The sequence below is a fragment of the Aquila chrysaetos genome, chromosome 1 (assembly GCF_900496995.4).
Source record: "Aquila chrysaetos chrysaetos chromosome 1, bAquChr1.4, whole genome shotgun sequence".
NCBI classification, from domain to species: domain Eukaryota; kingdom Metazoa; phylum Chordata; class Aves; order Accipitriformes; family Accipitridae; genus Aquila; species Aquila chrysaetos.
This window is the reverse complement of record NC_044004.1, coordinates 55962916-56251273: the sequence shown is the minus strand read 5'-3', so window position 1 is coordinate 56251273 and position 288358 is coordinate 55962916. Positions and strand designations below refer to the sequence as shown.

General features: G+C 40.4%; 1 protein-coding gene and 1 long non-coding RNA gene across 8 annotated transcripts in view; both read left to right on the top strand.

The window, feature by feature from the left end:
• The first annotated feature begins 58308 nt into the window (after positions 1–58308).
• PPP3CA (protein phosphatase 3 catalytic subunit alpha) lies at positions 58309–261991 on the top strand. 7 transcript variants are annotated; one of them, XM_030014115.1, is made up of 15 exons: positions 58309–58960; positions 146282–146482; positions 204136–204260; positions 213590–213701; positions 214995–215140; positions 217441–217580; positions 227383–227460; positions 229281–229375; positions 239144–239269; positions 241930–242004; positions 246919–246942; positions 249959–250043; positions 254143–254240; positions 256967–256996; positions 260233–261991. In XM_030014115.1, exons 1-15 carry the CDS (start codon positions 58903–58905, stop codon positions 260424–260426), a joined length of 1587 nt encoding a protein of 528 aa, XP_029869975.1. In that variant the 5' UTR covers positions 58309–58902; the 3' UTR covers positions 260427–261991. The 7 variants fall into 7 exon arrangements, with proteins under 7 accessions (XP_029869975.1, XP_029869967.1, XP_029869994.1 ...); XM_030014107.1 differs by having other exon boundaries at positions 246916–246942; XM_030014125.1 differs by lacking the exon at positions 58309–58960 and adding an exon at positions 145735–145798 and having other exon boundaries at positions 246916–246942.
• A 17470-nt stretch (positions 261992–279461) lies between these two features.
• LOC115344556 overlaps positions 279462–288358 on the top strand; it is a 9315-nt gene continuing 418 nt past the window's right edge. The window contains exons 1-2 of the long non-coding RNA XR_003924559.1: positions 279462–279883; positions 288018–288358. The exon at positions 288018–288358 is cut by the window's right edge and continues 418 nt beyond it. This is a non-coding gene — a long non-coding RNA (uncharacterized LOC115344556). The remainder of the gene's footprint in view (positions 279884–288017) is intronic.

Below are 288358 nucleotides of genomic sequence, written 5' to 3'. Positions count from 1 at the left end.
TGTAGAGATGAAAGAGTGTCAAGCTTGAAAACATACTCTGGCACTGCTTAATTTATTAGTATAGACTTAATTTTGTAACTTTCTCATTGGCCTGACAGGAAGATTAGGGAATTGTTCTACCCCAAAAGAAATCCAGTTTTCTCCACCAGCTTATGAGTGGGTTCAGACAGTAGAGGGAAGACGGTCCCCTTATTTTTCTCATTCTTCTTTACCTTTTTTGATTACCTTGTTTGATTGACTTATTTAATGAACTGCTTAAGCGTGTGTAACATATGCAGTTTAGTGGCTAGCTAATGTGACAATATAAGGTTCATCTACAGTTACAAGAGTTAGCGATATCTTCTAGTATTCAAGACATAAATTAGGGCTTATTTTTTGTGGCTAGCCCAAGCCATGCTGATGATAGAACTTGGTATATTTATGATTAAGTAGATCCTGGGAAGAAGCAGAAGACTAAATACTTGAGGTTTTGAATAGTCCCTTGGAATTTCTGCAAAGAGGGGAAGACTCCTTCTGCCCTGTAGAGTATTAATGTTTGAGCATACACTGTTCTTCCTCTTAAATTTTCTAATGGTATTGTGCAGAGCTGACGTATCAAGCCCATAGAGTTTAGCCACGTTGTTCCAAATCTTTATCAGCAACTCAGAAGATAGTTTTTATCCAGATAAGGTCATTTGTGTTATACTGTCTTTTCTTTTTTCTTCCCCATCTTTCCATGAATCAGAAGATGAAGATATTATAGTGGGTTTCTTCCTTTACATTCTGACTTGATTTTTGCGATCATCTTATAGGGTAGACGGTCTAACAGGGAAACAAACAAACAAAAGAAAAGGAAGGCAAAGCTTCTTTGAGCTATTTATAAAAGTTATTAGTCCACAGCTATAACAAAGTAAAACAGGTGTTTAAACTTAGGTGAAACTCTGTAAGTTTATAAAATTAGGAAGTAGTTAATATATTTAAGTATCAAAACCTTAAGCAACAAGTACAACTACTTGTCTTCTATTTATTTGCGAAGTGCATACCAAATAACTTGCCCTATAATTTTATGGGGAAAAAAAAAAAAATGTTATTCTCTTTGAGTAAATTTACAACTAGAGAAAGGGTCTAGTAGTAATAATTTAATCATTTGCCTACTGTAGAACTATTAAAAATTCTGTTCAGTTTCTTCCCTGAAGGTAACATTAAAATGTTTTTCTTCTGTTTTAGCTCCCTCATTATCTCTATTCCTACCATTCCCTAAACCATACCCTTTCTCTGTTTAATTTGTAACAAGAACTATATTTTTATGGACGTACTGATGATATATCTAAAACTTGCCTTGGGTATCAATCCTAGGTGCCATTTTTGGTTTTTGTTGGTTGGTTCTTTTGTGTCTAATTTGGTACAATATCTTCCACGCTTTTTCCTATAACAGGATGTTTGACTTGATCACCAGGAGCCTGGGAGTTCTTTCCTTCTTGTCTCCCAGAGATTTAGAGGAAGGAATAATGAAGCAAATCTAGGGCTTACGGCTCACATGGAAATGGGGCAATAACATGAGCTTGATCCCTTGTAAGAACTAGCAGATTTGAAGGGCTGTGGAACATTCATCAGGTACAGACAGTTGGATAGTGCCAGGCTCTTTCCAGAGGTACATGGCTCTGCAGAGTAGGAAATGAAGTATATCTGTCTCATTCCTGTCTCTACTCTGTTCCTTCTACGGTAGTTATTTGCCCATTGCTCATAGATCTGGCTTTGAAAGTTGAAGTATTGCAGTACCACCTGTGGTGTTCTCTTTTCACAAGGGTGTGAGAATCTGTACACAAGTTATTTCCTGGGTGGTTTTTTTTCTCTGAAAATCAGTAGAGGTCTGAAGGAATGTATTGTTGAATCTTGCATTACTTCTGCACATCAGGAAATGAAATACAGTGGGAGGCCCGTGGTTGTGCTGCATGAAGCATGTAAGTGACCCCCTGCAGGTTTCAGAACAATTGTTAAAAATACAAGCTGCACTCTGCACATACTCCTCATCCATCACTTGGTATTTAAACAGTAACTAAGGAGAAGTACATGAAAGTCCTTGAATGAATCCAGTCTCCTTGTTTTGCTGGTTCTGTTTTATAGGTTTTCAGATTAGGTTAGGATAATCATCCACGTAGTGGGCTCCTGTGACGGAGTGGGAAAAAAAAGGCATTTTGCAATGCTATTGACTGTAATTCTCCTGTAAATGTGTAATTATTAATCTTACCAACATTTAGAGTTTCTACAATTTATGTCTGGGCGTGGGATTACTTTGTGCTTTATATATCAGGTTAGTAAAGAAGGCTTTTCCTTCCAAACCTTAAAAAATGTATTTAAATCATACTTTTTTTTTTGGTCTTTAAATGCTGCAAGAATCTGAGAATCTCAGAAATGTCAAGCCCCTAAAGGATGCCATTGTGTCCTTTTAGGCAAGGGGTTCCCAAATACACTGACCATGATTGAAAATGGGTTCCTAAAGCAAAGGTTGAAATTCTGCCACCTTTACCTATGTAGTTCCAACCCAGTCAGGAATTTAATGCAAGAGCTGTCAGTTGAGGAAGGCTGACAAAATCTGGCCTGTGATGATTATGATTGAACATTGCAACCAGCTTATCCAAGACATGTTGCGTCCCAATCCCACAGTGATTCTCAAGAATGTGCTCAGCTCAAATAACTGCATTCAGACCTCGGAATTTGGCCCTGAGGAATTCTCAAATCATGTGAATCAAGGAAAAAAAAATTTTTTAAATTTGAGAAATCTACCATGTTGGGGAAGAAAAGTTGGTTTTATCAGAAAAATATTCCTAAACTTCATTGCTTTTTTCTTTTGTCACTTAGGTTTTAACTGGAATTCAGCACTTGTTTAGTCAAATCATAGGATTTTGTATGACCTTTAGGTTTTCTTATCCACAAATCAACTCAGAAAACAGTCGTCTTCAGAGAGCAGCCCCTCAAACTGGTCTAGTCAAATCAAGAGATCACCTCTTGGGAATTTAAGAGATTCTCTCTGTTCAGATTCTTTGGCAACATTTGAACATACTGAAAAATTCCTAAATATCCAAATTAAGAGTTATTGGAATAAATGGCTCATAGCTGAGGTAACTTATTTCTGAAGACCTTTAGATGGAAAATTAAAGCATAAATTAGTCATATTGCCAGTAAAGTTATTCCCTGTCACAGCCTTTCTGTTTCTTTTCTCCTCTAAACCACTAATGAACACTCTAGCCGTAGAAGAAGCACAAACACTGTGCTCCTTAGTTTGTACTTTTGGCAGTTCATAATATATCAGTGTCTTCACTGTCAGATTCTGCTTCTGATCAGATGGCCACAGATCTGGCACTAAGACAAATATGTTTAAATGTCACACAGACCAAAGAAATGGGGAAGTCTCTGCATGTTTAGGTATGAATACAGCCCTTTCTTGAGCCAGGTATTTTGGAATTAGAAGTTTTCATTAAAATTACTGGCATAATCCCTGCTGCAAGTAGTCTCTGTTTTCCATCCATACTGGTAAGGTACTACTCCCAGTGGATAAACAAACGGTGATTCATTAGCACAATGACATAGAACAACAGATGACCTTGCATATGAAAGGGTTATTCTTCTACTTCAGTTATGGTAGTGAATCATTTCCCTCTTGTACTCCTCCCTTCACTTCTACTTGAATACATTTCTTATTATTCAGAATTCTCTTCTGGAAAGAACAGTTGTCCCTGGAGGTCAAGAGGGGAAGGAACCTCACCTGTACAAAGCACAGAGGAACACAACTCCACTCAGTTATCAGGCAGCCTTCTGGTTTATCAGGCAGCCTTCTGGTTATCAGTGCCTCTATTTACTGTTTTACATTGGACCATACTTTCCTCTTAACAGTTTGTGTCCTCCTGACATGAGGTATGTTTCACGCGTGCAAGCGTAAATTGTACATCAAAATTCTTATTTCTTATGTAGAGATCTCATTGAAATTTGGAGACTGGGTAAATGTAAATTCTGGGTAAGAACTTCAAGATTGTTCATTGGAAAATCCATTAGAATAAATCTCTTTTGTCAGTATTTAGAAAGCAGTTAGCTTGTTTCAGTTTTCTTATTCTCCAGCCCACTTGAATACAGAAAAGCCTTGTTCTGAACTTGCTACCCCCACAAGCTCTTCATGTTTCTTAAAATACTTCAATATGCAGATTTCCTGAAGGGCTTCCACAAACTGGTACTTAGGAGTCTCTGGATGTTTTTTCTGGAACTCCATTGCTTTGGTAAATCTTATAACCATCATCTTACATTTAAATAGTTCTTTTGGCACTTGGCCATTTGTCCCTGTTGCATATCAGTGGTAAACAGCTGAGTTGGCTGACTTTTAAATACAAAAACATTGTGTTCTAGCTGAAGCTGTTAATGAAAAGACTTCGGAAAAGACTGTTGGTGGAAGTTGGCAGTTGCAACAGTCCTGTTCCTAGAAGTACAATGTCTGACATTAACAATGGCTTTGTAGGTCTGAGTACTCCCTTTGGCAAAGGGATATGTGTGGTATACCACCCAGTTAAGTAATTTCTGAAGCATGGGTTTAAAACCTAAACTGTTTACATACTGCTTAGACTTGAGATGAGAAGAGTGGAGACTCACTGAGATTCTTCAAATCCTTAGTAACTTGCTGCAGGAAGGAAAATATTTCTGAGTCCAAGGTGGATAAGACAAAAGTAACAGGCTTAAATTGTAGTAAAGGAGGTTTAAGCTAGACATCAGGAGAAAAAAAAGTCTTCCTAAAGATAAGGATGAATTAATCACAGAAACAGACTGCCTAGAGGTTTTAGAGCCCCAGTCACTGAATGTTTTTTAAGAGCAGTTAGACAAACCTTAACAGCGACGCAGCTGATACTGCCTCAGGGCAGATAGATGGAATTAATAACCTCATGAGCTCTTTCCTAGCCTAAGTGCTTTAATTCCATCACTGCTCAAAGTCACACCAGAACTCTGTGGCAAAACAGGGGACCACACCTTCTGCACCAACTCCAACCATTACAGCTAAATCATCCTTGCTTTCTTAGGAATGGCTTGAAAAGCCCAAATGTGCTTATTTACTTTGATCAAGATACTGTGTTATTGCTTACTTTCCTAGTGTTTGCATTTCCCTTTGGCAGAAAGTGACTTTTAGTCAAAAGGCCAGCATAATGTGTCACTTATATCCTGCATAAGGTCTGTGCAGCTGGAGTCAGGAATAGTACATCTGCATGGGTAAAAGTAGACAAAGATCTTTGCTTACTGGTGCACCAGAATATACCAGTTATGAGCTGCAATAGCAATAGGCAAAGAGAAAGTTATCATCTCTGCTTCTGCAGATACAGCAGCTCTAATATTTCATACAAGTATGGATTGTAGTCAGTCGTCCACACCAGAAATGAAATAACAGCCAAGGGGCTATGTAGGTCAGTGTGGTGGGTTGACTCTGGCTGGATGCCAGGTGCCCACCAAAGCCATTCTATCACTCCCCCCTCCTCAGCTGGACAGGGGAGAGAAAATATAACAAAGGGCTTGTGGGTTGAGATATGGACAGGCGATATCACTCACCAATTACCGTCACGGGCAAAACAGACTCAACTTGGGGAAAATTAACTCTATTTATTACCAATCAACCAGAGTAGGGTAATGAGAAATAAAACCAAATCTCAAAACATCTTCCCTCCACCCCTCCCATCTTCCCGGGCACAACTTCACTCCCGGATTCCCTACCTACCCTCCCCAGCAGCGCAGGGGGATGGGGAATGGGGGTTACGGTCAGTTCATCACACATTATTTTCTGCCACTTCATCTTCCTCAGGGGCAGGACTCATCACACTCTTCCCCTGCTCCAGCGTGGGGTCTCTCCCACGGGAGACAGTCCTCCACGAACTTCTCAATGTGGGTCCTTCCCACGGACTGCAGTTCTTCACGAACTGTTCCAGCGTGGGTCCCTTCCACGGTGTGCAGTCCTTCAGGAGCACACTGCTCCAGCGTGGGTCCCCCACGGGGTCACAAGTCCTGCCAGAAAACCTGCTTTGTGGGCTCCTCTTTCCACAGATCCGCAGGTCCTGCCAGGAGCCTGCTCCAGCGCAGGCTTCCCATGGGTCACAGCCTCCTTTGGGCACCCACCTGCTCCAGCATGGGGTCCTCTGTGGGCTGCAGGTGGATATCTGCTCCACTGTGGACCTCCATTGGCTGCAGGGGGACAGCCTGCCTCACCATGGTCTTCCCCAGGGGCTGTGGGGGAATCTCCGCTCCAGCGCCTGGAGCACCTCTTCCCCCTCCTTCTTCACTGACCTTGGTGTCTGCAGGGTTGTTTCTCTTACATGTTCTCACTCCTCTCTCCAGCTGCCGTTTCTGTGTGTCCCGCAACTTTTTTTTCCTTCTTAAAAATGTTATCACAGAGGCATTACCACTATTGCTGGTTGGCTCGGCCTTGGCCGGCGGCGGGTCTGTCTCGGAGCTGGCTGGTATCGGCTCTGCCGGACACAGGGGAAGCTTCCAGCAGCTTCTTACAGAAGCCACCCCTGTAACCCCCCCGCTACCAAAACCTTGCCACACAAAGCCAATACAGTCAGCACCACACTTTGTGCTGGCAGTATGGGTTTGGTCACTGTATCTTTTATACAGGCTTCCCAAACAATGAGGACACATGAGTTGTCATCAGGCCAACTTAAAAAATCTTTAGATTCTAAATAAAATGGTTATCCTGACTTCCTTTCTCTAGCTGACTCTTCTCCGTATTCTCATGAGTAATAAAAAAACCCAAACCCACAATTTAACAAAAATAATAAAGCACATAATAACATGGCTATACAAAATTAGTTCTATAAGATTTGACAATGCTGCAGCTGCAATCAAACCTTCCTGAGATAGCATCCAGCCAAGGGGTTTCTCAGAGTTCTTCACTGATTGTCATTCATATTTTTGCATTTCTGTTTACTTCATATTGATTTTTATGATACTGCAGCTACAAGCATGTAGACCCTGTGAACAATGAAGTGCATCTGAAATGAAATACATTTCTATTGTATTTTAATTGCTGGCAATAAAAATTACAATGATTTGTTGTAACTGTGGGTGAGTATCTGTCTATAAAAGATCATAATTGCCAACTATAATGCAAAAATTAGAAGGAAAAAAATAGTTCTTCTTTTATACATTTCATAAATCTGAGGTAAAGGTTGTGGATTTATGTTGTACATATTGAAAAGATTTTTCCAGTGTACCAGTATATCACTCTAAGGAGTTTAAACATGTGGCTACATAGATCTATGAAATTCTTCTGAGAAGATTAGAGGTAATGATTTTTTACTTTTCAGATCTCATGTGCAGCCTTTCCAAGCAAAAGAGTCTTTTTAAATCAATGGGACTTCTTGCATTGCAGGATTGCTCTGGAGAGAAGTACATGAAGAACCTGAGGAGAACAGACTAAACAAATACTACTTTGATTGCCAGCACCATGTCCAAATTCACATTGTAATGGTTTTGTCACCATCTAAAGGCTTCTATGATCACATGGAGAGCCTCTAGACAGCTGCTGAACCTGAGATGTGTGACAGTTAGACCAGTGGGTGGACTCAGAAGAATCTTTTTCTGGTGATATATAGTTTCCTAAAATATCTGCATCACAGCTTAGAGTCAACAAATCCTTAAGAGAGAAATTCTAATGTGTTCAGGTAAACAGAAAAAAAAGCAGACTATCTGTCCTAATGACATCTCATAATGATCAATAAAAGGCAGCCTTTGACCTTGCCATTCATTTCTTTTTCTCATGAAGAGGGATTGATGGAAGAAATTACAGACTGGACTGAAAGTATTGACACCACTATGTTTTTTCTGCAAGGTGATATCCACAGGTATCTGAAGCAAGAAAAAAGTTGATAAAAACAATGAATATGAGAGAAGTCCTGAAGATGAAGCTAGGAAAGCCACTGAGGAATATAATGGGAAACTTTGAAGAGAACACAGAAATATCTCAAATTCTGCTTTGACTTGCACCACAGAAAAGCAAAATTATTTAGTGGAATGTGAGTGGCAGATTTGTCCCTAGAAGTAAAATTTATTTCAGTTCAGAAAAACACATTTAAAATTTTATGTAAGCGTTCAAGAAAGAATAAGAAGTTGTTCTGTTTTTTTTTCCTTTTTACTTAAGCTGCCATTTTGTTCTCTGTAGCAAAGGAGTGCCCTCAAAAGACAAACATCCTCTAACAAGCATGGAATCAGTTTGAAAATGAACTTGAGTCATAGCTTCAGTTTTAATAGGGTCCTGATTTAAAGTAATTTGATATTTGCTGTGTTTCCAGATCAAATATAAATATAAAATGTTATGAGATGCAAAAGAAGAGTGACCATAGGTGTGTCAACCAGATCTGCTACATTTTGGAGGTTTTACAGTGCTCACCCAACTCCCGCTTACAGCTGAGCAACACTTACTACATGCATTCCTTAAAGTAACTTGTTCAATATTCAAACTCTCCCTTTGGTTTTCAAATGCTCTGTACTTCCTCCAGCTTCTATGGCCCCTCCATCAGTTACCAAACCCATGTCTTCATCCCTTTTGTACTTCCACTTTCATCACTCTTTTTTGTGGATCAAATATACATCAAGTCTTGTCAGATGAGGAGTTCATTGCTTGTAGGATCAGCAGAGTATGCAAACTCCAAATGCTGACCATGGTACAGGTAAATTGAAAAACTTCAGGAGATGTGCATGACTGGGTAGATGACAATTGGAGAGTGCGCTGGGTTAGGCAAAGAGCATGGCAGAGCAATGGCCAACAGATTCATCTTCTTATCTTTCTCCCATGATGGAATGCAAGACCCTACAGCTCAGAAGAGTTTTATATAGAATATTTGGTCATATAGAGTCATTGGTCATATAGAGTATTTGTGGCTCTACCGGGCCTCTAGGAAGATAACTCCTGACGGTTATACCACCAATCTTTTGCAGACCAAGTGTTAGTGTAAGAACATGAAATGTGTGGTGAAAAAAAGCACATTATTGTGGCAAAAGAATTGGAAAAATCTGAAGTAGATAAATATAGAATCAGTGCTGCAGTGGAATAATAGGTGTCATTCTAGGATGATGAACAGCTACTCGGGGTGCTACTTAAGCTCAGAAAAATTAGAATAAACTTGCACTGTGTTTGTCATATCTAAGAGGGGATCAAAGTATATGCTTGGATGTAATCCAATCAGCAATAAAATCATTACAGTTCTTTTTCTAGCAAATCCAGTCAATATGTCGATCATACAGATTAACACTCCTACGATAGCAGATGACAAAGATGCAGTTGATGTGTTCTATCAACAGCTTGAAGAGACATTCATTAAAAATGAAGCAAAGCTATCACCCTTGCAACTGGGGACCTAACTGAGAAAGTTTGGTTGTTGAATGTATAAGCTCTCCAAAAGAAGTAATGGGAAATGACTACTTGTCTTGGTTTACTGAATGAAAGAGGCATCTGGCTGACCTTTGTTGCTCTCATGTTCATTCATTCTTCATTTAACACCTAAATTGAATGTCCAAGATATTTGCACAGATGGGTGTGGCATCATGACTAAGAGCCAAGTGATGCTGAAGGATGAGCATGTAGCAAGCAAAGAATACCCTGAGCTGGAAGATCAATTGTTGGCTTTTAGAATGTCAGAAGATAGATACTCAGCAGCCCATTGCTTCTTGTCCAGAGGCAGAAAAATCTGTGTGGTATCTACCCAGAAGACGTTGGTGGTATTGGCATGGAGGAGTAGTCAGTTAACCCAAATGGGCTATGGAGTAAAACTGCCAAGTGCAAGATACCAATAAACACATCCTGATAAGTCAGTACTGGGCTCTGAACTTCTGTGAACAGCAGCAAGCAACCATTTCATTAGGCAGTGTGTGAAACAGTAACATATGCTGCCCAGAATTTTTCAACCTGTGTAGAGAATTTGCTTTGAGAGAAGCTCTGAAAGGATCTGCAAACTAAAAAGGAATGGCATGTCCCACTCCCCACCCCTCCCCGGAGAACAAGTCAGATGTGCCGATGAGATAACAAGGCAAGCTGCAGTCCTAGATAATAGGCAGCAAATGCTAGAGTTAGTGAAAACCAGGAGTGAAAAATCACTTCAAGGACCTCAATGTGGGAGGGAATGAAATGCCTGTATACTGACTCAGTTACCACAGATAGGATGCAAGCAAACATTACCTAGTGATCAACTGCAGAAGCAATAGATAAGTTCAGTTATCTATCTGGAAACTTTTATATCCAACCACAAAGATATTCAAAGGGAAGTGGAGGCAGAATTCCAATTCAGCTGTATCTTCTCAAAGAGAAAAGCATGAGAAACCCTAGAAACATTTATAAAGGTACAAAGGTTCAACAGGTGAAAAGCTTAATTTTTTTCAATACTGGCTTGGAGAAGCAAATTGTAGGGAGCTAAGCCTGATCACAGAAAGAGAGCTGAGATGTGTAAGCTTTATGCATATTGTAGATAGAAAAGAATAAAAATACTTGTTAGAAATATTGAAAGATAGAAGAGGCCTCCTGTAAGAAATCAGCAGGGTCAACTTTGGTATCTTGGTGCTTAAGACACAAAGAAGACAGAATGAGAAATTTACAAAGGAGGGAATGACTGTGCTTTGTACCAGATGGGAAAAACTAGAATGATAGGGAATGGTGGGGTCTACTGTACTGTACTCTGCATTTCAACAATGCATTCTCTCAAGAAGGCTTCTAAAAATTCTGTCAGAAATGTTCCCAGCCAAATCCATTGCTTTTTCTTCTACTGTTCAAACAGAGTTGATCAGTCCTGAATTCTCTTGCATTTCTTGTGAGCCCCTCAGTGGCTTACTTTAAATACCACCTTAAAAACTGCTGTTTACAGGTGAGTCTTCTTTGAGCAAGACACATAGTGAAATAGATCATATAGTGGTCTGTAAGCAAATGACTGTAAGAAAAGCAACTTACTGAAACTTCGGTCATTTGGAACAATAAAAGATAGTTACTGTTTAAGACTTTTTTCAACACATTTTAAGTCCAAGATAATGAAGAAAAGAAAAGCAGATAAAAGCTTATTCTTCACCTAATTTTCTTCCTATTGTACATGGATCAATACTTTGTTAGCTTAGCCTGTGTTCCAGGCATATCTTCTGAAACATCAGCAAAAGCACCGCCACCAGCAGTATCTGCACATAATTTATGTAGATCTCATTCCACATTACTTAGGCTGGTACTAGAAGGAAGTATTAATGTCATCAGTGTGCAGTATCCACCTTTTGGCAACTATCCTCCCTAAGAAGATCAGATTAGTTATATGCTACATGACTTCTAAAGAAGTAGTACTGAGAGCTAAACAGTAGTTAGCCTTATGTGCTGGTTTTGGCTGGGATAAAGTTAATTTTCTTCATAGTAGCTAGTATGGGGCTGTGTTTTGGATTTCTGCTGGAAACAGTGTTGATAACACAGGGATGTTTTTGTTACTGCTGAGCAGGGCTTACACAGAGCCAAGGCCTTTTCTGCTTCTCACCCCACCCCACCAGTGAGGAGGCTGGGGGGGCACAAGAAGCTGGGAGTGGACACAGCTGGGACAGCTGACCCCAACTGACCAAAGGGATATCCCAGACCATATGACATTGTGCTCAGCAGATAAAGCTGGGGGAAGAAGAAGGAAGGAAGGGGGGGATGTTTGGAGTGATGGCGTTTGTCTTCCCAAGTAACTGGTCCGCGTGATGGAGCCCTGCTTTCCTGGAGATGGCTGAACACCTGCCTGCCGATGGGAAGTGGTGAATGAATTCCTTGGTTTTCTTTGCTTGCGTGCACGGCTTTTGCTTTACCTATTAAACTGTCTTTATCTCAGCCCACGAGTTTTCTCACTTTTACTCTTCTGATTCTCTCCCCCATCCCACTGTGAGGGAGGTGAGTGAGCGGCTGCGTGGTACTTAGTTGCTGGCTGGAGTTAAACCACGACACCTTAATATGGATAAATCTTCTGTAATTTTAGATCTCTGAAATCCAGCTATTCTGTACTTTTTACCTCACTGCTTTCACAGCCTTTCTATATTGCCCACTTGTATTTTTCTGAGTCATGCCTACAGTAATTGAAAACTAGTTTTGCTTATTAGATGGAAAATCTGGACAGATTGAAATACAGATCTCTGCTGCTCTTATGTCCAAACTTTGAACAACAGCCACACAGTTTATCATGCTCATTACATTTTATTGTGTTTACTACCATACAGTTCATTTCTTCAAGACTTATTACTTTAGAAGAAAATGTAGGTTCTGTGATAGTTTCCTGGACCATTTGCAAATGCTAGGTTGCACTCAGAACAACAGATTCAATAGGATAACTGGCCTTCATAGTACTTTTCCCCCTCCTGCCCACCCCCCCAAATAAAACCTCCAAACTGCCTATTCTACTCCTGACTCCTGCAGTATCTCCCTCCACCCTTTCTATCTTTTATGTATTTATTGTACTGTTTCCCTCCTTTTGGTGCACTGAGCGATCAATTTAAACTGTATCTAATTAAGATAATGTTGGACTTTGTTCAGTTAAAGCTGAAGTTTCATCATGTATGGTCTGATTCAGATAATTACTTTTTTTTTTTAAATCAAACTGTTTTCATGCTGTGAGGAAGAAATTTGGAGATGGGCATTCTCCCTTCCAATCTTTGTTTTCTACACACTAAATTGCAGGTTTTGTGCTGATTTTAAAGAAATAGTTGGAGAAGCCTTCATGGTCTCCAGAACCTAATGCAGATTAATTCTCTGCTCCTTTCTCTCCTATTTATAATTTTTGCAGTCTGTGAAATAGAATGCAGCCTTGCAGTCATCCTGATGCTGTTCAGCCTCCCCTCTTGTGTATTTTATAGGGAAAAAACCCAACTGCTTTTTCTGGATTTATTCTTAAACAATTAAGAACAGCATAAGACCAGAAAAGGGAAAAAAAGATGTTTGATGAGCAGATCAAATGCATGAAATGCTAACTTGGGGTTTATCCAAAGGACATTTTCCTCTACCCAGACATGCTTTTTCTCCTTGTTGCTGTCATGATTGATTAGTGAAGCACCAAACAATCCATGTAATTATTCACAAACTGCAGACCATCTGGAGTTAGGAATTTGCAGTCTCTTTCTAGAAATGTATCTGCACTGGGTTTGCTGTACGCTTTTGAGCCTAGTACTTAATCACCACATGTGGGAGGTGTTAACTAGGGAATTGCCTTTCCAGTCTAACTACATTATCATTTATATTGTGCTGTAAATGTCTATAACATTTAAGATGCTTTACAAAGGGTTAGAAGTGCAACACAAATTACAGCTCCTACCCCAAAGAGCATGGAGTTGAAGTGCACAAGTGGGTACCATAAAATAAAAGGCAAATGATGAGAGGAGAGTGGCTGCTAGAGAGGTAAAGGAACAGATGTCAGAAATTTTTTGGAGGAGGAGGTGACTGAGGAGGAGGGAAGCTGTTCCCATGTGAAAGATGATCTAAAATGGGGAGTGGGCGAAGGAAACAATTTGGAGTTTCTTACAAGTATGTCTGCTGTCCTATCAAGAAGTGTTTGCGCTTTTGAAAGCATAGCTAAATTTGACAGGAAAAATAAACCTTTTAAACACACTAGCGTAAAAAGAAACATAAAACCCCTGCCCATTGCATGTTCTAGACATACTGTACATTACAAAAGTAAGTCTGTCACCAAAATAATGCACGTCTTAGAACCAGAAGCTCTCCAAAAACTCATAAACTCATGATAAACTGCATCTCTCCTCCTCCAGACACCAGGCAAAACAACCCAGTCTGAAGAAGGACCTGAAGGTCAACAACTTGGCCAGGAAGGTCATGAGGCAGGAAGGCAGGAGGCTTGTTCCTCAGCTGGGGATAAGACAATGGGTGCCAGACTCTGGCCATCTTATAGTTAAACCAGGGATTGCCCACATTTTTCACTGTGGTCCTTCATATATGTCCAGTGATGACTGGGAATGACACACCTTAGTGATACTGTCTTTTTTATTGAGACTTCAGAAATTCACTGTTTCAAGATCCGGCAGAGACAGCTCTACCCTTATTGTTGAAGCTACAAATATGCATTAATAAGGGATCATTAAATATGAAAAGACATCTATGTTTGGGATAATGTCTCCTGGCTGGGGGAACATCCATACTGCTTCATGCACTAGTTAGTTTCTGCAGAACTAGTTTCTACAGCTCTTATGACACATACAGTGAGGCTGTTGTCTGTATAGTCTGAAGTAACAAAAGCCATCTTGTCTATCAGTATTTCTGTACAATATCTGGCCCTCCTTCCAAGACACAACAACAACTTTATTTTAAAAAGAGGGGAAATGGATAGATTTGTTGCATATGCAGTTTTTCTCCAAAGGCTTGCCACAATGCAAACACATGGGCTGCATCTCTTTATGCTAATAAACTTTATAATGCCATGGCCTATCCTCTGGCAGAGGCTTGTCAGAGCTTACAACTATATGACTAATGTCTTCTCTTGGTATAATCTGTCCTTGCTACTTACAGAAAATGGACTATGTCCTACTGCTGAGCCATGCTGTGGTATTGTCTGGGAGAGAACTAATTGGTATGAACCAAATTCATGCCAGGCAGCATGCTAACAATTAAACAATATAAATGGTCATGATCTAGTGCTGAAATTCATGCCCTGTTTAGAGGTATGGTACACTTGTACAGACATAACAACAGCATCTAGCTAATTCAGAACAATTTTTAGACAGCAGATAATGACCAGGAAGCCTCCGTAACACACCTGAATTTCTCTGGTTTCTCACAAACTGTACCTGAGGAATAGGAGCCACCAAGCAGGCTAGAATACTCCATCTCCTATTGGGATGTCAGCTACTACCCATATTTTGCCCCACTGATTGTGTCTGGTTCTCTCATTCATTCACTGTGATGCACTTTAATCTTATCCTTGAATAATTTGACATCCCTTCCCAGGTTATAGCATCTTGAGTTTGTTCTCAGCAATCTCCATCCTATACCAAATTAATTAAAAATAGTCATTAATATTAATCTCAGATCCCTGTGGAATTAGTCTTGATGATGGGCCACAGATAGTTACTTAGTGAGCTGATATTTGTAACCAGTTGCATACAGCAAATGAAGGGGCAGGAAAATTAGGTGAGGGATGATTCTCTCTACTGATCCTGTAATTAAGAAAAGGTGAGAAGCAGTAAATATCACCAAAGTTGTCATATAGACTTAGCAATGTTTTACATTCTATCACACTTATTCCCTTTCTGTCTCTCTGAGCAGGCAGCTGCTAGACTTAACTACCATAAGATAATGTCAGAAAACAGAAGCAAAATATTTTGATCTGGGGACTGCAGAGCTGTGGGTGGTGTAAACTGTGCCCTCCTTGTAGATCAGAGATGAACCAGGAAGAACTTTTAGAAGAGTGAGAAGCTAAACTATGCTGTTACCAAATTAATGTGCTATCCTTGCTTAAGTCAATGGGAAATTCATCATAGTCTCCAGTGGAGTCAGAATTTCCTTCTCAGTACTTAAAACTCTACCAGGTTAACAGAAAAAGTCTCAAAAAAATCGCTTGCTGGACATTTTTGGAGACTAGATATATATATAGTTGGTGTATCCCACTTTGCCACATCCCGGTTGCATATTGGGTAAGACTCAAGCATTCATTAGGTTCTCCACTCCTTGGTGCCTTGATTTCTACTAAGTGGGAATCTTGGCACGTGGAATGGATAGAAATCCTGGTCTGCTCTGAGCTTGTCTCTAGTCTGGATGATCACAGGATACCCAAGAACATCATGGCACATATCCACACATCACTTCAGATGCAGCCTAAGAAAATCTCTGTCTTCAGAATGGAAGAGGTAGATACCAATACATAGAGAAGCCCATGTACTTCCAGTAACAATTCAGTCTTTTTACCTGGAGATACTGCTGTTTCCTAAATGTTGTAATAATGCTCATTGCCTTAGATGTCACAGGGTGGTATTCATTCATTCAACACATTAGGAAAGTGCTTTAACCAGGCTGAAGAGTGACTAGTAGAATGACGTGCAGTAAAAAGATAGTGGGAAGCATCTGGTGATACCTTGTCTGATTCAGACCATTCTGCCTTTGTAATTCATACTAATTTTTCATTAAATTAACACAGGTCCAGCACAAAAAGGAAAGAGGGGAAAGAGATGGGGAAACGGCAAGGGAGGAAAGTCTTTGCCTCAGTCTGCCAGGTAAGAGGAGTCCCACCTCTGTTACTTACCCCTCCAGGACGTTTTTTCCCCAATGCATTTAAAAGTCCCATATGCCAGGGAAATAGACCACTGTTGGGGCCATGTCTGGGTTGTGTATCTGCCAAGTTGTAAGAAAGGGGATTTTATATCCAGCTTGTGAGAGAATTTGTGGGAGAAATTGTGGGAGGACAAAGGAAACTGCACAAGGCACAACTGTTGTTGTAAGTTTACTAACTGCACAAAGGCACAATTATTATGAGCTTGCTGAAGAATGCACAAAAAGTAGAACAAGGTCGGGCGTACGTGACTGATAACAGGAGGGCGATGTGACTGAAGACAGAGTGCAAGACAGCATGCAGGTGGAGGAAACTATTCGCGTGATTAGAGGACTTTATCCAATTAGACTATTGTTTAAGCGCGTGAACAGCACATGTTAACCAATCAACAAATGGCTTATGCGTGAGTAGATACTAGAAACATATATAACTGAGTGTTGCGCAGTTAATAAACGGAGAAATCGTTTGGTCCACAGTATCTGTGTTGGTCCGTTTTCTCCCCAGGGCGAGTCCCTGGCAATGTGTCGTTTTCCCTAGATTGTCGCAGCGGAGAAAGTGCGACACAGCTCTGCCAAAAACATGTTTTAGAGGAAACCTTCATTACAAGCAAATGAGGTAATGAGGAGGAAATGCCCTCGTGTTTTCCAGAAGCATCCAGCACAGTCCTTAAGGCAAATCCCATAACTTGATCTTACTCATTCATAAAGGAGAATTTTTCTTCCCAGCACACAGTAGTATCCTTGGGAAGAAAGAAGAGTTTGTAATCTGACCTGGAGTCAGTAGGTCTATACTGCACCTTTTGTGTACTCAGTGAGCTATACGGTCACCTCGGCAAGCAGTGATGAAGCTGTGTGACCACTGACATTCTGTCTGTCCAGTCTCTTGTAGGAGTCTGTAGTTTTCTGTGACTTGCTGATCCAGACACATCAGAGATGATTTCATTAATAAGGGGGCGAGGAAGGTAAGGAAAGGTTTTTAAACTGGAACATTTTCCTGCTACAGTCTAAACCAAGAATAGTTATCAAATTAATTCATAAACACCACCAGCCACTGACAGTTCTTTGCTGCTTCCAGATTAAACAGAATTCAGACCAGTGATCAAGAGGCGAAGGGTCTCTCACTCATTAACAACCCTGTGAGCCATCAGTTTCCCAAAAGCGTTAAGTATTATAGGAATGTCAGGAAATATGCAGTAGTTGTGGCATAGTGTATGCTTAAAATGTTCATGACCTTTCTAGCTTAAATGTCTTTGAGTTACTGTAATTAGACAGCAGAAGACTTTTTAAAGACATGTTCCTGGAGCAAATTAAGCACTGTTTCCGTTACATGTCATTCTTCAAACACAGCATCTGAAATATGTATCTGAAGTGTAGCATCTGAGCGCTGTTTCGTTTACCCCAGACTTCACTGTAGCAGCCTTCCCTGAATTTAATAAGGCTGCGTTAGAATGAGCAGTGCCCAGGGTAACTAACCTGAGTCAATGAAAAGCAATTTAATTTACTTTATGGAAGAGGCACATTGTGTCTCTCTCCCCACCCTGCCCCAAAGTAGATTAAATGAAAATCTTTCTAATGTATTGAATGAATGCTTTCAGGGTTGTGTATCATACTGTGATCTCCATAAAATCTTGTGTAAATTTGTATATTTAGGTCACTGTGTATTTGGTCTAAGATGTAAAGATGAGCTGAGCATAAATGAATATACTTCTCTATAAACGTACATAAAGACAACTATTTAATTCACTGAAATAAAAAAATAGGAACAAAATAGCTGAAGCACAAATGGTAGAAACAGGATGGCTATGAAAGTCTATGTATATATGCTTTTATTCTTTTCAGTTCAGTAACACCTTCAATGCCATATATATAGGGCACACACACGGAAATCCTGTCACTATTGCATAGAGTTTGGCTCTTTGGTGACATGGCACAGTGAAATATCCAGGGCTAGTGTCCAAAAATACAAAAGGGTTATGTCCTGTGCCATGTGCTAATTTGAATTTCACACTGATGCCAAGGGCCAGTGTATGTGATACATTATATGTTGGTAATGTGGAAAGTGACGACATCCCAGAGACACCCCAACCTCTCAAGCCAAAGAATGATCTCAGTAGGCCACAAAGGAAAACTTTGAAAAGACTTCTGCATCCAGGATCAGAGTCAAGATAGATACATGAGACATGTTATTTAACATAACAGTAAATACTGTTTTTGAATATTGTGCATTAATCAAGACAATGAAGGGTAAGGCTGTGCATCACCATACAGGCATATGGCACAGCACAAATTAGTGTTCACAGCAGAGGTCACTAACAGAAACCATCCTTTGCCACGGGTACAGAAGCTGTGTGTTTTAGTCTCCTTTGAACTATAAATACTCAGAAATTGCACCAGGTTGTATGTTGCACTTTTATTTCATGTTTGTATTTGATCTCATCTTTCATGTCTATTTCACATATTCTGTTTTTCATGTTAAGGTTTCTGCTAGCAGTTTGAATCTTCTTGAGGTGTAGATGTTAAAATCAAATGCCTGAGTGCAGAGGTCAGCATTTGTTATTCTCTGCTTTGGACTGTATGCGTTAACATTTAACAGCAAAACTTAAGTGTTCAGCATGCAACACTATTAAGAGTTTTAATTCTTCTGGCCTAGAGGGCATCTGTACTTCATTTTTTGCTACGAAGGCATCAGTTTAGCTTCAGGCAACAACTCATAAAGTAACTGTATATGCTAATAAGAGATCAAGCTTTTTCAGAAAATAAAACTATGTCACCCTGTGATTAGTTGTAAGAATGAATTAATACCAGAATTGCAAAGCTAAACATAATCTCTGTAACACCAAATTTACTTCTATCTCTAATAAACTGAGTTCATGTTTGAGAGACAAATTAAAAACCAACAAACTTAACTTCTCTAGCAGTAGAAAAAAGGTCAGGAGGAAAGTGAGATTTATTCAAACAGATGTCCATACTTTTCTTATAAGTAGGCTTAGAGGGACAATATATCACAACTGTATTCAATGTTTGTTCATCAGAAATTATCTCACAATTCAGAGTACATAATTCCAGGTGTTGTTAACATCTGTACATACTATAAACAAGTAATACATAGTTTAATGATACCTTCTGCTGTTTGGAATTGTTATGGATTAAGTTTGAACAGCCATTTTGGAATACATACAAGTTTCATGCATCAGATATGTCTGGCCTGTTTCTCCATTCTGCTATGAAATTCATGGATAGAAAATGGCAAAAAACTGTACTGGGAAAAGGTAAATGAGTTAAATAAGAAATAATAGGCTGGAATACTGCACTGTGCATGTGCATGAAAAAGAAAGATAGCAGTAATTGTCTGGGGAAACAAATTCCAGCAGATATTTACTGATGAAATTGGTTTGTGAGTCAGTCAGAGCTTTTATTGCTAGCATGCCATACAGCCACACTGCTCATGAGTCTCTAATATTTTTTTCTATTTTATTTGTGAAGATGACCTTCCAAACCATTCCTGTTTCCTGTGCAGGACTTGAGCAATGTTTGAGAGATGCTGTGGGCAGCCCTTAGGGAAGCTTGAATACTGGGGGGAGTGTGACAGTGTTGGTGAGTTCAGTGGCAGTGGTATGGGGCTGCTTGTTGTGGGATGTGGGAGGATCCTGGTGCAGTGGCAAAACCCCAGGCAGCGTGCTGGTGGGGACTCTGAGCTAGTGCTGTGCACTGGCTGGATTCTGGAGACAGGAGGCTGGAAGGCCAGGGCACAGCAGGGCTGTGGGCCATGCAAGATCATAGTGTAATGTGAAGAGCTGCAGGGAATGGAGAAATAAGACTGAGATGTAGCTTTATGGTTGCTTTGTAGAAAGGTACTTGAAATTCCTGTTTGGTTTCCATTAAGGCAAATATTTCCCAACCCTGCTTTAAAGAGTGTATTTCCATGGCTAGACAGAAGCATTAATGAAGAGCTTTCAAATTTCTGAAGCCTAGTTATATCATTCTAATAGCCATCAAGGGTTATATTAACAGCTATTCCATGTGAAGATGTGACTCTCAGTAAAAGGCCATAGTACAAACAGACATCCACCCCAAATTACACATGAGCAAAGCAGTGACATCCTCAGCATCAGCAAGTACCTCAGAGTTGGAAGGCTTCTTGTGAGTGCGCATTTGGTAAAGCTTTCCAAGAAAAGGGCCTTTAAGCCATCACACCAAGTGTGATGGTACAGTCATTTCCTAAGTAAGTCAGTGACTCCCTGGCCTCTTACACAATAATTGCAGTGCTGCTGCCTTCTCCTCTTTTACCCCAGCTGCTGCTTACTTTTCCATACTTCGGCCTGTATATTCCATGGAAGAAGGTCTTTGTGACTTGTATTTTTCATATGTTATTTCAGGTAGAGCTAAGACAAAGATAGCAGTCATAAAATGAAAGAACATTGCTGTATATGTGTCTATATATACATCCATTATAATGTTTTCTTTTTAGGCACTCTATCGAGCTACTGTTGTCTAGAACTAGTATACAGCTTAATGGCTCCCATCTTCTCTTACTTTGTCCCATGTCTTCTGCAATGAAAGAGCAAATTCTTCCAGAGACAAGCAATATTCCCATCAATAAAACGACTGGGACAACTCTTCAGTATGTCCAATTCTTACCCTGGTTTACTGGCCACTAGGGAAAACAAAACAGGAAGACAACTCTGGATCATCACCTTTGGTGCTCTTTTGCCATCCTGTTTCATCTAAGAAACCTGAGTAGAACTTTGTAGGAGTAGGTAGACAAATATAATAAAACTTAATAGCACAGATACAACAGGGACAGATGATGCAGAGTGTGGGCTGAATGTTCATGCTCCCTTTCTTCTTTGTGGGAAAATCTTTAACAGTCGCAAATAGCAGAAAAGTACTAAGAAAGTTCAACAGCAAAAGAGAGGCAGTCAACTTTTGAATATACACTTGAAATCTATAATTATGTTCAACCGGCACCTCAGTATACATACTCACCCCGGGAGCCCTACCATATTACTTTCTGAATAATCATCCATCTCAGCCTGGCCTCTATAGAAGGATCCAAACCCTGAACAATTCACTTTCCCTCCACATCAGAGTCTGTGCTAATGTTTTCATCACGATGTTTATATGAGAACGTCTGTATAGAAGATCCACTGCTCTCCTCACTTGGGAGTTCCCATGCAGAACCATCTTTAGTCAATTCAGTTTACAAACGTATTTTCCATCTCAGTATCAGAAGCCTATCCTAATTTAATTTGTGTTGCCTTCTGGTCAAAGAACAGTTCTAGGAGAGATTTTCATTAAAGACTCTTTGTACCAAATATTATCTCCATTCCATCAGACACAGCTCTGTGGACCATACTATGCGACAATTTTTTTCAGATTCCTTCTGCTTCTTTTTGGAGTTTAAGCACCACATTTCATAAGTAAGTACTCCATGAAGTCCCAGATACTCTCAGTGTACTGTGGTAAACAGAAAGTATCCCACTTTCCTTGAAATTCATTCAGGATTCTTAGGTTTGATTCTTCTAAAAATTCTGATAGTCACTGAGTCCTACACAAAATTTTAAGAGGAAGCATGTGACTAGTATAATTTACAATGCCCTTTGGTCCTTGACAAAATGTGACTACAGTAGAGAGATCATAAAAATATTTGCCTGTGTTTTCTTCTGTTTTACCCCACAGTAACTAAATTAGAGGAATTTGTCTTTCTTGTTAGATCCATCTCTGTAGCCAAATCAGTTGTTCAGATATGACTGCTCTGAGGATTATAAGCAATGATTCAATTAACCTTCCTTTGAAAAGTTTATTGGTAGCATTTGAAATTAACCTATAACAGCTAAATTAGTTTTTCTCTTCATCCCATTCTAGTTTTGATTTCTAATGAGTCAGAAGTGGACCTCCTATAATAAACCTATGGATTCTGGATGAAGAAAATAATAAAGTATTTATTTTTCCTCATATTTCACCGACCTCTTATCACAAATCCTTTGCTAAAGAAAATAATGCTTTCATTTCAGTAGGAAAAAGAAAATAGCTTCAAAGAGGGGACATGAAGTTGAATACCAGAAGAAAGCAAATTATTGAAATAAACAAAAAAGGTCCTCATTCAGAAGCCAAAGTTTTTTATAATATGTTCTGTTGAGTAGGCTTGGCTTGGGTGCTTTTCGGTTGTTTACTCTGTCTTGATTCCAAGACTCTGGACAATATGTGTATGTTATATATAATGTATTTATACCTCATTTTTTAACTGAAGGGGAATGATCTTCCTCATTTAATTATTTATGTATTTATTCCTCTTAATATATGATAACATACCTGTTGGGTTTGGGTTTTTTTTCAAGAATTAAAATTTCCCATGATGTTAAGCAAGGATCTTGTTGTTTTTTTGCATCGTTGTCTGTTCAGAATTGGACCAGCACTAAGAAGTTCTGTTTAGAGATGAGAACAGTGTCAAATTTTGGACATGAAGGTTTTAGTAATTTCAGTTGCTACTGATTTGCATGCAGAGACAAGTTTACTAGAGAAATGAAAATTTGACATTCATCTCCTCATATAAACAGAATTATTTATTCTTTAAATCAAAGTAACCTACTTTGGTTACTCTTAAAGCCTTTTTTCATTTTTTTCAGCATCTGATTGAGGTGGTTTTTTTCTTTAGCAAAGGGTTTTACGTTCAGTGAGTTCAAATTTACACAGTTCTGACCTTAGAAACTGCAATTTCTGCCTAGAAAGTTATATTTCTGAAAATAAAGGTTGACTGCCAGTAGAAACCATGGGTGAATCTTAACAGATGACAGTACATGCTGCAATTTTAGGAAATTCCTGCACATGACTGTATATGCAACTTATTCTGCGTAGTTGTTGGGATCTGTGCAATTTAGTATGAATATATTTTATGTGGGATTAATTCTGACTGAAAAGAAGAGCTTGTGTGGACTGACATGGTGACACAAAAGCATGTTTTCTTACACGTGCCTGAACCTTGGACAAAATTCTATTAAGCGTGATATTCAATACAAGCAGTGTAAGTGTACAATGCTTCCTGACATGGCCCTAGTGATAGGGACTGACGTGTCTCTGAGATGATTCATGTACACATGTACATGAGCTAAGCCTGTTGCAAAGGTCATTTATACTGAGATATATATATGGATGGACAGAAGCATCTGTGGAAAATTTGGTCAACAAGAGAGCAAGTAAAGACCAAGGAATAATTTGGTACTGAGTTATTTGCCCTTTTTAAGGAATGTGACTTGTTCTGTGCCACTAGGATTCTGTTGTGTTCTGTGTCCTCAACACAAGGTTGGGGTAGTGTAAAATTACCTTATGTGGCCTCTGAAAAGATTCTTTTGCAACAGCTCTGCTACATGATTCGTTGGCAAGATCCTACTCTCCCAGGTATTGTGGCAGCTGGACCAGAACGACCATGTTTCAGTTGGTTTTGTTCTTTGGGAATGATTTCTGGCTGGCCATGGAAAGAATTGGATCTGACTTGCCAAGCTAAAATATAATCAATCTTGAACTCCAGAGGAAGCTTGGGTGAATTTTCAGAATTTCAGAATCTCAATTTAGCAGAGCCAAGTGTGTCAAACTTTCTTGTTTCACGAAATATGAGGGAACACTGAATACAGAAAAACAGATATTAGTTGAAAATAGCTGAAAATTCTAATGTGTATGGAGGAGGAAAGGTTTAAAGTGTTTAAGTAACCCCTCCACAAACTAAATAGCTGCTGACTAGCATAAAAGAGTTAATTACAGCTTGCTTTCCAGTAAGTAAGACCTTTTTAATAACTCCAGGTGTCCAGTAGATTCTTTTGTATCAGCTAGCCATAAGGGGTAACATGATCCTCCACATTTCCTTTTGAGTGGAAGTAGACACAGTTTGTAAGGTAATAGAGAAGATCAATAGCTAGATCTTTATTGAAAAGAAAATGAACACGACACTGAAATGCCTTTCAACTTTTTGGAAGTTCAAATCGGGCTCCAGCCGGGCTCTAATCTGCCTTTGAACTTAAACTGAAACACTCACATCAGAGCTGCTTTGTATGTTTGGATCATTGCTTTACAGCTGAGTTTCAGCCCCATCCTGTTGGAAATGCCCATGCCCCATTGCTGTCCTCCTGGTGAGGTCAGGCACGGGATCCTCACTGCCAGATACGGCAATCAACTTTTTCTTGGCAGCTCTCAGTAAAAGCTAGCTACCAGCTGTTTCATGTGGCTGAATGAAGCCAGAGCTTGCTGCTGCTGCTTTCTTTTGGGCTTTAATGCCTTTTATCAGGAGTTTTCTTTTTATTAAAAAGACTACTCTGGCAGTGCACATAAAAAATTCAAAAAGCTTTAAGTAAGGAAGGGACTTCAAATGTTCGGTGTCTCAATGTCATAATGAGGACAACAATGGCCAATGCATTCAGAGGCTACTCTGAGGTAATGCTTTTGCTGTTCTACTTGTGGGCCCATTAAATCATTTGCAGGGGACTGCATTCCCTCTGCTTTATCCACACTTACACTGTTGGAGAAAGAGGCTGGATGAAAAAGGCCCTCCTCCCCCTCAGTTACACTTTTTATGCTGAGATGTCTCTGAACAACCTTTCTCTTGTAGACATTTCTGACCACAAGAAGCTCTTCTTGAATCTTCAGATATCCAATGTTCTTAGAAAATGGGTTAATAGCACTAACTAAAATGCTGCCAGTACACTTTGATTCAAATATATATATTTAGATATAGCATTGCTAAATTGGACTATAAGACTCAGTTTGAGAGCTTTCTATGAGCAAATGGCTTGATGTAGAAATCATGGACATAAAAGCCACAAAAAGTAATTTTATCAGTCATAAAGCACTTCTAGGAAGTGATCACATAATAAAAACCCCTTAGCAATGCTAGGATAGCCATCCTACATAACAGTGTGGAAATTACTAAATTTCTTCCTTACGAAAAGTGCAAACTGAAAGCCAAAACCAGAGGTCCTCTTTTACTTTGGGGTTCTGCTATACTTTTGCATTGATTTTTTGGCTTTTGTTCAGATAAGATACTGTTAATTATCTTGTCTTATCTGTAAAGTATATGCTGAAATACAGATGCTTGCAGAAGCACTTCTTAAAATACAACATTGTATTTAATTAATAAGCTAGACTTACACATGCTAATGCTGTGTGTATACATATAGCCATTGTGAAATGCTTCAATAAATATGGGACCTATGATCAATACTCCAGGTATGTTGTTTTTATTGACCTAAATAGCTACCATGAAAAATCTCCAGACAAGTCTACAGTCATGCTCCCCTTTTTGAATGTTGTGATACCATCTAAAGACAAGAAACCTATGACTATCCACGACCTGACCCATAGAAGGCATCTAAACACAGGGTCAGTCATACAAAGGTCTAGTTGATTCTTTAAAGTAAATACAATGATCTGTAGGTTACAACATCAGAAGCGGTCACAGAGACTCCAGCTTGTCTTCCCTCCATAACACTGGTCTTAGAATTTCCCCAAAATAATTGCTATTAGAACCAAAGCGTAATTTTTATGAAAACCTCAGCTCCTTTTTCAAAAACTACCAGCCATGGAGAATTCACCACAGACCTTGACAAGTTGTTCCAGTGCTTAACTATCACCACTTACAGAAAAAGCACTTTATTCCCCATCTAGATGAGTCTATCTGCACCTTTTAGCCAGCTACAGTCATGTCTGCTAATCCAAATGGCCTTTTACTCCTCATGTTATTACTCACAGAGAGGGGTTAAATTGCTTCTTAACTTTTCATTGTAAGCTAAATAGACTAAGCTTGTAGTTTTTCACTGATACAGGACATTTTGTAATCCTTTAAGCATTCTTATGGCTCTTCTCTACATTTTTTGCATCATTTTCATTATACTCTTTGAATTGTCAATACCAGAATTGGAGATAATCAGCCCGTAACTGCAGCAGGAATGCCAAATGAAGGGGTCATGCAAGCTTTCTGCTCCTACTACATATTTTGCACCTGGTGATGCTTTTTGACAAAGGGAAGTTAGAAATATGGAACTTTGTGTTTCTATCTGGAAGATGTCCCTCTTCCATGTATACTGAAAGCTCTCAATGTGCCTAAATCACTGATACTTAGTGCTGCATGCATTGATCATAAAATGAGGCAGGGAGTCACAGGCTTTTGCAAATGGAAGCCACCAATGCAGAAGGACCCAGTTCTGGCACATTTTAAAGAAACAGTTGTTTTAGGGACTGACGATTTATCTTTTTCTTTTCCTGTTAAAAAGCCCGACAACAAATATGTATTAGGCACCCAAGGATCTGATGGAGCTTTGATACAGTCTCACACCAAGCAATGAATTGCAATAACATGAAAGGTCGAGTTTGAAAGCAGGCAGTGAAGAACAAACGCTGGAGCCAGCCCCAGCTCACCCCACCATGCAGGGGGCCGGCTGGCCAGGCGTGCCGGACACGAACATCCAGAGTGCCTGCTGTGTAGGGATCTTGCCACTAGATGCATTGCGGGGTTGGCTGGGGTTGCCTTTCAGCCCCAACTGGGTGTATGTCTCTCAAGGTTGTAAGTCAAACGTAGATTCCTAAACATGCGTCTCATATGCACAAGCTTGCAGGCCAGTAATGCTAATGAAAAGCCGACAGCTGTTAAGAGATAAACCTCACACATATAGAAAAAAGGATAAAAAACCCATACTGTGCACTGCTATGTTCTGGTAATTAGCCTTGGAGATGGACTGTACTATTATCCTAGAGCAGCCTATATACTGGTCCGTTTCAAATTGCGCTGATGCTTTAATTCAGAGCTTTTGGAAACACTCTTAAAACTGGAGCAGAGCCTGTGGTTTGAAAGAGGGCAGTGGGAAACTAAACAGAAGTTGGAATAAAGTAGATTTTTAGTTCGTTTGGCTGGTTTGTTTTTGTTTGTTTGTTGATACACCCTTTTTTTTGGAGCCTTTTTGCCATAGTTACTTTTTTATACCTCCTACAATGTGGCATCTTCACAAACATAAGAGAAATTGTTAAGGATAACACAACAAAATTATGTGGCAGTTCAGACATCAGACAAGGCATAGAAATTAAAAACACTGAAATTACTCATTTTGTAGCACATATACACATAGGTCAACAAGGGATATAAGCGTGTGTGTGTGTAGTTTTAAACAAGTTCCAGAATCTTACTTTTAACTTTCCTTCTATTGTTTTCTGTAGAAGCATGATTGTTTTAGCAATATTTGGGAAATGTTAACTTGTGTTATTTGGGAAGAAGCCACAAAAATAATCTGGTGCATCTAAGGCACAAATAGGAAGTCCAGTACTCCTCTGCAGTTAAACTGGGCTGAGGTGATGGTCTAAGAAAAAGAGTTTAAAAACCCTATGAAGATATAATAGGACAACTAATCCCTGCAGTAAAAGTGACTAACACTAAGTTTGGGGAATGAGGCTGAAATGAAAATCAAGAGGATAGGTTCAGTCTTCTAAGAGGATAGTACTCGGGAGTTGAAATTAATTCAAATAAACTGATCAGGTGGGAATTAATTAAAAAGAGAAAGAGATATAGATCATACTTATGAAGGGTTATGGCTGTATAAGCAATTTAGAAGTTTCTAGTTCTCTTTCTAATAGGGAGGGAATGGGTGAAACTGGCAAGCAAATTGCTAGAATGAAGCCATTTGGAAAGGGAGAGACATACAAAAATCATTCTTCAGCCTTTATCACAGAAATTGGCAAAAAGTCTGAGAAAGTGTCATTGTAAATAACCTGAAAGCTCCAGAGTAGATTGTTTTTCTTATGGACTTATGTATTTTAGAATTTCCTTTCATCCTTTCAGTTCTCGGTCATCCCATAAGCATTTTGGTTTCTGGTTTCCCTGTGATGACATTCTCACCACGTCCGAGAAGGAGATTTTAATAATGAGTTTTCGCTCAAATTTTTCAAAGATGGTCTTTGAAGAAATATTTAAAAAAATATCAATGTAGGTGTCTGGCTGCAGTAAATGAAAGAAATTGTGATATGAGAGAGGCACACGCAGACAGAGGAAGCATGTGGAGCAACCACCCTCCTTCTGTATGTCCAATTTGCCATTCTGATGCTAGATGACTTTTAAGAAAGATGTTCATTAAAAATAAATCTCATTCTCCCTTTCCACATCCACAGCAAAATCAATTTGTTTACATTCTTTTGCTTGCACATGTGTGCTGAATGTGCCTGAATGAGCATTACTGAACTAGTGCATAACTTTTGAGAGCTCTTGCTAGGAAGAAAGACAGGCCTTTCACTTTTCAGTTGTAAAGACAGCCTGAGTGTGAGTTTAGGAGGAGTTTCATGAGGTGAATTCTGCCTGCACAGAGCAGAAGCAGGCTCTGCAAAGGTCAGCATGGGGAAAAGCCAAAGCAGCTACTACTGCTGCTACTGCAGAAATCTTGAGGTGATCCGTGTGCACTGGATCCAGGCCATCATGGAAGGGCCCCCAGTCCACCCCATTCCCTGCCTGTGGAGGAGGGCTCCTTTGACTCTCTTGCCATGTGGAAATCTTGCTGGACTTACCATTGAGGACTCTGCACTCAGCTTTTTTAAAAAAAAATCCCTATTAAACAAAAATGCAGACAGTGGGAGTAAGGATGAGGAGACTGGGAACAAAAGTCCTGAAATACCTTCAACATGTTAATTTTGTATTTGTTCCAGTTCAAATCACAGAGAAGCTGTTGTCATTTTTTTTAGAATTGTTTTTTGGCTTTTGAAAAATGAGTGCACTTCCACAGAAAACTACCTGCACGCATAAAACCCATCAGCACTGCTAATGTAGGTGCCTTATTGACAGCCTCACTGAGAGGGTGTAACAGCAAAGCTACAGTCTCAGTCTGACCATGGTTCTTCCGCAGATGTTGTCTGTGTGGCTTGTGTTGTGCCCACCTGATGAACAACATTCTCCAATACTTTCAAACCAACCTCTGTGAAAAGCACTATGTTTAGGTCTAAAAATTATATTGAATTAAATACAACCAAATTCCAGCACTGTACAAAATATACGCTCTCACAGTTATAACCCAAATGGTTCCAGATGTATGTAAATTTTGATTTTAATTGGCTATAACTTCAAGAAAGTTGACATGGTTTGGTTTGTTATGTTAGTTTAGAAAACAAATGCAAAATGTTTATTTAACTTTAAGCAGCTCTGAAACTTGCCTACTGTAACCCATAATCCTCTGATATTTTTAGAGAAATGCTTTTAGACCAGACACCAAGAATGCAACAGATTCTCCATAGCCTTCTGTGGCTTCTTAGCATAAAAATAATCTAGGACTAAACAAACAGTAAGGAAAAAAAAACCCAAACCACAGGACAGAACTATTTCTACAACTTGAAGAATTGTGTCATGTTGTTAAAAAAAGTTCATGCTTTCATTTTTATTTGTCATATGGAACTTTTCTTAGCAAGGATCATCTAACACTACTAGAACTAATGTGCCATCTTGCCTGTATGGTATTAAAATATCCCTGAGTAGCTAAGTACAGACACTTCTCACAGAGATTCACAAAAAACCCCAAGTGGATCCTTTATCCAGCTTACATTTTAAAAAGGCTGGACTTGCTCCCTTGAATAACAAGAAGAATATCTAGCAAAATAGGATAAAAATTTATGAAAACACTCTCACTGCCTATAATGCCAAAAATCTGGAGATGCCAGCAATAACTCTGTCATCACCGACATGAATCAACAATTCAGAATATTAAAAGATACATTTTATACATTTCTGATCATCAGTCTTCTATGCCCTATTATGTACCTTTCCTTTCTTGAAGTTTTTTTGTCATCCCCCCCCCCGCCCCGTTTTACAGCTCTCAGAAATGATCCAGTCATCATAACATGCATGGGTTTTTTTCCCTTTTCCCAAAACCTGCATTTCTATTACAAGTCTCCTGGACCCGTATATCCATGTAATGAGCTGGAAGTCTCATTTTTCATTTAGGAAAACAAAATAATGTTTCTGCTCATTATGGTTGTCAAAAACATCTTAAGAATATAAAACCCAAAGGCTTTGGGTCCAAAAAGAATATTAAAAACAAATTCCAACATTCAAGAATTCTCATGTTTTTAAGCCAACCTTTGTATATTAGGCACCTTTTACTCATGTTTTGAATGTTCATGTTTAGTGGTACTGTACTCAGAAAAATTAAAGGTTATCAGAGGAGCAGCTCTATGAGTAAATGTTAAAAAAATGGAATGCAGAAACATATAGCTGGGGTTATATCAACCCTGGGACCTGGAAAGGGGTTTCTTTTTCCCCCCATAATTTCTGTTTGGGAATCTCCATCCTCCAGGAAAAACAGGTATAGAAACAGAAGGCACTCTACACAGAAAAAAAAAAGCTTTCTAATCTATACAACTATTAATCTTTGGTGAATTTAAAAGCTACCAAAGATGTGGATCAGTACATACTAATACAAAAGAAAATCCAATAAATATATGCTCCAAAAAGGGAGTGTAAAGTTTTCCTTTGAAAATAGAAAGTATGAACAACTTTATCAAATAGGAAGAACTGAGAAATAATTATTAGTGTCTCACCACAGCCTATCTGCATGGCATAATATGCATCTATAAATAACCTCACTTATACTGCTGTTGTATATTGCCTATTTATGTTGAAATCGCCCTAGAATAGCCACACAGTTTTTCTGCTTCACTGTCCAAACCATGCATGATTTCATCTTTCAGTAGCATTCACAGGAAACATATTTTCAATATATAAGTGGCCTAATGTATCTCTTCCATGCATGGAAGAAAAATCTAATTACAGACTTCAGTTCTATCATATGAAATAGAGTGAAACATTTTAATTTCAGTAAAAAATATATGGGAATGCAATTGTAAATTAGGTATAAATGCAAGTTAAAGGTATATAAGAAATCTTAGGTAGGATGATCCAATTTTTACATGGGCACAAAATGTTCATGGTATAGTTGGCAGAGGCCTGTAACATGGTAGCTGATTAAGCTGCCAGTACTTGAGTACAGTGTCACACATCCCAAAGAACTGTAAAGTACTTCACAAGCTAGTAAGATTCAAAAACCTGATAAAATATACTTGCCCCTGGCAAAACAGAAGGCAGAGAGTGTCCATGCAGGACAGGCACAACATTTCTTATTCTAATGCCTACAATGTTGTGCATAACGTCAAAAGGCTTTCATTTTGATTTCCCTGGCACAATTATTTTTCCTCATAATTAACTCCACTGGCTATTCAGAAGTTTAGCTTGATTTACTCTGGCACAGAATGAGATTCAACACAGATCTGACTGAACAATTACTCCCTTAGTTACCCATTTGGATTGCCACAGTGTAAAACACCAGCAGAATATGGATCAATACTAAAGTCCATTCTGATGCCCAGCCTGACAACACAATGTATTGATTGAGCAGAAAACATTGACAAAATAAAGCAATTCTTTAGTTTAAATCTTCAAATAAAATTTCCAGCGTCTTTCCTCTCATCACTCTCAAACAACTTACTTGTGCGTCTTTTCTGTAGAATAGACTCAGATTCTCCAAAGTGTTTAGGTGCTAAAGTCATCATGAAAAAATACAGTGGGGCTCTGGTCCCTGGAGCTCTTTCCTGAACTCTTCCTATCCATAACCAAGCATCTACACATAAAATATTAGAAACCCAAATAAAACACCTCCAGCATTCATATTTTGATTATGCCTAACTGAAAATGTACCACTGTAAGTTTGATCTGCAGAACCAAAGTTTAGCTCTTGTCAGGTCGATGTTTGGTTTCCTAATTATCTTTTCAACAAAATCTTCACATCAAGTTCTTAGAATGGTTTTAGGCAGTAGAACAGGAATTCCAGTGTTCTCTGGAGTACTGGTGAGGCAGCTAAATGCCGTTAGTAATGCTCTTACACTTATGCAATATATTAAACTTAAAATCAAAAGAATATACAAATAAATCATAAGTTTATTTATTATGAAATTACTTCTTGTCAAAGCATAGAATCATTTCATTTTTTACCTTTTTTTTTCCTCAGCTGATCATGGAATTCACATCCTTTGAGTTTGAAGTGACACACAAAATTGTCCCAAAGTGTTTAACACTGTTTATAAGACAAGGGAAAAGAAAAAAAACCAAAATACTTGATATTACACTGTTATTCTGTGCTTGTTTTTAATACTTATGCATCTTCCAAGAAACAAGGAAAATAATTATTCACAATTTGGAGAAGGTGATAGCAAAACCCACCCTCAGTATCTCTTAAGATTTGACCACATACTTTCAGTTCTACTAGCACTACCCGTCTTTGGCTGTGTTGGAGCAGGCTAGCTCCATGAGATACCCTGCAGTCCTGCCTCTATCACCAAGCTCCTTTTGGTTACTGCCTGCCATTTCCACCTGGGTTTCCTCCACAGGTAGTCAGGGTGCAAAAGGCTGGGAAGAGGGTGTGACTGAACATTGTATTGGGTCAGCACACTGTTTGCCTTGCAGGAGAGGGGGAGATTTTAGTCCGTTTATACAAAGGCTGACATTTTTAGGACAAAGTAACATCAAATTAGGAAGGAGAGGGATGCAGAGATACTAGAGTCAAGGACTGAATGAATTACCAAAAAGCAATTAAGAAAGGATGACAATTATTATCTCCTATTATAATGGCCTAAAGACAAAGATTAATAAAAAAATATTCACAGACATCTTTCCTCAGTGTGATGGTGATTTTGCTGCATAGATCTTACTGACTGTAGTAGAAGTTAGGCAACTCTGGGGTGTGGAGCTCTTTGAAGCCGTATTTTACAGTCTCTCTTGAAATATGTATAGAAATGTATACTACAGAAAACTTGTTATGTAATTTTAGTGTTAAAATTTAGCAGTCAGCCTTCTCCCAAATGCAATGTGACTGACTGGTTTTTGATGCCTACAGGTCATCAGACAGACCAATGCACTCAGATGCTTTGCATGAAGAATTCCTTGGCCACCAATACTTCTGTAATTACTGCCCTGCTGTAAAATGGGACTGTGCAAACCTGTCTGACACATGAACCACACACAATCTTCTTTGACTTTTCTAGGCCCCAATGAAAAGAGAGACACATACTGCTACAGTTCCCATATCTAAAAGATTAATGAGGTTATTTAGTAAGTATTTTGCAAGTTATGATTGATCTGGAAAAGTAGCATGGAAGTATCACCTTGTTTTGCAAGGAACAGGGTAGGGCAGAAGCCTGGCTTGCATTTACAAATATTATCTTTATTCTGTTGGAAATTTTCTTTCAGTTGGAAATATGTTGATGTGATAAGGAAAAAAGGGGAAAACTGACCTCATTAACATCCTGAACTCATTAACTCTGACCTCATTAACTGCCTTCATTACGAAAAGGAGGTGACTAAGGGAGGTATGACACAGGTCTCTCAAATGGTAGATGCTACAGAGAAAGCAGGTAGGCAGTGATTACTCACTATTTCTTACAGTACAAGGCTTCTACACTCACGCTATCAAGTGACTTCAAAACAAACAAAAGGAGGTAGTTGTGCAGGCAATGCAGAGTGAATTGGTGCAGTTTGTTAATTCATGACTTTGTGAAGACAAAGAACTAAGAGTGCCAAAGAAAGGACTAGACATTCTATGGGAGACAGGTCAGTCAGTGGCTATTAAAAGTTTTTTCAGGTGCAGTTTTCAGCTTGGGAAGTTCTTAAATGACTGGTTAGGAAGGTGGTTGAGTATTTAAAAGGATGGATCATTTCATAACTGTTCTTCTTGCATGCCTTCCCTAGATAAGTGTTAATGGCCACTGGCAAACAGTGGATAGTGGAGCTGGAGGGATTTGCAGATGAATGTAGCTGCTTTTATGTCCCTTTTTCCTGAACTTCATGGTTTTGCATAACATAAGCTGTTCATAACACTGAAAAACTATTAATTTTCATGGCATTTTCTTGACTTTTACCATCTGATGGGATTCTTATTTAGACCAGCACATGGGTTCTCATTTTGCCTATGCACTGGCATTTGTGATGAAGTAGAGGGACTGTCCTGTCAAAGTCACTCTTACCTTGAGCAACTGTTGGATACTTGCAGTTCTAGAGTAAGTCTTCTCATAGAGTGAGAGCTCTGTTTAGTAGCAGGAAACACTGACTGAAATCAAAAAATAAATACCAAATTTCTTAAATACCAAAATTTCTGCAGACACCATGATTTTTAAATTTGTGCTAAAAACTGGAGTAATTTTGTCATCACTTCTAATCCAGGAGGGACTTCAGGATTCCTTCCTGTGATGATGAACCACTAGTGATGGATACATTTTCTAGTGCTATAACTAAGTTGCTAGAGTGGGTGGAATGCATTTCCCCACTTCTAAGGACAGCTCCATTTGCAGCTTAAAGAACTCTTTCAAAGTGAACTGATTCACTTCATAATTAATAATAGCTTTGCAGTAGGTAGTAGTAGGTAGTAGTTTTTAGAATGAGCAATGACAGAAAAACTGAAGGGAAACTTGTTTTCACCTATAGGGCTTCTGCTTCCTGCTCCTTAATTTAGGTACAGAAAATGAAATGTTGACTGACCATGAAAATCTGTGGTACAAACTAAATATCAGGTGCAGGCTGGACAGAAGATATGTTAAGTGCTTACTTCCTGGAAGGTCGATTTTTAGTAAGTATGCCTGTGAAAATGTGAAAGTTAATTCCTCAGCATTATATACTTTAATGTGTGGCTGACCTTCCTCAAAGCTCCAAAAGCAGCTCTGGGTAGCTTTATTAGGTACACATTTCCCCAGCTTCAAGGTTTAACGTGAACCCAGCAGATGACAAATCTATGTAGTTACATCAATTTTGCATGGCCATTAAGCATTAAATGGATACAAGTGACTATAACTCATTTGCTGCCCAACTTATACATCCTGTATACAAAGTCTTTTACTGCATTTCTGTCACCACTGTATTTCTCCAAGCTTATCCTTATATTTCACCAATTTCAACAACGTGCCAATAGAACAAAGCAGAGTGGAAGTCTATCTGATATTGCGCCTGAGAGTCTGAAGACACATTATATTAGAAAGACATGGAAGAAAATCAATGCTGTGATCAGTAACTATACACTATAGATTAATTAAGGCCAGAGGCAAGAGATTAAGCCCAGCACAATCCTTTATGAAGTTTGATTGCAAACACAGTTGTAAGCAAACTTCTCTAAGGGTGTTCAAAGTTGAAGGTCATGTTGTATGGCATTGGCAAGGCTTTTTTTCCCCCATAATTTCAGAGCGTATTCAAATTTCTCTCAGTGTCTGTATGTAACAAGGTACTGGTGACACTGTGGGCATGTGAGTGAAACCTTCAATGTTCCCTGTGCTGCTCTGATGTGGAATGGCACGTCATTTGTTTGGTCATTTTCTCCAGATTCGCAATTACATTTTGGATTTCCCGACCCCCCGATTTATATCACGATAAATCATTATTATCAATGCACAGATTCCTTATGAGAGAACCTTTGCCTGCTGGAGTAAGTTCTACATTATTACTTGTCTGTATGACTTCCTATGATAATTAGAAGAATAGTGCTAATTAAGTAGTACCAAAAGTGACAGAGGAATTGATTTAGTTCTGCCTTGGACTGTATCTCTCCTTCTGCACCCTATATGGAATGTCCTACTCCTATCTTGCTGCTCAGATGTGGCAAAACTACTTGCTGAATTGTAGCCCAATGATCAGTAATATTTTATTTTTAATTTTTTAAAAATTAACATAGCAAACTTTTGAGGTTAGACGCTTTTTTTTAAATTAAAAACATAAGAAGAGTTGAAGACTTTTCCCAGCTTCATTCCCTTTGAAGCAATGCTCAGCTGGCAGAGTGGCCAGGGTCACTAGATTGAGGAAAAACACGTATGGTGAGAACATGAAAATTCTGATAAAGCAAGTAAAATCCCAGCTGCAAACACATGGCAAACCCTTCATTACTGAACCAATCATCTTCATTTCATGGAAAACACCAACTGCTACAAATCTAGTTAATTATTGTTATGGCAAATTAAAGTGCTTTCAGTCTTCTATTGTTACAATCCCAACACAATTAGGAGTAACTCCTCTTTGGTGCTCTGTATATGTAATGTATATGTATATGTAATGTCTCTCTGAAAATGATGCATCTCAAAACAAATGCAGTTCCTTAATGCTTGAAATGCAGCTTTCCAGAACTGTGTTCTCTGATGAAGGTCTTCCATAATTGTGGAACCAAGATCTCTGATTTGAAGAACTTTCTTTATCAGCACATCCCTGTGCAACTTCAGTGCATTGCTCATCCTCCATATAAAGTACAAGCACTTCTATCTTTACACATCCTACACCTACTGTAGCTCCAAAATATCTCCCAATTTACAGAGCTTCTGTAATGATTACTCTTTGTACAGTGTTTTCCAAGTCAAACAGTTCTTTTTAAATAATTAATTAGCTCTGTTTTGGTTAAACGAGTATTCATGACCTAGTCTCAGTTTCCTCCGATTTTTTTCACTATTTGTAATGCTTGCCCAGGTAGTCCCACTAAAAAACTATGGTTTGTTTGGGAATCACTCACCTTCACTCTGCGTTTTTATTTGTTATAGCTAGTCACCTAAATCTCATGGGATTATTTTTATTTTCTGATTAGGTAGCTGACACTTTTTACACAAGGGTTTCACTAATGAGCTCTGCTGTGAAAGATAGGGATATAATTACGCTACTGTAACTATGGGAAGGCTAATAGTCACAAGCATTTAATTAGCATCCAGAAGTAGCTTGAATGATTCAGAATAAGTAATTATTGCATGGCTTACTCCAAACAAAATACATTCTTTTGTTAAAAATGCATTAGCAAATTGAGGATTAGATTTGTGCTTTTAGGCAGAGGTTAGGGTTGTCAGTCAGACCCATGACAGACACTGGTATCACAACATTACTGTGTTGCCCACTGATGTCTGAGGACAACACAGAGAGTACAGAACAAATTGTACCTGCAGCACAGAAGGTGCCAGAAACTACTCTCAGTGTAACTGAGTGCATAAAACCAGAAATTCTTGAATATATGGGAAAGGAACAGCATAAATAAAATGTTATTTCCTAAGAGAGAAAGTGGAATACATCAAACAGACTTCAAGTGAGAAAGAAACATACTGTGGAATCTCCCAGGAAAAGAAAGGGAATTTAGCTTCCCAAGATTGTTCCAGTATATGGTGTTAAACTTTAATTACGGTACATTGTTTTACCCAGCTCTCTTCACAAGTGAAGCAGCTCTCTAGCTTCTTAGGATCCAGTCTGACTGATCTAGAAATACCCCTCTCACGCGCTCTGTCTTTTTTAATTACACAACGCGCTTGGCAGTAGTCATCTTCATTTACAATAGCTCTCTGGAGATCAAGCACGGTTAACATCCCTCTGTGGTTTGATTCCTGGAGCTTGTGTCTGTCAGTTTGGTTATATAGACTTTGCCGTCACTTTTGCAGTTTTGTCACGCTGTGGCGCCAGGACCCTCTCCGCCTCTCCGCCCCTCTGCCTTTCTGTCTCCAGCCACTAAGGAGAATCTGGACTTCAGAATTAACTTTGCCGTACCCCATTAAAAACAATTATTTTATCAGTCCTATAATGTTTTTACTGAATCAGTTTGCAGCTGATGTAGAAGGATCTCTTCAGATACTTGCTGATTATGTTCCGGTAGCTTTTGTTGGTTTGTTTAAGTCTTAATTGTAATGTCCTAATATTGGGCCATGCAGATGGTGCAGGGCAGCTCAGGGCTGCGTCAGGACAGCAGGTTGCAGAGCCTGTGCGCAACTGAGGTGGGATGGTCTTTGTGGCCATGGAGCACAGCATTCTCCTGGGTCTGTCCCCCGCCACAGTAGCCAGTGCATGTGTGCACCTGGGTATCTCTGTGTAAGGCTTAAAGGGCATGTGCTGTTCCTAATAGGCTGAAGGGCCCTTTTGTGCTATGGAAAACACAGATTTTGCAACATTAGGGACTTGTCAGAAGTGTGAGGATGAGACACAGTTTGCATGTTCATCCACATAAACATGCATGCATTTCTACTTGCATGTACAATAATGGATACAGTAAAATTAAAGCTATTTAATGGCTTCCTTTGGAAGGTACCATCTGCTTCAATGTAATATTTAACATTCAGGACTCTATTTATAAACAGGAAGAGGTGTAGACTTCAAAGCTGGATTTGCTTATCCCAGCACTATGGCCACCTCACAAGCTATATATATATTTAACATGATACAGATCTACAGACCAAGCCTTGTATGTTTAAGTGAAGGCACAGAATGTAAAAGTGAAGGCTTATATAGCCTCCTCCCCGAGCTTAAACTAGAAGCAATCAGTGGGCGATAATTCTTCCTATCATTCTATTTTCATTAAATAATCACCAGCATGTGAAAATATATTAGAGAAATAGAAATTACATAACTACTTTGCTATGATACAGATGTATTTATAAATAGCTACTGCAGAAGAATACCTATTATATTGATCTAACAGGTTAGCTTTAGTCTTGCCACTAAAAATTGTTCTTTACTGGGCAAAAGATAAAATTGTTTGTCCATGACATGTTTGCACATATGGGATTTGGATTTGAACCAGTTTCTGCCTGAACCAAGTAGCTGAACCCAGGCATATGAAAGAGTGAAGGAACAGTCCAGAGAGGTTTGTGGCTATCTGTCTGAGCTAACCCATGAAGCAAAACAAGCCAGAGTTTGTCTGTTTTCTACATGAAGGCAAGAAAGGAAACCACTTAAACCCAATACTTATCAGTTGAGTAGTTTTGGTTTTGTATTGTCTTTGTATTCAAATGATAAATTGTTCTGTGAAGCAAGGACTTTTAAAGGACACATTTATGCTGTTTGCTTCCCTACTTTGGGAAACAGCCTGCCAGGTTACAAAGTATTTTACAGTTAAAGGCAGGTTAACATATCCACTGAAATAGCAAATTCTTTAATTTTTTTAGTAATAATGATGATTTCTCAGAATCTACTTTTTTTTTTCCTACAGTAGCTTTGAACTGGGAAACATAGCTATGAATTTGTGTTTCAGATATGATCCAGGGAAAAATGACTAACTTGTAAGATAGGTTTACAAATAAAAAGTTGAATCTTTCATAACCATGGTCTCATGGTTGCCAGGAGTATGATCTGCCAGTAGTATTGATTTCAACCATCTTTAGTCAGACAGAACTCCTGGATCCATTTGAAGTTTAAGCTGTCTTTATTACAAGTTCAAATGGGTTGCAGATGTGAAAAAAACCTACCTTTTTGATACACCCACAAATAAACTTGAGATGAAATCTAAGTGCAAACAAATGCAGTACTTTTTGTGATAGAGAATATGAAAGCACAACTACCCAAACTGTAAATGGATTTATTTTCAGAGCTTATGTTTGGCATTCTCAGCTGACAATGAAAAGTCATTTTGACATTTCACATTGAAAAGCTACATTTGCTTCCTGCCATGGTTGGCTTACACTGCCTTCGACGTTTACTGCGTTTTCCCTCAGGAGGCAAGGTACAGTGCAGACTTTCTGCTTCAAACCTCCCTCTCATTAGACCCATGATTTTGGGCCTTTATGTGGATTTGGGACAGGAAATGACATAGAACTTCTTTGTTAAAATATTATATTTTGATGGGTGTTTCATCAAAAACATTACATAAACGTTTAATCAAAATTTTGAAATGGGGGAGGAAGAGAAGGCTATAAACTTACTCATACATGTACTTGTTTTGAATGCCATTGGAATGCAAACCAGAAAGCAGATCTGTGTTCCTAGGAGTTCAAATGTTAAATAACGCATAATTTAATCATTAAGTTGAGGTAGCCTCTCCACACTGCATATACTCTGTCTGTCCTGACTGAACCATGATATTTGATCAGGAACACATCCAGCTGTAAAAGTGATTTCCTTCAGCCTGTAAATAAGGTGTGTAACTTAAAAGACAATTGTGACATGATTAAAGACTATAAAATCATTGCTAAATGCAAAGAAAATTGCCACCAAGCTAGGAAGATAGAAATACCTGTAGCCTGAAACACTTCAGACTTACTTTCCATACATTTGACAGTACAGGTTATTTATTTATCTCCTATTTTATATGCCAGAATTGTGCAGGTGTTTATGTTTATAGGTATGTACTTATCTGTTTATGAAGAATGAAAGTTATTTATTGCCACTAAGATGTACATAAATAAAGATGAGATTCCTGCTCAGTGACTCATAGGTTTTACCCTGCAAGGTTTTGAATACACAGGAGAGATGAGGAGTGTCTCTAAGTCCCTCCCATTGAATCAGTGGGAGGGAATTTTTTCTCCTGTCTTGCAACTTGCTCTGGATGTTGCAGATCCTAATAGGAAAGACATTAAGATCCATTCTATTCCACAGGTGTATTAAGTCTGTAGACACACTGGCTGAGGAATAAACCTTTGCACATGTTGTTTTTTATTTGTCTGGTGATAGACACTAGTGAGACAAGGTAGGTGGTTGACTGGAGTATTACCATTAATTTCTGAAGGAGATTTGAGTCTGCTGAGTGAGAACTGGGTACAGAAATTTTTTGGAAGGACATTCTGTATACTATACATAATTTTGGGGGAGGCTAGAAGTGCTCTTTTATTGAAAAAATAAAAAGCAACAAAGAAAATGTTGATTGCATTCAAATAAGACATTTGTACTGCCTTTGCCTTGTCATTGCTAGAACCAGTGGAGAGACAATGTTTAGACTTGAAACACTTATACTAGAAAGAAAACAAGTGCATGGATGTATAATTAAAAAAAAAAAAGAAGGTCTACAGAAGGCAGATAAAAAAACCTTAATTTGCCTGGCCAAGAGGCGAGCAGGGTTCATTGTAACTGAACAATTGTAAATGCAGAACTGATGGAAAGACTGTTCTTTCCATGTAAATATTTAGACTATTGGATTCTGTAGTGGAAGCTACGTTTGGGGTCAGCCTCTTTATCTGAATACAGAGGAGAATCTTTTAAAACACCTAGAAAACAAATCTATCCAGGGTTATAATATTAAATGCACAGAAAGTACATAATCAACTCTCAAGTTTCAGAGAACCAATAAATTTCAAATAACTAAATTTTGGGAGGAAATTCTTTCTGGATTTGTGTCTCAGAAATTGTCCACTGTGTACTTTTTTGCCGGTATTAATAGCAAAATACTAGACTAGATGGACAGCAGTATGTCTTGATTTCTCATGGCTCAATGTTTCAAAGTAGATTCGTGCCTTAATGTTTTAAAGTACTTGGGAGTCTAAGATTCTAGTGAGATTTTCTAAACTGCTGGAGCATCCAATTAATACCAAAATCAACATGAATAAAAGGGATTGTTTTCTGCAGGTCTTAATGTTATGCCTCTGGGAACACCTAAACCCAAATTAAAAGCTGATGTAAATTACCAAAATACTATAAATTGGCCACAATTCCTGCTAGAGCTTATAAATTACTATTGTTTGGTCATGGTCCTATTCTATCTAGATTTAAGCCTAAGGTATCCATATCCATACAAATATCGTGCATCATTTTACTTGATTCAGCCCTTTTCAAATGCTGCATGAAATTCTTCCCATTTTCTGAAGCCCAGGGAAAACCTCTGACACCAGTAGACAAGGACTTTACCCAGTTCATTAGTGCTGGATTGCTACTGAATGTGTAAGTTCTATTAAAAAATAAGTAACCAACTTAACTTTACCATGGAGAGCACTTCATTCATCTCACCTGCAAACTTAAACTGGGACTATCAATCAGCTCAACTTCATGGGCAGAAAGCTGAGTTTCCTGAGGGTAGAAGGAAGAAATTGGTACCCAGATAAAATTCTGGGGTTGAGGAACTGTATCGATGCTGTGGTCTTCTCCAGTACTACTGCCAGAGTGAGCCCCTGTTCCCTTCCATTCTTAGACAGATACGTGCAGACATAAGTATCACATGTAGGTAGAGATACATGCAAAATGTTTTGTCTAATTTGTTTGCATACCCAGCCTTTTCTTTTTTAATTGATACTTGATCATGAGGCAGATATTATGTAAGTTGTATGGTTGTAAATAATGATCAACTCATCTCAGTTCCACGATGATATTGAAGGCATATATAATTTCTCTCCATAATCACTTTTCCTTGCATCCATAGCTATCCTTCTTTCAAGTTTTGGCAGCTGCGTAGCTGGTAGTAATTTAAAATGAGGACTAAGAAGGAATCCCATGTACAAAGAGACCTTGAGTAGAGATTTAAATCTGAAACACAAGCAGAACAATGGATAATTCTGGCCATCTATAATTTCTTACTTTAAAATGAAATCACTTGCTAATTCAGTTTGACATAATAGGCCCACTCTTACCTTCCTTATTTATTGCATAGATGTGAAATGTGAAATCTGAGTAGCAATGAATGAAGGATAAGTTTTAGGTGAAATATTGCGTAGTGTTTCAGTCCAACCTGAAATAGATGGTTATGGGCCTTCTATGGAATAATATTGATTTATGAACACTCTGTACTTGGATTTATAAACTTATTAATATGTTTATAAACCATATTAATAAATTAGCATATTTATGAACCATATTAATTGACAAAAATGTTTCCTTGGGACAATATTATTTGCTCCATCATGTAATATGTTCAGCTCTCGCTCATGGTTTGTTTGATCAGTTGACAGTCACTAGCCTGGGAGTGGACTGTAGCAGATGCACATTTAGCTTAGTGTTATAGCTGCACACTCTTTGATATATACAATTGGTGAATCTCCATTAAAAACTCGTAATTGCTAAAGTTATAATACCATCTGATCCTGACAATTATTTTTGCAAACACTGGCCCTTGAAGCTAGTCAGCCTCCTCTGTCCTATCCTTTCTGGCTGCCAAGTCCCTGTTCTTTACAAAATGTTGACAAAACACTGGTGCTACTGAGTGTCTATTTAATTTTTGACTGATTTTCCTGCTGCATGAGATCACTGGCAAGTGCTAGAACACACTCTTGCTTTCCCAAACTTTGTGTTTATTTCCCTGAAGATCTTGCCATCTGCTGTGCTCAGCTGCCCAAATAAGTAAAATTTTCCATGTCTTATATTTTTTTTTCCTGAAAACATTATCTGTACCCTCAATCTTTCCAGTTTTCATCAGGTTCTTTATGATCAATTCATCTCTAAATAACATGTATCATAACATGCCATGTTACCACAAACAGAAGTTATTGATTTTGGCAGTAGGACAGAGGTTACTGAAGCAACGTTCAGTAAGTAGCATTCCAGATACTATCTAGAGGTCAGCCAACAGAACTGTGGACAACAGATTCATATATGATGCTCTTCATGCAGTGTATATTTTGTTGGCCTTACTTAGCATTTACACTTCATTTGTTCTAACTTGCTTACTGTTGCCAACCCCAAGTGTTCAAAATCATAAAACTGGCTTGAAAGCGATAATGCTTTAAGCAATAATACATTTAGAAGTTCTTAACCCAGAGTGCTTGCACTTTCAAACATTTCCCTGTAGCTAGCAGGAAATGTGCCTTCTTGCAGGGAAGGCAGAAGTGACAGCACATATTCACACAAAATATTGTGACCCCCTCTGAGCTGAGAAAACATCAGATATCTCACTTTTGAGAACTCTTTCATGCTGGCTGAGTGGCTGAGTTACTCTTGATTTATACTAGCATAAGTAAATGAGAATGCTGCATAAATAACTTATAAAATGACTGCGTGCAACAAAAAATATGTATTTTTTCACCTGTTAGGACTTATGTGATCACTGCCCTTCCTTACTGTTTCCATATTATTTCTCTTTAAGAATCAAGTAAACAAAAGCTCTTGGCGATGGAAGGGCATGCTGTGCAATTAAATAGAGAATTGAAGCAGCGAAGACATCCACGCTGCCAGACTGGTTAGTTCTCATGTTAATCTGTTTATGTCTATCATCTCTACTGCTCTACAATATCACAAGACCTTGGGTCAGCCTGAGCCTAGCTAGAAGTCATTGCATTATCAAATGGGAATTGGGCTTGATTGCATGAAAGTACTCTCTTCCTTTGCCTTGAAACGTGTTCAGAAATAGAAATGTGGCAAGGCAAAAAAAAAAAAAAAGAAAAAAAAAGAGAGACCCCAAAAGCCTGAATACCTTACAGTCAGCTGTTTGAAAACTAGAACTGGGACACAGAGCAGAGATTTCTTGTGAATTTTAACTCCAAATCTATTTTGTCTATACCTTCACCAAGCAAGTTCTTCACATTCTTATACCCAGGTCCTCATTTATTTTTCTCTCTTAGGTGATTTCTAGTGGGATGAGAGTGGGAGGTTGAGGAAAAGAGCAGAATGAAGAATGAATGAGTGTTGCTTGCATGCAGATCCTGGGGACTCCCATAAAATCTAAAAAAGAAACAGTGGAGGAGGATGTGGCTGGCTGCTGAAATGCTCTGTGGGCTACATCCTGCCTGTGGCTAGGCCAGAACTTGCACACCCTTTTTGTTTGTTTTTTTGTGTGTGCACTAGGTCCTTAGATGACGCTTGCCACAATGGTGTACATATCTAATATAAAAAGAGAGTCTGTGCCTTGGCACCACATCCTTACTGTCGGTATGCACATACTGTGCAGGCTTGGTTTGTTAATTATCTGCTTTATACAGATAGGAAGCTAATGTGAACTAGTGCGATGTTACAAGGATGAACTTTCACTGTGGGAACGATGTTAGAGTTTTTTCTCCAACACAATCTGAATTTTTGTCCTACACTGCAGTGTTTTTCCCCAGCTCTGTAAAACTTTTCTGAAATGTCTTTATATCACTTCATGTAGTTCAGCAGAGTGTAAAATAACCTCTTGGCGTTTGCTTTAGTTCTGTCATATTCTGTTTACAAATTCAAAAGGACCTAACATAAATAGCTGTCAACACTTACATATTACTGTGATTCACTGACTTCACCACAAGAATTTTGGTACAGCGGCAGAAAGAGCATCAGTATAAAAATCTTATCTTGAAAGCCATTGCAGTTGTTCATCTCTCTTTCAGTGAGTGTGCACAGTGAATCTAATTGTGCTGCTTGAGATACAGTTACACTGTTGCCAGAACAGGACATCAAAATGGTACCTCAGCATTAGTGTTTGGGCCTGAACCACCTGGAGTGAAGGGCTTTCTTTTTCTTGTACTGCTACAATAGGTACTGCTTTGATCATCTAGATTTAAAACCTCATGTAAATAGAGGGAAGAGGGAGAAAAGAGAAAAAAAGAGAAGAAATCAGTAAAATCAAAGCATGTATGTCTCTTCTTCTTCTGTAACTTTTGTTTATTCACAGGTCAAAATTTCCTAAAATTCTGTTGAATTGGGGGGGCATCAATTCTGACAGAATCCTACTATGCAATTTTCTGGCCTGCGGAGTTCAGCTTTAAGGAAAGACTATTTGGGGTCTCTTGTTATAGCTATTTAATATCTAGTCACAAACTAGGAAAAACTTGCAGCACTGATAGCTAGCTGCCTACCTGTGGTCCTGTGGCCAATAACATCTCAAACCTTTCACATGAAAAGCCATCAGCACACAGCAAACATTGCAGACTGGGATTAAATCATGTCTGTTGTGTCATGGGAAAGGAGAAGCAGGGAGACTTGTTGATCTACTCTTACATAACTGTGCGGTGGACAAATACGCGTCTGGCATGTATTACATTTTGAAAACGCACTAAGCTCCAGGCTTTCCTTCTCAATTCTCAAAATCAAAAATGCAGAAACACTAGAGGAGAGTTTGTGTTGCAAAATGATGAACAACTGGCTCATTTGTGGCTACAGGAGGTCTATGCAGGCAGGATTGTGATGTCCCCAGCTGGTTCAGTTTAGTCTTACTGTCTGGAAATGCAGTCCTGGGGACTTCAGTTTGACATCTCACCCTAAAAGGCCTGGTTTCTCTGAGACCTCATTTTGGTGCTGGCTCAGGGGGCTCTGAATTGCAGAAGGCCTATTCTGGGCAGTAAAAATATCCTAGGAGACATATTTAGCTCTTGTGGAAGGTTGTGGAGCTTCACTGAAATAAATGGACTAATTGAGGAGTAAGGTAAAACCACTGGCTTTAGTGGTTTTCATGCACAGGCTGAATGGACTGAGTGTTGTCTTCCTTTTTTTTTTTTTTTTTTTTTATAAAATCGTAAACAAGGTGTATTTTAGAGCACAGTTCTGGCTAGAATGTTCCATCTAGCTAGTCTGATTGATGAAATTCATCTGGCAATCAAATGCATAACTGGATAAAGTTGAGCAAAGTAATGATGGACTATGAGCAATAACTTGTACTAGTATCACTAGAAAGATGTCCCATTGTATCAGTGCCATGAAGCAGTCAGGTAAGAGACTTTGTCACTGGGCTTCTAAGAAAAACAGTTCTGTGTTTTCATGCGTGGCATATTTTACTTGCCTACAGGTATTCAGTGTGGAGTATATAGGAAACTCGCATAGTCAGCAGGCTGGATTGATAAATTTGCTGGCATAAAATGCCATAAAGAACTTTCTGAATTAATTGGAGGTGGCAGGATGACAGAGGGCATCCAGCATTCAAATATGTAATTCCTAGGAATGAGAAGCTGCCATGAATTCTAGCTCTTTGGATAGAAGCCAAATTTTTATGCAAACCAACAAGGCATGAGCTGTGGAAACTGCTTCACTGCTTTCTTACTGCCTGGTCCGGGTGACCAGTGCTCAAAGGGCAACTCCATCAGTGGGGGCTGAAGTTTCTTTCTGGCAATGGCTGGTGGGAGCAGAGTGGAGTTTTTCCTTTATTCTCTCTGACAGGGGTTTTGCTTTGCAGGGGGCTAAGACTGCCTGACAGAACTGTAATTATGCTCATGTTTATTGTGGCTTATACAAATTAAATAATGAAGACATATAGGTGTATCAGAAGAAATCCAGACTGCAGTGCCTTGGGAGTCTCAGCAGCTCGGTCTTGGTCAATGCAGGGTTAAGCAGTGTGACTTTGGTGAGCTGCTACCCGTTTGTTCTCTAGCTGTAGCCAGTCAGTGTTATTTTTACTGGAATACAGTTCTTCATTTTCAGGCTATTAAAAAGAACTGTTTTAAAAAAATAATACATGAACAAAAATGTGCAAACACAGTGTTCACATTTTATGGGAATTTTGGTTTGCTTGCACTTGAAGCCATGCTTTCTTCCACTTGTTCACATTCTGTTGTATACGTTGTATATTCCAGTATGACTAGTGCACCCACAGAAAGCTAATTTTAAGTTCAAGTGTTTGATATTCTCAGCAAAATTGAATTCATAAATAGTGTGCATTACCAGTATTTGTGCAAATTGTGTTTTACACTTGACTGTGTTTCTGAGTATATTTCCTAGCCACTAAAGTCCTTAGGACCAGCTAGGCTAACTTTCTGCATAACAAGGACAACGGTTTCTCCACCGAGTTCAGTATCTTGCAACTGAAGCAGACAGCATCTTTTAATAGACATACAGACTTGATTTAAAAGCTCCAAGTGTCACAGCGTATTCCAGGGCAAGCAATTCCAATGGTTAATTCCCTGCACTGTTAAAAATGTGTCTCTTGTCTTCAGTTTGAATTTTGCTGAGTTCAGCTTCCAGGCCCTACGTCTTGGAATGTGAAATGTGAAAGTTTCTTGTTGTTGATTACTTATATTGCTTATCTGCACAAGGAAAGGAAACGATTCTCTGCAGTTGGTCAGAAAGGTGTTAGCATTCTTGCCCTTCTGCACAAGCGATTATGAAAGATGCCAAGTGGTGGCTTTTAAAGCCCTAGAAGGATAAGCCATAGCAAGAAGTGGCAGAAGCAATAGGAGAGGCCTTGAATTAAAATAAATATATACTTTAAGTCTAACATAAAGTAAGTGGAAGGCTAGAAAGCATCTGTTTACTGCTAAATATCAATGAATTATAAACCGTCTCTCTTCTTCCTCCCTCATTTGGGAATTCAGCATACCCTTAGGAGAAAGTGAATATAATTTTTTTAGCATTAATTCATATGAGTTTTCCTATATTATCTTCATATAATATGAACATTATATAGGAATGATATGCAAAATATGCAGAACTTCAGAGTAAAAGGTTGGTGTCTATCCCTAGTGGGTCAGCAGCTTCTTCCTCAGTTTTGTGCTAATATTTATTTCATTGGCCTGCCTGATTAACTTTATCCAACGTCTCTGCAGTTCTCCCCACCAATCTTTTGATTATTGCCAAGGCTTAGCAGTTTCTGGAGTGATACTGTACAATTTGTCTGGGAAATCTCAGTGCAGATGTAAGCTGGCTGCTATGTGTTACTGTTGGCAGTGAATATATATTTAGAGCCATATTAGCAATTTCTTTTTTTTTTTTTTTAAATGGGAAAACAATAGATTTACTAAGCTCACCTCTGTTTGTGAATGACATAGTCAGATTTTACCCTAATGTATTTAGGTAGATCCTTCAAAAACAGTGGCCAGAGAGAGCTTGAAGTCATTCACAGTACCACACTCTGATGGGAAGAAATTGGAGACCACTTGCAATAATGGAGTTTAAGATTCAGAATCTCCAAAATACTTTGGAAAGTGTTTCTGGACACTTTGAGAGTATATTCTGGGAATGCTGTGAAATGGCTCCTTCCTGGGAAGGAATCACTGGAAAATGTCACAGCAGGGACTTATCCATCCCTCCCTATCACTGCCCGTCATGGGCTATAACAGAGGTAAGAAGATGAGGGGAAAGAGACAAAGGGAGGGAGGAGGGGAGGGAGGGAGGAAGAAAGGAAGGGGGCAGGGGCAGTAGCTCTGATTGGGTATTACAAAGGTTCTTCTAGGAGAAAGGGAATGTGTATGGTACTGCAAAGTGCAATCTACATCATTAAGAGGAAACACGTTGTTATAAAATTTCTCTGAAATATTGTTCCAGGTACTTCTGAAATGAGGGGGGAGGGGGAATAAAAAATGCAGAATAAAAAGAGAGAAAAGAAGAAAGGAAAACAAAGGAGGAAAATTTTGAGGACACAGAAATGGAAGGAGGTGAACCAATCATTCCCCACTGCATATTCTCCATCTGAGCCCATGAATATGCAAGTGAATATCTGAGCAAACATTATCACTGACACAGATTCCCTTCCACAGCATATTTGTGTTGCCATGTGTATGAATAATTGCTTTAGTAAGGCAGAAGGTCTGGTTCCCATATTTTATATGTATCTGTATTTTATCTGTGGCCATGCTTTGCACTCTAATTATATGGTGCTGGAAACATCCATTTGTCTTGTTTCTTTCCCATATGAACAAGATCTTTTTTCCAGCTGACCCAACGCCTAAAAGAAATTGGAGCAAGAATAAAAGGTGTCAGCTCAAGCTAAGTCTGGACGAGACAGAGGCAAAAGGAAAGCATTTTAGTGAAGTGACAGAGGTCAGGTCATCTGCCATCTGGTAGGATCTTGGTGTATTGGTAGACCACATTTAATTGTATATCTGCATAGCAGCAATCACTTTCTTCTGTCTTATCTGCTGCCCCTTTCTCTTTGATGTAAGCTTCCTTACTAAAATAGGTGGATACATAGATGAGATGACATGACTATATCCTCTAGCACCCTGTTTCCCAGCTGGGGGGAACATGACGCAAGTGCATGGTGCTAGCACTCTCTGTGACTCTTGTGTTTGGCACCAGCCACAGTGTCAGGGCTGCTCCCAGCCTTCAAGTCTCCACGGACCAATGTATTGCAACGGCATCCAGATCCTCCACTGGTATAGTTGTGATCAGCCCTCTGCCAGCTGCTGTATTTAAGTGGAAAATGTCCTCAGAATCTGGCAGAGCATGCATATCCTGGGCTACTCAACTTTGGAAGTCTCACCAATCCCACTCTGAGGTCAGGATAAGCCCTTGTTAATTTTTAGCTCAAAGTGAACCCATTTTTTTGCAGATATTAGATGAATTCACTACTGAGCAGAAGGCCAGCACTGTAGTACTTAAATATCACTTAAGCCTTATCTGAAGATTTTAATGGGACTTATTTGGTATATGATCTTGGCCTGGCCTCGGCACAAGGGTTATTTTCACCCGAAATGAACTACTGACGGGCTGACAACATCCTTTGGAAGACAACCAGCAAGAAGTCATTACTCTTGGGATAGCTGTGAACTCCAGGAGAGTTAGAGAAATATTTCCTTCTTAGGCAGAAAGCAGTGTCATATAAAGCAACTAACTCAAGTGCTAGGCTTATTGGCAATGCTAAGATAGCAAGAGTAACTAACTGAAAAATATTTTCTTACGCTCAATTAGTAACATCTTCATAGTTTTGTTTAACATTAATGTCTGTTTCTTACTTACGGTTTAAATTATTTTCACAAACCATTAAAGTCAAGATCATGAAATTGTCCCATCCTGTAGAGCACATCTATTTATAGAATGGATGTGCCCTGTACCAATAAGGATTTTTAAAAGGAAAATACATAATCTGAGTGCTCTTCAGCTACGTTCTCCAGTACTGTGCGCTTGATTGTCATAATCTAGAGCCATACCATCCTCTGGGTAGCACTTTTTTAGCAATTCAGAAGATTTATGTGTCTGTTGCTGTGTTGAATGCCATTCTTTGAGTAAGCACAGATCACTGAAACTTTCTTTTGAGGAGTGAGGGAGGAGGAGGAAAGATTAAAGTAGCTCATGTGCTTCTTACATAAAACTTGAGAAGATGAAAAGCAATTTGATTAAAATATGATTGAAAGGATGTTCTGTAGCATGCCTGAGGCTGATGTTTTTAAATGACATAGGTGCATGGGGGAGAAGGGGGGAGTTTGGTTGTTGATATTCCTGTTGTTTTTTTAAGGATATTAAAACCTAACCTTGCAAGCTGCCCTGCAGTAAAGCCTTATGGGACTAGTAGGGCACTGCTATAGTGAAGGAGTCCCTTTGCAGCAGTTGGTTAAGACCGCAGGCCTGAATTCGCATCCTTGGTTGAGAATGACTGTAGTCAATTAGAAACCTGGTTCTGCCTTACATTAGGGCTGCTCTTCATCACCCCAGGAATATAAAATGTATTTTAAGTGAGTGTAAGTGTAACTTATAACCATTATGAAGCAGCTTTGCATCTTACAGCAGTTTAAAGCCCAGGGGTAAGTGAGAATCTGGATTCCCAATGTATAAATTATGGCCAGTTTGACTGAAAATTAATTGAAGATTTTTATGTTTTCTAATGCTACCACTAAGCCAACTTGAATAAGTTAGTTACATTTAATTCAATACAGTAATTCTATTCATTAGAGTTCCTTAAACTGCATGATAATCTCCAGGTTTCAGTGTTTTACTTTGTAAATATTTGGGAATTTTACAGACACACATTCAGAGATCAGGATGTTCTGTCCTTTTTTCCCCATTCCAATGTTCCTAGGAAAAGACAAAGCACAGGAGGTCAGTATGGAAAACATATTCTAGTCCATTGTTCCTTTTCATATTCACTGTGCTTCTTTAAATAACACATCACAAGACATTTTATATTCTGAGAGTTTTTGGCAATCAAATTAAAGTTTTCAGGGTTTGTTCCTTGGGTATTAACTTATTGTGATTAATTATCTCACCCCTAACACCAGTTATGGTCTGTTTGTTACCACTGAGCCCTCAGCTGGCACTGATGGCACTTGGATAAATCATTTACTCCAGGATGTGTTCCATGCATGTTACCTTTAAAGTAGCAGGGATTTAATCTGTACTGTTTTCTGGCCATAAACACAGCAAAAAATAAATAATAAATTGTGGCATCTTTATGAAAACAAATAAGGCTCTACTCTTGCAAAAACAATTACACACATTCCTCTTTGTTCTTGTGTCTCTGACAATGGGATTGCTGCTGAAAAAGGAGGCAGAAAAGCATCCTAGGTATTAAACATATTGAGTACCGCGCCTTATTTCAGGATCTTTTCAGCTGCTCCTGCCACTAGTAGTTTTTAATACCACATCAGAGTTAAATTAGCTATATATTAGAAACTTATAATACAAAATGAACATGTATCTTGTTATTTTGCTGTTCCCATTTCCTACAAATATCATTCCTTTCTCTCTAAAGAGGCATTGGTCTGTCATGACGTTTGCTACTGCAAGAACATCTTAAAAAAGCAGTGAGCTTTCCTTCCATTCGAATCTTTCTTAATTTATATTTTCTGGAAGATTTTAATATTCACTGGGATAACATCTCAAGGCTCATTGCAAAATCTGTATTCTGTAGTCTCCCATTAAAAGCAATGTCTAATTAAGAACCAAAGCCTGCAAGATGAACTCTCTGGGAGCAAATGACTAATTCTTGATAGCAGGACTGTGGTTTTAAGCTGTTGCCAGCACCTTGAGAAGAGCTCGATGCTGGAAGCTGCTCCCAAGGGTCCTTTCTTTCAGTTTCACAAAGTACTGGCATAGGCAAAGCAGACGAGGAAGATGCTCCTCCTCACTCTGCGGAGAGGCTTGGGGATGGGCACACCAGTAGGGGGAGATGAGGGGATATCTTTCCACTTCTGGAAACCTTGGCACTGTTGCCTGCCTTCAGATATATCTACTTCTTTTACAGTAAGGCATTTCCACTGCACAAACTTGCAGTGCTTAATTAAAGCTATAACTTTAAACACATTTAGGCAGATCAGTGCAGTGCTCTACCGGATACATAAGTTGAGTTAAATCTGCTGCTTGCACCAGTAAATTTATAGGGACAAGCTACCCCTACAGGTCGAGTTTTAAACCAATGCACATTTATCCACACTGTTGGGCTCTGCCTGGGCTACTGGCCCTGCAGCTGGATGCAATAGGGCAAGTGGGACTGTGGCCCAGCTGTGCAGGAGCTAAGGTTTGGCTAATTTCCTCTAATAGCAGATGTGTCAGGCAACTCCACCAGTTGCTCTTGGCAGTCTGCAGTGCCATTTGGCTGTAGTTTTGCTTCTGACTCTCTTGCTTTTCATTCTTGTTTGCTTAGTCTTGATCCCTGGTTCCTGTCTCCTTTGCGTTATGCTCCTATACCTCACCTTGTTCCAGCTCTGACTTATCTTGTAATAGGGACTCTTCGGTTTTCAATCTTCTGGCTCTGACTTTGTGACTATGCTCTTCAGCTTAGTATGGCTCTTTGCGTCTCTCGTGTCTTGATTTATTCTTATGCTGGCTTCAGTACTTGTCTCCAAACTTAATTCTAAGCTGGTCTTCACCTTTGGGCTTACTAGAGTAGTCTGATGAAAGTACGTGCCTCTTAAGAAATCTGAAACTGCAGTGGAGGAAACTTGCATTAGCTCGCTTCTCTGCAGGATGGGAAAGGGGACAGATGTGGAAGTCCCTTGCATGATTTCTCTTGAGTCTGCATGCTGCTAGGGATTACAGGCATGACTTGTGGATCAGTTTTGCACCAGAGGCTTAATCTGAATGCAAGTATTCATTTGCAGCCTTAGATGACCACAGTTATGCTTCTTTTATATTGAAACCTGTTGTAAGCAGGCCGGTTTTGGCAGGGGGTGTAACTATTTCCAGGGTTCAAGGCTATTTTCTTTCACTTATGTTCTCTTCTTTTAGTGTCTGTTGACTTTTCAAATGTCAGTCAAGCTCTGTATAATTGCTCATGGCACCATTTGTTACTGTTTTCCATGTTGATTCAGCATCTTGGAATTTGGAGCTAACCTGCTTTCCCTCTCCAGTATTCTGGATGCCATTGCTTGCATTTTATTCCAACACAATTCATTTTGGTATCATCCGTTCCATGGCTCTCTGTAGAATTATCTGTTTTGCTTTGCTTTCTAAACCAGGCACAGTATCATTAACAGTGTGTATAAATTCTGCTAAAAGCTTCAGGACCAAATCCAGAACCAGTATAAATAGCTGAGCCAAAAGCCTAACAGATGTATGCAAGGGGAAAACATGCAAAGCTCCAGAGAGGCTGTGGATGCAACAGGTTAAGTGCCCGCAGTGGATGCATGAAGACCACAGGTGGGCAAAGGAGAGGATACATTCGGTGATGGATTATGTCGCTATGTTTTGCCATCTGAACTTTCCATCTCTTTGCAAACATAGCCAGAAAGCATTTGGATGATACAAAGAATTGTTACCTGCTACAGGCCCTTTATCTAGCTCCCTCTTGTGTACTGACGTAGAATAAGAGTGGGAAACCATTTGTCAAGAAAATCTTCAGACAGTGCCCCTTGATGGTGATCTAAATTGGTATATGGTCATTTGTCTAGGCTCTCTACACTGGGGTGAATTTCCTCTCTTGGATATGATGGAGCCAAATGGCCTGTGGAGTACTGATAAATTATATTGGCTTTCCAAGGCCCTTGCTATCGAATTTATTTTCATCAGATGTAGACAGATGTAGCTCTTTTGGAATTTTTAGGTGCTTGTTGTCAGCGCTGTGAGCGTGCATTTTAACAGAACCTTGATTCCACTACAGAGCATCTCCTGAAGATGCATTGTCAACAAAGACTAGTAAGTAGTGGTTTTAATCTGGTAGACAACTATGTTATACAGATTATGGCCTAGGCGATAGACTTAGATACGCAGATGTTAAGAATCCCCACTAATTTTTATATTGAAGGGAAGTAAACTGAAACAATTACAAATCTCTCTTAAAAGAAAAATCAGGAAAATAATCAGTTAAGGCAGCACCAATATCCAGACTAACCTCATTGCACATATTTTCCATGCAGCCATCATAATACTCCAGGGCACTCTCTAACTCCCCTTTACTTCCAAGAGACTGTCAAACTTACATTTATTACATGTGAAGCCAGAACTTCCAGGAGCTAAAAGCTAATGCGTGAAGGACAGACTCCCTGTAGCTAGAAAAGGTTTTTTCTAATAATAATGATTAAAATTTTAAACACTATCTCTTACAATCAATACTTTAAAACAGTATCTTAATTGGTTGAGTCAGTGTGCAAACATATGGTTGCATTTCTAGAAGATAATCTTCATCTTGCTGCTGAAATAAAGTCGAGGCAACTTCATTGCTAATTTTTCATGGGACCTATGACAAAGTTTGGAATCTGTTAGTCTGTATGTCTTTATAAAACTCTGGCTTAAAATTACTGCCTTCTCATTGTATGGGCATTTATTCCTCCTTCCACTTCAGCTGGATGCTGCTGCTGTCTGGAGCTCCTGTGTGCTTAAAAGAATTGTCATGTCTCAGCTAAAATGGAAAAGAATCGCTCATCTGAGGCAAAGAGGTGAGGACTGACTTATTTCGGACTTGAAAAAATTCTCTCTCCCCCAGCTGTCACAGACCTTGTCTCCAAAATCTGTGATGGGAAGTGACTGCTCTTCAGATCAGAGCTTCCAATGTATCATGCTGGGTTTCTATTCTACTAGGGGATGAAATGACTAACAATGCTACTGGGGATTGGTGATGCAAGAGGTCAAGTGTGTTAGAATTTCCCCAGAATCCATGGACTGTGCTCTTTCCATTCAAAGACGTGATCTTCATGTTCTCCTCCTACTGTTAAATGAGAAAAAGGAATCTAACAGGACTCAGATCCCATGAAAAAGGAATTGCTCTATGGTTAAGGAGGTCTTTGTGAGAAAAAGTTGAAGAACCAGCTGTGTGGATGGGGGAAGAGGATAGATTTAAGTAATAAGGAATAGATATACAACCTTTACTACTAACATAGATCTGAAATACAGAATTTTTCTAGTCTGTTACCATTATGAGAGAACAAAGATGGTGTTTGGTGATTTCTCTCTTTTCCTTTCCCTCCCTCACTGCAAGCATAAGGATTTTGCAAATGCTCCTGAAACAAGTCATGGGTTTAAGATTGCACCACACCATGACAGAGTAGTCATGAGGTCTTATACCTGTGATCTGAATCTTGGCCATATCATACCTTGCAGAAGTGGCATGAGACATGGTATTTTGCAGTGGTACTTCACCTTTGTTTTATGAAAGCTTGTCTGAAAACTCCTAAAGAAGAAATTACCTGAAATGGGGATTCTACCTTGGAAAGGAAGACTAAAAGCATTCAACGGGCGCATTATCAAGACCTTCCACAAGATTAAATGAAAGAACTTTATCTAGCCTGGATGGCATATTATAATTGAAAACTTAGAAGCAAAGGAAAACTGTTAAAAAAAAGGTCCTAGATAGCTTCAGAATTAATACAAACATGCTAGAGTTGTGACACTGAATGCCATATAGCAGCATCAATAATCATACTTTCTTGTTAAAAAATCAGAGCTGAAGTCTTGTCCTGTGACTAATGGAGGAGCAAGTGTAAGCTGGAGAGACCCAGCGTCTCTGTTACTGCAGCCTATCAAGAAGAATCCAGATGACTCATGTGAACAGCCTGGAGTCACAGAAGAACGGATCCAAACCGGTCCTCCGTGTCTCATGAAGTTGTGGCCCACAAGGTGTAGGCAATACCTGAATTTACTGGCCATACTGCATTCCTAACATGCTGCTTCTCCTTCTCTGTCCAAGCACTGAGTGCCGCTAAGCAGCGCTTCCCCGCACTGAGGATGAAGATGTTGGGTTTTTTCTGTCCAGATTCTTCTGTGCACTTGGCGCTTCATGTACTATGCCTAATATATGGGGAGCCTTCTGCAGACTTGTCATGGGCTTCAGGATTTGTTTGGGCGTATATAAAATACCCTTGCTTGAGCACCAGCTCTGTTTCTTATTCTCGTGTTACCATTGCGATAGGAATCTCAGATGTGAACTTTGTCACCCAGCTAGTTTGTGCTCGTAGGACAAAAGGATGGTCACACCACATGGGGCTCACCACAGTTGCCGGAACAAGCTGAGAACTCATGCTGTTGTACTGAATGTCAGTCGCATACAATGTCTTCCCATGTTCAGTGAAAATACCACAAGGACAGCCAACAAAATGTCCCCTAAAAATGTCAGACAAATCAAAGCAGAGAACATGTGTCATAACTGCCATCTTATTTTCTTTGTGGCTTTCTAAAGCAATAGTATCTGCTAAGCAAGCAACTTGTACATCACCCTGGAGGGAAATGGGAAGCCGGGTTAGGTGTCTGTGGATTCTTGGCTCATCTACACAGAACGTATTCAGCAGCAACTCTGTAAACATCCCTCTTCCAGAATAGGTGTGCCCTGTTTTCCTCTTTAATTAAAACTCACACTGTTGAACTAAACCGGAACAGCTCAGCCTTATTCTGGAAATTAGTAACGAAATTAGTAAGGAATAGCTCCTCCTGAACGACTACATGTATAAACAAGCCCTAAACAATATTTATCTTGTCTGGAACGATGGGGGACACCGTCACAGATGTAAATTACTTTCCAATCCCCAAACATGAAGTAAGAGGCGTCGTCTTCCGACCGGGGACAACGAACACTTCACACCCCATGTTTGACCATTGCATTTGTCCTTGCTAGGCAGTTGGAGGAGACGGTGGGGGTGGACGGGCGCCAGCAGCAAGGCCGAGCGCTGCAACCCGCGCCAGCCCTTTCGGCAAGCTGACCTGCACTAGGTGCGCCGCGCAAGAGGCGCAGTGAGGGGAAAGGGATGTATTTCTTCTTTTATCCGTAACGGAGAGTCTCGTACCCGGGGATACGTTAGCAAACCCCCAGACGGGAGGACGCTGTTTAAGCAGTTTCCCTTCCGTGCAGGCCAGCCCCGGCTGTGCCTGTGCCTGCGTCTGACGGCGCCGGGGACGCCCGCCCTCGGGGCAGGCGGCTGGGGCCGCCGGGGCTCGGCGGCTGCCCGCGCCCCCCGCACCAGCGCGGGGCGGCCCGGCCCGGCCCGGCCCGGCCCGGCCCGGCACGCAGGCGCGGCCACCGGGCGCGGTTCCCGGCGTGCGGCCGCCGCAGCCACAGTGAGTGACAAGTGGCGGCCGCCCCCGCGGCCACACGCGGGCTTCCCCGCTCCGCCCGCGGCCCGGCGGTACCCGCGCGCCTGCCGAGCCGCGGCCCGGCGGGGGACCGCGGCGGAGCCCTGCGCGGTGCGGTGCGGTCCCGCCGGTCCCCACGGCGCGGGTGGGCGCAGGCGGTGCACCTGGGCGGCGCGGCGGCGCGGCGCGGGCGGGGCGGTGCTACCTGACAGTGATTGGCAGCTCGGCGGCAGCCAATGGCGGCGCGGGGGAGCGGGAGCCGGGAGGGCGGGGCCGGGCGGCGCGGCGCGGCGGGGCGGGGGGGGGCGCTGCGCCGCGGAGCGTGTGCAGCGCCGCGGGGCCGCGGCCGGTGTCGGTGCGAGTGAGCGGAGAGACCCTGCGGGGGGGGGGGGGGGAAGAGACGGATCCGGATCTCGATCCGGTGCGGCGGCGGCGGCCGGTGGCGGCGGCGGGAGGAGCCGGAGCAGCCGGAGCAGCCGTCGGCGCGCCGCGGAGGAAGGAAGCGCAGGGCTGGCCGCTGCGTGTGCAACCTGGCTGTTCCTGCTGCCCGCGTCCACTCGCGGCTTTTCCTGCCGGCGCTGCCTGACAGCCGCCCGCCACGGGTGTTGTCGCCGGGGTCTTTGGCGGGGGGGGGGAAGAGCGAGCCGTCCTAAGCGACCCGGAGGCGTGATTGAAAGCGAGCAATAATTAACTGGAGGAGGAAGAGGAGGAGGAGGAGGAGGACGGGGGTGGAGGAAGACGAAGGAGGAAGGCACCGCGCGGCAGAGCCCAGCCGAGCCAGCGAGCGGCGGCGGGACGCGGCAACTTCGGCCGCAGCGGAGGAGCCGGAGCCCTGACCGCAGCGGCGGCCGCCGCCTCAGCCCGCGCCTGCCCTGCCCGAGGGGGGAGAGCCCCGCCGCCTCCCCGGCCGCCGGACATGTCGGAGCATAAGGCCGTTGATCCCAAGTTATCGACGACGGACAGGGTGGTGAAAGGTGGGTGCTGCGCCCTCGCCGCCCTTTCGGCCGGGTCGTCCCGCCGTGGCCCCGGCTGGGGTCGCGGCCGTCCCCCCCTCCCCTTCCCCGCCCCGGGCAGGTACCGCGGGGCCGCCGGCGGCGCGGCCGCTCTAAGCGGTGGGCTCGGCCCGGGGGCTTGCGCCGAGCCCCGGTGGAGGGTTTGCGGCTTCCCTCGCCTGCCCGCCCGGCGCTACATTGCAGCATTTCCCCCCCTTCCTCCCCCCCGCCGCCTCCCCCTCTCCGCCTCGAAGGCGCTGCACAGGGCTGGCGTGAGAGAGAGGGGGAGCCCCAGCTTCCTCAGCCGCCCCGGTGCCTGGGGGAGAGGGGGGCAGGGCTCGGCCCCCTCCCCCAGCCCGCCTGCTCCTCCGGGCATCCCCCCTTCCTCCTCCTCCTCCTCCTCCTCCTCCTCCGGACTGCGCTCCCCGGAGCCCCCCCGCAGGCTGCGCCGCTGCTTGTCACTGCCGTTCGGCTCCCCGCATGCAGCAAGGATGCCTGGAAACCTCCCCGCGCCGACAGCCAGGGCTCCGCTCCCCCCCCTCCCCGCCCCCCAACTCAAACCCCCCTGTAGAGGCTGCGCTGCCCGGCTTCTCCCTCCCCCCCCTCCCGCAGGGTCGCCCCCGCGGCGGGGGTGGGGGGCGGCCGTGGGCGCAGGGGGGCGGCGGGCCGCGGGCGCTGTGGGAGGGGGCGAAGGCTTCCTCCTCCTCCTCCTCCTCCTCCATCGCCGTCTCTTACTGACGGCCCGGCCTGCGTGGATGTGAAGTTATCCAGCAGGCGTACCGTGGCCGTGCACCCGCGTGTGCGTGCAGATGTGCGTGGGGGTGCTCGGCACAAACACGTATCGGCTCCATGATTTTTGCTCGGTTTCGAAGGTATGCGTGTGCTGCGACCCTCGGCCCTATAAACAAGTTTGGATCAACAACACATTGTGCCCTGCAGTACAGACCGAGGTCTTATTTACTGGGGTAGTGCCTCATTTAAATTGCACATGTGCATTTCTCGGGATGTATGAAGTGCGTGTGTATTTAGTGGTTTGGTTGGTTTGGTTTTTCCTTTTCCCTTCTGCACTGCCCATATAGCTGGATACGCTTGGTTACGGTGTATTTCATCTATTTACGTTATAACCCCTGTACCAATACAGAGCCTTATGGTGGAAAGCACAAATCCTAGATGCAGTATGCACCCTTCCCGAACCCAGGAGGCTGGAAATTGAAATGGCCTTGGATGTGTACACTTTTGTATTTACTTGAGTGTACACCAAAACTAAACACTCAAGATAAATATTATTCGGAAAGGCATATTATTTATATTTTTGTATTTATATTTATACTTACGTTCTTATGCCTTCCCCCCCCCTTACTTTATTTTTTTTTCCCCCCCTCCAAGTGAAATTGTAGATCTTCAGATGTTGTAAGAAACATAATTACAAGCATGATAAAAATATTTTAAAAATTACTTGGGAATTTACCTTTACCTTCTAATATCTGGAATATTTACTGCTTGTTTAACTAGTCAGTCTCTCCTACCACACTAAGAGTAGGCTTTAGAAGCCTGAAACAGCTATGTTTAGGTGCCACTTACCTTCTGTAGAAACCATCCTATTAGGAAGACTTTGTCATGATTATGGGCCATGCCTAACTTTTTTTTTTTTTCCTCTAAATCTCCCTTGGTCCTAACACATGACCAAATGTCCTCATCTTTGCTGTGGCAGAACTTCCTTTGGCTTGATGTTCATCATCAGTAGGAATTATCTCTGTATTTACAAAACCCTCAGTGGTTTCAGCGCATCTTAATGTGTTTTGTCAGCAACTGCTTTTTGCATTTTTCACGTCTAACATCTCAAACATCTGAAAGCACTATTTCTAAGAAAACTTAGCAGTATGTACAGTTAGATATTTTTATAATGTAACTAAAAAAGAAATTAACTTTGTTAACCTGAGTTAAAGCATTGAACAAAAAGAACAGGACATACGTGCTGCTTAGGTGTCCATCTCACCTTTTAACTCTTGTCTCGTAACGTCAGTGTTTCACTGGAGATGTGAGGATTTGTTTAACTGGTTCAGTCCTTTATTAAATATTGAAATCCTTTTAAGGTCTTAAAATGGCATCTGAAGAGAGTAGTACACAGTAAACTGACTCTTAATAGGATTATTCTTTGCTATATCATAGGCACTTCACACTGCCTTCATATAGACTGTAAGGAAATCAAGTAAGAAAACAATAATAACAGAGATAGGAAAAGATTACTTTGTGGTTTCTTTCCTATAGGACATGATTTGTACCTTCTTGACATAAACAACTGAAACAGGCTTGCAATGTTAAAGGAATAATTAAAAAAATAAAAAGGCACCTTGTAAGTACCTATGTAAGTAGTTGGAGAACCTTGGTATTTTAGAGAGGAAAACCAGATATTCTTACGTTGGTGAGATATAATCTGTGAAAACAACTTTTTATTTTTTTAAGTTAGAATACCATATAAAACCTTACTTGGAAAGGAAATGTTTTTAGCATATGGATGTAGGCTCTGGATTAAACTCTCTTCTGTTTGCATGTGTGGGGTTTTTTTTGCTTGTTTTTATTGTGTTTGGTTGGTGTTTTTTTAAAACCCTTTCGATTTGCTGGTGCATGACAGGAGATGTCTCCTTCTAACAACAATTCTGGGCTGGCTGGTGAAAATCCTGGCTCGGCACCGTTACGTAACAGTGGGGTGGGTTTGGGGAGGTTACGGTTCCAGCAGCTTCATGCAGATTGCTTGTGGCTGAGAGCTGCCTCTTCAGGGGGTTGCTGCGGGCTTTTTTTTTTTTTTTTTTTTTTTTTTTTTTTGTCTTCTCATGCTTAAAAAACTCAAATATACTGAGAAGTGGGGTATTTCCATAGGTGAGGACTTCATCTCATACTCATTTTGCTTTGCTTATTGAATTGTCTGAACTGTGCTTAAACTGATTTGAATCAAAAATAAAACATGCTTTTGGGAGAAGGGGAAAAAGGCTTAGGAGCCCCTGATGCTTATAAGGTCCTGGTCTTCTCCCACTTCTGTTATGCAGCTTGTGCACAATTACAGTTGGAGTGAAATTTTTGGATCTGACACTGTTGTGTAATGAGCAGTGTAAAGAAGAAATTCAAGTCTGTGTGTAATATTAAGTTTTCAGAAGCCAATTAACTCTCATTAAAGTTGATAAAACTGCATTCTGTTGAGCTAAAGGAAAAGTATGTGAATCCAGAGGATGCAGTTAAGGTTTGAGAAGTACTTTTTTGATTTACTCTTGTGCTCTCCTTAAGGTGGTATGTATGTTATGATGCAAATTAGACAATTCACCTTTACTCTCTGGATTTGTGATCTTGTAGAGGAGCAACACTTTGGTCTGTTGACTGCAAATACAGTGACCTGTACATTCAGGTACGTTCAGAAGTTTGTGGGATCAAGGCTCAGGACAACACACTGTTGCAGCAAATACTGACTTGACATATTTCCGAATTGAAATTCCTTGCTTTTTCGTTAGAGGTGTGATGCAGCCTTCACCTGGACAGAGCTGTCTAAGTTCTTGTTCTCCTTCAGGACTGAGGAAGCTACTCCTTGTCCACACTGCTTTTAACTCCTGAGACTTGCCAGCCAGAGTGTGGGCTTGGTTGTTCTTGTGAAGGTAGGAATACCTGTCTGGGAAAAACTGGTCTGAGGATACTAGCTCATTCCTCATGGGTCACATAACAGCTGTCTGATGTCAACAGCTTTTGGTCACTACTGACATTAGCAAGTTTTGAACCCCACTGACGTGGAGGGAAAAGCTGTGTATCGTGTTACTTGACCTCCTCAGAATATTCAGTGTTGCATTACTGCCTTCTAGAAATACTGCTCTAAAGCAGAGTAATCCTAAATAAAAACTTTGAAAGTGAACTGGTGTAGTCATACAAAGATTTCCTGGAAATCTTGCTGTTAGCTAGGTACAGTGATTGTTTTGATTCTTCTGGGCAGGTCAGATGGTTATGTGCTTTTGAGTGGTTTGGTAGTTGGGGTTTTTTGGTTGGTTTTTTTTTTTTTTCCCTGTTTTCTTTTTCTTTTTTTTGCTTTGAAGGAAAGTGGAGTTTAAATGAAATCCTTCTATCTCAGCTGTTTAGATGGGCTGCTGCCATGGCTTGTGAACCCTTGGTGCTGGCAATCTCCTTTCCTCTTGTGCATTGTGTGCTGAGGTATACACGGTTATATTGACAATTGACAACACCCAAAAAAACTAGACACCAGTCCCTGCTGTCTCTGAATTTCAAACTGTGTCATTGTTAATGGTCTTCTAAAGTTCAGGCTGTTGTTTGTTTGTAATATAATATGAATGCCAGCTCATGATCAATATGTTAGCCATCAGTGTTAATTTCAGATTCGTGAAAGGTAAAATTGCTGTCAATAATGGGAATTAGCATGGAAGTTTAGAGTTTCCATTAGTCCAGGGAGGCTTGTGTGTACTTGCCAATGGCTTGTGCTCCAGGCTGGAATCCAGCATTGGTGTATCGCAGAAGCCTGCCTCTGTCTCTCTGTGAATCAAGTGCAATTTTTCTAGCATAGATGTATCCTGCAAGTGCTGGGCTGCCTTTCAGTGGCTTTTGAGTAATTGTGTGATGACCTGAATGTCAGTAGCATTGGTGAATTTGATATATATTTTGGTGTAAATTTGAGTGTTAGGAAATGCATGATAAGGACCAGTGTTACTTGGATAGTTACAGCTGTCTAATGACAGCAGAGTAAATGGTTATGTGGCCCTCTTCTGAGGGTGCTGAAGATTTGGTATCTGCCTAATCCTTATGAGGGAAAGGAAGGAGTTGCTTTGTAGCTGTTCCTATTGGCATAGGAAAGCTGACTCCATTTTTCTTTTAATTAATTTATCCTTGTAGTACTTAGGAATGTACTTGCTTGATCTGAGGAAGCCTGCATCTGGGTTCAAGGAGTGTTTTTAACTAGAGAATCCACCTTAAGCTGTATCAGAAAGGTGGCACCAGTACAGCTGGGGATTATCTGCTCTCCTCCATCCACTTTTACCTTCATTTGAAGGGATGGGTGTTCCTCCACCTCAGCTTTGGTAACTCTGTAATTGCAGATCCCCTGGTACCTTCATGAAGCAAGCCATATGAGATGCAGCTGAGAGCAGAAAACAACTGCAAATGCTTGCATAGGCTTTATGGTTACTTAAGAAAGAAAATGAGGTTGGCTTGTTATTTTCATATGTGTAACCACTTTGTTCTTATCTCGTGGTCAAAACTAAGTTACTACTTGTCAGACCAGTGGATTCTGTCAGCTGGAACCTGCTTGGGTATTGCAGTCTTTGTGTGTTTTACGCTGCATAAACCTGCATATATGTGTGACGGGTGTATAATGCTTGTAAAGGATTGTGAATGTAGTAATGAGAAACTGAAACAAAACCAAAGTACAGTGCTTGACAGTTATGCTTGTGTAATAAAGCTGGTGATTTATTTTGATTTGTGAACTCACTGAGCCTCTTAGTCATTAAGATAATTTCGTAAATAACCCCTTTAGCGAAACAAGTCTTTTGCTGTAAAGGCATAGGGGAAAAATTGTGTTCGCACTGAAGGGTGCCTTTCTTACACAGTTATCACTGCACTGTGTAGGTGGGAGGCCTTTCTCGTGCTTTGTATTATGAGAGTGGCTTACTAAGTTTGTGGAGTCTCAGGACTGATACGAGGTGAGGGGTAAAATTGCCATGTTTGTGTGTTACAAACCTCTTGTATACTTCTGAATTCCATATTGGCTAAAGTTGTCTTCTGTTACCTGCTCTTTTTGGCTGAGCCTAGCAAGAGAGCTGGTGCTTTTGATACCACTAGTGGTGGTGAGAAACTTGAAAGAGTAGTTCATGCTGGATGTTATCAGCATTTAACTTAATTGGAAAATATGAGCCAGTTGAGGTAATTTTCCATAGGGGGATGTTGTAGAGAACAGTTGTTTCCTCCCTGCTATCTATTCCCAAATTGAATGGTATCTACTTCCATTGCATGCATCCCACTTAGAGATGATAGATGTTGCATGGTTATGCTTGCTTTTCTGTGCAGGTTGTGGCAGGAAGATCAAATGCAAAATATATTTACCTTTGATTACATAACTTGATATTTTGAATTATTTTTTTGTAGTTCCATGACTTCCAGAACTCATCGCATTCCTTCCTGTCTAGTATTTCTAAAGGAATTTTCTGTCAAAAGTCATTTTGGGTAATGTCAATAAATAAGTACCTGTAGCTTAGATATTCCAAACTTTTTTTTTTTTTTTTTTAGTTTCTTCTATTTTGCTGAGTGGCTCCTACTTAAAGTACAAAGGCAGGACTATAATTTAAATTTGGTACTCCATTTAAATATAATATTAATTCATCCAAGGCTTCCTAATAATGTTGAAGCAGCATGTAGTGGGGGATAGTTCCCTCTTTAAAGCTTTAAAGAATGTGGAGAAAAGTACTTCCTTAAGAGTATTTTAAGATACAAAGATACTGCTTAACACTTTTCTCAAGCATGCCATAAAAGAAGCCACAAGTTTCTGAAGTAAAAGCCACTTCAAATCATCTTCATGGAAAGGTGCCTTCTTGTATTCTTTTGTATGCGGTTTCACGAGTCAGATGCAAGTTACAATTGCATAATGGTTCTTCAGCTGAACACTTAAATAATTTCCTGTTCTGATAATCAGTCATTTACCTTGACTTTCCCCATAAAAGATAATTTTATGGCTACTCAATCAATAATGGTGGAAAGTATCATCCCAGTTCTGAAAAATATTACAGCGTATGTGCAGCCTAGTTTACGCAAGTGCATGACTCATTGAGTGATCTGCCACTCAGGTTGTAGATTCAGATGTATTATTGCTGGAGATTGTACACCGGGTATGTTCTTGTTGTTCTCCTTTAATTATTGAATGAAGGAACAGACAGAAGATTGTATGTGGAGAACCAGGGAGACAATAAATGCTATGATGGTAAATTTTTCTTTTAAAGATAAAAATCTGAACTACTTATTCCTACCCTACTTACTCCTCCACCAGAAAGCCGCTACTGTTGAAATAACACCTCCAGAGTAGTACCTCCTTGACAGTCATTTACATGCATTTTAAACTGACTATGAGATCTATATTTATAAGCGAGGTTAGACATGTTAGCGTTGATATGGCAACACTGCTGTATGAGGAGACCATGACTGTCTTATTTAAGATTGAATTATGATGCCAACACAATCTCCAACTAATTTCCAACTAATACCATTTATGTTTGGAGTTGCAGAGGGGAAGGAGCTGAGTGGAAAGGCACCAGAGGTCAAAAATGGTGGTTTTAATTAGAAGCTAATTCCTGGGTCTCTGGGGGTTGCATGTGCTTAAGGTGTAGGTGGCATTCTTTCCTTTTAGGGTGTACTTAATGAAGTTTTTGAAAACATTTAGTTTGAGAATTGTCTACCACTCAAAATTCTTTCTACTTAGAGAGAAAGCTGTGCTGTACTGAACTTCTGCTGCAGCTTCCTTTTTGGTGAGGAGTTGTGTTTTGTTTTGGTTTTGGTCTTTTTTTTTTTAATAATTTCTCCCTCGTGTGTTTTAATATGCCCTGTCTTTTCCTGTCTATTCCTTTCCTACATTTCTGCAAACTTTTCTCTCCTTATTGCTTTCATACTTACTGCGAAGTATGTTGAGCAGCCTAAGCGCTGCCTGGTAGTTGTGATTTGGGTGTGTGTACCTAACGCAAGAGGTTCACTGAACACAGTGTTTTTCCTTTGGTGCATCTATAGGCATCTGTAGGTGCCTGGGGAAGCACATGAGAATAGCAGAAGTATATTCTGCCTCTCCCTCAGACTTGTGCTGTAATTCTGCAACCAGCTGCTGACTCTGTAGCTTTCTTTTCAGCGAATAGTTCCACTATCAGTGTGCTGCTCAAGCTCTACCCAACTTGTCACAGAAGGATGTCTCTAATTTGCAGTTCAGCTGCTGCTTGCAGGTTGCTTAGCAGTAATGTTGAGAACTCTCAGTGTGACTGTTAGTTTTAACTCATGTAGTATGCAAAAATGTCTGAGACCTAGCATAGACAGTGGTGTTTTTTGGTTAACTTGAGAGGAGAGGTGGTATTAACACTCATGCTTTGGTGTCTTTGCAACCAGCTGCAGAAGTTAGTTAGCAATGGAAGGTAAGATTTGGTGAAGTAGGTAATACTTGAAAAAAACCTGAAGTTCACCATAGATGAGTGAACTTTAAAACCCCCACCTTAAACTCTAAGCATAAAAGGTGGAGAACCTAGTCTGCATAGATTGTACAAAATCTTCGTGGTAAAGAAAGAAAAAACTATGCTAAAATATGGTTGCATTAAATCTTCCAGTAGTAATAGCTGTTTTTCCATATTTCAGATAAGCATATATGACTTACTAAAATAATTGAAGTCTGATGCATTACAGGGCTTTCAAAATTGAGAAGTGCTGTAACGGGATTAAACATGTACTGGTGGAGACAGGTATCGGTATAACAATGTCAGTATTCTACACCATATTCTTTTTCTCCATCCTATCTTTTAGAGGCACGCAGCTTAGCCATTTCATTGCGTCAGATTCGTGTAGGCCAAAATACTTTCCTTGAGTCATCCTGACTGTTGCACAATGTAGAACTGATGGAGTGGAGCAAAAAACTATAACTAACCTGCTATGGAGCAAACTCTGCTATAATGTTGGCTCTGTTACTTGCTAGTTACATAAAAATATCATGCCTGCACAGTGTTGCCACAAGGAAGGAAGTCCACTTTGAACTTCTGATTGGAATGTTGAAAATAACGTGTTAATAATGGGTTACGCAGATGTGATGCTGCAGACGGTCTTTAACACTCACTCTGGGCATTGTTTAATAGGCTTAATTAATAGAATCCAAACTACAGGTTTTTGGCCTAATTTAGTGTGTGATTAGATTTTAATTTTTAATTTAAGCTTTTGTGAGTGTCTTTGAAGGTAGGTTGTATGACTAATTTTTTTTTTTTACTTGCTGATAGTGACAGATCAGTAGTAGTGTGGCTGCATAAAGCAAAGTTCCTGAGTTGTTCATGTTTTGAAGTAACCATCACTTGGAAAGAAATCCTTTGCAGTCTAGATAGATGGCCCAAAGTGAGAGAAACAGGCTCAGCTTCTAACATGTTTTCCATTGCTGTGTTTCATTATAAGTATATGTTTAACAATTATTTCTCTCTTTCTTTGGATAGGGATGCTTCGTTTTTATCGTACTTTTGCTGTGGCTGTATCTGTTACAAAGTCCCAGATTGGTTCCTCTGAAAATGCGTGTATGCTGTGTGTGATTAGGTGGTAGTCTTTCTGAAGTGTTTGGAATTCCTCTGGAAGTGTTTTTCTGTCCTGAAGTGGAGAAACTGGTAAAATGAATGCTAGCTTTCTTAATAAATTAATTATTTTCTTGGTAACTAGGAAAAAAACAAAACAAAACCAAAAAACCAAAACAGTGAAGGAACTTGTGACTTCTTCCTGATCTATAGTTCTATATGGGTGATTTTGGAGGGGAAGGCACATGGCTGGAGCGGAACACAGTCTCATGTATTTTCTCTAGATATTACATGAAATTACTTGAAATAGTATCTTCCAGGTTCTGTGGAGATTTTATGTGGGAATACATGCTTTTCCCCTAGCTTTTGCTCCATCTGTCAAGGACTAATGCTCCAGTAGAGAGTTGTATCTGAAAATTCTTTCTGCATCTGTATATGTGGTTTTTTTTCTATTTTAATGTTTTCTTTGCATTTGTGTATTTGCATCTTATGAAAAAACTGGTTTGCTTCACATATAGTACAGTTAACAAAACAATTAAAAACTTCTAAATGGGGAAGCCCACACTGTTGTTGGTTCCAGAGAAAAGATGTTTTGTAATCCACTTTGAACTTGAGATAGTTTTACTCAGCACACGTCTTTTCAACAACAAATTTGGGAATTCTTGGCTGAATTCTGCTTTTATTACTGGAAAAGACAGTTTTAGTAATCTAATACCTTTTATTTACCATCATTTTAAAGCAGTTTAACATAATTGACAATTTGAATGCGGAACCATTCATACAAAATCCCTTCCTATCCCCCCCAAACAACAAAAACCAACCTATGAACAGAAATTTAAACAAAAAAAATCAAACAGAATTTAAATAATTTTTTAGTCTTTTTTTCCATGATGCTTGCCAAGTTTTGGTTTGATGTAGCTTACAATGGTCATGCTGTGTTACAATCTTTGAAAAAGTGCAACTGGTCATTAGCTGCAATGACACGAACAGCTGTAGTATTTTATAACAACAGCTGGGAACAATCTAGTTCTCTTCAATAACTTTCTTTTATTGTTCCTTTCATGCCATTTTTAAAATGAGAAAGCGAAATCATTGTATTTGTTCTCTATTTTACACCAGGGATTTCTTCATAGGCAGTGGTGGCAATTAGGTATCAAAATTCGGCTTTGCTCTTTGTGACTTGGAACATTTCCCTCTGCAGGACCTGTTTCATAACCTGCTGAAATCTGTGGGAGTTGGAGTCTTTTCATTAACTTGAGTAAACTGTGAATCAAGTCGTCATCCTAGGACTTTTAATTTTGGCCTTCCTTTTCAGTGCATGATTTCTCTTTGGTTTAAACTGCTTTGTTATATCTGATCTTAAGCAGCTTGGGACAGGATGGCATTAGCTCTTATTGTAACACTGAGCAAAGTGCACTTCTACTTTGCAATGCTCTCATTTAGCAAGTGAAAAGGGACTTGTCTGTCTGTGGGTGGCTGGTTTCCCAAGAAATAGTTTGCTGTTCTGTTGCTGTGTCTTCAGAATTGTAGTCTAAAATGTTTTCTGTGTATGTATGTATGGTTATTTTTTTTATCATTGGAAAAACAGGTAGGAGCCTTTCTTATGTATACATTTTTTTTCTGTGTTCCCTTACAAATATGTTTTCTTCAGTAATGTACACATCTGGGTTGCCTTAAATAAAATCTGTTTAACTTATTTTTCTGGTGTAATAGAGTAAGTCTTAATATTAAAATCACAGTGGTAGTACTAAAGATGTACATACCAGACCTGTGCAGGAGCATTATTTTCTTCCCTGAGAGACCTGCTGTTCTGTGTCACACAGTGGTGGTGTCTGTGATTAGTAGAAGGGAGCCTAATGACATAACAAGTTATATTGGGCATACAGCTGGGGAGTTTGGGAGGAAGAAATGAAGATAGCACAGCGGGCAAGGGTATGTGTTTTCAGTGCAGTGAAGTGTTACTTAGGGAATCCTATCTAGTTTACAAATCAAAAGTAGAGATCTGTTTAAGGAGTGCTTTGCCTAATGACATATTGGCTCAGGTGAATATCTTAAATGTGTCTGTGCAGCAGGGTGGGAAGCTATGTGGTCGCTACTAGGGAGCTTGGCTCTATCAGGAAGTAGAGAACTGGCAAAGGCAGTTGGTGAAACTTTTAGTTACTCATACTCTGTGTGTATAACCCTAAGTTTGGTTTAGATTATCAGTGAATGATCTTTCTATATCTTTTAAGAAAAGTTTCCAGTGATGAAGTGCTTATAGTTTCTGTTAACTGCAATAACTTCTAAGCTGTTTGTCCTTACATTATCAGTAATATGGAGGGGAAAATGACTTTAAGATGCTATCTTTTGAATATACTGAGATGAGGTTACTTTTGATAGAGGGAGGAAAGGAAGAGTGAACTAAAAAAAAAAAACCGTATTTGTATTACAAAAGGGGAAAAACCTGCATTCATTTCAGTTGAGAGATTAACTTTAGCTTCTGGGCTGTTGACTACCTTAGCAGGGATGGATTTTTTTTTTCTTTTTTTCTGTATCATTTAACCTTCTGCTCACCACTCCACTGGAGAAATAGTTTATCCTTAATTTTTATGAATGATGTGTCAAAGTACCTTTCTCAATCACTCATAACTAAAAAGTATGACCTCTGACACCTTCACAGAAGCACAGGATGGTTGAGGCTGGAAAGGACCTCTGGATGTCATCTGGTCCAGCCCCAGCTTTCTCAAACTTTTGTTGTAGGAGAGATGCCTCAGTCCGTTAAATCATCTTAGTGGCCCTTTGCTGGACTCTCTGCAGTTGCTCCGTATCTCACAGTTTCTGTGTGAAATCTAAATGTAAATAAAAGTTAATTTATACATGTAAAGAACTTGCACATTAGGGAGTAGCACGCTTTTATCCTTTTTAACAAGGTACTGCTGCTTCCCTGGAGCTCTGAATCTCAGGTGACACCTACCTCGCATGTAGATACTGTCTGCCACCTAGAAGGTGAGGGTTGTCGCTATCATTAACAAAAGTCTTAAATGAGTGTAAATTTTTTGTACAGTATTAACCTCACATCTTGTATCCTATTGTCACAGACAATACTTCACTGTAGGATATTGTTTGTATAACCTAGGCTAACCTTAGAAGTGCTGCCAGTCAGAAAGTTACTCTGGAGATATCTTTTTGGTTATAATCCAGTTGCTATGGCTTCTGAATGCATGTTAGACTCATCCCCCCGGACCCGATTTACGGGAGTTGAAGGAGACAGAGGTTTTTATAGGTCATCTTAGAGAATTTGCCAACAGCCTCCTGGGCTGCATTCGGAGGAGTGTTGCCAGCAGGTCGAGGGAGGTGATCCTTCCCCTCTCCTCAGCACTGGTGAAGCCACACCTGGAGTGCTGGATCTAGTTCTGGGCTCCCCAGTACAAGAGGGACATGGACATACTGGAATGAGTCCAGCGCAGGGCCACAAAGGTGACTATGGGACTGGAGCATCATTCATATGAAGAGAGGCTGAGAGAGCTGGGGCCATTCAACTGGGAGAAGACAAGGCTCAGGGGGATCTCATCCATGTGTATAAATACTTGGTAGGAGGAAATTAAGAAGGGGGAGCCAGACTCTTCTCAGTAGTGCCCAGTGACAGAGCAAGAGGTAACAGGCACAAATTGACAGCACTCACAGTAGGTGAATTTTCTGGTTTTCAAACACTGGCACAGGTTGCCCAGGGTGGTTGTGGAGTCTCCATCCTTGGAAACATTCAAAAGGTGTCTGGATGTGGCCCTGGGCAGCTGGCTGTAGGTGACCTTGCTTGAGCAGGAGTGTTGGACCAGATGACCTCCAGAGGTCCCCTTCCGACCTCAACCATTCTGTGATCATCTTTTACTGAACTCTTTTAGATGGATAATTAAAATGTTATTTATGAATTCACAGACCTTTTGACCAAACATGAAATACAGAAATCTCCTTTTAAAAAAGGAAGGTTATGTCTGCTAATGAGGTATTCTACAGGAAGAATGCTTTGTGTGATTATGAGGATCTGCCATAAAAATACTTATTTTGAAATAGCAGCAAGATATGTTGCATTGGGAAATCATATAATTTTTTAATTGATGCATCCATATGTAGCTGGTAGTGTTGCTGGCAAAACATTTGCACAGATCACTCTTGAAAAATTTTAGAATCTCCTGAGCATGTATAGCTCTGGAGTTTGGTGTACCTTGAAAGCAGGGACAGGTAGTATGCCCACTGTACTTTGCTTTGGGCAACTCTTCTGACATGACCATCAGAAAGGTCTGTTTACTAATTACTGGAAGGAAGTGGTATGCTTTTACTAGTCCTTGGTTCATCTGATTTTTCCACAGTGGCATGATGATTAAAACTGAGGATTGATAGCAATTGTCTTTCAGCTCTAATAGTCTCTGGCGTATTTTTTTCTTTGCTGCATTCTCATGCCTTTTTATTTCCCTCTGAAGATGCACATTGCCCTGTAAAGCTGACTAGGAAATACCTGAATGTTGCATGTGTAAAAGTAAAAATCAAACCTGTGATAAGGGAATCTCTTGATGTGGGTGACTGGGAACGAAAATAAGCATTTGGAAGAGTTTGAGTGTGACAAGAGTATGCTGACTGCTTCAGAAAAGTTAGTGGAGCTACCACGCTAGAAGTTTTGAGCAAGTTCTCTAGGTGGGATCACCTTCATGGATAATTAATCAGGATAATGGAGATAATTTTTTTGTAGTGAAAATGCAGCTTCCAGGGTTGCTCAGTTGACTAGATACATTTGAGGAAAATGATAGACAGATACTGCAATTTAAAGTATGAATTGCCTCAGTGCTCATATAGATCATACTGTATAATAAAAACCTGGGGCAACATACATCCCTATGAAAGAAGTTTAAATCCACTTACTGTCTTTGCAACATACTGAACAACAACCGGGAAAAGGACTTGCTAGTGCAGCTAATAAATCTTTGGCCTAATTATTTGTAATTGGAAAAGTGTATGTCAAAAGATGCCTTGTTCTGGAGAACTTCTGGTTGCAAAAAGGCAAGTAAAGTGTTGAAGAGTTGCCTTAAAGATATTGAAAAAAGGAAAGAAAAAGACAGGTTGAATATAGATATCATGTCCTGGAAGGATGTTCCTGGCAAGTGAACACACCAAAGGAGCTGAAGAAGTCCTTTGAATAGATGGAAATGAAGAGCAAATGAGAAAGCCCAACAACCTGCAGATGCTTGTTAGTAGCGTATTTCACCTACCTGAAGCATGAATGGCTATTCCAGGAATATCTCTTCTAGCCAAGCTGCAGGGCGTTTCTTCTTAAGCAGATCAGATGGTTACGTCGTCATCTCCTGCTCAGGTACAGACCATGCGAAGAGAAGGCTTTTTAGCACAGTGGGTACCTGTCATAGTCCCAAGTAAGTCACTGGAGGAAATTGTTTCTATGGATTATATTCATGAAAAACTTCTTGAGACTGACCATGGAGGAAAAGTTATTGTACAGCTGCTAAAATTTGTCTTTATGAGTGAAGGTATATGATGCTGGGATTTGTTGTTGAAAATCTACTGTATCCTGATGCTTTGATATATTGGGCAAGATTAAAAGCTGACTTCAGTTTGTGCCATGTTTTATCTGAACTGATGATGCAAGCTGCTTCTAATAAATAATTTTATCAGCAAATATTAACAAATTACCGTGGTTTCATAAGGCTTCTAAAATTTTTGCCTGAAGTCTTAATACAAGAAAACTGGCAAAACTAAACTGGTTCTGTTGTGATTCCCAGAAAATAAAGGGCTGTGAGAGGGCAGTGGATTCTTCCCATGCCTTGATGCAGGCCCAGAATTTGAACTGCTTCCTAAAGGTTTAGCAGAAACATTCTTGGCTTCAAAAATGCAGGTTTTATCTTTGTTCAAAGATAACTGGTGGCAGCAATAATACTTTTTCTAATGTACAGAGCAGTTGAATGAACTTGAAGAGTTGGTGAGATCACATGGCCTGTCTAGCCAGAGAATGCTACAAAATCCTTTCACAACTGTATTTTAATGACAGAGTGAATTACCTTTGCCTGAGTTTATCTTAATGCAGTACCATGGATTATTTTGGTGAAAACCATTCCTTTCAAACTGTTCCTCTTCCTGCCTGAGCATCAGCCTTTTAGAAAAGTTACCTTTTTTTAAAAAGCATAACAGAGTGTTTATAAACAGTAGTCTATAAATGTGCTAATAATACATGGCAACAATTTCATTGCTGGAATTAAAAGCAATGTCCTTTTTTTTTTTTTTTTTTTTTTTTTTTTCCTTCACATTCTGGACATGCAAAATCATATTTCTTGATGAGTACCTGCCAAGCTTTGTCAGATTTATTTTAAGTAAGGTGAGTCTTCTGAAAGTTTCAGGGTAGTAGGGACCTAGGGAGGAGCAGGCTGGGTTAGCTCTGAAACTTTCCATGCTGTAGGAGGCTGAGAAAGTAACAGGCTGAATTTATTACTGGTGCAGTACACAACAGCAGTCAGAAAGAATGCTTCTCAGAGCTAGGGAAAAACACAAGTGGAGTTTGAATTGCCTTTCCTTTTCTGCATCAGCATCTGTATGAAGCTTATCCTTATGCCTTCTGTCTGCTTTGCTGCCATACTCCTAACAATGTAAACGTATCAGAAATAGTGTGGCCAGCAGGAGCAGGGAGGTGGTTGTTCCCCTGTACTCGGCACTGGTGAGGCCGCACCTTGAGTACTGTGTTCAGTTTTGGGCCCCTCACTACAGGAAAGACATTGAGGTGCTGGAGCGTTTCCAGAGAAGGGCAACCAAGTTGGTGAGGGGCCTGGAGCACAAGTCTTATGAGGAGCAGCTGAGGGAGCTGGGGCTGTTTAGTCTGGAGAAAAGGAGACTGAGAGGAGACCTTATCGCTCTCTACAACTACCTGAAGGGGGGTTGTAGTGAGGTGGGTGCTGGTCTCTTCTGTCAGGTGGCTGGTGATAGGACAAGAGGAAACGGCCTCAAGTTGCGGCAAGGGAGATTTAGTTTGGATATTAGGACAAATTTTTTTTACTGAGAGGGTTGTCAGACATTGGAACAGGCTGCCCAGGGAAGTGGTTGGGTCACCATCCCTGGAGGTATTCAAAAAGCGAGTAGACGGGGTACTTCAGGACATGGTTTAGTGGGCATGGATGATGGTTGGACTCGATGATCTTGAAGGTCTTTTCCGACCTAAATGATTCTAGGATTCTTATGCCTTCTGTCTGCTTTGGTGCCATACTACTAACAATGCAAATGTTTTCTACGAACCTAGGAGACCCTGCTTCTGCATCTTTTAGTTAAAGAAGAAAGTGACTTTTGTACTAGCTCGCCCTGGAACACTTTACTTGGGAATTGTGCTATTTAGCATAAATCTTACATTTAAGTAATTCAAAGGAGAAATCTTCTCATTTGGTATTAACCTTTAGTAGCGAGGAATGCAGAGTATGACAAATGGACCAAAGAGTTATTTATTCATATTTGTGTATCTGCTGCACTGTAGAACTCTCCATCGAGGGGCTGGTTTCTCTTGAAAGAAACCACCGGAAGAAAACAGGCCCACATAGGTGATGTGTTTTGTACAATGCAGGACTGTAAATATCCTACAAATCTCTTACTGACCTCAACAGGTTCTTCCAACCTTTACTTCAGAACTGGAAATAGAAAAAGTTTGGATGTTTGCTATTGAATGGTAAATACCGGGTACGTTACTGGTTTGTTTCTGATAGAACAGCATCCCCAGTCCGTCTATGTGTACCCATTTCTGGTCCACTGGCATTGCAGCAGAAGAGGTGGTATTCAAACCAGAATCAGTGTATAAGGGAAAGTTAAGTATTAAAAACTTTCTACTTGAAGCCCCCCAATTCCCTTTTCAGCCTTTAACTTCTCATTTAGATGGGAAAATAACTCTGGATAGTTGTGTGGCCAGGTAGATCTTGCAGATGCGGTAGTGTTAATATTTTGTGCTACATATTGGCTAGATTTTGATGCTTTAGAAAACTTTTTGCCTTTTTTCACCTCAGAAAAGTCTTGGGTCCCACATTACTAGATATTACTGAAAATGAATGAATTTGTTCCGGAGTTAACCCAAATGAATGCCTTTCAATTCTTTAAAAAAAGAAAAAAAAAATATCAACAAACACCTTAGAAAAATGTATGCATCTGTACATGACTTTTTTTTTTCTTCTTTATATGTAAATTTGGAGTCTTCATGAAAAAGAAGATGTCTTCTTGCTTTGGTGACCTAGCTGCTGTAAAACCTGTGTTAATATGGCCTGTGTAATATCATACCCTTCTTCTATACCAAGAAAATTGTGATGACTGGAATGCATGTTGTCAACTTCTGTAATCAGAGTACTTGAAATATTTACAATACTGTGATTACTGTAAAACTTCTTATATACACACACACTGTAGCTACCTTATAATTTTCGCCTTTCAAATTTACGTCCTGGTTTGTCTCCTATTCTTGTTTTTTAACCAAAGGTGTTTGGCAAAAATGAATAAAATATTTCTTTATCTCCCATCTGAGGTTTGCCATGTAGACACTTATAAAACATCCTAGTGAAATAAGCAGGAGGAAGGAGCAAGCGTGCAAAGTTTGAAGCTTTTCACAGGCTAAAAACAAACCCTTGAGTGTCTACTGAAGCTGCCAAATTCTGTATCAGGGGGTTGTCTATCAAGAAACTCAAACTTTTTCATGGATCCAGCTAATGGAGTTGAGCAGCAGGGGTATAAATCCTGGAAAGGATTTGCTGGAAAGCCCTCTGTTTTTTGGAAGGCCACCTCAAATGGCCAGGACCAACCTATGAATAACCACCCACTCCAGTTACTTTCAGTAGGTACGAGGTGCGGAGGAGTTTCAGGGCAAGACTTGGCAGTCTGATACATTTCTTTTCGATTGTGTGCAAGAGCTGTGAAGAGTTGGTGCTATCTTTGGTTGAAAAAGCCAGTGCATTGCATAAGCAACTTCTACTTCTTGTTTCAGACCCTGATGGTCAGTCCAATGGGAAATAATAAGGTAGCCCCAAATTATTACAGCCATAATATTTCCTGTCTGATGGGCAAAGTTCACAGAAAACCTTCTAAACCCTGACTACAGACTCGTTTAATGGAATCTCATATTTTAAACTGGGCATATCTTGGATTGTGTCCAGGGCATGAAACTGCAGAGGATTTGGTGACACTAATGGACAATGTTCTCCTGTAGCTGGATTGCCAGGCATCTGTTGCCTGCCCAGGAGGAGGCAGTGTGAAACAATATGCCCACCCAGCGGTAGGCAAAGAAACTTCCCTTTTGGATTGCTCCTTGCTGGGCATCTTTGTAGTATCTTTTATGCTGGAACCTAGAGTTCCAAAATGAGGCTTTTGTAAGTGGTTTTGCTCCCTGGCACAAGGGAAACACCTACTGCAAAAGGCTATGGATTTTGCTTTATCGCTAGGCTGAAATTGTGGAATAAAGTCCTCCTTCCACTGGGATGAAGGGTGGTCCTAGATCTTATGCTCTGTGCACCTATGTAAGCCGTGTTTATCTTTGACTTTTCATTTTCTTGTGCAATCTATTGTCTGTTTAAAATTTGGGTGGTTTGATGTAACTCCTACCGAAGTGAAGCTTTCTTTTTTGCTTACCCCTCTCTCTGTGGAAAGGCAAAGAGTTTAGAACTCATATTGCAGATGTTGATTGTTGTTGTTTAATTCGATTCAGGTTCTCTGGCAAGAAGGACAATGTAAGAACAAGAAGTGAAAAGAAAACAAATATTGATAAAAACAAATCATGCCCGCGTATGTGGCCAGGTAGCTTTTGTCTTCCTTCAGAGCTGAGGGCTTCTGCGTTCGTGCCTGGCTGACTCACCTGGCCTGCACTGCCGGGCTGTGCAGTCTGTCTTCCCTAACAGGTTTTAACAGTGTTTTTTTCACCTCTGTCTGAGGATTTTCCATTTTGCAGGCTTTTTTTAGGCGTCTGGTCCCCTCCCCCAAAGGTTGTCTCTTGTACGTTGATGTACATAAACTACCTCAAGGTTTTCTTAAAGAATAGTGGAAGCAAGCCCACTAGTTCTCCCAGGAGGAAAGTGCAATGAGGTCAGTGGTATTCCTTTTGCTTCCCTTTTGGTTTTGTTCACTCCTATGCCTTGTAAAACAGCCAGCAAGATTTGTCATGAATCACGCTTAATTTCCTCTTGTGCAGAATATAATCCAATATGAACTTTTATTTTTCTTACAACAAATCTACCAGAAATTGAGTTTTATTTAAAACCTTAAGCCAAAATACAAACCAAAAAACCACCCCAAAACCCCACCCAGGTATTACAGACATATCTTGGGCATAATTTTGGTCAGACCATTTCATTATCAGTGTCTCATTTGTTTGATCCCCATGTAGTTTATGGTTATTTACTCATGGGATGCATAACTAGAGTTCACCTTGCCTGTATAGCCTTTGGTTATTTTGACTTGTGTTTAAAAAAACCCCTATATTTTAAATTTAAATGACTGTTATGAACATCTTTCTTCACATCTGTCTGTGGACTATTATTCAGGTTTGCAGCTGTTGGAGGGTTTTACTGGGGGGACATATCATGACATTAGCAAAAGTGCTGCAGGGAGGGATAATCTGCAGAAAGGGGGAAGAGTGGAAAGCAGGGGCAATGCAATATTTTGTTCTCTACAACTTATTTTCTTTTTTTATTTCCTGATGGTTTTCACCTGAGCCCAGGCCAAGAATGGGGAATGTTATGTTGGTTTTTGTTGTTTGGTTTTTTTTGGTTTTTTTTTTTTTTTTTTTTTTTTCCCCTTCCTTGTTACTTTTGTGTGTTAGCATCCTCCTTCCATTCTCAATACGAGTTACCGAAAGCAGAAATGGATCAGGTGGCCCTGGTGGGAGTTAACACAAGCGCTGAGATCCACAGCAAATATTCTCTCTGAAAATGCATTGTGAGTTACTGGAGTTTGTTGCATGACATTGCACACCAAAGTAAGTGACAATAAAAGTGGTATTTTGCTGTGCTGGTACTCTTTTCAACATGCAAGCTGTGGTTTTTTTCCATTCTTTGAGAGAGAGAGAGAGAACTTAACATGTCTCTCTGAGTCCACAGCTGCCCAGTGACTTTCCCATGGTCTTGCAGGAAGCCAGCAGCAGAGTCAGGAATGGCATTTTAGTCTCCTGATTTGGAATCTGGTGTCCCAATCTGTTATATCAATATTGCTCTCAAAAAAGTGCCACCTGGTGCTACCTGTGTGATGAAAGTGTTTGGTCTTGCATACACAGCTGTGTTCTTGTACTGCTTTGCCTTTTGCTTAAATTACAGCATGTATATTACGCCCCCCCCCCGCCCCCACTCCCAGGTACATGATCCTTCTCTCAACAACTGGGATTCCAGAACAAAAACAAGGATTAATCTTTAAACAAGAATATGAATCGTTACTGTGAAGCATGGACTTTAAATACAGTCAGTTGTCCTTGTGTTTTCAGTAGCAAATCTCTATCTTCTCCAGAGCGGTCACAGCTTCTCCTTTCTGTCTCAGTTTTTAAATGGAATATTTGCTACCTTTTAATAACTCTACTTGAATTGTTATGGATGGAAAGTAGTTGAGCTGCTTGCAGCACAATATTTAAAGGTTTACAGTGTACATTAAGAGTCTGTTTCTTCCACAGCACCTTTTGGTTTTGATTTCTCTCTCTGATCTAACTTCATCAAAATCCAGAGTCTCTCTGGCACTGGGAAGTAAATGTGAAAGGCCAAAATGTCTCATTTGGACAACGACTCAGGTGTGCAGTTGCTTAACTTTCGAAAGGCTTTGTTGTATCTTAAAACAGTATGTGCATCACTCTGGTATATCCAAGGACCTTGAGGATGTTCTTGGGCACTCGGCCAAATACAGATTATCACTACCCTTGAAAACTGGTTGGATCCCAGTATAGTTTGCAGTCATTTATGTTCATATAGCAATGAGTAACTAAGACAAATACCCTCTGAACAGCCTTTTAAAATTTTAGAAAGAAAAGGTCTTACTTTCTCTAATACGTACTTTCTGAAGGCAAAGTGATTACTCTTAAAATCTGAATCTCCTGTGGTGATATTTCTCCCCCAAGAAAACCTATGTGAAATTCATAGAAGAGCTGTGTATAAGGAATACATTGCTCTCAGAGGGAGAAAGTGTTGTTACAAATTGAAAGCGTAATAAAATTACAGTATTAGGGAGAGCAACTAAGAAATAATTTTTGATGTTTTTACCTGGAGCGGGTGGCAACAATCAAAAAAGCGGGTTTGCAATTCAAGCAAAAATTGACATTTCTATTCATAATGGCTTGTGACTTGTGCATTTAATGAAAAGAAGGATCATGAAGTTTCTTCCTGTCTGTTTGCAGAACAGCTCATTCTGTGGGTTAGAGATGCTGGTTTGCAGGGGGGTGGTGTTGACTGGGGAAGAAGAAACCCTGTCCCATTTTATCTTTCCTTCCACTTTTGTCCCTTTCCTCTCTTTTTTTCTTTTTAACTGAACTGTGTTGATTTGTGACATGATCCAAAAGACAATGAAAACAAAGTGTGTTGACAGGTTGGCATTCTTTGAGAAGTGGTGACAGAAGGCTTTTGGAAAAATACGTAATTCTAGCGTGTGCAGAAAGCCAGATCAAATATGGGAGACTGCTTTCATTTTGATCACTACAAAAGAGGAACAAATTATATTCTTATAACAAGTGTTCTGGCTCAGGTGGGCTGTCAGGAGTATCATCCTGGGGATGTTTGCTTACAAAAGTAAAAAAGGCAGCTTGTGTAATTCTAGGATGGGATTCCCTATATATACATCGCTTTTAAATTATAGTTACTTTTATACATAAACTGACTTTCCATCTAAACTCACAATTAGCTGAAAGTAAGCTGAAGGGGATATTTGTGGATATTTGTCTAAATCTATCCTAGTTATATAGAAGTTTTTCAGTATTTCATACTGAAGGTGTATTCCTAAGCCTCTGTGTAGTGGACTGGCCCTGAGTGGAAACAGACCACTCTCTTCAGTCTTGTGTAATGAAGTATTTGCTTTAGCTGTATGGAGACTATGTTTTGCCTTTAATTCAACTGATGTAATAGCCAATGAAAGCTATCAGGTGGATGAGTATCTGTGCAAGTAGTGATCTGGCTGCTGAGTGTGCAGAGCAGTTGCTTGGTGGGATGGTTTAGCGCAGCCTTGGTGGCTCACCCATGCTTCTTGCAAGAAAGCCTCTTCAGGGAAGGGCGACAAGCTTATGGTTGTGACTTCTCAGTTCACAAGCTTGTTATTGAGCCAAATGCAGCCTTTTTTTTTTTTTCTTTTTTTCTTTTTTTCTCCCCCCGCCTCCCCGTTATTTGCCAATGCTGGTTTGCAGTATGGCTGAAGAGCCAGTTCCTTACAATGTGTAGCATGCGAGTCAGCTGTGGTGCTCCCTGTATCAGCAGTCAGTCCTGTCTTAATGGATCAGATAAGCATAACAGTTTATAGAGGGCTGAGGAAATTCACTTAAGGACTGGCAAATACTGTTTGCCTTATCTCTATTAACCTAAACAGTTTCTCTAAATGGCTGGTGGTAAATGATCTTGACTAAGTTCTATGAAAATGAAGTATTTAATTTTAAATTAGTTCAAGAGGCCAGCCAGAGTTTACTTGTCTGTGATGGTAACTTCTCAAATCACAAAAACATGTATGGGTGGTCATGAGACAGGCTAATTAAATATATTAGGAATCTTAAACTCAAATTGAAATACCAAGATTTTTCTTCCTTAGTTTTTTGTTTGTAAAAGTTAGGGTTTTTTTCTTCCAGAATTATACAATCTGGTGTCTTACAGAAGTTGTTACCAGAAACTGTGAAAAATTCAACATCCTCTCAGAATGATTAGAAGAACAATTTAAGTGTAGTGCTTTTGCAAATATCTGCAAGAGGCTGGAGTTTGTTACTTTGTCATTTTGTAGAAGCAGGGATGGATCAAAAAGCTTTTTCCTGCTGACATCTCATTTGCTGCCTCATGGTCAGCTGAAAGGATGATGAAGAGGTATGGTGTCTTGGCTGTGAGCGAGATACAACCCTTGACATTTTCTTGTAAAGGCTAGAAGTTGACCTGTTTTCTCCGGGTCTTGCCTAAAGCCAAGTACGGAGTGCTTGTTCAGTAACTTAATGATGTATTTTTGATAGTGTTGCCAGGTCTTGCTCAGCTCATGGTGTCTCACTGATTGATATCAAAGTTACAGTTCTTTTTAAACTTTGTCATCCTCTTGCTTTACCTTTGTGGTATAAAACACTAGGAACATCTTTGAAGTCTATTTTCTCTTGCTTTGCTTGACCTGTGAGATCCTTTTGATTTTATAATTTGTGAAAAAGTATGTTTTAAACAAATTCCGCTGTCACCTATCCTTCTGGAGGGGATGGAGGGCAACTGTCCACGGTTTCTGAATTACTCAATACCAGTCACGTCTGCTTGCCAAGGGTGTCTTGGCTACTGTTGTCCTCTCTATGTGAGAGGAGGAGATGCTGCTGGTGGCCTGCTTCCTTCTGTAGTCAGGCACCATCCCGACAGAGCAGCTTCAGCATTTCTCGTGCTGTTGCCACAGTCCCCGTAACATAATGCGGGTTGGGGGACTTCTCACCGAAGGGTGGGAAGGGCCTGTGATCCTCTGTATGGTGTAGGATTCTTCAAAGCCTCTGTGCCAGTTTAAAATGTTTTCCTTTCTGTAGAAGGAGGAAAGAAAAGCAGCTGAGCCTTCTGATCCTCCGTGTTCCTTTCCAACATGAAAAAGCTCATTAGCTGATTGCTAAAACTTACAGCAGTTTCATCTGTGATGCAAGGCAAAAGTCACAATAACTAACTGAAGTCACTGTTAAATATCTATTCTAAAATGAATAATCATAAGACTGTTTCGTAGAACATCTGAGATCACATCTGAAGGTCATAAAGCATAGCTGTGGATGTGCTTGTCCCTTTTTAATGGCTTTTGTGTATTTGAATAACTGCAGTAACTTCTTTAAAAGGTGTCTTTGGGTTGAACATTTCAGCATTTTAAATGACCAGATGCAGTATATGAACTATGATATTCTCCAAAAATGAGGTGTAAGAAAAGTCATAAGCATTTTCTAAAATCAGTAAAGGAGTAAGTAGACTTCCTATAATCTAAATTTGCCTTTTAAATCCAATATTCTGTATTTTTTGTATTGATACAAAGTCTCTCCCTTATGCTGGGAAGTCCTGAAGTGATGCAGAGCTACTCTTGCACAGGAACTTTTGTCCTTGGGCAGGGAAATTTCCTTGGAAATTTCTTTACCAGTGGTGTTCTAGCAGAACTTTTCTCTTGCTGCATGCAGAGCATAAGCTCTTGTGACTTTTAAAAATAATTTTTACTGTTTATGAATGCAGCAGTGAGAATGAGGCCTCTGGAAGTAGCTCCAAATCCATATTTGTGGGTGGGACCATGTGAGGTTTTATGGTGGTTTTTTTTTTTATCTGCTGTCTTGAGAAAAGTAGCTGCAGTCCCTTTAGTATAGCTCAAAGGGCTGCGAAATTGAATTAACCAGACATGTTTCTTTTACTGGTATTTAGAAACCAATGGCAACCCTGCCACTGTCCATGGCTGAATTTCACCCAGGTGGAAATCCCAGTGCTGTTCTCCGTAGCAGAGAAAGCTGAGCCACTGGCCAAACCATCGCCTGTTGACCTTCTGTGGTGATTTCCACCTTCCCTGGGGAAGGCCACCCTGCTCACTGACGGGTGAAGGATTTGGTCCCTTTGTTCGTAGGAATCTTCTGTAATCCTGAACGTCCTGACTTAGAGGTTAAAGAGTGGAAGAATATAGACCTGGGCTTCCAGGCTCAGCTTTTTTGCACCCATCTCTCTTCTTTGCGACCCAAATAATGCAGGCTGAACAAAAGTTACATTAGGCCTGATGATTTGTGCCCCATTAGAATTGTCATTTTTTTTTTAATATAGAGTCTATATGTAATTAATTTGTTGGAAATATAGCAAGGGAAACTATAGAACTCCTAAGTGGAAAAAGCAAAAATGAAAATATTTAGCTATTCACAAAACAGCTGACCAACACTGTTTTATACTGGAATTACAATGCTGGGAAAACTTCTCATAGTCTCTGTTTTTAGTCACTGACTCTCTTTCCTTTGAAGTCCAGAAAAAATAACAGCAGTACTTGCATGCCTACAGGTGCAGTATGAATACATTTCATATAATATTTTAAAATCTACTAGGTTTCCTCTGGTAACATGTTAGGTGTGGTTTTTTGACATACAAAGATAGAGTTGATCGCTAAAGCTTAGAAGATGTGAATCTGATGCATAAAATGCCTGTCTTACCCCTTTACTTATTTCTCTATCTTAATAGTTTGAAGATCCATTGGGGTGTGCTAACAGCAAAACAGAAACAAATATGTTTATCCCAGGCTAATATACATTATATTGTAAACTTCCAGACTAGCACAAAAAGCGCAGAACTCCTGAAAGGCTGGAGGATGCACGGCAGGCATGGGATGGCGGCCGTCTTCCTCTGCATCCCAGAGCTCCCTGCCAGTCCTGCAGTGGGGTGGGAAGCTCCTCCAGGGACAACGCATCAGCTATCGAGCATTGCCGAACTGCTCCCTGGCATCTCCCACCCTTCTCTGGAGACTGGGCTGTGCTCTGGTGCCTGGCCAGATATTCATTTCATGCTCATGAAGTCAGAGGCTTTTCCCACACCTGTGTGTGGATGGTGCCTTGGTAGATTTCCTTGCTCTTTTTTTCTTTTAAATGTGGAGATATTTGCCCAGCTCACAGAGTTGAAACTAGACCAGGTCTCTTTTACATGGCCCCATGTCTTCTCGAGCGGAGGCTATGCGGCTTTAATTATGGTATGGAAGCAAGAGTAAGGGAGGGGGAGTTGGTGCTCACATGCAGGGTAACGTAGCATACTGGTCATCAGTGGTGCCAGTAAGGTAGGTGCATTTTGCCTTTGGTATTTATGCCAGGAGATGTCAAGCTGAAGACTGTAGCCCCCAGGGGAGGGTGCAGGACGGTGTCAGGGGCGTGTGGCTCTGCTGGCAGCGCAGCAGAGGCTCTTACTGCTCTTGAGGATATTTCCAGTTACCTGATCTGCTGAACATTTTTGTCTTTCGGCCTCTCAGATTAATGCAGATGCTAACCTGCTCTCAGAGCAGTTTTGGGTATTATTAGTTGCAGAGTTGTGAAACCCTTCTGCTTGATTAACTTTTACTATGTGCATTTCACAACTGGGGTGTAAAGACCAGGCTCCGATAGTGACAGCCTGAGGGAGCCTTGGCACAAAGCATGTAACGAATGAAAAACTTGGCTTGGTCCAAAAGGTGGGGTTTGCATTTCTTTTGGGATGGCTCTTTTGTTGTTCAGTCTGCATAAATATCAGATCTCACATTTACTATGTTCAATAGAACCTGAATAATTCATGCAACTCTGACTCACGGTTGACAAGAAGAAGCAGCAGTGGTCTTGCAATTTTTGTGATTGCTGAGGTGGCTACTTGTTAAGAATTAAAATGAAGTTCCTAAAAACTGAGAGTAGAAAAATTATTTCAACTGGAAGCATGCTACTGTAAGATATTTTTTCTTTTTTGCAAGTGGACTTGCAAACCTTGTTAAACAGAAGCATAGTGATAAGAAATAGAAACCATTGAAAAGGAAGACGATATTCATGTGTTTCCTGTTTTATCATTATTTTGTGACTTAATTTGTCGGTGGCAAGATTCACATGACCTAAAACATCCTTTTGAAGCAAACTTGCCAACTTGTATGACTGCTTATTAGTTCTGCATTTTGAAGAAATCCTGAGTGCGTTCATGAAGAAGCTTACTTTCGTTATGATACAATACATTGTGAATTATCAAATGCTGCTTTATTTTATTTCACTTACAGAAATGAGGTATGGATGACCTTAAGTTATTTAGTTAGTAGTAGGTGGTCCTTGTACTTTTTGGTATTTAATTTATAGAAAAACATGTATGAACTGAGTGCGAGAAATATACATTTCTCTTTTTGAGTGAATAAACAAGGTTTTAATTGCTACCCTAAGGAGTATGATTTACTTTATAAATGTATCCCTCCTTTTAGAATGTACCAGATATATTGCTATTCTCCCTCGGTCACTCTTGCATGAAACGGGAAAAAGATGCAAAGCTTTCCTTCAAACTAGAGAATAGCTACACTGTATAAAAGCTGTCAAAAGCGCCAGTGTGACTTGTAAGTTGATGTTTTCTGTTGAGAACATTTTCATTGAGCAGTCTGCAAAACTACGGAGAAAGTCTAGTGGTGAGGTAGAAGAAAGAGGAGGTGAATTGTGCTGGGACTCCTCCAAAGCAGTGGGATCAAGGCAGCTTCCCAAGCCCACATACATGTCCCAGTGACACCATGACTCCACCTCAGGATGAGAGATGATGTCTAGCATCTTTTTCCCTTTCCCATGCTCTCTTCCATTGTATTTTCCAACACAAGGAAGGTTGTGAGCGGCATTTGGCAGGGTGCCTGGGTGCACTGCAGCCTTGCCCTGGCTGGGGGTGCTGGACCCTGGGAGGGCTGCAGAAGGGACCTGCAGCTGGGCTTCCTCATGAGCTCTCTTGATTGAAGAAGAGGTGCCCAGGTGTGTCCCATGCAGGAAATGAAGGGTGTGAGGGGGTTTCCAGGTAATGTGTTGAGCTAAGGGAAGGGATGTTATTTATTATCTTGTTTTAAACCCAGAAGCAAATCTAGGGGGTTGTAGAGTTAAGAAATGGTACCAATAATGGGCACTGGAAAGAAGAGCTGAGCATTCCTGTGCAGAACAGAGCAACAGAAGATATGTGTAGCTCCTGAAAAGGCTGGCGCTTGTCCTACTGAAGCGGTCTGTATAATGTTACAGTAGGCTGCTGACGCTACAGAATTTTGATAGATTAAACTGCAGTTTGTTTATATAGATTTTTCTCGTAAGGTTCTGTAATTCCAAATGAAGATGCAGGTCTTTAATTAAATAAAATTATTTTCATCTCTTTTTACAAAACTTGCATGGTGTTCAGGCTGAAGAGTAGTTGCTATTTTAGGACTTAAACAATAAGTTGGTTTTTTTGTGTAAGTTTGCAAACATGAAATAGCTCCACAGTCAAGCAAATAGTCTTCTAACCTACATAGATGTGTTCCTACTTTATTTGAAGTACACGGATCGTTTAGTATAGTTTTATTACCTGTCTTTTATGTTCTTGGGAAGGGTGGGTAGCTTTTGTTTTGGTTTGGGGTTTTTTTTTCCCCATTTAGGGGAGCACATGTTTTTGGGAGAGTTGCCTTACATCTGAAAACTTGGCAAGGAGTCAGCAGCTCATATAGTTAGTTCCATTCCTAAATAGGACTTCTTTTCCAGATATCTTTTTGGTTCCTGCTAATTACGTACTTTTGGCAACGAGAATGTTTTTAGGACAGTAAATGGGTATATGCATATCAAACCAGGCCCTGTTCAAACTCTGACCACCAAACTAAATGTTAGCATGTTAAAGTCTATCAACAAACTTGGTGAGGAAAGAAGCATTCATAGCGACGAGATGAGATTAGCTTGGTTAAAGCAGATGCTGAAGAAATTATTTCTTTCCATTGCCTGGGTGATGACAGGCAATGCTGCAGTCCACTGAGAAATTAGGCTGAAATGTTGAGCTAGGCTCGGTTGTTTGCTGTCAGACTATTAAGTTAATTCCTGGAGGAGGCTGGCTGAAGTTGTTTACCAGTCGATATTCTCGGTTTTCATCATCCATTTGTTACTGTCGAAGAGGATAATTTGAGCATTTTTTGGAAGACAAAAAGGGAAGGGATTATAAACAGTTAGGAGGACAGATTTAGAATTTCAGATGATGAATTGGAAAAATGGTCTGAAATCGATCAGGTGAAACTTAATAAAGACAACCGTAAAGTGTTACACTTAGGAGAAATCAAATGCACAAATATAAATGGGCTAGGCAGCATGCTGGTCAGGAAGGACCCAGGAATCGCAGTGGATCGCAAACTGAATTTGTCAGGAGTGGTGTGCATAACACTGAGATTTCATTAGGGCTGTATATGTGATGAAACATGGCAGATAAATAGCAGAGGAGGTAATTATTCTTCTGTGCTTAGCACTGGTTTTAGCCTCTGTTTTAGACTTCTTATTAAAGAAGGATGTGGTAGGTAAAGGGGGCAGGGTCTCAGTGGCACCAACAAGGCTAGCAAACGAGGTTTGAAAAACTCAGCCTTTGGGGAAAAAATCTGAAGGCTTTGAGTTTCTTTAGCCCAGAAAACAGAAAGATTGGGGAATGCCTAAATCTTCAATGATAGGAAAAGATGGTGTAAGGGAGATAGAGATCAACTATTCTTCATTTCTACTGAGGGTGAAATGAATTACTTTAAATTGCAGTGGTGGAGCTTTAGATTACGCAGGATGGAAATTTTCCAGTACTGAACATGTTTTAAGGACTGAAACAAATTCTCTTGAGACTTCCAAGAGATGGATGAAACATTGACACCATTGCAAAGATGCACAAATAAAAGCTGGCCTAAGTAGGTAACTCCCTCAGGTCGCTAGCTGTGGTGTACAGTATAGAAAAGGAGATAGTAGCTGGACTCTGAAAGCAACAGAGCAGCAAGTTAACCCTGTCGAGATCCTGTCAGCTCAGCCTTAGAGCTGCACTGACGTAGCCAGGGATATCTGGTTCTGTTCATGTAGCTGCCTGGGATGCTTCTGCAGAGAAATTATGGCCTGTGTGGTAGAGATGGCCTAAAGATGCCAGAGTCTGTCCTGGAGGCAGGGAGTGGTATTATTCAGGGCTTCTCAGCTTTTCAGCTAGTCCATAGCCAATTTTTCCTATTAAAGATTCTTGTCTCATAGTATGTGGTTCTTAGAGTAGGGAAGGGTCTTCATGCCTCACTTATTTTCTGCAGTGTTTCAACAGTGAGTTACACCTTGCAAGTTGGGAAGAATGGGCACGGATGATGGCCAGGGGCTATTTTTTGAGTTCTGGTTTTCTGTCATTCACTGTTAAAATGATCAGCTTTGTGCGATTCAAGACTTTGCAATTGATTGAGCCAGAAACCTTACATCTATCTCATTCAGTTTCTTTTCCCTGTATACTAGCTTCTTTCAGGACAGCATCTTTCATCTACCTAGTATTAACACTAGTAACATTGCTTTTAAGATGATGTTAACATTTACTTGTACTCTTGTATACAAAGATTATGTTCACTTTTCTCTCCTGTACCCTCTGAACTGTGTTTGATAAGCTAATGTGCTGCATACTTAGCTCTGTACTCACTGAAGTCAATCTTGCATTGAAGTTACCCAGGCAAAAATATGTTGCTTTACTTATTTCTAATTATCCAGATTCTTTAGTCTTGGGATTTCAGGTTCTTGGGATTTGTGTCATCTTTTTAGCTTCGGTAAAGCTGCATGCAACTATGCAATGAATTGACGTTCTGTAGCAAGTGGTAGTTTTATTGCTCCCTTTTTATTTCTGAAAAGTACAGCATGTACTTCTGGATTCCCTCTGTATGTGTGTGTGAATACTTTAATTGGATAGTTTTCATGTTCTCGAAATAGTACCAAGTGATTATTTCTTGGATGTTTTTCAATTTTATCTAGAGGTGCATGTCAAAGTTAGGAAAATGAATATATGAGGATTAGCTTGTGACTTGTAAAACAAGGCTCAGATTCATAAGAAGCCTTTAGTTTAGCAGGCTCAGAAGCAGGTAAAATAACAGAGTGGGCTGTAGTGTATACATCTGAGTCAACGCAGAGTTAGCTTTTCAGCCAGGTAAATTTGCCTACAAGAGACTCTGTGCTACAAGGGCAAAATTGGTTCTTGTACCTGAGCTAACATGTTGAGAAGTGGCTTGGGAGTCTCTGCAGCACTGACTTACCTGAGTCTCAGGCATGTTCCCCAGCCCTGTAGCTGTGGTACTGGGAAAAGCATTCTTTCCTCTGCTCTGTATTTGGCAGGACTACTGATTTTGAGCCAGCTTGGCTATGTTAACTACTGTGTTTTGAGAATTATTAGGTGGTAGCTAGAGTCAAGATGTTTTTCTTTTCCTGTCTGGATCTATCCAGCTGCACAGAGCACTGGACTCAGATAAATTGTTTACTTGCCTTTTGCTGTGACTTGTAGTAGGAGCTGCTTGCACTGATGAATAAGAGGTGATTTTTTTTTCTTTCTTTCCTTTTTTCCCACCCCCCACTGGCCCTAAACAACAGAACAGTAGATCAAAGAATTAGTTAAGTTTGAACATCATGGGGGGAAAAAAAAAATCCTGATTACAGATCCTAATGACTCTTTTGCTTTTTAAATATGCTTGCTATTTTTGAAATTAATGTCTTAACTCTTGCACACAAAAGGGGGATGAGACAATTTCAGGGAAAAGGAAATGAACAGTTTTCATAGAAGCTGTGGAGCTTTAGTTTGGGTTTTACTGGAGGTTGGCTTTTGAGCTCAGTGAAGTCACTTTTAATTTTGGTGCTATTGTGAAGGAGAAGAATGCTTATTTTGGTAAGTTAAAGGGGGAAGATTAATCTGACCCTTCTGTGAAATGATTTCATTCTTGAGGGTGGAGGAAAGTGCATAAAAGTGAAATTATATTTATACTCATTCAGACAACAAATTAGCTTTTTAACTCTTACGTAATTTGCAGAGGCTAAAATTTTGGAACTCATATTCATGTAAGTTTGTCACTTTACAAGGGCCTGATTTTCAAAGTGCTACAAACATGAAATTCATGCCTTTCTATATGATTTTATTTTGGTCAAGTGAAAGTATACAAAACCAAAACATTGGTTTTCAACATTGAGGCCATTGACCATTTATATCAGTCTCAGGGAAGTTGAGTTAAAATGTCACGTACAGAAAGGACATAAGTTCCAGACGATTTACGGGAGATCACTGTTATAATTTAGCACAGTGTAATTTCCAGGCTGCTGCTATTAATTCCTCACTCAGGTGCTTCTTGAGGAGAAGGGAGCATTTCATTTGGAAAACCTTGTTCTTTGGGCGACTGCACCTGGTGGTGACTTCTGGCATGAAATGAAGACTCATCTTAATCCCTACTTTTTCTCTTTATTGGGGTCTCTGTATCTCAGCAGCAGATCTGATACAACACTTGATGCAGTTGCCTCTTCAGCTGATTCAAGAATTATGTTGGAAGTCCATCTTATTGGTCAGAGTAAAATTAATAGTGTAAAGATTTTCCCAGGTAGTCCCTAGATCTGTTTTGTGGCAGTCATTGAGATGCAGATTAAATGATAAAGTGACAGTCATCTTCTAATGAGCTTTTTCAGTGCACTTTGTCAGCAGGGAGGCTGGTTGCACTTGAACTGACTCCTTCATTTAGCAGCTTGAATTAGCCTAGTCAGTTTTCATTTCATTTCCTTCCTTGACAGAATACCTACAGAAGTTTCTCATGCAGTTTTTCTCAAGTGAAAATAGCTTTTTTTAATTGGCTAACATCACTGTTAGGGTTCCCTTTGCTTCTGGTCAGTTCTTTTTCCTTCTGTGTGTGAAAGTATTAGCTCTGCTGTTTGCCATAGTATAGTAATGTTTTTTCAGAAAAACTCAAATATTTAGACAGCTGTTTCCTTTATTCAGTACAGCACTAAAGAGGATATTTTTACTACCCTGACACTGTGCTCTTAAAGTAACTCCTTAATTCATTTGGCTTGTTGCTTTGCCTTCTCTGAGCTAAGACAATTGGTTTGTGATAGTCTGTTCTCTTATTTCTCTGTGGCGCTTTCTGCTCTCACTGTACAAGGTGCAGCAGGTATTTCATCAAGGGATTTGGCATGTGTAATATCAAATGGTATCGGCGACAGGACTCGACTTCCCTGAAAATCTGAAGTAATAATTTTCAGGACTGTAAATTCAGGCTTTGTAAATATTTTATACGTATCTGACACAGGCTTGTTGCGCTAAATTGAGACTAGTGTTCTCTTACCAGCCTAGGCAGAGCTCGGCATCAGTTTCTGCACGCAAGCACTTCTGAAAATCCCCCCCAAAACACTCTGAATGCTTTCCACGTTAGTTGAAAGGCATTTGTTATTTATCATCTGACAGGATTTTATGCACCAGCAGTACCTGCCACTTTTGCAGGATGTGAATATACTACTTAAATATGCCCCATGCTTTAATATACTGATTTAAAATTAATACTTACTTGAGACACACTTTGTGTTTTCAGCTGGCACATCTTTGCGCATCCTAGAGTCAGACAAATCTGAGGCACCTCCTGGTAGAGGTTTGCTGAACTTCTTTGTCAGTGGCATTTACTGTCAGTCCGGCTTTGAACATCACATACTTAATGACAATTTGTAGTCACCAAAGCAGTTGCATAGGAGGGTGTTTAAATGTGTAGTTCTATGTAGGCTAAATAATTCTCTGCGGCATGTATTCTAGGCTTTCTGAATTATGAAAACTTTCCATATTTTGAGAGACATTTCCCCATGTTTGCAATTCTGTACAACTTTCAAAATATTCTTTATGGCATGCAGAGCTAGTGTTTGAAAAGTATGCAATGCTGGGAAAACAGTACAGCACTCCCCAAAATGAGGCTTTTGCAGTCAACAGCTTTCTGTGTTGCGAGGTTGCGAAGCATGGAGTAATGTTACTCAGCATGCAATATCTCTATTTGCCAGAGATTGTTGTGAATAGCAGATTTGTATGACAGAGGCACATTTATATGAATATAACCTTGCATATGTTCATGTTCTTTTTTACTTCTCAGATAATTTTAGGAACAGTGGCAAATTTGGATAATGGGCTTTGTAGAGCTACCGCGTGGCAAAGGTGCTCTTCCACTGGCGCTCTCCTTTTCGTAAGAATCTTAACAATTGATGTCCAAAGATGAAGAAACAGTATCTTTTAAAATAAAAATAAAAAAATCTTCCTCGTTTCTTGTTTTCCTCAGAATTCCTTAACTATCCTTGTTTTCCTCAGATAACTATTTATAGCCAGTATCTCTCTTACTGGGAGGACTCAGCTGGCAGGACTTTGGGGGGGATTCCTGGAAGTGACATCATCTCGTCTGCACAGCAGTCTCCTGCTGGCATGGCAAGGAGGAAAAACCCTTTACTACAGATGAGATAAGAGAGCTTGCAAAATGCCTTTTATAGGGAATACGTGTAGTAGTATCTTACCTACTTCTTACTGCCTGAAGAAGTAATGTCTCAAAACTCTTGTTGCAGGCTTGGTCTTGAATTTTTAAATTGTCCACCCACTCTTTTCTGTCTTGAAGACTCCTTTGTATTTCTTTTCAAGTGGAACTTAAAAGCTTTTTGAAGCAGACAGAGGACAGAAGAGATTTTAATTTACTTGTCTTCCAAGTGGTGGAACATGAATTGGATGGAACTTCAGAAGCTTCGTTCTGACAATAAATGTGCATTCAGTGGCAGGTAGGGCTAAGGGGGATATGTGTTTTATTGTCCCTTTGTCCTCTTGGATGCTCAGCATCCTTTCTTTGACATATCCAATGATTAGATAGTATCATCAGGAGAAGTGAATGTACATGATGCACATATGTAGCTTATTTGTCCCTTGTATTTTTTTTATATGAGGAAGAAAAAGTCTTTCTATGGGGGGAAAAAAAGGAAATCAACATTTTCTCCTTTCATGGTATGCAATAAAATATTTTTTGACAAGAGGTACGTATGGACCTCATCTGGGAAGGTCCAAGTACTGGGGTCAGGAGGATAAATCTTCTTGCAGATAAGGATTTGGACATGGGCTTTTTTTTTTTTTTTTTTTTTTTTTTTTTTTTTTTTTTTAAATAATTCTAAAACCCCAAATGGCATGGGATCCAGCTTTCTGCATTTGAGGTTTGCCTTTGCTGCAGTCCTGAGCCCAGGTAACAGAGTTAAGTAGAGAGACAGTGACCATGTAGCAAAAGCAGCACTCGGGCTCCCCAGAATGATTTTTGATTTGCAGCATAGCAGGGCTGGAGCAACAGCTGATGAGCTGTTGAAACTTGAGCAACTGTATCCCCACTTCTCTTGCCTGAGTGCCAGGACATTTGAATTCCAATCCACCTTCCCCTTCGTTGTCCCCCAGTGGTCCAGCAAACTCAAGTTTAAGGTAGTGCTTGCTCTAGAGATTTTAGTCGTGGTGAATCAGGTTAGGGATAAAGCTGTAACTGAAATGCGGAGCAAACAAGTCCTTTTTAAAATAATATACCTACAGTGACCTGTGTATTTCAGAAATGTTTCTGTGAGAAGAAAGTAGTTTGGGAGAGGTGCTTTTTAAAAACAAACTATTCATTGGTATGATTGATGTTATGACGCTTGTTGCTGGTAGGACCAGAAGAGTTTAGATATGTATCAAATGGAGGTATTTAGGAAGCTACTTAAAATGGCAAGGGTGACTCCCTGTTTCCCTCGCCAGCTTGGTTCCATTTTGAGGCACAAAGTGATATGCTTAGTTAGGCAAAAAAAATACATGTTTGTATTCAGGATGTGTTTGCAAACTTGAAAATACTGGGTATGTTAGTTTTTAAAATGATGGATTCTTGCATCTTGATTCTTGTGCAAGTCTCCAAAGCAGACAGCTAAAGGTGTGTAGGGGAAGAGGCAGCCAGCGCAGCAGTTGGAGGGCTCCTCCTGCTCCTGTCTTTCCCTTACAAAACCCACAGGGGGGAAGAAAGCAGATTTCTTGGCCAAAAAATATACTGGGGTTTTCTTAAAGGCAAAAAGATTTCAGCCTCAGCTGTCGAAAACTGATCCTGAGATACCGCTGATAATGTGCTCTTCTGTGAGAAGCTTGAACCCTGTTGCAGGTGACAGCTGACCTACTTACTCAAGCCTGGTTGAAGAGCAGTGGCCAGCCCTCGTGCCCGCGAGGGACGGGGACGTGCGGCTGCCCCATGGGGACCCTGCCCTGGCCATCTGCCCTACAAGAAATCTTCTGTCTCCTCTGTGTAATTAGTGGCAGTGTTTAAACCAGCACAATGCCTATGGTTTGGCGCTTTGTATTAAAAGCCTGTACCTAAGGGAGGAGAGATAAAAGGGGCACGGTTTGCAAAATGCTTGCATGGTTTAAGGTTGTGTAAAAGGAAGGTGTCTGGTGGCTGAGAGGTTGTAGAAGGAAGGAAAGCTTACTGTGTAGATTATACCACTTAACACAGTGACTTGCATATCCTTTAAAATACATATTTTTTTAAATGTCAGAATAAAATAACTCACTTTGCTTCAACCCTTTTTAAATTCTTCAAAATAAGTTTTAGTTGCTTAAGGTGAAGTGTGTGTTCAGACTCGTGTACTACCAGTCATGATTAACTCTCCTCTCTTACCTTGCTAATTGCTTCGAAGAACGTATTAATTCCTATCAAATGTTAGCAAAGACCTATCACTCTGGGATCCTAATTTACTTGTTTTCAGAATTGCAGTGGGAGGGAGAAGGACCAAGTAAGCACATCAGTAGGAGTTTTGTTATTGCTGCTTGTATGCCAGTTGTTTAAGTCAAGTGAAATTGGAAATGTATTGCATGCCTTGCACTCTCTCTGGCAGCCATCCTGAGGAATTAAAACAATTAGTTTCTCTTCATATCACTGGGCCGTGAGTGTGTGCTTGGGGCTGAGTGCACGTTGGAGTGCTTTCTTCAGCTGGGGCCATTAGTCATATTGTGCAGCCCAGTCATTTTCTCTGTGAAGAACTGATGTTTTTATGAACCTTAAAATAAAGGAAATAATGGCCGCATACAGTGCAGTTTCTTAGAATTTTTTCAGTTAGGCTTTTATGTTATTTCTGCGGGAAGAGGTAAAGAAGCAAAGACAGAAGAGACAAATGCAACTGCCCAAAGCACAGCTTTTACCAGTGTGAAGGCCAGCATTCCTTAGCTGGGGCTTGTGAATGTGTGGGAACCAGGTAATGTTGCTTTCTGGTAAAACAAAGATCTCTCCCTGTACATCTCTCTCTCTATTTTTAAAATAGACCCCAGTGTGAATATGCTAATAGATCTGAAATCTTTGCTTTGTTAAAAAATTCTGCTAGAGGACCTTTTGTCCTTGGTAGTAATTTTGTGGAGTCAAAATTTTGTGGGTTTGACCAACTTGAAAACAAAATTAACATAAGGTAGAAGAGAAACGTATTTGTCAATCAGAAAAGGAAAAGAAAGAGGGCTAAATGTTTTCAACACCCGTTAAAGGCAGCTCTTCACTGTGAAGACACTGTGTCATGTAGAGCAGCTCATGTAGGTGTGCAGGTGCAAGCTGCTGGTCTGGACTCCTCCAAATTCAGTTCTGATACGGCATATTTCTGACTGTTCAAAGGGTAGATCCCAAGTTTGGAGATGGTACACAGGAGGATTTAAATTTCCCAGTTATTAAAGTAATGGTGTGGGGGGGTATTTGTGGTTTTTGTGCTTGGGTTTTTTTGTTTGTTTTTTTTTTTTCTGTGTTTTTTTTTTTTTTAGAATGATGATGGGAAAACAGAATAAAACAGAGAAACAGATAGTAATGGTCAGCTTACCTGAGAATTAAGGCTGCTTTTGCATTGATATATCAGTTTTGGTGTGAAAGTTCATATTTCGTTTTTATTTTAAAACAAACATCTGCCTGTTGTATCAGGACTTCAGGATAGTATTTTGTGGATGAGAAGTACGTCACAGGCAACAGCTCCAGTGTGATCCTTCTTTGGTAGTACAGCTTCCTTTATTTTGGTTGACTTTCCTGTTTAGCTGCCAGGCTCTGACAACATAGGAATGAACTGAGAAATGTTCATGCCGCGGGTTAACTTAACACTGGCAGTCCTCTGGTTCCCTGGGTTGCCATGACTCTGGTAAGTGCGTTTGGTTTCCTGAATGCCGAGATGCTCAAACGTCCAACACAGTGTAGACAAAGCTGCAGCAGAATTTGCTTTTAAGCATCAGAAGGTGGCCTGCTACAGAATAAATCTTGAGGATGAGTTTGTTTGCAATGGGTTCCCAGTGGGTCTGCACTCCATGGCCTCGAGCCCTCCTGGTGCCAGTGACATTGTGGTAGGTGTGACAGGCCATATACTCCTGGTTCAAGATCAGTTAAAGGTGGTGAGTCAGTGGTTGCATCTAGGTTTTTCTTCCCAGCGGTTCTGGCTTGCCTCAACCCCAAGAGCAAAATGCAGGAGTAGAAAGTAATTGAGCCTGTGAGGTTTAAGTGGTGAAGAACAAAGTCCTTAACCAGTCCTGTCTCATTCAGTCACCCAGAAGCTGCCATTTTCTTCCATGGAAGCTGAATGCCATGTGTAATATCCAATAAGTATATTTCTGGGAATCCTTGGGTGACCCAGGCTGTCGCACCCCCATTGTTCGCATCTCTAATATCCTTCTTCACGGTGGCATCATGTCATGAGGTCTGTATGGCTCTGAATTGACTGTTAGCTCCAAATTCCTCGTATACAGTGCAGCATTGAAAACTTGTAAGCTGTAAAATTGTTATATCTTAACATCATTTTTCAACCTCCTTCTTCCCATCCTATTTCACTGAAAAGTAAGGGAGTTTTTTTCTGCAGAGCTGTTGATTATGATCATGAAATTGTATAATGTGGATGCAAATAGTTAATAGTACTAAGTAAGCTTTCAAATATTATTCCTAAGTGTCACTGTACCATCTGTGATATTGAAATGCAGTAGCTAACTTCTGACCCTCAGATGTATTTGAAGAGTTGGAATTTGTTTTTTAGTGTATGTGAGTCAAGCCTGCTTTTTTAGTCAAATAATAGCTATATTTGAAGTCCTGTAGTCATTGTCAAGGGACTGGCTTCTAATCTTGCACATCCTGTAATATTACATCAACCTTGCGATTTGTGCTGGAAGGTGAAGAACTTGCATGAAATTTCTGGTAATAACCCACACATTTTGGGTCATCAGGAGTAGCCTTCCCACCTTTCAGTATCTTATTGCAGTTTTGAGCATGTTGCTGAGTGTATACTAATCTGTAAAGAATATTATTCCAATAAAGAATAAATAAATAGTATTCTAATCGCAACTAAGCTACCTCTAAGAAGCTTATTATTCTATAATGAGTTTTGTTTTCATTTTAGTATCTTGTCAGGTTCAATAACTAGCAGCTGACAGCGCCTTAAAGAGCAGAGCAATCCACATTAAGTATTTTCTCTCTAGTTGGGCAAAATTGGACTTTTGAGTGCAGACGGGCCAAGGCTGGGAGAACCTCTGTAGCAGTACTAGTGCATGTAGTTCTTCTGAGATCAGATTCTGGGATCATTAGGACAGTGACAGTAAAAACAACTATAGGGAATGATGTTGGAATTTTTGTGCAACTATTTTGTATTTGAAGATTTGTATAAATATAACACTGTACACCTACAGTATTGAAGGAAACCCCCCACCCCCCCCAACTTTCTGGAATTTTTGCAAAGCACCAGGTTTCAGTTCCCTGAGGAGCGAGGGCTGTTTCAGAGTGCGTTGTAGTAGGAAAGGGGATGTGGGAGAACGACGCTGCTGCTGCTTCTTGCAACAGCATCCCTGAGAAACCTGCACAGCCGAACTACCAGCAGGTAAAAATTGACAGGGGTGGGGGAAGAGAAAAGATATTGCTTACCTTGACAAGGACACGAACATTGTCTAACAGTGCCACCCAGTGATGTCTGCCATAACAGCACGGGAGAGCAAGGAGCTCTGTGTGTGTGCGGGAAGGGGGACGGGCTGGGGGGTCCAAGCCCCCGGGCACGAAGCACTAAGCCACACGCAGTACCTGTTGACAAGGTGCGCCTCCTTCCAGCTTGAGGAGGGGCATCTTATTTAAATACGCACGTAGGGGATTAAACTTTGTAGCTAGGTCTCAGGAGAGATGATTCTGGGAGTGTACAAAATGCGTTTAGTTTAGTATGCCTTGCTCGTATATGGTAACACTAAACTGACAGTGCAGTTGTTCTCTAAGTGCGGTAAGAGCTCGGTGTAGCTCTTCGACCTGTTTCTAGTCCATATGTTCCAAGAACACAATAATTTTGAGACTGAGTTTGGTGGCCAAATGGGGCAGTAATTAGGCATAACCAGGCTGTTGAATCAAATCACCACTGAGTATTTCCTACTGACCTAAACTACAAATCAGTCTTTTGCAAGCACGCTTATCTTTCATGTTTAAAAAAAGAGAGGTGATTTTTGAAGTGTTATGAGAGACTGTATAATTTCATCTTTAACTGGCATCAGTCCTTCTCTGTCTTCTGCTGTGTCTCCCCAGATGCGATGCTGGAGAACAGCAAAATCTAGAAAGTTAGAGTTCAACTTGTAAGAGCTGAGTCCAGGGTTGGAATTAGGCAGAATTGTCATTTTTTTAACCTCTGAAAGCCAGCTGGAGAGCTGGAAAAGTGAGTGGGCTCAGCATAGGTGGGCTTGGCATTTTAAGACTGTAACAGCAGCTATCGCATTTTTTAGAAAGGTAATACAGGCAAATCAGACCGTTTTCACAAACAAACCATCTGTATTCAAAACCGTAAGTGGAGATTACATGAAATAAAAGATTAATGTGTATTTAAAAGAAAAAGACACTTAACAGTGTGGTTGTGGTCTGAAACTAAAAAGGATGGGTTTTTTTTATTATTCAGCACTTCTTTAATTTCAAGCCAGATATAGTCAATAAAAGTCACTGCAAGCCTACAGAAGATGAGCCGCCTTCTTTAATGGTTTACACTTTTTAATAGCATCTGGCTTCAAAACATTTTGAAAAAAACGGAAGAAAGCATTCCGAGTACTGATGAAATCATTGGCTAACTTCTATTATTTTGCATACTTTAAAATACAAAAATAATGTGTTATTGCTTCAAACTGTAAAAGGTTAAAATGCATTATAACATCACAATTAGGAGTTGAATGTTCATGCATCATGCTTCCTAGAAATACTTTGAGGAAAGGAGGGATAAAGTAGATATTTACCTTTCTCCAGAGGTCAGTGGTAAAGTTGCCAATAAGAATGTAAACTAGTGGTGCTGTTTCAGAATATTTTTGATTTATTTTTTTGAGAGTGTTCGTGTGTTGATAATGTTAAAACAGATAAAATAAATACTCTCGAAAAAGGGAGTGATTTTTTTTTTTTAATTATTTTTATTTTTGGGGGGAGGGGCTTGATATATAAGCTCTTTGAAAACTTTGGCAACTGGAGTCTGAAGTCAGGTGCCTTTATGTAGACCAGGCTTTGCTGCATCCAATAAAAATGTTGGCACTGGCACCTGGTCTGCAAAACCTGCTTCTTTATAAAACAGGACTAAATCTTGTTTTGTAAGCTATGCAGAGTGAAGGTAAAAATTGCTTGTAGGCCTTTTTAAACTCGCCCACCTTTTGAATTTCTGGATGGTGAAGACCTACAGGGATGTCTTTCCTACTCTTGTCTTTGAAAATCTGCAGGTATAAGCTGAGTTTGGCTTTTGTTGCTGTCTACTTGGAATTAGCCGAGTCCATTGATAAGTGGAGTGTCACTCTGCAATTTTATTATCCTACCTTGGCACTAACGGGGTTGGGGCGTGCATGTCCATGAACTTCTCTTGTGTTCATAGGGAGTAGTGGTACCAGAGAGAAAACTCCCCAGCCGAATGGGTTCAAATCACTGCCTGAACGCGAGGCTGCCTAATCTACTGGAAGTGTGCGAGGAGACTGGCACTGTTTGACTTGCGGAGAGCTGCTGTGAACCTTCATGTACTCACTCCAATAAGCAAAAATTGACAATTTTAATTTAGTGCTCTTCTCTTGCCCGCAGTTGTGTTAGGGTGGAAGAGAAACAACAACATTAAAGCTCTGTACTACTTGGAAATCCAAATGGATAACTTCCAAAAAACTCACTGCTGAGCCTTTTTGGGATGATGGGATCTCCTATATACTATCACTGGTTCCTCTTGATGTAAACATTTGTTTCTAATGATAGTCGACATTGAATCTTTGGTCTATGGACGCTCTGTGGCATTTTACATTAGTAAAGTCTGAAAAAGGTGCCATATAGAACAAATTGGCAGTTCCCTCTCTCATGTCAAAATATTCGGACCTGTTGCTTGCAAAGGAAGATGTACTGAGCCATCTGCATTCAGGGCTGTGTTATAACTACTGTTCCTGTGTGACAGTCAAGATCTAGTACTGGTTTCTCCATAGCCGGGCTGTTACTCCATGCTTTCTGGAGTCCAGTATTAAAGTCTGTAGATGTGCAAACATAACGAGAACTTTTCTGCAGTAAAGGCAGTTGTTCTTCTCTTCTTTTTTTAATGAAATGTGCATGATGGTGTATTCAAATTTAAAAATATTTCCCCAGCTCACATAAATGATAGCTCTTTCTGCTGGAAGGAAAAAGATACAGGTGATCTCTCAATAAAGAATTTTTTCAGAATAGTCTTTTCCAGGATCAAATATTTAGACTTTACTTGGTCTCGCTGTCTGAATTCTGGAGTTTAGCTTTCTTCTGGCATTTGTTCTAATAAGTTCCATAGCTAAAGTTAACCAATTTTTCCCTCCCTTGGTTTCTTAATGTCAGATTTGCAGTAACATGCTGCACGCTGTGCATGTACCAGGACATGAGTTTGTGTAGGTGTTTTGGTCTGTGTTAGTTCTTTACTCAGATAATTGTTAGTACTATTTAAGTATTTGCTTTCTTAGCTTAGATTTGCTTGTTCCTGTTGGGTTTGAAAAAAGTAGTCTGGTGCCATCTGTTAGTTTCAGACTGCTGTATAGCTTGACCTTTGTAATCCTTGTCAGATGTAGCACAGTGCTGCTTTGCTGGAAAGTATTTCACAAGGGAGGCTTCTTCTCCTCCCTATCCATTTAAAAACAAACCTGGATGATTTCACTGTATTGTGGGGTTTAATTATTATTGTATGTTTTGCAAAGGCTTCTCCCACGGAAAGAGATTTGATCAGTGTATAGGCTCCAAAACTACATCTGCTTACTGTTTGCTGCTGCGTGCAGGCCATCATTTTGGTCTGTCATTTCTTTTGGTTCACAGGACTGTTCAAAACATGAGAATATATAAGAAATCTGTTCTGCAGTTTGTTCTGCAGAAGTACGGGGTTTTTTTCCTTTCTTAAATTGGTAAACCACCAACCTTTTAACCTTCAACCCAAAGCACAGACAATCTTTTATTAAAAGTCTGTGTGCAGTCTTCCTACTGCAAAGGGAAGGAAAAAAAAAAGGCACTAAAGGAATATGTGAATTGTAAACACAATTTCTCAATTTTGAGCGATTTTTGTTTTCTGTATTGCTGTCTTAAGGGACTGATCTCAGTCTTACTGAAAGGTCCATCAGAATTTCAGTTCAGAAAGTGCACTCTCAAATCAGAAGTCTGTGATGCAGATTCAAATATATGCCACCATTTAAAACTTAGTTACACTTAGAATTAATTCTGATATTTATTATGATGATACTACAGTAGCTAAGAAAAAATCCCAGTAGAAAAGCCCAGCAAAAAAAAAGAGTTTTAAGATGCCTGTATTTTCAAATAGGATGTGTTTGGGAACTTAAAATGCTTATGCATGGGACAAAACCATTGGTATTCACATGCCAATACTGCTGTTTCCTAAACCAAAGGTGTTCAGCATGCTTCAAACTATTTAATGCATCTTAGTGATAAAAAAGGAAGATTGCAACAAAACAAAGCAAAAACCCAACAACCCCCACAACCCTAAACCAACCACTCTCTTAGAAACATGGCTGTACGTGTTTCTGTTCAGCTCAAAGCTTTTTATCCTTTCCAGTCAAATAGTAGAACATTGGATTTGTTTTTTGTTTGTTAAGATTTTTATACTCACATCTGTTAAAATGTTCTTTGTTTTCATAGCGAAGGGCTTTTTTTTTAATGTTTTAAATTATCACATTTCTTTCAGTAATTGAGCTGGGAATTAGCAAGACTCACAGTTAATTGTGCATTTCTACGCAAATGTGTAAGCCTCTGACTAGTACTTAGTTCCTTTACCATTAGTTTATTTTGGAGAAATTAGGTTGAGTAGAATGGTATGGTAATTTTTCTTGCTGAACTGCTTTTCAGAAATGTGTTGACCTGTGTATTAGTTAATCAAATTGTTAGGCAAATTAATTGAAGAAGTTAACTAATTACTACTACTGCTAATAATAATAATTTAGAAAGTCTTATGCATCAAGCATTTTATGTCTTAATGACATTTGAGACATGTCTATATGCATTATGTTTCATATAGGCCTGAAGAATATCCCACATATGGGCATCAACCAAGGTGATGTGTAAATGTGACAAAAAAGTATATTGGTGGAAGAAGAGAGAAGTTCCAAAATGTAGACTTAAATACAAGTTGGAAACAGTCTAGTTTTATAGGTAAATAGCTGTACAAAAATGCTGGTCTTAAGATGATAAACCCTCCCTGCATCTGCATGTTAAATCTTAGAAATAACCTGCATGATAAAATAAAAGTAGTAATAATTGTCCTCCCCTTAAGCCAAATGAGTTTTGTGAAGTGGAAGTGCCTAGTACATGGCAGGGTTTCATAATGGAAACAGTTGCAAGAGTATCTCAGAGGATAATATATTATCAATAGAAAAAAAAATTATAATATTTAGGAAAATTATTCTGGCTTTTTGAGCCAGAAGAGACCTGCTGGTTCAAAAAGGAAGAGCCTCATCAACAAAATGGATTCCTTTACAAGAAGTACTGTAAGGTAAGTGGTGTGGAAAGGTACATGGGGCATAATGTTATTTAAACCACATTGTAAAATTATCCATACTTTAATTAATACTTTTATACCTAATATTAGAAGATTTATGTGGTTTTTTTCAGTGAAAGTGTATGTGAACCGTCTTCAGCCTTATATTTACTACAGAGGTTACTGTGCAATATTACTTCCCTAAATATTTTTTCTGAAGTAACTTTTGGATAGGAATGATATTTTTATATATATATAAAATACATAAAGTCATTGTGTGTGTGTATGCACACTAGAAAATTATTAAAATCATATATATGGAATACCTGTAAAATAAAATTATGTAAAATATAAAGATCTTTTATATATTGGCCACCGAGTAATGCTGATAGTGACTGCTGTGTAAGAATTGCCTGTGCTGGGCAGTATTACCAAAACCCACACCATAACTGCGAATGCTGATCTCTGAAGAAATTCCTGCTTCCAAGTCAAGAGATGATGTCCCCTCCTTGCCTGTCCTTTCCCTGCTGTAGCAGTGCTGCCTTACCGCTGTTAGGGCTTTTCCCTGTGTCTCTGTATATGTAAATACTTGGTTGATAATGAACTAGCAGTTGCTAGTCCTTTAGGAAGCTGCTTACGTGAACTCTATGGCTTGTTTGCAAAAGCAGAGAACCATATGTGTGGCACTACGGACAAAATTAGCAGAGCAGTAATGGCAACTGATGGGCAATAGAGGGATTATTTTAAAACTGCAAAAGGAGGAATTACAGGACCAGGAAGGACCTCTCCTGGAGCACTGAATCCACTCATCTGTTACCTCCAGCACTCTTTCAACGTTCTCTAGAAATGGTTCAAACTCCACTTTAACACTGTTGAGATTTGTGTCTCTCTCTAGCTGGATTCAAAGATTGTGTGAGACCTTTTCATTGCTCGTGTCTGGCAAGCTTCTTATTTATGACCCAATTTATACCCACTTGTTCTCTGCTGAGCACTGTCCACTGGTTTCTCTCCAGCCCATCTTTCCCCTTTACTGCTCTGATGTCCCTACAGCAGGCAACCATCTCCCTCCCTTCCCTCCCACTTTCATTTTGCCTAGCAGAAGGAGGCAAACTTTTTTAGCTTCTTATAAAACAGACCCAGGGTTGCTGTGATCATCTTCACAGCCCTGCTCTGCACCTGTTAGGGTATGAATTTATTTCTTGATTGCGGTGGCCTGAGCTGTATACGGTGTTTCGCAATCGCTCACCACAGCCTTCCCAATTACTGCATCTGGAACTTGCCTTGTGTGTTCCAGGGTTGTACATATTAAATAACTTGTGCTGTTCACTGCCTTTCTTTCCTCTTTCTTAAATGTATTTAGAAACAGAAAGACTGAATGCATGTAGCTAATTTAAGCAAGGAGTAACCTGATGGTGATGGTCTGGAACCAGGGCACGTTTTGCAATTACAAATTGTGAGAAACAGAAATATAAAACTGGGACTAGTGAAATGAAAAATTTTAGTGGAGTCTTTCAGGAAGAAAGCAAAAGACTCTCAAACCTTTGCTGGTAAATAGATATCAGTGACACGGATAGTTTAAGAAGTTATTGCTTGATATTGTTCAAGTTGAACTGTGCAAAACATCCTAAATTTACTAATAGGAACAAAATCCTGCCCTGTCAGGAGAATGCTCTGGGTGATGCAATCAGCATTTCCTTTTTTAACCTCAATATTTCTGTAATATACCATTGATATTCACTTCAGGAAATCATGTACAGAGACAGCTTGAAATAAATAGACTGCAGTGGAAACACAGCCTAAAAATGGTCTTGGATATGATACACCAAGTCTCTAAGTGCAGTAACCAGCTTAAGGGGAATCATCAGCTGGTTCTTTGCACATCAAAAGTGGCTGTATTGCAATTTTGGTGTTCAGAATATAGTACTGGAGACCTTGAGTACTTGCTTTTGGTACCGTGGGAATACACGCCTCAATTTTTTTTGTCAAGCTTTTGTTGCCCCTTCTTTCTTGGAGGGAGGGGGGCATATTTAGAAAACAAACAGAACTTTATTTCTAATACTTGCTGTTTGTCATGAGAGAACAAAAAATTATGAAATTCAAAGTATTTCTTACCTGCTGAATGCCTAGCCTAGCAAGACTACAGAAATGTTACCTCTAGACTCTATGTAATTGCTATCGCTGTGGATGTGATGCATTTACTTTTACATCAAACAAGATTTTTTTTTTTTTACCCCGTTTATCTCAAACTCCATGTGATCTCTGCAGTAATGGTAGCGATAAGCATTGTTTACAAAAATCTTTTGAACATGGCATGCAGTCTTAGAGATGAGGGGGGAAAATTTAACAGCAAGGCAAATATTTGCAAAATTAACACCCAAAGTTATACAGGTAGGAATCAGATAGGGATTCCTAGCATGGGAATATGCTGAACCCTTGATCCTGAAACTTGGGGTGGGGGCACTGGATTGCTCATGGATCGTTGTAGATGCCTGCGTGGGGATGGGACTCTCAAAACCTGCTGCAAACTGCATGATTGGAAATTGCAATCTTGAACCTCGTAAGACTCTCACACTGGTTCTGTGGACTGTGTGTGTTGGGAGCTGTGGCATGCAGCTCGGAGGGCTGAGTAATTCTCTACAGTGAAAAGGTAAAATGCAATGTAGTATCCTCCTACTCCATTTCTAAAGAAACACTTTAGGTATATGAACTAGAATATAACCTAATGTTTTTTGTTCGTTTAAGTTATCACACATTGACCTTGTGATTTCAACACAGAATTTAGAGGGGCAGGAATTCTACTTCTTATATGGTGACAAATCTCCTCTTAATTAATCTAGCTATTTTTCTCTGGGACTCAATAAGTCATTTCTAGTTAGTCTAGTAGAAAGTTTCCTTGACAGTTCGATTCTTTGCAGAATATTGTGCCCGCAACGAATACTTCACACAGACTTCTCTGGTGTAGCAGCCAAACCTAATCTACAGGACCAAAGATTGTATTGTGTGTGTAAATTCAGTTCAGTTTTGCAGTTAGGAGCTGCAAGTCCACAATTTGCTCATGTAATTGTTTACTTTCAACAGGTAATACCCTTCACCTAGGGAATCATTTTTAAAGAAATCTGGGAGATTCTTGCAGCTCCTTGCAGGTTTTTGTCACGAGTGAGTCATTCTGGTGGTGTGGCTCCTACCCACCACAGGACCAGTGAAGATCTTGGGTTTGGTCTAAACCTGCAGTGAGATGTGTCAAAACAACTTCCTTACTTTTCCTCTTTGCTCTGGAAACTCTAAGTTCAACACCTAATACGAACTGGACAGAATTTTCAGTTGGTGCTTGTGGCAGAAAGTGCAATTTTAGAAACACTAAAATATTTCTGGATTAATTTTGATTTTATGTGGTGGTTTATCTCTTGTGGAGAGATGATATTTCAAAAGTTGAGGAGAACTTAATGTTGGCATTTAGAAAGAAATTAAATATTTTGACATAAAATTGCCTTTGGCTCAAGTTTTCTTAGTCTAAATAAAATACTATTTAACCCAAATCAGGGTCCATAAATTCCTGTTTGCCCTGTTTCTGATGTAACGCTCTCATAGGAGGTAAGCTTCAATGAAGTGCTGGTGAACCAGAGCTTGTTTGCTGCCATGATGCTCTTGCAGCCAGTTCTGAAAATTTCTATGCTGGGGAAAATGAGCAGGAGAAAGCAAGAAGACTGATGTTTGATGGCATTTAATTAAAAAAGAAAAAAAAAAAAAGAAAAAAAAAGGTTGGCAATCTCCAGAAGTAATCTGTTTCTAGTATAATTACTCTTCAGTAATTATCTCTCAACCCATCACCAGCTTCTGTTTGATGGGGGGAGGACAGAATTTGCCATTTTTCAGCTCATAGCCCTCTGCTGCTCTCTCGCACAACATCCCCCGAGCTGGCTCCCCATCCTTGAATAACTTCTGTACCTGCATGTCCCGCAGCCTTGCGGTCATAATGTTTTTATCGATCGCTCTCCGGCTGACCAAGGAGCCCTGAGCAGCAGGCTGGGGCAGCTGGCAACTCGGGGAGCTCAGCTCCGTCAGTGTTGCTCTAATTGGCAGTCAGCCACAGTGAGCTGCTGTGCAGCAGCCCAGTGCAGCTTTTGGACTTGGCACGGCACAGCTGCGGTCTCAGGTAGCAGAGGAAGCAGAGCAGTGCTTCCCGACCTGTTGTGAAAGAGCAAACTCAGGTTACTGCTCTTCAGATTTGAGCAGAAACCTTTGCTTCAGCATCTTGGGAAGACTTGTTGCACCCATTCCAGTTTTGCATCTTTTTGTTGCTCCTTCCCAGCCGTGACAGAAGAGGTGCGGTAAATGGGGGAGGCAACTGAAGTAAGGCTGCAGAGGAGAGGGTCTGGGAGCCCAGGGGAGGGAGGGTGGTATTCTAACACGGGCCAGTTCTTGCAGAAGCGGCGTAGGAGATACAGACTGGATGACAAGGAGGTAGCCTGCTATCAAGGTGGTAACGGAAGGGAACTGTCAGGATCATCTCTTTCTTCATTCACCCTTAATTAAATATTGCTTGCTTAAATACGTATGTAATAGAAAGTGAAAGTTGTTGCAAGCTGACTAAAAATTTTTTCTCTATCTAGAATTTTCTGTAACCCCTTCTACAAGAGGCTTTCAGTTACAATTTCTGTTTCTTACAGTGGTAGATAAGTTATACTTTTTTCCTGAATAGGGCTTTGGGTAGCATGTTGTGATTGTGGCATTCTAATAAAACTGATGTGATTTTAGTATCTTTTTGTCAATTAAAATAGAAGATGTACAGGTATATTACAAATGCAAGTTGTGTTGTCCTTATGATGTTGCAGATTTATGATTGTATTGGAGTGAGTGGGAACAAGCTACCAAAGTTATTTATTTACGGTCATAACAGGAAAGAAGATGACTCTTTGCTTCAACAGTATCAGTCCGTGTCTTTAATTAACTCACTGAATTTGACTAGATCTGCAAATAGCAGATGGTGAAGTGTTGCCAAATTGCTGCTCATCATCTGCTTCTCGCATACATAATTTGTAAGAATATAAGTATAAAGAAAATATATCAAAAGTCCTCAGTACAGTATTCCCTGATAGCAGGCAGTTGTGTTCGTTTTTCTTTTGGCAATTAACTTTAACAGTGAGCAGGAGATTAAATAAAGCATTCCCACAAAAGAACACTTTCATGATCGATTTTTGAGAACAAGCAAACGTGCAGATACTTCAAAACTTTGCATTGTACTAAACCAAATGAATGATTGATCTTTAACTGTATGATGTTCAAATAAAATGGATAGTGACCTACAGATGAAGTATTTTGCTTATTTCATGTGCTAATAAATGATGCCTTTTGTTATTTGCAGTGGTGCTTCTGAACTCTGACTGGGTTGTAGTAGTTAAGCACAAAAAGGGGAAGAAGGGCTTATTAAATGCAAGAGTCCCTTTTGGGGGCTGGGTGGGGAGCATGGTGACTCTAATTTTACCTGGTAGAAATACACAAAATTTTTCCTGTCAGCTCTGAGGAAAGCTGGAATCATATGTAGACTGTTGTCTTGACAGCATCTATAAAAGCTCTCTTTGGTTACTGAAATCTGTTATTACATTTAAAAGAAAAAATATAAACACAAATTTAAAAGTAAAATTGAAATACTCAGAAAACTTGCTGCTTGGTCAGTCACTCATCTCCTGATTTAAAGGTATTTCATATGCAAGGCTGGTTTTGCTTTATGTTTTCAAGGCATTAATCTGTAGATGGTACAGTCCTCAAGTTTAATATTACACTTGCTGTAATTCAAATGTAGGGTTACATCAGCAGTTCTTTTTAAGGCGGTATTTGAAGCTTAACGGTGTGGGCTTGACCTTATTGCTTCTAAATATGGCCTCATCATCCTCTTACTTAGGGGCCATTTAGAGTCCCACAACTGGGAAATGCACATGTGAAAACCTGCAAGGTGGGGGAGGAAATTGCTTCTGTCCTTTAAGAATTTATTTGGGTATAGAGGCTTTTTATACCAGAAGAAGAAATTAGCCCAGATTTTTATCCCAGGAGCAGAGCCTTACAGTACGCAAACAGTTTAACAAATGCACGACTGAGCAAAGTATGGCCGTAGAAGCAACAGACTTCAGGGAAGGAGTTGAGGGAGGAGAAAATGAGTAGAGTTTTTTATCTGTTATCTGTACTCTTTGGCAATATTTTATTAATGGATTTTTATGGCTTCTTAACTTTTCAATTCCATTCTAATTAAGTTTGCATTTAGAGTGTACCCATTACCTCTAAGTGATATTTGTCGTACTGTCAGGGTTTGATACTTATTTTTGCTGTCTGGTAATAGACATGTGGAAAGCTGCATCTTGAGTATATGGGTTGAAAATGAAGGCATTAATTTTGCCTTCTTCACAGATCAGTCTGTCATGTCACTTAAAAAAATCTGTTTCCAAAAGAGCTAGTCACTCTGAGCGATGTTCGAACGTGCCTGTTGTAGTGGGGGGGGGGGAGCAGGGATTCCTGAAAGGGAAAAAGTAAAATATGTTTTGCTGAGTGTGGTTCAGGAGGTTGGTTGACTTGAATCAGATTAAACCTCAGAGCTCAGATGGTGTCAGTTGTGTTGGTGGGAGGCTGGTGGAAGTTGACAGTTTCTCCTGCTGTAGGTATTATGCATGTGGGTAGTGTGGTTGCCATCTTCTTCAAAAGAAACTCACAGAAAGAGCTGTAGAGAGGAGAAAAACCTTCTCATTTTTCATTACTGTCATGTAAGCATTTGTCGTGGTTTAAGCCCAGCTGGCAACAAAGCACCACGCGACCACTCGCTCTCTCCTCACCCCCAGTGGGATGAAGAGGAGAAAATATAACAAAAGGCTCATGGGTCGAGACAAGGACAGGGAGACATCACTCGGCAATTACTGTCATGGACAAAACAGGCTCGACTTGGGAGAAAAAAATTAATTTATTACCAGCCAAATCAGAGTAGGATAATAAGAAATAAAACCAAATCTTAAAAACACCTTCCTCCCCCTTCTCCCCCCCCCCCCCTTCTTCCGGGACTTAACTCCACTCCCTGGGGGAATGGGGGTTGGGGTCAGTTCATCACACGTTGTCTCTGCCACTCCTTCCTCCTCAGGGGCAGGAATCCTCACTCGTCCCCTGCTCCAGCGTGGGGTCCCTCCCATGGGAGACAGTCCTTCACATGAACTTCTCCAACGTGAGTCCTTCCCACAGCCTGCAGCTCCTCACGAACTGTTCTGGCATGGGTCCTTTCCATGGACTGCAGTCCTTCAGGCACAGGCTGCTCCAGCGCAGGCTTTCCCATGGAGTCACGGCCATCTTCAGGGGCATCCCCTTGCTCTGGTGTGGGCCCCTCCCCGGGCTGCAGGTGGGCATCTGCTCCCCCGCTCCCCTCCGTGGGCTGGGGGGCACAGCCTGCCGTCTCACCACGGGCTGCAGGGGCATCCCCTCCTCCGGCGCACCTCCTCCCCTCCTTCTGCACTGGCCTCCGTATCTCCATCGGTGTTCCTCTCACATTCCAATCCCTCTACTCACTGCAGGTTCCCCTTCTTAAATCTGTTCTCCCAGAGGCGCTGCCACTGCTGCTGATGGGCTCGGCCTGGGCCAGAGGTGGGTCCGACTTGGAGCTGGGGAAGCTTCTGGCAGCTTCTTACAGAAACCACCCCTGCAGCCCCTCCCTGCTACCAAAACCCTGCCACACAAACCCAATACAGTGTTCAAACCAAATAGGTGGACAGCCTAGCTTTCACATTTAGAGTTTTACATGTACTCCTATCACATTGTATATAACCAGAGGATGGACTGTGACCAGTGGGGGTTTTGGTTTGGTTTACTCTGCTGACTCAAATCTTTTAACTGAAATTATATTTAATATAAATAAATATTTTAAAAAATGAAATATATTGCTGAAACTGTGTGATGGTAGCAGCTAGAGGCCTTGGCTGAAAAGGAGAGGCCATTTTTTTCCCCTATGTCTCTATCTCAGCTAGTTGCCTTCATCTCCTTGTCTATGCAGTGGAGAGCAACATGCATGTGGGGCACAAATCCAACCTATTTAAGATTCATACTGTAGAACGAGCTCAATCATGCTGTCAAAATGCTGGGGAAGGGAGTCTAAAGATACTAATCTAGTCATGCACATCTGTAGGTAATGATATGTTAGGGATGAGCTTTGTCTGGATGATCTTGCAGTTCAGGTCTGTGCTCCGGGAGCATGGTCCACTTTAGGATACTGTCTCGGCGTTTGTTACGTTGATGGAAAATTCAAGGGGACTTGAAAAGGTGTTTAATGTAGTTCTGTCTGGGCTGGTCACTGAGGTGGTTTTGTGATCTGGGTTCTGGTTTGTTTGGGTTCTCAGACAACATGCAGAGTAGGCAAGCAGTGGTGAAATTTGCTTGCAGTTATGGAGCAGGTTCCTGGCAAAGCTAGAAATGTTTAGAGCATATGAGAGCCTGTCCTCTAGACTGAACTAACTTTTAGGTTCATCTAACAAAGCATAAAGAAATAGACTGGTCTAGCTTTGATGTTAAGTATATTAAGTAATCTCTGAAAGTCTAAGTATGACCTGACTATAATTTTATAACTGGGTCAGGCAGAGCTAGAGGAGTTTCTTTTTTCATCCTGGTTTTAGTATACTAAATGTAAATAGGTCTTCAGTAAAATAAAGGAGGTCCAACATTTTGAGAAAAAAACCTGACTGCATCCCGCTAGTCCTCTTTTCTGAGTAAAAGAACTCAGACCAAAACATGACTTCCTCCGTTTTGTATTTTACTTGGAAATGAACGTATCTGATATATTCATCTGTGTTTCAGCTGCTTTCTCCTGAGTGCTGTGAAAAGATGGTTATGCTTCTTATGCTAATCTATAGATTAGATGTATAATGTCCTATATTTTGTCTCCCAGCAGAGAAAACAGGCAACTCTTGCAACTGTTAGACATAAACCAAAACTGGAAACCTGCTTTTGCAAGAAAATCATGGGGACAGCAACAAGCTAAACAGATTTACAGTGACGAAAGCATCTTGCAACCAATGTACAACTGTAACTTTTAAAACCTGACATTTAATTTCTGCTTTGTAAATCCCTGTCCTTAATGGGGGATAACAAAAGATTTAAAAGATAGGAAGACTTCTTGGTTGCAGATTCAGGCGTAGTTGGGGTTTGGGCTAAAACCTGATTTTCTCTTAGTCTGCCTTTCATCCCAGTCCCAAAAAATCTGACAAGGAAAAAGAAAAGTGACAAAAAATATGGCTGGAATTAACACTGGGTAGCTGAAATATGTTTGTTTGTGCTTTTGTGATTTGTTACATAACATAAAGCTAATTTTGAATGATAATGTTTAGCAAAAATTGCTGATCAAAGTGGGTTGTTGTAGTTCCTTGTAGGTAGGAGTGTTACAGGAGTACATAAGAGGGGAAGAGAGCCTCTGGCAAAGTCAAACCCTGATGTGAGGGTGCAGGAGGTAGCAGACAGGTCTGTGCACAGCAGAATTGCATAAAGAACCAGAGATTATCCACTTATTTTTCTCTTTATCCCTTGCCTTCAAACCGGCATGAGTGTCTTTGACTCCAGTATAGTCTTATAGTGGTAGGAGAGAGGTAGGTAGTAGTTTATTGCTTTTCCTGTTACCTTTTAAGTTTGCCATTGTGCGTTTATAACCCTGCAGGGTTGTGCACAATGGCTTTATCTTGGCAACTGCTTTGTTTGCTGTAAAGCAGATAAAAAGCTGTATAATCCTCGTAGCTGGCACTTGCAGGAGATTTTTAATGTAGATGTGAAGTTGCTGCCCGAACTAGCGCTGCCATCGCATGGCAGTCCCCCAGGCAGCATGTTCTCCCCTTCCCTGGCTGCTGCGTTCAGAGGGGAAGTGGGCACACTGTTCCTCAGTCTTGCACTGATTTCTAATGGTGACCAAATGAAGGGCATATGCAGGGATTTATTTTACTGATTATGAACAAGCAAGTTACTTAGAATTTGTTCTTCCTTCTTGCTTCTTTTTCTAGTGATAGTAATGTCAATGCTCAAAGGAATGAAGTTTCTCATGGCTTCTTGCAGCTGTCCATTCCATTTAGAGAGATGGTCACGGCATATGGATAGCAATATTAAATATGAATAGGAAGGCCAGTGATGGTAACCTTTGAAGAACAAGGATATCAGAGGGACCAAGTATGTAAAGGCTAAGTATTCAAGTGGCAAAGCTCTTCTGTCGTGTGTGTGTTCATTTGTGTCTTCCAATTTTGTGAATACAGTGTTGAAGAGAGAGGTTTTGGAAGACCATGTCTTATTGTCTTGATAACTCCCTGAAATCAAAATGTTAGGAAATTAGGGCAGTAGGGAATATAGCTCAGTGAAAAGGTCTCGTACATCTTTTTGTTCTTGCTGTAACTGATGACAAACATATGTTAAAACAGAGAATGAGAAATGCTGACTGGCCTTATTCTGGAGGTAGCAGTATCACACCTGAAACCTATCAGTAGCTAGTTTTAATTTCCAAGAACAGGCTTGTGGGTTTCTTATTTTAGAAATATAGACATTTTAAGAATAATACTCCCCTCACTCCATTCTTCTGTAGGTATTTTTAAATCAAAACATGTTCCTTTTTACAAGAGTGAAGGCAGTTTATCATGTTTCTAGGGAAACCTACAAATTTATTTCTCCTTCTCCATCATATGCTAAACATAAAAAGAAATTGTAGGTATTGATAACCAACTGATCAATGTGCTGAGTGTACCCTGTCTAGTTTGGCTGTTGATATTAATCTAGGGTTTTTGGTCCCCTTGGAATGAGAGCATGGCAAGCTTTAATCAAAATCTGCTGGTGTTTCTTTTTGTTGAGAGCTGGTGGAAAAATAATGGCACTATCACAACTGAGAGTCACAAAACCCAAGCCATCCTTCTTGGTAAGGTTTATATAGGGGGTAGGTAGCCCTATGTTGGTTAAATCCCAATAAAATACAACATTTTCTCATGCTGTACCATAAAAAAATTGCCTGGTTAGCTTCTGATAGGATCAGGCCTATGCTGCAGCTTTTGTGTAGTTGCACTATGTGATGGGGTAGATAATCTCTTTCAGTACATTTTGTTCCAGTTACTAACAGGTTAGTACTTTTTCTTTTGGGTGTTGGCATTGCTTTTCCTGTTTCTTTTAAGATTGTTTCCTGTGGTCTAATATATAGTGAGGACAAAGCAGTTCTAGGTTTGTTAAGTTAGTGTGTGTGTATTTAATGTTTTGATTATGTGCTGAGTGAAAATGACAACTGGGAGATGGATTCCATCTTTGTTTAGCCCTTAGTGATTTTAAGTAGTGTTTTTGGTGACAAAAGAGAATTTTTGGTGCTTAGAGGTAAGATTTTTTTTTTTTCTAACTAACATCAGAGAACTTTATTTGGAAAAGTACATCAACAGGTGCTTGTTAAAGCATGATTGCTCATGGTTGAGTTACGCTTTCTTTTAAGAGACTCTCCAGAACAAACTTGCTCAGTCTGCAGGTAAAAATAAGATTTTTTTTTTTTTTTCTCAGCTTGTAAATGTCAGCTTTTCAGTCATAGCCTAGAGCATGAAAAATGAAAAAATATACGTATAATATGTATTTTTTGTACATACATTATTCCTGTTATGTGGTGTTTCTACAATCAAATTTAAAGAGCTCTTTTAATGATGCATAAGTTAGAAGAGAATCCAGCACCTACTCCTGTAGGTTTCAGCTTCTAGTTCTGCATTGTTAGTTTCGATAGTGAGACACGGGCTTGTCACAAAGCAGATGATTTACAGTCAGTACAAAACACTAGAGCTTACAGACCTAAAGTGTCTTCCTAAAGTGTGAATACCTGTTCAGCTGCTGTTTACATATGCATCATGGTAGCACTGTCAGTTGTGTGATCACAAATGAAGTCTCCCCCAAGAGCTTCTTTTTAATCTGCCCTGGCCTCCCAGTTTCTCATGTCCTTTGTGATATGCTTTCCTTTTGCCCCTGTATTTTAGCTCCTCTTTCTGTGCCATTGAGTTCCATGCATTGAGTAAGGAAGGAACTGTTTTGTAGAGTTGACTTTCTTCTTGTGGCTACTCTTCTTTTTATTAAGAAAATATAGATGTTCCTTATTGCCTGATTTCCTTTGGTGAGCAGTTCTTAATGTCAGAATGCCAGTATTTCTATGTGTCAGAATAAGTGTTGAGATGGTCAGTTAAATGAGAGTGCAAATGGATGCTCTGGTTAGCCAGAGTATAGCTAACTCAAATTTAAATCCGTGTTTGTAACTCAGGGTTTTTTTGTGGGTTTGTCGCTTTTGACCAATTCTACTAACTTTCAAGTTGAAAGCTTAGTTCATTTGTCATCATAGTTTGTGACAACATTATTCCATTAGAGTGATATTAAATTACTATAAGTTAGCAATGCATCTGATCACTCTGTGTTGTAGGACAATCTATAAAAATCCAGAACTGTGCTCATTATTAAGTATCAGTTGATGTCTTTGTACATGGTATGAAACACTGATGGTTCTCCACCACCATCTCAGCATGTGTTGGGATATCTTGGCACAAGCAGGAAGTACCCAGTTACAGGATCAACCCTACACAGCACTGGTGAGGCCACACCTGGAGTGCTGTGTCCAGTTCTGGGTTCCCCAGTACAAGAGAGACATGGACATACTGGAGTGAACCCAGCAAAGGACTATGAAGATGATTAAGGGACCAGAGCATCTTGCACATGAGGAAGGGCTGAGAGAGCTGGGGCTGTTCAGCCCATAGAAGAGAAGGCTCAGGGAGGATCTTGCCAGCGTGTATAAATATCTCATGGTGGGGGGAATAAAGACAACAGAGCGAGGCTCTTCTCAGTGGTGCCCACTGACAGGACAGGAGGCAGTGGGCACAAACTGAAATACAGAGGACTTTGTTTAAACAGAAGAAGAAATTAGTTTACTGTCAGGGTTGTCAGATGCTGGCATGGGTTGCCCAGAGAGGTTGTAGAGTCTCCGTCCTTGGAGATGCTCAAAACCCAACTGAACACAGTCCTCAGCTTCAGCACTTTTCCCTTCTGTGAGAATCTAAAGATATAAATGAGAAATAATGCAGAATTAATGAAAATGGTAAAGAGACTAAGATTAAAAATTATTATAGTACAGGTTTTTGCTTTAGATGAAGTTTAGTCACATTTTTCAGTTCATGCTGTTGCACTGGCTTTTCTGCAGCCACTTTATTTGGAGTGACAGAAGACTGGAGCACAGACTACCGCCTCTTCTGGTTTTGTCTTTCTTCCTGTTTGGCCTCCTTGCATCCTCCACTGCAGTCTCCCTTAGTGGATCTTCCCCTTGCTGCCTGACTGAAGTGACAGATTCACGTTGTTAGGGCTGTCACAGTCCCCGTGCAAGTGAACTGGCATCACTGGGCGACTGTCAGAAGCTGTGTACTTTCAGAGCGAACAGGGAGAGAACTGTGCAGTACTACACCTCCGACAAACCAAGGTCCAGATACACAGTGCTGCTCGTGTCCTTCGTGCCATGTGCTTGCAGTTCTCGGGTAATTTCTTCTCCCTTCCTCCCAATACTGAAGAGCGGAAAATATACTACCTAGGAGGATGCGCTACCAGTGAAAGACTGTAGAAGTGTGATGTGTGAAGAGATTATTAATGATCCTATGGTGAACATGTTTTAATGGATTGAAAAGTCATTAAAATAAACATTTTGGCAGCCAAATGTTTTATGCAGGCCTCTGAAATGCTCATGAGTAGGAGTCTGAACAGAAAGAGTGATTAGGCAAATGGAAAAGGGCACACAGATGTATGGCACCACTCCTCTCTTTCTAATTAGGGAGGGGACAAATGGAAAAAAAAGATACCTGTGTGAAGAAGCCAGACCAAAACGAATCTACAGTTCAGAATTCAGAGTTAGAAGAGAAAAAAGAAGTCTTCCTCAAACCGAGACTTTGAATTTCTAATCGAGGTCTTTCACTCTATCTCTTGCATTCTGCTACAAGCAGTAATTTCTCTTAAAGTCAGAAAAGACAGACGAAACTACAAAACCACTAAGAAAATCACAGAAGGAAGAGATTTTTCAGGAAATATTAAAAAAATATATTAACTAACTTGTAACTCACACTGGTTGCTCATGTTTGGTTGCCTCTACCTTCTGTCCCACATTACCATTATCTTCCTGTTTAAGTATTTCAGGAAATCTATGCTAATGAATGATGCTATATGACTACAATACAGAGATGGTATTATGAATAGAAATTCATGTTTCTGTGTTTAAGCCAGTTTCTAGCTACTAGATGTGATAAACAGTGGTGAGATGGACCCCAGCCCTCCAATGTTGGCCTCTCATATCTTCATCTGAAATGTTTGATCATGTGTAGTGTGAAGAGATGTGTGTAACAGCAGGAACAGTTAGGATACTTCACTGTATAGGGGAATAATCACTCCCTTGATTTCCGCACCCCCACCCCCTAAGCTTTATAATCCAAGCATCCAGACTTATGCAGACACTTAGCAAGTTATTTACTTATGTGCCCCAAATTTGCCTTTTTTCAGTTGATCTGAGACCTCCTTTTCTTCTGGCTTAGTTGCTACGGCATGTAATACACACCTTTTGCTTTCGTGCTTCAGGAAGACCTCTTACTGCTATGTGGATTGCCATTTCACATAAAATTTTGATAATTAGACCCAGATCTTTGTTTGTACATGTTCTTTATTATGTAAAAAAAGTATCAGCTGCCGAAACTGATGGGCATAGAGATAAATCCATTATTATCTTTTACTGTAACTATGTATTTCATGAAACCAAGATATGCTGACTGGAAGTTTTATTCCTGACTTCTGTGGCTGTTGATTTCAACTTCCATCTGTTAGGTCTTAGACATTAATCTAAGCTTCAGACATGTACTTCAAGTTTATGAGAAATTTTCCTTTATTAATCTTCAGTAACTAAATTGCTAGCTGTGCACTGTCTCCTTGTTAGGCATAAGCTGCTAAGTTAGATTTCTTTTCAAATGTAAGCACCCAAATGTTTCACTGCTTTTCCTCTCTCCTTTTACCTACTACTTTGCTCAAATGTGTGAAGTCTCACGGGGTCTGCCAATCTGTGTTTTCTTAAGTCTTCAAAATAAATCCCTGTACCTTAGAGGTCATCGGGGCAGGAGGCCCACCAGATTACTAGTTCATCTTGCAGTGAGACTGCAGTAGCTAGTAAACTTGAAATTTTATGAAATGGGATGGAAAATCTGTTGGCAAAAGCCAAAATGTGTATTGTAAGCATGGAAAAAGCTTTTTCTTGTGCTAAAATGACATTTAAACAATCTTACTCTAGTTTTCTAAGTAGCGTGGCTCAGTACTTATCCTGAAGTTGGAGTTCTTTATTTTGCATTCCATTTGAGCCAAGACCCTGGTAATAGATCAAACTGTCATTCTTAATGGAGTCAAGAGCAATACAATAAGGATGAAGTGTGATATGTTGTAACAGTGTGGAACTGGAATCAGGTCTGTTACTGTGAGAGACATAATGGCACATAGCTCATTCCTGCACGCAGGCTGCATCATCTCAGGATAATGATCTCTGTGATGAGACAAAGTGTTTCTGAGAGAGACTGCCAAAAATGAAGAGTATGAGTAAGACAGTGTTGGTTTTTTTTTTTTTTTTCCCTGCAGAAAAGCACTGTGTTCCGTAGCCCTAAATGTCAAATTAAAGGGTAACTTCCAAGTATAAATACATTTTGGAATAGGCAGTATCAACTGTGGAAAGCTGGAAACCTTGTAATGCTTATTGGAAAAATAAGATGAGATTTCTGCTCCCTGTTGTGTTGGCTGTATAAATGATCTGGAAGAGCAGGTGAACAGTGAGGTAATGAAGTACTAAATTTATTCAGGGTAGTTAAGGGCCAGCTCTAAAGAACTGTGCAACTACCTTACAATCCTGCTTAATTAAGCCACAAAATTGTAAATGAAGTTTGATGTAGAGAAATGTGAGTGCACACATGGGAATGGGAAACATGAGAAAATTACAGTTCTACCATGCTAGGCTCTGACCTGGCTCTTGTCACTTTGTTGTTGCTTCAGGATCATCTTCCCATGGGTAACTCTGGGAAGGCAGAAGCTTGATGCTCAGTAAGGCCAGGCAGTGCACAGCAAATCGAGTGGCAGGTATCGCTAGAGGAAAGACGAAGAACAAGTCATAAGACATAATTGTGGACTGGTGTGCCTACATCTTAAATGTTTGGAACAGTTATGGACTACCATGAGTGTAGTTAAGATATAGGACTGTCTACCACAAGCTGTTCTGAATGCTGTGGTAAGCTATGATGAAACTTTGCAAGAATTCAAAAAGTGAATTAGAAATTTGAGAGGAAGAAATCCACTGAGAACAAGTACAAAAAAAATATCTGGCTCAGAAAGTTCCTTAACTCCAGGTGTTTCCATTACTCTATTTTTAAAAGTAGGAGTTAATCCTAATCTAACAAAAAGCTTGGTTGTATTATGATGCTGCTGCTTGTTTACATAAACATAGTGAGATGTTAGATATCTGTCTTGATAGGTTAGGACAAAAAAACCCCCAAAGAAACAAAAAAAACCCCAAACAAACAAAAAAACCCCCAAACAACACCCCCCCCCCCCCCAAAACCCCAAAACCCAAGTATCCCCATACCATGAGAGCTATAAAGCCCTGCAAACTGGCATGTGATGTTACAAATACTTCCTCCTAAGAGGAAGAGAAGTATTCTAATTGGAAATCCTTATATTAGGGGGAAAAGGTTTTTAGGAATTTTCTTGGCAGAGTCTCTGAGGGCAAATGTTGCCTGACTTCTGTGGCAAACCTTGGAGAGTTGAGCTAATGCAAGCTACCAGATGTTCAGGGGTTCTTTTCAATTCTGGAAAAAGAGTAAGCCTTTCCTTGGGCCTAAGACTTCACAAACAGGAAGTAAGGGAAGTAAAAAACATCAGTAGTATAGAGGTAAAGGAAGACAATACAGCCTCTTGTTTGAAGGAAGGGCTTGTCTATTATTATGTATAAACTTATCTTTAAAGAGCTGCTCAGTATTTACAGCAAAATAACTGTTTGGAAATAGTGTGTTGCCTGTTCCTGCTGCAGGAAAGGTTATTTGTTGTTTCTGGATGTGGTTTTATTTTGTCTTTTTGTATTGTGAATTAGCTATACCAGCCTATTATTCAGAGAAACATGTGTGCCCCTGTTCTGTCCTTGCATCATAGATGGGTTTATTCTGTGGTCATGGTTTGCCATTAGGGTTTTTCCAGTATCTGCTTCTGAACACTGGAAGATGAGGGAGAGCATGTTTCAAGTATTGTGTTTGAAGTGTCATTTCTCAAGTAACCAGGTATAGTTAAATGATGTGGATAGCAGACTTCATTTCTTAGTGCTGGAAAAAGAAAATGAAATGCAGTGTGATTGCATGTCCTGGTTCATTCTGAATTCCAGAGGAGAGGATTTTAAGCTCTCTCTGTTAACATATGTGTATATAAAAGTATATATTTTGCTTTTTGATAGTTGTTTTTTTCCCTGTGGCAAGATTTTTGCAATAAATACATCTTCAGCATGCTTCTGTATTGTGTTTTGCTGGAAAATGTAAGAAGTTAGTTCAACTGAGTGAACTGTTAAGTGTTTTACACAATCCAGCTCTCCTGCACGCTATGAGAAGTGATGTGTTATTACTAGTTTATAGACCTGGTGTACTGGGAAACAGGCCTTTTGCTCTAGTGCTAAAATGTCTATCTGTAACACAAATCAATTAAACCTAACTCATTTTGAAGTTGCTGTATGTGAGCATTGCTTGAGTTGTGATTTCAGTATGTTCATCTCGTTACCGGGGAATCCCACAGAGAAGAGCGGATTTGGATGCAGTCCAATGTGCATCCCAAAAATTGCAGGGTGAAGTTTGAGGAAAGAGGGACTGCTGTGGAAACTAGATCAGTTCTATTTTGCAGGATCTCTGCTAAGGCCCTTCATTTCTGGAGGAAGGCATAATATGTTTTATCTATGTTGTGACATTATAAAACAAAGCTTAGTCCCTTGTATGGAAAAGATGGATATGCAATATTTTCTTTCCATTCTCTGGGACTCTGTGAACCTCAGAAAATCCATTCATCGTCCCCTGTCTTGCATTTGCTGTGAGGAACAACATTTTCGTCTTGCCTGCTGGATTAGCCCAAACAATTTTTAATTTTCTTTCCTCTTGAAAACATAGCTTCATACATAGCTTCTAGCCAGGAAACATTCTGGGATTCCATTTGGAAGGTTTTAAGCATGAGGGGGGGTGGGGAATAGGCAAACAACTTAACTTGCTTGACATCTGCTGCTAAAGTTGATGTGTGTAAATGTGTCAGATCATTTTGGCTGCCTGCAGAAGAGGGAAATACTAAAACCATAAATTCAGTACTGTTTTGTTTGTCCTGTCAGCCGAGGTTGCAAATTCAAGTGATGATTACTGGTTAAGAGTTTGTGATTCGATTTAACAGATCTCCCTGTGTATCTGCCCCTGACTATAGGCAGGGTAGTTTCTGACAGTGATACTACCAACATATGAAGTGTAAGCGTAGGACTTGAGTAATTTAGAAATAGCATTTTTGTAAGACTGAGAATTTAGTGAGTAGGGTTTTTTTTCCCCAGAGGAGTTAAATCAGAAGCTATTAAGTTTGACTGTAAAGCTTTAAATGTAGAATTTATCCTTTCAAATTTTCCATTAAGTATTCATTTTAATATTTAAATATCTTTAAATGATTAGGGCATTGACACAGGTTTTAAGGTCTTCAGATAATGAAAAAAGACTAGATATCCATGTATTGTGATTCTTTAATGCATCCCACAGGGCACAATCGTAAAACAGGTTGGAGTTTGAACTCGAAGGCCTTAAAAGTGTGATAACTGCTCTCATGCAGCTGAGTCTCTTGCTTTTCACGTTGACAGGCTTTCTATAAGGTTAAGTCTATAAAAGGTAACATCAAAGCAGGGATCTGAAAGAGCCTGATGATGATGCAGGTTTTGCCAAAGCACATTGTGTGACAGTGCCTCAGGTAGAAAATGGCAGCGATGCAAGAGTCAAAACCTAGTATTACTAAAAATTAATATGATTATTTAGCTTATAAGGTTTAATTCCAACATGCTACACTGAACTAGCATGAGGAATGATGGAAACTGTAGTGTTATTTGCATCTAAGGAAGCAAGGGATAGGTTGGGACGAATCTTTTAGACCCACATTACTGCTTTTTGGATGACAGTACAATTAGTCCAGCAATCTTTCAGGTTATTGTTAGTCTAATCTTTAAACAAAGAAAAATGTGAACGTTATTCTGTGACAACAACATGATCGACAGTAAAACTTGAGAAACTGGAGTTTGAGTTTGCTGACTTGCTTGCATTTGGATAAGGAATGGATTCTTTGCTGCTTTGGGAAATTCCCAGAGGCGGTCTTGGACTTTGTTAATACACGTTCAAGAAATTAAGCACAAAGGATTTTGTTTCTTGTATGCTAAATCCTACTTAGTAAACATTAGTATCTTTATGTTCTTAATGCTAAAAAAATATTAAACTCAGAAGAGCCTTTGTGTCATATGAATGTAATATATAATACATTTGTACTTGCCTTTCACTTACATGACAGAAGGGCAGGATTTTCTACTCTTTATCAAGTTGCCGAGCAATTTGAGACTGCTTGATTCTGCAGAAAATGATTCAGTTGAAGTGCACTTAATTTAATCTCCTCTGTTTCACTGAGTATTTGATAAAAGATAATTGAAAATGCCTCAACTTGTGCTTCTGAAAGTTGCACTTGTAGTTAAACCAGACTTTGGGTTGCTCTTTTTTTAGTGCTCTCTCTTAAAGGTTAATGGATCTTATTTGTAATGTGCATTATGCTGGAAAGTAAGCCATTTATGGACACAGTCCAGAGCTGATGGAGCAGCCAGTTAAATGTGCATCTAAAACATAGTTGTTGCATTGTTCTCTGTCCTACAGTGGGAACGATGAATTGGTAATCCACGCAAGTTATTGCCGGCTGTGAGGTGGCCCATAATTGATTTAATATCTGATGAGTTCTGGATTTTTCTAATAAGTGTCTTTGTTCATTTGTGAAAGTAACTCAGGGTGAGGGGAACACATTGGGATAGGTTTTGCTGCTTATTTCACATGCAGTATTTTGCTGGAAGGCTGATCAGGCTGCTGGGTTCTGTAAGGCAAGTTCCTTACCAGTTATCATCCCAGTCACTACGATCACCTTGATAATGAAAAGAGTCAAAAAGGCAACTCTTTCTGTCTCACTTGCATGTCCCAAGTTTTTCTTTTCAGGTAAAGGGAAAAATGGTCTCCTCTTTTTTGTTCTCAGTGTTTTTTTACTGACTCTCTAGTTCAGTGTGGGGTGTTCTGCATTTTTTGCCAGAAGACAGTGCTAGAAATACTACCTTATCTTCAACAGAGCAAATTTCCTCCCTGTCTTTCACCATCCTTTTTGTTAGAAAATAAAGTTGTCTCCTTGTCTAACAACACGGTGATAATTTTGTTAAAGACTGTTCTTTAAAGCTATACAGGAAAACAAAATATCTCTTAAAAAAGAAAGATCAGATATAGTTTACGAGCAGAGCATTCAAAGAGATTAACAAAGTTTGAAGGAGATAGATAGGGGAAGGAAGAAACTTTTAAGCAAATAATGACTGTAATTAAATCTACTATTTTGTAGTTCAAACAAAATCTAAAATAACTTGCCAGTTGTGAAGTGAAAGATATTCTTTCCACAATCTGTGTGGTATTGCTGCTGCTGTGCATTACTTCTGGGGGCATTAACAAAGAAGTAATATAGCAGATAATTGTGGGGTTTCACTTCATACCTTAAAAATCTGTGGCTGCACAGCATAAACCATTGTTAATTCAAGCATTCAATAAAATTATTTGGAAAATGGTTCAAGAAGCTGAAGCCTACCAGTTCTGGTCAGGAACTTGAGATGGAGTATACCAATGAGCTTCTTTCTGTGCCAAGGAGTTTCCACAGGTCTTGGCAGCTCTCTGGCAAAGCAAACCAAATAACAACTGTGTGGCTCAGGTAGGGCTGAACTTGTTCCAACAGTAGCTTCTCTTCACCTCATGTACCAAGTCAGGAGATGACTGTCATGGTTTAACCCCAGCCAGCAACTAAGCACCACGCAGCCGCTCACTGACTCCCCCCCGCCCTGTGGGATGGGGAGAGAATTGGGGGAAAAAAAAGTAAAACTCATAGCTTGAGATAAGAACAGTTTAATAGGACAGAAAGGAAGAAACTAAGAATGATAATAATAACACTAATAAAATGACAATAATAATAATGGTAAAAGAATTGGAATATACAAGTGATGCACAATGCAATTGCTCACCACTCGCCGACCGACACCCAGTTAGTCCGCGAGCGGCGATTCCCCCTGCCCCCACTCCCCCCAGTTCCTATACTAGATGTGACGTCACACGTTATGGAATACCCCTTTGGCCAGTTTGGGTCAGGTGCCCTGGCTGTGTCCTGTGCCAACTTCTTGTACCCCTCCAGCCTTCTCGCTGGCTGGGCATGAGAAGCTGGAAAATCCTTGACTTAGTCTAAACACTACTTAGCAACAACTGAAAACATCAGTGTGTTATCAACATTCTTCTCATACTGAACCCAAATCATAACACTATACCAGCTACTAGAAAGAAAATTAACTTTATCCCAGCTGAAACCTGGGCAATGACCTAGCACAAGCAGTGTATTTCATGAGAGTGGAAGGGGAAGCACGTTGGAAAATGAACATGTATAGTTGTGCTGGAGGAAGACTGTTGGACAAGCTTTTGCCATGATTTGTAGTACCAAAAGATCTTTTTAGTGTAGTAACCTTTCCTAGCAGGGAGGTAATATAAACAAAGGCTCTGTGCATGTGGTGTGAGGCATGCTTGGTTAAATGAGCTACTTTGAGCTGAAGTACACTGAGCTGTGCCTTGTTTGCTTTGATGGAAACCTCCTTACTGGTTCTGCAGGCTGTGGTAGAAGGAAATCAGCCGTGCTGAAATGAAGTGCAAAAATCCAAACTCTCTGGAGCTTGAATATACACTGAACTGAATTGTAATACTTATGTATTCAAAGATGGATTAATTCTTGTATATGCTTCTGCAAATAGGAAAAAAACAAACCAAACCCCCTCTGCCAATTTTTTTTTATAGACTCCAACAGATTAGGTGGCCACCAATGGGTGGTAGGCAGAATGCATAGAACTAGTTACAGCTGGAGTAGTAGCTGGAATTTGGAGAGCAATACCACCTACGCCCCACACCCCCCAAACACCCCCCACCCCCGCCCAGCCTCATTAGTTTATTGCATTGTAATAAAAAGATGTAAATTAGACTTCAGTGTTCAGAAGATACACAGTGTCACATTTTCAAAAACAAATTAGATGCAAATCACTGGGGCCTTTGCAGCTCCCATTGAGATTTTGCACATGTTGCATGACAGGAATTAGTTATGTTAAGTCTTATGCAATACAGTATAAGCATCACGAAAAATACAGCTTTCTTTTATGGTGAAGTACAAGTGATATGGTTAATCACATTTTTAGTATGTTTTAGTGTATGAGAGAGAGGGGGCAGAAGCAGAGTAAGAAAGGCAGATTCTGCAGTCTTTTTAGACACAAGCTACTGGAAAAGTGTGAAGTGAATGGTAAAAGATATGCTTTCCTCCATGTCAGAACTGGAAGCAGATTAATGGACTGGAGCATTCTGGTCTGAAATAGAGCCTTTTTTTTTGTCCTAACAGCTACAACATAGTCTACAAGGAGCTGGTTTTAACAAGTATAGAAAAATGTTTTTGTGTATCCAGTCATAACATGCTCTAGGGGAAAAAAACAAAAGTTATTCCTAATGCAAAAGTGGTTATTGATCTCTATTGACTCTATATAGAAATTTATTTATCTTTAGGCTATCTTCTTTTTATACTAGAATGTTTTATCTTTTTGGTGATGTGCATACAATGTATTAATAATGCAACTCTCAGGTGCATTTACAAGGAAATACTGTAGGCCATTCTGCAAAGCTGTAGTTAAGTCAGGAAAAGCAGCCATTCCACTCTGCTTTAGTATCTATTGCATTACAAATATGAAAAGACTATAACAAAAGTGTGGAAACAAGTTTAAATATTGTTTCAGCTCTCCAGTGGTATTCCAGAGAAACAGTTAGCAGAATGGGAGCGCTGGGAACTGCTATCATCTTTCTAATTTGTTCTGTGCTGGAAAACTTATTTAAAAAAATAGATTATTAAATTGGAAGCAAAGGTATTCTGTACCTTTTTGATTGTGTTTTGGAGACCTTCATAACAGGGCAAACATTTTATACCTGATCAAAAATTACTCCTTAGGGTAAGGAGGAGACAAGCATCTGTCCCTCAGTTGAGCTCTTAACTGAAATGTCTGCCTGGGTTTAATTTGTTTGTACAGGCACTTTTTGTGAAATGGGGAGGGCTTTTGAAAGGCTCACCTTCTCCCTCGAGTTTTCTGGTGATAAAAGAGGGTACTTCAATACTTCAAACCTGGAGCTACCCACTGGCTGCTGGTAGAACATGAGAGACTCTCTTGTGTTCTCCTCTCAGAGCAATATTGCTTCTGGAGATAATGGCTTTGCTGAAGATACTCTTTGAACAGAGGCAAGGTTGTTGTAGTATTTTGGGTCAAAATGAAGGTAGCCCGTAGTGAGGAGTTTCTTTCTGTATGCACTTTGGGTACAATACACATTTTTAGAAGGATCTGAAGGATCCAAATTGGCTGGGGTGCTCATAGCCCCAAGATATATTTCTTTTTACCCATTCCCCTTCAAAAACTTTTTCAAATGGGATAAATAGTTCCAGAGGTAATGTGCTTTTGGGGTTTGTGCTTGAATTTGTATTGATCGAGAGTTAGTATAGTTTAGAAGCCTTGCAGCTATTTGGTGGGTTTGCTAGATACGATCCTTGAGGCCTTTGGGAGCATGTGGATTAGTGTCCGTTACTCTTTGAATTCAGCTGGAATCTCTCATTTGAGGTGGTGAGACTTTAAGACGTATACTTCCCCCAATTTTTTACAAAATTAATTTAATTTCTTAGGGTGGGACTCTCAGAAGTGACTGATTGTTCACATCTGCACAATGTAATGTTACCTGTCAGCAAACCTAGAGAAGCATTTTTAATTTCTCAGCTGTGTGTGATATGGGTTTTTTTTGTGTGAAAAGGAAATAGAAGTCATTACAGACTTTGGTGCTTATTTCTAGTTCTGTATAGCTTTAATAGATAAAATCTGTAACCTGTATAGGTTTTACTTGTGTGCATGAACATGCTCACAAACACAGGCACGCGGGTATATAAGTTCATTACAATTTCTGTAATCGCAACTCACTCCTTTATTATTAAACATGTAAAAGAGTGTAACAAGGGCGTCAGAAGTATGTCCTGATATCACTATGGTGTGCATTATTTCCTCAAAACATCTCAGAGTGTTTTGTTTAGAATAATTGTACACAGATAGGTATTATAAATACTTCACGTCTGTGTGCAATCTCTGTCCACTTTACAGGTACTTCTGCATTTGCTGCAGATGGTGCAGGGTAACAGAAGTTAAAAATCACTTCAAGAAGCATAATCATTGTAATTTTTTCAATTATTTTTAATTGTGCAAAGTTGAAGGTATTTTAAAAAAAACCCCAACCCCAAAACCTCTTGATTTTGAAAATGTGTAGGGCAAATTGCTTTGTTTGGGATACCTTTGTGCATTTTAAAGGTGTTTTCTTTTGTTATACTGTTCCCGGAGTGACTGTTGCCTTGGTCACAGCATATCCAAAGAAGTGGTGATGAGGTACTGGCTATGCAAATCTTCACGCCCCTTTCAGGTCAGTAAGGCGTATATTTTGACTTCATCTTCCAGTTAATGATATTATGTACCCTTTTTTAATGTCGTTCTTGCATATGGTCAAAACTAGGCAAGCTTTGCCCTTTTTCTGAGCAGCAAACCACTTTGCAAAGACGTTCATCCTCTTAACAAGGAGAGAACCATAGCAAGCCTCGACAGAGATGGTTTGAAGTGCTCATCTTGCAAGTAAATACCAGGCATCTGCAGGATCCCTGCTGGAGGCTCAGCTGGGAGATGTAGCAAGTATTTTGCCCCTTCTGTGATGTTTTCACTCAGCCTAGTCGGGGTTGCATCAGGGCGTTAGTCAGCATGCAGCGTCGCCTCAAGAGATTTTTTGCTGCATGTATATTATCAAATCACAGGTTGAGTTTACAACACAGTGAGGCCATGCCAGGGGTTTTGAATATGTGGTACATCAGCAGTTTGCCTTTAAAACAGAGTAAAAGAAGGGACAATTCCAAACCCTAAATATTTCTAAATTTTGGATGCCTTGGGTATTACCAGGTTTTATCTTGGTATTTTTTACTCCATTTGATTTTAGAGGCCATCTGTACACCAGAGGTCTTGGAGATTGTTTTGTGTAGGGGAATAAAAAGTGTGTGAGGGATAATTTTGTTGATTATTGTTTCCTAAGGCTTTATTGAAACTGCATGAGTACATACAAATATAAAAGAGCTGAATCAAACAGGAGAAAGTCTTCTGTGTGTGGCTACAGATTTGTTTCAGGACCTGTTGAACACCCAAACTCCTTTCTCTACTTTTTTTTTTTTTTTTCCCCTGCTTGCTTTCCCACTGCTTGTTCAGGCTGTGAAGTTTTCTTTCCCCTTGAGCTTCTCTAACTTACTGCTGCCTCTCTTGCACTGGTGGGTAAATCTGCATGAAGCAAGAACCAGTGAATTCTCTGACCTCGTGCCCCTTTATGCCCCCTCATTTGAGTTGTGAAGTATGCCTTTTATCTGTGGGTCTTTATTATAAGCTTAATGCAAACCCATTGTTCAGTGTGAGAAGTTAACTGCAGCCTTGGAAAGATGCATCTTTCATTTACAAGTAGCGGGAACTAGCCCCTTGGTATTTGAATAAAAGCACTAACAACCCCATGTTCTATTTAAGTCAGAGTTGTTTTCCTTGAGTCAAGATGATACGCAGAAATTAAGTAATACATCTAAGAAAACAGAACAGCTCAGCACTCTGAGAGAAAAACCAAGTGGCATGTTCATGGATTGCATATGCTGGATGTCTTCTTGGCGCTAGGTTGCGATTATAGCTTGCTTCTCTAGGTCCTGCTTTGCCTTATGCTGCTTTGCTTCATTATGGTAATAATGCAGCAGGCCAGCTCTGTTAATTAGATCAGTAATATTAGTATAAAGATATTTCAGATAGATAAATTCTTGTTTCTTGCTAAGGTCATTTAATAAAAAAATTCTGATGAACCTTACAGATAAGCTCATCTCTTGGTAATACAGTGAGTGAATGGTCTGGAGAGATTAAGAACCAGTGAAAATGTGTTAGCTAGTTTTATCATTTGCAATCCATTGGTGACTAGATCTGTTTTTCTAGTTCCATGAGAATTAGCATTTGTGGCTTCTCCGATGACTAATGGTGCTTACTTTTATGTATAACTATAAATCTCACAGAAAACTTGACTTGAGATCTTTGCTAGAGCACTTGAGTCTTTTTTGCCACTCTTGGTTTTTTCTGCTCCTTATGTGGAAAACATCTTAATTTTATTTGTCCTAACATTCATTATTAATAGTAACTTCTATAAATGCATGCACACTGTAGTCTTGCCACGCTGCAGCAGTAACCTGCACAGTTGTCACCCCATTCTTCTCCCCCCGTAATCTTGTAGCCGTACCTGCATCCCAGGTTAATTAAAACTTTTCAGTTCAAGGAGGAGTAAAATTTCTCACCTTCTGTGGAGGTCCACTAACAGTCTATTACTTCTTCCTGGAGGAAAAGACAATTTTCTCAGCTTTTCTTGAAAACTTAACTGAACTGCTTAGCATAACAAAATTTTCAGACTCTGTAGGACCAGAGAAAAATTGCTCATGCAGGAGAGGAATGCTGCCATCAAGATTCCTCACCCTAGGACAGATAAGGCCTTTTTTTATTCCCAGTGACCACCGAATGTCAAATGTGGAAGCTGTCTTCGGAGCAGAAGGCATGAGTTTAGTTTCCCTGGTGCCTGCATCTGCCTAGGTTGCAGTGTCACATTTCCTTTCCCCCCATCTGATCCAGGGCTTTTGCGTCATCTTTGGAAAAGTATTTGGGGCTTGGTCAGGGTTGGGGAGAGGACCTCCAAACCTCAGCTTGGACAGGTCTATAGCTGAGATGTTCACCAAGAGAAGAGGAGATGGTATTGAGCTAAGGTCTCTCAGCCACAGCTCACTTCACTGTGTGAAGTGAGCTCTGGCTGACTGAAGTTTCTTTTGATCTCGGTTTGAAATAATAGTGACCTGTTCTGCACTAAGAGGTGTGACCAAACGGGCCTCCCTCCACCTTGCTGTTAGCAGATGGAAGAGTCCTCCGTTCTTGGTTTCTCTCTGGTAACTGTGCTCATTCGCTGTTTTTTTTGGAAAGGGTGCTGGAAGTCCTGTTGTGCTGTGCTGGTCTCCACGCAGGCATCCTTCACAGAACCACCGTGCCAAACACATGGTGGTGGATGACAGAACTTAGTGCCCTAGTGCTGAGGTCTCTCTGTGGGTGTAGTCATCAGCAAGTGAAGATTAAATTGCTTGCATACAACAGACCTGGGAATAAAGCACAGGTCTCTGATTCTCTCATAGCCTTATAAAGCTGCTTTTTTAAACTCCAGTGTTCTGCATAAGAACAAGATGTTTCACAGAGTATCAGCAAAATGGTAAATTTAGACAGATTTATTTTTATCCAACACATTTATTACGCAGCAATTGAGATTTGAGGGAAGATATGGTTTACAAAAATATGAAAGCATCTTTAATAAATAAAGGGAGGATTTGGATTAAATATCCTTTTAAATACAGGACTAGAAGCTTATACTGAGGGCTTTGAAACTCTGTTGCTGCCATATATACCCAGATAAAACCCAGAACAACAGTTTAAAAAAAAAAAAAATAATGCTATTAAAGTACATACTGGTGGAATCATCAAAAACTTGCCTTTTTTTTTTTTTTTTCAATCATGCATGTGTTATTTTAAAAATAAAAACAACTTTCTACAGTAGTCCAGGTTAGCTGATGGAAATAAATATGCTTTGGAGATGAGTCCAAGGCAGAATTTCCATGTGGATGCTCCATGGTGTAAGCACCGGTAGGCGCGAGCCATGAAAACGGAACAAAAATACCAGGGCTGATTCACAGCCACGTTACTTCACATTAATGCCAGCATCACTGAGTTTGGTTTGCTAAGTTTTATTTAGACATCGAGAGCAGGCTGAACCCCGTTTCAAAGCTCACAGTGTGATCCGTTAATGCTGGATTAGAAAGAACATTTGTTTAATGGCATTACAGCAGCATAGCGCAGTGGTGAATGTGGTCAATAATCTTTAGTATTGATCTATGTGAACTGTAATAACATCACAAGAAAATTAGTTTTTTGAGCGTGTTGGAAGAAGAACAAGTCGTTGTTGGGAATCGGTTCATACAATGTATTGGAAGAGTTTCAATTCTTTTCATGGGGAGCAAAAGGCACCGTTGCTTATTGGGCCCATGGAGGGCTTACGTACCCTTTGCCTTCTGGTCACGGCCTTTCTGAAAATGGAGGGCTGAATTTCCCTAGTAAATATTCTAGTTTGAACTGGGGTATTAGTTTGAACTGGCAAGCAGTATCTCCGGTATCAGGCAAGATGAAACAAATGGTGCTGAGCATGTCCTGAGTTGATTAAAGTTCAGTTCCAGGAGAAGGCAGTCATTTAAACTGTCTTTTCGTATTTAGTAAAGACTGTGGTAGTTTTTGTTTTGGTTTGTTTTTTTTTTTTAATATGACTCTGTGTAACACGATGTGTAAGTCCCTAAATCCTAATCTAGACAAAGCCAAACCATGCTATGTGAGGACTGTTGGTATCTAGCTGTTAAGCTGCAGAGGAAAAAAAAAAAAAAAGGCTAGTGCCTTTTCATGTTGCTGTTTTTCCAGGTATATGACCTGACCCCTGAACAAGAAAGGGCTGTTATTGGATCAGTAATAGGTGTAACCTGGCACAAATTAGTTTTCTTACATAATCAGGTGCATTTTTTTTTATGCTTATCCTGTGTTTCCTGTCTATTGATTATGGCTGAACAAGCAGAATTCAGTTTTAGTGTAATTCTGAAATGATGTTTTTCACACTAATATGTGTAGAGCTTGGCCAGTTTCTCATACAACATAAACCAGTATAAGTCAGTATAGATTCACTTGTGCAGAAGTATGCTGATTTAAAATCTTTGTCGAAGGCAAAAATGCTACTAAAACAAGCAAAGCTGTTTGGGAGTAAAAAAACCCCAAACCAAAAAAACCCAAACCATCAACTGCTGTTTCCAACTACTTTTTAAGGTTAATTTGGCTCCTACTGCACTTAGTCCATACACATATTTATATTTGTAAGGCTTTACTCTTTAATTTATACAGCCTTGGTCTTTTTGGACTGATTTATGAAGTGCTAGTGTAGATCTGCTACTTACTGCATGTCTCATGACCAGCAAAATAATAAACCAGGTTAACATTTACAGATCAGCATGATTTTTTTATTTAGTTCACATGGAATAGTTTAGACATTAATGTTTTAAATGTTCTTCACATCCTGATATTTATCGGCTTAGGTAAGGTGTTTGGGTTTTTTGTTTGTTTGTTTTCCCTAAGGTTTACTTTCTTAAAAAATTTTAAATAAACCTTACACAATTCAAAGATGCTACTTGCAAGTCCTTTGGTCAGTGCAGCTTAGAGCCTAGAAGATACAGGCAGTAAAGTACTGAGCTCTGTTAGCATCCCTAGCCCCTTGTCTTTGCCCTGTAGGCTGCAGGCTCTTTGGGCAAGGTATTGATTGCTAGATGCCAAAATGTCCTAAATTTGAAATGTAAGATTTCAATTTTTTTTTTTAAAAAGGATTGCTTTGTAACTCTAGCAGAAATTTCCATTTCCTCTGCCTGGTGAATAGCTTCTTGACTTTCTTGTAACAGCAAGAGGTGAGCTGGTGTTTCTTGTTCCAGGAAGCAACTTCTGCAGGCTGACATTTAAGCAGAGCAACTTCTATAATGTAACATTTAATTCGCATTAGAAAATAAAGTATCTGCAAATAGAGGTTGCTTTACCTGCACTTCCTCATCTCTTCTTCTAGGACTGTTTTAACAAATTTGTGTGACTAATGCCAGACTGTGCATAGTGGTCAATTTTTGGAAGCTAAATCTTCGTGGTATTTAAACCTTGTCCTGATGGAGCAGCTTTAGAAACGAAAGAATATTTGCTTTTCTGCCCTTTTGCATGTCACTGATGACTTTGAGGTGGACCTCAAAGCTAAGCTGATTTCTGACTAAACTTGGTAATGGTACCCTCTTATGCTCAAAAGGTGTGAGAAGGTCTTAGCTAAGACTTCAGTTTCTAGGTGAGGAATTGTCTGCAGTGCCCCTTTTAGCTATGTTGCCAGATAAGAGACTGAAATTTGGTAGTGTCAACTGACTGAAGTAGGTTGAACGAGAAAGTCAGAAGAAAATGGTGCCATAAATCTGGATTGACACCTGAAGGTTATTCAGGTCCTAGAATTGATTATTTTTTTCCCAATAGATTGAAATAATTTCACATGCGATCACTTCCTAATTGCTTACAATTAGGAACAATAGTGAAGTCTTACTGTAGAAAAGAAATCATCCATCACTCAAGTATTTTGGGGGATGGAGGAATGCGCCTGATTCCTTATCTAAGTCTTGGAAGACCTTTGGTATTTTCCATTGTTACAAGGTTTTTTTTTCCCTGACTTTATTTTCTCCAAACGAATTGTTCCTATAAAGGAATTTAAACTCTGGATAATTATTGTTCTGTGTTCCAAAAGCTAATAAAAACAAAGCTCAACAGTATGCAGTTGGAGGCCTATGGAAAAACGTGGGTGTAACACACAAAGCAGAAAAACAAACTTTGCTGATGAGGCCAGGAAGCTACAATCACATTTTCCAGTTTTAACTGTATGTGTTGGTCCTAACTGGGAATGTTTCCTGTTAGACTGAATTTTTCCTCTCTATATTATTTTGTAGTTGTTTTTTTATCCATAAACTGTGGACAGGTGAGGATAATAAATATCAAAGATACTTGCATATGACCTCAAACACAGGGAAAGGTTATATTTTTGTAATATTTTAGAGAGATGCATGTTGCTTTGTGCTCTATAAGACTGGAAGGATTTGTTTGCTTATATTCCAGTAGTTGCCCAAAAGATACTCTGGAAATGCTGTTAGTAAATAACAACATACCCTACAATTTGGTATTTCAGACAGACCCATTTCTTTGAATTATGAGGCTTTTCTTTCATGCAACTCTTTTAAAGTGTACCTCCTTCCCTTCCGCTTTCCAACCTGTACCTCTTACTAAGTTCTCAGGGTATGCTCTCTGATGTGTCTGTTGCCTGTAAATGTTCTCCTCTAAAAGTTTTGATGTCATCATTTTTTTCAGATATTTTTGAGAAACTGAAAAACATTTTTATTGCTCATTTTTTGATAATGATTTAAGATTAGAGTTAGATTTAGCAGGTTACGGTAATCCAAATTTATGTGTGTTAATGATATCAACACTTTAGTTTATTATAAAAGTGTTCAGAGCGGTTTGGATGGGTACATGTCAATCAATTCACCAGACGAAAATCAAACCACCAAAGGAATCTTGTGTGTTTATCCAGGCCTTTGTGTGTTTTATCGTTCTTCATTTGAGCCCAGAATAATGTGTCACTGCTCTAACGCTTCTGAAGAATTCCTTTATGTAAATTATTCTTTAGGATTTTTAAGGTTTCCTGTGGTGAATATAAAGAACATCAAATCCTATATTGGTGGGTCATTTTTTGTTTCTTTAATGGATTGGTTTGTGTGTGTGTGTGGTGACTTAAGGTGGCACAGGTACTTATGGTTGTTCTTTTCAAGTACAATTTGACCTGAGTTTATGAGGAGATTGGTTATATTCTTTTAAAGAGTTGAAGAAAGGTGTTGCTATATACTTTTCTTATTGTTAGGTACTGTATAGTCTGGAGAAGGCCAGTAATGTCATGAAAAGACCATAGCAATTCCTGAAGTGGTGGGAAGGTGTAATACTCTGACCTTTAATCCTCTGAGAACAGGTAACTTTGTTGAAAAGACACCGTTAGGATTTCAGATTTGAGGACACTAAAATACTCTCTTACCTCATGTATTGGGTTTGCATGGCAAGGTTTTGGTAGCCGGGGGGCTACAGGTGTGGATTCTGTGAGAAGGTGCTAGAAACTTCCCCCATGTCTGATAGAGCCAATGCCAGCCACTCCAAATGGACCTGCAGCTGGCCAAGGCCGAGCCCATCAGTGACGGTGGTAGCACCAGAGCAGAGATTGCCTTGCAGTCCGTGGTGAAGACCATGGTGAGACAGATTGTCCTCCTGCAGCCCATGGAGGTTAACCATGGAGGTTAACAGTGGAGCGGATATCCACTTGCAGCCCATGGAGGACCCCACGCCAGAGCAGGTGGATGCCTGAAGGAGGCTGTGACCCTGTAGGGAGCCCGTGCTGGAGCAGTCTGTGCGTGAAGGACTGCACCCATGGAAGGCACCCACGCTGGAGCAGTTCGTTAAGAACTGCAGCCTGTGGGAAGGACCCATGTTGGAGAAGTTCATGGAGAACTGTCTCGTGGGAGGGACCCCAAGCTGGAGCAGGGGAAGGCTGTGAGGAGTCCTGCCCCTGAGGAGGAAGGAGCAGCAGAGACAAGGTGTGATGAACTGACCCCAACCCCCATTCCCCGTCCCCCTGTGCTGCTGAGGAGGGAGGAGGTGGAGAAGATAGGGAGTAAACAAAGTAAAGTTAAGCCCTGGAAGAAGGGAGGGGTGGGGGGAAGGTGTTTTAAGTTTTAGATTTTATTTTCTCATTATTGTACTCTAATTTTGATTGGTAATAAATTAAACTAATTTCCCCAAGTTGAGTCTGTTTTGCCCATGGCAGTAATTGCTGAGTGATCTCCCTGTCCTTATCTCAACCCATGAGCCTTTTGTTGTTATATTTTCTCTCCCCTGTCCGGCTGAGGAGGGGGAGTGATAGAGCAGCTTTGGTGGGCACCTGGTGTCCAACAAGGGTCAACCCGCTCCACCTCAGCTGGGTAATTCAACAGAAATGACAGGATTTCAGCCTCATTCTGTTGTTCCAAGGTAATGGTCACTTTCAGTGCCCTTCCTCTCTGCTGTGCCACTCATCTATTTGCACAAAGATCCCTGTATGCTCATAGTTCAGGCAAGATAATCCGTCAAAAACATATCCGCATCATTGAGAGGTAACGGAATGGCTCCTGGCACAAAGTGCAGAGCCAGTTTCGCAACTGGTTGGTTGCAGTCTTCTCCTATGAAGTAACAAGGTGCTACGGGGGGGAGATTTAATCTTTCCTTTGCAAGTTTGAGGCTCAAATCCTGCAGAAGTGTTTTGTGTAAAGAATTGGATTCCCTTAGGTATCACAGAGTTATGCTACATGAGGACTGTTTGCAGTGTGCTTGAATGGGTTGGCTTAGGGTGGGACATTTCATGTGAGAAGTGAAGGGGAGAGGTGTACTGATTAGAAGGCCGCATCAAGTGCCTTAGCATCTGGAAACAACTTGGCAATATGTTGGGGACAATACATGGTTGACATTGCCCTTCATTTTACAAACACTTTCCTAGCGTAGCTTCTGTCCAAAGTTAGGTGAGCTTCTCTGATGCAATTCTGTCTTTGCTGTTGTGTTCTCCAGTTATGATTGAAATGTCAGAAGATATAAAAAATAGTCATCAGAGCTGGGATATTCGGTGAAGTGTCTTTTGTTATTTGCTTTTTTATTTTTTTTTTTTTTGAGCCTTCATATATCAAGAAATTATGGTAGCAAGGCTCATCTCGGTCTTCTGTGAAGCAGTTTCCTTGCCAACCTGTAACGCACCAAGGACTAGAATTAGTTAATGGCTCCAACAGCAATTAAACAGCCCTGTTGTGGTGGGTTTTGTTGCCTCCAACCATTCTTTGAGAAAGATGCTCCTCCCCCCACGTTACATGAAGAGGAGTCAGTGATCTTGGGTAAATACTGACCATTTTTACCACAACTGACTGGCAAGTCTACTGATAATGGTTATTTCTGGGTCATGGATGTTATTGCCTCTTCTCAAGTGGCCTGTTTTCCATGCTGCCCGCTGAGATATCTGTCAAAGGAATTCCTTTCTATTTTCTCTCTAAATTTGGTATATGTGGGCTTTGTTGAGGAATGACCCTCTTGTCTGCTCCTGATTTAGTTTACAGGTGCTGTTATTCTAAGGTGACTTCATGCAACAGCACCTTCTTTTTGATGGACTGTTTCTTTATGCAGTATTGACTACCTCGCCCAGTGGAACCCTCAAGCTTCCTGTGAAGCAACATACCTTCTTCTTGAGTGACATTGATTTAATTATGTCTTTAAACAAATACAGGTGTGAGCACTTCTGATTACACTGCAAGAACTTCTTGGCCATGGGGAAAAATTAATGCTAAATTTCTATAGGAATCCTCATAGTTTCTTATTGTAGATTTATTTTCCAGATTTTAATTTCCGACACTTTCACCATCCAGTGAGCAGATTTAGTAAAAAAAAGTTCTCAAATACATCATGTCTTAAAATGGCAGGTGAAAGCTTGATTGTTTAGAAAGGGATTGTGAATTCCAGTGATGTTTCAGAGTCAGGAGTAGCTTCCAGGCAGGCTTTACATCACATGTGCCTACTTTAATGACAGTAGCTAATGTAAAATGAAATCTGATAGTTTTTGTTAGAAAACATCAGAACATGAGTTCCACTGAGAAAATATTGGTTTAAGTCTTATGCTGTCATATAAATAGTTGGATATTTTTTTTTTTTACCAGATGGAGACATATTTTCCTGTCTAAAATTCAAGTGGACAAAAAAATAAGAACTTGCACATATTATGAATGCTATAGTACAAATTTTTATATTGAAAAGAAATCTTGTCTTCTAAATAAGTCACCCATCTGTATGCTACTCCTAAAAATTACCTGCTAAGAAAAAAATGTGTAGGTTAAAAAAAGATCCCAGTGATCCAGCGTGTTTGAATGGTGGATCTGTCGCCAGATAACTTGTGCATGGAGGTGAAGGCATCATCCATGTGCCGCCTGAGGAAATCTGCAGAGGGGGATGTTTGTCGCAGTTGATGTCCTGGGTGGCTGAGCATTTTTTGCAGCGCTCTTTCCCTTTCCCACCACTTTGGTGAGCGCTGCGCTGCCTGGGAGGTTTCGCTCCGTTCCCCTTAGCAGCTGTGGATGGCAGTGACTCATCCTCTTGTTCCTGTCTGTCACCTGAAGTAAGTAGTGTTCTTGAAAAAAAAATTCATTGTTCTTTCCCTTTTGGTTCATAGTAACCCTGTAAGCCAGAAATTTGTAGGCAACTGTACAGGAACATGCTCAGAATTATGTAGTGTTAAACTATTGCCATTAGGTAAAAAAGCTGATCTTTGGCTGCTGCTTTATATACTGGACCATAGCTTTGGTCAGACGTGGCATGGTACAGAAATGCAGAACTCTGATTAAATAGTAAATACTCCAGTATGGATGTTGTTCTTGTTCAGCAGGAATGCCCAAGAATACGCCATGTGTTGAACCACATTGTAAAATGGGGGTAGATTTTCAAACTCAGCCTGCAAAAAGTGTTAGTTAGCTATTAAAAATGTTCCTGGCTTTCAAAAATACAGTTTTGTTGGAGTTTCCAAGATGACAGGAAAATTTTATGTATACCAAGTCTGAAAGTTATGAATAAGTAGATGTAAAAAAATAAAGCTGCAGAGTGACCTGACTTTTTTTGCACGTGTAGAGTAAGCGTCGACCGGTTTAATAACTTGTGCTCTAGCCACTGCTATAGTGCAAATGTTTCTCAAAATGCAGAATTGCAAATTGCCATCAGACAAATGCAATGCATTGAGTTATTGAGATAATGATAGTTAATGTTGTGTTTTCCCTACAAATGAAGAGGAAAGCATTTATTTTTCATAAAAGTATGGTGTGCTATAAACAGTTATATACAGACATACAGCATAAGTGATATGAAATTACAGGACAAGAATTACAGAGGGAGATAATTTGCAAGGAACTTGAATATTGATGAAAGGCATTTTTTCTTATGGGCAGCCTCCTCTGACAGTATTAATTCAGTATACAGCTTCATTTTAAAATTAATAATATATAAACAAAATAATGCTTGCTTTGCCGCATGCTTGTATTTTATTTATGTATGCACACATGGTCCACTCTAATTAAGCACAGCTTTTATGGTTTATTTATTTGTTCTAGAGAGGCTGCTTAATATTTGAGAGAAACAGTAACGATGTGTCTGACCTTTGCAGTGGCTGTGTTAATGGTAAGACGGGTTTTGCAGGAACCTGCAAGAACAGTAAAATAGCAGGTTGATCTTTTTCTCCATTTGCTGGAACATGCTCAAGAGACCTGAAAGCACAAGAGGAAAAAAAAACCAAACCACTAAGTGGTTAAAGAGTATTTTCTTGTGTTTTCAGATCTCGGGAGGATGCTACTGACAGGCTGAGGTAAAGGGTTAAAAACTTTGTTTCTTTTCTTTTTGTTGTGGTCCGTGTTTTGTTACCAAACCACCAGGGTAGTATTTCACATAGTGAATAGTCGGTTTGTTTTTTTTTTTAATGCCAATACAAAGAAATAAATGTAAACAGAGGTGGAGACCAGTCCAGGTTTTAAGTTTTATAGAGTGTGGATAAACATGCATGACTTTCTTCTGTGGTGGTCTTGTAGTGGAATTTGTCACTAAACTTCCTAAAAATACACCTGGTATGTACACACAAATTTTATTGCCTCTCCCTTTTTTATGACCTTTGCTTAATACAGATTCCCACCTCTTTTTACAAAAAGGTCACCTGAGCCTGTGCCGTGGCGAGGAGCTCGGTGCTGGCAGTTCAACCTGCCACTCCTTCCTCCTCCTGCCTCTCCCTGGTGGGCTCCTCTCCCAGCTCCGCGCTCTTCCCTGTTGTGTATGCTGTGTGCACAGCTGCTGTCTGATGAGGCTCTTGGTTTTATTTCTGATAAAGGCAAAACCACTGGGAGAGAAAGAGTCGTTTGTTGCAAGCGCTAATAGCATGGTTTTAAAAAAAGTGGAAAAAGAAAGCAGGTATGGAGAAGCTGATGGATACCTGTGTATTCAGATGGTAACATTGCTATATATAAAGCAATGGAAATTAAATGTTTATGTTTATAAAAGGATTTTGATTGATCCAGGCATTTGTGGGTGATACCAGTAAAGAATGATGTTTAACTGACTTCCACATGAACATGACCATTTCTTACATTGTTCTTCTGTGGAAGATCTGTGTATGTGTACATACAAAATTAATATTCTCATAATGGAAGATGCAATTTGTGGTCTATTCAGTTGCTCATGTTTTTGCTAATTAATCATTAATCATCTGCTATTGGAACAGTATCTCTTTCTTTAATTAGCCGCTGGTAGGTTTGTTAGAAAACTGCCTGCAGAGCAACAGTGCTGCAGTTTATGCCATATATTTCTCTTAATCAGTAGGTAACATTTCATAGCTTTTGTTTGCTTGATTGCTTGTCTGTTTTGCTCTATCTTTATAAATGTGAAAATTTCCTTTCAGCATACATGCATATAAGGTAGTTACCTCAAAGTAATAGTATGCTGCATAGGTTGTTACACTGTGATAGCTTTGCAGAAGACCAGAGGTGGTTGTCTTGCAAAGGAATGCAAGCTAATGGTACATGCTTCTTCCAGCCAAACTCATTGGAGATTAGTAACAACTTTTCCTTCTCCTCCTTCCTCCCTGCAGAAAATGCAGGACCATTAGGACTAGCTAGCCTTCCGGGTTGTTTTCATGGGTTGGTTGGGGGGGTTGGGGGGTTTTTTTGTTTGGTTTTTTGGGTTTTTTTCAGAAGGAGGATGGAAGCTTGGAGGACTGCTGAGTTCTCATTCACCTTCCTTTTTCATGCAATGTTTATTCTTTTTCTGTGTTGCATAATGAATTGTTAATGGCTCATGTATCCGCCTGGGGAGGGGTGAGGAGCTGACCAAGAGCTTATGGGTCAGGATTAAAGGGAGGGCAGGGACAGGTGACATTATGGGGGGGTTCTGCTACAGGCCACCCAACCAGGAAGATTGAGCGGTTGAGGCCCTCTTTAGACAGATAGGAGCAGCCTTATGTTCACAAGCCCTGGACCTCATGGGGGACTTCAACCATCCCAATATCTGTTGGAAAAACAACCCAGCAGGGCATAAGCAATCCAGGAGGTTGCTGGAATGCATTGATGATAACTTCCCTCTCCAAGTGATAGAGGAGCCAACAAGGAGAGGTGCTATGCCGGACCTTGTTCTCACCAACAGGAAGGGGCTGGTGGGGAATGTGAAGCTCAAGGGCAGCCTTGGCTGCAGCGACCATGAAATGGTGGAGTTCAAGATCCTTAGGGCAGCGGGGAGGGCACATAGCAAGCTCGCTACCCTAGACTTCAGGAGAGCAGACTTTGGCCTCTTCTGCTTAGTAGAGTACCATGGGATAAAGCCCTGGAGGGAAGAGGGGCCAAAGCAAGCTGGTTAATATTCCAGGGTCACCTCCTCCAAGCTCAGGAGCAATGCATCCCAACAAAGAGGATGTCAGGCAAAAACACCAGGAGGCCTGCATGGATGAACAAGGAGCTCCTGGAGAAACTCAAACACAGAAAGGAAGACTACAGAGGGTGGAAGCAAAGACAGGTAGCCTGGGAGGAATACAGGGAAAGTGTCCGAGCAGCCAGGGATCAGGTTAGGAAGGTTAAAGCCCTGATAGAATTTAATCTGGCCAGGGACATCCAGGGCAACAAGAAAAGCTTCTATAGGTACGCCGGTGACAAAAGGAAGGCTAGGGAAAATGTGGGCCCTCTCTGGAAGGAAACGGGAGACCTGGTTACCTGGGACATGGAGAAGGCTGAGGTACTCAACGATGTTTTTGCCTCAGTCTTCCCTGGCAAGTGCTGCACCCATACCGCTCAGGTCGCAGAAGGCAAAGGCAGGGAGTGGGAGAATGAAAACCCACCCACCATAGGAGAAGATCAGGTTTGAGGATCTAAGGAACCTGAATGTGCACAAGTCCATGGGACCTGATGAGATGCATCCACAGGTTGTGAGGGAACTGGTGGCTGAAGTGGCTAAGCCACTATCCATCATATTTGAGAAGTCATGGCAGTCTGGGGAAGTTCCCATGGACTGGAAAAGGGGAAACATAACCCCCATCTTTAAAAAGGGAAAAAAGGAAGACCTGGGGAACTACAGGCCACTAAGTGTCACCTCTGTGCCCAGCAAGATCACGGAGCAGATCCTCCTGGAAGCTATGCTAAGGCACATGGAAAATAAGGAGGTGATTGGTGACAGCCAACATAGCTTCACTAAGGGCAAATCACGCCTGACAAATCTGGTGGCCGTCTACAACAGGATTACAACATTGGCAGATAAGGGAAGAGCAACAGACATCACCTACCTGAACTTGTGCAAAGCATTTGACACTGTCCCACACGACATCCTTGTCTCTAAATTGGAGAGACATGGATTTGAAGGATGGACCACTCGCTGGATAAGGAATTGGCTGGATGGTCACACTCAAAGAGTTGTGGTCAATGGCTCCATGTCCAAGTGGAGACCAGTGACGAGTGGTATTTCTCACGAGGTCGGTATTGGGACCGGCGCTATTTAACATCTTTGTTGGCAACATGGACAGTGGGATTGAGTGCACCCTCAGCAAGTTTGCCAACGACACCAAGCTGTGTGTTGCAGTCGACACACTGGAGGGAAGGGATGCCATCCAGAGGGACCTTGACAGGCCTGAGAGGTGGGCCTGTATGATCCTCATGAAGTTCAACAAGGCCAAGTGCAAGGTCCTGCACATGGGTCGGGGCAATCCCAAGCACAAGTACAGGCTGGGTGGAGAATGGATTGACAGCAGCCCTGAGGAGAAGGACTTGGGGGTGTTGGTTGATGAGAAGCTCAACATGACGTGACAATGTGCATTTGCAGCCCAGAAAGCCAACCGTATCCTGGGCTGCATCAAAAGAAGTGTGACCAGCAGGTCGAGGGAGGTGATTCTCCCCCTGTACTCCGCTCTCATGAGACCCCACCTGGAGTACTGCATTCAGCTCTGGGGCCCCCAACATATGAAGGACATGGACCTCTTGGAGGGAGTCCAGAGGATGGCCATGAAGATGATCAGAGGGCTGGAGCACCTCTTCTATGAAGACAGGCTGAGAGAGTTGTGGTTGTTCAGCCTGGAGAAAAGAAGGCTCCAGACCTTATAGCAGCCTTCCAATACCTAAAGGGGGCCTACAGGAAAGCTGGAGAGGGACATTTTACAAGGGCATGTAGTGATAGGATGAGGGGTAATGGCTTTAAACTGAAAGAGGGTAGATTTAGATTAGATGTAAGGAAGAATTTCTTCACTGTGAGGGTGGTGAGGCACCGGAACAGGTTACCCAGAGAAGTTGTGGATGCCCCCTCCCTGTCAGTGTTCCAGGCCAGGTTGGATGGGGCTTTGAGCAACCTGGTCTAGTGGAAGGTGTCCCTGCCCATGGCAGGAGGGGTTGGAACTAGATGATCTTTAAGGTCCCTTCCAACCCAAACCATTCTGAGTCTATGTTTCTGTGATACAGTTGCCTTGCTTTTGAGGGTCTGCTGCAGATAGAAGTGAAAGATTGACAAAGCATATAACCTCATTTTTGCGAGTTTTATGGGATAGGCTTAACTGCAGTAGCTGCAAAAAGTGGGGTGGGGTTTTGGTCTTTAACAGCCTACCTCTTATCATAGAAGTACTATTCAAAACATAAACTAATTTATAGCAATCTAGGAGTTCTTGTCAATTGAGTGAGATCATCACAGATCTGTGGCAGGGTTTTCCAGAGCTGAGGGCTGTACTTTAACTTCATTGTTGGTTGTATGTGTCATTGTTTCAGGAGAATCCTGGTGGTGTCAGGGACGTCATAAACTTTCACCTTCTCCTCCTCTTGTCCCACGTTGAAGTCTGAGAGCAGTCGGGCTTCCGTGTTTTACAAAGACCCACATTCATTAGTCCCCACCAGACTATTTCAGTGAATGGACTGCTGGAGCTGGGGCAGCAAAAAGGAAAAAAAAATTGAGCCCCCCCCCCCCCCCCCCCCAGTTTTCTGAAGATGTTTGTGTATAAAATATCAGTGGAAAATAACTGCACAAAGTGAAATTGTTTATTATCTGCTCTGTTACTTCTGGTAGTGTAAGTGAAGAGTTCTTGACTTGGGCTTTAAATGATGTGTGTGATTTGTGGTCTGTTTCTGATGTACACTGGTTGTGAAATGAGAAGAAAATTGAAGCTAACAGATACATTGATCTGCTGCATTAGGGTTTCGTGTCTCAGGATGTGGCAGAGCTGCCAGTAAGACACTTGGTGGGAGACAAGACCCTTTGGCAGGGACAGGGTTGCACTGCAGATGCGGCCAGCTGAGACCAGCCCTGCGGCCACCTCTTCTCCCTGCTCAGAGCTCCCAAATAACCTGACCCTCCTGCAGCTGTGGCAGGGATCAGTGTAATTACCCTGTGGCTGGCGAGGCAGACGGTGCCTGATGCCACTCCGATTGAACTGCAAGGGAAAAGGGGTTAAGCTGGGATAACGCTCCAGCCTCATCCTGGCAGCTGAGAGCATCACCTCTGAGCCTTCTCGCTCCAGCTGGCTCTAGGAGAGCCAGAGCAGGAGCATCTGAAGTTTGCTATACGCCTCAGACCTTACGTGATGGCAGTACGCAGCTCGCTAGTCACTGCCATGTTGCTAGGGCAACCCACCTATTTTCCAACATCAGTCTGATACATCCTCTGCCCTGCCTTTGCTGGAGTGCTCTGTTTGGCACTTAGGCATGCTTTGATGGGCTTTGAATCTATCTTGCGTAGCTAACTATTACTTATGCTGGGAAGATATATTCCATCTCCCTACACCAAGTCGTTAGAGAGAGGTCTGTCTTGGATTTTAGCATTTTAATTGGAGTGTATCTATGCATGTCCATGCACGGAAATTAAATATTGCACTTGTTTGTGCATTTTATGCTCTTAAGGGAAGGGAGCATTATATCAATGTTCTCTAGTGCTACTAGAGCAGTTTAAGCTTCATTCCCTTTTTTCCCCTGATATTTCCATGCCTTTTGGGGGGCTTGTTGGAACGTATCTACCTGTAAATATGGCCTAAATCTTCCTCTCAGTTTTTTATAAGCATTAATTAGTGGTTCTTGCACGCGTGAATAATGTAGCCCATGGAATACATGCTCTTTAATGGTATCTTTGATAATCTATGTAGAATTTAAACCACAAATTATAAGAAGCAGTAGAAAATTCATGTTAACACTGTTTTGCAGCAGAGATGTCTTTTGAAATGTGTTATTATCAGTAATAGAGGCTTTGCAGTAAAAAGTGACCAGATATTTTTGTTTTTTTCCACTCAGCTGTCCCATTTCCTCCAAGTCACCGGCTCACAGCTAAGGAAGTGTTTGATAATGATGGAAAACCTCGTGTGGATATCTTAAAGGCACACCTTATGAAAGAAGGGAGACTGGAAGAGAGTGTTGCTTTGAGAATAATAACTGAGGGAGCTTCAATTCTCCGCCAGGAAAAAAATTTGCTGGACATAGATGCACCAGTCACAGGTTAGTATGGAGTTATGATGAAGGGGATAGCTGCTTGTTTGGGACATGATAAGTAATGCATTAGTGTATGTGGCTTCCTAAGAAGCTGAAAGGCAGCTTAAAGATCATTTGTTCTCTCCAATACTCGATTCTTTCTTTGTCTGCTACCACTAGGATAATGGAGGCCATCAAGCAGCTTGTAAATTAGAGGAAAGGATCACATCTGCTGAGCCCTTTCTGTTCCTAAGGCAGAGAACATTTTTAGTCTTTAAGAGAAGATTAGAAGAACTTTTTTAAACTTGAAAAGTTATCTGGCCTTTTGCACCAGGTATTAATTCCATAATTTTATAGATGTCATTTACCATAGTAGCACTGTTCAGACATAAAGACGGCATTGGGCTCTGAAGGAACAATGGCATCAGAGTAAATGGAAATTTTAATTAAATGCTAAGGAAAATAATGAGTGCAGAAAAAAAGGAAAAAAAAATTAGCAGAATCCCGGTTTATGTTGCCTGGGGGATTAATGAATTGTGTTGGTTGCAGAACCCATCCTGCCCTTGACTATCAAACGCTACCACCCACTCATTAATCCTCAGGAAATGCCTTATACTTTGAATTTCCTTCTCTAATTGTCTCCTGCCTCCGACTGCATTCTGAATGTATGAATGCATTTGCTTGCTTTAATGTGCCTCCTCCCTTGTTTTGTTGTTGTTATCGGATATGAATGCGTTTTTGGCAAGAAATCGATCTGTGGCATAGAAAGTTAGCTGTGGGGCAAAAGACAACTAATTCTAGCCAGCTTAAACTATGAAACCAAACTATAAAACTTGGTTTAAGAAGGCAGGTCCTTTTATCACTTTCGTTTCTGGAGAGCCCCCAAAAAAGTAAAAGAAATAGGTTCACCTGCTGCAGAAGAAGGGTTACCAGTCTTTGTTATCAGTACTGGTAGCATTCACCAAAACCTACATCAAAGTAGCAAAACCTTCATTTTCAGGAAGCCTTCTTTGAAACTGAAGAACATAGTGTCTGGACTAGAATGATGCACGACTAATTAAAGCTTGTAATTTAAAAAATGACATCCAAATAGGGGATTGTAGCTTGACCTGGAGAGGTAATGTGTATCATCTTTTATGTTATAATTAGCTTGTCATGCTGCCATACAATTCTGATGGAAAAGATGTCAATCATGTTGCAGCTCATGGATGAATAGAGGAAATCAGATGAATAAAAGGATTCCCTGAGTAGACCGATAATAAAGTTCTACACACATTTTCTTTGACACTTCAGGATAAATGGAAGAAGTCATAGAGGTGCAATACCATTGTCCATAACTGAGCGGCAGACATGCAGAAATGCTACCTTTCTGTGGATTTTCTCTTTGGTTTTTTGAGTGTGATTTTTTTTTTTTTTAATTGTCATGGTTTAACCCCAGCCAGCAACTAAGCACCACGCAGCCGCTCACTGACTCCCCCCCCGCCCTGTGGGATGGGGGAGAGAACTGGGGGGAAAAAACGTAAAACTCATAGCTTGAGATAAGAACAGTTTAATAGGACAGAAAGGAAGAAACTAAGAATGATAATAATAACACTAATAAAATGACAATAATAATAATGGTAAAAGAATTGGAATATACAAGTGATGCACAATGCAATTGCTCACCACTCGCTGACCGACACCCAGTTAGTCCGCGAGCGGCGATTCCCCCTGCCCCCACTCCCCCCAGTTCCTATACTAGATGTGACGTCACACGTTATGGAATACCCCTTTGGCCAGTTTGGGTCAGCTGCCCTGGCTGTGTCCTGTGCCAACTTCTTGTACCCCTCCAGCCTTCTCGCTGGCTGGGCATGAGAAGCTGGAAAATCCTTGACTTAGTCTAAACACTGCTCAGCAACAACTGAAAACATTGGTGTGTTATCAACATTCTTCTCATACTGAACCCAAATCATAACACTGTACCAGCTACTAGGAAGACAATTAACTTTATCCCAGCTGAAACCAGGACATAATCCATTGAGAGATGTAGACTGTAAGAGGACGGGTCTGGTGTGTTGTGTCCTGACTGATTTCCATAAGTCCATGTTTAATGTTCTCTCTCTCTTTTTAATTTCTCTGTTTAAAAATTATTTCTTAAATGCTTTTGAAGGTATCAGAGTTGTTCTGAATTATATTTTGGAGATTAATCTCCTGAAGGTTACCCCATTGTATAACACTGGTATAATTTAAGTCTTTGATTCTTTTTTCAGTTGAGCCTACATCTTGCTTTGTTCCTGCTTTTGAAATTATTCTCATGCAGTGATTGCGATACTGCAGCATCCTTCAGGGTGGCTGGTAGCTACTCTCTTTTAAGCTAGCGTAGGAAAGCTCAGCTCCTAATGCTTGTTAGCAGGGTAGCTGAGAAGTGCTAATGTTCTGTATGAACAAACATGAAAGCTGGAGTTATGAAAGTGATCATCAAAAGAAGGAAAAAAATAAATTGTGAGGGGGAGGTTGGGAAAGCTTGTGAGGCATGTTGCTGTGGGCCTGACAATTTTCTTTGTATGAGTAGTATGACAGCAGGTGTCTGGATAAAGAGAATACCAATTGACCAATGAAGTGGTGGAAGTGCAAGGTATACAGGTAATCAAGAAATAACTTTGGAGTAGAGGGAAGCTTTTTTCAAACGTATGGAAGAACAAACAAAACCACTGATAGGAGAAGAAAATAAATTTTAGGTTTTAGACATGGCAAGCAGTCTTGTTGAAGAGTTGCAGTCATAAATCATTAATATGGGATCCTTTGTGAGAGATACATTCATCTTTTAGAAACATATCTCTGTAACTGGTTAATGAGACTGTGATCATCAAAAAGAAGAGAGATAGAAGAGCATAACTGTTGAAGTAAGAGCACTGTGGATTAGTACAGTGATATACTTGATAAATGTTAAAGAACACGAAAAGTTTGTTCTTCAAGCCTTGTGCAGCCATCCCTCAATCTGAAATTTCTCTTTTGTTTATTTCAAGGGGTGAGATAATTGTCCTCAGAAAAAACATCAGAGTTCTGTTTATAAGCAAAGTCATGTGAAATAAAGTGGGTACATAGAAGACCTGGATTTGAGGGAGAAGATGATTTGTATAATGGGGGGAGGCATGCAAAGAGCCTTAATGTGGAATGCACCGTCCATTATTTTGCATTTATGTATAAAACTTACACTGTATCTGTGTTTAGCTGCAAGCACCAATGTGATTGTCATTTTGAGTTAATACATTTTGTTTTCAAATTTGGCAAGGTTATAAGCCTTTTACAGTATTGCTGATGAATTCATTTGCGATCTTAGCTGAAATTCTTGTTGTTTGCTACACGCATGCGTAGTTTGCTACAGTTCTGCCTTACAACCAAGGTGAACTATTCCTGCAGTTGTTACACAGGGCTGCTTTTTGCTGGGTGTGAATCTGAACAGAGCCTGAACTAAGAAGAGACTCCAAGTCCTCTGCTATCAGGACTGTTCCTGCATCTGGGAAGTGTTGAGGCAACTTTGTCTTGACTTGTGAATGTGAGTTGGGAAGGATGGAGAGAATTGGGTCCAAAAAAGTGAGTGTATTGAGGGGAAGGCTGAAAGTAGGGATGAAAAGTGGTGATGGGGTGCTCAGCAGACAACAAGGAGGTGGCTGAGACTGGCCACTTGACATGAAGACAAGAAAATGTGTTAGAGGTGCAAAGCTTGGGAGACAATAGCCAAGAGGCTGAGTCAGAGGTTGACAGAAGATGGCTGGGCAGGCAAAGTAGGAAGATGAGCAAGAGACTGACAGGGTATTTGGACTAGCTGGGCAAGGCACTTGGTCTGGGAGGTGAAGAGGCACTTGGTCTGGGAGGTGAAGAGGCACATGGTGGAGTGGGCCTGGATGCAGAGTAACAGCTGTGGTAGAAGCAGTTACCAGTACAGACCTGTCTCATGGCTGGCACAAGGGTTGTGGGGTCATCTGGATTTCCAGTGTGGGGAAGTGAGCCAGGCGCCCTGGGCTAGCAGGATGCTTTCCAGTTGCTTGCAGCACCACGGGGAATGTCTGTGCCAGCCTTCACCCACCGGGGAATGGGCAGACAGCAAGGGGACAGGGAGCCACCTTCCACAGATGGATTGTTTCTGACTTCTTCATCAATACCCGCTTCTCTTGGAGGCCTGTGGGCTTCATCTTAAGCTTGTGGGTTTAATGAGGTTGATCTACCACTAGACTACAGCTGTTCAGTGTTCAGAGGAAAGATGTCTCTATGGCAGCCTTAGAATTTCCAGTCCTGTTTTATGTTCATAACAGTATAATGACACATGGAGAAATAGGCTCATTTTTAATTGTTTTTTTCTAAGAAGGCTAAAGAAGTATATCTCTGAACCTCCCTGATGGCATTATTTACTGAAGTCACACTCCAAAGAACAGCTGGGAATGCCAGATTTTGAATTGCCTGGGTAGCTTTATGTGGCCTTATTATATAGGTTCATTACTATACAGAGGAATTCTGGGCAACTGATATACACTACCCTTTGCATGATGACTAACTACCTGCTTGTTTTTATGGGCCCTCACTTCCAGATCTAAAATCTGCTGTTCTTGAGTACCAAACACTCTTAACTGCATGCCAAACATGCGTCCCTTTGACTTCAGTGCATGGGTAACTTTGTGCCTGTGTATATGTGTATACCTCTGCATATTATAGAATTATCTATAAAATGAGAAGTTCTTTGGGTTTTTCAATGTGTTATGTCAGAAAAACAAATTTAGGTAAAGCCTTTGATGGCTATGTTGCCTTGCTTGGCTCCCAGTCTGTAAAATAGACCCTTTAGCTCACCTGTGTTTTGAAGATAGTAATTCACACATGTCTTTCGAAGTGATGAGATACTGCTATACTGAGTGGTGTTGAAAGTATGTGAGCAAGCTGATTGTGCTGTCCTCGGAGTAAGTAACGTTCGTGGAAGTTTTGTAACTAAAGCATATTTCACACAAGTGAAGAGAGCACAACTTGAAAGTTGCTCACTGCATGAGTATGGTTGATTCTGTCGACTGCATGGAAAAGAGCAGAAAGTGACTATATAATTAAGGAATTTGTAGCATAATGCATATGCAAGAGAGGTTGTACTTGAAACCTTAATTCTGTCACATCCTAAATATGGAGTTCTTTTTTTGCCAACATTTGTGGTGTTCACTTTAATTACTAGGTGTGTGATTTATTGACATTAATGAGCCTCAGTTCACTGGTCCTTTTTAAAGCAACCAAACCTGCACTTTTGGAACATGGTAAATTGTTGTTTTCCAACATCTGCAAAAATTACCAGCTACAAGAGGTTAAATAGCGTTATTAATCTGGAGGGGATGGGATTAAAATACAAGAACCCAAAGGTCATATTGCAGAATTTGATTTCAACAGCAAAGTAGCTGATGACAACAGCCAATTCCAGCTTTGAGGCTAGATCTGATTTTGAAGTTGGCCCTGTTTTGAGCAGAGCAGGTTGCACTAGATGATCTTCCCACCTTAACTTTTCTGTGATTTGAATTTATACCTCCTTAAATGACATACTTAACTACAGGGTAGACCTAGAACTCTAAGTGGTATGTCTGTCTAATATCTATCATTGTGCGTCTTTGTACCTTTTGGATTATTTTTCTTCAGGATATTGTTAGATTTACAGATACTGAATGAAAATAGCATGATACCTCTTGCACATATGATTGCACAAGTGAATATTTTGTATAATCAGTGCGCACTCCTTTTGGTTAGTCTGCCCATTGTTATTAACGAGTTTCCTCTAAGTAAACTAAGAACACAAAACCCTAAATCATATGCATCTTTATAAACCTGTGCTTTTTTGCACATGGTACTTATATATAATGTATGAACATTACCGAGGCAGCTGCCTGTGTATAGATGTTCTCAATTCTGTTTGTGTGGGTGCTACCACCAGCAGTGGCAATGACAACAGTTGCTGTCCTGGTGATAACAGCCAGGCCATGTGCAGGCACAGAGGGCAGCATCTGTCAGTCCCTCATTTAGAAAAAATGGGAAATAGGTAAAATAAGCATATACTTTTGTTCTAAACATTCACATGCTTCATTGAGAAAGCCCTGACTTTGTGCTATCCTGTGTTCCAAGCTTTCTGAAATGCCAGGTGTGTGCAGCTTGGTCTGTGAAGATAGGAGAGCACCAGATGAAGACAGAATAAAAGCTTACTGTTGCAGCATAGAAAACGTCTCAGTCTCTGCAGGTCTTTTCCTTGGCCATATTGTTTTCCTCTACTAGTCCTGTTTTTCGCAGCTCCCGCATTTACGGTTGTGGTAGATGCAAGGAAACCACTGTGCTTGCAGAGCCTTCCTTGCTATTCCCTTTGCATCGCATAATGTAAGGTAGGGTGCGTATCTATTTCCAATAGGTATGTAAGTACTAACCTTGTGCATGCTAAGGGGGAATACACCCACTTGCAGTTTCATTGTAGTGTCTTTGGGTAAAAAATTCCATCGGCTTGGTTGATTGTTGCAGCGGTATGGAAACACAACTTAAATACTTGAATTGCTTGTAAAGTTTGTATTGTAGTGAGCACGCTGAGGGTTTTTGCAATTTGAACTCTACGTTGATGGGAGGGGAGAGGTTGTAGGCATCTGGGGATAGCCTGTGTGGGAACAACTGCAGCAGCTCTGGTGACCTTCAGAACCTTTGGTGCATTATAGGCCCATAAAAACTACAGAGGGAAAGCCTTTTCCTGCCAGCCTGTGCCTGTATGATCTTTGAGGCTTCCAGATATTCTCTGGGTACATTATTCCATGGGATGGTAGGGTCTCCTGGGCCTGAACATGTCCTCATGTTCCACATGCATTTTTCCTTTGCCCAATTTCTCTCATTTGGTAGCATAAAGTAATATTAGTAGGTTGCTAGTGCTGTGCAAGTTAAAACTTTGTAAACATCAGAATTTCCAGCTAAAGTGATCAATGCTAAGGCAAGCTAATAAAACCATTTATGCCCATATTGTAGTAAAAAGGCAATAATGTTTAAAATTGCATTGAACTGTAGCACACATGTAAATGATCTGATGCAATTGGAGAGTCAAACTAAAACAGTTCTTTCTGATTTTTACCTTTGAAGCAGTTTAAGATAGAATTCCAGCATGGAAAATAAACAAGATTGCTTATTAGGGGCCTACAAGTAGTGGAAGATCTATCCATATTAGTACAACATTGAAGTTTGTCTGAAATTAACATTTCAGTAAAGGCAATTTTAGTTAAAACTTCTCTATTTCACACTTAAGTAATTTAATTTATACTCTAAACCTAATGTACCATGATTATTGTTGAGGAAACTATTGAATTTCCAGGGCACTGTTATAACTAAAATATTTACTTACGTGTTGTGAAAAAAGCATTTACATGATCAAATTGTAAACCTTCATCCTAAGTGGCTGGTGTCTTCAGATTCCCAAGTCTAAAAGCTTTAATGCTGGTTTGAAGTCTAGATGCCTGTAGCTTCTGAGGGAAAGTGTTGAACAGAAGAATTATTCTTTTCCCTTCTTTGCCATAATGCATTCATTAAAGTTATCTTTAAAACGCATCTTTAATATTGTTTGTGATACTAAGAGTAAGTACGTGATGGGGTCTGCCCTCCAAATCAGGGTGCTGGTTACACTTTTTTCTGTATCTCAGCCAAATAGTGGTATCTTTCAGTTGTGAGTAACTTCTTTAGCTGCTTTAACTGTATTGCTAGTCATTCTGAAAACCTGCTGATATTTTGTTCATTCTAGTCTTAAAATGCATGAGAACCCCAAATGTTCCTGATATAACTACATCAGTTTGAGTTTCTGTGTTATACTGGTACACAATCCCTGTCTGGACCAGTGACACCTGAGAACCGGACACTTTTCAGCAAATTATTCTCACTCAGAATAAATTGCCTGCAGTTAATTCTCCTTCATTGTAGGAAAATTAACATTGGCTGCAGTGAGGTAAATGTTAGTTTGAAACAAACTTTGACTTGTTTCTTTCTTAATATCCATTCATGATCTTGTTTGCATAAATAATATGACATTTCAACAGAACAGGTTGACACCATGGAAGAGGAGGAAAGGGAAAGTATCAGCAGCATCATGTACTCTTGCATCCTTCTTGAAAACAAATGATAGTCCAATTCTTTTTACGCGCCTGTATAAGGCAGATGTGTTCTCTGACTTAATAAATTAATTAGACTTTATGAAGAAATATTTGCCATCATTTTTTAAAACGTGCTAGATATATACTCTTTTCTCAATGTATGCATGAGCACAGTTTGCTGCTGCAACAATTATTTCCCCTTACATATTGCCGTTGAATATGTCATTAAAATACAGCAAACCTGCATGTTACACTCCTGTTAAAAATAATTTATGATATAAACATACTGTTGAACAGCTAAGGTGAACTTGATTGGATGCTTTAATTGGATTGCTGATTAAAACTGACACTCGTCCAGCTGTTTTGCGTGCTTTATTAAGAACTCATAATACATCAAATCACTTGTGGCTGAAAAACTGTGACTTCTGAAAGAAGGTGAAGATGTAAGGCTGTATGTATTCAAACTTTTTTTGATCTGTTCCTGCCCTAAATGCTTCTGTCGGTTCCAGATATGGATTGAAATATGCCTGCCTGCACCCCTGGTAGAACAAAGTGATTGTGTCTTGTAGCTTAACTGAGCTACTTCAGACATTAGCATCTGATATTTTGGCAGAGCTGATATTTTCCTGTAGCAGCTGCTTAAATCTATCATTATTGCCAAGACAGTGGATACTACAGACTGTATTTTTACAACTACCTCACTTGTTCTTATAAATAATCTCTCTATAGTTAACTTGCTTTGGTGCAAAAATCATAGTCAAATAAGCCAAAGTGAAATCATGGAGTCTAAGATGCTCTTCAGATATGGAGCTTAATTTGATGGTGTGAAATGGACGATCAAATATGTATTGGGCTTCAAGTCAGCACAGAAATTGCATTGATTAAAAAATAACCACTAGCAAAAATACAAAACCAACTGCTTGCAAATACTTAAGTCTTTAGGACCTTGTTCTTACCATCTTCTATTTAGTGTGTGGGTGCTGCTTCATCATATAAATACTGATGGCACACTATAGCATGTTAGCATTTCTTCTAGGGCTATTCCGAGAAGACATAGTACGTCATAGCAGTGGTGTTTATTGTAGCTTCTCAGAGATTTTTCTGAAACTTGTAAATCAGGTTTTTTATTTGCTCTGCAATTATGTAGTTCGTGGCACAACTTGAGTTAGAACTGGGTAGTTCTCGGTCTTTGACACTTGGATTCTTTTTTGAAAATCACCTTGATGTTTGCACTGTGTAATCCTCATTAGAAAGAAAGAGATCCTTTGTTCTTGCCTTTTGTGTTCTCTTAGCTTTGCATAGTTATTCCTCCTTTTGATTCTGGCCTCAGGTTAATTCAACTCAATCTTTGGTCGTAGTTTATATTGGCAAGGGGTGCGGGAATGCAGTGGGATCATTGCTGAAATCGCAGCCACCCACGTTCCTTCCTCACCCATTTTGAATGGAGGAGCTACTGAAATGAGTAAGACCTGGAAGGGGGCAGATGGAAATTCTAGCAAATGTTTGCCTCCCCCCCCCCCCCCCTCCAGTCATGCACGAACCAGCATACCCCACGTTATGTGTGTGTGTGAAATAATAGAGGAACATGATTTATATGTGCATGAGGCTGGAAGGGGGATTGATTCTGTCTTAATCACACTGTACCTGCAACAGCTGTAGAGCATCTGTAGTGTAGAAATCAAGCCGGGAACAGCTATAGGAGAGAAGAAAAGGAACTGGAGTGTGAGAGGGCAGAGTAATAGCAAGACAGAGACAAACAGCGTTTTCTGTCAGCTGATCATTGCCACTTGGAGGTACCACTGCATTCATCCGATTTGGGAATCGATGTACTGATGTGTACCCCTGTTGTTTAGAGTCTGGTTGTGCTTTTGGAGCTAACACCAGTCACCTCTTGCCTTCATCTGTGCTTTACATTTGTGTGTCTAACCTTTCACCAAAACCTGACTGTGAAGCATTGGCAAGTGCAAAGGAGATAACTAGCAGGTTCTTTCTTAAGAGATATTATAAACATTACCTGTCATCACTTAGGAAGAGCGTAACTCAGCATTAGAAGTTGGAAATGATGCTTATAGAAGGATATTATTCTGGGATGGGTGGTTCTTCTACTTCTTCCTGCCTTTAGATGCTTTTTCATTAGCATTTTAATTATTCTAAAAAATATTACCGGAGCTGAGACAGATACTTTCTCTATTTGGTTTTCTGTAGTTTATCTAGATAAAACATTTATAGAATAATTTCCAGGTGTATATAATATCCTCTGTGAAGATACTGCCTTTTTAAATGAAAAAAAAATCTGCTACAGTTCAAAACATTTTAATTAGTTTTGAAAAATCTCATATTTTTAAATTGTCTTTAAACTCTATAAAATCTATGCTCTCTAAATAAATGCAACAATTGTGAAGATTAATTGTGCTGAACAGGAGCATGTTTTCAATCTGGAGTTGATTTCGGGAGGCATCACAGGGGATTGTGGCAATAGTGTACGTGATTTGTACTGGTAGTGTGTCAAGCCATAACATTTTCTTCTGATCCAGGAGTCATTATGTGCCTTTTTTAGGGCATCAAATCATTAAATGGTGAGTTTAAACTTGTTCCTTGGTGCTGTCTCCAGAATTACTGTATTGGCTTCTGCTTCTCTCTTCTCTTAGGTTTGGGCATCTAAATCTAGTTGAAATTCATGTACTGATACCACTCAGGTTGCTAATTACTTCCTGAGAAAATATTCTTGATAAGTGAGGATGATCTTGCTCCTCATCATCTGATGGAGATTCAGCAAGAATTAAATTTTCAAGAGGAATCTCAGTCGTATGCCATTTTGTCGTTCCCTTTCTTTATTGCGTAAATAATCCCTTGAGCTCAGCAGTTGTGTTGAACCTTGTGGATCGCTTGGCTTAAGTCAGTGTTGTTCCTTTTTGTGAGTTTTTCTGAATCTAGCTATGTCATCATCTTTAAAGCAGGCAGCCCAAGGACACAATGGCAATGGATTAAGCTCCAACTTAAGAGCCTGTGGCTAAGAATCAAAACCAGCCTTTTGGTGCTCCACAAAAGGGAAGGTGCTGCGGAGAATCCTTGGAGCTCATTAGGTGTATCAGCATCATTGCTTTCAGATGTTACTTTTGAAAGTTGCCATGTTGAATATTTGACAGTCACTCTTACTCCCCCTTCTTGCTCCAGATCTACCCCTGCAAGATATTCTACCTTTACAAGTGGAAAACATCACAAAAGTATTGCTTCAATCAAAATAGGTTGAATTCAGAAATCAAAATGAACTGCTTGTCAAGTTCACTGCAGGAGTTTATCCAGCCAGACCAAAAAAAATTTTTTTCTGAATAATCAAGGAGGTCAAATTGAGTGAACTGTGTCAGATTTATTCTTTATTAACCTGTATTAATAAAGAATACTTTAAAGTATAATTTTTAATTGATGACCTTAAAAAGCCAAAGAAAACAACCCACACCACATTTCAGCTCATCTTTCATGCATGTTCTTATTTGTGTTCAGTGCCCTCTGTACATACAGCCTGAGAGCTGCAGGGTGGCAACATGGGCCGGGGGCATTGCCAGTGGCCATAGAAATCAATTGCGTGACTTCAGCCTTTGACGAAGTGGCAGTGCAAGAACACTTCCATTTTTCTTTCTGCTTGGCTTGCTTTCTGTCATGGGCAATAGTCGGAGTTGTCTAGAGTAATAAATTATGAAAGCTGATGTTTCTTCTTTGTTTCACTTAATTTCCTTTGGCTCTTACTAAACTTTAAGAGGGGAAAAAGCTAGCCTCAGTGCAGATACACAATTAAAAGTAAAGAGAAGTAGACCTAAGAGATGTTTGTGAGATCAGCCTACATACTTAAAACCAGGTTATATTTTTTCCCCAAACAATCTTAAAAACTCCAGTTGAAAGGGTAAAGCTCCTCTGAGGAGAAAATCATCTTTAGATTCTAAACAAATAAGAAAATATGTTGTCTCTGAACTGCAGTTGATTATTAGAGCCTATGACAGGTGATAGCCATTTCACCAAAATTTTACTTGAAATGAGATTAGCATGGTAAGCCAGTATTGAAGTGACGTTAGGTTGCTCTCTAAGTACAATAAAGCAATCATTGTTAAGGATTTGAGGGTGTTTTGTATGCTATACTTGTTATTTTCATGATTGATTGCAGCAGATTAAAAATAGGTTTGTAGTCTACTGATTCTCTTAGAATTACTTGGGGTTTGGGTTTTTTTCGTTTGTTTTCTTTTGCTTTTATTAAGGTATCTCCTACTGGAAATAGACTTGCTCATTATAGTAGAAAAACTTAATTTCCAAACACACATAGAGGTTATTTATGGCCAAAACCACCTTTTAATATAGAGGGCCAGCTTCCAATGTAATTAAATCCTGTGTAAACCACTAGTCCCTCCATGGAAATTTAATGGCATTGCACCTAGATTTTATTGTAAAATTAGAGAAGCATTAAGGAGATGGGTGGGGAGAAGACACCAAGCATGGTGCAGAATACTTCTATGGCTCCCTGAATCCTTGTTGAGGGAACAAATGTATCCTCAGCAAACTGATGATTTTAGCAACACAAAATGACTTTCAGATCATTGGCGCCAATCTAGGTGTTCAAAGGTGCTTCTGCTTTTTGTAGTATAGAGGCTTGAGTCTTCAGAATACAAAGACTATATCAAATGCAGGATCTCCTTCTGAAGGCATGAGCTCTTTAAAATGTAACTGGTTGAAGATGCCATCTGGTGGTATGCATTTGGTATGTCTGGCTGCTTCCTGATGTACCTGCTATCAAGGCCATATATTCTTTAATGTGCAAGAGGGAAAGAATAACCATTATGGTGTAAAACCAGAATGGAAAGGTTTCCAGTTGTTGCTATAGGCACAGGCCAGAAGACTACCACAAGTGTGGGAGAGCAGATAAGTATAAGCAATTAATGCAAGTCAGCCTTTTGTTTTCAAGTCTGATTTTCTAAATAAACATTTGGGAAAAATTTTAGGTTATGTTACTTGGGGAGGCAGGGAAAAATAAACTGGATTTGTGTTGGATTGAGGTGACAATGAAATGATGAAGATCTGCCACCTTGCTTGGAGCAGATTTGTACAGCAGAAGGAAATGCATTTCAATTGCATAAGCAAAAATTCTAAGTTTTCCCATTAGTTGATCAAACCTTGTTCTGTGTGTGTTCTAAAACCTCAAGGGCTGTATTTTTTTTTTTTTTTTTAATCTGTAAGGATGTCAGGAATAGGAATATCATCTTTCCTAGTTTTTATGTAAAGCTTTTCTTTGAGAAGAGCTTTTAAGGTCTAACATTAATTGAGTGGGTAAAGGTTAAAACTTTGTAGCAATAGCAGTTATTCACTGTGCTATTGAAGCTAAATTACTCACTTTAGCTAGTTTAAACAAAAGCAAAGCATTAGTCTGCCAAAAGACATCTATCTTCTCTTTTGCAGGTTCTTTTTCTCGTATTATATCACATGCTTTTCTTAGGTATCAGTGACTTATTCTCCAAACTAGAGCACATTTTTCAGCATAGGATTTCATTCAGTAATGAAGATAATGTGTTTTTTTGGTTGGTTTTGGTTTTTTTTTTTTTTTTTGTGTTGTTTTTTTTGTTGTTGTTGTTTTTGTTATGTTCTTCCTACATTAAGCCCTTTCCTCAAAACTACAGGATAATTTAGGTTGGCCGGTACCTTTGGAAGTCACATGGTCCCGCCCCTTGTTCAAAGCAGGGCTAGCTTCAAAGATAGATCAGGGCTAAATTCTGCCACTTCTTTTCTCAATTAATCCATCTTCTTCCTTCTAACTTGTACACATGCCTCCTTCCTTCTTAACACCATGTTTCTGAACAGACCTCCTACTGTTCCAACTGTGTAGTGAGGAGGGAGGTTAACTCCTCACAAAAGCCATCATATTCTTCAAGCATCAGGACTATCCCTCTTAATGTCTGCCCCTATTTTATCAATTATCCACATTGTCTGTTTTGCTCCAAGAACCCCAGTGACTCATCTGAGCTCAGGCTGCATCATGCTAAGCCTCTGAAACATTTCATTGACTCTTCATCGAAGGAGGACCATATGCAGTTCCTTTTCCCATTTTTTTTTTTTTCCCCTTGGTGACTTTATTCTTGAAAAATCTGGCCTTGGAAGAGTTGTTCTCTGAGCACTGAGTTGTTTGTCTTTTCTCAAGTCCAAGTCCTTTCACATGTGCTTCCTGGGGCAGGCAGTGTTGACATTTAAGCTATCATTAAGAGCTATTACTCTGCAGTGCTGGACTGATAATTATTCCCCATTAAGGTTACTGAAGTGTGTGGAGGAGAGCATGGTGTTTTGAGTGCCCGCAGCTGTCTCTTCTGAACCCTCCTTGACCACCTACCCTCTCTGTTTGCCTTTGGACTCACAAAGTATTGCTTATGCAGGACTTTGAAGAAAGAGTATTAATGAGGAGGATCAATCCACCTGATGTGTCCTTGTCCCAACTGAAACCTAAACCTTGGCCTCAGTGATAGATAATATTTAAAATATGATTTTTGTGTCCTCAGGACTACCTGGGCACAGAATCTGACTTGCAAAAAATCTATCTGGTATCTTTATTCTGTTCTGAGGTGCCCCAAATCTCTTCAAACTTTTGGAAGTGTTTGGTTCAACTCCTGTTAGTATTTTGGCATATGGGGGTATAAAAAAAGACCTCCCCAAAGTATCTGTCTACAGGGAAAGCATGGGGAAGGGTATTTCAGTAAGAAGGGTATGTTTCTAGTTGCAAGAAATTAATTCATATTGACAAGAAATTTGTGGAAAATACAGATGCTAATGGTTAGAATTTTTTGATTGGTTGTCTGTTCTGCTGCTGAAAAAATGTTCAGTTTTTTTCCTGTGAACTAGAAACCTTTTCCAGTTTTTATATCTAGAGGGTATACTGTATGTGATCTCAAAGCACAATTGTTACAGCTGATAAATGTGCTGTGTGGGTGCTGTATCAGTTGTGAGGCTCTGGTGTATTTGCATGCATACAAGGAATCATGTAATTAACCACATTAAACTGAATAACACACAGCCTTCCCATTGTTTCTCTTTATGGGTGTAATTAGATGGTGAGAGAACTATAGCAGGAAATAGGAACAGTTTCCTCCTGCCACCCCTCAAACAAGTTTTCAGTTCCAATTAAAATAAATTACATTTTCAGCCAGAAGAGATTACTCACATGATATCTATGTCATTTAGAAACAGGTACAGAAAGCCTGGTGTAAAGGTAAATATTAGAAAGGAGAAAGTAGAGGAGAATAATTTAGAAATCCTAACAAATAGGAATTAAAAACCTGATTCTTTGAATTGCTAAGTTACGCTCCAATGAGAAATTTCTACTAGAGGTTAAGTAACTGGGGATGGGGGGGGAAGCATCCTCACAAGATTTTGGGTACTAGAGTTTAGTTAAACTATATGATGTGCATTGACGCTTTGACTGAAGAGTAAAGTTTTATAGTTTTATATAGTTTTAAAAAAATCCTTTATCTTATGAGACTACTTGAAGAAGTAATATGTGATGCTTTCTGCCCAACACCCTCCTATTTTGATCCATCGCATGTTCCAAGAGTGCATCCTTTCCTGCACTGCTGTGGCAATAGGACTTGTAAAACAAACAGAATAGAAGGAAACCCTTTGTTATGATGCAGTTGGGTGGAAGGATAGGATTTTTTTATTATTATTATTTTGCTGAAACACCATGTATTTCACGTCACAAATAAAACAGTTGTTTGCTTTTGAAAGTATCAATAAGAAATGAGAAGAAAAAACCACATAGTGAAAATCACATGAAAAAGGAAAAGCCTAGTCTTTTGGGCTATGATGAAGTTTAAAACTAAGATTATATTTGCATTCTTAATTAATAAACTATGTAAGGGAAACCAGCGGTCTACGTATTAAATGTTGTCCAGGATAGGAGCCTTTTATCCTCTTCCTGAGGATAAAATAATGGGTAAGGTGGTGTGAGAAAGATTGAGAGATGAGAAATTCCTAAATCTCTATTATCATCATACACTTCCAGTGACTTTTAAATCTTCTGATAGACATTATGAAAAATGGTGGTGGTCCTTTTAGCTTAATCATGCAGAAGAACTTATGCTACATTGCAAGAAAAAAATGCTGTCTCCTGTCCTTTCCTTAAGTATTGTGGCTGTTTAAGATGGTTTAAACATAGTTGTGAAGAAACATATAATTAGTATATTAATATCACTGCTTTCCATGTGTGGAAAATCTTCATTTCAGTGACTACTTAATCTGGGTCTCCATGGTACCTGCTGTGTACATTACTTCAATACGCTAATCAAACTGTGAGGGGGATGTGGTCTGGGGAAGATTCTCGGATCAAACAGAAGGGAGCAGGTTTATTTTTAAAATATCACACAGGTGTATATTTTTCAGTAGTTTATTCTGCAGATGCAGTCAAGCTGTGTGAGTATCTGTGGAGGAGGCTTTTGACAATGCCAATGCCTGATGGTCTTTCATGGTTATCTCTCCTTGTTTGCATAAATACACTTTTGAAGCCATTTGTGCAATGCATCTTTGCGTCCAAATTCAGTAGCATTTGATACTTCTTGCATAAGAGAGAACTCCACACCCCCCCCCCCCCCCCAAATAACACATGATCTGCAGCCTGACAAGTACAATATTTCAAAGGTTATGGCTGATATACTGAGTATCTTGATTTAAGATACAGAAAAGCAAGAAATTGTAGTGTAACCCAATTTTTAGATAGTAAAAGCAGAGAGTTGGAGAAACTAGCTGACCAATCCATGCTTGTTACACTGGGGTTTGGAGCAACCTCACCTTACTGTAAGTTTTCAGAACAGTTTATTTTGTGAAGTTTAGTATAAAGATGATAATGTAGTTCTGGACTGAAAATCTGAGTTGCATTTGGAAGATTTGATAGTGGTTCATGTCTCTGCAATTGTGTGATAAACTTTGAAGTAAAAGCATTGCGATGACAATTCAATTGGAAAATTAACTACACAATATGGAAGACAGCTCATTCTCCTCCCACTTCTTCCCCATCCTTTCATCTACAAAAATAGTGTAATTCCTGGCAATCTTCTTATTTTCTATGCAATTTTCCAGTGTCCTTGATGTTACTGGAAAAAGTATGAGTCTTAATTGCTTCCTTTTTTGAGATATATTAAGAGATTGCTGCTCTTTTTTTTTTTTTTTTTTTTTTTTTTTTTTGATATGTGCTGTTGCTTTTTGGGGGTTTAAAGTTAAAATGCTAAGACAGTTTTGTAAAATTGGCTGTAATAGTAAATTTGGCTCATTACATAAGGAATTTAGAGCATGTTCTTGTACTCACTGCTGTTGGTTTGCCAGCCACATAACTGCAAATACCCTTTTGGCCTGACGCAATCACAGAATTATTATAATAATACCATTACGTGTATTGTGGGTTGGAGAGAGTGAAACAAGTCCTGCAGAAGATGTTTCCTCAGGTGAGCAGAGCTGGGCATGTAGGTCCTCCATTTTCCTTTCACCTCCTGAAATGCTGAGCCAGTGCAAGTGACCCTTTCCTCCAGCGTGGCTGTTGACCTCTCGAGCGGTGTTTGTGGTCAGCTTGGCTGGCTGGGGGCTCTTCTGTGGCAGCAGCCTGACCTGCCTGCTGGCTGTCCCATCCTCCTGGGCTCAGGAGCTCCCCTGTTCAGCTGTTCCAGAATGCTAAGCTCACTGAAATCTAACCTGGCAAAAATTACGTAATTAAATACAGTGCTTGGCTTTTTGCTGGTTTAGTATGGTGAAGCAGTTCATTTTGCTCGGGGAAGTCCGAGACCAGGAGCCAGAGCAAGGGGGACTGCAGTGGCCAGGAGCATGATTAGGTGAGACTGCCATGAACCCTCGGGCTGAAATTACATTTGCTTATTAGGGAAGCTGAAGGTATTCTGTCATTTCTTTGAAATAAAGTATTTTCCTGAATGCTTGGGAAAGAATAAATACCAGTACCTGGTAAAGTCAAGTCAAATGTATAATCTGGGCATGTTTAATATGCATAGCCAAAGCACGTAATGCTTTTTTCATTTTCTTATGGTATGATATTTCAATTATAGGAGAAATGCAACATTTCTTGAAAAGTAATTTGCTATAGTCCTTATATTGCTACTATATGGAAAATCTGCTGATATTTTCCTGAGTATTGCAGAATAATCCTAGACTCAATATTTGAGTCATCCTGTGTCAAATGAGCTGTGATGCTTTTGTCATCAAGAAATTCAGTACAGCATGACACTTCTTCGCTATGACTTCTATCTGGCAAATATGCCTAAATTATACTTGTGAAATTTACTCAAAAGATTGAAAAGGCTGTATTTGTTTTCATTGAAATAATTCTCTGTGGAACCAGTGTAAGGCAGGTCAACTGTTCGCTTCTAGGCTTAAAGAAAATCTGAAATCGATATGAGTGTATGAACACACAAGGTACGAAGCTTACGCTTACTTTGAGTTGGGTTTCATGCACTTGTGTGTGTATGTGCACACATACTTCACTCTATCCTGGTGAAGCATCAGACAGTGTATACCTTTGACATAGATTTGGAAAATATTTGAGGTGCTTACAGTAAATAAGTTAACATTCTTCTTTAAAAGTAGCAACATTGCTTGTGCCAGTGCTCAAAATTATGGCTTATTTTGCAACTGTGTTTGTTACTTGTGTATACTAAATACTAGCTGATTATATACTAGATGTATCTCTTGATGAGGGATGCCCATACTGTTTTGCTACAGTCTTCCCAGGGTCTTGAATTCTATCCTTGTAAGTTTCATTTTGTTGTACGCCAGGGAGTATCAGTTAAAAGGTAATTTCTGGTGCCTTAGCATCCATTTGCTACTTTTTCTCCTTTTCAATTTATAATGTTGTTTATAAAGATTTTTCGTCTCTGGTGATAAATGATCTTCTGCTTGCTCTTCGTTGTATCTTCTTTGTGCTATCCCTAAAGAAGCTAGCCAATGTGTATTTAACTGTATTTTGTTCTGGTGGGAAGCTTTTAGCTGTATTCCTCGTCTAGGGTGTGGAGACCTGAAGCGGTGATTTTCTGATGTCTCCTTTTCCCTCTGTATTTTCTTTTTGCAGAATCTTAAGTGGTTAATACGGTGTTCCCAGCCTTCCTGGGACAAGCACCCAGCATTAAGTCTGTTTCTATTTCATGTTTGGGTGAAGACTGCTTGGATACTGGGGCTGAGAACTACTTAAGTCTGCTTAAATTTTTTCTTTTAGATCCCATTTTGTTTCACCAGAACCTCTTGCTGAAAGTCTGGGGCAGGTGGTGGTGGTGGGGAAGTTAAACTTATTCTGGGGAGAACTTACCACTTTCTCTCAGGTGTTCTCTTCTTAGATTAGAAAACAGTCACTCTCAAACAAGAAAATCTAAATCACTCAGAAATTTATGTTTCTTAAAGCACCATGCAATATGTTTTTGGAGCAATTTGTTTTGTGCTAAGTTGTCTCATATTGGCAGCACAGCAGCACCTTTGCCTTGTCAAAAGCCCCATGCAAGTTCTCAACCAGTCATTTTCCTCTGTATCTCTCTCCCACATCAGCTTTCAAAGCTATCCATGACTTTCTGTTCACTCGTCTCTCTGCTTTCGTAAGGCATCTGGCCTTGGATCTTCCCATTGTTTCTCTTTGCTCTATCTGGAGCTGCCTTCCTCTCTTGGTCACTTCTTTTCCTCAGAAACACATAGAATCAGTGCGAGTTTTCACTTTATCTTGGCTGTCCTTTAAATGCTGTGTCTAAGGGCTGATACATGGATAATGCAGAACTTCCTCTGAAATTTTTTAGATTGTTGAAACCGAGCTGCAGATTTTTGATACCAGTGTGCCAGTTCTTTATCGGGTGTCGTGGTTCATATGTGAGATTTAAAATGTCAGGGTCCCCATGCAGAAGGGTGAGATCTTTCACCTACAAAGTAAGCTCAAAAGTCCAAAGTCAGGGGCAAGGCAGTAACCCCTGCCCAGCCCCGGCAAGTCACATTTGCCCTTCAGTTTCCCTTTGAAGTCTGGGGAATGTCTTGGAGGCAGGATGGAGGCCAGATGGCTGAGACACCCTTTCTCTGGATGTAGGCAGGTGCCTTGTGAAGCCTCAAGGCATATGACACCCCTCCGACTGCTGGAGAAAAGTTCCTGCCACCACCAATGGCTTGTCCCTTCTTTTACAAGGCAGCTAGTTATACCTGCAGCAATGCAAATTCAATTTTTTTTTTTTTTTAAAAGGCCCATTATAAACAGAGTTGAAAGGACTTGCATTTTAAAAAGCGAGAAGAAAACCCATTTTAGTTCTGGCTTTAATCCAGATTACTTCAACAGGATCATTTACAGTGAATCTCACAGAGTTGCCTTAGCACCTGTTGGATATCCATCTGCATGAAGGAAACGCAAAGTTTCAGGTTGAAAACAAGCTGTTTAAATTGACTCCTGGGGTGTGAGAAAATGTGAAGATGCATTAGTTAATCTCAAGTATGTTTGTTAAAAGATTTTAATAAAATCTGGAGAAAGATGCAGCATTGCTTAAAAAAAAAAAAAGCAAAATCTTAATGTAAGGAAGAATGTCTGTCTCTTCCCTCAAGGAAAATAGGGTCTGCTTTAGATGTCTCTGAGCTGGGGGTAGCTGTGGGGTTTTTTTGTTGGTGTTTTGTTTTTTTTTTTTTAAAGTTCATTGAAAATACTTCTGTTCACAAAGGAGCTTAAATTCATTACAGTTCTCATCTCAGATTTTCTTATGAGGTGTGCAGCTTTAGAATTTAAACAATAAACTACATTAGCCCCTGGTTAGACTTGAAGCTTTTAGGTCTTTTTTTGTTTCTTATATCCCATAGTATGAAATACAGCTTTTCTGTGTTTGGTTACACTAGTAGTAATACTACAGTGAGTGCTGGAATACTGCTATGTAGTGATTTTTAGACAGTACATCCAGGGTAGACTGCAGTAACATATGTGACTCTACTGAAGTACCTAGTATACCACCTCATTTAAAGGGATATTAAATGGCCTTTTTTTCTCTAGAACTGGATATTAAAAGACCTTCTTTTGCTCTGGAATTGGGCATGTGTGTTCTCTGCTCCCAACTTAGGAAGATTCAACTTCCAATTCATTTACTGAGGGTGGCTTCTGAAATAAAAACGGCACCGGGTGCTGTTTGCTGCCGTTCTCAAAGGAAACGTAAAGCTTGGCCCTCTGCTTAACGGATGACTGCTGTTAATCCTGAGTGATGATTCTCGCTGTAGTTAATATTTCCTAACTAGGCAGAGTGTTTGCTGAAGGGAGTTTTAATATAGTGGGCTCTGATCTCAGGAACCGCTTAAGGGCTCTGTACTCATGTGCGCTCTGACAGAGCAGAGCACAAATCTTCTCTCCTCTGTGTCACTGCTCACGTTTGCAGAGCTTTCAGCTGTGCTTTTATTTTTTTATTGACATTTTGTTCCAAGTATTTTGTCTGGCAAGCACCTTTTAGGTGTCTCCTAATTTTTTAATAGCATATGTGCAAGTAAGGTTGAAGTAGGTATTCTTTAGGTTACTTGTTGTCCCAAGGTACTGTACAGCTTTCCTGCTTTGGTGTTTCTAGAAGTCAGATAAAGTTATACTGAGTTCTGTTTAATCTTTTATTCCACAAGGTAGCTACAGTATGTAGCAGTAAATATCACAGAGAACTAGGCGTTAACGCTGTTTTGGTTCCTACATTAGTAGCAACTTTTTCTGGAATCTAACGTGCCTTTTCCATTCCTTATTTTATTTGTTAGTTCATTATATACTGCTTGGGCAGACTGATAGCCCTTGGCAGCTGTTTGCTCTTCTTAGCATAAGCAGCTCATAGGCAGCCACTTTTTTTTGCTTTGCAACAATATCGACTATAGAAGTGACCACTTGTATTGGTACCCAACACAGTTCAGGGTGGCTGTAGTTCTGTAGTACTGAACATCTTGCTTGTAATGATATTTTTGTCACTGGATTGTCTCCAGAAGGAGAAGAAAACATTTATTTCTGGTAGGCTGTGTTAAGCCTGTGGTAGCTGGATTGAGCTGTAAGCTGTGAACTCCAGAGGTTGTAGGGGATATGACGGCTGATCGCTGTTGTGATTGTGCCAGTGACACTGCATCACAACAGTTTCTGGGGAAGGGCAAAAGGGTGGGTATGTAGTAATTGATGGGAAACTTAATTTAGTGGTTAATAAACTAATTGGAAGATCTCTACGGAAAGCTACTTCTAAAGAGCAAAACATTATTTTATTTGTGCAGTTGACTCGGGAAGAACACAGGTCAATGTGTTCATTCCTTAGTCTAAACATGCCTAGTGGTATTGCTCTTTGGTGTGTTGCTATTACCCTTCCTTAACATTGGGGTCAAGTACAGTCAGAGATTGCAAATTCTATTTTACAATGTTCGGTAGAGTCACTTCAGAACAGATGAACCCTCAGTGGTATTTAACCACTATTTCTGATTGGTTGTTATAGTACATATGCATCTCTCTCCCCCCCCCCCCCCCCCCCCCCCCCACTTTTATTAGTTCTGTTCATTTGGGCTGCTGTTTCTTATGAGCAGAGATGAGGAAGAGCTAAAGAACGACCTGGTTCTGATGCTGTGATGGAAATGAATTTGAAAGAAATGCACACTTCTGGGAACAGCAGGACATATTTGCTCTATAGAGTGACTAGATATGTTGCTCTAATCTTTGTGCCAAAGACTTAAACCCCCCCATATTTTAAAAAACCTTGAAAATTGTGTGGTATGGCCTTTTGTATTCTCTTGGAGCGTATGGAGGTTTGATGCTTTATCCTTTGGAAAGGTATATTAATTTGACATTTGTCAGAAAGGTTTTGGCAGTAGCTGGCTCACATGGAGTACCTGTAAAGGTGTAACAGGAGTAGGACATGGATGAAACATGTAGTTTGCTTATTTACTGTTCAGAGGAGCACAGTGTCAAACAAGCGATATAAATAATAATGGTAGCGTTCCAGAAAACAGAAAATTTCAGGGGTGAAAAAGGTAAATTGGAATGGATTATGAACTCCCAAGAAACAACACCCAAGCAAATGGTAGGATTTGAAGACTGAGTTAATTTCCTTGTACTGTTCCCACCCCCCCACCCACTTGCCCCCCCAAAGATTTGTGTATAATGATATATGCAGTGGGCTGTCTGTAGCCAGAGGTTTTTAGAAAGTATGCTGCCTAGGTCTTTGTTTCATCCTACTGAAATGGAAAAGGATTTCCAAGGGACAGAATCAGGCAGATGTTAAAAGGTTTTGAAAAGCAACTCGTTCATACATGCTGACTGGATTAATGAGGCACTTCCCAGCTCAGAGCATAATTTTTACATGGTGGTTATGTTTTTCAACTAAAAAAAAAATTAGTTCCCTTTTTAATTCCTCCTCTTTGATATAACTATTCTGTTTACCTGTTCAAACTTCACTATTGACTATTCCTTATGAATTTTAAATTAATTTAGAGCCTTCATATATATTTTCTAGGTATCTGCTCCAACAAGAAATTAGTGGTGCTGATGTGAAAGGATCAAATTTCTGCAGAAGTTGAAGGAACTGCAGAAAAATACACTAAATTGAAACAAAATTATAAAACCAAGAACTCCTTGATTACTAGATACTGTAGTAACTAGAAAATGTGTATGTAATGTATATTTAAAACTATAGAGAATATTTTTGTTATGCATGTACATCCTAAGTAAGTGGATGTACTGTGTAAAAGTACCTTTTTTTTTTTTTTTTAAATTTTTTTTTTATTTTTAATGAAGTTGCTTCCACCCAGGTGGTCAGCATCTAAAACCTGTAGAGCAGATGGTTCTCTCCAGGAGAGTGAAATGCAGAATTGCAGAGTGCAATGTAATGGTGCCAAGCCATGCAAGACAATCTGCTGCCTGAGCTTGCCTTAAAAGCAGAACAGGAACAACCCAGAATTCACAGATGAAAAACAGTCACAGGTCAAAGTGAGGCAGAACATAATTTACTGGATTATTTCTTGGTGAACACAAAGAAATACTTGAATAGCAGCAGGTGGGAATGGATTTTAAATATATAATTGTGCTTGAGGTTAATTCTCTGCTTTTACCTATTGAGTTGCTAAACAGTACAGTGAGGAAGGATGACCGCTTTGGCCTCTTTCCTGTGATAAACCCATAAATACGTGGTTTGCTGAGCATCTGGCATGCAAATAGATGTAGAAGGAATACTTCTGTTCCTGGCCTTGCAGCAAGCCCTGTAAATCTTGCGTTCTCTGCTCTCTCTCCTTCTCTGAATGCAGCCTCAAGTCATTTTTGCAGTCACACATTCATTTATTTGAGGGATTTCTTTCCTCTCTTTTCTGTTGTTCTCTTTAAACTGCAGAATTTCTTGCAGATAATGTTAACTGTACCTTGTATCAAAATGGTGGTGGTTCCCTTCTCAATGTGGAAGCATCTTTTTCTTTGGCCTTTGAGAAAATTGCCTGTCTCTTTAGCAGACATACAAGCACAACTTGAAAGGCCTCTACATGGGATATTTGGGCTTGCTTCCATGAGCTGCTTCTCTCATGTCCTTCAGCACATCTGCATCTTGCTCACCCTTGGAAGGCTTACGATGTCCTGTCTGAGAGGAGGGATAGGTTTGCATCTCAGAGAATAAGCTACAAAGGCAGGCCAGTGTTAATTCAATATCTCTGTAGCAAGTAGCTAGGTCTGATGAAAGTCTGGCAGGAGATGGAAACTCAACTAGGAATGGAAGCAAGAAGGAATGTGTCTTACAGCATCCCTGGCTGGACAGGATTCTTGAAGGGCTGTATTACATCAGTTCTTCACATGATTAATGGCTGTTGTTCCATCCTAAAATTTAAGATGAGTGAGGTGTTTTTTCTTTAGAATTAATTCTGTTTGCAGCAATAAAAATTCTGGTGTGTAACAGAGTGCTTTGATCTATGCAGTTGTCCTTTTAAAGCAGCCAATGGTTGAAAGAATATAATTAATTTATAAGCATGTGTTGCCTTCTACTTGGGATGTTTTTTCGTATTTTGCTTTTATGCTTCCTTTTGTTCATGTACGTGTGAGACCATCAAAAAGAAATCCAAGTTTTTGTTGTCTTGTTTAGAATAAGACTTTTCCCTTGCTTCTATACTGAAACATCTGAGAGAGAGCAGGTACCAACGTCTTCTCTTCCAGGGTTGAACTCGGGGCCCTCTCCACTATCCGTCAGTGTTACATGGGACTCTTGTCAAAGTTTTGCTGATGGTGTCCTGTTTATCTGACAGTAGATGACTTTGGCATAAGGCAGGTGCTTGTGGGGCTAAACGCAATGCTGAAACACAAGCCTCTTCCTTGGGGGCTTTTTGTGCATGCACTGAGATGACCGGTTTCTCCTTTTGAAAAGACCTTTAACTTCTGCACTGAGTGAGGCTCTGTGTTGCCCAGCCTCTCTGGCTGCGTGTGAAGGAGAGGAAGGCTTGGTCTGATGAATGCGCTTCATTTTATTTGTATAGGCACTTCAGAAGAAGGTTGTTGTTAGGTGTTTGGATGTGTCACTATGTCAGTGAGATAGCAGAAATGGAGATGAAGCGATAGGCGTTAGTGTCCCTGATGTGATGTATACACACAGCTGACATGGAGCAGTTAATTCAAAGGAAAGTCCTGATGATCAGTTAACATATGCTAGAATCTCTTCTAAGAATCAAATTTGGTCATGTACTTAGTACCACCTGAATTTACGGTAATATTGAATTATTTTAATCTCTATTATCTGAGGGTTCATTGTTGTAAATTATTACTTAATAAACGTAGTAGTGAGCCATGCTAATCAGGTTGCAGTACCATTATGCCAAGCTCTCTGCAGTCATCTAGTAAAAGACAGTTTCTGCTTCACAACTCAGACTGTCCCACTGGTTCTTGTCCCCTCTGTTGTTGTAGGTTTTTGTTGGTGGTGGGTTTTTTTGCTTATGTGTAATAACTGATGCTAAGTAATCAATGTAAGAATTTGAGCTAAACAGCATTTGGGGCAAAATTCTTTTTGTACTACATTACCCATCAAATTTTGGTGCAGGTACATTGAATAAAAGGAAATGACAGTGTTTATATATTGCAGTTTTCATTACCAGCCCAGAGTGAAGATACCCATTTTTTAATCCAAGCAATGTTTAATGCTCCTAAAGAGAGGATTATAAAGTCTTCTCTTTTACTTTGTGTTGTTTTTGCTCTTGAATGTGTTTTTAAAGTGACTTTGGCCTTTGCTTTGAACTTATGATTGTGTGAGCATTGGAAAAGTAGTGTTGTATGGTCTGGCTTTGCTCGTTCCAAAGGAGAATAAGGGTGTTTGTCATTTTATATGACTTGACATCTTTTCTCAGGGTATGAAGAGAGGGAGAGAGGAGAAGAGTGGAAGACGGAAAGAGGTAGTCTGTCAACACTTCTTGAGAAGCAATAGAAATTGTGTTTTCAAAGTCACAAAGCACAAGAAAAGGGGGTTCAAGGCTTCATGTTTTCTGTGTCTTTCATTTGCATTAAATAACAGTTGTTCGTGATGTTGCACATATAACAAAATAAAGTCCATGTGTCACTTAATGAATCCAGTCTCAGGAAGACCCTTGACCTTGCCTCCCACCCCTCTGAAAGAGTGGCCCTTGTGTGTCAGCGGAGCCCTGTGAACTTTGAGTTTCTACCTGAGTTGGGATGTTGATGCCCAGACATTCAGACAGAACAGTGAGGGGCTGTTCGGTTCAGCTGGGTGTATTGGGTTTGTATCATGCTAAATATATTTCTAGAGGGGTAATAGTTAAGCAATTTTAGGGGGTTCAGCTGTGAGCCTGTAATAATGTGTGGTGCTGACCATGTCACAGAAGAGGAAACTCTGCTTTTAGATCATTACATGCAAGAGAAGGATAAACATGCAGTAGCATGGAGCCAGCAAAAAGACAAATATTTAGCATATATGTGACAATTTAATTTCATGTTTTTCTATAAAATCTTTTTTAAGCACTTTTGCCATGATTTTTGCAACTTTTTTCAGTTTACAAATGTTTCCACTGTCTTAATCAGATTTTAGACCTGGAGGTGCAATATGGGCAGTATCATGAATATGATGTGAAGATTATAGTATGGACATTATGACCATTTTGGTTCTAAGGATATGTGAGGCAATTTTTGCAAGGTAGGCTGGTACAGCCAAGGAAGTGAAGGGAGACCAGGTCAAAGAACTATATATGGAGATTATAGAAATCTTAAAAATGGGATTAAAGGAGAAATTAGTTCCAGCTTTTTATCCCCAGACACATACTGCAGTGGGAAGCTACTGGAACGACTGGCAGCGCATAACTGAGCCTCCCAGTTTTAATGTGTGTCTTCAAACAAACTTTTGTTTTTTTAAAGAGGCCATTACTGAAGATGGTGATTTTTACTTGCATCCAAATAGGTTAGATTTCTGTAGGGAAATTGAGCATCTGAAAACTAGGTTAGGAGAAACGAAAGAATAGAGCCAGTTTAGCTTTATTTCTATATAAAACGTAATGTCATATAAAATGATGTATATATGAAGAAAAAGGGATGAGGATGTGTTTTTTTGAATTCAGGTTTCCATTATCTGAAATGGGATTATCAATATAAACTAAGAGTGTTCTTTTAAATTTTTTTTTTTTTTTTTTTAAGAAAGGGAGGAGTGGGGAACCTAACAATGATGTCTCTCAACAAAATGCATCTATTTAAAATTGACTTGAGGGATTTCTGAATGTGATGGAAAAACAGGCTTGCTCTTCTTGGAGTATTGGTTTACATAGTTCTCTCATCCTAATTGCTAGTATACACTGTTTTAGTGCATTAGGATATGTACACCAAATATTTACGACTAGTCTCTTGAAACGGAAACAATAAAACATGCTGTTCTTGGAAAACTGTCTAAGCAGCATACAAATGGTTGACTGGCCATTGCTAATACATGCTTTGAGGAGTACGATTTAGATCCTAGATGTCTAGCTGAGATTGCAGTGATGCCCCAGAATATTAGTAGCTTGTCACTAGGGCAGGATGCCCCTTTAGCTGGTACAGCTATAGGTGAGGGGTTTTTGAGAGACAGGCATGATATTTACTGAAAACAGCAACTGAAATGCCAGGAGAACAATCCCTTGTCCATGACTTTACCTGTGGCAAAGGGCCACTATGCCTAATTGCATGTTCCCCAGCAAGCCTAATCAAACAATGGGGTTTAAAATAGCATTGTGTTAGCTACGGAAAGCATCCGTTTTTTTTAACAAGAGTATTGCAATGTCTTTGTACTAAAAGGTATGGAGCAGGTGCCACTTGCAAGTTCTGTATTTCAGTGAGAGCTTGTTTCTAGAAGGGTTAAACTTCTTTTAAGGCACGAGCTCAGCGGTGTGGGTGGATGGCCCATGCTGCTTACTGCTGCTGAGAGACTGTCTGCACTGCGGGGTGGCTCTCCCTGTGGAGTGGAGGTGAGAAGAGAGTCTCTGCAATTCCTTGCCTGGGTGTCAATGTCAAGAAAAGCAAACCAACCCATAATTCTTCTCTCGAGTTGCCTGTGGAAGTGTCTGATGCATGTTGTGTAGCTGGTGCTTTTGTCAGATAGGTAATGGATCGTTGCTGGCAAAGGGTACTCTCCCTTGCCAGGCTAATCATGGGCAGTACTTGGCTGTTGTGCAGATATTTGCTCTGTTTCTGTGTGGTGGCCATGTCATGCCAGACAGCTGATGTGCCGCTAGGGAACTTGACCTGCCGCTTTGGCAGTAACGTCAGCAGCAATGTCTCTTGTCTGAAGTTGCACCAAAACGAAAATAAGGTTAAAAGGGCCAAGCAGCTGTCAAGAGTTGTAGTCATTTTCCTGGGCAAAGCCTCTCCCCGTGATAAGTGCTGACTGGCAGGATCAGAATATGCATCAAACCTGGGATGATCTGGAGCACATGGGTTACAAACATTTGGGATGACTAGGGACTTTTCTCTGCAGATATTTAAAGAGCCTGCCCCGAGACGTTGCGGCAGTGTACAAACAGGAGACCATTTTGCAGGATGTTTGGAAGAAGTATGTGGCTTTTGCTGTCCATCTGGACTTTTGCCAGCTGAACTTTGGCCATCCTAATGAACCATTAGCTGATGAACCATTAGCAGCCTACTGGATGCAGGCATGTTGAGTCTTTGGGTAGGAGCTTTGCCGTGCTGTTAAGAGGGTGCTGTCAGGGCACATTTGAGACCTTGCCAGTCTTCAAGGTACAATCACTGATTTTGCGTGTGGTTTTTGTCAGTAAAACTGAGGTAAAGCAAGCTGTTAGTATTTTCTGGGAGCATGTATACGTGTAACTCATGGCAGGCATACAAGAAAAAAGAGGAACTTCGTTACTGTGCTTCAGTGTAGCTGCTGTGGTTCACCAGAATTAATACATGCTGCTAAAATTTTCCTGAGGTTTGCTTTGTTTTTTATTTTTCTTTTTTCCTGAATGTATGGTACTTAGTCTGTAGTACCATAGCTAGTAAAGCTTTTTATTGAGCCAAAGGTGTGATGACAGTAGTGTGCTGTTTTCAGAGACAAAGGGAACTGATGGTCAGTAATTAGAAGGCTTGTGGCTGCCAGTTGTTATACACCTAAGAGATTACAGCTGCGTGATTTTTCTAGAGCAGATGGCAGGAGAGCTTTTCTAAGGGCTTGAGAGGCAAAATTTTAGGGATTTCTAAGAAGTTTAGAGCATACTGTGAAAAATGCTTTCTCTTAAATGACACTCACCAAGGATGTGTTGACTCACCAACAGAATGGTTGAGGATGGAAGGGACCTCTGAGGGTTATCTGGTCCAACACCCCTGCTCAAGCAGGTCTACCTAGAGCCAGTTGCCCAGGACCATGTCTGGACAGCTTTTGAATATCTGCAAGGTTGGAGACTCCACAACCTCCCTGGGCAACCTGTGCCAGTGCTTGTTCACCCTCACAGGGAAAATGTGTTCCCCGATGTTCAGAGGGAATGTCCTGTGTTTCAGTTTGTGTCTCTTGCCTTTTGTCCTGTCGCTGGGCACCACTGAAAAGAGACTTCTCTAGGCTGAAGACTCCCAGCTCTCTCAACCTTTCCTCATAGGAGAAATGCTCAGCCCCTTAATGACCTTCGTGGCCCTTTGTTGGACTGTCTCCGGTATGTCCATGTCTCTCTTGTACTGGGGAGCCCAGAACTGGACACAGCACTCCAGGTGTGTCCTCACCAGTGCTGAGCAGAGGGGAAGGATCACCTCCCTCAACCAGGGAACCATTAGCCTTCGTTGCAGCAAGGGCACATCGTTGGCTTATGACCGCCTCTCTGAGAGTGACTGAATCCTCTACCATTTTAGAAATTGTTTGTTTGCGGGTTTAATTTGTGTCATGATGTGTAGTTGTTCTTTCTGGTTCTATTCACATTTGAAGATCTAAGGCTGTAACTTAAGGACCAGTGTTTGATTAGTAAACGTATCGGCAGTTCTGTAGGCAGTGCGACATTGACTCCTGCAGTCCCGACCTGGGGGACCAAACAGCATGTATGGAAGAAAGCTAAACAAAGCCAAGTTATGCACAGCCATATAGCCATGGGCACAGCTGGCTGTGTTGTGTTGTGCCAAGGACAGCCTTGGCACCTAAAATGAGTGAGGGAGAAGGCAAACCTGTCTTGTAATGCCCTGTAAAAGTAATTTATGCATCTGCAATTCCATCTTCTGTTCCCTGCAGTATGATTAAAGCTTACTGTGCATAGATATTTTTTCATGGTGACATAAGGTACTGGAGGTTAACCACTTTTGTGGCTTGTAAATAGCTGGGTGAATTACAGGTTTCTCACCTAGAGTTTCAGAATTGATGCAGTGCTACCCCTTACAGGCTTTATCCTGGTGGTAAGTCCTTATTAAGACATGTATTGAGGGGAGGATAACCCAGCAATTTTGCACTGACTACTTGATTGTATTGTCTGCTTTCAGTGAACACATTTGTGTGATCTGTTTTCTTTTGTTGTTTGGACACAGTTGGCATCTCAACCAAGGACAGGATGCTGAAGGCAATGTTGGTCACAGATTGCAGAGTTAGGGAGGAAAGGTGTATAAGTAGGAGTTTGGCCATCGGGTTGGTCCGTTACAAATCTGGCTACAGCATTCCTGCTAGGTATGAAATGATTGCCCTTTCAACATGTAGCAGGGGAGGTGCAAGGAGGTTGGTCAGAAAGAATAGGGGAGCCAGTCAAGAAAAGTGAGCAGGCATAGTGGCTGATAGATTACATTTTGCAAAATTATCTGCCATTCTCTCCAGCTGCAAGTGCAGCTGTTGGTTTGTGTGTGCAGTTGTTGGGGAGATGGGAGATAGCTCTGAGGAAGGGCAACACCAATAGAAAAGGCTGCTAGGTCACATCCTTCCAAGCTGGAACTTAGCACGAGGGATAACAATTCCAGGAGAATATCACAGGATACCATAATTTAGGATAAAGATATTCTCTTTGTAGTATTGCAGTCAGTTTGTTCTAGGGCTGACTGGCTACATGAGAGCTTGGGTGTAGGCTGGGCATCTAGGTAATCTGGTCATCATTGAGGTCACCAGGCTTGCAATTCTCACCAAAACTCTGTCAACTCTGTAATGCTAAGATGAGGTGGCCTGAGCACTGCTGAAGGAAGTGCCTCTTTCCAGAAGGCTTGGAGGTTGATCAGGAGACAAATTGTATATAATATTTTCATTCATTATCTTGGCAAAAGAGAGTGGGCATGCGCTAATAAATTTTGCTGAGGACACTCTGTGAGAGGCACTGTCAAATAGAGAAGGATTGGAAATAAGGGAAGAACTGGAATGTGTTAAAGGTCATGGTCATAGAAATGGGATGAAATCCTTAGTTTTGTATGTGAAGCCAAGAGTTTCTGTTGTGAGCATGTTGCTCATCAGCTTGTCTGTGGAGGAGAAAGTCCTAGATTTGATAGTTAATTGCAGAATGGCTGTAAGTGTGAAAAGAAAAATTCCATCCTGTCTGAAAAGGCATTTCTAATAAACGCAAAGAAGTGTTGAGCTAATTTTCATCAGTGTGTGTTTCAAAGCCCTGGTGAAACTTGTTTGGAATAACACATGTATTTCTGATTGTTTGTGTTCAAGATGAAATTAAACAGAAGCAGATATAGAGAAAATGCTCCAAAGATGAAGGGTGCAGAAGTGGTGGAAAGGGCCAGACTGAAAACAAAAGGTTGAGGGGAAAAAGCTGGAGGGACGATGACCTATTTTCTTTAAAAGTCAGCATTGATACAAGAATGGATGGTCACCTATTAATAAAGATAAGAGGTCAGCTGGGAGTTAGAAGAAAAGTTCCTCATCTTCAGGGCAAAAATATTCTGGAAGGATTCCACTAGAATTAGTAAGGACAAAGAATGAATTAGCTTCAAATTGAACTGATTTTTATGTTGGGGTGTGTGTATTTGTTTTTTTTTTAAGGATTCATAAATAGAATTATCAGGATGTGAGGACTGTGGGCTTTGATCCCCTTCAATCCTATATTGCAGTGTCTCTAAAAAATCATAATTGAGTGTTTATGTGTGTGTTTAACATGATGTCTTGACTGATTAAAGGTGGGGAATTTTTTTTATTTTAAAATATTTAATCTGTATATGTTCTTGTGGCTTGAACTGGTAATGCTATAGGAAAAAGCACCTGAATTCTGATGGGAGGCATAGATTATCGACTGAACTCTTCTCAGTGCACAGATGAATTGTTCCCATAGTATGGTATCACTGGAAGGTCTTTAGGTTTTTTTCCTCTGAGCATTTCAGAAAGCAATCTTAGGGCAGAAGTAGCCACATGTTTCTTTTATTAACGCACGAGCCAGAATTTCAGTTGGTGGTTTCATTTAAGCTTTCATATTGCAGTAGAAAAATGGAGTTGTATGCAGATTATGAAAAATAAATTCAAAAGCCCATCTTTAAAATAGCTCTAAAATAGCTTTAGAGTAGGGTGAGGAAAGGACCTATTGAAGAACAACAACAAATCTTGAAAGCAAAGAAAATTTGCTTCAGTATCTTGAAAATTTAGAAGCACAAGTCTGTTCTTGTAAACACTTTCAGTTGTACGTGCTGGTGGGAGTTGGTGCTTCTGCCTGATTTACAGGGGTTCACTGGACACGGAGCAGAGTTAAGAAGAAAAACAGAAGAGTCAAAGAGCTATCTATTTCATTAAATAGTATTTCCTTTTCAAAACACTGCTGGCATGCTTAGAGGTTTGAAATTTTATTGTATTGTAAATTGTAGTTTAAGCCACTGGAGGTATTACGGCAGAAGTCCAAAATTAATTTTGTCAGATTTTGCAGCGTGGAGGCTGTAACGATCAGACCAGACATCTCGCTACACTTAATCTCTGCAGTACAGCATTGGTACAAGAGACAGGGACATTAACTTATGGCATCTGGGGTAACTTTAGCCGTAGAGTCATCTTTAGGCTTCATTATCTCATTCCAATTTCACTTGTGTACTACAAACTAGGGAGCCCCCACTAATGCTGTTGTAATTATAGTGTGGACAAGGTACACATCCATGCCTGAGCTTGTAATTGTAAGAACTGCAGTTTAAAGTCAGATAGCCCCCAAAAAGCACACAAGCACACAAACTAGGTGTGAATTTATAGTTCCTCTGCTGTTCCTGAAATCTTGCTGCCCATCCAGGCCTCTCCCCCGGCAGAGCCAGCAGCATAGGCTGCTTGTCAGTGCAACCCAGACATTTTACAGCTGGCTCTTCATTAGGTTTGTCTCATTATATGAGCTCCTGAGTTGAAACCCTGCATTGTGATTTTGCTGAATTGCTGATTACGTAGTTCGGCACATGAAGTTGCTGGGGACTGTGCTTGAATTCATCACAGGCTGAATGTTTTGTTGGGTTTTTTTTTTTTTTTTTCATTGAGAGTTTGCATTAGCCTTGTGTATCTCAAATTGTTATGCAGAGTTGATAGGTATTTAACAGGAATCCAGCTCCTGTGGAAAGGTTGTTATGATGTCCCACCTGAAGCCCCCCTGGGCCTAATGCTGCATGCCTTGGAAGAAACACCAGGGAAAGTAAGCAGCTTTGTGTTTGAATCCTGGCGTGAGACAGAAAGAGTGCAAGGCTTCAACATGGAACCATATGTTGAAGTGGGAGAAAACCAGAACATTGCTCTTTGAAAATCTCTACAGTCCATCCTTTGCACTATGTGTGGCAAGATTCCTGTGGTTTCTAATTGAAGATGATGATAACACATATGGAAAGAAGGCTGAATTCTGGTACAGAATACTTGACTTTGCAACCTTCAGGTGTTCTTTTAACTCTTTTACCGTGCCTACAATTTAGTACTGTTGTTCGGGTTCACATAGACAAGCACAGTTTTTTTTTAATTTAATGGGATGAAAAAAAATAGTCATGAAGTTCTATACTTTCACTTCAAAGGGAAGGGGAAAAGCTAATTTTAAAAGATGAGGTCAATTGCATTATTTTTATTTACTCTTGTATCTTTTGGCCATACATACTCAGTGAAGGAATAGTAGTGCATTGTCAGCAGAAAAGGAGAGCAGCCTGAACATCATTAAGGCACCAGTATTTGGCACCTGTGACATGGCTGAGTGGGCCAGATAACTGGAGTGGGCACTCTGCAAATTGAGCACATGGGTGGTAGTGCTGGCAGCCAAACCTCTATCCCATCACTTAAGAATATTGAGTATGCTAGGAAGAGGAGGCCTGGCTGAGGGGACAGGAGACTCTGTTGGGAATGTCCATCTGTTCTCCCTGCTGATGAGGTTACATGCCTGTGATTTCTTGGCAGGAGAAACTTGAGTAAATAAATAAATAATCTTCTGTGACTAATAACAACAACTTGTGCCAGAAGAGGATGCTATCAATTTGGGAGTTAAAAAAAAAAAAAAGAAAAAAATTGTCTTTCTGGTGGATCATTCAGCATCTGTGTGAAACAATTTTTGGTTTTTGCCATTAAGATCTTTTAATGCTTTGGTACCTTATTCAAACCAATAGTTGCATGTTTCGGATCTGCTAATGCACTTGTTCTTACAGCTACTGTTCTCACGTGGAAATGCAGTGCTATTAACATAACCTCCTGCTGAGGATATAAACTTTGCTATTACATATTGGAGGACTGAATTGCAGGGAGCTGATTTGAAGGAGATAGAGATTCGTTTCTGCAAAAGTGTGCTCTGCTCTTTTTTTATTTTAGCACATGTCTGTCATGAACCAGAAAGATGCAGTTGTCATAGCTGGAAAGGTAGTCAGCTTTCTGCAATCCATGAAGTAGTATATACAGAGTAAATTACAGTTCCGGTAGCTAATTTAATAAGTGAGTTCGGTAAGATGGAAAATAGAGGACAAATTCCATTATAAGATTGCTTACTTTTAATTAAAAGTAATTACTTTTAATTAAGAGTAGTAGGAAGATGGACACTGATATTTCTGAAGCATTTTCATTAGTTTTATAAGGTTTCCAAACTCATTGCATGTTTCTGTCTGGAAGTTAATGAAAACAGGTTTAAGTTATTTTCTCCTCTTGTCACTCTCAGCATCATAAGGCCACAGAGTCTTATTTTTTTGCACTAATATTAGGGAAGAAGAAATGTTTTCTTTGGTACTTTAACTTTTCTTGTCTCTTATGGTGGCCTGCCTAGTCATCTGTTTGGAGTCATAAGGCAACATGCTGTCTTTTGTGACCTTTTGTAGCATCTTCTAGCTTTTGTTTTGGAAAGCTGGCATAGCCTACCCAGCCCTCTTTATGAGTCCATCCAGAAGTGAGTTGTTGCATGAAGACATGGGTTAAGTCTTAGAAGTGAACAAGGAACTGCTGAAATTTCTTTAAGCTTCTGAGGATTTATAGTTAGGGAATATCATCAGGTGAGGAATAGCTCTTTTTATTTACAGTTCTTTTTTTCCTTTAATGTAGGAGAGTTTAGTTTAGTATATAATAATTCATATTGTGTGAATTCTTTATGTTTTAGCATGATCCTGATGATGGAGAAATGTCAATATCTGTTGCGTCTGGTGACTTAATAATTTTCTTTCCTCAGGAAATACAGAAGGAGTACTCTTAAAGAATAAACTCTGCTGCAGCATACCATACAGTTATTTTACTTGTATGTAGGTGCAAAGAAATGAATGCCTCCAGAAACATGTGGAGGCATTTAATTATCAGAACCATTTGTTATTATTATTTCATTTGCTGTTAAGAAAAATAGCAAGGAAAAAAAAGCCAAAACCCTCCTGGGAAACCAAAAGCTTTTTATATGTGTTTTGTGGTTGATCTTTCATGCTTGTTAACGCCAGAATTTGGTTTCAAAACCCTTTTAATAGAGATGCTAATGGGATTCTTCTCCATCTTGCAGAATGTGCGATAAGAGATTTTTGTGTGAGAGCAACATGAGCTGCAAAGGGCAACATACCATTCAGTAACACCGTCCAGATTTCCATAAAGCTGATGTTACTGGGGTAGTATTTCATAAGACTGGGGGAAGGATTCTCCTCCAGGCATCGCTTATATGCTTGTTTGGTGCTTGTCAGTTTGCTGGCAGCCTGCTCGGTACCATGTGCTTAAACTTGTGTTTGTTCTTTAAAAGCCAAAGTATGGGGTAGGAATGAAACCAAAACATCCCCCCCTCACTAAACACTCCAGCTACATGCCTCCCTCAGCATGGCCCTCCTCACCTGCTGAGTGAAAGCTCATACCTGGAAACCTTTTTCTTCCTACCTGCAGTTGCAGTGATCTGCTGTAGAGAAACCAGAAGTCATTTGCTAAACAGATTAGCATGGACACCTGCATTAGCTTGATTGCAGAGCCTGGAGCTTCATATGGGCTAATTTACCTTGTTTTTCAGGGAGTTTCCCTATTCCTGCAGGTCAACTTCTGTTAATCTGTAATATGGCTTGGATGTCCATCCATGGACTAGAGTGTCTGAGGCACAAAAAATGGCCAAAGGAGATTTAAAGAGGAGGATGTTACTTCCTATGAATTCTCCATTTAGTTGTACAGTCTTCTGGTCCATCTTTGGTTTGTAACAGCTCATCTTGGTTAGTACTTGTCCTGGTTCAGCTGGGATAGAGTTAATTTTCTTTCTAGTAGCTGGTATAGTGTTATGATTTGGATTTAGTATGAGAATAATGTTGATAGCACACTAATGTTTTCAGTTGTTGCTAAGTAGTGTCAAGGATTTTCCAGCTTCTCATGCCCAGCCAGCAAGAAGGCTGGAGGGGCACAAGAAGTTGGGAGGGGACACAGCCAGGACAGCCGACCCAAACTGGCCAAAGGGGTATTCCATACCATGTGACGTCATGCTTAGTATATAAAGTGGGGGGGAGTTGGCCTGGGGGCAGATCACTTCTGGGGAGCTAACTGGGCATCGGTTGGCAAGTGGTGAGCAATTGCATTGTGCATCACTTGTTTTGTATATTCCAATTCTTTTTTTTTTTTCTTCCTTTCTATCCTATTAAACTGTGTTTATCTCAACCCACAAGTTTTACATTTTTCCCCACTTTTCTCTCCTATCCCACTGGTTGAGGGGGAGTGAGAGAGTGGCTACATGGTTCTTAGTTGCTGGCTGGGGTTAAACCACAACAGTACTTAATCCACATCCTTAATCCTATGTGGATTATGCCACTGGTGATGTTAAGGCCTTACTTTATGAAAATAAAGTCTTACTTTATGGGTCTTTCATTTTATTTCAAATCTATAGAAGTTGTTTCTTATAGTATCTCAGGTCCTTCTGGGAATTTTAGTCATCCCCAGTGTAGTCATTACTATTCCAGGTAAAATAATATTGGTGTTCTCAAGTTACTTTATTATGCTACGCAGTAGATTTTATTTTGAGCTGTGGACTTCTGCTCTATAGACAAAAGTTGACTTAAGTGACTATAGGCTTGGATTTGGTGGATTTTTATCTGTTCATTTTGTTCTCTCTTGCTGTCAGCCTGCCAAAGGTAAACCCTTGAGATGAACAGGTGAAGTGAAGGATAAAGTTCTAATGACACTTGTTGGAAATTAGTTGTAAAAATAGGTTGTACTCTGGATGTCTTCCTTAATTCTTGTTCACACCCAGGCAGCTTGAAAACAGGTTTTGTTTAGATTTTGTGATTTCTGGTTTACGTTGTTTCTTTTCAGCTGGGAATGCTATAAATCTTTTTCAGATAACGTGTCTGACTATCAGATGTGTTCCCATGCCTGTAGTATTAACATCAGGCACGCCCTGTCTACACCTAATACAGCAGGAACTGTTTGCCCCGAAGGTGCAGAGAAACAGAATTAGGTTTGAATGGAAAAATCAAATAAAGCTGAATTGAGAAGGAGAGAGAAAGACCTGGCATGAGTTTCTGAGGTGAGGGTTGAGGGTATTGTATTGTAGGCTGTAAAACTGCTTAATTTGGTGACTAATGTAACCGTGGCTACTCAGCATAGCATGGTGCCTACCCCTGCACTCTATTGACACTGTCCTTTACAGTCCTTAAAAATGAATTTGAAGTGCCGCCAGCAGATATTGCCTTACTTTATTGTAGAATATCCACCTCACGTTTGACAGCTGTTCTGCATTGTGAGTACTATGCATTGAGAAATGAATGGCACAAAATCTTTCTAAAGAAGTACTTTTATTTTTTTAAACAAAAAATAAAGGCAGTGCAGCTAGTTATTGGCAAGGAATACAACCTACTGTAAGCCATCAGCCGTTCTTCACCAGTACCTGAACATAATGGCTGTCCATTCTGGTCCTTGCTCAGCCTGGCAGCATGAGGCAGGATGACCTGGCTCCACACCAGTTGGTGCAGTGCCATCGTTAATGTATCACCTGTGATGCTAACTTTGCAGAAGCAGGCTGCAGCGTAAGTCCAGGGAAAGTGGGGATGATGCCTTCATGACGATGAGGCCTTCGTGCTGACTCTTACACAGGATGCCTGATTCATACCAAATCAGAGTCTGAGCTGATGCAGCTCTTCTTGATAGGTAAAGTAAAAAAAGTGGAGGACCCCAGCAGAGTTTAAAGGCTTGGAGAGATGACTAAACTTTAATGATGTTTTGCAGCCTCAAATGCATTTTTTTAGTGAAGCTACTACTTTCCACTTTGTTTTCCTGATGGTTTTCAATGGGAACAATGGCATGCTTCTCTTTTGTTTTGTTTTCTCTTGAAATAAACTTCTCTCTAATAATATGAAGAAAGCGATGAGGGAGAATTTTTTTTATCTGAGATGCAAAATCTGTATGTGACTCATGCTTATGAGTAGCTTTAGCCTGATGATTACAGAGGATGTGTTTTCTTTAAAAAATGCATTGAACTAAGCATGAAACTTGATTCTAACTTTGAATATACACTGGTTTTGTTTACTCATTCCTTTCAGAATGGCAGATGTTTTCTGGCTTACATAATTTAAAAAATACAGTACGGTAGTGGTTTATTAAATGACGGCTGTTGTCTCAGAATTCTCTTCAGGAATTAATTTTTTTTGCATCTTCATTTATTCTTGGCCTGTCACTTAAGTATGGACCTGTTCCTGCCTTGAGACTGAGAATCGATTCTGGCTGTCCCAGGTTTTGATGCAGTCCAAGTTTCAGGACAAGCAGGAGCCTTGAAATCCTGTGCTCCCTTTCTTCCCTCCTGCTGTAGCTCTGCCATCTTTGTCCTGATGTATTGAAAAATAGGGTGAAATGAAGCACAAGGGAAAGAGCAAAATAAAAGCAGGAATTAAGACAGTTGTAAATCACATATTTAGAGCAATTTTAACAGTGTGCCTGTACTTTATTTCAGAAGTGTATTGATACTTTTGCATGATCATATTTTTTTTTCCTTAGTGTTGCTCTTTTTGTAATTTCTTGCAAAGTCTGCATCTGCCACACTGAACCCCTCACTGTCTCCATTCCTGAACAGTCAGGTCAACAACAGACAACTCAACTGTGTGATTAAATCAATATATTTTCCCTTTATTTGTATTAGGCAGCCCTTTTCCTCCTGTAATGATTACCTAAGTAGCAGAAAGAAAACTTTTTGCTTGTGTTATTTTATATGTATTTTACTCAGGATACACACGGCCTTGGAAGAAATAGTCTTTTTTTTTTTTTTTTTTCGCCTCATTGCAGAAGATTACTGTTCTGTGTGCAGAATGATCATTCTGTTTGTGACAGAAGTTTGGGGGACAGGTAAAAGTGACCTCCTCCAGCTCATAAGGTGCTCCTCTTGCACCTTGCACTTTCCTCTCTTCTCCCACCACTTACACCATTTCTCTGGTTTGAGGAATGTATCCATCAACAATTCCAAAATGTGAATTTTCAGTTTCTAAAGGTTTACTGAATTAAAATGTGTTTTAAAAACCAAGATGCACTCTTGTATGAAATATCTTTCTGTTTTTTACAAATGCTAACAAAATTACTTCATGTTGGTTAGCAACTCAAAAACTGCATCAGCTGATAATGAATATTAGAATACTGTACATAAGAATGATGAAAAACTAAAGTGAGGCTACAAGGAATAGAAACGGCCTTTTAAGATACCCAGTAAACTCTTTTACTGTTGCAGTTTACAATGGGGAAATATTTCCTGATTTCCCAGAAAACTAAAGTAGCAAAAGAGGCTGGTGCTGATTCTCCTACTAAATTTTGATTCAACAGAAAAGCCAAGTTTTGCAGCCTACCACTTGCTTTCATTGTCACTAATTGAGTTTTAAATGTTGCAGTCTGTTTCCTGCTGTAATAATGATTTATATCTTTCTAGTTAATGAGCCTAGATCATTAAGGCCTCCATGTTCAAGGGCTGCCTTGAAAAGCACAGCAGTCCTGCAGTCCACTGAAAAGTTATCTTAAATGATGGTTCTTTACCCTTAAAAAGGAACTTCCCAGAAATACTGTTCTTATAGGTGGCAAATAAAAACCTCTGATAGAGACAGAACCTCAATCTGAAAAAGTATTTTGGCTAGTCAGGTGTGAAATAATCCCATAAATCATTAATATGAACGATCTACACAAAGGCGACAGGGTTAGTCCAGTTCTTAATGACTGTATCTTGTAATGCCTCTTCAGGGATGTGAGACTCTCTTGATGTTTCACAACATCATCTTCTATGCCTGAGAGGACACCATAATTAAAGAAAGGCAAGTAAGATAATCATATTTACTAGCTTTGAGTACCAAACCCACCCAGAAAACAAGCAGTAAGTGTTTCTGGACCAGTATTTCTGGAGGTGTTTTTTCTGAAGAGAGACAATAGTCTGTAAATGAGACCTATGTGAGTTAGTTTGTAAGTGGATAAAAATGTTATTGTGAAGGGACTGCTGAATGCTAGTAAGTTTCTCGGGTAAAAACTGCCCACCAGTTTCTTTAAATGGCAAAAATTCTGTTCTTTAGTTGATACAATTTTATATAAGATAGCTATTTGTATTCACTTATATACAACAAGCCAGCCAAGGAACAATCCTGAGACAAGGAGTACAGTGAATATTAAGAATTGTTGAGCCAATGCAAGTCAGACCTGATTCTTATCATTTACCCATGCTACTGATAGCTCACTAAGAATGTGCAAGTTAAACAGTTTGTTTTTACCAGAGATATGAGTACCTGTAGTAGAACTTTATTGCAACAATTTTTACAGGAAAAAAAGTGAAAACTGCTTTCTTGACTTTTGCAAAGTCACACCATTTTGTGCCTGGTCCAGAAGCCTTGCTAGACTGCAGAAGTCTGTTGCGGTTTTGTTCTTTCGATTGCCTTATTGCTGCTGTTTGTTTGCAAGGGTAGATCAATGAGAGGGGCTCAAAGAAAGTCCTGAGTCCATCCTTGTTGAAGCTCAGAACTGGAAGCTGCTCTTTGCTCAGCTTGGGAGGGACAGCTCAGGCTCTCCCTACATTGGAGCAGGATCTTCGAGACCCTACCCAGATCCTGGGATCCCCTGTAGCTGTGTCCATGGTTTGTCAATCCTTGATGGAAGAGATGACAGTAATGTTGTCCACGGAGAGCTTCTAATCCTTGGTCCTCTAAGAGAAACTGTCAAAACAGCTCCAGCTTTTTAGATCTTTTTTATGCGGTCCCGTTTCAGTGAGTCTTTTAAAAAAGACTTCATTCAAAGCTGAACAGGTGTTTGAAATGAACCAAGACTTTTTTTTATGTATTTAGTTCTTAAAATAGTCTTTTAGACTTCAATAATTCCTAAACAAAGTACTAACATTTATGAAAGGTGACACTCTGTTCTTCTTAGCAACAGTCGTAGAGATTAATTTCATCTTTTATAGTCTCGATAAGATGCTATTCCTGAGAATGTATACTTATCCTCCATATCAGTATTTTGTGACCTAACTAGCTTTTTGTTATATAGCTTTTTACTTTCTTTGGTGGAAAACCTCAAATATTTCCTAGCTCTACATGCATTCTTTTGAGTTAAGAGAATTAATATTTTTTAGATTGTATTTTAGAACTGTGTGTTGTCTGAGACTGCATGAAAAAGGAGAAAAACGGGTTGAAACCCCGTTCTTGTTGACTTGCATTTTTTCATCAGATTCATCAGCTCTGCTTCCTGTGATGCATAGATATCCCTGCTTCTCTTGGACACCAAAAAGACAGACCCACAATTACTTTCTTTTGTGGGTGATGATCTTCTGAAACCTGATTACCTTACTCGTATGTTTTCTGAAGATAAGATCCTATCTGCAATGACTCATATTTTTAGTCATGATGATGATGTGTCTTCCTTTTTTATAAGAAGCTTCTGTTGATTTGGCTTTTTTTTTTCTTTTGGTCACATGCTTTTCAGCTTTCTAGCAGGCTATTTATGGTAGATAGACCGTTGTCAGTTGAAGGTCTAACGAATTTTCTGTGCAAACTTCAGTAACATAAATATTTCAGTTTGAAATATATACACACAAGAAAATCATACAATATTTTCAATAAAAATATAGATTATAAAATTTTTAGAGTACATGAAAACTTTTGGGTGTAATAAATACAGGTTTATGATCAAAGAGGGTTTTTTTTTATTACTTGGCCAGATACAAGAGGCCAAAAAAGAGACTGCCAAGCAATTTCTACAGTTTCAGTTAAGCACAAGCAAGCTTTAACAAACATATGAATACATTAGAATTTTATTATTTTTATGTGCCTGAAAGGTTTCTGCCTTGCAATCACTTCAAATAACCATGCTGCTGCAATCCAGAGGGAGTAGCAAGAAGCCTGAAAAGTCACTGAAGTGCAAATAATGCATTTTTTTCATAGCACGCATTTTTCACTTGACGGTAACAAATCCATGAGAAAACTGTTTCCCTTGAATTGCCGGACTGCTGAGAGACAAATTTGACTGATCAGTTGTACTAACCAATACAGGGGAGAAGCAGCAGCAGCAATCTGTGCTTCATAAAGGAATCTATAACAAGGGCAAAAGACTTTGTTTCATAAAATCAAGGCGGCATGTTGTTGGAAATAAGACCTCTTGCTTGCAAGCAAAAAATAGAATAGCCAGAAATATACATGAAAGAAATAATATAAATTCCATCATGAAAACATGTCTTCAGTGTAGAAGATAGCACGTCAGCTATTCTTCTCCTGTAAAACTACCTACACATTATAGAAAATAAAGGGAATTAGACATTAATAAAGTAATGAATGAAATAGCAAATAAAGGAAAGCTGAGTGGACCCACTTTTTGTAGTGAAGGTCTGTGAACTCAGGTTAGAGTTATGATTTCTTGCCAGGTGCTAGAGTCCAAACTTTCTGGCTGACACCATGTGAATGGTGGTAGTATAAGCTCTCTCAGACAATAACTACCAATTTTGACTCTTGAAAACTTCTCTTAATATTTTTTTTTATTAGCAACAATGTAAAATTTAAACATATGGAAGTATCAATTGACCCATAAAGGCTTATAAACCCAGGGTAGATGCAGACAAAACCATAGTTGCTCAAAAAAGACAATGCAGTCTTGTGCGTTGGCTGTATTCCCTCACCAATAATAGCAATTTTATTCCAAGAAAATTTGTAAAAATGCTGGGTTTAGTGCATTTTCCCCTGAATGTCTGAGAAAGTTGACTCTTTTTATTTGGCATTTGGATTTTTTTTTTGTAGTACTCTGTTTTGTTTCATTTTGTTTTAATGAATATTCAGCTTCCCATGATGATTCACTGTATTAGTCAATGATTTCATTGTGAGAGTGAAGGATTATGGTCAGAGTGACTCCTGTAGTTGCCTTGATAAAGGCCTGTGGTTTTCAGCACTTCCTTGGGTTTTTTGCTTGACTTTGACCAGAGATTGCGCAGCTTCGCTGAGCAGAAGCATGTGCTGTGGAGGTCAATTTGTCACCAGCCCGCATGGGAAGGACCTCACAGCCTGTAAAAGGTGGTAGAAAGTGGTATTTCTCTCTGAAATTTAGTGTTAATGAGGAGTCACAAACACCCCACAGATTAATAACACTCCAGATATGTAGTTTCAGGTTAAACTCTGTAGCCGTGAACATTTCCAAGCGTTTCCTTTTGCCAAATAATTTTTCACCACAAACATTTTCGTGGTCCTTGTTTTCTACAGCTGTGAGCTGAATTCAAAGCTGCAGGAAGTGCATGCTAAAGAAATGGAGAGATGAGAAAAATAAATGCAATTGTTTTAATATCATAAAAAGGATTTTTTTGTGTGTGTGCAGGACAAAAGTGAAGTAAACTGACTTTGATTTGGGGTTAGTATTGTAGTAGTTGTAGTTGGAAAGAACATTTTCTGGAATGAATTAAACTGATAATGTGTTTGATCTTAGCCAAAAGTAGACAATGTTCTTTCTAAAAAATGAGTCATTCTGCAGAGCACGAGAGTTAAAGAGGAAAGTTCTTAACTTCTTCAGTCACTACATGAACACAGTGCTGTGTTAAAAAAGTGTCACCAGTACCCAACTTGCATAGAATAGAAAGAGGGAAATGGTCATCTCTTAGTGCCCCGTTAAAGCATTATTTTGCTGTATGCTCTGACCGGATAGTGTCACATATAATATTCAAAGGATTATGTGCATTGTGGTCTGAAATAATGATCACAGCTCTGGTTATCCCAGTGTGTTGTGGAAGTACAGCTGATATTAGCCCAGTAAGGTTCAGAACAATAAGCATCTCCTGCTAAAATACAGATTTGCCTTTTTGCACTGGAAGTAATAGTCATTTAGCAGTACGCTGCTCCTTAAATGCGTAATGTCTTACAGAGCTGGAGTATTATGCTTATATCTAGTAGTAGTTCACACACCAACCTACCAAGAAGAGCAAGCACAAGGGGACATTGTTTCAGAAGTGACTTAAGCTATTCAAATAAAAGAAAATAAAAAAAAACCAAAGAATTTTTTTCTTGTCTGTCATGTTTTTGAGTTTTCTGTCACCTCATTATTAAAACTAACAGATGTAAGAGATTGGACTTTGTCCCTGAACTAAGACGACTTGAAGTTTACACTGTTTATACTGTCCCAATGCTGAGAGAAGAGTATGAGCTATGATGTTAATACAGACAGGTAAATCTGGAGAAAGAGTTCAATAGGTATTTCCCAATCTTTTGAGAATAGCCAAGAAACTTTACTTGCAACCCAGATGAAATACCAACTTACTTATCAAACAGCTTTTTCTTGGTCAGTATGACTTCAAAAATTGCAAATTTAGGAAGTAGCTTGTTTATCTAGTTCATAGCAGTTTGGAAATCCCTGTAACAGAAGGTCTCTAACAACGGAAGACAAGGTTGTGTTAACTGAGTTGAGCAGAACCAAATTTGGCCTGAGCAACTGATTGAAGTCAATACCAGTAGTTACCCAGTGAAGCTGTGTATCTTCAGCTCTTTGAAGTCAACGGCTAAGTAAGCAGGAAGAAAATGGACATTGCGTAGCCATAAGTTGGCCCAAACACATTCTGGTTTGAGTATTACAGCAGTCAGAAGAGCAGTAGTGTGCAAAGCCAGGTGCTTATCTTTAAAGTCATGTCAGACACAAAGCTTTATTTCATACTGGTATGGCACTCTTTTGGTATAGCCATACAGGTATGGCTACACCACCATCAGTAATGCACACCTACAGCTGCAGTATTGTATTTTGGAAAAACCTATATTTGAGGAGTTTTATGCAATTTTTTTGTCAGAAACTTTGCATGGTTTTGCATTAAAGGATGGTAATTGTTTCTTCTGGTTTGTGGCACCATTATGTCCTGCTGAAGGGATTTGCTCCATTTATGTTTAGGGTTGGAAATATTCTCTCGGAAAAGATGTGGTGTTTGAGGGAATCAGTTGCTGGTCTCACCTCTTGTATTTTCTGTTAAAAGCACATCCTTATTAATGATGTTGCTTTAAGAGGAAATGCATTGTATTTTCAGATACTTCCTTTATTATACATGCTGCATTTAAGTTGATGTACATTATATTTTAAAACAAAATTTTATAAGGTCACATAAACACTGTTTCATATTTAGATTATGTATATGTCCAGGATTATAGTGTTCTATATTCTTTGAAACCAGAAAGTCTGGGAAGTGCTGTGGAAGAAGTAATCACATAGCTCCCACCAGGATTAACGAACTCTTGTAGCTAGATCCTCTGAACTTCCTGAAAATCTTGTCCTTACAATATAAAAAACTGACTCAGGAGTTTATTTGATATCTGTACACAAAAATTTTATTGAAGTCCCAAGTTTGTAAGATTATTTTTCTCATCTGGAACTGTAGCTGGGGGTGTTTGCAGGCTGTGTACATTCTGATTGTATGGTTTGCATTTGTATGATCTGTTCAGCTGAGGCTGATTCAAGCAGTGGAGGCTTTTATCCTACAAGTGCAAAAAGTAAGGTGGTGGAGATAAACGGACAGAGATACTGAATTCACATACACTTAATTCACATACTGAATTTAACCTAATAAAATGATAATGAAATCCTGTTTGGCTGATTGGTAAGATATTAAACATTTATTTATCTCCCCTTGGAATGTTTGGTCTGTAATTATTAAAAATGTATTTGATAATTCTATATTAGAAACCTGAAAGGATGTCATATATGAGATTACTGATAGACTACAGACCAGAACAGTGCCATAAATGCCAATTCAGTATAAGATTCCACCCCCCCCCCCCCCCACCCATTTTTTTAGCCTGATATTCTCTTTGCAAACTATTTTTTGATGGTCACCTTTTCGTCCTACCTCTGTTTCCGAATAGCAGTACTCTGTTACCTCCCAGAACATCTTACTGCATGTGATGTGGTTGGTGGCTGTCTGCAAAAGCATATTTCTTCCCTGTCCCTCCCCTTCTCTGATTTTGTTTTTGGGGTTTTTCCCTCCTTAGCCTGCCATTGGGAAAACAATTCTCAATATGGTGGGAGAGACTGGTTAGTTTGCTTGAGGAGCATGGTGCAGGAGCTAGCCCAAATCTGCCTGGGTGCCACCCCTAATGCTATCCAGAGTACTGTCTGAATTGCATGCACTCCTTATATGCCTAATACAAGGTTATACAAAGAAACATAATTAAGGCTATTCTGTTGATCAATGTGACTTTTGTGTTCATTTTCATAATTTTTATTAAGTAATAGCAGCTTTTTCTGGAACTAGATGATCTTTAAGGTCTCTTCCAACCCAAACCATTCTATGATTCTATGCTTAATGTTGATTTAGGATCAGCATATTAATTTAACTACCTATTCAAGATCATGTTTAGGTATATGTTTTCAGCAAGAGGAAATTAATGTGGTTGACTCCTCCTTGCACTGGCTCCCCTAATTGTCATACGAGCTTTTACCAGGACATACATTACTATGGAAAGCTTTCTCTTAAAAGCACTTTCTTCAAAGGTTAATCATTTTTCACCAGAATGAGATTTGTATAAGACTTTGGTTATAGAATTTAGATTCTATAATTTTAAAAAGTCATCTTCTATTGCTTGAGCTAGAATTGGGAAACTTCCATGTTATTTGCTTTCCTTAACCCTATACCCATATACTAGCACATGAACATCTGTAGTACAGAAAGGTTAGATTAAAATAATAGCTCAAGCCCATTAAAGACATGGGTGCAAAAGCTGAGGTTAAAGCTCAGTAGGTCTTCTCTCCTGGTTCTCTTTGCTCACAGCTCTGAATATAGACCATTAAACCCAAATGCTGAACTTCACAGAATTTCTTTGAAGCTAATTGTGCTGGCTCCTTCCACTTAGTGTGCATGCAAGTATCCATGTTGATACTGCCAGTTGTTTAATTAAGAGTCCAGGAATTTGAGAAATAGTATTTTTATTTTCCCTTAACATCTGGTTCTGGGAAATACAGGCAGAGTGCTATAGATCCAAAGGTAATGTACAAATGCATTTGTTTATGTCAAGCAAATGTTTCTTTTCCACTGATAAGACAAATTTTTGTGCTGAAGGAAGGAGGATGCTTTTTGTCAGAGAGTAATGCTTCTGAGTCTTAATAAAACACTGAGTGGGGTTGGGATGGAACATAAAGCAGGTCTGCAATGGCACAGAATGAGGAAACTGTGACAACAAATGTTATCCTCAGGTGAAAATGGACAAAATGTAATACAAGCCAACATGAATGTCTGGTTTTTGTGGTTGTGTTTTTAGATGCTAGGCATTCATATACTGAAGCTCGACATGCTAATGCTGCTACCCATAAAATCTTGTAAATTGTTGGGTGCATGGAAAGTAATTGGATTGCAGTCTGCTAGGGTAATACTGCTCTAAAATTCTAAAGTAAGAAGTGCAAACAAGGATACTATCCATCAAGCCCTTGTAAATACCGAGGGCTTCTTTGGGCTTTATATAACTATCACTATATCCATGTAATACCACTGCCTTTGTTTTAACTTTACTGGGGCTGGGATTTGCGCTGCTGAGAGAAATACTATCTGTAAAGAAATCTGATCCTAAGAGTTGAATTAAATCATCAATGAAAATTATCACATTAAATTGTGAAGGACCAGCTACAAACTACTTCTAATGGCAAATTGCTGACTCTGGAAGAATACTGTATACAAAAAAACTAACGGAGCTCTCTTCAACCAGATTAGTGAGAAAGATGTAAGACTGAGTAATTCTAATAATGAACCTGTATGTTATAGATGGACAATATTATGGTCTAATCTATGCAAATAAAAGCTATTCCCAGAATAAAACACAGCTTTGAATTTTATGCTTCTTTTTTCTACAGAGCTGAGCATATTTGAGCTTCTCCTCTTCAAAAGCCCTTTTCCCATTTTGCCTAGTTTCACCTTCCCTAAATTTCATTTGGAGCACTGTGTGTATAGCCAGGGTGTGCCTGCTTCTTGTGCAGGACCTTCCTTCCTCATTGAAAGGGCTCTCTTCTTCTGGTGTGTTGAATTGGATGGAGCAATGTCAGGATGTGTTGTTCCCTCTCTGGCTATCCCTGCCCTCCCACTGACCAAACTCTTGACCTTATAAATTATTAAACTTCCTCAGGCCTTTGTTTTTTACATCTGTAAAACTGAGGATAAGATTTCCCTATTGCTATAAATAACCTTTATCTAAGGATATGAGCTGGAAATCCTGACCCATACACCAATGAAGCACTTTCCTCACAAGTAATCCTTCTGATGGGGGTTATTTGCGGAATAAGCATTGCTCCCTGATACTGAGGGTGCATGAACAGGAGATAATGATGGTGCATCTGCTTTTCCATTTGCTGTGTAGGATGCTCAAGGGCAGTGCTGAACTGGCAGGGGAAGAGCCAGTTGTTTCTTTGATGTGTATGGGAGAGAATGCTGTTCTAATCCCATCCCATTTTTTTCTCTCCCCGTGACCTGATTCAGCATCTCCTGGTATATGTGATGAGTGCACCTTTCCCTGTTGATCCTGGAAAAATTCTGTAAAATGTTCACTAGATCACCATGCCCTTTCTACTACAACTCTGCTATGTTACTTTGACCTGGAATTGAAAGTTTTTATTTGGCACCCCACTGCTGTGATACCTACTTACTCTCCTGAAAAATTCAGCTAGGGTAGGAGCGTGGAGATAAGGCATTTTTCTCTGCTAGTGTAGGTTCTACAGTACTTGGTAGAGGCTGTTTCCTGAGACTCTGTTGTTTCTGCTCTCACTTATATATACAAAGGTGCTCCTCTGCTGGCCAGGCTTATGTACATGGGTTTTATTTTGTTTTGAGACACTGCAAATAATTTTGTGATACAAAAAAGTAATTTTGTGGAGCTATTTTTAAAAACTTTGTGCTGAAGATATTTTTGTAGCCTTAACGTCTTGAAGGGTTTGCTGCCACATGGTTTACGGGTTTTTTTGCTTCCTCCTTCACCAGAGAATATTAATGACTGATGTCCTGAAGGTCTTTTCTGATGTGACGTTTTCCATTCCGCACTCGTTTTCACTCTACCTCTTCAAATCAAGTGTCATTAATTTGTTCTAGCCTTCAGGGTATGGTGGGAGAAAACTAACTCCTATTACAAGGAATGAGCGTGGGTTGATCTTTACAGACACTAGCGTTTCAAGTGTTGGCAGAGCAGAACACATTATAGTGTCCTCCTGTGTTACATGGAAAACAACTTTTCCCGAGATGCTGCTTTTTTTTTTTTTTTTTTTTTTCCCCTCAGTACAAAGCAGGAAAGTGGCAACCAAACAACATTGTCAAATGTGGCATTGATGGTCCATTTGCAGTTTCCTTTGCTGTACCTGTATGGCTAATGGTTTCTGGCTTTATCTTTGGTGAAGCAGGCCTCTTTATGAAAATATGTAATTGCAGTTTTTTGTTAATGCCAGTTCACTCTGGTAGTATAAACTCATCAATTTGCATGCAGTGATTGAAAGGAAAAGATAGAAGAAAGCCTATTATAATCATGTTAGATAACCAGATATGAATATGAATGAGATCATGCCTCTTTTGGAAATAAGAGTTGTGTTGTTCAATACACTTAATATAACAAACATTCATATGAAAGCCCATTATTTTGAGTCTAGTAAGTGTTTTCTTAGGATGATAAGTTACCTAGTGAGCTGTCTAAATGATTCTGAGTAAGTAATGAAGTCTGCAAGTTTTTTAAACATCTTGTAAACAGAAACAGAACTGTATGACTCTCAAACAATGTATGTAACTTAACCACTGAGTTCGTGTCTCAAGTAGTGCTTTAGTGAGCAGCTACAAATAAAAAATTTTGGAGTTTCTTCTTTTATTTGGTACTTCTCCTTCCTCCTTGTTCTCCAAAAAGTAAGGAAGAAAATTGCTCAATCTTTAGTGACTAAAAAACAAACAAACAAAAAAAACCCCCACCAAACATGGAAGACACCTGTGGCATTTTAACTTTTCATATTGCTGTGGCAATATATAATGTTCCTCAGAAACACGTACACTTGGAAACAAAGCTCATTCAAGCTCAAAGATTGTGTAATCAAAGACATGTAACTCTTATATGGGACTTGGTTCTTAAATCTTGGGGAAAATGAGAGCCATCTGGTTAATAGTTGAGCCCTTCAGGAGCAATGCAGTAATTTTTCTTAAAGCACCTGAGAATTTCATGCATATAGCTCTTGCAGGTGTTTTCCCTCATATTTATCGGCTGGCTAAGGAAGCTCAGTCTTTTACTCCTCAGCTACAGAAGTTTGTATAGTTTCTGCTTTGCCTTTGTGTGTCCACTGTTGCTTGTAAGTACTCCTTCCTCACTTGGCTTCTTCATTCAGCCTTTGGTAACTTTTCATTGCTTCAAACTACTTCCCTGGAGAAATGGTTGGGACATACTTCTCATTGGGATATGCAGCCTCTTTACTATCTTATCCTGTAGACCTGGACAAATGAGCATCCACAAGTCAGCTCAGACATGTGCAGGTTTACATGGTGCGCTCGTCCCTTTGTCAATAAAGCTTTGTAAGTATCAGGTGTCCCTGGAAAACAGTAAGCTCTTGGAAGCATGGGATAACTAGTGGAATGGTAAGCAGCTAAACACTTCCCAAACATTGTACAAAGCAAAGCCCTTTGCTATTTGCAGTCTGCATTCTGCAGTGTAACTCAATAGGGTGTTTTTCTCCCTTAAGTTTTGCAATATTGCATGCTGCTTTGCTGAAGCACGATCTCTTGGAGCTCAGAGCAAAGACGTCCCTAGCTCAGTGAATGTAAAGAACAAGTTGTCAAGTGATGGATAATATTACCTACACAGTGTTAGTTTCTTCTTTAAAAGGTGTCTTTGCTTCATTCTTGTTAATTGTCATACATGTGTGAGTTTGCAGATGTTGCTTCTGAAGCTGATGCTGGAGTGTTGCATATCTGCTCCTAATCCCTGATGACATCTGAAGATGGGAATATAATCTTGTAATACATGGAATGTAAATTCACTTGAAACGTTAATGGTTATTTTACTATCAGACTGTAATATTATGCCGTTTAACTATATACATGGTAAATGAGAAAATAAGTGCAGCATAGCCAAACTGTTGCAGATAGAAGAATTTTGAATTGACAGTGTTTAATTTATTGTGAATATAAATTTTGTTCTTAATATCCATCTGGAGTGGGAAACCACACAGAATAATCTCTGGACTGAGCTTGTATGTAGTGAAGAGCATATAGTTATCTGAAGGAAGGTATCTGAAGAGCATTGTCAGACTTTTTGTTTGTGCCAATAATCATTGCAATCTAAGTCATTGCTCTACTGCTTTGTCTTCTGTAAATAAGCTGGCAATACCACTGCTGAGCTTTGTGTTTCCTTCACTGCTAGTACAACTTGGAACTTAATGGTTCCTGTTTCAATATTGCTTGTTCCTTTGGCATAAATCAGACGGATAACCTTGTAGTGAAGCCATCAGAAACATAACTGATTTTGTATTAGGATGACAATTTCTAAAAATAAAAAAATGAAAAAAATTTCGGCCTTCTCTCCCCCATGTCCAATTTCTATTTTTATAATAAAATGGTATTTTATAGACAGTCACATTGGGAAAGTTCTGGTACTATAGAGTAAGATGGTGTAGTGGATCAAAGTACCCATCTGTGATAGTTTAACCCCAGCCAGCAGCTAGCTAAGACCCACACAGCCGCTCGCTCACTCCCCCCTAGTGGTATGGGGAAGAAAATTAGAAGAGTAGAAGTGAGAAAACTCGTGGGCCGAGATAAAGACAGTTTAATAGGTAAAGCAAAAGCCGCGCATGCAAGCAAAGCAAAGCAAGGAATTCATCCACCACTTCCCATCGGCAGGCAGGTGTTCAGCCATCTCCAGGAAAGCAGGGCTCCATCACGCGGAATGGTTACTTGGGAAGACAAACGCCATCACTCCGAACGTCCCCCCCTTCCTTCTTCTTCCCCCAGCTTTATCTGCTGAGCACAATGTCATATGGTCTGGGATATCCCTTTGGTCAGTTGGGGTCAGCTGTCCCAGCTGTGTCCCCTCCCAACTTCGTGTGCCCCCCCCAGCCTCCTCGCTGGTGGGGTGGGGAGAGAAGCAGAAAAGGCCTTGGCTCTGTGTAAGCCCTGCTCACTGCTCAGCAGTAACGAAAACATCCCTGTGTTATCAACACTGTTTCCAGCACAAATCCAAAGCAGAGCCCCATACTAGCTACTATGAAGAAAATTAACTCTGTCCCAGCTTAAACCAGCACACCATCATAACAAGTAGGAAAGGCTGCTCAGAAACATGATTTCTCAGTAATTGCATGGGCAGTCCTGTGAATCTTTTGGAGGGACCCATGTCTTCCCTGAAAACTTCCTCAACAGAGATAAATTTCTAAGGAGTCCACAAACAACCAGTGTTTCTTAAACCTTCTGGCTGCAGCAATGAATTTAGTAAGAGATGAGTTTAAAACAGCTTAAAAAAATTCTTTACATAGAAATTTAAGGATATAAAGGAAGTTGAAAAGCACTGGATAAATTAAGCAGTCTTTTTAGGCAAAAAAAATATGCTGTCAGATTATTTAGTTATCATAAATTGATGAGTCTAAAAAGGCCATGACTTGATGGCACTTTTGGGAAACCAGTAATATAGGAAAATATGTGAATTTCTAATAGAAGACATACCACCCACCTTTCCTTCTTTTGATAAATTTGTTTTGTGTGAACACAGCTGCTTTTAATGTTAATCCCACACGTATACAAGCTGTGTTTTATGTTTCCTGTGTTCATACTTTAAATCCATAAGTGCGCTGATCCTGAAGATCTTTATTAAGAATTGAATTTCCTGCTTCACTGTGCTGGGTTTTATTTTGTTGTTGTTTGATGGAAAAATGTTCATATGTCATTGAATGCATTGGTCAATAGCAAGTGCTCCAGTACCAAAAGAGGGCCTGCTCAAGTATAAAAAGGACATTTTTGGCAAAATTAAAAGGAATGACAGATCCAATGGTGATGCTTGTACAAGAGTAAACATGAATGTATAGTAATTAGTGTGCTCTCAAAATTTTTTTCTGTAAACATGAAGGGGGAAGGTAGTGAATTTAAAAAAGAGTTTTGTAGAGGCAGCGTGGAATGGACGTGGAACCTCTCCTGTGGGCTTTTGGTGGGACAGTGCTGCAAGGCTCTTTGTTAGTGAAGGGAAGCTGCAAGACAAGACATGAAGGGTATGGCAGAGTTATTTGCTTATGGATGTTTCTGCTTCTATGAATGGAAATATAATGCTGGATCTCTTCTGCTGCCACCTAATGAAAGATAAAGCATTGATCCAGCTGCCTGGGAAATCTTCCGGTTTAGAAATTCATAATGGTTGGAAAAGAAAGGTGGCAGAACTATAGGTTTAGAAGCAGTTGCTTTCAAACTACAAATGTAGTATAGTACTGTATACATACAAAATTGTCCTTTAAGTTATTTGTAAACAAGGCTATCCATCAGAATGTGAGCACACAGGCTTTTTGTTGTAAGGACATTTCAGGTTTATACACACAAACCTGGAAAGTATAAGATCCTTAAGCTATTCCATGCTATTCCAGGAAAATACTAATTGGATTAACCATATGCAACATTGTGGTTTTTCAGTAGGAATTCTGGGATCTGACCATAATAAATTAAATCTCAATGTTAACTCTTAATTTTGAGTGTCTTCTCTTCCTCCCACTGCTTTTACCTGCTGATTTTAAGCTTCTTTTTTGGAACCACTTTAATTGCTTGGGAAGGTTGGGTCTGAGGGCTTTTTAGCTTTCTTCTTTTTTTTTTTTTTTTTTTTTTTTTCTCTTCCTGGATATATTTCTGCATCTGTTGTCCAGTATGAAAAGAGTAGGCTCCTGTGTGCAGAGTGCCTGGAATATCCATTGAGTATCGATTCTCAAGTCCAGTTCAGAATTTTGCAAGTCATGGGATTGTAGGGCTCTGCACTTCTTATTTCTGTCCTCTTCATTGGTTTGCTCTCTGCTTTTTGGACTTGTGACAAATTCATGGGCATACACCTACTTGGAGAAAGCTCTCTAACCTTCTTGGTTTCTCTGTAATGGCCTCAATGTATTTTCCTGTTCACACATGTCTGCATAACAAACAAACAAAAAAAAAGGAAATTAAAAAAAATCTTGTGTCTTTGTGCTTTAGTGAAAGAGCAAAAGTTAAATCCATTTAAAAATCTTTCAGCCTTGTTCAACTTCAGTTTTTGCAGTTGGAGCAAATGGGGGTGGGTGATAATTGGTAGAACTGTACAGTTATATAACTAAAAGCTTTTCTGCTGGAAGTTAGGAGAGCAGATTGCTTGGCCATCAATATGCGACACGTGTTCTTAATCTTCCCACAGTGTCCATGCAGAGGAGTACAGTCAAGCAGTGTATATTGGTTTGGTAGATCAACGTGTTCAAATAAAAATGCTATCAAAAAATTTCATTTGGGGTACTTTTTTTTTTTTTACAGAAAGAGGGGTGGTGTTATACCACTTGAGGATTTAAATAATATTTATTTTGCATAATTAATGATATATTATTCTTAGATAGGAATTATAACTGTTGGTGTCTTTCAACATGAATGTTGTCATCTAAAACTCTTGGGGAGGGGGAATCAACTAGGAAAAAGAGATTATACAGTGTAACACAGTGGTGATAAGAGTACTATATGCTATTTTATGGGGCAAATGCCCTGTTACTGTCACAGAAGGATGCTCAGCTAGCCAGCGCTCATGAATTGTGTCACCAATTTCACATAAATATTAAAGAAAGCAGTGACTGGGACATCAGTGTTTTTCTTCTTTGCCCGAGCGGGGGTTGTTTGGTTGGTTTTGATTTGGGTGGGGATTTGGGGGTTGGGGTTTTTTTTAGTTTTTTGATAGAATGACGATATTATATTGATCCTATTGTTAGTGTATACGTTCAGAGAAAAGTGATGCAAGTAAAAAATACAATGTGACACTGGACTGAGATGAAAGACAATAACATATGAACACCGTTTGCACTGCGAATTTGTTGGATTTGGCATTACAGCTGTTCTATGTAGTCCTTTTATATCTATGTGGAGACGTGACTTTAGCTTCTCCATGGCATGCGATAAATGTGAGGTTTGTTTATCTCTGATAGAACAAGACCTCTGTATCAACTTCTAGATAAAAGCTCAAATGAGAGCACTGCTTGAATACAAAAGCTTGAACCATGACATCAGAGAGAGCATCTGAAGTCTTCTGAATTTAGTGTTAGCAGTAAATAAGAAGCTGTGCTGCTGTTGCAAGATAAGGTCTATCTTGGGCCCTTAGTTTATTCAGTTTCTCCATAATCATCCTTCCAGTTTGCAAATCAGATTTTTTTTTTTTTTTTTTTGGTCATTGAAGGGAGAACCAGTCTAAACTGACCTCAGTAACAGTCAAGGCCGTTAACATTTTCTTTAAGGATCATTGCCAGTACAGGTCTGGGCTTGGCCCCAAACTGTGGGGTTCTCCCCCTCCCTTAGGTAGAGCAAACAAAGCAAGGCGAAAGGAAGCAGGTTTTGGCACAGCACTGTTAGTTAAGCTTCCACAGGAGCCTCCAAAAGCGTTGCCTGCCTTCCTGCAGATGCTTAAAATCACCCACCACAGAGTTTGCAATTTCACAAGATAGCCGAGCCGATCTCGTAACTCTAGGGCACAAAAAGAGGCATCCCTACTTAGCCCCGGCTGCACATCACTTGTGCTCTCTCTGTCGTGTTTATTGGGAGCTGCTCTTTTCAGAAGCCACTTGTTAGATTGACTTCATTGCAATGAAGTGAAACGAATCGTAATTATATGAGGTTAAATAGAGTGGTAGAGGTTAAAGCATGAAAAATCAGTGTCCTCTCGTGTAAGACATGCTTTGGGAAAGCAAGCAGGCCATTTTTCTATACAGAAGTCAGAAATTTGTCAGTTTAACCAGTGGCATATACAGGACAGGCATGCTTTGCATGTTACGGAAAGCCTGCTGGTGTTTGTCTGGGTTTAAGATTAGGAGAAATAGAACAGTGATGTCGAAAGAAAGGGTGACCTTGCCTGAACATGTTCTCTTTTTCAGGATGACTTTGGTTTCTCTTACTACTATTGCCAGTATTATGTGCTGTGCTGGGCAGTAGGAGGAATGGACAGATACCTATGAAAATAATTATAGGTCAAACTTGCCTCATGGCTCTCCTTTAATTAATTGGTAGCCTTTTGCACATACATATAGGGATGCACATCATAAAAACCCAGCTTCTGCTGAGCAGCTGCCAGCTCTCACTAGTCATTTAACTAGAGGATGATGCACAAAATTGTCATAACAGTGACTTCAGAATGCATGTGCCTAAGATGATCTTCGCATGGTGAATCTGAATATTGCTCTTTTTCTCTTTCAGTTTGTGGAGACATTCATGGTCAGTTCTTTGACTTGATGAAACTGTTTGAAGTGGGAGGTTCTCCTGCCAACACGCGGTATCTCTTCCTGGGGGACTACGTGGACAGAGGGTACTTCAGCATTGAAGTAAGTTTCTTATTTCTATTTTTGGCTGCAAAACTGCTTGCAGCCAATTGTGTGTATTACTGGTTTGTAATTTAACCAGTTTGGGAATACTGAAGCTCTTTGAAGATACCACTTGTGAGCAAAAGAAGTCCACATTAATGTCACTGTTGGTGTTTTCATAACGGTTGCTTGGTATCCAGGAAAATCCCACCATATCTGTGCTGGAAAGCTGATGGAGAATGGACTTTGGTGCTAACTAGTGGCCATCCAAATATAGCACAGAAGGCAGTCTGCTCTGTAGCTTTCGCAAGCTAAATAGGATGAATAGAAATGAGCTATTAGACAAGAGACATAGCAGAAAAACTAAAGGAACAACTCATAGTTTAGTTTGACTTTTAGGTTTGTCTGATCTGAGTCTCTTGGATGCAAAATTTTTGAAAATGCAAAGACTAGATAGGGAGTAAATGGGACAAAAAGCCAGCATATAACATGCTGTGCTGGAGAGAATGACTGAGTTCTGTTTAGATATGGCATGCAGGAATGTGTGATTCCTGGCTTTTGATGCAGCACTTGAATCCACAGAGAAGTGATGCACATGTGCTGTGTTGAAGGTGCTGAGACCTGGTGCAGACTCCAGTATCAAGTTATAGAATGTGGAGGACAAATGACAGCTTCTTTAGCTGGCTTGTGAAGGAAACGGTGTCCTGTCCAACCTGCCCACCTTTGACTAGAAGCGAGTCAAATACCAAGCACAAATCCTTTGTTCCAGTGCTCATAAAACAAACTGGCTTTTTCCTTCTGTTCTCTGTTGCTGCTTGGTTATGCAAACTGACAGATGAGGTGCCCAATTATCAAATAAAACCTAATCTGGATTTGTTCATCCAGGTCATAGTTGATCTAGTCACTGAATGGTCAGTCAGAAACCCTTGCAGCAGCTTTTGAGCAACAGCTTGACTCCCTTCTCTGAAACGTTTAGACTTTAACACCCTCTGAGTCAAGGGAGAATACCTTGTGTGCCTGTGACTAGATAAGATGGCAGCATGTGAGAATGTATATACTGCCGTTTCATTCTTCATACCAGTACTCTAGTACACTGTAGCCATGTTGATATAAAAATATGTAATCCCAAACAGCTGAGTTATTTATAATGTTTTTGTAAAATCGATCATCTTGCCAGTTTTATATTTATAGTATGAAGAGAAGTTTCTTTAAAATAAAATTCTGTAAAACTACTTTTGCTTTATTAGTTGACTTCAAAACTTAATTTAAAATGTTAACGGAATCTTTGGGAGGTGGCACATTTTACAAATAGAAATATGCTGTTCCAAGTGCAAATGCTCTAAGAACTTAAGAATTGCAAGGTTCTTTTGCCCACCTTCCAAAAATCAATATAGTTAGGATTTAGTGTCATACTGAAGTCAGCACTTTGATCATTATTTTTTTGAGCCACGTGTCCCTGCTTCCTCCCTTCTCTGATCCACGGTGAGCTGTGACCTAAATCATCACTGTGTGGATTACCATGCTGGATCGCTTGGGAAAGGTTGGGAGTGTGGGGGGTGGCTTCACAGGCTTAAACTGTTGTGCAGCTCAGTCTGGAATTACCATTTTTCAGTTGTGATAACCTAGTTTGTATCTCCTGTAGACTTTGACCAAGCCAAGTTGTATGTGGAAGAGGAGAGTTTTGTCTTCATTTCTATATGTGTTTTTAATATAAGAAATAGAACAAGTGGATTTGCTTCAGCTTTCAAATGCTTGTCTGACAGTTTGCCAAAATCTTCTCCAGGGCTATTACTGATTAAAGACAATAGCAAGCCATATAACACAAAGCAAAATAGCTTATGGGTGGGGAATAAGCCCCTTAAAATTACTCATTTAGCAACCTGCACATACGTATTTAGCAAATTATATTCTGAATTTAGTTTTTCCATTCTGGAACACTACTTTTTCACTGGAAACAGCACTGCTTTCTGCTAGCGCCAAGGAAATATCTGAGCTGTCACTTATATTATTCCTTTCTGTGTGTAAGGTTCTCAAATTACTACTTTTTTGGTCACATAACTGATTCTCCCCACCTGTCACCTTGATTAAAGAATGCCTTTGAAAGGAAAGGCAGGTTTCTGTTTCATAAGTGTATTTGGATGAAGAGCTATGCATTCAAGCATGACCTCAGCACAATAAGTAGTGACAAGGAAAGGAAAATGGGGAAGAATGCAACTTGGCATGTTAAGAGGCGGATGCTTTTGGTGGAGAAGGGGCCCTGAGCACGTCTAGCAGGCACCAGCTCTTGCCTGTACTTTGTGCTGGAGAAGTTGTGGTGGTCAACAGTCCTAGCCTGATCTCAGTGTGTATTTTTACCACATCAGTCACGCTGTGATCTTTACTCCATCGATCTTTTGGCTCCTCTTTCTACTATGTAGACATGAGACTATTGCAGTTCTGGGGTCTTTCCAAAAGAATTAACTAGCTGGTCCAAGGTACTAATCACGAGTAATATAAGCTTTAAAAAAAAATCCATTCGATTGCTGTGATATCTAGCGTAAAAGTGACACCATTGAGCCTAGACTTAGATGAGTTCTGGTAGTGGGCGAGATAATCCTTGTCTGTGGGCTGCAAAGCATTTGGGATTCTTCTGGATGAAAGGTACTATATAATGTAAGCTATTATCATTAAGAACAGAGGAAGAAATTGCATAAGGTAGGTGGAAGGCATTTGATAATGCAGAGGAAAGAGAAAAGCATTCGTATAAAGCACTCAGCAGAAATGACAGTCCTTGCCCCTTGGAGCTTTTGATCTTGGGGCTCAATCCTTCACGTGTGTGCTCCGTTTTTACCAGAGTTAGCTCCACTGTTTGAAGGGTGGTGGGGCAGATGCATGTCTTTAAAATTAGTTCTAAGCAAGGTGTCACAGGATAAGAGACTAATAAAGGAATTACAACGGGTAAAAAAAAAAATGTCAAAATTGTAGATAGGACGAGACGAGGTTTTTCGGCACAGATCAAATCTTTATCCTGTAGCTGCACTCTCTTTTCCATTTGATCTTTTGGCAGAGCCTGTGAGCATTTCTTCACTTAGAATAACAAATTTCTGCAAGTTGCAATATCTGATACAGTGCACTTGTTTCCTCGGCTCCATAACTGATAACGTTTCCCTGTTGTGCTTGTGCACTGTTCCAGGGCTTTGACTCCAGAGTAGAAACCCCTCAGTTCTTGCTTTCAAACAAGTTTTATGGTCATGGAGAAAAGAAACCCAAATGGTAAAAACAGAGGGCTATTTTTAAATCCAAAGAATAGTTACAGCATAAGTGCTTCTGCAGGAATGGGCTGTAAGGAAGAATGACTAATCTCTACCTGAGACTGAAAACTCTCTTTTGAAAGGCAGACATAAATGCCATGTGGTGTAGGGGGGAGTATACATATAGACTGCTTCTCATCACAGTCTTGGAAAAATTACAATCAGTGTAAATACTGACTATAATGAATTAATAATATTATGTAAATGAACTGTTGGAATTGTTCTCCTGCTCAATCCCACATAAAAACATACAAGCTTAAATGTCAGTTGAATATCATAAGGTACATACTGATCATTTTTGACAGAACAGATAGTTTAGATATGGAGAATTAAACCAACGTTCAAAATGAACAAAACTTGAGTTGTGTTTTAAGGTTCAAAACATTTGTACATCTTCATTTCCTGAATGCAAAGACTGGAATTCCAGAGGGAGAAACTGGTTTTGTGGTATTTCTAGCAAAAACAAAGTGAGGTGTTTAGAGTGAGTCTGGAATTTGACCATCGGACCTTGCATCAATTAAAAAAGCATCTCGCACTTGAGATGCTTCTGAACTCAGTGAACTGTTTGAAATTATTAACTGGTCTCTCCCAAGAAAAGAATTACACATAAATAAATCTGTGTTAGTAAACTGTGGGTGAAGTGAATACTGGTGAAGCCATGTGTTTGTTATCTCTCAAGTCTCCGTGCACTTTCTAGGACTTTATTGGAAGAATAAATACCTTTCAGTTTCCTCCATTGGTCTAGTGTGTTAATGTTTCCCAATAAACAGCTTGATTTAAAATAGTTTTGGCTCGTCAGGAATAGTTTACCGGTGAAGTCAATTGTTTTTTTCACTTCTCTCAGAGCAAAAAAAATCCTCATACCTTAATTATCCTAAATTTCCTTGCCCTTTTCTTCCATGTAACAGTAGCAAATATGGTTCTCTGAGCAAAAACTTGCTTCTTGTAAGATCTCATTTTTGCTGGGCAGTGCTCCTCAGAGCTGTGAATATTCAGTAGTTCAGCAAATTCAGATTATTTTTGTATATATTAGATTTCCAGACTGGAACATCTGTTTGTGTCAGGGCCGTCCTTGCAGCTTGCCTGGTCCTGTCCCAGCTCTTCCCAGAGTGAGTCCCCAACATGCCAAGAACCCCTTTTGGCTGCAGGGAGAGAACATGGGATGGTGCCCTGGAGGTCACTCGCACCATTTCCCCTGCACTGCTTCCATCTCTCTGAGGGACCCATCTCCAGAGAAAAAAGCTGGGGCCAAGAAACGAGGTCCGAAGAGGAGAGCTAGAAACCAGCACTTGGATACCTCTTTAGAAAGTATTAGCTGTAAGAATTAGAGGAACATTTAAGAAAAAGAATTTTCTAGTCACTTTGTGGTTGACAAAGAGGTCCTTCCTTTTAGAGACATTTTGAGGTCCTTCCAAGGGCTGAAATGGGAGTAATGTGGTCTAAACACTAGAAAAGAGTATATGGCAAGTAGCAACATTTTGCAGGTGATCACTTTTAATATTATCATCTGGGAGACTAGCTAGAAGAGAGTCTTGCAATAATTGAAGTCTAGAGGTGCTAAAGTACTGTGCAGGTGTCAAAACAAGATCCCAAAGCTGGTTGGGAATATTCAGCAGATTAAAAAACAAAACCCAGAAGCTGAATAATCAGAATGAGATTCTTAAACATTTTAGAAACAGCTGAGACCCTGACCACGAGGAATGGATTCACTGTTACTCCACGAGAAGTCTATTTCCACAGCAGTAACCTTTTTAGTTTTTAAATGTGCAACCTGTATGTACATGAGCACTGGTTTTAGAAACACAAAACCCAGGTAAAATAAGAGCATATTCACAAAAATGTTGTGGCAAAGACTGTAAGTTGTCACTGACGATCTGGTTGATGCAAGTAACGCTACCTTGTTGTCCCTGTTCTGCAGCAGAGCCTTAAGAGAAAAGATCATCTTTTATGCCCTGAAAGTTGGGAAAAAAAGAATGGAATCCTGGTTGTGGTGAAGACAATACAATTTTTTCTTTATTTTCAGTAGTGTTCAGAGTTTTCTTTCCCTGTGCTCAAGGGATGGTAGTTCAGAAATGGCAATAACTTGCATTTCTTGTGAGTATTTTGGTTACAGATGAAATGTATCTTTCTTTGCCTCTGAAATAAAGCCCTAATAAATAGTGATACCAGTAGTGTGAATGAAGTTATGTGTGTAAAAAGGTACATGGTTTCAATTGGGATAGTTATTCCGTTTTAGAGAGCTGTACCTGTACTAGGTACTATGATGATATAATTATTTCAATGCAGTTAAATTAATGCAATTTTTATATTTAGGTAAGGTGTGTGTTATTTACAGAGTGAAGGAGCTATGCCAATATACTGTTCCACAGTTCACAGAGCATCAGTAGAGACCTTAGCAACGCATGGCTCAAATGATCCTTTTGAGTATGAATTACCTTGCTTTTATTCACACTTAATTTCATCTGCTGGGGGAGTGCCCAATGCCATCAGTCATTTGGAGGGAGGGTGAGTTCATCTTTTGTTACCCATACAAAGCCAGACAGCTAAGAGTGAGCTGCATCTCTTTCTTCCTGGCGTGATCAGTGCAAGAGCACCCAGAAGTGCGGGTGCTGTGTTACAGGTGTTGCTGTGGTTGCAATCTGGTGGCAGCTGTAACAGTTTTTCAAGGTTCCTTGTTTTGAGCACAGAACTTGGGATGCCTGCAAGAGGTCTGGGGCTTTTGGTTTTCCTTTTCAGGAGGTGCTGAGATGTCGAATTGTGCAAAGACTCAAATTCAGCATGTAACAATAGAGTTAAATCCCAAGTCCATTTTGAAAATATGTGCCTTTGGCTTACACAGCACTTAATTGCACAGACCTTTTCTTTCCTGATGCTGAGGCTGCCAGAGCCTCAGCAGGAAAACAGCTTGACTACAGGAGCTGGGAGCTGGGCAGATTACCTCTTTGTTATAAATTTAACATATCTTCTATTTCAACAGCTGAATGACACTAAGCAAGTGAGCAGGGGTGCAGTCTGAGGGCTGGCATTTAAGAGATGTAGCGCGCCCCCCCCCCCCTTTTTTTTTTTGATAGTATGAAATGAGACAGGCCAAAAATACCTTAGAGATGTCCAGATCGCAAGGTCACTGCTGCACATTTTACATAGAGTTGCAGCAGAGCTGATGTATAGTATGTTCTTGATGAAAAATTTGGAGGGGAAAAAAAGAGAATTTAAAATTTGCTATTGGGAAGCAGTATTACCAAATAATTGAAGATTGTAAGCTCAGATTTTCAGCAAGGGCAAATTATTATAAATATTTTGACTTCAGTAAGAATTACAATATGCAAAGCGGAGTTAAAAAACAAAATAAAACCAGAATGTTTGCTCATGATATGTTGTTTGGACATAAGTTTTTTATATGTAAATAACTGTGTAAGTTGAAAAGCTATGAAAAATTGTCACCCTTATATTTGCTGTCTAACTTGCATGGGGAAAAAAAATCTGCTAATTAGTTCTTGTTTACTATTATGATATTGCATCACTGCACTGTTGAACAGAAAAGGGAGAAAATTAAAGAAATTATCTGAACAAAATAAGCCTTTAATATGGAACCACTGAAAACAACACAAAATGTGAATGGTGGGCTTCCAGTACTTGAATAGTGGCAGGGAAACACAGAACTTACTGGACTGCATTGATTCTCTGCATCTTCTTGGTCTGGTTCTCATGAGTGCTTCAAAGTAAGCATAGAAAAAAGAAAAAATAAATCTATAATAAGCAGTTCTAAAGAGTTCTACCCATAAGTAAGTTCCAAATGCCAAAAAGATAAAACTTCCAGCTTTCCCCATTTTCCCTGCTTCCCAAATCTGGATGATATTTTAAGTACTTAGTGCTCATTTCAATCTTGCCAAGGCTTTATGAAAATGAAAAACTTAGTTATAAGGGAAATGTAAACCACTCCTCTTTTTCTTTTCTTTTTTTTTTTTTTTAATAAAACACTTCATCTAAGCACTAATCATTGTGATTTTCTAAATTATAAGGTGCTTTGGCAGGATTAGATGCTCTAAGGTAACTTAGATACAACTTTAAAAGCTGGAACTTTTCTTGCATGGATGGAGGTGTCACTTTAAACTTCTTGTCTCACAACATTTTCATCAAATTTTTGCATTAGCCAGTAAGTTCAAAGAAGTGGAAGGTTCCGGGAATTTTTGGAGGAATGAAGAAGTCATCATCAAAGAGACTGAGAATTGCGCCGGTGATGTGGAGAAGTGGAGGCTTCCTTCCCCATTGAAGTGAAAACCTCAAACCCAAAGCTTCTCTCTCTGTGCAAACTCCAGCAAACCTTCCCTGGGCATACCATTTGTGGTTGTTTTGGGCCACAGCAGATAGTTCCTGTGACCTAATACCATAACTTCATGATGGATTACATCAGCATGATGTACCCAGCGTTCTGACGCCTCTTCTCGCTTCCTGCAGTGGCAATAGCTCCTGGGAAGTGGAAGAGGTGGTGAGAGCTGGGAGGCCTTCCATGTGTTTCCAAGGAGAATTAATTTTGCAAGTCCTGGAGGATGCTGCCTGTACCTTCTGCTCTTTCTACCTGGCTCTAGACCCTCTGTGTAGAAGAACAGAAATTAAGGAGTGCAGGCAGAGCATCCAGATGTTTACATGTTAATAAATTCAAGACAAAGAGTAGTAGTATAAAACCCCTGCTGCTATGTAATTATCTATGGATAGAGTGAGGTTTAGCATAAACATAAAAATTTTGCATCCTTTTTTGTTTTTCGTTTTGTTTTTGTTTTTGTTTTTTTTTTCTAAGATGAGGACTGTGTAGCAAATGAGGGAGGAGAAATCAAAATGTTGAGACATGATTAACGTAATTATTCTGTTTATCAAGATGTTCTGAATTGTAGAAGGGAATCATACTGGCATTACATACTGTCATTACATTGACAAAAGTGCTGATTTTGCTCTAAGCAGAAACTGGTTAGGAGTATGTTCCAAATTTCCAATCTATTGATTATTAAGGTAAATAATAAAACCTTTCATTTCTTGTGCAACAGTTCTGCAGTTCATGGATATTTAAGAAAGGATGGGTTGGAGAAGAAACTGTGCAGGCAGTTTTCTAGCTCATGGTTTTTGAGAGCCTGTGGTGGTCTGTACAGCGTTCTTGCAGACAGTGAGCTCGTCTCATGGGATGAATGGGTCTTATTTCCATCGGCTTCCTTGGAGCTGTGAGTTTGTCAGCCAGGTACCTGAGCAGGGTCACCCTGCACAAAGGAGAAGTCTCCCATGAAGTTTGCAAGTTTACTCATTTGCCAAGAGTCTCATGCTTTGGCATCCTTGCTGTGTCAGTTTTGTTTTCAAAACAATTATTTTAACCGATGGTTTCAAGAGGTCTGAGCAGAGATTAGCTTCTCCGAGTCTCCTGTTTTTTACCTTTAAAAACATGTCTAGAAGAAATGTCATCTCAAATAGAAATCTTCTGGAAAGATAAAAGGCTTTATAGAAGCTTTGTACTAACTTCATTTAATCCAAGAGCTTTGTGGATTTTTTTTCTCGGTTGTTTGTACAGAACAATGTTAAGTGAAAAAAGAACAAGCATTCATGTAAAAACTGTGTAATACTGGAAGCTGAGGTATTTCCTGAAGCGTGGGTTAAATTGTTCTAGGGCAACTTTTCCTTAAGCCGGGAAATGCAGATCTTCCGGTGAAATTGTTTCCATGGCAGGTTTCTGCCTAACCTGCCAGGTGGAGAGTGCACACTTCATTGTAGAGATGCACAGCAATCACTTCTGATAGCGGGGGCCACGGAAGGCAATGCACGGCCGAACAGGGAGATACCACTTAGCAGAAGTGTAAAACTTTATCAGAATACACTGGTACTAGTTTCAGCCAGTCCAGGTTGAAGCGCAGAGAAATGTTTGCATGTAATGTCTGAAGAGTGAAGTTCACCTGTTGAAAATAAATGTTTCACACAGAATACTTCTTCTTCTGCTAGTTTTTTTGGTGGAGGGGAACATAAGTGGTTGAATTACGTCATTAATTATGAATTATGTTTTTCTTTCTTGTTTCTGATTCACAGTGTGTGCTGTACTTGTGGGCCTTGAAAATCCTTTACCCCAAAACACTGTTTTTACTTCGTGGGAATCATGAATGTAGACATTTAACAGAGTATTTCACATTTAAGCAAGAATGTAAGTCCGCCTTAACCTTTCTCCTCTTAACTCCTTTTTCAACAACTTAATTTGTTATTTTGTGAGTATTTGATACTGGTTTACCATCAGTAATTTTAAATGTACTTTTCATGTTAACTATCATTCCTTTTAAATTGTAATCGCTGTTCCCTGAGAGGGCAGTCGTCTTGCAGGGGCTGGAGAGGGTGTCTCAGTGGTAGAGAAAGGAAGGGGCTAGACCCCCCGCAGCGGGTAGTGACTGACCACCCGTACAAACACGGGGGTGTCCTCACTTGGTGCTGCAGGTATTGAGGCACTTCAGCTTGCCAACCTGGCCTGGGAAGCAGCCCGGGGCTACTGCGGGGCCATCTGGGCCTGGATGCTCTCCGGGAGCCCGTGCGACCTCTGCTTTTTGCAGCGGTTGTCGGTTTGCTGCCCACGCAGCAGCCCGGCAGTCGAAACCTGCTGGCACGCCAGCACCTCTGCGACAGGTCCCTGATCGCTGGTGGAGTAGGTGGCATCTCACCGGGTCTCATCTGCAGCGGGAGAAAAATGCAAGGAATTTTTATGTGGGGTTTTTTTCCTCCTTTAACTATAGCATTTTCACATTTACCCTGTAAGTAGGCTTAAACTTTTGGTATGCTCTTCTTATAAGAATTCCTTTCTGTGTTGCCAGAAAGGATACAGTGACACATAAAAGCTCATTAGATGTAGACCTTCACCTACACAATGAAGCTTTTTTTTTCTGTCGCACTGTAAGCTGAAGCTATTGTCATAAGTCTGTGTTCCCTTTTTAGCATTGGGGACACAGGAAATGTTAATTGGCTCAAAGGCTTCATGGTTTACTGAGTTTAATATGCGTATTGGTAAATTAACATTTCAGCTTCGTTGTACCACCTCGTTCATTTCATAATGACATTTCTGTAGATAATTCATTATAAGGGACCAGGCTAAACTTCTGATTACTTCATAGAGAGTATATTGAGTGATAATGCAGTAGATGATAACCATTCAGCATACTTTTTAAGGCTTGTTGCATAGATTTCATGGCAGACTATAATGATTTATTAAATTGTTTATTTACAGTTTTTTAGAAAAATATAATAAACTTACCAGAACTTTTATTAGTTTCACCTCAGAATCTGAAGAATTTTTCCAGCAGTGACTAACAATAATCCTGAAGAATTTTTTGCTTGAGGCAAACTTTGGTACAGTCGTCAATGCAAAAGAGAGCAGTGAGAGCAAGATTGAGATATTTCTTTTTTCCTCTTAAATGTCGATGGCACTTTCTGATACCATCTTAATCTTTAAAAGGTAAAATCAAATATTCAGAACGCGTATATGATGCCTGCATGGATGCCTTTGACTGCCTTCCCTTGGCTGCTCTGATGAACCAACAATTCCTGTGTGTACACGGTGGCTTGTCTCCAGAGATCAACACTTTAGATGACATCAGAAAAGTAAGTCTGAATAGTGCTCAGGTCTAATAAGTGAACAGTTAATTGCCAGCAGCTAAAACTTGAATCCTTTCTCACTGTCGTTCATTTGTGTAAGATGCTTGTGTGTCATTTTGACGTTCATGTTGACATTATCACCTTTTAAAGGTCTTTTTAAATAGAACATAAAAGGAATTGCTGCAGTTAGTCATATTTTACTGAGGTGAGGAAATCACCACCATCCAGTAAAACAAAGGATTTATCATCTTTGTGTTAAAAAAAAAAAAGGTATTCGGTATATAAGTATTTAGGAGCTAATGAATACAGAGCATTAATTTCTTTTAAGTATTACTTACTAGCACAATGTAAACACACCATCTGATGATTCCTTGCGCTGCCTTAGGCATTCTGCGCTTTCTTGGAGAAGAGATAAAAATAGCTCTAGAAAAAACTCACAATTCTTAAAACATATAATAAAAAAGTATGGTATGATTGCAATGAATATAGTCAAAACAACATTATTATTTTAAGAAGAGTCAAGAGCTTCATTCTCAATAGGTCTGGCCACATTTTTAATAGTACTGCCCTTGAGTGCCTAGCAAATTGTCCAAGCAAGTCTTAGTAAGTTGATGCTCAAGCAAGTCTTAGTAAGTTGATGCTTGTGTGGTACTCTTGTACTCCAAGAAGTTTCTTATATATCTCATGAAACTTCAGAGAACAATGTCAAACAGTTTCCTCATGTAATCCAGTGTCGTTGCATGTTATCAAGGATTATTTTTTTTCAAGTGTTTTGTAAAAGAGATCTCAGATGATATTTCTAAAAGGAGGTATTTAAACCATTCATTCTCAGTGTTTCCAGCAGAAAATATTTCCTTATTTCTTGCTTGCAGTTTGATACTTGCAAACATGGATATATACTTCTGAGCTTTAAAGTTATTAAAAGATAAATTATATTCTGAGGTTAATTTGTAGCTTACTAAGAGCTTAATATGGTTTAAAAAAAAAAAAGAAAACAAAAAAACTTGAGCCAATAATTACATGTTTTGGTTTAAAAGCAATTAGATTAAGATATTAACTGCAGTTTTAAAAATTACTGAATGTAGGTTTTTTTCTGAGGTAAAGGTTCACTATCTCATTAAGCAAAAATATTCTCTGCCTAAAAACTAGCTGGTTTTGCAACAATGTAATGGCAGAGTAAAGCTGTTTAGTTTTCAGATTCTAGATTAGGGTCATTTACATCTTCAATTCTCCACCCCCACCCCCCCTTCAGCAGGTTTATTAATCTTTGGCAATCAGCAGGAATTGGTTTTGCATATTCATGAATTGTTATTTAATTTAAATGAATTATACTTACAAAAACATCAATTGGTAGAGGGCTGAAATAAGTTAGAAGTGTAGGTATGCTATGAATATTTCATGACAAGGACACAAAGGTAAAATTGCAGAGGTCTCTTATTAAAACTTTTTAACTGAGTGTTGAAAACACATAAAACCAATTCTTTCTCTTTGAAACACTTTTGGGAGGGGAAATGGTATGTTAGGTACGCTACTAAATCATTACTTGATCTTTCTAGTCAGAGTGGAGAATGCTTTGGACTGCAAGCCTGATTCATACACCCATCTTAACAAGGAGTGTTTTTATATTAAAGAGTTCTTGCAGAGGAATACTGATTTTTAATATTTCTCTATTTTGCTGCACTTTGTCTTATTTGCAGTATAATTCTATATAATTTGAATATTTTAATTCCCATAGGCAGAAAGAAGAGGTTTTAGCTGCTTAATCAGGGTTAAAGTTATGAGAGCAGCAAGAATGTCATGACAGGATGCTGTAATGCAGAGACATTGTCTTGGTATTTAAATACAATTTTTTGTGAAAATGTATTTAAATCAAAATGGGAACTTGCTTTGAAATAACTTGTATTTTTTTCTTGAGGTGCCTCGCTCACATAAATCGAGTGCCATGATGTTTGAAAAATAATGAAATACAGAAATACCATCTTCTCTCTTGTCCACTGAAATGCTTGCAAAAAAAACAGTAGAAAAGGAAAAGAAAAATACACACAAAAATTCACATAGAATGGGAATCCACTCTTAATTTTCAGTTATATCTGTTCCTTCTCCTCTTTGTCAGTGTTAGCAAGGAGTGTTTTACCATTATTCAAAATCCATTGCTTTAAAGCTGAGAGCAGCCCCAAACTGAAAAATAGATTGCTTTGGGTCTTCGTTTGCCAACCCATGGAATGAAAAATAGTAACTTTGCTTCAGTGTTTCTGTGATACATGGTTGAAAGAAGTTAGTATTTCTTTGTCTCCTATTTTTCTTAGTTAGATCGATTCAAGGAACCACCTGCATATGGACCTATGTGTGACATCCTGTGGTCAGACCCATTGGAGGACTTTGGAAATGAGAAGACTCAGGAACACTTTACTCACAACACAGTCAGGGGGTGCTCGTACTTCTACAGGTGAATATTACTACCTCGAATGGGTTTCTCTACGTAAACTTGCTCTGGTTTTGCAGTAAAAATATGTGCTTGAAGTTTGTGGCACTACATAGATAACTGGGTCTTTTTTTCTGCGGGCTTCCCTTGTTCTCAGGTAAATTCATGTTTGGTTTATTTGGATCTTGCTTTCACCCACAACTGGGAAACCCTAAAATTACTTAATTTTATTCACCAAAGCCTGTGTATTTTGCTTATTTCTGTTCTTGTAAGTTAGGGAATGAATGTGTCACTTTTAAAAAGGGGTAGGTAACTACATGTCTAGTTTGAAAATTAGAACTTAGTTTTGAATGAAAGATGCCAGCATTGGAAAACTCACTACCTATTGCTCTGCAGAGTAAGTAAAAATTGTGATTTCCCACACACAGTTACTTTTTTTCTCTCAGTTTTATCAAACTTTTGTTTATGTTCGGGAATAGTTCTTCCCAAGAAATTCAGGATTTGAACAGCATTGGTGAAATGGGACTTGCTGAGAGCTGAAAAGTAGACAAGTGCCTGTAACATTCTTGCAGAAACATGTATGGAGTTAAATGCAAAGACATCAAGTTGTAATTCATCTTTGAAATTATTTCTTTCTATTGATGTTTGTTAGTAAAATGTAACTGTGAGAATATTCCTGAAAAAAGTAATAGTAATAGGGATAGAAGGACATCTAAAGTAATTCTGTGTGTTAGTTTGTGACTAAACGAAGCTTTCTTCTCTGTTTCTTTCCTGCTTAGTCATAATTGTCCTTTAAGCAGGGCGGGGGTTGTGTCTCTCTCTGTGTAAAGAGTCAGAAGACTCTCTCTCCTGGACATTAAAGGAGTGGATTTCCTTGGGTGCTGGGGAATGTCCCACTGTCCCCTCTTTGGCAATGCACAGGGAGACCAAAGCAAGCAATGAATTTTTCCCTTCTCCCAGTTCTGCCCAGGTGCTGACTTCTGCATTTCTCAGTTTCCAGTGGTAGGCGGCTTGGTTTGTAGACCAAGTCCTGAGGACACCAGGCAGAAGACACCCTGTTAGGTGTCCTTGAGCTGGTGATGAACCACCTCTCAAGCACTACTTCTATTCTCTTTTCATCAAAGGATGGGCCTGTGCTACCTCATGAACAGTGGTGGTGATTACATTGTACCCACCTCTGACAGTGTGGGGATTTTGAGGGATTTTGGCTTTCTTTTTTTTTTTTTTTTTTTTTTCTCGTTACAGTAGTTAAGAACAACTTACAAGGACACCAGAGTAACAAAACTGGCAAGGGAGGAGGTTAAATGACAAAATGAGCAATGTATTCAGTGAAATCTTAATTAAAAAATCAGGTTTTGTTCAGGAGAAATGTGAAGATGCTATTGAAATGTTAAGAGGTTGTTGAACCTTTTGAAGGGAGCGGTTCTGCTTCAGTCCATGCTAGTGACACGTAAGTCTAAGTTTTCCCAACAAGCTCAGCAGAAGTGAGGAATCCAGCTCTTTTAGTTATCTTAGAAAATCTCACTGTGAATGTAGCTGACCCATAGCTCTTCAGTAACATGTTGAAAGTAAATCAATGGCTTCCACCAGTAGCCAGGAGACAGAGCTGCTAGAATCAACCTCCTTGTTAGTAACGTTAGCAGGAAGGTAACAGATGGTTTGACTTTTAGAAATTACTTTTCCTAGTCCTTTCTTCAACCCGTAATTGCTGCAGCGTGGGGATGGGCTGAGAACAAAGCGGTTTGCACTGCAGCCTGGGCTGCCAGCACGCACCTTTTGTGGGCAAGTCCTACCGCCGCCTTCAGATCAATAACGTCTGGAAGGTGCTCGATAAATGTGTTTGGTCTCATTATGAAAGAAGGCGTCAAACTGTTGCAAATAATTGATCTGTGCAGAAATGGGCTTATGACCCTGAGGGCTAAAATCATTCCTCTTCCTCTCAGCAGCACCAAACACTGGAGCATGCCTGGGACGCCCAGGCACTGCAAACAGTGAGTAATAGCAGTTTCCCCTCGTGCACCTCTCTTACAAAAGCAAAAAGCCTTGCAGACATGCCTTGTGCTTAGATACAGGGCTTATTATATACTGGAACAACTTTTAGATTTTAGGCCTTTTTTTTCCAGAGCTGTGTTTCTTACAATTACCATAAAATTACCCTAAAATATATATCAGTTTCCTTCTGAAAATATATCAGATCTAGTCTGTGTCCTGACTCATATTCAGAAAAGTACATATTTCAGGAAAAGAGGAAATATTTGGAAGATACCTAATTTTCAGGTCATGCGTGAGGGACATGTAACTGCTTAATGACGTGAGCAGAGGACAAGCTTGGAGTCACGTTATCTGAGATTATATAAAGGCAAGCATTACTCTTGAAAGAAGTGCCTAGTTGTTCTGGAATATCACTAATTGCTTACCTAATGATAATCCCTGGCAAAGAAAAGTATCCATTGGTGTGTAATGTCTAATTTTGCTTGCCATTTTTAGTTACTTCCTGAGAAAAGGAGCGAATTTCTCTAAACAGCCAGCTTAGCTTATAAAGGAAGCACTGAATTATGAGGTCCTCCTTCAAGAATGTCTGTTGATAGGATGGATTTTGTTTATTCTTCAGTGAATAAAACTTCTTAGTTTCTTCAGTCATTTCCAGAAAGGAAAATTAAAAGATAGCAGTGGGCATTTTAAAGGAAGGTCAGGAAGATTTCAGGCACTCACATGAGCCAGGGAAATGATTTCTAGGTGATTAAGATCTCTTAATCAATTGCAGGAAATAACTGTAATAAATAACTTTCATTTTATCAGACATATTCATTATAATGGCAATTTTCAAGTGACTTTTCTCTGATTTAAAGTTATTTTCTATAACAAAATGCTATGAGGAAAATAAGAGTAATGTGGCTTTCTAACTGTGTACATGCAACATACACAGCTCAGTAGGACATGAAATCTCCATTCAACCAAAACTCATTTTTGAAATGCTGAGACATGAGAAAGTATAAATGTTGAACACATGAGAAAATATAAAGACTGTAGCTTATAGTAGTCTAACAAGCTTCTCACTGCATTTCTTAGGTGATCACTCACAGCCTATTGAATTTCAAACTGTTCAAGTTTTTCTTCAAGAAATTTCCTTTTGTGTAAGGGTTCCTGAAACTGTTCTGGCTAGCACTGTAAAATATCCAATCTTGAAACCACAGGCCTAACCTATCATTTAGAGATCTAAAGAATAGTCAGCTTAATTTTCAAGAGTACTAAGAGTCAACACTTAATGCACACGTTTTGCATCCAGCAGCATTTCACAGTGTGGATTGTCAAAATTTATGGACCCTTGGAAATAGCAATAGCACAATGCCACAGTGAAAAGTAACTGTGAAATTTAAGTCATTCTTGGAAATTTATTAAAGTTCTCTATACCTTAAAGTGAACAAAGAGCAATAGTGATGAGATTTCATTTCCCCTTTCTGAAATTTAAGGTTGTACGTCCTTCGCAGTCATGGTAATGTTTGATGCAATTTCATTAAAAAGTAGAAATAATTAATGGAGTGCTACTTGTGTAAATTATTTTTTAATTATGAGTTAAGTGAAGCTTTTCTTTCATTCTTACCCAAAATAATGTTGTACTAAGGGAATGTTATGAACAAGAGGGAATTAAGTTGTCCCTGAGTGACATTTCCCCCTCCCTTCCCCCCCCGATTTTTCAGCTGATCCACCTGGTAAAGAAGTTTTCCTCTTTGTTTATCAGATTATCTAGTTTTGCCTTGAATTTATTTAGTGAATATTTATTTGCACTTAGCTGGTTGTACTGACCTTCCCAATGACCCATTGCACTTGTTTCATGGACTAGTGGTATAGTAACTCTCAGGCATTTCTGTAAGAAACTTATCTGACTTGGCAAGATACGCTGCTACTTATCATCTTGAGAATGGCTTCTTTCAGTGATCGGAAGGCTTGAAGAAGTCAGCTGGACTATTTTTCTCTCTGAAAATAATATTAACTTACAGAGAGACAGCCACTAAGTGGGTTTAGGCAATTGTTGAGGCGTGGGGAAAACTCTCTCCTTTCTAAGCCACGCTAGGATGGGGAATGTCATCATTCCCATAAGATTTACTGGGTGGATGAAGAATTAAAATCTTTCATCGCATTCGGACAAAGTTACTATGAGCATGCATGGTCTTAACTGCGAAAAGTTGTGATTGGCTCCACGCCCAGCTTGTTTCATTCCCTTTGTGTCAAAGCTCTGGTAAAGAACGTCAGGAGTTTGGTTGCACCACTGAGTTAATTAGCAGTGTCTTATCCTATTTAAAGTATATCAAGGGCTTCCTATCAGAGGTAAGCACATGTGCAAGCATAACACTCGCTTTCTGGGATCATTTATGTGTATAAGACTTGGTTAATTACTGACTGTTAACAAGGGCATGAGAGTGGCGTGAGCCTGGCCAAAGTCAATGGATGGCCTCAGAAGTAGAGCAGATACTCAGAAGTCTTCTGCAGGCATGGTGCTCCAGCCTCTTGGGTTTAATGAGTTTAATATCAGTTTAGTGAGTTTAATATGAGTTCTTAAGGAATGTTGAGTTTTGTAAAGCTGTTTGGCTGTTGACGACATTGTTATATTTTTCAAAAGCAACAAAAAACCAAAGGCGGAAATGGTTAGCAGTGGCAAGAGTGGCTAGCATTGCAGACTCCTCTAAGAACTTCATTTGCCAGCCTTGGATAGCAGTGAAATGGTTTGGCCTTACACATGCTCTGGGGTAGAATAATAATTTCGGCCCTGCCAGCACATCATTTCAGTGGTTTACTTTACATGCATGTTAAGTTTGTGAGTATGCGAGGACTAGGGAAATGTCTGCTAAAAGCTTTTGAAGACTGTAGCATGTTTCACCTCAGGGTGTGAGGTACAGTTGTATGAATGGGGGTTTTTTTGCAGTAGCAGCATTTTAAACAGATTCTTTTGCCCACTTTTCCACTCCTCCTTCTCCCAGGCCAGAAGCTTTTTCTGCCCTCACATTATCTGCCCAGCTGTATTGGTAGAATTGCTTGTGTGCTCCATCAGACCTGGGAAAACATCCAATTTTAAAAGAATGACTCTGCAAAAAAGATATGTGTTTATTTTTTCTAATCCCATGTAGTTCCCTGCTCCGCTTCTCAGTGCAGCTCTGCAGACAGCACAGCTAAGGGCAAGAAAAAGCAGGTGGAGAGAGATGTGCGGGGAGCTGCCTAGGACAGCAGAGCAGCAAGAGCATTTGCCTTTGGCCTTCGGAGACTGAAGTGTGAGGTCAATGGGCTTTGCTGAAAACCTGTTTTTATATCTGCATGTAGTCTTAGAGAAGTTGTTGGGCTAAATTTGAATGTCCTCTTTTTAAGGAAATATTTACGCTTCGGCTTTAATGGTATGATGAAGGATATGAAAAAAATTAGATTAAATCCATCCAGTTTTTCCAGTTATTGGTGGAAGAGTAATTTGAAAACGTCTGCCATTTTGGTTCATGTTAGCAAAGTATTGCTTCTCTTCCAAAACTGTGTAGAAGTAATCAGTGATCATGCAAAAGAGACCTCAGAACCAGTAAGCTATGCATGAGGCATTTTAATGAAAAAAGGATGCCGAAGTAAGGAATATCACAGTCACATACTCCATGGAGAATAACATCTCTCTAGCTTAGCAGTGGGGTATTTTGTTTTCTCCATGAGTCACTGCTCTTCCGTGATTCAGCATGACACATGAAGCGCAGGCAGAAGGCTGGGTCGTTCTGGAAAAGCCTGTTGCGTGGGGGGGTTTCTGTTTGTTTGTTTTCCCTCTTGGCCAACTGCTTTATTTCTGGCTCATCTGAATTACAGTCTGGGCTCTGCAAAGCAGGGCAAGGAAGAGAGTGTTTCTGGAAGGGTAGCGATCATAAAAATTGGTAGGGAATTTGATTACAAGACAATAATTTTCATTAGAAAGAGTAGAAAAAAAAATTTCCAAGCAGAAGTCTTTTCTGTAAAAGCTTGTTTCTGATAACTTCTGCCATAATCTCTGTTTTGTTGGCATTTTGCAGGACTTCCTGCTGTTTACCTGGAGGGCATGTATTTTTGTGTTGAGGAACATTGTTTAATATGAAACTGCATTTGGGCAGGAGCAAAGTGATGTTAAGAAAGTGCTGGGAATTTAAACCCTGTATTTATTGTCACAACTGGTATAGCGTATATTATAGCTGCATATGGTGAAAACTTTGCTTCTCCCCAGCCCCTGCTTCAACAAGTAGCTGAAGAAAAATGCCTGAGAGTTGCTTTGCCTTTTTCAAAATAAAATATCCAGATAGACTGCTCATGGGTTGTAGTGGTCTGGGTAATATGAGTGCTTGCTCATTACAGATACCATGCTGTTCACTTAGAAGAAAAGATGGCAGCCAGATTTTTTTGTGTATTTTCATGGAGCACTAAGTGGCATCTCTGCCCTTCTAGGTGTGAGCCCTGTAGAATCAGCCAAATTCTGCTAGTAGAAATCTATTTTCCACAGATTTATGAAGAATAAGATAATTAAGAAATAAAAAAAGAAAACTTTTTTACTTTGAAATGGAAAGAAGAACCTATCATGTCTATTTAGGAGCATTTTTTTACCACTTAATTATATCTTCTTTAAAAGCAGTACTTAACACTGGATGAAAAGAATACTATGGAAAAAGAAAGTAATAGGCTAGACATTTTGAGCAGCTGCACTAATAATGAACATAATCAACTGTCTATCAGATTTTTCATTATAGACCCCAGTTTTCAGAAGTTAGTGTAAAAATTTCTAAACAAAATGCACCATAAGTCTACATTTAGTCACAATTAATTACGAAAAGAAACGTATGCAAATTAGTTCTCATTTGCCAGTGGTTTGAATGGCAGCCTGTCAGCATTTGAGATCAGTGCAGTTGCCAAAATGATACCCCACGTAATTTGGGAATTGAAATTATTTTATAATGGCAATCTTTTTAGACAATCCCAAATACCAAACCTGTGACTGAGATTATATGCTAGATGGGTCAAGTCCAAAACCAGCAATATACCATTCTACTGGGTTTGTAGCCTCTAGCTGCAAATGACATTTCAGCTTCAAAATATCCAGGAAGGTTGGAAGCAAGCAGTAGCATTACTCTTGGATAAACTGAAGGAAGATGATGCATCAGATTTTGCATTTTTGTGTATGTGTGAGTTTTCATCTTTTTCCTGTATGAAGTTGGAAACTGATGGGGCTGTTAAGTGATTGCAAGTGGGCTGTGAAGGTGGTTCGTGAAATTACGGCTGGGACAGCAGGTCTTTTGTATAATGTTTAGTTGAGATTTTTTTTTTTTTTTTTTTAACTTGCTCAGTATGTTTAGCAACAGCTTTTACTTAAGTATTTTGCATTAACAGTGTTACTGTGTGACTGCATCCTGCCCCTAAGGTACTGCAAAACAGGCTGCTCTTGCCATGGTCTTTGATAATACATACAGTCCTGTAACGTACCTGTATGTGAGTTACGCTTGGAGATTCAGAGACTCTGCAAGTTTATGTTATTCACAGGCACACTGCGAGCCCATTGTGCTGCAGAACCAGCACAGAATTGATCATGGAGATGCCTTAGTGTCTTCTCCAACACCTTGTATTTCCTTCTTCAAACCTTTCCGGCTGTTTTATTATTTGAACTGTGGGAGAGTTGAATCGATAGTGGAAAATAAACATGGTGAATGGACGTTCATGCAGGGTCTATTTTGCTTTTTTTCCAGCCATCAGGTGACATTTCAGAGCTGCTATGTGAGGTTTACACCTTTTCCCATCAGTTTTGATTTTTGGGGTTTTTTGGGGTTTTTTTTTTTTTTGGGTTTTTTGGGGTTTTTTTTTTTTTTTGGAGCAACATCTTTGATTGTTGCTCTCCAACTTGCCCAGCAATTAGAAGAGGGAATTATAACGTCTACATGTCCCATCCTGGGCCTCAAATCCAGGAAAATCTGTGTCCTGGTCCCGGTCTCAGGTCAGAGGCTGCTCTGGGGCAGGCTGCACTCGGAAGGCAGCCCAACTCTCCACCCGTGCCAGCCTGCCTCTCCACCACATCGGCTTCGGAGCTGGGGCGCTTGGAGCTGGTCAGGCTGCAGGCAGAGGGGCACAGGAGGGTAACAGCTCAAACTCCTGTGCCTGGCCAGCTTGTCTTGCTGCTGATGTGCAGGCAACCTCCAGTACTGGACGTAAATCCAGATAGTGGCAGGAGGTGGTAACACTTGGTTTCTCCCCAGGTTTAATGTTTTAAATGCAACTTCTTTAAGCTGCTAGTGAGAACGGAGCCAATATCATGCTGCATCCTTGCCAGCGAGCAACGTTAAATTCAGAAGTGCCTTTCAGACATAGGGCACCGGGCTGCAGGGAGCTGGATGAGGCCACTTGCTACCTCGCAGGGCTGCCCGCTTCCCACCCTGCTGCAAGGTCGTGAAACACAAAGCAGTCAGCTGAATGGTTGCGTGGTTTCAAGGGTGGGAAATAAATCTGCATAAGGCAAAACAAGTTGTATATGACTGGCCCAAAGAGGGAGAAAAGGGAAGAGCTCTAGATGTCATCCAAATAAAGACTCTTTCCCACCCCTTAGATGTTTTTAAGGGGCCTGGTAAGGTTTTGTGAAACCTGTGAAGTCTTTTTTATTCCAATGCCACTTCTCCTTAACCCTCTTCCATGCATGTTCTTTGTTCTGTTTTGCTCTTGCTACAGCTGGCTTTTGAGAGGGGAAGCCAGGAAATTTTGGCTTTCTTGGGTTCTGTATTAAATTACTAACGACAGGAGAAGAGGGGGTTTGCTTTCTCTCTTGAAGTGATAGATGGCCATCGTGCTTGTTATCCTTCAATACAGGCATGGAGAGTCATCAGTGGTTTAAAAGCAAGGAGAAAACAGTCATTACAGAAAAAACAAAACTTATTTTTTAAAGCAACAAAATGGAGTCATTTTCAGTTCTGTAACATTTATTTAGGTATAATTTTAAATAGCTTTTCTCTGAAAATGTAATATTTCACACTTGTGCTGTCAAAACTGCATTCACGTTATGCTATGTTTTGTTTTCCTTGTATGTGACTTCCATATGTGTTCAGTGTCTTAAACAGCAAGAATGGTTTTCACGGTGCTGAGGTTGTAAGAAAGGGCTCCTCCATTCTCCTTGAAAGCAACACTGTCCATGTGCAGTGAAAAATATGAGATTTTCCTCTATCATATTCCTCTATGACCATTTTCATCTAATGATTTTGTGTTCACTCAGACAGTAGAACATGTCTGGGAAAGATGTATTCAATGGGCACATTTTGGGGGTTTCAGAAGTCACAGATTTTACTTTTTAAGTTGTCAAGGGGAAAGATAATTCTTGTTTATCAAGGAGATAAAGTTCAGACGACCAAACATCTCTGGTTTGGAGATTCATTTGCCCTCCTTCTTTCTGTCTTTCTTCCTCTCTTTCCGCACACCATCTTACTATCTGGTGTCTGTAAGCAGCCCGTGCATACTGTAGTTAGTGGGCGAGGAGGTTCTGCTGCAAACAACCGTTGTATCACATTTTTCTTTTTCAGAGTACGTTGAATCTTAAAGTATAATAAAAGAAATTACTTGCTTTCTGACAAGCAATAGGGTGATTGTTGTTATATAATGAACTGAAACTTTCCAGTGTTCCTCTCCACGCAGTTATGGGGTGGGATTAAAAAAGCTGCTGCTGCTAGTGTTGTCTCTACTGAAATCTGCCTGCAGAGCAGGGGCTGATTTCATGAATGACGCATGTTGGATGAAACGTTTTTCAAAAGCTGGAGCTAAATGTGGTGCTTCTGATAATGCCATAACAGGTGCTATTATTTTCTTCCAACAGTTACCCTGCTGTATGTGAATTCCTACAGCACAATAACTTGTTATCTATACTCCGAGCTCATGAAGCCCAGGATGCTGGGTACGTATGTGTGGAGAGGGGCCACTAAAAATGAATAATGGCTTACTGCTGTCAAACAGAGCAAGGAAAGAAAGAACAACTGACTGACGATGAACTGGAAAACTTAATTTTAAGTTGCAACAGCACTCATTTTTTATTAATGCTATAAAAACATACACTGGCATTAGTATCTCTTTTACATGATTATTACTGAGTTACAGGACTTAATGAATCCTCATATATCCCACTTACTTTGCCTTAATGATTTCAAGTGGCATAAAATGACCAAAAGTTATTTGGTTGCCAAATTTGGGAAGGAAAACAAATTCAGCTTAGAAAAAGAAGTTTTGCCTGGGGAAGTGATCTGGCTCACGAAAGCCAGAACTGTCATCTCTTAAGTCTTCCACACCTACCTGAAACTTCTGGGCCTACTGGTTTTACACTTTATCAAGAAAATAAACTTGTGGAACTCAATAGCCACAAATTATTTTATGCAGGAGTATCATGAATGAAATTAAGGAGTTTATTAAGACACTGTGTGCAAAAACAATCCAGGTCAAGCACCGGCTGGTGTTGATGGTTCCCTCATGAAACTATAGCCAGTGTAAAGACAGAATTTTTTATGCCACTTTAAAAAATTATAAAAAAATATCTATTCATTGAAATGTACCATACTTATGACATTTTAATGAAGGATTGGTATCTGAATAAATAGCTTTGCATAACTTGCATAAATTATTAAAGTGTTTATTTGGAGGTAGAAACTTTACTCAACCTGAATAGTGATAAAAGATAAAATAGCAAGATTGTAGGAATGAGGTCGATATTCACTGTGCATATAAAAAGCTATTCTGAATGTTTGAATTATCACATACTTTAAAAAGTCAATGCAATTAAAAGCAAGCTATTACTCTGCCAAAAATAACTGGCATGAAATACCCAAGGGTAATGAAATTTCATTTTTATTGTATTGCTTTCCAATAAGGGGTGAAAAATAAAATTTTGTAGAAGGGATTGCACTGAAACTATACAATGGTTTCAGTGCAACTATTGTGGATGTTTGCCAGATTCTTCAGTTTCTTGTAGCTGAAGACTAAAGAGCAGTATTTGGCATTACTTGTGTCTTAGACAAAAGTACTGTTTCGTTGGTTTGCTTCCAATTACTTGCAGGTTTAATGCTTGATTGATTATATGTTGGTCCAATAAGCCTTTTATTTTTCATAAGGCAGCAAGGTTAGGTAATGAAAACATGCAGGCATCAATAAACTGGCTAATAGACTGGATGAGATTAGACACAGCACTAAAAATATTGGACCCCCCTCTTTCCCCTCCCCTTCTCATACTTTCCATCTCCCCTGGCCTTGCCATCACTTGCATGCCCAGAGAGGGCAGGCAGCTGGAGGGTCACGGAGGACGTGCTCTTCTGAAGGCAGTACCATGCATCTCCAAGGCATGTGCTGGTGCTTGCCTTCACCCGCAGTCCCACGCAGGGAAAGTCTGGGAGCGTCCTGGGCTGCACGCACATAGAGGCCACCTGGCTCCAGGGATGGGCGCCGAACGAATTCGTAACATAAAACCACCTCTGGCTCACGAAATTTCAGATGGAGACACAGCTTTCAAGCATGGTGTGGATCCCTGGCCGTCCCAAATGGATAGAATGAATAAGCCTGCAGGACATATTTTTTTCCATGGCTTTAAAAAGCACATATGCATGTTTTTCTGTCGTGGCATTTGTTAACAGCCAGTGCAGTAATGTACTACAGTTTTTTGCACTATATTTGGTCAGTGACAAACATGCATACAACACCGGGCAATAATTAGTATCTTCTCTTTCCTTTTAGGTATCGTATGTACAGGAAAAGCCAAACAACAGGCTTCCCTTCACTAATCACAATTTTTTCAGCACCAAACTATCTAGATGTATACAATAACAAAGGTAAGAATTTAATTCCTGTTACTATACAGTAGACTGTAGTCCTCTTTACTCAAATATATTACATTGGCTTTCTTTTTCACTCCTTTCTCTATTTATCAGTTCATGCCCATTTTCTTCCTCTGTTTATTAGTTCATGCCCATTCCATTTATTACATAATACAAATCTAATTAAATTTATTACAGGCAGATGTATGCCTCTCAACATAAGTGTAGATTTTAATATGCCTTAAGATATTTCTGTATTTTGACTGCAAGTTATTAAGTAAATGTTACACAGGAAGCAAAACTGAAAACAGCTCTATTAACTAAGAGAAGTACATTAAGAAATGCCATGGGTGAGATGTTCAGAGTCCAGCATTCCTTCTAATTAATTATTTGTCCCTTTGCTCCTTTCCAATAAAATTAATGGAGTTTGTATATGCGAACCCTCTAGCCAGCTAACAAACTTTGACAGATCATCAGTGGAAAAAGCATGGGATAGATATTGTCCGAGTTCCTTTATGTTTTGGGTTTTTTAATCACTTGAAAACCATTACATACAAAATGAAATATCATTAGCAAAAAAAAAAAAAAAGGTTACTGCACAAATAAGCAGTCACTGGTCACTCTGTAAAGACTCGCTGAATACAAGTGTTTGCAGCTTCTCTTAGTTTATTAGTTTATTGCATTCCCTGAAATCTCCTCTAATGAACTGGGGAAAAAAATGATGTTTCTAAAAATAAAGCATTCTAATAAACCTGTCCTCCTATATCTTGAAATGAGCAGTAATGTTTACTTTCTCCTATTCCCAGTAAAGTTAATGTTAATTGTGTTCCTCTGTGAGCAAAACAAAATAATTTTTTTCTCAATGATATTCTTGAAAGTAGCTCCATTGCAAAGAGATCAGTCTTTCTTGAGAAGAGACGTTTTTAATTTGGATGCTTGCCTGCAAAGGAAGTAGGCAATTTTTAATTTAATTTTTTTTAAACTTGCAAAAGAAAGCTTCTTCAGGCATCACTTTATAATACAAACTTATAATCTGAAAGCTATTATGCTATGAACTGTATGCAAAGCAAGGAAACACTTCACTACTAGATAACAGGGTTTGTACACTTCTGTGTTCTCAATATGTGTGTTAACTTGTAGAAAAATTAATAAGAGCATTCTGCAAAAAACATGCAAGCAGAGCTGTCAGGAGCGACTTTTGTAAAAGTAAATAATATAGGGACTCTGCTACCAACCCAAAAAGCACAGGATGAAACAAGAAATGTGTTAATTTTCTTGGCAGCATCGTTGCTGTTGGTGAAACAGTGTGTTTACTCTCTGAGTTGGCTGCTTTGGGTAGAAGGCAGACTGGTGACAGGTCTGTACAAGTACAGTGACAGACAGTGTTCACCTTTTATTTCTTAACGCATGGAGGCAGTTCTGTGCACATTGAAGGCAATGGGTGAACAATGTGAGATTTTCGTCATGAAGGCAAATGTTGAATGTGAAGCAACGATTTATAATATTCAAAATCTTCAATTTGAAACCACAGAGTTGGGTGGTGAAGAGAAGTGCCTCTCCGTTATCTCTGTTTCAGAAGAGAGGGTCATTTCCCTTGTTCCAGGATGCTCCATTATGGCAGGCAGGTCTTAAAACTGGTGGAAAACCTTTTCTGGTGAAAGGCTGTAGGCCAGATGCTGAGAGGCACTGGTTATCTGCGGTCACAGCTGAAGTTTGGGTGCGCTGCTGGCGATATCTGCTCTGAGTGAGCTCAGGCAAATCAGCAGTGGCGTGAGATCGGCACCGGTGTGCCACTCTTTAATTTATGGCTTGTTGTAAATTTAGAGGCTGACCTTTAGCAGCTTTGTAATGAATTTCTGTTGCGTTTAACTGCCTCCTTTTCTCTCATTAGAAGTTTTGACGCATTGTTTCATGTGACTGATTGCACTGGCTCTTGGCATTTAAAGTACATCATGCATAGTTTTTCCTGCTGCGTTGCTCATGCATCTTCATTTGGATAGTGTTTGGGTGCTTGCTTCCCTCTTCAAGGAAGAAAAACATCATCATCCTCAATCAGTCCAAAACATGGCTACTTGTTGGCTTCCTTGATTTGCAGCAGATGAATTAACTAGGAACACAGAGCTTCTGACTGACTGATTTCAGGAGGCAAAGGAAGGCTTTTCCATCCAGAGGTGTTACAGGACAGTTGCTCTAGCTGACTCATCGTGCACTGGTGCAGAACCTGATTGATTTTTACAGATCATTTGGGGTTTTGGTTACTGTCAAGCCTTGGAAAAGGAGTTACTCTCCTACTAGCAAGTGCCTTCCTTTCTAGTGTGCATTCTTAGTATGCTTCTGGTTATTAGCTAATAAAGTCAACCTAAATATATTCCTGAGAGGCTCCATCTCCCACTGACATGAATGGGTCATTTTTCAATGCAGTGTTGTTTAAGATAAATACATTTTTTTTAAAGCTGAAGGGGCTAGGAATGCTCATTTTCTACTCCAGGTTGATAGTTCTCATATCCTTTAAAGCAGATATGCTTCTTGTAGTTCTTCAAAGCACTTCAGGAGTGGGCTTGGTTGCCAACATTATCCAAGGGCTTATTCAGACACCACTGGAGAGCAGCCATGGGGATCAGATATGTCCTCAAAGAGCTGTAGGGAAGCAACATTCCCAGAGCAAAAGGAGGTTCAGCAGGAGTAGCTGAAGATAAGCTACCCAGACCAGACCATGTTCAGCATATCTGCTGTTAATAATGCTGCTGCAGACCCTCTGCGTGGGCTGTCTCACAGTACCGACCCACCACAGGAACCGCTTTTGGTTTTGCTCAGCTGGCTTCTGGCACCGAAGGGAGTTTTCTGTATCCTTTTGGTCACTGGCCGTTGCCTCGTGAAGGCTGCGTGTGTAATTCATCCATCGTGCGGCTGCTGGTCCTGTCGCAACCCCAGCCCACACACATGCACAACTTCGGGTGCCAAAGTTAGGTTTTTGAATTAGGAGGCTCCTGTCAGGGGTTCCCTGTGTTGTTAATGGAGACAGAGGTACGCTTTCAGGGGGTGATTTAGAGACTCGGAAACTGCCTAGATATGGGGAGCCTAGTCTCCCTCCTCTTTCCAAGACTATCCTTCATTATTGTTATTAATGCCTCCCATATTCATTTTAATGGAGAGCATTGGCAAAGGGGAGGACTTTACACATAAAGTTCTTTGGCAACTTCTGAGCTTCTGTTCAGCATCTTCATAGCTTTCTCAAACATTTCTGCTTTCATTTATATTATTAAAAGGCATAAAGAAAAAGATACTTTAAGATTATTATTAAAACTTGTTACAAGAAATGTCAGTGCGTTGATGATTTTCTAAGACTACGCCTTCTGGAGAGGATCAAAACTCCTCATGCAAGAAGATAAATGTTAATTGGATTGTAATAGTTACCTGTGACTTCAGGGCCTTGGAGGAAGGTTATACTGATCAAGAAACTCTGAGAAAGTTGTGTAAGTACAGGTTTACCCCTGGATTCAAGGGTGCCCACCACCAGGAGAAATTCTTTATAGCAACAGAATAAGAGGGTGCCAAAAATTACTGCATTGTATGATCTGCTGGCCTTGTACCATGTCTAAACTTTCATTCCTGTATTTAATATTTCTTAATGCCTTAATTAGGGTTTGCTGTAATGCTGTTCATGCCCCCACCCCACCTCCCCAAAAAAGGGAAAGATTTTACAGAAGTTAAACAGAGGCAGGCAATTTATTTGTAAATCATTAGCAATACTTCATATTTTAGTGTCTGGCTGTCACTTCAGTAAGTGCATGCTTTTTGGCTGAGTGAACAATTTTAACTAGCTGTCTAAAGACAGACTATTATCTTTCGAACACTTTTAAAAGATTAGGTTTTGTAGTGGTGAGTTAACCACCCAAGAATCTGAAGCTATCGAAAAAAACAACGTGATGCCTCTCCTAGCATGCTGCAACATACACGTGGTGTTGCTGAAAGGAAAAGCAGATGAAGGAAAGAAACAACAAAAGTATGCAGGGGAGTTTGGGATACTAGAAGAATCAAAACCAGCTGTACATCGGTATGCTTGTTAATGTATCGGATAAGAAATATGTCAATGAAGCATGTATAAAGTATCAGCATGTGGCATACCATAGATACATGTTAAGAAATGTACCCGATCCAAATGGATCTAACAGGAAAATTATTTTCATATTGGAAAAAGGCAGAGTAATATACCTGGAAGACAAGGATGATCTTTGAGAAATAATAGCACTTTGGGAGAAAGAAAAGTGGTGTAACCTTCTGTTTGCCCTATCAGTTTTCTTTCATGCTTTATCTCTGCTGTTGTGATGATGCCTTGTCATGGAAACAAAAGCTTTTAAAGAGGAGCTGTCAGGGTATCTAGGTCATCTCATTGCCGATGCAGAGAAGTTTGCCAGAAGTGATTTTTGCAGTCTATTGGTAAAATCTGGAACGCTATTGCGCTCTTTCTTTGGAAGATGCAATTGCACATGCAAAATAAAAATCTTCAGAATTCGGTAAGGGAAGATTTTCCCAACTGCAATTAGCCCCGCTTCTGTACCAGATTATTTACATCATTACCTTGTATAGTAAATCATTTTTTTCCTTTTGATAATGTTTAAACTCCTTAAGCATTTTACTAACCCTTATCCCTGACCTGTCTTGGGCAGAAAACGCTGTGGTTACTTAGCAACTCTGCTGGAGCAGAAGGCACTGTTCCCAGTTGCACAGTAAATGCTGAAGTTAATTCAGCATTAAATCAGAAATTGAAATTCTTTCTTAGGTATGAAGAATTTGAGAGACTTTCACTGCATTTATTTTCTAAATACAGGGTGAGTTTCCTGAAAAAAATTACAAGAAAATTAGTTAACTTGTTTGCTAAAATTATTCTGAGATTGTTTGTCTAAAAACATGTAGTTCGTTCTGGGCTAGTATTTCTACCATGCTCTTCTTTTTTTTTTTCCTCCGGTTGAAATGTTATCAATTAATTTATACTGAAAAATGATTCAGCAGATCTTGAAGCAGGATATGTAATGTCTTTGGGTAATTTTGAACTATCTGTCTCACAGTTTGATGTTGTTCACGTTGCTTAAGGCCTTAATCCACCTCCCAACATAGAGGCTTTTAAAGCGCCCTTTGAGGTGCCAGCGGGGTCTGAGACATCCACTCAGATCTGACAGGTATGACACAGGAGACAGGGGCAATCCTGGCTCAACTTTAACAAGGAGATATCCCAGGGAGTCTCAGATGGCACTAGGTGCTTATATTTGACCCTGAGAAGGTTAGAAGAGCTGTCCCCATTTCTAGCTGAAGGAAGGAGGTTTCTTACCTGCACATTTTTCACCACCTGTATTTCTAGCCTCAGGTACCTATGTTAAGTGCTTAAAGCTAAACAGTGCGAATGCCCTTCGCCTGCTGCGTTAGTGTTTCATTTCACTCTGATGTGATTTCAGCATCCGATATCTCAGTTTACTAGCACTGGGAAGAAGTATAATGTCATTTGGGATATCTGCACATCTTCACTTTACAAAACATTAGCTTCTAAAACTCATTTACAACAGCGAGTACCAAAATTAGGTTAAAATGTGTGTGGCTGTTAAGAATAATAAAATAAGATTCTTGTTCTGGTTGGTGATTATACACGATAAAACTGTGGCTGGTGGCTTGCTCTGCTAGCATCTGTCTGAGTATACGTTTGGAAAGAAAAGTATAGAGGTTGCAGCCTGGAATAATAAGCAAACGTTGAAGAGAGTCAGGTTTTCCTCAGTTACGGGTTTCATAACCAAAGGAACCCAACCCACTTTCTTCTGTCTCCTCCATCAGTGACTGTGTGGCCTGTAGTCATATAGCCTTCGAAAGATTCCTCCTCTTTCAGGGTAGCTGGGGTCTCCTATAGCTACTTAGGCATCAAGTTAATGTGGACTAAGAAATGAAGCAGAAGTGAAACCCCCAAACCTTTTCTGAGCCAAAAGAGAGGGAAAAAAAGAGCTATGACCAAAAGAAAGCAAGGGGCCAGAATAGTTCAGGGGCACTCCTGCTGTTATCTGAGAAGCATTTTCTTCTTGATCCGGGCCAAGTTTTCTTCTTCTGACTACTAAGCAGTAGTCAGAACTGCACAATCATAACAAGAGCCAGTTTGTTTAATGTCAAATATCATCTTCATTAGTTACCTTGTGCTTGTAAATGGAAGATTTTAAATTAAAAATTCAGAAAAGTATTTGTGATACTGGTAACTACCCTACTTTATTTTATTCTTTTAAGAATAGTGTTATTTTAGAGGAATTCTGTCTCTGTTATTACCCTGCTCTATTGTATAGTGTTATTTTTCTTCAAGTAGCTTTTGAAGTCATTTGTGGGGGAGCTGTACAGGTCATTTACAGAGGAGAATAGTTTTTAAATACTGTTATTGGAACTTGCTTTTGTAAGATATTCAGGTATATAAATTAAGGTGGTGTGAAGTTTTTTGGTTTTTTTTTACAGTAATCTCAAAATAAATTATCTTCCCTTAAAAAAACCCAAACCCAACTAAAGCCATTTGTATTTAATTTTTGATGTTTTCCAACTGTTCTGCTTATGGTTCAGGCTTTTTTAGAGGCCAGTTTTAAAAGTTCCTTGTAAAAATGATTTATTCAACTTGCACAGAATTTAGAAATAGACTTAATGGATAAATAGAAGAAATAGTGGGAAGGGGAACTACCTCAGCTCACTGAGATGATGAATTTGAAGTTTTAGTCCTTCTAAATGAATCTTCACAACCATTAAGTGGTCCTTTTTTGTGGTTTTGACTCATTTTTGCTGTAAAGCCACAAACTATTTATTTTTATTATGCAATTGTGTCACTGTAATAGAAGGAGAATGAATTTCGATCTGCCATATGTAATTTCAGCCAAAAAGTGATGGAAATATTAAAAGCATCGACACTAGTTTTCTCATTTTTTGCTAATAGCAGTATTAAGCCATTTTTATTTTACTGAGCAGCAGAATGGCTGCCAACTGTCAGACTAGGATGGGTAAGAGTCAAATGTGGTTTATTTAAATGGAGGGTGTCTGCCTGGCAGAAGTTTGCGTAAATGTTAGCGAGCCGTTTTCTGTGTCTGTCATTGAGTAGGCTTCAGAAAATCCCAGGTCACTCTGGACTCTGTCATTGGGCACAAAATGGAAGACATTTAGCAACCTATTCGTTTTTTGTGGGAAGCAACAGTCTAGTGCATCAAAAAAAGTTTCTTCTCTGATTGACGCACACTGTAGTCAATGGAAGGGGATGAATAATCAGAAGAAATTGTCACCCCCTTCAGTCAACGTTGCAATACACTGCATTTCCTATGGTGCTGTGTCATATTGCAGTCGTGCAACTTCATTGCTGGCTGTTAAATGATAACCAGCCCCTGGAACTATGTTCCTCGCGGGGGAGCCACAGGTGGGAAGGCTGGAGGAAAGGGGAAAACAAAGTATCATATACCTCCTTCTCTACTTGTCTTTGGTGTGGTATATTTCTGATGTACTTTTGATTCATGGTGTTTCATCATTTATGAAGGCATTATCGTGTTGCTTTCTTGATTCATTTTTCTTTGACTAAAGCTGAGGAGAACCAGTCACATGTTACTAGATCTCATCAGGATGGCTTAATTCCTAGCTTATAAAGGCAAATTGAAGATGATTTATGTAAAGTTACATACATGTCTTCCAGTATGTGCAGTATATTGTCTCTAGCATAAAAAGTATTTGATGACAGCTCATCTTCAGCTACAGAACTAGAATGGTTACAAGATTGGGTGATGACCAGCAGCACGTAGTGAAGTCAGCACTGTCTACATGAGAGTAAGCAACTGAGCGGCAATTGCGTTCAGAACTATATGTAAATGCTAGTGGTGAGATTTACTTCATGTAAAGTTAACTGAGCTGTCTTTTAAAAAGTGAAACCCCTCCCTTATTTTTCTGGTAATAAAAATGTAAAGTGCCAGCACCTTTTACAGTGGATGGAAGCTTCAGCTTGTGTTGACTGTTTAGTCCCATGTTTATTACAGATCCTGCCTGCCGTCTCCTGTAACTGTATTTAAAAACTTCTATGTCTTTGTGTTCAGGATAGTTATGAGTCCCTCTGGTTTTCGTGGTCATGTCAAAATTACCTTTTTCTCCATGAGCAAAGAAATACTTGCTCTTCTATTTCATAAATGGCTCTGTTCACATCCAAGAACAGATGTATTCTGTGTCTGTGCAATTTAGAAATTACTGAATTTCAGGAAACAGATTCTGAAAATTAAAATATACCCTAATTAGGTTAGAGATACTGTTACCAGGTTGAGTAACTGCATTATTAAGATTTTACATTACATGTGTCTTTGCAAGAAGACAGAAAAGAAGAGGGAAAAAAAAGAAAAAAAGGAGAAGGAAGGAATGAGATTTAGTTTTAGTGTTTCCCAAGCTGAGGCAGTTGGCCCATAAAGTGAACAATAGAAAGCAGCACTGGATGATTTTTATTGAAAGACCATATTATTGAAAGCTCTCCCTCAACACATTAATTTAACATATAGACCTGTAATACAAACAGCTGCTGAACCCACCCCCATTCTGTGTTATTCCAAGTGGTCTCAATGAATGGCCTGAGGTTTGAGTAATCTACAGCACCTTAATAACCACTTATTGCTATACAAAAAATTTAAAAGTGCATGAAAGTCTACATTTGGTGTGGAACATAGTGTTAGCATAGTGTTGGGCAAACTTCATGCTTTGGAAAATTAGTTTTGATAAGGGCAGTTATGTAGGCTTATTGTAGAGTTCACTGTATTTTATCTGCCACATTTTCAACATGATTACTTTCCTCCTTCCTAGCCAAACTGATATTGTCCCTTTCTCTCCTGCCTGCACTCTCTGCCATCTCAGTTATACCCAAGCCACATTCAGCCTTTCCCTCTTCCATCTGACTGCTGACTGCACTGGGCCTATGTACAGCTATGGTCTCTTCTAGAAATAAATAGCTGTTTCTTACTGATATGCTTTGTAATACTTTGATTTACTTTATTCTATTAATATTGCAAAACAGGTTAATCAGATCCCGTTTCAGATACAAACCTGAAGTCCATTAACACAGGTTAACACTAAACTTGGCATAGTGCTTTAAAAATTGGCTGTGGCATAAGTATCTGTATTTCTGCCCTTTAGCAAACATAGTTGTCTTGTGTGTGTGTGTGTGTGTGTTGACAAGAATGATGTGAACTTTAAATGGCGTAAGACAAATCGTATTAGTATTCATTCATACTATAGGGAGCACAGTCTCGTGTGCCTAGCGTTTGAATAATACGAGAAGAAAGAATCATCTGTTGTACAATACTATGAATGAAATATGTCGAAAATGTTCATTGGAAGAGCAGCATTCAAACTCTGAGTGATGAATGCTTTTCTCTGTTATCTCCGAAGTATGGTTGTGAGGAGCTCAGATAACTGTGTGAAATGGGTGCTTGTGGATACTCTGCCTCGTTCCCTGCTGGTGGCAGATCCCAGAGCCTACGTTTGTGACTATTCAGAGTTATTAATTCACTTACCAACCCACCTTAGTGCCAGGGAAAGCTGGCGACACCGCTTTCAGACTGGAAATGGCTTGCAGCTTCTTTGAGGCTGTATTCTATCATAACTAGCAGTCAAGTGCTGCTGCTGCTGCTGCTGGGTCAAGTGGTTGAAAGCTGATGAGCAGCTCTGCAGGCTGTGTGTGCTGTGAGTGTTACTGGTCTGGTAGCCAGTCACACGCACGTGGCTGATGTCTCTCTTGTTTCTTTCCTTTCTTCCTTCTAGCTGCAGTATTGAAATATGAGAACAACGTTATGAATATCAGACAGTTCAACTGCTCTCCTCATCCGTACTGGCTTCCAAACTTCATGGATGTGTTTACCTGGTCCTTGCCATTTGTGGGTGAGAAAGGTACGTAAATTGGCTCTGTTTGTAGAAACTGCAAAACGGTTTCTTAGTCACTGTGCATGTCGCCTCATTTATTTGAAATGGCAAGAATAAGTTGAAGACAGATGACTTGCTGTCAAGGACAAATTTGAAGAAATGGGCCTCAGAAGGGCAAGAAATTACCAATTGTTAATCACACTTCTCTTATGTTTTTATAATTTCCACTCTTTCCAGGCTATGATACTGTTATGTTTCTGCTGTAGAAGTAGATTTTATGGCATTGCAGGTGCATTCACTGAATAAAATTCTTATTAGTTGTTCTTTTATAAGCTCTTGGGCGTTCCCTTGGGTATTGCTTACTGCTCAAGTGCTACCACAACAGACTTCACTACATCATGGTTACATCCTTACCCAGCTGACCTTTCTGATAAGACCATGGGTTGCTTTTTCACCAGCAAACACAGAGCTGGTGATGCTAAGACCCAGTCTGGTTAACTGTTCCTGGAGAGAGTAGAGACACAGCAGGAAGAAGGAAAACCTGCTCCTCAGCCCCTTCTCTGCCCAGGGCATACAGTGCCTCAGCGCTGGTGAGAAGGCTCTAAAGAACATAAATGATGTTTTATTGAAACACGATGCTCTTGATGTTGCCTGAAGACAACTTCATGCTATGAATGGCAAGCACACAAAAGGCATGAAAACACTTTGGCCTAACATACTAAATGAATACATAATGCAAACTGCTTAAACCCCAAGTCATTTTATTCAGGGCCTGAGATGAAGCTTGCTTTGATCCATCCATTATAGTATATTGCTGCAACAGCAATTACTGCCAGAAAACTATAATAAACTCTTAAAAGCTGCTTGGAATAACAGTTCTCTCTTAATAGGCAACTGGAAATACAGCCAGCTGTGGCTCCTACCTGCAGTCATGACCAGCTTTGTTTTCAGCTACTCTTTTGTATGAGGAGAGCTGCTGGTGAGATGCCTGAGGTCTCTGTGAACAAAGCTGATAGACAATGAAATAGGGATTAACAAAGAATAGACAGCTGTTTCCACTAATGGAGACATTGCATAATCCACACTGACATGTGTTGCAGACTCTTGTGAAGCAGATAAAATGCTTTCATTTTCTTTGGCCATAAACTCAGCTAGGCTGGTTTTGGGATGGGCCTGTTCTCCGTCCACATTGCAGTCCTGTAAGATGTTCTGTGATGTCATTTTTTCAGAGGCTTCTTATCAGTGGCCTCCTCAGGTGGGGCTGCAGGATGCACAGATTTGTTGAGATTCTGAGACCATGGATGCTGCTCCTTCTTTTTTTCTTGGTTTTTTTTTTTCTCCTTCATGTCTTCCAGTGGTCACTCTTGCCAATTGCTCGGAAATTTTAGATCCCCAAGAAGTGAAATTAGTGTTTTCCCTTTCTCTGCAAAACAAAACTCAAGGATGTAAGAGTTGATGTTCTACACAGCTTTTTATTTATTTCCTTTCTTTTATAGATTTTTTTTTTCCCTCAAAAGCCAACCAAGGTAGGAAATTGTTAGTTTCACTGGTTGTTGTTAACGTGGAAAGTCTTTCCACTAATCCTGTCAAAGGAAAATATTAAATCCTTCACTAATGTGGGAAAAATATAGCTTTGTCCCACACTTCTAATGTTCCAAGCCATCATAGTTATCACAGAAGAGGATTTTAATAACCACTTGATTAAAAAAATTAAAGTTTCAACCTGTGTAGCTAGTGCAAGACTAGACATGCCTGGTAACCCTTTTAATGATGCTTACTACATGTAGATGTAGTGGAGTTTCTTTCAATCTGCTAATGATTTTACCTCGTAACTTTGGCTTTTTTGATCTCTAAATTACATTTCCTTGGTTGTGATTTTTCCTGGTGTTTTTTTTTTTTTTTGGCTGTTCTTATTCTGTATGCTCTCTGGTTAGTGTCTCACTGTTGCCTTTCCAGAAAGAGCTGGGACCAGGTTAGGGGTAGCCTGAGGCTGACCTTTCTGTGCCCAGGTTGCAAAGTAAGCAAGCTGAATATATTCTGACTTCACCGATAATGATGTTTCTATTGAATATAGAATAGTTCTGGCTGGAAGAGACCTACAATGATCATCCAGTCTATTTGTCCTGGATTTCAAGGGACACTGCCCCTTTGTGGACCTCTTACAAGGGTTAATGTTTTGTTGAACTGAAAGTATAGTGGCCAAAACCTGGATAGATAAATAAATAAATATTCTGTGATCGGTCTTGCTGTAACTTTTTCAGTTGCAATGTTGTTCCATTTGCTGAACAGGAAAATGAAATCCTACTGCAGTGTAGCAGCAGGAGGAGAGTGGTCACGTCTGTTGTCCAAGTTGACTGAAAGGCAAAAATGTATTCAGGGGGAGAAAACAAAAGTTACCTAGTTCATTGACAACTGCAAAAAGAGAGATCGTAAACACATTAATTTTTTTTAAGGTCTATTTGTTGTGGTGTTTGTTATATTTGGAATAATTTTTATGGAAACCTGTACTTTTTATTAACTACACAAGACACTTCAAGCTTATATTACTACATGCATAAAACAAGGTCATGTTGTTTAAAAAGTGGGTGCCATTTCTGTACTGAGTTTTCATTAACACTACTACAGCTAGAGTTTGCTCTCTATCAGACCAGGAAAGCTTAATATCAACATTTTGTTTTCCATTTTAGTGACAGAGATGCTGGTGAATGTGCTGAACATCTGCTCAGATGATGAATTGGGGACAGAGGAAGATGGGTTTGATGGTAAGAGCCTCCTGCCCTTGGTTGAGATTCTTTGCCTTGAAACTACTTTAAAAGTTTATTTACTAACTGTGGGATAATTTTCTGAGTCCCATTTAATTTCTGTGCCGCTGAAAGCAACTGTTGTGCTAGACTCCAGTGGATTTGTTTACTGCATGCTTTGGAAAGAATTAAGAGATCTTCTGTCCTGTTCTAACCCTTTCCTTGGTCTCAGTCTTTTGGTAAAAAAAAAAAAAAAGTATTTCCCTCCGGGAAATCTGGTTTGTGTTGTCACGAAGAGGTTAGATGTTGATTTCATGCATAAGATCCCAGGGATTTCCATAGAAAATTTAATTGTATCAATGAAATGATCTTCCTATAATGAAATAAGCTTCCTGCAGAGCTACTTGCAAAACATCGGTACCACAACTTTGGAAGACTTGAAATATTTCATTAGTCGCCTCTTTTAATGCACTTGTGTATCTAAAAGGCTTTAAGAAGCAGTAGAATCAATAAAAATAAATGTGAAAACAGATAGAGAAATGTTATGACCTGACATTTCTGCTAAGAGAGGAATGGTCACTTCTGTTGTTATTTGGGTTGGAGTTTATATGATGATAAGTTGCCTTGTACCTGTTGGTTTGACTGTAAATGATACTTTATATCTTGCAATTTGGGGATTCTTAGAAGTCAATTTATTTTATTAGACATTATTTTCTGTTAGGCTGTGCAAGAGTAAATTGCAGCTCTCCAAAATGTCCCTTCTCATTTGAGCAAAACTGAAAAAAATCCCATGCATCCCTAACATTCTTATTAGGAATGCTTACAGTGTTTAAAAAACAAAATATTTAGGAAAAGAACAGAAATATTAAAAAAATAAAAAAACCCCAGAACCTGGAAAAAAACCCAAATATTCTCCGGATGTTTGTAGGTAGAATGAATGAACAGGGAGAATGAAGAACTTTCAAGGAAGACAAATATTTAATGAAGTTGTAATTAATAATTAAACTTCTCTCTCAAGGTCTTTATTTTTAATCTTTGGAAGGGGAAGCTAGAGCACAGGTTTTGACAAATGTTTCCTTTGTGATGGAGAGGAGTATGGATGATAGCAGTTTGATTTTACTCTGAATAGCCAGATGGAATTCCCTGTTCTGCATCCACCACGGAGTGTGGACGTGAACTATTATCTTGCAGGACTTGGGACAAAGACTGAATTTATTGAAACCAGTAATCAGTGGAGAGAAGAAAACACCTGTTTGCATATTGTGCCCAATTTTTTTTCTCATGAAATTTAAATAAGTAGCTACTGTGTAATTAAAGCAGCATGTGAAACAGTACGGAGGCACACAATGAGTAAAAACTGTGTCAAATTAAATACAGTAGCAACAAAACCACGTGCTTAAAATCCTTGGCTCAAGAAAGCACTTAAGTGCAGGCTGAAATCCCACTGAATGCAATGCCAAAGCAAAGGCTTTATGGGAAGGATTTTTAAATTAATTCAGCGCTGGCCTAATACTTTCTTTTAAAGTTGTACTATAAACTTCCATTGAGCACAGATAGGCCAATGCCTGTAGTCCTTTTTGAAAATTTTAGTGCGTCAGCGTTCCCATGCCTTAAGCTACGGTTCAGGAGCACCTTTTCCAAAGTAGAGTCAGAAATGATGAGGCATTAGGGGTCTTTGGGGACAGCAGCCCTCTCCGGCTGCAGGAGGTCTCCGCATCTACTGCGGTTTTTCTGGGAGGAGGGTGAACCCCACCGCGTCTCCCTGGGGTTTTTACCACAGCACTCCTCCAGACGTGGAGTTTGCAGCATTGCAGGTGTCTAAGCAGGGAGTCAGGCCGAAATCCTCTGGGCTTGCATGGGTGTGTACTGCACAACGATATCTAACAGCGTTAAAGTTTCCAGATAAGGCATAATTAAACCATTCCTGGTACTGTAATGCTAATACTGTTCTCTAAATCTGCTTTCAGGTTTTTTCTGTATGAATGATTTTTCTGTGTAAAACATTATGTTAAGAAAGATATTAGAAATGTCGTCTTGTTTAGCATGTGTAGCTAAAACCAGAGCTAGCCTATGTTCATGTCTGCTTTCCCGGATAATCCCCTTGGAGTTGTAAAATGGGATCCATGGCGCTGGTGCTGCAGCTTGCTGTGGGTGCACGCTTGTACCTTCAGCCCACTGGAAGCAGTGGGCTCGTGGGGATCGTACACATGGAAGAGACTGGAGGATTCGGGCATAAAAGTAAATTTGAGGGTTGATTTAAATTTAAATAGAGGCTGATGTCTTTAATGATTTCATGGTGGGTTCTGATGTATTACCTGCACAACAAAGGAAAATCCTTTTTTTCTCAGAGATAGTTGAGTTCCTTCTCTTTTCTTATTTTTTTTCCTTAGAGTCTTGCCTTTTGGGGGAGAAAAGACAAAATGTATTTCATTTGTGTTCTTGATGAAAGAGACTGGAATGATTATCAGCTTAAAACTGTTTCTTTAAGGGCTGTACATCGACAGTCTTGTAGTGGTTCAACATGTCCACTATTCTTCTTCAATAATTTCTGTCCAGCTTCCTTGGAGGACTGCAGCAGTACAGTCCTATTTGCCCACTGACATTTTTCTTTAGCAGCATTTCCCATAGAAGGAAATGCCTGATTTCTGCAACAGCAGATGCATTTTGTTTGATGGAATGATTCTTTAAAATCATTGATTATTTTTATATCATCAGTAGTTTTCAGGGCTCGCTGCTGATTTCCTTTCTCTCCTTGCAGTTTGAACATGCCCTGACCTGGGTTCCCACATGTAATGAGAATGATCCATCACTATGGTTTGCACTGATCATTCATTTCATTCATTTGTTATCTTCTCTTATACTTTCTCGCCCTCTGTCTTCCCCTCTCACTTCCCCCTTCAAAACAAAGCCCCATCAGTATTGCCTGACCTCACTGCATGGTGTTCTTGTGAGCCCTTTTTTTTAATTATTATTATTATTATTTTTTGGTTCTGAGTCATGCATGTTGCATCTAGCCATGAGCAGGATGCTCAACAGCATGCAGTCCCTTTTTCTTTTCTCCTTTTTTTTTTTTTTTTTGCTTAAGGAAACACATCATGGGGATCTGATCAATTTGTTGTAGGCAGTTTCTGTGTATGCTTAGTGGGAAAAAACCTAAATACCAATCGTAGTGCCCTTTATCCCATATGTCCCTGCTGGCCTGTATTGGCCTTTTGGTTTCACTTGCTTTAAAAATGAGAGGATATGATAGGTCAAATTTTCTTATCTCTGATAGTTTCCTCTTGCAGTACTTTCTCTTTCCTGTTTGCTATAGTGGTTGCAATATAATCTGATCCAGCAAAAAATGTCATGGGTGAACGTTAGCTCGTGTGCTCTATGGTTTGTGCATCAAACATACCGCTTAGCAATAGGAGCTGCAAATACTTCTACCTAGCCAGCATATAGTCAGAGTCCTGTTTTATTTTAATTAGCATCATTTCTGGCCTCATGAATTTGATTGAAAAAACTAAGCTGCTAATTAAAAGGGTGCAATAATGTAATAGACAACTTGACACAAATGCACTGCTTGCTTTGTACGCATCGCTATCATGATTTGGCATAAAGACACTCCTAAATTACCTGCATTAATTTTTGTATTGCCTTCAACATTGTAGCTCACAGCCTTCTCATGGAAAAGCCACTGTCACAGTGCTAGCTGCAGCATGTATTCCTCAGCTGGAAGACAGCTTCCCCAGTACCAGTGCTGTAGTCCGAGCCTAAAGAGAATTAGCAAGTCAAGCACCTCCTGCCGATCAAAACCTGGTTCTGCTGTGAACAGCTGCATACGAAATTTGCCACAGCTCTTCAGTGCAATAAACTGCACTTGGGGCAAGCTCTGCACCAACTAACACAGAGGCTTGGCTGAGCAAAAGCAAAGGCCTCATCATTATAGTCTCAGTTACTTACCAATGCCTTGGTAAGGGTGTTCATGATACTGCCTGGGCAGATGAGAAAGCCTTAGCTTTTCAATGAGTTAATTTTTAACTAGGAGAGAAATGGAGGGGTTTTCCCACTGGTTTATGTTTGGTCTTCCTCCAAACCAGCAAGGTTGGGCTGCAATGTATACCTACTCTCTGTGACTTGGTGGCAGAGGGGCATTTTAATGTGATCTTTTTATTTATTTATTCATTCATTTATTTGGCCAGATAGGGTTATTTCCATGCCCAAACCATTTTTCATGTAAGCCATAGTACGGCACATTGGCGTGCTCTGCCTCTGGACCAACCTAGCAGCACACACTAGATAACCAGTGCCCCTAAAACATGTGTCATGGTGCAGTTGTGCCTGGGCACCGAGTGCTGCACTTGTACCATGGCGGCATTTGGATTTGATAACTGTAATCTGCTGGACCATTTGAACAAATGCATGTGCATGGTAGATGGCACAGGTTTTGGTAGAAGCAGCAGACATGTCTATGATAGTAAGCTATTCTTTCAGATATCAGACGTAAATTGGAAGACTTGGCTTGATACCACTAAGTAAAGAGGGGTCATCAGGCAGGCACACCCCACATAAACTGGGGGGACTGTTTTTGAGAAGTGATTAAGCCTTATCGAAGCAGCTGCAATAATGTAGGAGAAAGTATACGTTCAAGGGGTGGGTGGTAACACCGAGGCTAAGCTTCACTGCTGAGCTTCTGCCTGCATGTTGGTTTCCTGCAAAACCTACTAACAAGGCTTTAAGCTGAAAAGGGTTTTTTTCTTTTTCCCCATCGTTCTCAATCTGTTTCTTTCCTTTTGGATGTTTCCTGCCTAATTTGTTTCTTTTCTGTTTTTCAGACTTTACTTAAACATTGCGTTTCCATTGATGTTGTCAAATGTTCTATATTATTTTTTATTTTCGTTCTACAAACATCACTGATCTTTTTCTTTCCCCCCCTTTGGAATTCATAAGAAGATCCCATTTATGCCCAGAAGAAAGGTATTCAATAAGTTGGAAGGCTTAAGTTTAATTAATTTGCCTAGTGCTTAATTAGATAATATATAATATATTAGGATACCAGTGAGACATTTGGGGTTGGCTTTTTTACTCAATATTGTTTTCTATGTGTTCAATCCTACATCTCAGAATATTTTCAGACTTTATAGGGTTTTTTTTCATTGATCTGTTTCTTAATCTGAAGGCCTAAATTACATTTCACCTAAGTCCTACCTATCCGACTTGCAAGATCTGTGCTTGGATGCTACAAATCCGAAATCCAATAGAACTTGTTAAATTACTGAATTAAGATTCAAAGCTTTTATTCTACCTGCCAAATAATTTTTCCACTCTGATTTTAAACTTGGCTGTGTTCATGATTTTTTTTTCAAGTTCCTTCATGCAAATAGGGTTTGTTTAGATATTGAAAGAAAAGTAAAAACTTAAGAGGATATCAGGCAATGTTTGCAAAGGCTAAAATTAACCCTTTTACTTTACTCATAGCCAGTTCTAAAGTTATGACCCATTTGCTTTCACATAAGTACACGCTTAAGTGTATCTGAAGTAATTCATAAGGATTTGCAGTAGTGGTGAATTTCAGAATACTAAACTGGAGTAGTCACACTTGAAATGTGAGTCTAAGCTTTATATATAACTAGTTAGAGAATCCAAATACTATATCACGTTAGTAGTATTCAGTCAAAACTAACAGGGCAACAAAACATTGTGAATATCAGGTGCATTATTTAGCAAATAATGTTTTAAAAAAGCAAATAGGATAAAGAAAATCATTAGTAATATTTAGTAAGCAGAAAATATTTTAAGTCATTTTCACAGATCTGTTACAAATTAGGAAATCTTTTAAGTGTGTTTTTAGTAACCTTTTATGTGTATTGATGAGAAACAAAATACTGCCTTTGAGCCTGCTGTGTTTTATGATTAAGTATTTTTTTCCATTCTCATTTTATATTTAAATGTAGGGCATTGTATTTCACTTCAGTCATAAATTAGAATTCCAGTTTTCAGTGCTCAAATTTTCTGGAAGTTAAACAGTGACTGAAAAAAGTTGAATAGACTTCTAAGATCAACTAGAACAGTGTGCATTTGTGATAAACAAGTAGGGATAGTTACACTTGGGGGGGGGGAAGACAAGTTGTGTTTAAGTGCTTTCAGAGTAAAAAAGGATGAAAACCATGTCTTGTGTATCTTGAGAGTACAATTCAGTGAGATTGTAGTAACTGAGGCAGGAGTGTACCCCCTCTATTTCCTGAAGAACCCAACTGAATCATTGCTGTTTAATTTAAATTTTCCATTAAGCTGTTACAAATATATTTAATTCAGTTACAGCTGAATTACAGCTGTTTCTCCCACTCTTTGTTGTCTAGAATTAGACACTTATGCCTATTTATATCTTTGTATTTTTTATACCTTATCTTCATATGTGGGAGATTTGAAAGCCATAATTCTGAGCATAGTTTCTTTCAGTTTGAACTTTAAGATACAGGCTCATAATTTCAAGACAGCCTAGGTGGACAGTTAGAAATGCCTGGAAGTAATGCGTTTAATAGCTGCCCCAAAAGATGGGTGCGTGGAGAAGCAGCATGCACGACTGTAAGACGTCTACTTTACGCGCCTCAGCAGACGTACGAACATATCCCAGTACGTACGCTCTTGCATCCATCACCCACGTTGGGCAGTGCCTTGCTCCCCTGCCCGGTGCGCTCAGGCGGCTCTCTCTGCCGCTGCCTCGGCTCCCGGGGCTGTCCCCTCCGCTGCCACAACCGCCTCCCTCATTTTCAGCCCTTTCTGCTGTTTTAGCTTCCGTGATAGACTCCACTTTATAAAATGGATCAATTTGCTAGGAATTGAAAATAGAAATTTTCATTTTTGTCCTCGGCTTCTGGAGCAGCAAAGGAGCAAGTGTTATCGTGATGCGTAGTGGTTTTCAGGTTGCCCTCTTGAACCTCCGAGGCAGGAGTTGTCAGGCAGCATCCATACGAGCCAAGGTTACCTATCATTCAGAAACCTTTGGGAGAAATCTTCATGATGTGTGTGGTTATGAGTGTGATAATTCAATTAAACTGGTTTACTTAGTGTAACATGGCATTTTCTTGGGGACACGGGAGGTCCTTATTAAAAGAAATTCCTCGTTCTGGTAACTTAGTACTATTTGCTTTTCCCATTCAGGTGGTTCTCTCTTGGATGCACAGACATTATTCTAGGTTTTGATGACAGCCAAGTAACAAGTACACATGCAAACTTAGCTGACCTGTAGTCTCTGTTCCAGCATATGTTTTTTTTAAGGCAGATTATTGTGTGAGTTCACAAATTTCGAAGTAGTAATTTTGAGCAGTGATGAGAAGGAGGTTGCTCTCTGGAACTCTCTTAACCACTGCCGGCCAATGCAATCCCTGCCTTTTCATGCTGGTTTCCAGGACTCTGCCTTTAGGTTTTATAACCATTTAAATCCTTTTTAACTAGGGATGGGAAAACCCTAACTGGACCCTCTTGGCCTTAAGCTTAACCCACTCACTTTTTTTAGAAAATTAAGAGAAACATGACTGGTTTTCACTTAAAATGGTAAGATTATGAAATAGATTTTAACTCCATTGTTGTTTAACTTTTCTTTGAACTCTTTTTTTTTATGGTTTGGGCACTGTTCATGTTGAATATCTTTTTGGCATTTTGACTATTTTCTAAGAAACTCATTTTCAAAAGAGTATGGTCTCTGAAAATGTTTTTGAAATAGAAAATTAGGTTACATTGATGAAAAAACATGCAGCTTTAATGTGTAGCAGGAAAAAGATCACATGTCTAAAGGTACTGATAACTAGATTGTTCAAAAGTGATCAGTCTTGGGCTGTAAATAACAAAAAAAATAGTATTTTTGGTTTTGACTACAAATGTGGCTTAGTTTGGCAAACTATGGCATTAATATGGTGTTTCTTGTATTTAGAGTTCAGAATAGTGATGTATCATTTACAAATCCCTATAACGGTTTTTAATGTGTTTTCCATAGGAGCAACAGCTGCTGCTCGAAAGGAGGTTATAAGGAACAAGATAAGAGCAATAGGAAAAATGGCTAGAGTTTTCTCAGTGTTAAGGTAAGGTTTTGTGCTGTTTCAGATTTTTTTTTGATGTTAAAGGACATCTTTGAATGATTACTTAGAGCAGTCTACTGCTAATCAAACAGCAAATTTGATATTTTAGTATACCACCCAACTGAGTTTTACTGGAACCTTTTAAAAATTGTTTTATTTATACAACACTGCTATTTATTATGGCTCTGAATAATCTTCCTCAGGGCTTTTGCTGAACATAAACCAGACAAACAAACAAAAGACATCAGCAACGAAAATTGCAATTACCCTTTTTTTAAAAGACTTTTGCTCACCAGGTGTACTAATTAAGTCTTAGCCACTGCAAGGCAAGAGTTAAATGTGGAGAAAGGGCACGTTCCACATCATGTCTCATTAAAAAGGAAGCCAAGTGTCCCACTTTATCACCCGTAGTTGTTGCTACAGCCATGAGTAAAGATGATTAAAGATGATAGCATTAGGGTCATTTAACTAAAAGTCCAGGAAATCATTGTGCAGACAACAGCAACTCATTACCTTGGGCTGCACTCCTCCAAACACATGAACATGTCTAACTAATTGCTACCCAATGTTTAGAACTCTCCATTTGATGTCTCTGAGCAGAAGAGAAAACATGCTGTACTGTGCTGTGGTCTAAATATAGAAAATACAGTTATCCCCCCCTTTCAGCAGAGGGATTTTTTTTGCAGGAAATTGTATGTTGCTCTGCTGTAGTCAGTTTATGGCTGTAACGGTTGGTGCAAAATCAAGGGATTTTTAAAAAATGTATTGGTATGATTGTATGATTGATATAAAAAGAGAAAATAAAAATAGTTCCTTGAAGAATATACTCTTAATTTCAGATGAAACTCTCAAACTTGCTTGATTTGAGACTCTTCTGCAGCATGCAAGCAGTGGGCAGGTTGTCACTGGGGCTTCGCATGGACACAGCAGTTCGCCCACACGTTGCATATTGCAGCAGCATAGCTTTAAATAGCATACTGAGATGGAGGACTTTGTACCTGGGGTTCCCAAAGTGTTATATGTGAATTACTAGTGATGCACAAGCTACTTCAAAGTGGTACCTATCAAAAAAAAAAGAAAAGTTGGCATCATGCCTTTTCCCTAAACAAGACGGGGGAGCAATCAAATGTTTCCACCTGCTCCTCTGTACCAAGTCTGGCAGAGAGCCGGGAGCCGACATTGCCACCACCTTCATAAAACAGCATGATTATTTTTCTCTGATGATAGTTGAGCAAACAAAGTTTGGGAAACCTGGCTTTCTCCCATAACCTTGAACTGCAGCTTCTGGATCTGCTGTATTTTGTTGTGGAGCACCTTTTGAAATACAGGATTAATTCAACAGAAATGTGAACTTTAATATGCAGAAGGGCCTGAAATTGGATGCTCTTTGAGTTTTGCTAACTTGCAGGTAATTGACATCACCTATATGTGAAAGACTTTTTCAAAGGGAACTATGGGGCAGAAGCTTTCTATGGTTTCAGGGATGGAAGAAGGGTACAGGATAATTCTTGCACGTGCCCTGTCTAAAGTGATACGCATAAGCCTCATAGCTTAGGGTTTTAGCACCATTTGAAACTTTGAGCCCTCTTAAATTATTTCATGAAAATCAACATTTTAAGGCACTGATGGAAATCATACTTGATCTTTCCCTGAAAAGAAGTCAAATTCATCTCAGAGTTGTTCATGAGACATTTTTTTATGCCTACCCCATGCATCCCAACAACTCCAGAAGACCAGAATGGACTGTATGTGGTAGAAGAGAAGCCAGCGGTTCACTCACTGAAGCTGCTGAGCCTTTTACAGTTCTTGGTTACTGATGGACCTTAAAACATTGCAGGAAGTACTGAAAATGAAGAGTATATTTGTTCTCCCTTAGCTTTAACCAGCAAATACATCCTTACTGTCGTCAGAGGCATAGTCAGCAAATAAACAGGTACCTCCAATGGGCAGCTTTGCTGACCAGTCTTCCAGGGGGATGAGTGACATTTCATCCCAGCCACCATTGCCCCCCTTCTCTTTAGCTGGGAAAGATTGATTCTCCTCAGCTAGGTGCCAGGCTTCTAGACAGCAAAGATTACACAAGGTTAATCTTGCAAATACTGTTCCTATAGAACAGCCTGGGTTGTTTTTTCTGTCTTGCCAGCACAATCCCCATTTGACACACAAGTGTCTGATAACTTGGTATAACCCTGTAAAGACTGCAGTGACACCATCATCTAAACCAGCCTATTTGAGAAAACCTTTGAAGTTCCTGTTTGAGCCATTGCTGGTTTATGACATTTTTTTCACTAATTCTTGAAAAGCATTTCTGAACGATCAGCACCTTATGTGACCATCTTCAAAGGACTCAGTCGAACATCTCTTCTCTGAGCCAGAGTTGCCAGCTTCCTCGAGGATGTAACCTGAATGTAAAACTGGGATCATTTCAGCCACTTCCGTCTCAAAATTAGATATCAAAATAATGTTGTATTGAGTTTCAGAGGTTATAAATGAGCTTTGCTGAGAATAGCCGTCATAGAAAGATTGGCTTAAGCTCAGTGGAAGAGCTCACGATTCCCTGTCATTGCCTCTCTGTGACTTTTTTTCTCAAGTCTGACTTTTCTTTGGATATATTTAGACAAGAGGGAGGTAAATAAAATATTATTTACCAGTTTATTTATATATATATATAAAAATATCAGTTTATTTTCCTTTTTTTTAAATGGAATTAAAGGACATCAGCTAGAAAATAAGGAACACTGAAGGCTAAAAAGTCTCACAATTTGTGATACAGAGGTTTCTTGGGAATATGCAGTTTGAAGATAATAAAAATACAGTGAATAAACTTATCCTATGAAGGTGAAGCTAAAAGTGCCATTGCAGTCTAATTAAAAAAAAAAGAGAGATTAAATGGACTGAATTGAAAATGCAGATTATGCATTTGCTTGCAGGGGCAAATAATCAAAAGAAAGCAAAAACTTTGGTGTATAACTCGATGTTGAAAATACTGTGTTAATTCTGGAAATATTTGGCTGTTGCATTAGTTCTGATTGCTTAGGAAAATTGCAAGGAAAACAGTCACAATTTGATTTTGACTATTACACAAAGAAAAGTGTGTACAAGGAGAATCATTTTCAAACTAAAAATAGAACTTGAAGAGTATATGTAGTAGGTACACAAGAGTTGTTTGAAATACATGAGTAATTCAGGGCACATAGGTCTAAAGAAAATTGTAAGTAGTAGAATTGTTGAGAGACAATTTTGATAGACAAAACCACATTATCCTCAAGTGAACATGGAACTAAATTCTGTCTTTGTGTTTGCTTCCTCCAGCTTAATGTCATTATATATTTCAAAGCAAAGCACTTCAAAATAGGTTTCCCTTAAAGAATTGGGGTCAATTTTGCTGCTGAGAAATGCTGTCTGTGATGACATACTTACAGTGCTCGTAGAAAGCTGTATTTAACAGCTTGTCTGGATAGAGCCGTTGTATTCCTGTTGCCATATATTAAAAACTGTATGTATTTAAAGACTGACAAAACATATTTAGGTTTCCGAAAACATTTTTCTTGAATCCAGTACCATTTTTAGTATACAAAACTATTAAGAACAGTCCTAGTAAGGGTGGAAGTGCTTATTAATTTTAATGAGCTTTTAGCTGCCTTTTTTTAAGTGGATGGTGATCATTAATAAATAATGCACCTGACTGCTAGCGTAGACAAAAGCAAAACAACAATTTAAGTTGATTTTGGACCACACGGTGCAAGACATTTAAATGTGTTGCTGGCAATAACTGCTCCTTTGGTCCTCCTCCCATCAAGTTTGTGGGTTTATGTATATATATTCAAATGTATGTCATACTTTGTTTCATAGATGCAGGATATAGTGTTAACTATAGTGGGAGTCTGTGTATGGTGTGGTGCAAAGGTGAACCACTTACATAGCAGTGAGGGGAACTGTACTGGTGCGGGTGTTATTACCAGATTCAGTCTATCTTGGTAAGGAGATTGGAGATAACCAAATCATTGCAGGGCAGGTGTAGCTTAAGGTGTCTAAAATGTGTTCTGTGTTTAAAAAAAAAAAAGACAATTATTTACTTTTGGGGTGTTTTTTCCTTCTGCAGGGAAGAGAGTGAAAGTGTGCTGACGCTGAAAGGTTTGACTCCAACAGGAATGCTGCCCAGTGGTGTGCTCTCTGGAGGAAAACAAACACTGCAAAGCGGTAAGCATGTTTGCCTGTGTGTGTCATTATGTGTAAAAAAACCAATTGGTTTTCAACTGCAGAACCCAGGAAAAATAACCGCAGTCGTCTTGGAAAAAAATAAAGGACAGAATAAAACAGGCGGTTTGTTGTACTGGAGCATTTGAGAGCAGTTCATGTAAGGCCACTTCTCAAGACTTACTGCGTACCACTGATTTACAAAGAAAGAGGGGGGAAAAAAAGTCCCAGAAAAGCAACTGTTCAGAATGGTAGGTCAGCACTGCATGTGAAGTGTGCTCTTTCCACAGTTTACAGCATCTTTTGGGGGTTTTTTGAGAGCAGCCTTTGATACACAGAGTACTGAATGTTCAGCTTGGATAATGACACTCAAATTCTTATTTTATCTGATTTGTTCTTCTTCATAGAGAATCACCAATGGAAAATAGCTCTAGAATTAGATTTTCTCTCCTAGCAATTCTAGGTGACAGCATGATAACAATTTCACTCTGATTTAAGCCCAAGTGAAGGGAGGCTCTTACAAACACCGCATTTGCCTTGTACACAAACATAATACAGATTGTCAGTTCAGTTTTATACCAAGTGCTTCTAGTTACAGGAAATCTGTAAGTCTATAGTAGGGCTGCCTTTGATGAAATATTCCTTTTGGAATAAGGAGCTGCAAAGTATTTAATTTACTACTGTAAGCTCTCCTTTTTTTCTGTGTGTATTGCTGTAGAGTATATTGCAGGCACACAAGAATGTCTCTTGCTTATTGAGGTTCTGTTGGCAGTAGATGTAAGAAATAGAAATGCTTTATAACCTTAACACAGTCTCAGCCTCTTGTTTTCCTGTTTCCTTTTCCGGACCATTCTTTCTCTGTATTTTTCCCTTTACTGTCTCTTTTACCTAGAAGATTCAGGTATACGGTGGTAAACCTTCTTTTCCCCTTTTTTCCCTTCCCTTTTTTCTTTTTGATGACTTGTGTGTTACAGACATAGTAACGTTCTGCTTTGAAAATGCTGCAATATGATTCCACAGGATGCCTTTCTTAATGGGGTTGTGGTTTTTACCTAGGCTTTTCTCCATATAGTTGCTTTACATTTGTCAGAAGAATTGGTCCAAGAAAACTGCTATTGTTGCCCTGGCAAAATATTAGGAATTGAAATGAATTTGAGAAAATTGCCTGAAGTTCTTGTTACAATGGCTAAAAGGAAAATCTCCTCATACTGCAGTATTCTGGCTTAGTAAAACATTACTATACACAAGCTTGTGCATTAGTTAACACGTAGTACCCCATTCACCAAATAATCTGAAGTTTACATAGTTTCTGTTAAGCACACATTCGTATTACCATACGTATTAACAGAAAATATGAGTGGTATGTTCTGTTGTGGAAGTATACATTTTAGTCTTCATTTTTTTTCTAATGTGTCAGTGCTGGTTTGGATCTGGTTATTCATTTTAATTTCTCATCCTACTTATTGTGTTTCCTTTTCTTTTAAGTTTGCATTAGTTTCGTTCCTTGATTTTTGCCATCTCTCTTGCTCTGTAGCTTGAGAGGCATAGGCTTATCTTGGTGCATGCAGGTTAGCTCCTCATTTCCCCATGCAGCAAGATAATAGCATACATATTTTAATATTGATCTCAATCCATATTTAACATCCTAATTAAAAAAAAAATTGTTTGAGTTTTATGGAGGATGAAAAAAGCTTTTATGTAGGGGAAAATAAGACAAAAAAGAAGAGAGGAATTCCTAAAAACTTGGCTTCTTGAGCTATTCTCTAAACCAGAGAAGTTCTTGAGAATCAAAATTCTTTTAAAATATTTGAGCTGTACCATTGCTATATTGAATTGCATTTGCTGATTTGCACCAGCTTCTAAATCTCTGACTGTAGAAACAAATTCATGCCAAAGCTGATGGGTAGAATTCAAATGAAATTCTGTCTTTAAGAACAATGAACGGTTTCAAAACAGTGGTAACATGGTATTCATAACACTGCAGCAACCTCCCGGTTACAAACTTTTCTCTCTCTGACCAGGCTTTGCAATTTTGGAGGTCCAACAGCTTTCAGTCTTGTATCTATGTCCATTGATTTAAATAAAATACTAGAAGAATGCTGTTTTCGGAGATGGGGTTGACAAGAAGGACACTTACAGATGGAGCAGACTGGGCGAGATTGCAAGCAAAGGCAAAGCTGTCTGAGCAAACTCTGTCCCATGCTGTGGGGAAGTTTCTTTTAGTCAGAAGAGAGAAAAAAATCATTCTGAGAAGTTGTATATGTGGCTCTTTTGCCTTGTACTGGCAGCTAATACATTTCAAGCTGACATCATAAGTGGTACAAATTTTGTGATGGCTTTATGCCATTTTTCGTTCTCTTTTGACAGGGCAAATCAAACTGCTCTTATTCAAAGCTGGGAGAATTATATAATGACCTTTTCAGGTCAGATGTGCAATATGGAAGACATTTTCATTTTGTAGTTCTTTTGAGTCAAAAGAAAACTACTCAAATGTGTCTTTAAAAACTTTTAGTTTGTGAAACTTCTGCTTCAAAACAAGCTATAGCTTAATTCAATCTGCAAATTATTGTTTTTGTGTAAGCATTTCTCTGTGTGTCTGTTTTGCCAAAATCCAGCACTTACAGTAACATTAGTGTTGTAGCTCCTTTGCTATTCACTGACTTGTTCTTGGAGTTAAAATCCTCTGCTCATTTTTCTCATTCGTTTTGCTACCCCTTTCTTCTCTTCAGCTACTGTTGAGGCTATTGAGGCTGATGAAGGTAAATTGGCCAGTCCCCTTTCTGTTGGTGCCACAACAGATAAGGGCTCTGCTGGGTGTATTCATTTTGCTGTAGCTTGTACAGATTGTGTGGGTGTTGGGCTAACAATTGTGGCTCGGTATTAACCAAAATGTAATTGCTTTAAAGGGGAAAACGTTTTTTGGTTTTTTTTCTGTTGCTGTTGTTGTGGGGTTTTTTGTTCTGAAAGTTACAATCACGTTGGAATTGCTGTATGTTGAACTAAGCACTGAGTAATGCCACAGGAGGAGATCAGGGGACTTGGATTTCACGGGACATAACTGGGCAGCAGCTCATAAATGCTCTGTGACACATAGCTCAAAAGCTGTGAGCTGGAGGCTTGGTCTTGTCTCCACCTCAAACCATCCTCAGCAATCTCTGGTGGAGGAAAACACACAGCTTTTTAGAAATATTCTCTCTTTTTGTTTTGTTTTGGGTTTTTTTTTCCCTTTTTCTTTTTTGCTTCAGTTTGTTTCCTTTCTTTTAGGTCACTAGTAAAAAAAATTTTATTGGTCTTTTGTTACAGTTCAGCATGTTTCTGTTTCTCTTTAGAAGTAAAACAACATGAGACATTTGTCTGCAAGATGTCTGCTTCCTCTGGTAGTGGCAGTTTACACACTGGATATTTACATTAGAGCAACCATTAACACCAGCACCATTTTAGCTACAAATATAAAGTGACTGGCTGCCTCGGAAGATTTCTGAATGTTTAGTATTGAAAACTATGGTGCTTTATTGACAGACCTCTAATTTAACCCTTAAGCAATTTTTAACGCTACGGTTAAAACCTAAGTAATCACATATTGCAATGTAGATGCGCAATATTCAGCATTATAAAGTTTTGGAAGAAGAATTGTCAGAATTCCCCTTTAAAACAAAATTATTCAGTTGTATTTTGTTCTTGCCCCTCAAATTTTCTGTGGGTATTTTTTTTTGTTAATTTAAAAAAAAAAAATCTGATGATTGCTGTCCATTGGTAAGATGTGCCCTTTTGGCCAGTTGAATTTGTTTTTGATTTTTGTAAAGCAGTGAATAAAATTACAGAACAAACAAGTAAGAGAAAATACAACTGCTTTCTAAATAGCAGTGAGTAAGCTGCTATTTATGTTGGAATTATCTATTCCTATCGGCAATCTCTAATCTGCAGTGTGCATTCTCGTTGACAGTTTGGCTGTTTTCTGTGATTTTCTGTGACTATGTGTTGTGTTTTAGTATACTCTCAATGTAAACTGCTAATACTCGTTGTCTGACCAGCAACTACAGCAGAGCACCTTCCTCATTATTACAGACGATAACCTGTCTGCTTGAAATACATTCGATTGAACATGCCCCCATTCCAGCAATATGCACCCTTCAAGTTAATTCTTGATTTGCCATCCTTGCTAGTTAGACACTGTAACCGTAGTCGTAATGACTAGTCTATGTAGACGAAGCTAACGATGGAGAAAATGTTTTGCCCTTTACCAATTGTCCGTCTGCAGTTTGATTCAGGGCCCGATAACACCAACTGGGCTGTGCTACCAGCAAGCTCCAGGACACAGCAAGTGTTTCAGCTTCAACACGGCCATCCATTAAACTATTGCTTTAAGGGATTGGCCTGGGTGCTTGTTAGACATCTTCATTTTTGTGGTAGAAGATAAAGTAAAAAAAAAAAACAAACCTTGAAAAAACTCACTGTAGGGCCTGTTCTGTTTTCACTGCTCCATCCCTGCTCACTTGACTAATCACCATTATGTTGTTGTTGTTTTTCTGAGTTGAAGTATAATACATGTTAAAACCCATGCACTTCACAAAGTTCCAATATAACGTTTGTGAAACTGGCTAAGGAACTAAATCCTGAGGCAAACAGGATCTATCCATTTTCACAGGAATGGTTGGCAAAACTATCAGCATGAAAACGCTTTTCTCACTCCGCCCAAAATGCAAGGACTGGTAGATTGGTACCAGGGATGTTCTGGGGTTTGGGGTTTGTTCGCTGTTTTTTTTTAACAGAAGTTACCAGCTTGTCCAGAATCGGGACTGCATATTGGAAGGAGAGCAGGAGTACTTCAGGGTAAAGAGAACATAAAGGGAGGGAAGCAATATTGAATTTGATCTTTGAAACTCCCTTACCATTTTCTCTTCAGGGAGTTTGCAGCTTCCTGGTACTAACACACCATTTCTGCTCTATGGCACGTTAAGATAGAGACATAGCAAAAGTGCCAGTTCTGGAAGTGCAGTGCATTGATTTGGTGCAGATAAGAGAAAAACACACAGAAGGCTATGACAAATTATCTACAGAGTTGTGACCTGCTGTTTGCCTACGGTGCTTTTTTCTCTTTTGCTTTAAATCTAAAGATCTTCAACTCTTCAATTAAAGAGAGAAAAAAAATCAAATAAAATAAAAATCACACTCTACAAATACATTCCCCAGCCTGTGGCTGCCTTCTGAGGTTGGTGTGGCCTCATCAATGTTGCCACTGAAGGCCAGATCAAAAGTCCTCAGGTTCAGTTGGAACTTTGGTCCTTTGTCAGTGCGTTTCCAAAGTTAAATTGTACAAACGCGCAAAGGTTACGATATCCCTGGTCTGCGTTGCACGGCGTTACTGCTGTTTGACTCAAGCTGCTTTCTAGAAGTCCAGGGATGTGTCGGGGAGGCTAACTGCCCCGAGCGATCAACAAGCAGCTCGCCTGCGTTGAGAACATAAGACAACCTGTTGTAGGGTCGCCCCAGATCTCCCATAGCTTTAACGTATATCCCGCAAACTGGCCTCACCATGTCATCGCCACCTGTAACTGGGCAGCGCTTTTTACCCCGGTCTTTGAAAGTCAAATGGGAGTTTTGCCTGATTAAGGATGTTCCGGCAAGGCACGATGTCTTTAAGGCTGTAAGTGATGACGACAAATGCTAACTCACCGGCTCACGGCTCTGCCCTAAGCATGGTTCCTAATTGCAAACTGTAGTTTCATGTCAGCTTCTCAGCGTTTTAAGCTGAACCCCAGTGGACAACAAAATACCGGAATTTGATCTTGTTGAAAAAAATAGTTGTGTTGCAAGAGACGGTGGTGGTTGGTTAACCCCCAGCTCTTTCTGAGTACGGTAAGGAGTCGGTCGTGTTGTCAGATCTTCTCATTGCCGCCTTCGCAAAGAAGGACTTTCGCGCTCATTGCTAAGTTGGGGGAAAAGCTGCCGAGAGTTTTGCCTTGCTAATTTTACTTTTTAATAATCCTTTATTTAGCTATCAAAGGATTTTCACCCCAGCATAAGATCACTAGCTTCGAAGAGGCCAAAGGCTTAGATCGAATTAATGAGCGAATGCCTCCGCGCAGAGACGTGCCATCCGATGCCAACCTTAACTCCATCAACAAGGCAATCTCCACAGAGACTAATGGCACGGACAGCAACGGCAGTAATAGCAGCAATATTCAGTGACCACTGTCTGGGAGGGGGGTTGAGCTGCAGGGCGCGATGGGGTTGCTGCACATCAGCAGTGGGATGTTCTTGCCTCTGATAATAGCTTACTTGCTCTGGGGGCCAGGTGTTGGATTCAGTTTACAAAATCATCTACGAAGAGATCGTCAACTTTAATTTGGTGGGAGGGGGGGGTGGGGGAGAGACACCTCCTTTGGATATGCCTTTAAAATGCTTGTAGAAAAATGAAAGCTCATGCTGGTATATATTGCAAAGTTAGGGGAATGAACATGTTTTCCTACTGCATTGGGAACGTCTAGATATGTTACTGAAAGGCCTTTTATTATGTTACTGGACATGAAAACTTTGTTTAATTTCTTACTAACTATTGTACGTTTACAGTTGCAGCACTAAACATGGACAACATCGAAACATTTTTAACAAAATGTACAAACTAAATAAGGACTATTTATTGATAATGTTTTGCTACTCTTGTCAGACAATGGCTATGAAATAAATTAGGCAGTCTTTAAAAATATAGAGAAAAAAAAGAAAAAAAAAGAATGTTGGAAATTTGTTTAAAATGCCAAAAAAAAAGAGAGAGAAAGAGAGAGTGCGAGAGAGAGAGAGAGAGAAACAGTTTAATTTTGTACAGATTATGCTTACCTCAGGTTTCTTTAGTGTGCTTCAATGCCCTTCTTTAAATATAACACTTATCTTACTAATTTGGCAGCAATTATCCTTTTCTTTGTTTAAAAAAAAAACTGGAATAATGATAACATTTATCTTTTTTTGCTGTTTATATTTAGGGGGGTTTGGTTTGGGGGGTTTTCTGGGTTTTTTTGGTAAATCAAGTCTTGGTTGTGGCTTGCTGAATTTAAATATTTATGAGTGGTGCATTTTTAAGTATAGTGAACAAGACACCATATTAAGTGCAGTGAAAAGCATCTATATTCTGTAAAAATCTGCCTATGCATGTTTTTTAAGAAAAAATGGCTGTATAGGCCTGTATGGGACTGTAATGCGCTTAGTGGTCTGACTTATACTGGAAATGTATGTATACTGGCGTACTTTATATTCTCTAAAAAAAAAATGCTTAATGCCTTTGAAATTTTGTAATCAAAAAAAAGCTTTGAAAAATCTAAGGGGAGAGTATTCTTAAAGTTTTTAACATAAGCTTGTCAGTGCACATATAGATGGGTAGCATGTTTAGCAAACCTTGTGAAATTTAAATAAGTTTGTAGTTACATGTGAAATTCTAAATGCATGATAACTGTTAATGTCATAATGGTTTAGTCATTTTGTTCTGTTCTGTCATGTGCCACAAAATGTGTAATTTTTTCACTTTTTTCCCTTTGTATATCAGTTACGGGTTTCAACTGGTTCATTCTAAAAAAGAAAAAGAAACAAAACAAAACAGTCCATTGATATTTTTTAACAATTGTATAAGTGCCCAAGTAATTCACTACAGCCTACAGCCTTGCCTTTGTAATTTGACTTCGAAATGTTGGCAATCAAAGCATGCACTTGTAACAATGAAAGAAGCATTTTATATTACTACTCAATAAAAATGTGCATGAACTTAAGCACTCTTCCCTTTCTTGCTGGCTCAGTCGCAGAAGCACACGTGTGTGTGCGCTTGTTGCTCTCTTTCACTTTGGACAGGAGAAGACCGTTGCTGTAAGAGAAGAATGACTCATTTCACGATTCAAGGTCAGTTCTTTACTAAGAAAAAAAATCATTTATTACCCAACTGTTCTAGGCTACTGAACATCTGCAGACTTCCCCCAAGTTCTGGTTAGAAAGTTGGGTTTTCATTAAAATGAGTAGGATGTATCCCACAAGCAGAGTGCAGAAGAAAACCTGTGCCCTCTGTGTGCTCCCCCCCCCCCCCCATCTGGAGTGTTCAAAAAGGTCAATTAGTATCATTTACAATATTCCTTTAAGGAAAAAGAATTTCAACCATTTCAGATTTCAAATGCTCTCTTAGTCAGTGGTGAACTATGAAAGCTCTGCCTTGTTCTCATTTTCTCCCTAACTGTGCTCAGCATCCTTTCACAGTCTGTCATCCTGCAAAGAACTGATGGACGATGCCAAATGGTGCAGTGTTGCGGGTATTGCTTTAGTCCTGCTTTCAGGTAGCATTATTAAATGTTGGCTCGGTGTCTGCTTTATTACGTGTTTTTCCCACTTTAGCTCTTGTTAATTTTGGCAAAATATGACAGGTGGCAAAAATAAAGAGAATTCATAATATATGGGACTAGGAAGCTGGATCAATTTTAGATTTAAATTTTTATTTCAGATTGCACAGGGAAGTATAGCACAGGGGAGAGACACGCAGAGTCGTAACTATTCATCTGATCAGTGAAGCTGTTCATCAAGTTAATGAGCATGGTCTCTGCAAAAAGTAACGGTGAAAGTTTGAGTGACCACTTTGCTTGCCAGTTCGGTCCCACGTACGTGCTAGCTGAACAGCTGTAGGTTACCTCAGGGAAGTTTTTCTCCAGAGACGTCTGAGCTAGCGCTCAGCAGGCACTTGCTGCAACATAGAGCAATACTGTGGGGCAGTGCAACGTGTGCTGTCCGGTCTCATTTAAGCTGGGCCCTGGCAGTCGCCCAAACCAATTTAACCGCAAGAAAGGGGGTTTTCCTCTCAGCAGTGACAGCGTGGCATAGACCTCTCAACTGGTAGATTTAAGCCAAAAGTTCCATGCTACGAATCAGTAGTGGGTTTGCAAATGCCCGCTGTAATTGCCGAAGAGCTTATGGGTAAGTGAGGTAGCCCAGGCTGAGTAATGCATTAGGAAATGTACAAAGTCTGTCGGGTCAGTAAGGAGATTTTTGAACTTTTTATATCTTAGAAGAATGCAAAATGTCCTGAGCATGCAAAATAGCAGCGTCCTGTATGTCCAGGTAAGACGGCCTGGCTCTTTTCTGGAGCGAGCCGCACCGTCCTACCACGGGGCAGGTTCTGGACTGGCTCTGAGGGCCAGTCTAGGCTATACTCAAACGTTCCTAAAAGGACAAAAAAAAGTTTTCCAAAGGTTATCTCTTTCCAGGGCATCCCATCTTTTCCAGCCGTCCTTCTTTTTTCCTGCTGCAGAAGAAGCTGTAGACGAATTTGAAGAAAAATCCTGGTGCCACTGAAGGCTGAATTTTGGATTTCGTGGCCTCACTCAGTGATGTGTCATGCATTGGAGTATGTCTCCCAGTACAGGTTTCTTCCTTCTTACCAGATGTGCTACTTTAAAGCTAAAAATATCATTGCTGCCTACATCAGGATTTACTGTATTTTTTTAACTTTATTCCCACTGCGTGAGATAGTATATTGGATATGTGTATTATATTTTCTGCACTATCACAATTTTCCTTTTCAACAGCTATTAAACATGAAGTGTATTAGCTCTTAGCATGCATTTTCTGAAGAAGACAACTTTCACATTTTGTCCATGGTTTCCCCCAAAATTGCCCTAAGTTTAACCCTGCTTAAGCTTGTGCCAGAATTGCCAACTGTCAGGCACAGATATAAATTTTTTCAGCATTTTCCTTGACACCCTTTTTTATTGCCAGAGGAGGATTGTCTGAAGCCTCTAGAGGAGTTTGCATATAATTTAGTTTTCTCCTGAGAACCTGGACAGTGAAATTGAGGTCAGAAAGCAGGGCTAAAAACAGGCACTAAAAGATGCTGCTTGTTAACACAGACCTGATCTCTGTCCTCTCTCAGTTTAGCTTTTATTTTTAGTGAAACAGTGGAGTTCAAAGTGTAAAAAATGAAAATTTTGGGACACTTTCTAGGTTCAAAATGAATTTATAATTTTAGTCCTTAGAAATCAGTTTCCCTTCTTTTTTCAAGGTACTGTTGCTCAGATTTGTCAGATCCATGGATCTTCCCACTTCTTTCACAAAGAGGGGGATGTGAGAATCAGCAATTTTAAATGTTAAAAAACCATGAGCACCAAAGCAACCATTTGGAAAATACTTTGCAGATCACTTTCTTATCTGCTTTTGGGAGGATGTTTGATTCTGCTAAAAATGGCCATTTTTGGCATGCAAAAGGATGATGAACTTTCTGGTTCTTCAATGATTTAGGAAAAAATATATCCAAGTTCACATGCGTTCATATGTATATGTTCATGTGTATGTGAAAAAACAGAGGACTTGCAGCCACCTCCATGGGGGTCACAAAGAGGAGGAGTTGATGGAGCTAGTGCGTAGGGGATTTTTTTTTTTGTCTTACCGAGCTGACTTTGAGGTATCAAGCCTGGTAAGCATTATAAAATGTATGTTTTATGAGGCTTTGATTTTTTTTTTTTTTTTTTTTTTTAAAATAGCTTGAGGGCTGTTTCAGCTTTACACGCAACACCATGTATTGTCAAGCTGACAGATAGCTGTGTGCTCTGGGCAGTGTTCTGCTGCGGCACACGATTGCAAAGGGAAGGGCTGCCTTGGTTCTGTCATCCCTGCCAAAAGCTTTTTTTAGGTAAAGTAACTTGGCAAAGAACATGCTAAAGGACTGATTTTGCTGCCAGTGGGAAGTCCGCAGGCGTGGTGGCAGACGTGACAGCATCCGCTTCTTTGTAGAGTCCACTAGTGGCCATCACTAGTTGCTTTGGGGTTCACCAAGGCCCCCTCTCCCTTTTGGGTGGAGCCTTGCGTGGTCGTTTGCTGGAGGTTTGCGTCCGGGCACCCAGTTAGGCGATTCTTAGAGCAGCAAGACTCGAGCAAGAGGTTGTTCATACTTTAGCTATTGCATCCCTGAGGCAGTTGATGTAGACAACCACGGTGCGATCGAGCAAGCCCATTTCTCTTGATGTCTGGGTATTTAATAATCTCTTTTGCTTTAAATGAGCAGTTGAACACTGTGATTTGGACTAATTTCACAGTGGTTTAGGCCGGAGGAGCCCGTTGGGTTACAGAATCAAGACTCACTGAGGCCGGCAGGCACCGCTGAGATCGGCTCCTCCAACCCAACTGCTCGTGCAGGGTCAGCTGGAGCAGGTTGCCTGGGGCCGTGTCCAGTCAGGTTTTGAGTAACTGCCAAGACGGAGACTCCACAACCTCTCTGGGCAACCTGTGCCAGTGCTTGACAGCTCTTACAGTAAAAAAGATTTTTCTTACATTTAAAAATTTCCTGTATTGCAGTTTGTGCCCACTGCCTCTTGTCCTGTCACTGGGCCTCACTGAGAAGAGCCTGGCTTCATCTTTTTTATTCCCCCCATCAAGTATTTATACACCTTTTCTCCAGACTGAGCAGTCCCAGCTCTCTCCATCTCTCCTCATAGCTCAGATGTTCCAGTCCCTTAATCATCTTCACGGTCCTTTGCTGAACTCACTCCAGTAAGTCCATGTCTGTCTTGTGCTGGGGAGCCCAGACCTGGACACGGTACTCCAGGTGTGTCTCACCAGTGGTGAGCAGAGGGCGGAAAAGTTAAATTACCTGCCCTGGTTTCCTGTATGTACCATTAAATTTCTACAACATGTATCGAAGACAAGTGAAGACATTTCTGGCCTTGTAAGTCAAAGAGATGGGAGCCATACCTCAGGGAACGGAAGAAGCAGAGGTACGTTGCAGTCACAGAGCTGAGTTGTACTAAGACACAGACCCAAGAAGGTAAGAGAAAATGAATGCCTCACCAGTCTGAGAGGACAGTGGAAGACTGGAATAATATTTATTGCCAAATTTGGTAATAAATTTGACCAGCAAATTATCCAGGTAGGTATCAATTGCAAGAGGGAAGACCCTCTTCACTGTCTGTCCTGTACTGTGTCCCACCCGCGGCTGATCCTCAGCACTTCAGAAGGCGGCGAAGAAGTCATCAAAAAAATCCGACCAATCTTGTACTGGAGGAAATAGTCCCTTCCTGGATTCATCAAGCAACTGGCTGAAGCCCTGAAGCATGTGATTTGTACGCAGTCATTATTGTAGTGCAGATCTGCATGTGTTATCAGGACATCGCATAAATGAGAGATCTTGTGCTTCCCTGGGGAGGGAGATGTAACCTTCCGAGGAGGTTGCCTGAGGAGAAGGTAATTTGTTTATCTGTCACTTGGTGGTTTATTGGTTTCAGTACATGTTTGATAAGCTTTGCACTTGGACTGCATTTTTCTAAAACGAGAAGAAAGTGCACTCTGAAGGGAATATGAGGCTGATTTTGCAGCTGAGCTTAAACAAGGCTGCAGAGATTATGTTTAGGCAAAAGACTTAGGAAACCCTGCAGCCATGGACCAGGGCACCAGAGAAAGGAAAAGAATGAGGAGTGGGGCTGGCAGGAGAGCTTGGGTATTTATTTCATTCCTTTCTCAAGGTCGATCAGAGAAGAGGCAACGGTGGCAGTGCTGGAGGAGACCTGAGCACTTACGCCGCAAGACTGAGATGATGAGATACAGAAGCTGTACAATGTACCTTGGCTTTGGGTCGGCAATGACGGAAACTATTTAGGCTGATAAAATTCACCTTAGACTAGGTGTGCACTTAAAGATGATGGTAGAGTTTAGGCTGTAACCTGAAGGCAGTCATGAATAAAAGGAGAATAGGGAACGGCATGGGAAATAAAGTTTTGGAGGGCAGACCCGTGATAAGGAGCAGGCTGAGGCTCACAGCCCTGGCAGAGGAAGAAGCACAGATTGCAGGACTGAATGCTGTATTGCATGCTGAAGAGCTGAATTGGTTCAGCTTAAATGCAAGGATGCCTGTAACTAAGGGGTTTGGACCTGATACAAGGGAGTTGCCATGAAGTCAGCGGGGATGACTAGCCAAAGCCTGGGCTCTCTATAGGATAAAAGGGCAGGAATTATGAGGAACTTAAATCTCAACTAAACTTGTACGGCAGGGCTTGCAAACTAACCAGGTAATGGACACCTCAAACAAACAGAGAAAAATAAAAAGCTAACAAGGAATGGAAAAACGGCCTGTCAGCCAAGTAAGTTGTGGATGGCCAGTAAACCCTAGGAATACAGTGAAAATCAACACGAGTCCAGCTAAGTTGTGTTTGCTGATCATGGTCAAAAAGCAGCAGAAAACTTTTCCAGACACTTGAATAGGAAGAGTATAAATAAGTGGGAAATGATGCAATGAGGATAAGGAAGAGATTTAAAGTAGATGTATTGGCTAAAGGACCATGGAAGGAAAGCCAAGAATGAGATTTAGGGTATGGAAACAAGAACTACAGGAATCAAGACAGAAGCAAATTCAGAGTTTAAGGCACTTATTCCAGGAAAATGCAATAGTTTCTTTCCTACAGTCACAATAGAAAATACCACATTTGCTTACTCGTCAAATAGCAATGCCCTTTAACAGTTCTCTGAATGGGTGGTATATTTTGAAAATATAAGTACAGAAGTATATATAAATAAGGAGCAACCGCAGGGCCGGGCCGTTGGTCTAAGTGTAATCATATGCAAAGATTTAAAGTAAATCTTGAAGGAATCACTGACCAAAATGTGTGTGAGAGGGGCTGTTTGCTACAGTGCTGTGTGGCAAATAGAAATAAGTTATGGATGTCAGGAATCTGTACATGAAAGTTAAGGTGGAAAGGAGCCAGCTGAAGGGAATATCACAACTATCGGTGTTGGGAGAGGAAGTTCTGGGTCGTGAAAAGGTTCCTCAGAGGTAGCAGATAGAAATTTAGCTGAGCAAGAAAGGCTTGTGGCATTGTAAGTTGTTCTCCCCTTCCCTTTTGCATCCATCTCTCTGTGCACCCTCACCAGCTTTCAGTGGGAGACTAGGATTACTGGGGGGGAATCAGGATTACTAGGAGGGGGATTGCTGCTCGAGGGAGCTCCCTTCCACAAATTTCTCTTCCTGTTCCTTTCCTCTCTGCTTTCTTCCCCCCTTGTCCCTTTTCCTCCTCTCTCCCTTGTTCTTTCGCTTTATCACAGCCACTGGTTTGCCACTGGTTCCTTTTCCAGATCCCCAAGGGCGCTGCCAGCTGTCTGCCTGCCGGGCGAACGAAAGCCGCTGCCAGCCCTGGTTTGCAGCACCCACCTCCACGCGTGGGGAAGGCACAGACGGGCAGAGTGCCCACTGCAGCCTGGCTGCACCAGGATCACACCTCCGTGTGACCTTGGGGGTATCCTCGCCTCAGTTCCCCATGCTGCTGCCATTACCTCCACCGCGCCTGCATCTAGATGCCCATGTGTCTGGGCAGCTGCTCCTCACAAAAAAAACAGAATAAAACTTGATGAATTCCACGGAGACTGGCCCTGAGTGCAGGAGCATCACCAGCAGGTCACCAGCTTGAGTTTTTTGTTCCTAGTTAGGAGTGTTCCTTGGGACTAGGTAGTGTTAGGAAAACACTGGTATTTGTGGGGAGAGGGTAGCTTGGCAGGAGAATAAGGCAATTATTTTTTTCTTTTAGGACATGAGGAAATAATATTGGTAGCAAAAGCTTTTACACATGCAGTGAGAAGTGCTGACGTTGCCCCAGAAGTAAGTTGGCATCAGTAAGTGATAGCACTGATCTTTCCTGAGGAGCTGGTGGGGAAAAGCAGCAGAGGGATCAGCTCTGGATGAGGGGAGAAGGGGGGCTTCTCCTGGTCTTTTCCATCTCTGTGTGGCTATTTTAGTTACAGTGGAGAAAAAAATAATGGTCAGTTTTGCCTTCGCTATCTCCCAGCAAAGACTTTCTCTTGGCCCTTTCACCTCCACAGCTTTTTCTTATAAGGAGTGATTCATGCGTGTGCTTTCGTATGGAAATAGATTTGCAAGACTTGCCAAACAACGCACCTCTTAAAAGCACAGCTGGGTGCTGACACGGCAGTGTTTCCCTCAGTCCAGAAAGTTAAATCCAGAAATAACCTCCCGTCTCTAACAGCTCGATGACTCACGCGGGCTTTGGGGAGGGTGCAGGGATTCCTGTCCCCAGAAAGCCCAGCTGCTGCCGGGGGGGGCTTGGGGAGGGCTCAGCTCCCGGGAAGCAGCACTGAGCTGTCAGAGCCCGCGCAAGGAGATGCTCTCCGGCCCCTGAATCAGAGCAAATGGCTTCTGGGAGGGCCGAGATTTAAGAGTGATGGGCAAGGAGGGACTGGGGCAGGGACCTGAGGACAGGGGCTGAAGCAATGCTGGTGGGGCTGCCCACCCTGAGTGCTAAACGCTCCCTTTCTGCCCCAAAGCTGGAGGAAAATGCCCCGGCTGTGCCCACAGAGCAGGCTTTCTGTGCCACGGATGAGGCTCGTTTCCCGTGCTCGGGAAGGGCTGGGGCACGAGCCTGCAACGCTCCCTGCCAGAAACACTGGGCGAGAGCTGGGCAGCCCTCCCAAAGGGGTGTAAAAGCAGGCGTGCCCAGCTCAGGCTCCCTGGGGATGCGTGTCTTCAGCTTCCCGAAGCGGAAAGGGGGGAATGATATCTGTGATCGCAGTCCTGATTCAACCCAGCTTCCCGGCCACGGTTCCCGGAGCGGCTGGGCTGGCGGATCCTAAATGATGCGTTTTCTGTTAAACCATCTAAGCCATCAATCATGTGGCTTCTCCAAAACTCCAGAGCCTTGTGAACGAGTACCTCTGTGGCAGTCTTCCATAATGAGTGAAAATATGTGCTATGGGATCTACAGTAAATTATTCTATTAAGATATAGATAGCCATTAAGATAAAGATATCCACGCAGTAGTTATAGAGCGCACAGTTACTCTGCACCACCCGGGATTTCTTGCTGGGCTGGTCTTTGACATCTTTGCTCCTGTGCTAGTCCTAGAGCATGAAGGTTTAGGTAAAACTATCTATGGAAATACTTCATCTTTTTCCTCTTCCTATGGGTTGTGCTTTTATTGCTGTTTCTAAACACAGTTAACGCCACTTAACCTTTGTATCTAGCGTGTTGAAATTTCTCCCAGCTCCTCACGGCTTCATCAGCAGTGTGAATGTAGCATCAGCCCAGGCTCTGCCTGCAAGGAGATAGATACATAGATATAGATATGTATGTTAACTATCATGGGTGTTTGGGGGAGAGAATATGATCTTTTTCCAGCATTTTAGATTGGACCTGCCTCGTTATATCACAGGCATCAAGAGACAAGATACAAAAGTGGGATGCTGCCACGTCTGCCTTTTTCCCCCCTTCCTGTGTCCACATGCCTAATCTAGCCCTTCCTCTGGGTTTCTTCACTGCCCTTTCCTAGAAGGACAGAGGGACTTTCTACCCCCTCTCTGGGAAAGCTGAAGCACAGAGGGGACCCAGCGACGGCTTAAAACCAGCAGCAAAAACCTCTCAGCCGGGGAACACAAGCACCAGCACCGATAGCAGCTGCAGCCCGTCCCCGCTGGTGGCACCGGTAGGTGCAAACCCCACGGCACCGTGTCTGCGGGAACCAGGGCCAGGAGGGATAGCTGGGGCTCACTAAGCCAAAATTTCTCAGCAACCAGAGCACAGCCCAGCAAACAGCCCTTTTGAGCTGAAAAGCACGTGTCTGGGTAATCTTATTGTTATTTTTCTTGCTGTTCCTGGCCTGGCAGCCTTGCCTGTCCAATACCCCACTTCCTTCAGCTGAAGCAATAGGCTAGAGATGACTCTGTATAGGTGGGCATGGGCTACGGAGGAGCTGAAGCCAGGAGCCGGGCTGGGGGCTCGCCTGCTCGGAGCACGCTGCACGTATTTGCAGAAAACCCGGACCTGCAGGAGTCCGGCAGGGCTGCCTGGTCAGTTGCTGGGATTTACATTAGGATGACAAGAGCACGTTTATTATGGTGAATATATCCTATGCAGTTCGGCACACTTTGCCAAAGCATTCTTAGGAGAAGAGAGCGATACAGCCTGGAGCAACAGGACAAAAGGATATCTGGGCCATTTAGAGCTGGTAGGGAGTTTTAGGTAATATTATTAACTGTGTAATGCTTCTTTAGTGAAGCTTGTGGAGGAAAACCTTTGTATCTAATGGAATAACTGTCATTATTTCCTGGCTCAGAAATATTTCCAGTCTCCTGCAGTATCACATATACTAGAGAGATCTGGGGTATTGCCTGTTTGCAAGGGCAGGGAAAGGCCAAGGCTGGGGGAATGGAGGGAAAGGAGAGAGGAATGGGAGAAAGTATGATTTTAATAGTAGAAAATACATTTTTTTCCAAAACTCCATTTTACTTTTTTTCTTATTATCGCCAAGATTAATTAAGGATAAAAATCCCTGAAATACGGATCGCTTGAAAGAGATCAGCTGGGAACGAAGCTTTAGCAAAATTGTCAAAAGACTAAACACATCATTTATCTCTGGGCCACAGCTGAGGTGCAATGAAAAATATATTCTGCTGAGCACTGAAAATTAAATTAAGTTATGCTCGTGTGAGCATTTGTATGTTGTTAGAATAAAACCCTGGGGTTTTGTGATTGGCTTGGGTACTAAACCCTTTGGCACGGCTCTTGCGGGGTGGGCTTGCCCAGTTATAGGCAAGCTGCTGCTCCATCAGTGGATTGCAGCAGATACACCTGTAACGGCTGCCGGGGACTGTGGGGTGCAATGGCTTCAAAATTACAGATTAAAAGCTTGGTGGGAAGCTGAGTGTTGCTGTTGGACATGGCCCCTTCCTTGAGCCAGCAGCACGCCTCGTCGCTTCCCTAGGGAGCTCTCCTGCCTTCCCTCCTTTCCCGCAGGCTCCCTGGCAGGACACGAGTCCTCCTCAATGCAAAGAAAACAAGGGGAAAAAACCCAGCATGAAATACGTGTGACCTCTCTTTCCATCCTGTAAAGCTACTTCATGTTACGCAGCGTGGCACTGGCAGTCAGGAGTGATGTTCGACACAGGGAATAATTTGTTTAAGAGATATAAGTCGTGTTTTAAATTCAGCCCTGCTCTCTTCCACCCCATCCAAAGTCTCCTGCTGATGCCCCAGCCTCCCAGGCCATCGGTGAGGACCTCGTCCTCTTCAAAATCTGCTGCCATCCCTAGCGATGTGTGGGGTGGTTTGTGGCTGCACGGCTGCCTGCCGCCTCCCGCAGCCCTCTCCCCTTTCCCTCCTGGAAAGCTGCAGTTTCGCAGAGAGCAGCTCAGAGCGACCGAGTCTTGCAAGGTACATCCTTCCAGCAGGTCTCTACGGACACCTCCTCTGAACTGAACTGCACCTCCTGGGAAGAGAGAGAGAATGGGAATTCCTTTCTTCTCCATTTCCATGCCAGGTGAGTCATTCGAATGTCCAGCAAAAATATCCAGAAGGGGTGAACTATTGGCGAGCAGCGACGCAACCCCACGGTGAGGAGCTCACGGCGTCGCCGCTTTTCTCCATGCGCAGGTTTGGAGCCCAGGTGCCTGTGCATCGCTATGTGTAAGCGAAACCTGTTGCCATGGTGACGGTGGGGCTTTCTAAATACGGCCTGTGATGCCCAAAATCGCATGGGCGTTAACCGCTGAGGTGCGCGCAAGGTCCCTGCCGACACTAGAAACCTGCCGTTGGGGCTCACCAGAAGAGAAAGCGTTTGCGCTGGTGGGTGAACCCCCTGAACCGGTGGTCGCCTTAATTACAGGTTTCTGATTTTTGCCTTCCCCAGCGCCCCAGGTGCTCCCCAGGACGTGCAGTCTGGCGCTGGGACCCTGCGCTGCAGCTGCTAAGAGGCTGGACTGTATTTATCTTACAAGTGTTGGGCGGGATTTGCAGCGTTTTCATTACTTGATGTGGCTGGATTCCTCCTCCCTTAAAGCAATGTAGCTGTTCCAATGCTTATCTGAGGTAGGATGAGATTACACCTGATAGAATTATCAGCCTTGTAATTACATGCAAGAGCCCCAGACACCCTCCTGGGTTTAGCGTAGGAATCTAATAAGAGTCAGGCATGGGAGTATTACAGGCTAAGGAAAGCTGTGTTTGCCAGTCCTTTGCCTGCACCTTTCGGTGAGAGCTGTGGTGTGAAATGCAGCGATGCGTGTGAAGTCGCAGCAGTTGCTGTGCATGCGTCCATCAGTCTGCGTGAGGTAGCATCCCGCTGAGGAGAGACGGGAGGGTCACACGCCGGCCACCCCACGGTCCCCGTGACGCTTGTCCCTCCCGAGCACGGGGGTGGCGTTTGCTTGCAGGAGGTGAGAGCTTTTCTGTGCCGCCTGCCCATCCGCACAGCCTCCACGCTGAGCTGGGGGGTGTTGGAGCAGTAGGACGTGAGGCCGTGGTGCCCCCAGCTCCCTGCAGCAGCCTGGGCTTTCCCGGCTCCGGTCCCAGCTGTGCCATGCCGGGGAGAGCCACGTGAGGACCACGCACCCGCCCTGCCCCGTCGGTCCGCTCCAGCAGTCCCAAAGAGACTTTGGTCTCAAAGAGAATTAGGAAAATAACCGGCACCTTTTGTTCCCAATGCTATAAATCATAAATGTAGAAAAACATCATTCTGGACTGGTTGGTGAGACCCCTCTCCTCCATGCATGCAGCTTCTGGGCTCCCCCCAACCCCGCCAACCGATTTCAGTGTGAGGCTCCCCGCAGCGTGGGGCAGGATATCAGGGTCCAACCTCCACCAACAAAAAAGTCCCTTCAGGTTTTGGAGCTGGCAAGGCAGCTGAGCGGGAGCCACACGTGTGTCTCTGCAAGCTGTGGGAGGTGCCGTGGGATGAGATGGAGCTGGAGCGCAGAGGGAGAGGGTGAGAGGTGAGGGTCCCCCTCGGCCTCACAGCAGGAGGAGGAAGAGAAGGGAGTACGGCAGAGGTCACAGCTCCTGCCCAACCTGCCTCCCAGAGCTTCCCGGCCTCCTGGAGCAGCCGAAACCTTCCTAATATCAGATTTCCTGAAAAAGGACAAATAGCTTATATTTGAGGTATGAGGCATGGGGAGGAAAAAAGGGCAAGGGACAAGAAATACAATGCTGCAAAACTTCCAGAAGCCATTGCGGCTAATACATAACAAACCTAGAAGCAAAGGCAGAGAGGGAGGAAGGAAGAATGTGGGGCAGCCCTGCAACGGGCAGCTGCTCTCTGGAAAAGCTGGGAGAGGAAAGAGGGGCCAGGCACACCAATTTTGCAGATGAAAAATCACAGAGAGAGAGAGAGAGAGAGAGAGAGGCTGGCAACAGGAATTATTCAGATGGTATAAGGCCATTGGAGACATCCTCCGTTGGCAGGTGCCCCGTGCAGGACCACCGGCTTCTGTGCTGGGTCTGGTCTCCAGGTCGATCTGAGGCGCACGGCCAAGCGCGGGGCATGTGGGGCCAGGGCTGAGCTGTAGCTGGTGGCATCCAAGGGGGCAGGGAGGAATTTGGTGGGAGGGAGGGAGGCTGGAGGATGGGAACCACACACCACCCTGGTTTCTATTTCACAATGGAGGAGATGAGGTGTCTTTTGGAGCCTGGAGGTGGTTGTGCTTTTTAAATACTGAGTGAAATGTGAAAAATAAAACTGTTCCCGGTCCTACACCCTCGGAATGATTTATGTTGGTATGTAATCCCGCTTGTGTTTCCCTGCCCAGTGCGTTCCGGTTTCCCCTGCGCTTTTGTAAGTGGTGGGAAAGCAGCGCACTGCTAATTACAACCCAGGACTGTTTGGACACAGAACTGGGGAGGGAGGTGAAGACAAATAAATAAATGAATGAAAAGGCCCGTCATCACTGTAAATCTGGGTCCCACTCTTTGCAAAGCCCACCAGTGTGTTTCCAGGGAGATTGCAAGTTATTGGTAGTGACTCGTCGAAGCCTGGCTGGCTCAGGGTTTGGCTGGTGGCAGTGCTTGCTCTCCACCATTTGCACCGCTGAGATGACCCAAAATCTGCCAGCATTGGGGGTCTTGCTGCCGTGCTTTTAGGGGGACGTCTGCATGGTTGTGGTGGTGTGTCTGCCCCAACCCCATGGGGGCAAAAGGAGTTTTTTGGGGCTGGTGCTGGCTGTACGGCAGGACAGGCGGCTGCTGCCACGATGCCTGGGGAAGCACGGTGCGGTGCACAGAGCAGGCACCGGTAGAGATGTTTGCTTTTATGATGACCATATCATAAAAGCTCGTTTTTGAACTTCCAGGCTGTCTTTGCATTCACGTGCTGATGGACTGTACAGTCATATCCTTCATTAAAAACAAATACGAAGGCACCTGGGTTGCCTCTGGGTGGGGGACGCAGGCCTCGATAACGGGAGCGTGAGGCGCGGGGAAGCAGTGGCAGACACGTGCACTGGCAAGGACGCTCCTTTTCCCTCCTCCCCGTGCACCCTTGGCCAGTGTGGCCAGCAGGAGGGAGCCGGCAGCGGATACAGGCAGGGGCTGGTGCTGCCTGATGTGGTTCCTGCTGCCAGTCAATTAATTAATAAAGCTTTCTGGCCTCTTATCCGATCCACAATTTCAGTCAGTTTAGGCTCCCTGCAGCAAGTCGTCCGTGACTGGTTTTATTCACTTTTCTTTCTGGCTCAAGGTCCCTCAGTAGGCTGCCTCAGCCCAACGAAAAAATCAAGCAAACGATACACAAAACAGGGCCATGGGTGTTTCCCCTGCTTACTGCTCTGGCTTGCAAATTTGGCTGGCTGAGCTCTGCATCCTCTCCTTGAGCCCATTGCCCTGGCATTGTTCAAAGCAGTTGCGCAGTGGCCAGCTGCCGGCAGGTTTTTTCCTCCTGGTGTGTTGGGGTTTTTTTTGCTTTGTTTCAGGTTTTGGAGGTTTTGGGGGTGGGGTGGGGTGGTGTGGTGCTTGGTTTTGTTTTTTTGACAGCCTGAAGGGCAGGAGATGGTTTCAAATGGAAGCAAAGCTTTGCGATGTGGCTCTTCGGGCAGAGGCGGGTGGCCCGGCAAACCCTGCAGCAGCAGGGCAGCCTCTTGGGGGACGAATTAGGAACAGATGCCTGGAGGCAGGGAAGGCATGTGTCCTTAACGTGCTCCTCCTGCAAGCTCCCCTGTCTCTCCTCAGGAGTCCCCGCCACGTAGACCAGCCGTGTGTCTGCCCATCGGCTCTGCCCCGGGCCCCTCCACAGCCCTGGTCCCCCCCGCACCCTCCCTGGCTGGGACATCCAGGAGGGAGCTGATTTCATTTAGCTGTTGAGCAGCTAAGACCTCACACTGGTGAAATCTGTGAATTATTAATAAGAAAGCAGTGCTTCGTTAGGACGCCCGCAGCCGCACTGCTGCGGCCTTTCCCAGACAGAGTTAATTGCCGCGAAAATTTATGCAGGTTTTTTTGGCTCCCTGGCTCCCGTCATGCCGCGCTTGCTTCTCCTGGCTCCTCCCTTTGGCTGGCGATGGCCTAATGTAGTAACCAGAGAAATACCTAAGGTTTAATTAATTTCATCCAACCTCTGGTGAGACGGAGCCCCGGCGACTGCTCGCAGCACTCGCGCACGCGGTCACGTCGGCCCAAGCGGCTGGTGGATGCGGGGAGAACGTGCGCTCCTGAGGTGCTTTCTGTGGGACAGCGTCTGCTCCCTGCCCCTCTGCCAGGGAGCACAGCCAGCCCTTCACAAGGTTTCTGGGGCTAACGGAGCTTTTTCCACCCCCCCACGCCTGGTAGCTCTTGTGGAAGCAGTCCATTTCTTTAGCAGGGAGCTGTGGAAAAGCTATGCCACACCGCGGCTTTGGGAGCCGGCGCACCTTAGGGATGTGTTGGTGGTGCCCGTTTCCACTTCTGCCTCCACACTGGCTTCGGAGGCAGACTGGGAGCTGGTACCCGGCTGCCTCTGGTGCCTCTGAGGCCTGATGCCTCCTAATGGCTGTATAAACTGGTCTGCACAGGGATTAATTGAATCCCAAAAGTTCTGACCACAGTTCATGTAAATACCTGCTCTCGTTTTAGTGATCACCAGGGATGTCTGGGCGCGCAGGTGCATGAAGCCGATGTTTCCTATCAACTGTCTCAAAGTTTTCCCTGGGCGCGTTTCCCTGCAGGAACGTGGAGGAGCCGTGACATCTGCCAGCCTGTAGCCCTAAGACATCCTCCCCACCCCTCTGCATGGGAAGGGGAATCCGCTGCCTTCAGTTCACCCGTTTGGTTCGTAACAGCAGCGTCTCCATCTCTGATCTCTCCTTGTGCCAGCCTCTCCTCCCTGCAGCCACTGGGTCCGTGCCGCCGGGAGATGTGCCGCCACCCAGACAGCCCGAGGTGAAGCCGAAAGTGAAGCTTCTGAGTGCTGTGCAATGAATAAAATATGAAGAGGAAAAAAAAGTCAGCCTGCGTTTGAAAATTAAGGGTATTTCCTTGTTCTTTTTTTTTTTTTTTTTCTTCAGAAGAAAGTCCATTGGGAAGTATTAGATCGTTACTTCTCCATCAGCCTTTGTCTTTTCAGAGAAGAAAGGTGTTAGCGGAGAGAAATGAAAATCGGTGCTTAGGTTTTTCAGCTGGAGATGGAGCAGCAAAGAGCAGAAAATCCCTCCAATCTTTGACACCAGCAGTTACCCTTTCCACAGCGGAAAATCTTGGAGGGCTGAAAATAACAATATTTATGTTGTTACTAATTACTTGTCTTCCATTAGGTATTAAAAATGTGCTCATGGCCGAGCCTTCTGCAGTGTTCGACACAAGAAAATGTCACTTCTCACCTTCCAGGCTCCCTCTTTTCCCATTGCCCGGCAGCACGGGCGAGGTTGCCCTCGCTTCAGCTGTGCCACTACGGGATATGGTTTGAAGGGTTTCCACGCCATCACAGGCACTGCAAACCCAACACCTCTTCTCCCGCTGCCTTCATCCTCCCCCCATCCTCTCTCTTCCTCATCCTCCTATCTGTGATCATCTGGTCACGCAGGTCTCGCCATGCAGGACAGACCACACACACATATCCAGCAGTGTGATCTAGGCGTTTCCAAGCAGTTAAATATTCCTGGGTTTGTGTTCAAGAGAGAGTTAGTATGATTGAAAAGAAAACAAATTTGCCTTGAAACCTGCAGATTAATATTCCAGGGCATACGAAGAAACCCAGGGATTTAGCTAACTTGCATAAAAAAAAAACAAAAAAAAAAAAAAACAAGGAAAAAACCCTGCTGCAAGCAGTATTAGCTGCCAAAGCCATAATTGTGCAAAACTGGAAATCCCTTGCTCAGCTGAACCTAGCACATTGGTATAGCATCTTAAGTGAATTAGCTGGCATTGGAAAGCTAGCGTTTCTTATAAATAATAAACCAAACATTTTTTCAATTCCTCCTGACAGTTTTCTTGGAAATCTGCAAATACAATACTTATGTTAACCAGCTGTGTCATCTGGATCAGCATTTTAGTTTTCTGATGGGGAATTAGAAAAGGTAGCATCTGTTAAGCAGCACAATTCATATAGATTATAAAATATTGTCTCTAATGCAGAAATAGATCAGCTATGAAGTGATAATTTAAAAAGCATTATCCCTGTAATTTATGGATGTGTTTATATTACATAGTAATTTATTCTGTTATTTTGCTGCTTATCTTGGTTTTTGGCTTTTATTTTTCCGTGTTAGTCTTCTATGCCTAGAAAGGTTATTCAGCTGCGTGCCCAAGAGCTGGGCTGCTGGTGCACGCTGTGCATGGGACTGCCTGCTCTGTGCTTTGGGATGATCCCAATTGCCCCCGTAGGCTTGGGTGCATTCATAAATGTCAAGACCAGACCAAAAAAGGAGGCATGGCAGTGTGATCGTCCTGCCCATGAAAGGAAAGCTGTTTGGTGTTCTCATTCAGGCTGCAGTAGGTAAGGAGCAAGGCTGTTTTGTTAGCACGACTTTTCTTAAGGGAGATCCTTCTACTTCTACAGCCCAGACCTTTGGTACTCTCAGGTCCCTTCTGCAATCACTGGGGGTTTCAAATTTTGGCACGTTGGGTAGCGACAAACTTGCCTAAACCACCTGCTCCTGGCTGAGACTCATGAAACCCAGAGAAGGGCCTTTGTGGTGGACGCTGCTGGTGGTTTGATTCCCCTTCTCTGTCTGATAGGAGAAGTGTCCTCCAGGATATGTCCCATCCTGAGTAACGCCATGAAGCCAACTCTTGTGTCTGCATGCCTCAAACCACAGATAACAGGGCTGAAGAATGAGGCACAGAAGAAAAACACCAAAAAGGCCCACAGCATGGCTGGGTCAGGCTCACCGTGTGGCGCTCTAATCTTTTAATCAAGAGAAGTCCCACGGCCAGATAAAGAGGTCCAAGGATGATGTGTGTGTGACTGTGGTTTCCAGAGCCTAGCTAGAAGAACTGGTCAGGTTCAGGCACTGAGATGCCATTTAAATTTTGAGATAGGAAAAGCTAGCCATGGAAAGAGAGGCCCCAGAGCAAAGCATCAGGGTTATCTTGTGCAGGGTGGTGAAAGGGGAAAGCCTGGGAGCACAGGTACCCTCCAAGGGATGAGGCAATGCCTGGGAAACAGCTAGACCCTACTAAGCAACCTGGCTTTTGATCCCCAAAAGTACATAAAATAAGGGATATGTAAAAGCAAACCCCAAGAAATGCTGAAAATGTTGATGTCTTTCTTCCCTCGTTTTTAGGTTTGTTTTTCAAGGAGTGGTGGATAACACGGTGTGTTGTGGACCAGAAGATCCATAAGGGTGCCCAAGAAGATGTGGAAGCTCCTGTGGATTTTTAATGAGCAATGTTGAGTCTGGCAAAGCTATGAGATTACGAGATCTCGAGGCATCTGTCCCCTCAGACAACATCATAAAAAGTAAGTACAGTTGGTGGCCATTTAACACAGACTTGATCACAAAATTCACATATGAGAAAATCCTTCGGGGTCTGAAAGTGGTTTCCAAGCATAGATGCTGAAGATGCCCAATGCACTGGCCGGGCACCTGAAATGGAAACAGAAATTTCAGTGATCTTCTCCACACAGATAAACTCCAGTGTTGTTTTGTGTTACTGGAGGGATTCAGAGTATTGCTGTCACTTTTTACCATTTTGCTAGAGAAAAGGAAGGAAAAACAAGACTGCACATATTGAGGAAGCCAGCCATCGGAGGATCCTGAGGACAGACCTGTTCAGCTGTCACTGCTGGCAAACAAAGCATCCCACTAAATTGCAAAGGCTTGTGAAGGGAATAAGAAAATAAAATGAGTTCAGTGACAAGTAGTATTGGGTCTGTCTTAGCTGTGTCAGGAGGGAAGTCAGTCTAGTGCTGGGATCTGCCTCAGCTTCTCTAGGAGACTGACATCCCCGACAGAAGAGACAACGGGTTACTCGACTTGCTACTCTAAGCCTTACACCTAGCCATCATTCTCTTGTGTGGTGCCAGAGAAGAAAATAAGGGGTAGAAGAAGTGGAGGAGCAGGTCTCCCACTGGAGATCATACAGGGCTCTTTGCTAGAAGAGCCTAACGATAGCTGTTAGTAACCATGAAAGATTTAAATTTAATTCCATACCCACGTACATTGTCACCACTCAAATTAGAACAGCTATCCCACAGTGACGTGAGAAATCACAGTTTTTTAAAAATACATGGTAATTAAAACTATTAGGAAAATTAAACATTTTTATAACCTTGCTTTCTCATTTCTCCAGTGGGATTGTGGTGTTGGTAATTTAAGATTGGGGGGGAAATAAAATGCACGTATCTTGGAAAGTTAATCTGGGGCTGAAGTGAAGGAATCCATCCTGTATTATGAAAATTGTCAGCAGCTGCATCTGAAGGAAGCAGAAACAGCTCTATCCTACTTGTCATACAGTTGTCCATATGGAAACACTTATTTGGGAAGAAGTAATTGAGAGCCTTAATACGAAAATCGTTTTAGTTTTGCCTCTGAATCAAAAGGTCCTTCTCTTTCAAGATTAAAATTTTACATTAAATATTAACAAAAGAACGAAAGCAATTTCTGCTGAGTGTTTACAGTGTGCCTGCGAAGCCGTCAGGAAAGCGTTTGCAAGGGTTTGCAGTTGCGGGAGGGTGTGCGCACAGGGCAGGGGGCTCCCGGTCTCATGAGAGGCAACTGGGTCCTCGCAGGGCTGAGATCTCAGCCACAAAGTCAGCCTGGCTCAAATACTTTCAAAATGAAAAATCAGTTTCCAGAGCAAAGAATGAAAGAAAACTGGTTCGCCGCTTTGGAGGCTTGCAATTAAAACAAAGCATTTGGGGGCTGAGCTCTTCGCACTGCTGAAAACCTCTGTGCACTTACCATTTTGCACAGGGTCAATGCAGAGTTATGTCTGTGTCAGGATTTAATCTCCTTTCCTCCTCCTTCTACTACTTTGACGAATAGGCATTAGTAAATAATTCAAGACTGTAAATTGACCAAGTCAGTGACTGCCTTTTAAGATAAAGAGTCTTGAAGTGCACTAATGTAATCCATATAGTAGTTTGAAGTTCTGGATTACAGATACCAGGTATGATGTTATTTCGGGGTGTTTCTGGCCAGAGTAGCCTGGCTACTGGAAAAAGTTAAAAAAAACATATTTCCATCTCTGCCTAGTTTTAGGGATGGCTGGATCTAGATTGAGTCCATCTTCCTCTCTAGGTGCTCTTTGCCTGTAAAATGCTCCCTGTGCGAGGGTGTTCCCCTGGCTCACGGGTGCTGGAACGCTGCCCTGGATGGTCCCACCACTTTCCCGCCTGCCCCCTCTCCCCTTAAACCCATGCGTAGATGGGGAGGACGATGAGCTCGAAAAACTGAAGCTAAGGGCAAAAAATCTGAGCACGTCGTCTGCCTAACGCCTGGAGCAGAGCCAGGCTTTTGGGTATTTAGAGCAAGGGGTACAAGCAAGTATTTATTTATTGATTGAGAAACAGCGCAGTGTTTCTGTGACTCGCTATCGGTTTCCAAATCTGATTTAAATAAACTCTTCTACTGCATAAATCCAGACAAAATGTCATTCACCATATGTTTATTACTAAAACTTGGCGCTTGCTTGCATCAAAGTAGTTTTCACACGCAGGCTGTTTGTTACAAAACCTCAGTGAAGCAGGTATAATTAGCATTAGCACTTGAGGGGGAAAACTGGGGCTGAGAACAGAGAAAATAATTTCCTCGCTGCTGCACAGGGAGTTGGCACGGGGATTTGGATTAGAAACAGCCTTTCCTAGCTTCCCATTTTCTTCATGCAGATGACTAGATTTGCATCTTTTATTAATTTTTATAACAATTGGACAAATAGTACCTTGCTCATTTCTTAAATAAAGTGCTTAAAATGCTTGTAAGAGTAGCTTAGAAATATCCAGATAAATGGTCTTCCTACCTGAATGGCTATAACTACCTTGCAAGGAAGATGTATGATGAGTTGCTGTATGCCATTTTGCATACAATCAACGTTTATCAACCAGAACACAAAACACTTTCTGAATACATCATCTATACAAGCTTTGTAAATGATCCACTCTTGTACTGCTGGCATAAGTCACTCTGATGAAGCCACGCAAAGAGCCTCAAAGGGATCAGCAGCTAGCATGAGATGGTTTTGTATGAAACTTGTCCAACCCTTTACATATCACCACCATTATTATTATTAAGTGCTCAGAGATTTTGGACTTTCAAACGAAGTTTGAGAGCTCTAAGGAGGCAAAGATAACAGATATTTTTCCTTTTTTTCACTTTAGTGTTTATATATGAGAAAATAAAATTATAGGCTGGTTTTGGTATTTTTCTTGGCAGCAAACCAGACCTATCAAAAGATTAAATTCACATGCAGGTATCCCCTTTTAGTTAAATTCCTAATAAACATGAACTTGAAATTTTGTCTGAAAGTGGCAAAAGTAAAAATTAAAAACCCCATGAGTTCTTTCTCCTAACACGTGGAATTTGATTTTTCTTTCCTCTTAGAAAACTGCTTTATGCATGCTAATGGGTCTTTCTAGCAAATCCAAAGATTGATCCTCTCAAGAGCATAATTATGCATGCAAAGTCTTTGTCTTTATATTTCATTAAATATTACTTTTTAATTTACTTTATCCTATCGTAAAATTCTTCAAGCCTTTCTGTAGTAGAAGTGTGAGAGAGAGAGGCTGGGTAAGAGATCAGTGGAAAAATACTTCCTGAGAACTGCACTGCCCCTCCTCTGGGAAGCTTCATTTGCTCTGGGTGCTTCATCTCCTGTCGCCGTTTTCATGGCTCACAAGTCCGTGTTGCCCTGGTCTCCCAGCTCAGCTGGTCTCGCCGACCTTTCTCTCCAAATCTCCAGCTTCCGAGTGCTGTATCGCTTACTCTGAAAGCCTTTTCCTTCCCCCAAAACCCACAACCTTCTCCGACACACGAACTTCTCTGCTATCCTCTGTGTTGCATTTCCAAAGCATCTCCTAAATTAAAGATCTGCATGTCCGGATGTCTGGTGGGAGACACCAAGAGGCTTAATTTCAAGGAGGCTCCAGCACTCTTAATTTCCAGGTGAATTTCACAGGCTCTGCCAGCCACTCCACAGAGCTGACTCCAGACCTCTTCAGTCTGGGACCCTCAGATCCCCTTTTATCTCTCTGCTCACCCAGCCCATAGGGATGCTGACTTCTTCCATGACCTCTCACGATCACAAATCTCCTTCCTTCACCCACAGCTGAGCCCCTCCAGCCAGTTCGTGTGATGGCCCCATCAAAGTGAGACGGGACTCAGTGAGGAGCATCTCAGTATCTAGTATTGTCACTTTCCCCATCCCCAGTTGAAAAAATGCAACAGTTGACTACCAGTGATCTCTGCACCCTATGGCAATGAGAAAGCAAAGTTTCTGGGTATGCTGAGTAAAGTGTATAGGAGTATGTTTAATTTCTAGGGACCTCAGTGGGATGGGAGGGAAATCAGTTAAAGGTGACTTTGTAAAAACAGAAACAGGAGGGGGAGCGACAGAAGGGTAAAAGGAAATGTTGGCCTCCCAGTGACTATTTTTAATTTTATGAAGAAATTACATGTTTTATGTAATCCACAAAAGTAATTGGTTTTGAGGGAGCATGATGAGGCCAGATAAAATAGCATAATCCTCTGGCTACCGTATGTCCTGTTTAGAGGCGCTCAAACAAGACGTAAAATAAGCAAACGTCATCTGCTGCACATACTGTGCATTCAGCACATGTTTGGGGAATTAGAGCTCCTGGTCTTTGGTTTCAAAACATGTACCTGTGTGATGCAATGCCTACCTTGTGATATACTTTATGTCTTTCAACGTTACCATCATGTATTGGCTGCTCCCATTGAATCTAGTGGGATGGTTCTTCACATCATACTCAGATGGAGGAAAGATATTGCAGCCCAGGGTTAATTGGTAGAGATTGTGAGTGCAGAAGGATGATACAGTTGGTGTGAAACACATGATGTACACAACATCGCTCTGTCAGGCATTTCCCTGGGTCTTAGTAGAGTATCAGAGACAAATTAAACCAATTTTTCTAGTCCCCAAGTTGTGCTGGAAGCTGGAAGGTTAGGGGTAAACTTTAGGAATATTAAGCATGCTGCTACTGCTATCACCAGTAATCTGGTGATAGAGCGTACTATTTTAAAAACCCTATAGTACTAACTCTTTCACAATAGCATTTTTAGTGCATCCAAAGAGCTACTCGTATCTTCAAAGAAAGGATGTTACCACTCTTATTTTCGTCATCGTGCAAAAAAAGAAGAAATAAAAGCTGGATAAATGACATTTTCATAAGGTTTTTTTTTCCCCCGTCATTTTGCATATGCCCTCTGGGGAATTTTCTGCAGCCTAGAAATAAACATACCTGAAGGGCTAAAATTAGGCAGCGTGTTAGGTTTACACAGCAAACAGCTCTGATGCTTTTAGGCTTAGCCCATTGCTATGGCTGGTTTCCACGCAGCACTTTCTGGGCTTAGTTATCTTTGTTTTGGGCTGATCCTACAATTGTGTGGGGAAGAGCCTGGAGCTGTCCCGTGAAGTGCGCAGTGTTTGCCCCAAATATTTCACCAGATGGGGAAAATGGGTGCTGCCGGAGGCATCCTGCAGAGTAGTGGGTTACGCCTGGGCTGTATAGCTGGGCTCTCCTCCCAGGCGGGCAGAGCAGTGGCCAGGCAGCTGGTGCTTCTCTGTTCCTGCTCCAGATACACTTCTGCAGAGGCAGCTGAGGTTATTCATCATCCCCATTCCCTTCTTTCCACCCTCTTGACTGCTGTTTTGTTTTGGGTTTTTTTTCTCCCTTCGAGGTATTGAAAGTGGCAAAGCTTTCACTGGCACATTAGTGCTGCTTCAGGTGAGTGGTTAGCAGGTAAAAAAAACCTTAAGTGCGTGGGGAGGCACCTGGGATGCGGGTCGTGCTGTCAGCACGGAGGCAGGTAATGGAAAACCAGAGGGAAAAGGTCATTAACCACCTTCCTCTGCATTGGGTCCCGGGCGGGGAAAGGGCTGCTCCTCTTTCGCCGGCGCAGCCGCCTCCTGCCTTGCTGCTTTGGCGTCTTCGGCGGGGCAGCCTGCGGAGGCTGGGTTTTTCAGGGTGCTTTATGCCCTCTTACCCGCAGCTCGGCCACAGGGCTAGACCGAGCCCCCGGCAATCGTCACCGTCCCCACGTGCAGCAAGGATGGGGAAGGGGGGAAAGAAGGAATTTAGAAAGCCCACAAACCCCTGAATTTTAACAGAGGTATCAGTTTAAATATTGTATCTTTTTGAATTGCTTCAAAAATCACAGCTCAGGAATGAACCAGAGAATAAAACCCTGATCCAGAAAACAATTAGTTCCCCACATAAGCCCACTGGGACTATTACAGGAGATGGGCTGATTTCAGGATGGCACTCTATGGAAATTAGAGTTTTGTTCAGTCTCAAAAGGGAGGAATCGAAAGACGTGGAAAATGTTTTTTAAAAGTGTGTCTTGTGCTAAGAATTGGGAGTTTGGGAGCAAGGCAATTGATTTTCTTGAGAAATTGGCCACTATTTTGGTAGGCGTAAGCTGAAATCGGTGAGAGGGTGCTGGATTCAGCCAGCGTGGATGAGTCTGCAGCATCTGCCTGCGGTGTGCCCTCCCTCGGGTGGCTTTCTTATCCTGGCTGCTGCCAGCATGGCTGAGCTGATGGGTCGTCCTTGCTCAGGCTTTGGTCAGGTATTTTTCATCTCTTGGGAGTGCTGTTTTGGTTATTCATCAAATACGTGGAGGGGGAAGGAGTTAAATAAATCCTACCACCTTAGAACAACATTTTCCAAAGCAACAAAGTTGTTTAGAAAGGAAAATGAAGTAAGACCAGGTTACAGTTGATGCATTGAAATGCAAATCCCTATTGACTCAAACATGCAGGGATGAAATAACAGTTTTACATCAGCAGGGTCAAAGAAAAGAAACATGAAAACAAAATAGAAACTAGGTCAGGCAGGAGCAGGGTAAAGGCCATGAAACTAAGACCTAACAACAGCCCTGTAGTAGCATGAATGAATGGAGATGACGGTAAACTGAATGGGATTAATTAGAAATGTAACTTCGCATACAATTGGGTTATTTGTTTGAAATGCCGGATACATGCATTTAAGCTTATTTGAGTTGCCATAACAACCCGATACAAGCATCATATAATCTTTTATCGCATTATTTTGGATATGATTACATTATTTTACAACTTTGGTTGCTAGGAGAGCACAGTACCTTTCTGCAAGCTTCAAACAAGTCTCAGTTTGCAGAGACATCAGCTTCTTGTGGCTGGCCTCTGAGATAGCTTATGGAATCATTAGCAAGGCAAGAAACCGAATTATACATGTAGGAGTGAGTTGCACTGGGAAAACTCTCTGCAAGAGGATGGCAGGGATTTTCTCCTGCTGCAGGGCTGGCAGGGGTGGCTCTTGTTGGAGAAGAGCTGGGAAGAAAGGAGGAGGCAGTCTAGGGGCAGCCTTGGAGGGAGCTTTATTTGAGAGGTAGCTTAAGCTGAGGAGCTTCTAGTGCTCTTGTTTTGATGAGTTTTTATTATAGAGTGCAAGTTGCATTTCATGCCAGCAGATTCCTTTGCTGGGAAGGCTAATAAATGTGGAGTTACAATTCTAAAGTCATTTCTAACATAAGAGCATAAGCGACTTCCCAGTCACTGAACTGCACTTTTGTCCACAGAATAATCTAATCTACCCAGAGCAAAGACAGCAGATAAACTGTGGGGCAGCTGGCTGCCCTGTGATTTACAGCACCAGGGCATTGCAGAAGAGGAGTGGTTGCTATTTAAGATATAATGGCAGGCATTCCTTGGGGTGCACCAGACAGCAGAAAGCAGCGGTAGGCAAGGCTAAATGTGATGGTTCATGTGTTGGACATGGGTGTGCATCACACTGAGGAGGTGTTGTTCTGGCACATGGCCTTACAGATGGATTGGGAGGCCAGTGTCAATGGCTTGCCATGACAACTCTGGATGGGGGGAATACAGGAGAGAACATGATTTCCTGCAAATACCAACCACTGAAGAATGCAGCGCCGGGAGAGAGAGGGCAAGGCTAGCGGGAGGTGTTCCTCTGCCTGGAAAAAGGACCAGCAATACTTCCCTAACTCTGATATCTCTGGAGGCTTTAATGCTTTGCAGCTTCTGGAGTAAAAGGCATTACAGGTCTGTGTGTGGATTGTGGTTACAACGGGTAATACGGAGATCTGAAATGAATAGGAAGATAAGAACACTGAAATATTTTTAAAGTGTGTTTAAAAGCCAGGAGCTGTTAGTAGGAGCAGGGCCTTTCTTTTATTTTTCCTTTTAGATTTATTTATGATTACAGGAGCTCTCTGGGAAGATTTTGTTCTTAAACCACACCCGATAGTGAAAAAGGGAAGAAAACTAGTTTGTTGGGTTTTTTTCCCCTCAATCTTCTTCCCTCCTGTGCCTTAAATTGAGATTGCAATTAAAACAAAAGCCCAGTTGCCCAAGAAACAAAACAGAAATTCACGGGGCGGCCTAAATATCAGCCTCATCTTGTTTTCCTCTAGTCTTCTCATTTCGGAGTTACAGCAACTGGACAATACGGGCAGCAGTGCCAAGCCGGGGATTTGAATAACAGCATGCACGTCTTACAAGGAAAACATGGAAGCGGCGCGTTCATCGCTCCTTGCGACAGCCGTGTGTCTCCTCGGAGGTGCGGAGGGACTGAGATTACAGGCACAGACCTGCAGGAAGAAGGATTTGATCTCCCAGACAGTGGTCTGCTTGACAAAGCTGCCGAACTAACATTTCTCAGCGGTACAGGACCCTCCTCCCTTTGCTATGAAATGTCAGGCTTGGGCACCTGCAGAGTACCTTGCTGCTTTGAAATGACAGCCTGGCTCTCTAA

Bases quoted from the DNA above. Each gene is read 5' to 3' on its own strand.
- PPP3CA (XM_030014107.1), top strand. From the start codon at position 58,903: ATGTCGGAGCATAAGGCCGTTGATCCCAAGTTATCGACGACGGACAGG. The intron at 239,270-241,929 runs GTACGTAAATTG...TTTCCATTTTAG, and splicing joins GCCATTTGTGGGTGAGAAAG to TGACAGAGATGCTGGTGAAT. The intron at 246,943-249,958 runs GTATTCAATAAG...TGTTTTCCATAG, and splicing joins CATTTATGCCCAGAAGAAAG to GAGCAACAGCTGCTGCTCGA.